At 40.8% G+C, this 288,358-nt stretch overlaps 5 protein-coding genes across 19 annotated transcripts in view; 2 read left to right on the forward strand and 3 right to left on the reverse strand.

Moving 5' to 3' along the window:
* Positions 1 to 247: 247 nt before the first annotated feature.
* Positions 248 to 112,807, reverse strand: ptk7b (protein tyrosine kinase 7b). The gene is made up of 20 exons (XM_036125889.1): positions 112,193 to 112,807; positions 45,532 to 45,828; positions 34,988 to 35,090; positions 34,714 to 34,898; positions 29,763 to 29,910; positions 25,722 to 25,852; positions 21,390 to 21,656; positions 19,164 to 19,300; positions 18,926 to 19,061; positions 15,693 to 15,812; positions 15,285 to 15,434; positions 14,180 to 14,327; positions 12,862 to 12,989; positions 12,135 to 12,335; positions 8,843 to 9,001; positions 8,513 to 8,745; positions 8,340 to 8,420; positions 6,379 to 6,530; positions 2,544 to 2,722; positions 248 to 2,436 (listed from the first exon to the last, which is right to left on the reverse strand). Exons 1-20 carry the CDS (start codon positions 112,311 to 112,313, stop codon positions 2,276 to 2,278), a joined length of 3,237 nt encoding a protein of 1,078 aa, XP_035981782.1. The 5' UTR covers positions 112,314 to 112,807; the 3' UTR covers positions 248 to 2,275.
* A 3,115-nt stretch (positions 112,808 to 115,922) lies between these two features.
* On the forward strand, positions 115,923 to 154,437 carry ptk7a (protein tyrosine kinase 7a). The gene is made up of 9 exons (XM_036126607.1): positions 115,923 to 116,223; positions 132,604 to 132,900; positions 144,876 to 144,978; positions 145,065 to 145,249; positions 146,609 to 146,728; positions 146,987 to 147,136; positions 148,950 to 149,097; positions 152,392 to 152,519; positions 154,155 to 154,437. Exons 1-9 carry the CDS (start codon positions 116,103 to 116,105, stop codon positions 154,169 to 154,171), a joined length of 1,269 nt encoding a protein of 422 aa, XP_035982500.1. The 5' UTR covers positions 115,923 to 116,102; the 3' UTR covers positions 154,172 to 154,437.
* Positions 154,438 to 159,127: 4,690 nt separating this feature from the next.
* Positions 159,128 to 205,103, reverse strand: LOC105919067 (kinesin light chain 1). Of its 11 annotated transcripts, none has more exons than XM_036126702.1 (17): positions 204,968 to 205,103; positions 189,121 to 189,391; positions 188,768 to 188,998; positions 186,792 to 186,870; positions 186,257 to 186,485; positions 186,081 to 186,168; positions 184,030 to 184,131; positions 181,723 to 181,896; positions 180,355 to 180,454; positions 179,305 to 179,357; positions 179,115 to 179,182; positions 176,327 to 176,435; positions 176,159 to 176,167; positions 175,758 to 175,910; positions 161,628 to 161,752; positions 161,426 to 161,483; positions 159,128 to 160,409 (listed from the first exon to the last, which is right to left on the reverse strand). In XM_036126702.1, exons 2-17 carry the CDS (start codon positions 189,367 to 189,369, stop codon positions 160,335 to 160,337), a joined length of 1,902 nt encoding a protein of 633 aa, XP_035982595.1. In that variant the 5' UTR covers positions 189,370 to 189,391; positions 204,968 to 205,103; the 3' UTR covers positions 159,128 to 160,334. The 11 variants fall into 11 exon arrangements, with proteins under 11 accessions (XP_035982595.1, XP_035982597.1, XP_035982598.1 ...); XM_036126704.1 differs by having other exon boundaries at positions 175,785 to 175,910; positions 186,792 to 186,873; positions 204,968 to 205,102; XM_036126698.1 differs by having other exon boundaries at positions 160,335 to 160,409; positions 186,792 to 186,873; positions 204,968 to 205,102.
* Positions 205,104 to 206,737: 1,634 nt separating this feature from the next.
* On the forward strand, positions 206,738 to 215,313 carry mrpl2 (mitochondrial ribosomal protein L2). Its single transcript, XM_036126382.1, has 8 exons — positions 206,738 to 206,959; positions 209,008 to 209,084; positions 209,186 to 209,354; positions 211,189 to 211,330; positions 211,423 to 211,538; positions 211,631 to 211,741; positions 213,968 to 214,041; positions 214,433 to 215,313. The coding sequence occupies exons 2-8, from the start codon at positions 209,013 to 209,015 to the stop codon at positions 214,640 to 214,642; spliced, it is 894 nt and encodes a 297-aa protein (XP_035982275.1). The 5' UTR covers positions 206,738 to 206,959; positions 209,008 to 209,012; the 3' UTR covers positions 214,643 to 215,313.
* Positions 215,314 to 217,826: 2,513 nt separating this feature from the next.
* Positions 217,827 to 288,358, reverse strand: part of LOC105919066 (phosphofurin acidic cluster sorting protein 2) — a 71,771-nt gene continuing 1,239 nt past the window's right edge. The window contains exons 2-25 of one of the 5 annotated variants that reach the window (XM_036125914.1): positions 261,689 to 261,776; positions 251,368 to 251,457; positions 247,658 to 247,783; positions 244,149 to 244,311; positions 243,213 to 243,304; positions 241,133 to 241,213; positions 240,717 to 240,776; positions 237,805 to 237,956; positions 235,920 to 236,013; positions 234,099 to 234,182; positions 232,565 to 232,698; positions 232,253 to 232,385; positions 232,041 to 232,178; positions 229,938 to 230,044; positions 228,134 to 228,288; positions 227,951 to 228,061; positions 226,538 to 226,640; positions 225,994 to 226,026; positions 223,458 to 223,500; positions 223,342 to 223,384; positions 221,221 to 221,359; positions 220,912 to 221,135; positions 219,487 to 219,600; positions 217,827 to 218,511 (exon numbers count right to left, since the gene is read on the reverse strand). In XM_036125914.1, the coding sequence (XP_035981807.1) occupies positions 218,396 to 218,511; positions 219,487 to 219,600; positions 220,912 to 221,135; positions 221,221 to 221,359; positions 223,342 to 223,384; positions 223,458 to 223,500; positions 225,994 to 226,026; positions 226,538 to 226,640; positions 227,951 to 228,061; positions 228,134 to 228,288; positions 229,938 to 230,044; positions 232,041 to 232,178; positions 232,253 to 232,385; positions 232,565 to 232,698; positions 234,099 to 234,182; positions 235,920 to 236,013; positions 237,805 to 237,956; positions 240,717 to 240,776; positions 241,133 to 241,213; positions 243,213 to 243,304; positions 244,149 to 244,311; positions 247,658 to 247,783; positions 251,368 to 251,457; positions 261,689 to 261,776 (2,623 nt within the window). In that variant the 3' untranslated portion in view covers positions 217,827 to 218,395. The remainder of the gene's footprint in view (positions 218,512 to 219,486; positions 219,601 to 220,911; positions 221,136 to 221,220; positions 221,360 to 223,341; positions 223,385 to 223,457; positions 223,501 to 225,993; positions 226,027 to 226,537; positions 226,641 to 227,950; positions 228,062 to 228,133; positions 228,289 to 229,937; positions 230,045 to 232,040; positions 232,179 to 232,252; positions 232,386 to 232,564; positions 232,699 to 234,098; positions 234,183 to 235,919; positions 236,014 to 237,804; positions 237,957 to 240,716; positions 240,777 to 241,132; positions 241,214 to 243,212; positions 243,305 to 244,148; positions 244,312 to 247,657; positions 247,784 to 251,367; positions 251,458 to 261,688; positions 261,777 to 288,358) is intronic. The other 4 variants (XM_036125915.1, XM_036125919.1, XM_036125918.1 and 1 more) reach the window with 4 other exon arrangements.

The following is a 288,358-nucleotide window of genomic DNA, read 5'->3' on the forward strand; positions in this document are numbered from 1 at the left end:
TAAACAACTTACTTCCTGTATATCGTCTACTTGTCTCAAATTAATAAAAAAAAAAAAAAAAAAAGATGGTCTTAGCCATTTGGTTTCAAGTCCTAAACAGCAAAGCTGAGAGGAAGACTGAAGAGGCAAATGTTTTTTCCCCACACTTGCTGACATTTTTCAGATTTTTAAACTCTGGAGCAGATTTTAGATGCAATTTGGCTGTAATAGTAAAAAAACAAAAAAACAAAAAAAAAAACAGACAGAGTAAAAACACTGTGCACCTTTATTGACAGCAGCATGTATACTTTTGAATATATCTGATTACGGTTAACATTTGCTCAAGCAGAGTAAAAAAAAAATAGAAACAAAAAAACCCAAGATGTCTAGGTTTGAGTGCCTAGCATTCATAAAAAACAAAAAATTACAATAAAAACAACATAAAAAACAAGGTAAAAAAACAAAGGCCTTTGCATTTGATTAGATAATGTAAAAAAAGGGGCGATTGTTAGGAAAATCCTTCATTTACTAGGCACTTAGATGAGTCCAGGTGACCTGCAGTCACAGTTTTTGACCCCCTTTGCACTGTCAGCATATTCAGTTAGGACGCAGACACCGAAATGGACTGTGTATATAAAAATAAAAAAAAAAGTAACAGGAATCCTTAAGTACCAATTACAAACAGTTAAAAACAAAAGAAAACAGGACCTTCATCATAAATAAACAGGTACCTGTGCATCCTTCTACACAAAGAAACATGGTATTCTCTTAAGTGAAGTTAGTGCATGGCTTCTACTTTATGTACACGTTGTCTGGTGTGATGGTCCACTCTAATAATAATTAAAAAAAAGAAAAATCACTGGACCTCTGTGGATGTTACGTTGCACATTTTACACGGTGATGGGTTTAATCCCTGCAACAGTGACAAATAAGCACCTCGAAGATGACAAAAATCAACACACACTCATCCTTTTAATATAAATCCTTGGCTTGAAAACATGATCTTCTCTGGTTGTTCACTGAAGTGTAGCCGGATTATGCTTTAAATCGGAAGCGTAACAGTCTGGGAACCTTCATGCAAACCTTGTTAGGCCTCTTCTTTTATCTGCGCATCTTTTGAGTGAGAAAGAGTTCGGGCGTAAGCGCGCATCCGCTCGCAGGGTAAAAGAAAGCGATTTAACATTTAAGACAAGAGTTCCTACATGTTGTTTGTGTAAAACATTTCCAGACTCGACCCTCTTAAGTCCTTTGTGTTCATTTTAAAACGTGAAAAACAAACGATCATCATGAATTAATGGGAGATATTTATACAGTAGAGCTGAAACTGTAAGGAAGGAAGGACAAAAACAGGAGGTAAGGACAAGGAAAAAAGGAAAGACGTAAGGTGGGAAGGAAGGATACTAGGAGGGAAGGAGGCAAGTGAAAAAGCAAAGGCAAGGAAGGTAAGAAGAGGAACAAAGGAAGAAATTTAGAAAGGAAATGAGGAGGGAAGGGAGGAACAAAGGACGCAGGGAAAGAAGAAAGAAGAATGAAGGAAGACAAGCAAGGTAGGGCACAAGGAAAGAAAGACCTTTAGGGAAGAAAGGAAGAAAAAGTAAATAAGGTCTCAATGAAGTAAAGTAGGAAGGAAACAAGGAAATAGTTGAGGTAGGGGACAAGGAAGGAAGGACAGAAGTGAGGACATGGGAAGGAGGAAGGTAGAAAGGTAGAAATAAAAGGGAAGGAAAGAAAGAAGGACAGAGGTAAAGATGCCTTTAGACAAAGTAACAGGGAACGAAGCCTGGAAACAACAACATTTTTCCCATACCCATATTTTCTTCTCCTAAATTCCTCCAGACCTGGAAAACGCTGAAACCCGACTCCAGACTTTCCCTGCGTGTGTAGGAACCCTTTAAAGACGGGAGATTTGAAACTGCTAAAGCCAGATCTCACTCCAGACAAATCCCCACCGATCAGGGCAAAGCGCTGTTCCCCTCCTCGCCACAGGGGGGCAGCCAAGGTGAGCGTGTAAATGTGGGGTAGAGGCACTGAGGTCCTGAGTTGCTGCAGACACACCGGACCGCTCGGAGGCTGGTTTATGCTGCAGATGGGGCTGAACTCCTCCGTCAGCGTGTCGTCCACTGGTCCAGCAAGAAGTCTAGTTTCCACCCTGAACTGAAATGAAAAAAGAAGTGATCGCTCTCCAACCGTCCTCCCTGAAACGAGTGAGACTAGTAATCCAGCATTTGTGCTTCACGGAGGGGGAGAAAAGGATTAAAAGTTCTGGTCCGCTCCTCCCGCTTGTGGACCCCTCCTCTCAGACTTTGCTGTCGGAGGGCGGCTCTCCCAGGGCGTGGACGATGTCGGTGAAGGAGGGGCGCTCTTTGAGGCTGGGCGCCCAGCAGCGGGCCATGAGCTTGTACATTTTGGAGGGGCATCCCTCCGGGGCGGGAAGCTTCAGCTTCAACGTCTTTAGACCTGCAACACGAACACAAGCTTTCTAAGACACAAACGTAGCAACCAAGAACCACCGTTCCCCTTCCTGTGCTTCAGCAGAGAACCCTGAAAGAAAGGAGCGGCCCTACCTTCCAGGACCTCGTCGTCGCTCAGCTTGCCGTGCGGCATTTCCCCCAGGCTGAACACCTCCCACATCAACACGCCGAAGGCCCACACGTCCGACTTGGTGGAGTAGTCGTCCTCGAACACGGACTCGGTCGGCAGCCAGCGCAGCGGGATCCACGCCTGTCTGTAGTGGTAGTACTCGCTACGGCCACAGGAGACAGCCAGAGACAAAAAGACACGGTTATCTACCGGCTGGCTGCACGGTTACAGGAGCTCACTGAAAAGTCCATTTCACTAGTTGTTGAGCTGAATTCATGCCCCGCCCTTCTCTTACTGAGTATAGGTGAGGGCGTCTCCCAACCTGGAGATAGCAGACTCCAGGTGAAGATAATCAAGGGATTAGTTGGGAGATGTTCATTCACTGGCAGGGTGCTTGCTCTTTTTCCAAATTAAAATTCCAGACTTTTTCCAGACTTTTTTAAAACTGATTTTTTTTTTTCCCCAAGACCTTAACTTTATGTACTTGTATACTTGTGTGCCTACTGCCTACTTCATTGGTTGAGATTGTACAAACTGTGTTTATTAGAAATGTTAATTTTTATAGGCTAGTATTTAATGAACAGATGCATTATTCACAGTAAATTATGCTTTTACTGATGAAAACGTTTCAAAACATGAAAATCACAAGTGCATGAATTTCACATCAAACAAGTGTTTGATTCCTTTAGGCTAATACAGTACGTGACCAGTTAGTAAAATTATAGTTTTATAGCCTACCTTCCTATTTCTCATTTCACAATGTCTTTGAGCATACTGTAAAATTCTAACACAAATTTTTTACCCATACTTTATTAAGACTTTCACACAAAATTCAAGACTTTTCAAGGTCTGGAAAGCAGTGTTTCAAAATTCCATACTTATTAAGACTTTCAAGACTTGCGCAAGCACCCTGACTGGGCAGCAATGAGCACTGTGAAGGTGGCTGACTGGGTGAAGACACTGCAGGAAAGTTTGTCTGAAGAGAAGGAGCCGGTGAGCCGCAAATTGTTTGAATGTGGAGTATAAGATTATAGATTAATTTCTGGTGCATTCAGATTGAAATGTTATAATGCTATGAAATGTTAAAAAAGCAATTATTTAAAAATGTGTGTTTTGAGAAAAGTAAATGAACATTAGCATGTAAATTATCACTGAATAATACTTTAAATATGTCTGATTTTGGGTTTAAATCCTATGGTATATTTTGAGTCAGGGATAAGTTTTTAGTCATTTCAAGGGTGTTAATCATTATTCTCTGTTTTTTTTGTTTAAAGGGTTTCCACCTACTATTACCACTACTAATGCTACTATTGTTGACTCAACTTTCAAATAAAAGAGAAAAAAGGAGAAAGAATCCACATTGTTGTTCTGAGTGAAATCCTGTGAAATCTCTGGAAGCAAGCTGCCTTTTCAAGTGGGGGAAACCTGCAGTTTAAATCCAAAACAAAAAAGTGGGAACCACTTGACACTAGTTAAAGTTCAAACTGTGAAACCCGTAGGTTATATGCATTCATTGCAATTACTCCATTAACTTTAAGGATTATGTCTCAAAGCTCGTGAAAACTAAACGCAGAGTTTCTAAGAACATTAGAATATTACATACATAACTGTATTACATAGTCGCATAACTGCACATTTACACATTTGCACATATGCTTCAGACTGTTGAACTGCTGATGCCACTAAATGGACTTCGTACCACACCTGAATAGCACACTAGTCTATTTCCCCTGCGTTGTCTACATTGTTACATTGTTTTACATCGTTTATATTTCAATTGTTTACATAAATTGCTGCTGCATCTGGATACCGTGAATAGCACACTGTCTATTTCCCATTCATTGCTTACATTGTTTTAAATTTCAATTGTTTACGTAAATCACTGCTGCATCTTTATCCTGAAAATTAGTGCAATCTACTGTGATTTTTAGAGTGATTTCTAGAGTGAGTTTTCAAGCTGTATGCAAACAAAATTTCGTTCTGTACGCACTTTGTGCATACAAAATGACAAATAAAGCTATCTATCTATCTATAAGATGGACCTTAGCGCGCTAAACAAGGAGGGTTTGCTACCAGAGGCCATTGATTGCTGTGTCCACACTAATTAATGCAAAGTTTAGTGCAGAGGTCTGCAACCTTTGGCTCTAGAGCCGCAAGTGGATCTTTGGACCTTCCACAGTGGCTCCTAATAACTTTGGCTACAAATTATATTTTTATTGTGGTATTTAAATGTAATAATGATAATAAATGCAGGTTTTAGCAGTTTTTTTCTTGGACTAATTGCAACAGAATGATGCTAAAAGTGCCAGTAATGTTTAATTTTAAATCCATATTTTTTCATTATGTTGGAAACTATGATTTTTCTTCACAACATTATCCACAAACAACATCCTGTCCATCGCCTTTTTTTTTTCAATCTCAAAATAGACAAAAAGGGCGTTTCTTTAACGATGACAACATATTTCCTACGGTAAATCTTTATCAAAAATTATATCTAGTCTTTTTCCAAAAGGCCAGGCAACATTTGTGGCTCTGAACAAGTTTAATTCAAGTGGATCGTAGGCAAAATGGCTCTTTAGACTGTAAAGGTTGCAGGCCTCTGGTTTAGTGGAAGGAAAAGGTGCGGTAGACAGAAAAAAGCACGGCTTTGATAGGCTTTTGAAGCAACGTTTGAGGGAGACTAACACGGAGTGGACATCGGCTCAAGTCAGAGCTTCAGGATCCACCACATGCAGACGTGTCCAGGAGACTTTTTGCTCTCCCTCTTTTTCTTCGTAAATGTACACCTGGTCTGACGTTCTGTTAACTGTGACGTCATCCAGAGAAGACAGATCACCCGCTATAAACAGATTACTGGATCAATGTGTGCTTCTGTGCTTTTTTGTCTCTCTTGTTGTGTCTCTGCTCTGTCTTCTCTAACCCCAGTCGGTCGAGGCAGATGACCGTTCATACTGAGCCCGGTTCTGCCGGAGGTTTTCCTTCCCGTTAAAGGGGAGTTTTTCTTCCCACTGTCGCTTCATGCTTGCTCAGTATGAGGGATTGCTGCAAAGCCATATACAATGCAGACGACTCTCCCTGTAGCTCTACGCTCTTTCAGGAGTGAATGCTGCTTGTTGGAACTTTGATGCAATCAACTGGTTCCTTTATATAGGAAATTTTTTGACCAACCTGTATAATCTGACCCAATCTATATAATCTGATTGAATTTGATTTTGTAAAGTGCCTTGAGACGACATGTTTCATGAATTGGCGCTATATAAATAAAATTGAATTGAATTGAGATGAGCTACAGCTAAAGCACTCGCAGAGGCAACTTCAGCAGTGTTACCCATGAAGAAAAAATTAACTGGACTGTTGCTCGGTGGTCCAAAGTCCTCTTTTCAGGTTAAACTAAAGTTTGCATTTCATTTGGAAATCATTTGAAAAGAGAGGAGAGACCAAGCTCCTAAAAGTTGAGTGTGACGTTATCACAGTCAGTGGTGGTTAGGTGTTGGTCCACTGGGTTTGTCAAGCTTCTTCCTACTAACAAGCTTTATGGAGGTGCCCAGAAACTGGACACCATGGTGTAACATCAAGCCACGAGCTCCTCGCCTCTATGTTACGCTGCATCGATGCAGTAATTAATGTAAAAGCAGCCTTGATCAGGAACTGAGGGCATGTACTGTAGCGTACATGGGGATACCGTTCAAGACGCTGATATCTCTATTTAAAATCATTTTTCTACTGTATTATTAAAGCAGTCTTTCTTTTTAACTAGTGAAATAAATGAACTTTTCTAAGCTGCTTAGAAGCTGTATAATTGTGGCGTTTATGGCAGACCTGTTGTAGACGTCTTTGCTGAGGCTGAGCGAAGACACCTTGATCCGCCGCTGACTGTTGATCAGACAGTTTCTGGCTGCAAGGTCTTTGTGAACAAAGCGGTGGTTGGACAGATGCTCCATGCCGCGAGCCACCTGGGCACAGATGGAGACCTGGAGGGGGGGAGGAAAAAGAAGAGACAAATCAGAAGAGCAGAAAGTGACTTTCATAAAAGTGGCCGGACAGATAATGTTTTCTTTTTCTTGCTTAATAAACACCTTCATAAGCTGACATGAGGTTGAAGACCTGAAATAATCACAGTTGCTTTGTAACAAGAGTCAGTAAAATGTTGAAATGGGCAGCAGCTGAATGTGCCCTGCTATACAGGACGTCGTGAAATCCAGAAAACTGATTGCTTGGTGGGCAAAAAAAAGATATTTCTAGTGGGAACATGTTTAACAGGATCTATAGTTTCCTTCTGGCAACGCAGACAAAGATGGAGTCGGCACTTCTCTGCTGAATATTTAAGGAAAAGAACAGACACCGGTGATTATGGGACGGCCGTTGAGGGAAAGATGAGATGAAGTTTGTTCACTGAGAATAAGCATGAGGTGCCATTTGTCTTTGCTTTTTATCAGCGCTTTGGCGAAACAAAACATCAGCAGACGTCCACAGAAAACTTTCCTCCTGCCTGGTTTTTACCTAAAATAATAAGCTGCGAGTCCCAAGTTTATCTCTTTACTCCACCTGGATTTCATTATCCGTTTAAGAAGTCAGGAGAAACGGAGCTGAAGCTGGTTTTCAGCTTGTTTCCATACGGACAAAAAAAAAAAGATCCGTTAAAATAAGGTTTTTAAAACACAGACGCTTGAAATCAGTTTACAATGGAGTAATGTCAAAATTGATGTTAAGAATACAAATGCTTTAGTCGGGAGTCCTTGGGTCTAAAACCCAGAAAACAAAAACAAAACAAAAAAACGAAATAATCTTGGCTTGATGAAAACAAGAATCAAGTTTTGATGTGAAAAACAGGAACAGAAGGTTAAAAAAGTCTAAATATTATCTTAATATTTTTTTGATGACATTCAACCCCCCCTCCCCTCAATTTTTATTTTTCATAAAAATTGAGGGGGCCATTTGTGGCCTCTGTACTGAATCTGGATGCCCCCCCCCCCCCAAACTACATTTCAAGAAAGATGTGGTCCACCAGCATATATATCTGATGTTATATTTTAGTTTTTAATTAGAGTAAAATTATTACAGAAAAGTTAAAATCCTACAATTGAAAATGTTAAATCCAACACAAAGTATTAATCTTTTAATAAACAGACTTTTGATATTCTCCTTAATTTCATAGTAACATCTATCTAATGACATTTAATAACTCAAATGCAGACTTTGGTGCATTTAAATCTGCTTTGAATTCAACTATTAAAATTGGCTAATCACAAAGAACAACTGACCCAAATACTGTTCTTATATGGCTAGACCAAAAAGAGCTCAATTTATTATTGATAAAAAGTCAAATAAAATCATTCAAGATAATTTTCAAACTGGATGACCATCTTTATATACGACAAATGAGCAAAACTTTTTTTTTTTACCTTTGGATCCACGATGATTTACACATTAATTTCCAAAAAAAATGTCACATTTATTTATTTAAAAAAGATCATATTTAGTAGAGCAGGTAAAAAAAAAATCCTCAAGTTCCTTTGACTTGACAATTTTGGCCCATGTACCGAAAAGTTTAGACACCCCTAATTTAAATGAATGCAAAAGTATGAAAATGTTTGACTGGCAGTGTACATAACGTCACTCAACATCTCTTTCTGCTTCTGACTTGGAAATGAGCCACGCTGAGCAACAAGCCTAGATGTGATCGAAATAAAAAAACCCACAGAATATACATTTTAGGGATATTTGATGAGAAAAGCAGCTTCAAAGCAGAATCTGTCACTCATCAAACATTCAGGACTTGCCTTTGTCTTGGTGCTGATTGGCTGAGACTTCACCTTGTCGTCTTTGCTTTTGGAAATCTTCAGGAACTGTTTAAGATCTCCCTGTCATCAAAAAAAAAAAGAAGCAAAAACTGTATTAAATGAATAATAATAATAAAAAGTGTACTTCCTTGCTCCAGCTCCTGAGTGCGTACCAGGTCGTAGTACTCCAGGACCATGTAGTGCGGCTCCGCCTCTTTGCAGAGGCCCAGCAGACGCACCACGTTGGGGTGGCTCAGCTTGGCAAACATCTCAGCTTCGCGGCGGAAGTCGCTCTGCAGCTGCTCGTCTCTGGACTGCAGAGACTTCACCAGGACCACGGTCTCGGTTTCGCTGCCTTCGATCCCCTTTGCTTTGGACAGCAGGACCTCGCCGAACTCCCCCTTACCTGAGCAAACATTCACAGAACGCTTGCATCAGAACAAGACGCAGAGAAAAAAAAAACTCTCTATTCAGGAATAGTACCAACGGCAGGGTAATCCTACCTAGTGTCGTGATGGTTTGCAGGTTTGCACGGGGAAAGTGGAGCTTATCGCTGCCGTGGCTGTGCCGCTTCTCTGTCGCAGCGATCGTACCCATGTTGGTGAGCGCCACTTCCTCCTGGATCTCAGCCGTGGTGTGGCCATTTTGCTGAACGGCCCCTCCTGATGAAAAGGACACCCATCCACAGTGGGTCAATGGTCACATACGAAAACCTAAAACTGTTAAGACTTACCCAACCAATACATCCACTCAGATAATACCTGCAATACCCACAACCAACACCAGATGGCAGCCAATATCCAGTCAGTTCCCAAACATTTTCAGCATTGATAAAGCAAGAGAACAAGGTGAAGTCCATAAAGTTAGACTTGTATAAAAACAATTTATTGCGGCAGCATATTGTTATATTGAAGGGGTAGAAATACGAAAACGCTTAATTTGAGCATATTTATAGTGAGAAAAATAATTATTGTTTTAATAAGATTTCTGATGTCACAATCATGAGCATCCAGGACTTGTTTAACCATCAATCCATGACCTCCCAGGGGTAAAATGTAAAGAACAATGTACAATAGTAGTGCAATATGGTGTTAATAGATAATTTAATTGCGATAAAAGTCAGTGTAAAAAGTTTTTATAAATGAATTAGCATTACTTTTACCTTATGGCAACACAAACTCTGCTCTAAAAGTTAAAGTTACACTTTATCAAACGTGCTGCTTGGCTACATAAGGTGAGGCAATTGTACTGTTAACTGTAACCAATAGTAGAGCTGGATGATAAAAATAAAAAAAAAAGCGTATCGATAAAATAGAAATATTGATCGACATCGATAATTATCAACAAATCCAAAACATATATTTTAAGTGCAGCCTGGGCCCTTTTATGCTATTGCTAGGCAACTTATATTTAGATACCGAACACACAAACACTGAATTTAAACTCAACCCTTTATTCAACCAACTTTTTACCAAAACTCCAAGTAAAAAAACAACAAAAAAAACCCCAAAGAACATGTGCTCTCTGAACTCTTTGAAGGGGGTGGGGCTTGGTTCCTGGGTCTGCGTTGTGATTGGTTGGCAGGATATAACAACTTTAATATTAACATACATGGCTAGAATGCAAAAGGAAGGAAAACTGTCCTTCTATTGAACTTTTTATTGACCTTTTTTCTATCATCAATATACGTGTGTCGATCGATATATATCATTATTGAATTATCGTCCAGCCCTACCCATTAATTGCAATATGTCTTGTCTTATCTATCTATCTATCTATCTATAGAGATTTAATTGATGCCCTTATGAACCCAACATTGTGGAAACTGTTCAAACAGCAAAAGTGAAAAGCCAACCAGTCGGTTTTGGGGTTTTGTGAACATCACTAATTAGTAGGGCTGTAAGTCAGCAGCTTTATCACGATACAATGTTATATCAATTTGTTTGGATGAGGATACAATTTTTGACGATATCTCGGTCTGTTACAACACGATGTCCATTAAATACACTTCACAAGTCTGAGATCGATGCCACATCATCCTCCCATCTAATACCATTTTTACTTTGATATCAGCTCACAACAAAAAATATATATAATTTGACCATTTTCTATCTAAGCTCTTACAGGTATCAGGCATTGAAATCAATCTCTCTCTCTCTCTGGACATATCGATGTGGATCGATGTACTGTTAAAGATTACTGTCGTCCCATTAAATCTAAATCATCATGAAAATAACTTTTTGCCACGGTTAATGGTACAATAATTGCGATAAAGGATTCACCAAAAATAGGAGAGATACAAACTGTTTAAGTAAGGTGAGTTATTTGCCTCAAGTTGTGGATCTGAACGGGGCATTGTGATGATTAAAAAGTTTAACACGGCGACAAAAAAAACAACAAATAAGTGCAGGAAGAAAAGTAACTGCAGGAGAACGTCTCCATGGCAACAATAGTCGTGGCACCATCGTCGTGGCAACCTGTCCACCACTTCAACCTCAAACTCTGGGCATGAATCCTTCAGATCAAAGTAAAAACCCTAGTGTTTTTATCTAATTTAAGTTTATTTATTTATTGAACATTAATGTTACTGAGCATTTCATCAGTCCAGCCCAAAAACCTTAATACCTGTTTTTTATTCAGTTGCAGGACAGATAACTCTCTGCTAAAAGCAACACAGCCTCTGACGAGGATCACTAAGTCTGTACTTGCTACCTGTATGCTTTAGAATTGGTTTTAAGGTGCTTTAAATTAATTTAACAATTATTAATAGTCTTGACCCACATATATATCAAATTAGCTTTTTTTCAAAATCATAGAAATTATTCAGATTACAAAGCTCTACTAATAAAAACAAAAATTTGAACAAAACCCAACAGTGAGACTGAAGCAGCTGGGACTCTTCAGGATTTTAAAAACTGCTTTTGGTTTGTCTCTAAAAGTTTTGTAATTAATTTAATTTATTTCCAATTAAAAACCTTACCTTAAGTCAATCATGTCTCTATTTGATTTTAAAGGATTTTATTTATTCTTATTACTCATTTATTATGGTTTGTTGTCATGATTAGTGAACCTTTATACCAGCTATTTAAATTAAACATCCACTCAAAATAGTTTATTTTTAATAAATGATTTTAACAAATGTAATTATTGTTTAATTTAATTTTATCTCTATTTTGGGGGATTTTCTTTATCTTAGCATCCTTGAATTTTTCTGTCTAGCTCTAAAGTCTTATTGTCGTCGTTAAAACAAGTGTGATTTTCTTATATTTAATGTGTTTATTTTTCATTTTCCTCCCGTTTTTATGTAATTTAGAGCATTTCAGATTTTAAAAACAAACTGCATGCTGTTGGTTTGTCTCTAAGAGAAGGTTTAGAAATTAATTTATTGTATTTCCAGTTAAAAACCTTACCTTAAGTCAATTATGTCGCTATTTGATTTCAAAGGATTTTATTTATTCTTATTACTCGTTTATTATTGTTTGTTGTCATGATTAATTAACCTTTATACCAGCTATTTCAATTAAACACAGTTTAATTATAAATTAATTACATTTAAAATAGTCTAATTTAATTTATCTCTATTTTCTGATATTTAATGCGTTTATTTTTATTTTTCCTCCTGTTTTTATGTCATTTAGAGCATTTCGTTTATGTATTAAAGGTGTATGTATGTTTAGTACGGTAGAGGATCCATGATGCTTTGGGCCCATTGCTCCAACAAAGCCCCCCAGAGGCTTGTCGGTGTGTACCTTCAACCCAGAGCCCTACTTCCCAAGTGAAGAAACGGGTTCCTACCATTAAGATACTCCATCTCCGGTTCCTCTCCATCCGGGCCCTTCTGCAGTCTCTTGGCGTGGCGTCTCTTTTTGCAGTAGAACATGAGTCCCAGCACCACAATGATGTAGGCCACCGCCGCCCCCACAGACAGCCCGATGGTCTGGATCATCTTATAGGGAGCCCTGTCGTCTTCACTGCCACTGTGGTTCGGAGGTTTTTCTGCGGGACACACAACGGTTATGATGCTCGCTTTTCGAAGAGCAGACGCTGAACTACGTTTTGATGTTTTTAAGCTAGAAACAGAAGAAGTCTGTGTGAAGCTTTTTGTCCGATGCAGAGACAAACATCAAGAGCCCCTTCAAGTGCTTAAGAGATTAAAATAGTCATGTTACTGTTATAGCTCCGTCGGGCAGCTCTGTCACGCGAACCCTGACAAACAACCAGATTCCCTCGCTGAAACAAGACATCCCTCTGTTCAGGTAAAGTGCGAGCGTGTGACTGTAATTTTCAGCTTTTATCGCCCTCGGAGTAAGAAGCTTTATTAGATCCAGCGTCTGCCCTATCCCATCACTCCGCTGACAGCCGTGGCGTCAGAGACGTGGGTCTGGTTATTAACCTGTCGCCATGGGTGACGGACAGACGGGTGGAGGTTTAATTAACGCCTTCTTTTCTGTGCGCCCTTGTTCCTGATAGAGAAAACCTTCAGAGGCCCACCTCTGTGTGAGTGTATGTGTGTTAAACCTACCCACGACATAGAGCTGAGCCACACGGTCTTTGATGCTGCAGCTGTTCCCGGCCACACATGTGTACCGACCCGTGTCTTCTGTTGTGACCTCTCTGATTATCAGCGAGCCGTTCAGCATCTTCTGGATTCTGGAGAACATGCAGACAAGACAGAAGGAACATGTGAGGCAGAGCAAGGAGGAGAGAAGGTTCCTCCATCTTTATGAAGCTGTTGGGGCTGGGTGGGTTACGAGGGAGGAGGGAAGGGAGGAAGAAAGGAAGGAAGGGTGGAAAGAAGGAATAATTGAAGGAAAGAAGGAAAGTAAGGAAGAAAGGTAAGGTGGAGAGAAGAAAGGAAGAAGGTAAGAAGGAAAGGAAAACGAAGGAAGAAAGGGAGAGTATGGAAGGAAAGAAAAAAATGGAAAATAAGAAATATGGAGGAAGAGAAACGGATAGAAGACAGGAGATATGAAGTGAAGAGCAAGGTAGGAAGAAGAACGGAAGATAGGCCCGGCAAGAAGAAAGGTAGGCCAGAGAACGGCCGATGGACCGGCAAGCCGCCACAGGTAGCAGACCAAGGATCCTGGCTGCCGCCCCCGGTCGGCGGCACCCCCGGAGAAATAAAGGAAGAAAGAAAGGGAGAGTAAGGAAGCAAAGAAGGAAGGGTGGAAAGAAGAAAGAAATAATGGAAGGAAAGAAGAAATGGAGGATAGAAGAAAGGAAGGTAGGAAGGAAAGAAGAAAGGAATAATTGAAGGAAGAAAGGAATAATGGAAGGAATAAAGAAAGGGAGAGTAAGAAAGGAAAAAGAAACGGAGGATAGGAGCAAGGGATAATGGAAGGAAAGAAGAGAGGTAGGAGAAGCACTAAATAAGGGAGGTGAGACACAAGGAAACAAGGACAGAAGGAAGGAGTAAAAGAGTAAAGTAAATGAGGAAGGACAAAAGGGGAGTAGGACACAAAATGAGCAATAATGTGGATAGTAAAAGTAAAAAAATCTGTTATTTTATTATTTTTTACCAGATAGACCTCTGCCTCAAAGTGAGGAAATCTGCTGTATGTGTAGATTTCCAGTGATGCAGAGAGAGATAGCTTTGGGCTGGTTTTAAGAAATCATTGGTTTGGTTTTATTATTAATATCAGTTCAATGATCAATTTGCCCAAAAAGTTCCTGTTATTCATAGATTTATGAGAGAAACTGGAACCAGCGGGTCAGGAAAATAATAAAAACACAAAACTCCACAAAACCTCGCATCGCTGCATCTTCAATCTCCATTTAAATGGCTGCTTCATCATGCAAAAGCTGAACCTGACACATGTTTGAAGTGGCGCGTTATTTACCGGTTGTCGTTGGTGAGGTCCAGGTTCTTGCCTTTCACCATCCAGTGGATGTGAGGCTTGGGGTCACCGCTGGCCTGGCAGTGCAGGACGGCAGTCTGTCCCTGGTACACAGTTGTGTTTTCTGGCTCCACCTTAAAGCGAATATACACTAAAAAAGCACAGACGGAGAGAAAAACAAGCCAAACGCTCATTAATGTGAGGCCACAAACCTGGACTGTAGAAACAGACTTTTAGCTCCTCTGTGCTATTCCTGACTGTAAAAGAAATAAAGTAACTCAGAGGGTAGACACCCGTCTACTTTTAAGACTAGGCTTAAAACTTTCCTTTTTGACAAAGCTTATAGTTAGAGTGGCTTATATTACCCTCAGCTATCTTTGTAGTTATGCTGCTATAGACTTAGGCTACTGGAGGACATTAGGCTAAATATTTCTCACTCTGCTGAGTTCTCCTACTGTTCTCCAATTTGCTGTTTGTTGTTATTTCAACTTTTAACTTTTAGTTCTGTCATTTTCTCTTCATAGAAGGTACACCTGGTCTGGTGTTCTGTTAGCTCTGACATCATCCAGGGAAGACAGATCACCCACTATTACTATATAATATGGAAAGTACTCCTGGGTCAATGTGTACGTCTATACTGTTTGTGTCTCTGCTCTGTCTTCTGTAACCCCCAGTGGGTCGAGGCAGATGAGTGTTCACACTGAGCCTGGTTCTGGTTCTGCTGGAGGTTTTTCCTTCCCGTTAAAGGGGAGTTTTCCTCTCCACTGTCGCTTCATGCTTGCTCAGTATGAGGGATTGCTGCAAAGCCATCGACAATGCAGACAACTCTCCCTGTGGCTCTACGCTCTTTCAGGAGTGAATGCAGCTTGTCAAGACTTGATGCAATCTGCTGGGTTTCCTTAGATAGGAAACTATTTGACTAATCTGTATAATCTGACTGGGTTTGACTTTGCAAAGTGCCGTGAGATGACACGTATCATGAATTGGCGTTATATAAATAAAATTTAATTGACAGTAAACGCTACTAGTTTGAACCTGAATGAGAAAAACCAATATAACCTACAATATAACCCTTCTAAGTGTCTAGAAGGACGAGAAAGGGGCTTACCGGCCACAGTGAGGGTCACCAGGGCTCTGATCTCCCCCTGCAGGCTGTTGGAGGCGATGCAGGTGTAGTTGCCAGCGTCGCTGCGAGTGACTTTGGTGAAGTGTAGATAGCCGTTCCACTGATTCACATGCGGCGGTAGCTCTCCTCCGTCTGAGAAAGGTGGGGAGGAGACAGAGACGCAGGGAGCGGGGTTAAGGAGGAGACTGGCGCGCCATCACGGCTAATGGAGACAAACGAGACGAGGTCCTCACAGTACGCAGGTTTTAACAGGTCTCCCCTTAATGGGGACAAAGCTCTGCAGGCTGCTGGTGCTTTTTTTGTTATTGGGCGAGATGTTGTTCAAACGGCTTTTCTCATATCAGATCTACAACAACGGAGAGCCAAAGGTTAAACCCGCGTCACGCGTACCTGCTTTGGTCCAGCGGATTGTGGGGGGCTCTCGGCCCTTGGCGGAGCACTGGATGGTGATCTCCTTATCCAGCTCAAGGCACTGGGATGGCTGGGGGGTGGGTGTGAATTTCAGCCTCTCTGCAACACAAGTCCGGGAAAAACATTACATGTGGTTAGCACATGCGGTGAAAACATGCGGAGGTGGGGGGGAAGGTCAAAGCCTCTTTTGTGCAACTCTCCCTGCACACGAAATGATACCAAGCTGACCTGCCGTGCCTCGCCAACACATTCAGACCACTTAAACATTTGGTAGCAAGCTTTAATGTATTTTATTGGGATTTTATGGGAAAGACCAACACAAAGTATTGCATGAGTAGAAGAAAAACAGTGAAAATTGTTGCTACAACTTTTTTTTTTTTTTTTTTTGACATTTAAATGTTTCTCGCTTTGTTTCAAAGCTCAGACGTCTGCAGCTTTTACAGAACAAAGAGGCACTTTTACCCTCAGTCCAGCTAAATAAAACTAGTTTAGAGCAGCAAATGTTATAAAACCTTTTAAAATTAGAGAACTTAAGGAAACGTCATTCTTAAAGATCCACCGTTTTGTTTTGGTTTTACATTTTAAATTGAAGAAAAACATAAACCCTTTGCAAAAGGTTATTTCATGGGATGTTGAGGTTTTAGATTAAGGTGAAAAAAAAGCTCAGATTTTAATTTAATGACGAGAAAAATAAATCTACCGGTAAATAAGTATTGCTGGTTGAATAAGTATTGTTCGTTGAATTTTCGTCAATATTCCCCTTTATTTCATGATTTTCTGCGCCTACATTAAAATATTTCAAGCAAAAACCGATAGCTTGTCTTGTTCCCCTATCCGTTCCGAAATAAACGCAGAAAAAAATTACGTCTCTAGCCCTTACGGTTGTCGAAAAATCCAGAGTTGTTCGAGGCAAAGTGATGCCATTTTATTCCAATGGGAGCTCTTCTGAGCCAAAGTCTGTGCCTGCAGTAGACGGACACCAGCAGCTGTGAGTAAGTTTCCATGACAACAGAACTCTGCTGGCCAGAGGTTACTGCAGGTCAGGGACAGGCTCTCTTTGCTTAGAATGGCACTTTTTGACGCCCACTGCAGGGGCTGTGATGAACGTAGGAATCTGAAATTCGCAGAGTCACTTCCTCTAAATATTTTTTAAATTTTCCAGTGATTATCAGGCATGTGTCAATTTTCGGTCACGTTTTGGATTTCACATAGTTACTACTACTACTACTACTGATACAACTACTGATACTGCTACTGCTACTACTGCTACTACTGCTACTACTACTACTGCTGTTGCTACTACCACTACCACTACCACTACTACTGATACTACTACTACTACTACTGATACTACTACTACTACTGATACTACTACTACTACTACTGATACTACTACTACTACTACTGATACAACTATTACTACTGATACTACTACTTCTACTGATACTACTGATACTACTACTTCTACTGATACTACTGATACTACTACTACTTCTACTGATACTATTGATACTACTACTACTTCTACTGATACTAATGCTACTACTACTGATACTACTACTACTACTACTGATACTACTACCACTGATACTACTACTACTACTGATACCACTACTACTACTACTGCTACTACTGCTACTACTACTACTGCTACTACTACTACTACTACTACTCAGTTTTAAAGAATTTGAATTCTTCAAATTCTTTAAAACTGATACTACTACTACTACTACTACTACAGATTCCTTCAAATTCCTTCAAATTCTGTAAAAACTGATACTACTACTACTACTACTGATACTAATACTACTACCACTACTACTACTACCACTACTGATACTAATACTGCTACTACTTCTACTACTGCTACAACTACTACTTCTTCTGCTACTGCTACTACTACTACTACTACTACTGTTTGACTGGTTTAGCTGTTTAAAAACATTCTTCTCTTCCTCCAGCTTTTGTCCTTTCATGTTCAAATTGTTTTTTCTTGGATCTCAATACTTTTCAGCTAGTTTTTCCACTTCTGCAGGGATCTTCTGCATATTATGCTCAAAAGATCTTCTGCCTCTTTTCCTCAATCATTCTGCAGGAAAGCATTCTCACTGCTGTTTCGCAGGAACAGCTTTTTCTAGTTGTGTTTAGGGTTGATTTCCAGCTGCACATCTCCACTGAAGCTCGCCCCACGCTGTACGACGGAAAACTTTTGTTGCTGCCAGCGAAGCGTGTCAAGAGAGGCCTGACACGGACTAAAGTTTGAAAATTAACACTCCAGGTCTGACGTCGTCTTTGGTCAAGAGAGGGCCTGTGCTTAACTCCATCTTCCCATCGACTGTGACCAGCTTTTGTGTCCCTGCTGATGCTGCCTCCACCTTGTTTAATTCAATTTTGGTCTCATCTGTCCAGACGGCATCCCTCCCATCTGTTTGTGTTGTCTTTTAAATGCCGTAAAGACAGACTTCCTATGGCTTTCCTTCAGCAAAAGCTTTCTTCTCGCCACGTCGGAGCTCCTCCAGAGCTATCAAGTCTTCTACTGTCAGTCTAGGGGACCGCGGACACGTCTCGGCAGCCGTGTCCGTTGCGCCCTCGCGGTTTCAAAGCAGGGGATGGCACTTCCTAGAGTGACCCCGGCTCTAAACATCCTTCCTAGAACAGCTGGATTTAAAGAGGGATTAAATTACATGAGGGTATCAGAGTTAAGGGCTCCTAATGCAAATGCACGCCCCACCTTTCAAGTATCGATTGGTAAGCATCTATCATTTTTCATCCCCTGAACTACGCGTCAATCTGTTGGAATTACGTAAATTCCCAATAAACTACAGGTTTGTGGCTGCAACGACACAAAATGTGACTGACCACAATAACATCGGACAAATCCGAAGTTCATAAACTCTGTAGTCTATCAGAGGCTGCGATCATATGACCGGGCTGGCCAGCGACGACGGTTTAGCGCTACTACAGGAGACGGGAAGGCTTTTTAAGGAAATGCGGAGTTAAAACTGAAGGCTTGGACCAAAGCTGCCGTGTATGAGTCACGTTTCACACCTCTGTGGATGTTCTTCAGAAAGGCCTGAACAGCACAGATTCCTGGTGTAGCAGACACCCACAGCCCCTCAGGCGTGTTTGGTTCTTTTATCATTTTGATTTCACACGACCCTTCAGGTCTTTAAATAGCAGCCGAGCAGAGATCCCCCCCCCAGCAAGCTTACCGAGCACGGTGACTTTGGCCTGGCCAAACAGTCGGCCGCCCACGGCCCTGGTGTCACAGCTGTATATGTGAGCGTCGTACACCTCCACGTTGTTGATCCTCAGGGTGCCATTAGGAAACAGCTTGAAACGAAATTCCTGGAGGGTGAAATAAACGGGGGGGAAAAAGGTGTCAGAGTCAGTTCTGCCCTGTATGTTTGAAAAAAAAAAAAACACGCAGCTGCGTGAGGGACGACCAACCTCGGGCGTGATCAAAACGCCGTTGCGGAACCAGGAGACTTGTGGCTGAGGGTTGGCCTGAGCCTGGCAGTGGAGGTAACCTGGTTTACCTTCTTCTAAACTGCTGTTCTGGGGTTTGGACACCCACACCGGTGCAGCTGTGGAGACACAGAGGACACGACATTAGGCAACATCAGTTTATCCCTGAATATGTTTACCATGTGCAAACAACGGCCTTAGATGTGCTCTACAGGCTGTGTGGAGCCTCTAGATATCAATAGCATCAGATGGCTGTAGGTTTCCATCACAGACCCACAACAACTTCTGAACTTCCCATTACAAAAATATATATATATATTATTGTGTCATTAAGCTCCATTACTGCAGAAAAATTATAATAAATAAAATATAATAATTTAGATAATTTTATTCATTTAAATTTTTAAATAACCATTTATTTTACCCCTCCCTCTCCCCCATCTCATTTTATATCAGTAATTAAATTTTTTCAATTCATTACATTTTTGTCAGGAATTTTTTTCCTGACTTTTATAACGGACCAACTAATAAGAATAAGGCGTAGTATTTATTTAGATTATTATTTCCATTTTATTGCTTTAAATAATCCTTTATTCATTTTTTCATCAGTTATATTACATTTGGTGCCCAGACAAGTTTTCGCTCGTTATTAACCCAGCTTAGTTTTTCATATACTTTATGAATACATTTCACCAGGTTATTGCCTTTTCTATTGAATAGAAAAGGCAATAACCCGGCTGCATAAGTATGCACAACCTTAAACTAATGCTTTGTAAAAGACGACTTTCATTACAATTGTTTATTTAGAATCTGAATAACCTGAAATAAAATTATCTAGTGCTATTTTTCCTCATAATTGCATCCTTTAAAGCCAAAGTCTGCAGAGAGGTTACGAATAATTAAAAGTACAAAGGTATCAGTCAGGAGAAGAGCACAAATAAAAAAAACAAACATTTTATCCATTTATGCCAAGGCAAAATGAGGGCCAAGCTATGCTAAATGTTGAGGGAAAAACTCCAAAGAGCATGTTTACCATGAAGGAAAATGCTGAGCATCATCCTGAGAACAGAATAACAATGAAACAAGGTGGTGGCAGCATCATGCTATGGGGTAAACTATCTTTAGCTGAAACTGTGATTTTTCTGGACAGGTGGAGGAAATTAGTAAGAGGTCCGAATATCTATTCTGAGCCAAAACCTTCAGGTAGAAAACAACCAAAGAAAGGCCTTGCTACAAGCAAACAGAGTTTCTGAAAAGCTCAGAAACTGAATCTGGTATCAGATCTGTGGGGGTCTAAGGAAGAGGCCTCTGCCACTGATAGACTTGATTGTTGTTTTAGCTTAAATGTACAGGATAAACAAAAAAGTTGCAGTAAAAGGTGGGAAATTGTGTATCATGAGTTAATTATTTTGCATCAGAAAAACATTTTAACACTAACATCTACTAATAATTAGGGCTGGACGACAATTCAATAACAATATATATATCGATCGATAGACGTATATCGATGATAGAAAAAAAAGGGTCAATAAAAAGTGTCAACAGAACAACAGTTTTCCTTCCTTTTGCATTCTAGCCTATCATGTAGATTAATATTACAGTCATTACATCCTCCCAACCAATCACAACGCAGACCAAGGAAGCTCTGCCCCCTTCAAAGAGTTCAGAGAGCACGTGTTCTTTTTTCTTTTTTAAATACTTGCCGTTTTGGTAAAAAGTTGGTTGAATAAAGGGTTGAGTTTGAATTCATTGTTTGTGTTCTGCATCTAAAAATAGGTTGCTAAGCAACAGCATAAAATGCCCAGGCCTGCACTTAAAATCCATGTTTTTAATTAGTTGATAATTATTAAATCAATATACTTTCTATTTTATCTGTATGATTTTTTCCCCCCTATATCGTCCAGCCCTATTATTAATATAGTTAATTTCAATGTTCATTTCAGCTATATAAAAGTATCTCATGCTTTCTGGAATTTGGGGTTTTAATATTTTCACATGTTCTCAATTTTAATCATTAACAAAAGGCTCCCTGAATATCAACATAATTATTTTAAGTCTGGGTTTTGAACGGTCGTGAAGCGCTGGAGCTTTGAGACATAAACTCACAACATACCTCGATAATTTCACCCTTTGCCGTTCCTTACGCCAAACATTACCAGCTTGCATTAGCAGCTAAGACAATTGTTTCCTTATTTATGGGCAACTTACTTGCAACGGTGAAGGTGACCTCCTGGTGCCTGCGCCCGGCCTTGTTTTGGGCCACGCAGGTGTAGGCGCCGGAGTCTCCCTCCTCCGTGGGGCTGAAGACCAGATCCTGGTCCTCCTGGTACACCCGGCCCTCCTTGGGCACCATCTCACCTCCCCTCTCCCACCACACCTCGGGGTCGGGCCGCCCGTGTGGGGGGTGGCAGGTCACCCGCTGCACCGTGTCGGCGGTGAACACCCTCGACATCTTTGGCATCATGTCTCCGATCTCTACGGCGCAGAAAGAGCAGGGAGACGGAAATCAGCGAGCGTGAAAGTGGAGATTTAAAACGCTCCGAATGATTTTCATTTAATTATCGATTTGCTTTCAGAGTCGCTGAAGCGTTTGGAAATTGGCCCTCTAATTCCCAGTCAACGGATTTCTTGTCTTGTTAAAGCAAATCCTCTGATTTGAGGTGCAGGCAGACAAACCGAGAACGTAGAGGTTGGACTTGGGGGGGGGGGGGGGGGATTAACTCCTGTTTGGTGGGTCACAGCAGAAATCAGCAGCCCCTAAATACAAGGAGCAATGAGATCTGTGCCACAGCTCACAAGACCTTCAGCTGCTGTTAGCTTTAATAAGTCATGAAGACTTCACGGGCCAGCAGTGATCCAAGGGACAAACCCCTGGGTCCAGAAGGAGGGAGGGTGAGGACACAAGGAAGGAAACAAAAGAGGAAATCAAGAGGGGAGGAAAAGAACAAGAGAGCAGGGAGGTAGGATACAACCAAGGAAGAACAGAAAGGAGGGAAGAATGAAAGATAAGACAGTAGGAGTGAAGTAAGGATCCAAGGAGGAAGGGAATGTGAGAAAAAAGGAAGAAAATGACTAAAGGATGAAGGACACAAGGAAGGAAACGAAGGAGGACAAGGAAGGAAGGAATAGTAGGACACAACCAAGGAAGAACAGAAAGGAGGAGAAGAATGAAAGATAAGACAGTAGGAATGAAGGATGCAAGGAGGAAGGGAAGTGAGAAAAAGGAAGAAAAGAAGGGCAAAATGAAGGATGAAGAAAGGACACAAGGAAAGAAACAAAAGAGGAAACCAAGAGGGGAGGAAAAGAACAAGAGAGCAAGGAGGTAGGATACAATCAAGGAAGAACAGAAAGGAGGGACGATTGAAAAATATGACAATAAGAACGAAGGATACAAGGAGGAGGGAATGAGAGAAAAAAGGAAGAAAATGACTGAATGAAGGATGAAGGACACAATGAAAGAAACAAAGGATGGACAAGGAAGTGAGGAATAGTAGGACACAACCAAGGAAGAACAGAAAGGAGGGAAGAATGAAAGATAAGACAGTAGGAATGAAGGATACAAGGAGGAAGGAAAGTGAGAAAAAAGGAAGAAGTACAAGATGAAGGATGCAGAAAGGACACAAGGAAGGAAACAAAAGAGGAAAAAGAAAGAACAAGAGAGCAAGGAGGTAGGATACAATTAAGGAAGAACAGAAAGGAGGGAAGAATGAAAAATATGACAATAAGAACGAAGGATACAAGGAGGAGGGAATGTGAGAAAAAGGAAGAAAATTACAAATTGAAGGACAAAGGACACAAGGAAGGAAACGAAGGAGGAGACAAGGAAAGGAGGAAAAGTAGGACACAATCAAGGAAGAAGAGAAGGAGGGATGAAAGAATGAAAGGAAGGATAGTAGGAAGGAAGGAAGGACACAAGTGGGAAGCGCAGTGAGAAAATACGAAGGAAAGAAGGACAAGATGAACGGAGAAAGGGCACAAGGAAGGAAAGAAAAGGCATAAGAAAAAGAAATGGACATAAGGAATGAGAGAAAAAAGGAAACACCTCCATGTTTCCTTTTTTCTTCCCTTTCCGAAGGAAGAGTAGAAAAAAATGGTAAAGGATACGAGGAAAGAAAGAAATTAAGCAACAACATCAGAAAAGAAATGAATTAGGTCGACTTGAAAGAAGGAATTTAGTAAGGGAATGAAGGAAGGAAGAAAGAAAGGAGGGGAGGAGGGAAGGGCGAGCAGGATACGAGTAAGGTCAGGAGGAAGAAAGAAACGAAAGAAGAAAAATTAGTGGACATTTGAATGAAAGGGAGGACAAAAGGAAGGATGAAGGACAGGAAAGAACCAAGGACGAGGGAAAAAAAGGACAAAAGAACAACATTTATCCAATAAAACATGGAATAACGCCTGGAAATCATTCTATTTTGTATTTCCATATTCACTCAGACCTGGAAAGCACTAACATCTAACTCCAGACGTTCCCAGATTGTGAAGCGGAGGTGAAGAAGACGGGAGGACAGGTAGGACTATTCAAACCCATCCCTAAACTCTGAATGCTACCGTGAGACGTTGCGCTATAAAACGCCGGCTGGGATTCCCAGCAGATCAAGTTAAACCAAGTATTTAAACGGGGCTCGGGTTCAGCGGGTTACGGCCGCTCATACACTCGTACCTCGATAATCCCTGACCCCTGGGGAAAAAGAGGAAAGTAATCAGGTGATCAGGACTCTGAGTTATGAAGACATTCCAACCCCCGAGCTGCGTGGCAACACTTGACTTGCATGCACATGCATCTGAAAACGCAAGATGAGGAGATACGGCAGCTCGCTGTAACTCACGGAGCCACTTTGAACTATTCCTTAGGGAGTTTTTATTCAAAAATCTCCAGGATTGTGTGTTTCAGGCTCATTTCAGAATACAAACGCAACGGCGTACTTTTCAGATTTCTACTAAACTGTGCTTCTCCTTCACACCCAGTTTGGTGTTGGTTTCTCACATCAAAACCCAGCAAAATACGCTGAGGTGTGTTGCCCTAACCTGACTCTCACCATATGACTTTCGCTCCGCCCAGGGGCGGTTCTAGACAGGGGCCAACAGGGGCCAGGGTCCCTGTAGAACTGTTCCTGGCCCCTGTTATGGCCCCTGTACTAAAGACATGATATTCAATTTCTTAGGATGATAAATGCTGACAAAGATACCGTGGCTGATTGGTCATTTGGATCAGTTGTATTTTTTATGTTTATGGTTTTACCCAATAATAAAATGACAAAATAATTTAAAAAATAAATATAAAAAATAACAATAATTAAAAAACTTAGCTCTTTCACATTAAGCTCCCGCCGTATTGAGAAAAGATCAGGGGTCTGCAACCTGCAGTTCCAGAGTCACAATTGTCTCTTTGGCTTACTTAATATATTAAACGATGAAATGTTGACCTGTTTAGGCTTTTTTTCCCCCCAATCTTTAGTTCTGTGCCCCTGTGAAAAAACACTGGCCCCCCTGCTAAATTTGGTCTAGAACCACCACTGGCTCCGCCTAGCTCCGCTCACATCCATCTGGGACCTCTCCATAGGAATTGCCTTTTTTGAAGGCTGGGCCTTATCAAAAATTCTTGCATATGATTGGATAAGCCACTTGTCTGTCATCTTTATCGACGTGCTATTTCAACCACTCACACCGAAGCTAACCCGTGATGCTGATGAGAGCGACGCAGGAAAAAAAAAAAAACTTGCCAAATCCGGTCGGGAGAAGGGCGAAAACAATGTTTCCACCAACAAAAGCCTTCAGAGCCGTTCTCTGATGTTCTTTTAATGAAACAATATTAGGTAGATTGGACAACACGGAAGAAATAGCAGCATCAATGTTAACGCTTGCTTCCTCGATGCGAGCCGCCATTGCTGTCTGAATCAAAACAGTCTCACGTCACGGTCGCTTCTCCACTACGTCACATCTATGAAACTCCAGCCCTGCGTCCTGATTGGCTGGACAATAAAATTGGTTGGAGAAATCACTTTCTATGGGCGATGTCCCAGATGGATGTGAGTGAAGCTAGGCGGAGCGACATACAGCTGGCGAGAGTCAGGTTAGTGTTGCCCTAATGTGGAAAAAAATAAAATAAAAAAATCTTCCAAGGGGTATGAATGGTTTTGCATGGTGCTGTGTTGTCTTTTCTCTGCCTGTTTCAGCAACGTCAGCGTGGCATCCGTTGCCGCCGTTATCTGTCTGCCAGGTGCGGCGAATTTTGGAGCCAGCCGGTTGGTCTAAACAAGTCTGGAAAACACCTGGACCGACAAGAGGAAATAACCCGATCCACTGGAGTCTTCAACATGTAGTGGGATCCAGACGGGACGGATGTCCAAACGGGAAATTCGATCATCATCATTAGAGAGCTCTGGCTCCAAGTGAAAGGAACGAGGTGCCGAGCAGAGCCATGGAGAGGAGAGGGAGGGTGGGGGGTAATTATGCCATCCTCTCAGATTTCAGAACCATTGGTTTTTTGTCTATCACCAGACGAACAGCTGCAGTTTAATTTGCCTGTGTGTGTGTGTGTACCAGCTATTAGGAGGGATGCCTCCAGTGTGACCTCGGATCCTCTGACGCCTCGGCCGACACACTTGTAGTTTCCCGTGTTCCTGGGCTTGACTTGTGTGATCAGCAGACTCCCGTTGTGCAGCAGGAACACCCTGCACAGAACCAACAGATAAAACTAGATGGTGACCCGACTCCAACATAAGATAATGATGATATAAACAAACTGAGGAGTTCAGTTTGTTTATATCGCGGCAATTAAAGACAAGAAAAATAAAATAAAATTCAATCCAGATTCAAAGTTTGTTACATACATTCCTAATTGATCCTGTTATTCAAACAGTTCAGTCAAGCTCAGTTTGTTATTCAGCATGGTCAAAAAGTTTTCTATCCTGAAAGAGCGTAGAGCCACAGTGGACAGTCGTCTGCATTGTTGATGGCTTTGCAGCAATCTCTGATACTGAGCATGCATGAAGCGACAGTGGAGAGGAAAACTCCCCTTTAACAGGAAGGAAAAACCTCCAGCAGAACCAGAACCAGGCTCAGTGTGAACGGTCATCTGCCTCGACTGACTGGGAGATAGAGAAGACAGAGCAGAGACATGAAAATCCCAGAAGCACACATTGATCCAGGAATCCTTTCTATGTTCAACGTCAATCTTTCACACTTTTTCAGGATCAACTTTCCAGAGTTCTCAGTTGACCCTACAAATGCAAAAGTTCCTGATTAGTTTATTGCAGATATTTCTACAAATGTCAGGTCTGAAATGTAGAACCTTCAAAAAGCACAGATGGATTTAAAAAGGATGAAAGGATGGATGGATACAATGCAAAAACAGACTAAACTAATAATAAGTTACAATTTTCTTGAAATTAGTGTATTTGTACTTTATTTGAGTAGGTAAATATGATAATCTGCCAATTGAATAAGATTTTTGCACTTAAAATAGGAAGAACTCATCTCCATCAACTTATTTCAAGTGCATTATATCTAATTATCTTATTCTAGGGGTAAGATTTCTCATTCCATTGGCAGATAATCTTATTTACCTGTTCAAATCAAGGACAAATACACTAATTCAAAGAAAATTTTACTTATTTTTAGTTCTGTTTTTGCAGTGTACCCGAAGGGATGGCTGGCCAGACGAAGGCAAAGACTGAGATGCAGATGGACAGATAAAAATTAATAAACTGATGTATGGATCAGGGGTGGGCGTCCATCACCCCACAGTATTTCTACCAACCAGTCACACAATTTTAATACTGGTTTTTCTATTCAACTTGCAAACCCGCTACTTTGGATTGTGCTTTCTTCAATCTTACTTCATAAATCTACCCGCATTTGGCCAGTGGCGGGCGCTAATTTCCATGATGATTGATGGATGAACAAACTGATGGCTGGATGGGACAGACGGATCAATCGATATAAGGATGGATGGTTTATAAACGACTGGACAAATACAAACATCTTTCCATGCCCAGTCTTTATGGACTGGGCAGGAACCTTGAACAACAATGCATGCAACCAACACGTTCTCCACAATAAATCCCTCATTCAGACCTCATCTGCAGGAAAGTCCCAGCTGAGGGACTTAAAAAGTAAGTTCATCCCTCCTGATCTGGGCTGATTCACCACAAAAAGCATTAACTGCTTTCCACAGGAGTGGAAAAAAAAAGAAACAAACCCACTGTGAACATGCAGAGAGCAACAGGACGAAGGCCTTTTCCACATTCTCCTATAATTAAAAGAAAAACGCTGAAACCTTCAGGGGGTCTGAGCTGCCAGCTGGACCCCAGTTATTGGCAGCATCGGTGCGAAAGATGGAACGGATGCAAAGTGCTTCGAGACTGACCGTGAAATCTGACGTGTCAGTATCTCCAAATCACAGATTTATGTGTGGATTTAGTTAAACTCTGTGAATAATGTCTAATACAGGAAGGAATAAGTAAAATCAGAAGTGAGTGATTTTGTATTTCCTGTATTCCTCCAGGACTGACTGCTGCTTTGGTGGATTCCCCGAGGAGAGGTGATATTTCTGCCATCTTGTCTTCTTTGTTCACGGACAGGAAGGGAAATGAGCTGCGGGATCTGGAGTATTTCCCCCCCCCATGACGACAATGATGAATAACTAGTCTGCTAAACCCGACTTCACTCTGAGGGAAACCTCTAAAAACAACCTCATAAGAAAATGAGCCAAGACCGACTCTTTCCCACCCTTAAGGAACCAACGTGAAAAGCGATCCTCGGTTCCTCTGGCGCTACGAGCGGCCCGGATCAATAAACACGGATGCACGGAAACACAAGGCCGTCAGGGAATTCCTGAACCACGGCGAGGCGAGCTTTTAGAGAAAATGCATTCCTGCCACCGCTGCCTTATGACACAATAACATTCGACTCTTTCTCCTCCAAGTGTAGTAAAACTGCAGACACCAGCAGAGCACAGGTGCAACACCGCAAAAACAGATCTAAAAATAAGTAAAATGTTCTTAAAGTTAGTGTATTTGTCCTTGATTTGAGCAGGTAAATAAGATTATTTGCCAATGGAATGAGTATATTGACCCCTAATATAAGATAATTAGACATCCTGCACTTGAAATAAGGTGATGGAGATGAGTTGTTCCTATTTAAGTGCAAAAATCTTATTCCATTGGCAAATTACCTTATTTACCTGCTCAAATCAAGGACAAATGCATTAATTTTAAGAACATTTTGCTTATTTTAAGTTCCGTTTTTGCAGTGAACAAACCATAAAGGTGAAACTAGGAAGAGGTTTTCTGCAGTTTATGGCGCCTTGTAGGCAGATCAACAATGTTTTACAAAAAGAAAAAAGTAAAAAGACAAGGCAAGTTTATTTATATAGCACTTTTTATAAACAAGATGATTGAAAGTGGTGAACATGAACAGAAAAATGTTGCATTTACAAACCAATAAGCTAAATATATCCTTGACAGGACTTCTTTCATACATTAAACATACAGAAACTATAAAATCTCTTCTATTCATAATAAATAAAGTGGGTAAATCTTTGGAGGTTTCTGATCTAATTTTTTAAAGCAAATACTAGAATAACTTATTTTGTTTTGTTGTAATGAATAAACTGTAGTTTCAGTGTAAAAAGCTTCATCACTAGTGTAAAAAGCGTGTTTGCATTGCACCCCTGGTCGTTCTGGATTTTATTCAGGAGTCCCATAGCGAATGGGCGCCGAATAGAAAAGCACGCCACACTTTTCAGACTTTTGTTTTTATTTGTAAAGAAACTGGAAACCCACGTATGATTTGATTTGGCCTCACTTTTATGCGCTACTTTGTGCGTGTGCGTGTCTCATATAATCCCAGTGAGACTGAAGTCTGTAGTTGCAAACAGGACAAAAGATGAAAACCAGAACTGCGTGTATATAATGGCGGTTCTGGTAATATGCCTGGAGCCTGAGGGCTTCTTCCGCTCGCTGCGAGGCCACTGCACTGCAAAAACGGAACTAAAAATAAGTCAAATGTTCTTAAAATTTGTGTATTTGTCCTTGATTTGAGCAGGTAAATAAGATGATTTGTCAATGGAATAAGATTTTTGCACTTAAAATAGGAACAATTCATTTGAAACATCTTATTTCAAGTGCAGGATATCTAATTATCTTATTTTAGGGGTCAAAATACTCATTCCATTGGCAGATAATCTTATTTACCTGCTCAAATCAAGGACAAATGCACTAATTTTAAGAACATTTTACTTATTTTTAGATCCATTTTTGCAGTGTGGAGGTCTGCAAAGTCCTCCGTGAGAGGCAGGAGAGACAGGCTGTGTTGGTGCCATGCAAGGTTGGACTGCTGAGCCATTTTATGGCCCGCTGTTACAGCTACAGCTCTCCTTGATGGGCAATTATGTCTAAAGCCTGAGTGGAAATGGCACGCAGAGAGAGCCAAGAGGATAATGCAAAGGTTCCTGCTAAAAGGAAGCGGAGCAACGTCCGAATGCGGCCGACTCTGAGGAGGAAGGATGCTGAAGTGCGTGTTGTGAGATGATGGAATGGTGACCGGACGGCACGGAGCTGAAAGGTAAGAGGAACGTACCGAGACTTGTTAGTGAGCGGCTCCTTCTCGTGGTACCACTCCATCGTGGGTTCGGGCTCCGCCGTGAACTGACAGTGGAACATGGCTTCTTCGTTCCTCAGCACCACCTGGTCCTCAGGCGTGACCACCGGCCTCGGGACGCTCTTGTCTACGAGACAAATATATACAATGTGCACGGTTACATCTGCAAGCACTACACCAGTTTCAGGCAGCAGCCACTGCAAAAACAGAACCAAAAATAAGTAACATTTTCTTGAAATTAGTGCATTTGTGCTTTATTTGAGCAGGTAAATAAGATTATCTGCCAATGGAAAGAGTAATTTTACCCCTAAAATAAAATAATTAGATATACTGCACTTCAAATAAGTTGATGGAGATGAGTTCTTCCTATTTTAAGTGCAAAAATCTTATTCCATTGGCAGATCGTCTTATTTACCTACTCAAATAAAGTACAAATGCGCTCATTTCAAGAGAATGTTAACTTATTTTTTAGTTTAGTCTGTTTTTGCAGTGAGCGAGGCTGGAGAGTTAACGGGTCAGTGAACAGAACCTGCAGCTCATCTGGATCAGTTTTTGGTTGATTATTTATCTGTGAAAATCTAAAGATCATCTAATTCGATAAATAAAGATGAAAACAAGGGAGCTCATACGAAAAAAAAAAAAAAAGAAACACTTGAGGAAACATTTCCTATAACCAGTTCTTAGAGCCTGGAACGGACCAGACCTGGTGCATAAATCCTTCATTTCTGGGATTATTTAAATCTCACCTCATTTGTGTAAAAACAACAAACAAAAGTAGTCTTTTTTTAAAACAAAAATGAAGCTGAAAATATCTCCCATTTCTACGCCTCATTTATTACCGTTTATAGACCTTATCTCCTACAACTTGTTTAATCACAGTCCACACAGACTGCAATGACTCTTAAAATTGCTTTTATTCTAATCCATAATTTATTGTTGTTTAATCTAAGACTTATTTTTTTACTTTATCTTCATTTTGTGTGGTTTGGACCACGCTTTCAGCTCGCCTCATATTTGGCATACAGAGGAGGTCCTGGTCAACGTTTCTATGCTCCTCAGCTGCAACAAAAGCCCAAATGAAAAACCTTTCCCGCCACGCTTGGCTTAAGCTTTTCGATTTATTATGGTTTAGTATTTGCTCTCTCGTTTGGCTGTCTAAAGGATGTTCCAGAGAGGTTGGGGCTAATTCAGACGCTACTTTATAAACCCAGGTCATGCCTGAGAAACACATAAAACGGTTTATCCTCACAGCCCATCCAAACAAACAAGGCTTCAGTTTTAACCGTCCTGTCATAAACATTTAATATGCAATCTAAGGTCCGCAGAGTCCAAGACGCAATGACATTTTTCTGAACATGGCTCGCTCTGCCCTTTAGGTGAATTTGCTGGAACGAAAGATTGATCTGCTTTTTTAACGAGCATTGCTGACGTCTTGCCACCCTGGCGTTGGGTCGCCGTACACCTGCTGATCACCTGCTGATGCTGAATCATCACTTTTGCCGTTTTATCAGAGCGCCCCGGCGCCGTTTTCCCTCTTCACTCCCATGGAAGCAGCAAGGCCGCTTTGGTTTTTCAACCAGTTTGTGAATTTTGGCGCCGTCTTGCTTAAATAAACAAGCCAAGCAGATTCTGATGTGTGCTTTCATACACTTGAGGTAACATTACATAATTTTAAAACCTTGTAAAAGGTGAAGTGCATGAAGTGCAGGGAAAGTACAAATAGCGGTGAAGGAAACCGATGAAGCACTGCAAAAAGGGAACTGAAATTAAGTAAATTTTTCTTGAAATGAATGCATTTTTTCTTGATTTGAGCAGGTAAATAAGATTATTTGCCAATGGAATAAGATTTTTGCACTTAAAGTTGGAACAATTCATCTCCTTCATCACGTTTCAAGTGCAGAATATCTAAATATCTTATTTTAGGGATAGCACTACTAATCCCATTGGCAAATAGTCTTATTTACCTGCTCAAATCAATGAAAAAGACTAATTTCTAGAAATCTTACTTACTTTTAGTTCCCTTTTTTGCAGTGAGGCCACAAGCCGCAGCTCGTCGGTCAGCAATTAAAGTCGTTTTCACAGTATTTCACTTCACCAGCTCTTTGACCTTCTCCATGCACATTTAAACTTTTGGAAAACTTGGTGAACCCATTATTATTTCATCCCTTTTGCAAAAAAGAAAGCCTGCTAGGATAAACTCTGGACTACCATGACATGACAAAGGAAGAGATTTAGTACACAATACAAGCAGGAGTATTGCACGTGTAATAAAAAGCTGCAAATTTCTGAGCTCCATAAAGTAGGGGGAACACGAACATATCCAGAAAGCCAGCAAGGTTTAAAGATTTGGGTCAAAACTTCAAAGTTGCACAGCTATGAGGAGGAGGAACGGTGCCAGAGGCCCACGGTTAGTTCAGGAAGAAACGGAGAACAAAAAAAAAAAAAAAAAAAAAAGGTGCGTTGTAGGAGAACACCTGGTCCGCCCAGGAAATCAGAGAGAGGGCGTAAACATCCAGAACAACGGCAAACAGAAAGGCAGACTGTGGCAGAACTGCAACTGGAAGCTTGTTGGGTTTTTCTTTTTTTCTCCCCTCATACAGGTGTTAACGTAACACGTGTGTGTCGTACAGGTGGGTAATTACAGGTGGGCGTCTGCTGCACTGATGTCCTCCTGTTTTAACCCAAGTGGCTCTGCTGCAAGAAGACGGTGCAGAGTTTTAATAACGGAAAACAAACGGCCTCCTTATTTAAACGAAAACCGTCTGTGAAAGACGCAGTTACTCTCAGGATCATCAGTGGGGATCGTTCTGCTTCAGGGCATCAAGTTATTGTTCGCTTTGCTTGTTTTGTGTTTATATCTGTGTGGGCGGAGGGAAATGAAGGTACGAGCACACTCTTTTATAATCTCATTAGATCAGGGCTTCCTCCTGCTCTCTCTCATTACTAATGCCGTTTAAACTTACTTTCTCCCCTTTCATTTGCAGCAGCAGCGGACTTACAACCCACATGAAAAAGGAGCAACGTGAATGAATGGTAGGATTTCAACAATTTACCTCCAGGTCAGGGATTTTCCGCCCATATTCACCTGTGCTGTCGTCCCACTGAACAGGAAGTGGAATTTCTACGATGCTTTTTTACTTTTTTTTTAACCTCGTTACATGCAATATGTTAGATTTGGTCATAAACGTATAAATCTGTGTACGGTAATTTGATGTATTCTTGTTTAAACAAACATTTCATCCCGGTGGTGATGGGATGTTTTTTTTTTTTTTGTTTTTTTTTAATGGGATTGGGTAAAAAAATATATTTTAATAAAAAAAAAAAAGTTGCTACACTTAAAAAAAATACTGTGAATTTATCACAGATTCTTGAGTTATCCTTAAATATTTCAGCAATTTTCAAATTATGAGTTTATGAATTAGTGGGGGGTAAAATAGCTACCAGGCACAACTGAAAAAGAAACCACCTCAAAAGAAACCAAACCAAGAATTAATTTTGATTATCTACTTTTTTTGGTTCAGCATCAAGAAATTAATGAAGTAGTACCAGTCTGACAACATGAAGTAGGCTAAAGGGATGAAAATAACAAAACAAAAACAAACATTTGTTCCCTGGTACTGGAAAAGATGGAGAGCACAACCAGTTATTATGTTCAAGGGGTGATTACTTCTGAGACAGATTGGTTTGGAAAGATCCCCTCCATTGATGAATAAAATAATCATTGCATAACTGCTTTTTGTATCTACTCAGGGTGTCTTTTTCTGATATAAGACTGATTTTAAATCTTTAAGTGTGGCATAAAAAGCAAAAACTGAAGAAATCTAGAGGAGATGAAATAGTTTTCCCTGCCCAGTAAAGGTACCGTGAAGCTGGCAGATCGCTCTACTAAAGCAGATCTTCCCAGTGATGTTTCACCTATCAGGCTTTTTAATTCTTCCTTTTCACATTGAAATCCTTTAGTTGTGGTCTATATAAAGTGCAACAGCAATGCTTTGGTCTGAATTCCTCATTAATTTGACCCCACGTTCTCCCTTTTACCCCTGTTCTGACGTAGGTCTGGCAGTTTTAAATCTACAGGAAGCACCTCACACTCCACTCGTTCCAACTCCACCCCGTTCGGCCATTTTTGTAGTACGCTGGGGCAATGAACAGTCGAGGACTTTACAGCTTGTAGCTGCGGCATCCTTTAGCTTGGACTACAAAATTGCTCCGAGAAATAAAAATGACTGATTTGCACGACTGGTACGCCATGGCTGCAACCCCATGACCTTGTTTAGCAGCTCCGCAGCAAATACCATGACACAATAGTAAAAAAAAAAAAAAAAAAAAACATAATAGAAAACAGAATGACTTCAAAAATATAAACTAAAAAGCTCCCTGAGAGACTACACAAATTTTCTTTGCATTCCTAGACACTCTCAGTACTCAACAAAATCAATTAAAGGGCTAAAACAGTGGATTTTGCAGGACATGTCTCCATTAAATGTAAAGCACACAGACATTTCTCCAGCAGGTACACTGCAAAAAGGGAACTCAAAATAAGTAAAATTTTCTTGCATTTTTTTGTATTTTTCCTTGATTTGAGCAGGTGAATAAGACTATTTGCCAATGGAATAAGATATTTGCTCTTAAAATAAGAACAATTCATCTCCATCGTCTTATTTCAAGTGCAGAATATCTAATTATCTTATTTTAGGGATAAAAATACTCATTCCATTGGCAAAAAGTGTTATTCAGCTCTTTAAATCAAGGAAAATATACTAATTTCAAGAAAACTTTACTTAGTTTAAGTTCCCTTTTTGCAGTGTATCTTCAGAGAGCTGCAGCTTCCAGAGCAACCAGGGTTAAAAAACTTTGATTAAAGCACCAACACATCATGAACAAAGTTTCATCACCACTTCTTTAAAGGTAAGGAGACAAACGTATGCACCTATGACGGTGAGCGTGTAGTTGCTGCTGCTGCAGACGTGCCCGGCGGCGTTTTTGGCGCAGCAGTAGTACAGGCCGTTGTCGTCCGGAGTGACGTTCTGGATGGAGAGAGTCCTCTCCTTGTTGTTGATCTGGTGGCTGCTCTCCGTCAGCTTCACCCCGTCTTTGAACCACTGGCAGGTCGGCCTGAGAGGGACGGAGAGCAGGGCGGGTGAAAAGGGGGGGGGGGGGTGTCCTCGGCAGACGAGAGGCGCGCTGCAGAGGAGGAGACTTACCGCGGGTGTCCATCGATGTGACAGCGCAGCGCCACCGTGGCGGAGCTCTCGATTTCCCCTTCAGGAACCGGCTCCTTCAAAGTCACATTGCCACTCTCCAGCCCTGCAGAGTCCAGGAGACGGACAGGAGGGAAAAAATCAAATAAAATGGAGTTAAGTGGTCACCATGTCAACCCAGGACACATTGCAAGACAAACGAGAGCAGTCAGTGTGAGGAAAGCTTTAGCTCGGCTTTTTCAGACACTTAATGGACGGCTGGTTGACTCGCTCTGCGATGGAGGGATGCAGCGCTGTCGGAAAACGAGGCAGAGGCGAAAGGAAGCAACGAGGCAAGAATTAACGCGATTTGACACAGCGAATGTGAAGGAAAAACCTCAAAAAAGACCCGAGCAGGAGAAAGAAATTCTTCGCAATATCAAAATATCAAGCCTGTCAGCAGCTCTGGAGAAGGCTGGTTGTGTGAGAGTAGGAGATAAAAAAAACAGAGGAAGGACAGAACAGAGGAGCTGAATTGGTGTAGTTTGGAGTTTTGCTCAAATCCAGACGTTGGTGCATAATAAAAACTCTTAAAACGCTTTTAATTAATTCATTAGAATTGTCTCCATTCAGTGAGCAATGGCCATTTTATGCTGTTCAGCAACTTGGTTGAATAAAGGGTTTAGTTTGAATTCAGTGTTTGTGTCTCTATCTAAAAACAGCTTTTTATTAAAACTCCAAGTTTTTTAAAAGGAAAGAAAAGAATATGTGATCTCTGAACTCTCTGAAGGGGGCGGAGCGTTTCCTGGGTCTGCGTTGTGATTGGTTGGGAGGATATAACGACTGTAATATTAGCATACACGGCTAGAATGCAAAAGGAAGAAAAACTGTTATTCTATTTAACTTTTTATTGACCCTTTCATCAATATACGTCAATTGATCGATATATATTGTTATTGAATTATCGTCCAGCCCTAGTTAAGCACCTTTTCAGACAAAAACCATCACAAAGAACTGTACAGAAAAGTGATAAATGATCAAAGAGCTTAGATAGAAAACTTTTTGACCAATCTGTATAATATAATTGATTTGACTTTGCAAAGTGCCGTGAGATGACACGTATCATGAATTGGCGTTATATAAATAAAATTTAATTGACAATAAACGCTACTAGTTTGAACCTGAATGAGAAAAAACAATATAACCTACAATATAACCCTTCTAGTGTCTAGAACAGGGGTCGGCAACCCGCGAAAAGAAAAATATAAAAAGTTTTTTTCCCTAAAGATCAAAGAAAGCATTTGTTGCACCATGATGCTGGAAAATAAATCATCATCGCAGCATCCAATAATAATGTCCCGTCTTAATGGTCTTCCAGTATGGAACAGCCTGAACACACATTCTCGTCTTTTTTTAAAACGTTTGTGATGAACCACATTTTCCCTCAGTTTTCTCTTTTTTTTCCCCCCTGTAATGACGAAGACGAACAGGGAAAGCAAAGGAATTAGGCTGATTTAAATACATTTTCCAAAACCTTATAGAGCAGTGGAGACGGAGAGCACACCAACTACCCGGGTTAAAAAAAAATAAAATTTTTTATCCGTCTGGATTGGCCCCCTCTGCGCTTTGTTTACTGTACAAATATTTACAGCTGCCATCCAGTGAAAACAGCAACTAGCTGTTATTCATGTGCTGCTATCCAAGCACGAGAAGCAGTGACTCTGTAGGGTGTAGTGTTGCTCCCAGAGTTAACTCCGGGGGATGGCCCGGTATAATCGCCGGCCTGTTGGAGTTGGTGTTCGTACTCTGAGCATTTATTTATGCGAGACATTCCACCGGAGCCGAGGCTCGCTCCTCTGGCCTGTGGCTTGATGGCACGCCGGGATCGTCTATGAAATATGCATGGCATGAGCCAACCTGAGACAGCTGAGGAGGAGGAGGAGGAGGAAGGGAGGCGCTCCCCCTCTGAGGTCAGCCGGGGCGCTGGAGGAAGACCCATCACGATGAAGCACGCCGCAACCTGGCAGAGCTGCGCACCCCGAGGTTCCTCAGCCAACCGTCTCTACAGTAACAAGGCCTCCATCCCCGCTGTTTATGGCTCCGCCCGAGCCAGGCGGGGCTCATTAGAGCCTTCTCAAAGCAGATGTGCAACAACGGCGACGCAGGCTCGCCCCCCCCCCTGCACTTCAGCGCGTGTCGTTTAAGGCGGGAGAGACGAGTGGTTTGTGTGCAGGCGTGCCGGCGAGGAGCGATGCACGGATAACGATGCTGTGCCCGTAAACACGCCTGCAGACGTACTGGAATTATTGAGATGCTTCAGGATGACAGTCGGTTATGTTTCCTGTTCAAGGTCAACGGCTTTGTCAACTTTGGGGGGGGGGGGGGGGGGGGGGGGTAACTCAGCTACAAGGACCTGGAGCCAGACACTTATTGGTGGCCTGAAAGCAAAAGGGAGGAGAAATTGAATCTGTGAGTCAAGAATCAGGTGGAGAGCAGGAATGATGTGAAGAAATAAGTCTAATTTGCAGTCGGATGGTGAGAAAAAAACAGATCTGCTGCAAATGCTTATAGAGGACCTTGCAGAAGTATTTGTAACTTATACCGCCCTGCAAACCGCCGTGTGTTTTACTTGTGATGAAACACCAAATAATTGTAATTTGGAAGGGATAGGTAATATTTTTAAACAACAAAATCTAAAAAGTGCGGCATGCTTGTGCATCCACCCCTCGTTAATCTGAGTAAACACTTACAGAAACACGTCTTTCTGAAATTAAAGCTGACAACCCTTTTCCAAGCGTGTTTCTACCAGCTTTGCACGTCCGAACACAGATTTCTTCTTCAATTCTGCTGTGCAGGATCGCTTCAGCTCTTTTCAGCTGGATGGAGAACTTCCCCGTCTCTGCAGGAAATGAAAAACATTCCCACGGCGTCGTGCTGCCACCTCTGTGCTTTATGGTAAACACGTCTGTGACACACGGTCTCTGCTGATATCAACATATTGGGGGCATCTCTTGTTAAACTGGAAAAGAGGACTTATCGTGGCTTTCTTTCTACAAAGCTATTAGCTGCAAACAATGATCACGTTTGTGATCCTGTTAGCGATTAGCCTGAGCTGTGGATCTCTGTAGCTCCTCCAAAGTTACCATAGACTTCTTAATTGCATCTCTGATCAATGGGCTCCTTACCCGGTCTTTTAGTTTGGATAAATCATAAGGCTTTCGTTTACATTTTCCCCCTTTTACACAATTTCAACAGCGCTCAGTGAGACGTTCACAGCTTGGGGCCCTGCTTTAAACTTCTCCACATGCGTTTCTACTGCGATTAATTTACACTCTGAAGGCAGCTGACTGCCACTGACTTTATGTAAGGCTCTCAAGAGTCAAGCAGGCTAAATAAAAACTAATTTTTCCCCCTCTCTCTTTACTTCTAGGGTCTATTGGTGTTGGTAGGTTACATAAAATCCCACTAAAATAACCCGACTGCATGTTAAAAAGGTTAAGAGAGCATAAATGCTTTTGCATGGCACTGCAGCTATTACAAGTTTAAATCATTTAGCGCTACCAGATGGCATCTAATCAATAGAAACTAAACATAGAAAGCTATTTTCAAGGTAACCCTCCGCCCAAAGACAAAGCAGTACATTTTGGCCGTGACCCAGTTGGATGAAATTCTTCTGCAGGTTAGCTTCACGTTCGACCTGGACGTTTCTAATTAAACAGCCACACGTTGTGCCCCTCAAACTCCCGTAGCTGTCAGATCTGCACCCAGAAGTTCGACTTTAATAACATTTTCTGAGGTAATCACGCTCAGAACACACGACTAAGTGTCGGAGCAGGCCTGCCAGCTAACGCCATAATTAGGGGCGTATAATTATGTAGCGAGTGCTTCCTGCTCTTCCTCCCAACACAATAACAGACGGATTGTGAGGATGTCGGCGGGCGAGGCAAAGGCATCACACATGAATGTGTGCGACTTTCATTCAGCGGGGCCATTTGTTGCCATGGCTAAGGGTCTCTGCAGCAGAGAAACACCAGAAGTTGTTACCTTGAGAAGTAATGGGCAGCATTTGACTGACAGAGCCATGTGTGTCGGGATTGTTCCCGTGCTGTAAACACCAACACACCCAGAGTGGTCGAGGCCAGCTGTCAGGAGGGCTCAGCTTCTATCAGCCGTGTTCGACTGAAGCGCTCACATTCAGAGAGATGTGGGTGACAAAGCAGCCTCCTTGGGGAAAATCAAAACCATCATCTAGACGTATAAACGGTGACAGGAGCAGAACAAGTGGCCGCTGCTGGAGAAATGTAGGTTAGGAAGGTGTGCTGCGTGACCAGAGCAAAGACGGTGCACACGTGTGCAAGCCGGCACGCGCTTTCAGATCTCAATCGGGGTGAAAAATTGCTCGCATTACTTGAATATTTGGCTCATTTCTGCAAGCTATGTCCTCAAATCCAGGACCGTGCTGGCCAGCATTTCCTCAAAGACTGGCGCAAAGCTTTGCCCTGAGGGACAACTAAAGTGCAGCTGACGGTTGTGAAGCCCGAGCACGGGGGCCTCTCCTGGAAGCCAGTGACCGAACGGGACAAAAGGCTCAGAGACAGGGGCTAAAACCTCTATTAGTGAAAACAGAGGGGGGATAATTTCTCTTGGAAAAACTCTACCCCCAGGATTAGCCCACCCACCACTGAAGGCGAGATGAATTAACTCTCACTCTTCAGTGGAGGAGGGGCACAAGCTTCCAAGTCCATGTACTGTACAAATGGAGCACCCCCCCTCGCCTCCTTACAACCTACATTTACTGCCATGCACGCAAACTTGCATACACATCAGTGAATGCACATGCAGTATTAATGCCGAGGGGCTAACATTACAGCTGCACAGGGCTTCATCGTCCGATTAATGCATGTTGGGTAAATATGGCGCAATCTGTCCAAACACGCTTGGATCCTCCTACAGAGACGACGCCAACATGTAGCAAGAAGACACGATTAGACCTGGACTCTGCTTCCTGAAATTGAATTATAAACTGTACAACAGATTTTCTTGCTATAAATATATTATTCCAGTAATATTTGAGGCTGCATCTACCCTGCATATAGGCACTATGCGTACTAAAGTAACAATAGGCTCAGAATTATCAGCAAAACGACATATGCTTGCGCCCTCAGCCCTGCGCTCTTCAACCTCTTCACCCACGACTAAACTGCCATCTACCGCATATCCAATAATGGTGAGACCCACTACAGAGAGGAGGTCCACAAACTTACACAGTGGTGATCCAGGAACAACCTCATCCTGAACACAAGCAAGACCAAGGAGGTAATAATGGACTACAGGAGGTCCAGGAAGACTGAACACGCTCCTCTCTGCATAGATGGTGGAGGGTGTGGACAGAATTAGGTTCCTGGGCATTCACATCTCCTCTGACCTCTCCTGGACTTAGAACACCTTCCGCCTGGTGAAGAAGGCCCAACAGCGGTCTCTTGTATTCAGGAAACTGAAATTCAGTGTTAAAAAACTTTTACAGAGCTACGATAGAAAGCATCCCGTGTCTCAGCATGACAGTGTGGTATGGGAGCTGCGATACAGGAGGAAGGACGTAGCAGGGCCGGTGAAGACAGCACAAGGGATCGTCCAGGTCCTGTAGACGGCATCCCACGGGTCCAGAAAAGGGCCTGACGTACAGCCACAGATCCCACCCACTCAGGAAACGCACTTCCTGTCCCCCCTCCATCAGATAAACGATTCAGGAACAGTAAATCAAAAACGGTTAGACATAAAAACTGCTTCTTTCCCAAAACTGTAAAGGCAATCACCCCCTGCTGAGAATAAAATAAACCACCAACCCAGTTTATAGTCTGCTACATGTCTACAAACTACAATACTGCTGGTTCCACAGGTTTGGAGAATTATTAAACGGCCTCTCACATGCTAATGTCTATTTGCGCACTTCACCGGTAATGTTCGTCTTATACATTCTTGCAACTGCACAGAAATTCACTCCTCAGGAAGTGTTGCTGTTTTATTCAGCTTGGAAAACATTAAAAAAATCAAAATTGAAACATTTCTTGTATCTGTGTGAATGTGTGTCTCAGCAAGATTTCGTTGTGAAAATAAAGACTCTCGATTCTTGATATGTCAATACTGACACGAGCGCGTTTATTGTAATGACTGCCAACGTTATTTCATTGTGATTCAGAACTAAGGTCTAATTGATATTTGTGGTCAAAAAACTAAACTTTTATACATTCGACACTAATCGATGTCAATTTTGCAGACGTCTAATCAAGACATTTTTACATTATTGGTATCCGAGTCCCCGCTTAGATTCAAGAGTTTATCTTATAAATGTTGGTTGACCCCATAGCGTTAGCTAATGAGCCATGTGAGCGTTTAGCACAGCAAAATCATCTACAAATTATAGGTTAATTGTGCTTGCATGCCTTACAAAACTGTATCATAAGGTTTGCACAGGATTTTTTTTGATACCACCTCTTCTGCAAGCTAGACTTAGAGAGTTACTTCTGTTGCTGCAAAGACTTAACATTCATGAAACAGGAGTGTAACAGTTTCTCTAAGTTTTGCCCACACATACACAACTAACCAGAACCACATTGGTTATTGAACTAATCTTCACCATACTGAACTTTAGCAGCAGGAAGAGCTGTGTGAAAAGGTGGATCTAATTCAGCTTAACCCCCAGATTCCATAATCCCCGCTCAAGACCGGTTCCCCGAGTCTGTGAAAAGCAGCGCCTACTATCCGGTTACTCCGTCTGGATCCGCTCCAAGTCCCTTCGAGCCAGAGGAAAGCAAATGCAGTTCAGCTTATCAGTTTATTTATCATTGTCATTACAAGCAGAATGCAAATCTACTTGGAGAGGATTACCAGATTTCAAATTGAATGTTTAAATGACAAATCTACTTCCTTGTTCGGTGAAATAAACTGTTTGCATCCCACATTTAAACAAAACAGTTAACTTTACTGTGAATATATATATATATATTGCTAGAAATAAATCATAAAATAAATACAACTTTTGGTCAAATACACAACCAGAAGTTAAGTTTTGCTCTAAGGAGAAGCATTATATTACAGTAAATTATTGGGGGTAAATTACATGCTTTTACCTACGAGATTTATTTTCTACATTGACATTTTGATACGTTTGTCATTTCAAACCACAAAACGTGTTAACCTTAAAAACCAATAAAAAAGAAAAAAAGTTTGTAATGTTTCTTAATGTTCCTTGAGCTTTTGATACAAGATAAAACGGTGTGCACCTTATCAGAAAATTAGACGGCCGCGCTAACTTTGGCTAATAATCGCCAAGATGGTAACCGCATGCCTCTCTCACTCTCATTTATGCTTTTAACTTAATTTGTGAGATTTAGCATCTTGGGCATTATAATCGAGGAGTGGACTTGCACTGCAGTGTACGCAAAGTGCAAATCATGAAATTTAGACAACATTTATTATGTTCCATGCATCCCTTTATAATTTTAATGCGCACAGAGATCCTGCGATGACGACGACAAACAGTTTGATGCAAAACTAAGAACTGTCGCTTCATGCTTGCTCAGTATGAGGGATTGCTGCAAAGCCATCAACAATGCAGACGACTCTCCCTGTGGCTCTACGCTTCTTCAGGAGTGAATGCTGCTTCTTGGGACTTTGATGCAATCAACTGGGTTCCCTTATTTAGGAAATTTATTGACAAATCTGTATAATCTGATTGAATTTGACTTTGTAAAGTGCCTTGACATGACATGTTTCATGAATTGGTGCTATAAAAATAAAATTAAATTGAAAAAAAAAATAGAGCTGCACGGTATATTGAATTGAAACTACTGCACACAGTGACAGATATTGCACGCCTATAAACTTTGTTTTTATGTTTTCATGATGTAAAACATTTTGAACTGCCTTGCAGATGAAATGTGCCATACAAATAAACTTGACTCAACTATCACTGTGTGCAATATCCCAGTCACTAAAGACTCCTTGATGTCAATTTATGGTAGGATTTCAAATTCAATGCATGCAAAAGCTGCACGTAAATCATATTTGGCCAGTTGGACACTTGATGCATACCTTTAGTGGCAGAAGACGCAAAAGCTCACACAGAGAGGTGGGGACATAGTGATGAAAGAAAAGAGTCAGAACTGCAAGAGTTAAAAGTAATGAATATCGTCATTGCAATATTAAGCAATAGATTTCTGAGAACATGCATTTGGTATAAGGTGTGTTTGAGATTTTTTTTTATTCATTATGAAATTTCTGCCGCTTCTGGAATTCAACACATTGTAAACACACTGTTGTCTTATATAAACACATAATCAGATGCATTGTTTTCTCAAACAAAAAGCCTTTTATTGATAAGGAAGAGTTCCTTTAAGTGCGTGGGAATAATGTTAACGACGCGCCAGACAAATACAGTTCATCCTGGATCACGATGGAAACCCTGAAGAAGAACTGGCACTTCTTGTCGAACCCGTTCCCTTTTTTTTTTTATGACTTTAATCTGTGGGAGTGTGTCGGGTTGATCTTCACTGACACAATAAATTATTTGGCAGTCCCAACATGACTGCAGCCATCTTCAAACTCAAAAAAACAGACATGCTGGGTCTTTCTGGCTAAAGCTACACATTTAAAAGACGGAGCTCAGAGAATCGGCCCGTTTGCCTCTGATCAGCCCGTCTCTCGAGAACGCAGAGAGGGGGCGGTCTGGACTCGCATCTGTTCCTGTAATCAGCCTTTGAACAAGCATCATCACTGCGAGGAAAAACCTCCTGAAACCATCTGAATGTAGCCAAGGAAGAGAACGTGTTCCAGATGGAGACATTTTTCATCCCCTTTTTCCTTCTTCATCCCTTCTACTTCTGTCTCTGCAAAGGCTAAAACGCACAAAAGGCTTTCCAGTACCAACTGGTACCTGAGGGCTCTCTGTTATTTATCCCACACGGACCTGGGTTAAATTCCCCGGGCATCTTCAGAAACAAGGAGAGCCACTCATCTTTAGTTAGGAGGTTAAACTAGATTAAGACGCTGGCGAGCCTCCTGTCTAAAAAAAAAAAAGGGGACAAAAAGTTTACAAAAGCAGGCGAGTAAAAAAGCCGGAGCAAAGAGGCCAGTAATGAACGAAATCTAAATAATTACACAGCCAGGAGGTAAATTACGCTGGTCTGTGAGTTCTTGACAAAGGCCTTTTGAGGCTATATGAGAAAAGACAGTGTTACACAACAGGGATGAAAACACAGGCAACAAGAAACACATGGTTGGTGGCACATGGATCTAGTTTCCAGTAGAAAGAAGGAGCCAGAAAGAACAAGCCAACAAGGTGGAAACATTCCTCTAACTCATACAACCCGTCATCCAATATGCTGACTTTTGTTCTGCTTTTTTAACCAGAAACTCGACGCTTGGCCTTGGCGCCATTAAATAGCGCAACAGAACCGTTCACAAGTTTGATATGGAGGGGGGGCGGGGGGGGGAGTAGTGCACTGAAGTGAAAAGGGACAAAAATGATCAATACATGTAAAAAATGTTAACTTTTTTTTAATAATCGGAAAAGTGTATGCACTTGCATTTAGCAAGCTTATACCTCGGGCTGGACGATAATTCAATAACGATATATATAAATCGACAGATGTATATCGATGATAGGAAAAAAATCAATGAAAAGTTCAATAGATTAACAGTTTTCCTTCCTTTTGCATTCTAGCCATGTAGGTTAATAATAAAGTCATTACATCCTCCCAACCAATCACAACGCAGACCCAAGAACCTCTCTCACCAAGCTCCGCCCCCTTCAGAGAGTTCAGAGATCACTCGTTCTTTTTCCTTTTTTAAAACCTTACAGTTTTGGTGAAAAGTTGGTTGAATAAAGGGTTGAATTTGAATTCAGTGTTTGTGTGATCTGTATCTAAAAATAGCATAAAATATACAGAGCTGCAATCAAAATATTATTTTGAATTTGTTAATAATTATTGAAATCAATCAATACGATTTCTATTTTATCAATATGCTTTTTTTTTGTATATCATCCAGCCATACTTGTACCACTAATTAAAATACAAAATACATCACTGTTTAAGTCCTTTATCTAAGGAAAAAAAAAGGAAACTATGGAACTATGGAAGTAAACCCCTTCTAGATGTGGAGTTCCGGCTGAACTGATGGGCCGCGAAAGGAGAACATTAATCAGAGAAGCAGCCAAGAGGCTCCTGGTCGCTCTGGGTGAGATGCAAAGATTCAAAACTCCTGTGGAAGGAGTGGTTGACAGGAAACATTTTAGTCGTGCATTTTAGAAATCTGTTGTTTTTTTTCCCCCAGGAGGAATAAAGCTAAAAGAAGTCGACACCGAAAATGAAACCATCTCTATCAGGAGACGTGGTAGTGGCAGGATCGTGCTGTGGGATGCTTTCCTTTGAGCAGGAAGCTGATGAGAAGAACGGAGCTAAAGGTTCACTTCCTGGCAGGACAACGCTGCCCTAAACACGGAGCCAGAGCTGCAACTGAACCCATCAGATCAAAGGTTACTCATCTTGTTAAAATGTCAGTTTACTCACATTTAATATTGAAGGAGGCTTCAGTGGACGTCAGCATCTCTCCTGTGCCGTAATTTAGCGCCTTGCAGTAAAAGCTCCCGGCGTCCAGCTGCCGATCCACCGAGATGAACTTCAGGTTGCTCCCTTCCTGGAAGCGCCTCTCCGTGTTCTCCAGGCGTTGGTCGTCTTTATACCACTCGTACGTGATGTTGGCCGGGTTGCCGACTTCGCAGCGCAGCATGGCGCTGCGGCCGTGCAAAGCATCCTGGGACTTGGGCTCCTTGGTGAACTGGATGGAGATGGCCTGAATGGACAGAACTGGATAACAGAAGAGAGAGAGAGAGAGAGAGTGAGAGAGAGAGAGAGGGGAATGTAAACGAGGAGAGAGCATCACGGCTGGGCAGCTTTTAACATTTTATAGCTTTTTTCCGTTCATTAACTGTAGGCCGCAGCAACCACTTAGCCGTGTGGAAGAATGTGATGTTGAGACAATAATGACTCGAGGTAAATTATTATGCTGTAAAAAGATCAGACTTAACTTAGGGAAATAATGTTGTTGCTTTTTTTCTGTTCGTGACGCCTCGGTGTGAGTGGGTAACCCAAGAGTCACACACAAAAAAAAAAAGACCTGCATCCCCTCCTGCACTCGTAAAGCTTTTATTTTTACTTCATGATGCTGTAAACAAGACCGGTTTCAGCTTCATTTACTCCTGTTAGCCACATCTAAATGAAAGTGACAACAGTTTTGTGCAATTCGAGGTAAACAGACAGAGTTGAGACTTTTTAAATTAATATATCAGAAAAACTGGGTCGGCCTTTCTGGTACAGCTATAAACTGGTTTAAATTATACTTAAAGGACAGGGATTTTTTTTGTGTCCGTAAGTAACTTTATATCCTATCACCTGAAGAACATTTCCAGGATTAAAGGACTAATGTCTCAGCAGGATCTGGAAAAACTAATCCAGGCGTTTATATTTAGCAGAATTGATCACTGCAACAGTGTTTTCACAGGTCTGCCTAAAAAGTGGACCATACAGCTGCAGCTGATCCAGAACGCTGCTGCCCGCGTCCTCACTAAGACTAAGAAAGTAGAGCACATAACCCCAGTTCTAAAGTCCTTACACTGGCTCCCTGTATCTCAGAGAATAGACTTTAAAATACTCCTTTTTCTGTTTAAAAAACAGAAATAGAGAAGCAGCATTTAGTTCCTACGCTCCAAACTGCCAGAGGACTGTACAATTCTGAAATCCTGGCTTACTTTAAATCAAGATTAAAAACCTATTTTGTTAAAAGTTTTAACTGTTGAACTGTTAATGTGGACGTTTGTTGTCCAACTTGTTTCATACTGTATCAGACTTGCTGCTGATCTTGTCTCAAATGTTCTTCCTGTCTCTTTCTTTCTTTTGTTTTGCTCATATACAACAATTTGAATTTTTCTATTATTGAAAAGTGCTTTATAAAAAAAAACTTGCCTTGCCTTTATATATAAAATCTTAAAAAGTGAGAATGTGCTCTTTCTTGGCTAAAAACAATGTATTGCAGAAGCATTTTCTCACATAGAAAAACTTAAGAACAATCCAACCATAAAATTAAAGAATTTTCTCTAGTTGGGACAAATCCCAAAATAAATGCAGCAGAAGCCTTTTATCATCTTTACAAATTAAATTAATTAGAAAATCTAGGGACCTTTAAGACTGTCCATTTCATCTAAATAGGAAAAAGAGGAGAACATACTTGCTGTGTAAGAAAAATCTGTGATGGTTTTCACCAGTCGGAAAATTCCCACCAAAGAAGAGCTACCTAGCTAAACATGCCGATATCTGTTAAATATCTGTTAACATGCTTTTCAGTTCTTCTTTTTCACACTGAAATCATTCAGTTGCGGTTTATATAAAGAGGAACTGCAATGTTTTGGTCTGAATTCCTCGTTAATTTACCTCCATGTTCCCCCTTGCAAGTTGTTTTGGTTCTGTCACTTTAAATCTAAAGGAGGAACTTCACAGCATGCCCCCCTTCAGGTTACAGAGCATTCCAACCATATCGGCCATCTTTGTAGTACGCAGGGGGACTTCAAAGATGTGGACTACAAGTGGACAAACGATGTCGACTTGTAGCTTCGGCATCTTACAGTTTAGGCTACAAAACCCCTCAGAAATAAAAATGGTGGATTCGCAAGACTGGTAAGCTGGAAATCCATGCCCTTAGCAGCTTGGCAGAAAATACGTAAAAAAACAAAAAAAAAAAAACAAACACTGAAACTGCAGGGCTTTAAAAATATGACCCAAAAAGAATATAAAGACATCTATGCAGCTCCTGGAGAGACTACATTAAACTTTTCTGCAATCCTAGACGCTCCAAGTGCACCCTCCAAGTGCACCAAAAAAACAAAAAGGTATTTTAGGGCAAAAAAAAAAAATGCATACGTCTCCTTTAAAAAAGGATGCTATGGGCTCATTTCTATTTCAAAAGAACTGTCTTATGAGTGAATTTTGTAAACCCAGTAACAACTGGTTATTTCAATAGGATAATGATCCAAAGCAACAAAGAAATTGTTTAAGAGAAACAAAATAAATCACTTTTAATACCCAAAGCCAATTAGCTTAGAAAACATGTGAGGGAACGGGGAAAAAAAGAGAAAAAGAAACAAAGAAGCTACTCCTGCCCGTTGTTGGGTATGGTAGAGGATCTGTCATGCTGTAGGCCTCTATCTGCAGGCCCAGTTAGAATGCATGGCATCACTTCTTTTTTTCAATTCTGCCAACATTTTCCTCCCTTCAGACTTTGCATCAGATCCTCTTTCAACCCATTCTTAAAAACGTTGCACACATTCAGCCAGCTGAACTTCAAAAACTTAGGTTAACCTGGCCAAAACGCTTCGGAGCAGTACACAGCATCCAAGTGAAAATATTGCCAGTGAGTAATTTGCTGACGGGAGCCGCCGTTCCTTTACTCCCCGTGAGAAAAAAACAAAAAAACGGAAATACGGTTTTCCTCCCACACCGTGCTTTAGATTAAAGATCCAAGCAGAGTTGCTCCGACTGCACGGTGCCCTCTTGTTTGGGCAGCTGCTCAATAACCGTCTCCAACAGGTCTGCAGCACGATGTTATCAGACGTCAAGGCCTGTCAGCACCAGGAACGGTCCATCTAAAGTCAATTAAGCACAACTTCACCTGTGTGACGATGGGTGCGCGCGTGTGAGGGGGTGGTGGAGTCTCCTGCAGGACTGAAGCCGGTCTTTTAACAATCTCACATAAAGGAGGCTGCTGAAGACGAGCCGGTCTTTGACCCTTCACATTCCACCACTGCATTACTTAAAGCCCGCCCAGATGCAGGCGGCTGGACCCGACAGGCGAGGCAGAGGTGAAGAGAAATGGTGGACAGACTGGAGGGACAAGCGTCAACGCCCAGAGACAATAAAATGTTCTGTAGGAGCAACGTCTGGGTTCAGTAAACTTCTACATTAAACAGCCTCACAGGTGCTGTTCTGCTGCTGAGAGGAAGTAGAAAGAGACAAACCTCTCGTGTGACAAAAGCAATTTGCTCTGCAGAAAAACTGATTTTTTTTTCCTTTCTTTGTTTACAAGCGGAAACAGCGAGAGAGCTACCTGGAATAATGCATAAAATAAACGTTTGATCCTCCACCGGTGGTGCTACATCAGTTGGAGGATACAGTGGATTGCAGAAGCCTTCATAGCTGTTTAACTTATCACCATTTTTACCACAATAACATTACAGCCACAGAAAAAGCATCAGTTTAATTAAAGGTGATAATAGCTTCAACATGATTGGGAAAAAGATCAATTGTGTGCATTTATTATGAAACTGAAAGCACTTACGGTGCCAAAGAAAGTTATATTTTCTTTAAATAGAAATCTGAGAACAAAATTCTGCTCAATTAAAAAAAAATCAAACCAGCAAAACAGATCTTTGAAGAAAAGTTGTCTTTAAATCTTTGTATATTCAAAACACACATAAATAGTCTTTGATGTCTGTTATTGTAAAACAGTTTTTACAGTTTTAGGGTTGATTATTTTTTTCTTTTGGGTTAGAAGATGTTTTTTTTAGTCTTAGTTCAGCGACAAGAACAGGACATAGATCACTCTCGCTATATTAGGTCTTCCTTTGAGTAAAAGTTGTCAGACATTTGTGGTTATAGTTACTACAAAAACAAAGTGAACTCAGAAACCTGAGTATAACATGATACTTTTTTTTTTTTTATACTTTAACTAGGGTTTGTCTGTGAAGATATTGCCCTTAAAGATAAAGAACCAGTGGACAGAGGCCAAATTTGCTCTGTGTTAAAATTCACAGATTAAATTAGAGCTAAACTACTGTAATTAACCACTAAACTACTTACTGATTCAGTAACTTTTCAAGGCAATCTGTTGCACTGGCGTATATTTAGGGATATCAGAGTAAAGGGGCTCAGAATATAAATGCATGTCAAACTTATTTAGAAAACCCTGTATCAAAAGGCTGGGCAATATATAGAAATTGTAAAGATAAAGATTTTTTTTAAACAGATATGGGACTATTTTGTTTATATCCAGATGGTCTTTGTTGTGTAAAAATAATGCTTTTATCTATATTTATCTAGATAAATACTGGGCTTTTCTCACATTTATCTACAGCTGTTTGTTAATAAATGTGCTTGTGGGACATTTGGGGTAAAGCTTTGATTTAGAGACGCCTTTTTATAATTACTTTGTGAAAAGACGAAACATATCGAGATAAATATCATATATTGGCATCAGCCTTAAAATACCGAGATGTTATTTCTGGTGCATAATTGCTCAGCCCTACCGTGTCGGTTCCTTTATGTTCATCCAACATTAAATTACATTTTTTTTTTTTAAAAACATACTGAAGTTTGTGAAAGGTGAAAAAAAGTTGTGGAAAAGTTCAAGGGGTATGAATACTTTTTAAAAACCAAGAATATTTTAGGTTTGCGGTCTGCTGAATAGGTTTATCCACAAATATTTGGGATTTATGGCAAAATGCACACATAGCAAAGCGTAATCAATCATCGGCTCAGCATCTGGTTTGCGGCGTTGTATGGAGGCGCTGCGTGATTTATTGCCCCACGGATTGAAACAACTCCTTTACTATCTAAGCAAACGGCCCCCTGAACAACTTCCCCCGCGAGGCAGCGGATTCGTTCCATCTGTGTAAAAACGGGGATGAAAAGCAGCATATGGGGCCGAAGAAATCAGCCTAACGATTCAACGTCAACCCAAACAAGCCACCGAGAAAAGGCGCGCAGACAGCGGCTGCATCCTGAGCGAGCATTGGCTGCTTCATCCGGTGCGTAGAAGACTGGAGGACAGAAGGAATGACCACCGGGAAATGTCTCCACACAGGAAGATGAGCTGTCCCATCGTCTGACGACAGACATAAAAGTGAGTTTGGGTGGAAGGAGGGGGGAGAGTTTGGCTCTCATATCTGAAGAAGACTGCCAAGTTTACTCTCTGTTCAAACAGCGATGGCAACCTGACCTATATTCCCCACTAACGTGCCCAAACCCCGAAACAGCACGAACATCATCGCGTAAACAAAGCACAAAACCGCAGCAGCCGTCCCGGACCTCCTCCTCAACTACTAGAAGCCGCTCAGTCACAGAAAGTCACAGAATAGCTAAATTAGGTCCCGCTCTTTCTTTTTACTGAGCCCTCTGAGAGATGAAGGGAAGAAAATGTCTGGGTCTGCAGTGAGTGGCGCTTTGGGGAGATAAGCAGCGGTATCTGAACTCCCCTTCAAAGACGGACCGGTTGAAAGGGAGAGTTTCAGATAAAAAGGACAAACAAAACGCCGATAGCGGACAAAAGCAGGATGGGGAGGTTCCTGGATGAAACGTGCCACACAGCGGCTGCGCCGTCTACCACTTAGACTTAGACAACTTTATTTGTCATTTTGTATGCACAGAGTGCGTAAGGAACGAAATTTCGTTGCATACAGCTTGTAAATTGCAGTAAAAATTAAATTACAGTATAAGGTGCAGCAGTGATTTAAAACAATTTAAATGTAGACAATGCAGTCACAGTGTACAGGTGAGTATTTTTAAAACCGTTTGTATGTGCAGAATTGATTGTACAAAGGGCATTTGTGCAAGAATGCATTTAGAAACTAAGAGTTTGGCAGCATTTCACTGCAAAAACTGAACTAAAATTAAGTAAAAGTTTCTAAAAATTAGTGTATCTGTCCTTGATTTGAGCAGGTAGATAAGATGGTCTGCCAATGGAAAAAGATTTTTGCACTTAAAATAGGATCAACTCATCTCCGTCGTCTTATTTCAAGTGCAGGATGTCTAATTTTCTTATTTTAGGGGTCAAAATACTCATTCCATTGGCAGATAATGTCATTTATCTGCTCAAATCAAGGACAAAAACCCAAATTTTAAGAACATTTTACTTATTTTAAGGTCTGTTTTTGCAGTGTTGTAATGCTAGATGGAGATGCAATGATGCAAAATGTGCAAATATGCGAATGTTGTGCAAAGCTTATGAGTTATAGTTCAGCAGCAGTTCAACAGTCTGATGGCAGCAGGGAAAAAGCTTTTGGAGAACCTGGTGGACCTGCAGCGGTTGCAGCGGATGCAGCGGATGCTACCAACGGGCGGAGATGCTGATTTCTCATAATGCAAGAATAAATCCATCAAATTTTCAGCTCTAAACACTTAAAAGACAAGTGCCAATAATCAGGTTTTTAAAAAACAAAACTGTTTATTCAATTATTTTTTTTTTTTAACGGACGTGGAGTTTTGTTCCAGCACCCTTTTGTTTCACAAACGCAGACAGACATCAAAGTTGGTCTGCGGCTCTCATTGTGCCACTTGTAAAGAGAAAGCTGTTTATGCACAGAAGTGAGACACAATCCTCGGATTTTGAGGACTTGGAAGACATCGGATGAGACGGGAACCGGGGTTAAGGACGGAGACGGGAATATCTGCTCCCCGGCTCGCTGCACTGTCGAACCCCATTAGGCCCGGTGAGACTGCCGGGCTGTCAGGCTGAAGATGCATTCAAGTCGCCCTGACAGCCAGAACTCATCATAATGAGCTCATCACCAACCCACGTCTCTTCTCTCTCTCTCTGTCAGCTGTCAGAGATTATGCAGAGATTGCGGAGGTGAAACTTGCTGCGCCGGCAATCAGGACAGAGGAGAAAAGCAAGCATGCAACAACAATAAAAATCTCTGTCTACATAAATCAAACCAGTTGGCTATAAAAAAAAAAAAAAAGGTATTCAAAGTGCCGTTTACACATGCGAGATGAAAGAAAAAAGGAAACTTCTTCCTTTTTGTTCAGGCGAGCAGCATAAAGGGAGATGCTATCAGTGGAAATCAATGTCATCAGGATTGTGAGTTTCCAGCAGCCCATCACGCGCAGCATTGTTATCTGGAACTCTCCCTAAACATGCCTCTGTCTGGTGACGATGAGCAGCGGTGACACACGAGGCCCAGCCCTGCCGCAGGTCAAAGGAGGGGGGGGGGGGGGGGGGGTGGCCTGTTGGTGCACAGACACAAACAGCAACACCCCACCAACACTCGGCTCCAGGAACACCCACGGTGTGAGCTCAAATAACCCCGACCGTGTGGTTTAGGAGCTCCTCAGCAAGCCGTGTCAACACGGGACAGCTGCTATAAAAACGTTTTAAGGTGACGGCCCGGCAGAACCAGGAGCCTCGGCGTCGCTGAAAGCGAGAGGCGCCGGCGACGCGTGAGACAGTGATTGGTGGCGTTCCACCCGGCTGTTATTTTTACCTTGATGCCTCACTGATAAATATTCCAAGATCTCACGCAAAAACTTAAAAAAAAAACACAAAAAAATTCGATTCGGCGACAAGTTTCATCTCCCTCTTGCCTGCCACAGTTAATGGAGACATGACAACTGCTCCATTTTTATAACCCACTTCTCAGACAAAGCGTGGATAACTATAACCCAGTTAAAGATGAGAGCTGGAACACGTCAAGCAGCATCAAACATTACAACTTCAGCTCTATGATACCAATCAGCTCAACTTTAAAGGAATAGGGTGGGGAAAAAACACAAAAACAAAGGCTTGGAGCAATTAAAGATCTTCAATCAGATCTATGATAGAAACTCTGTGTTCGTTAAGATCTACGAGAACGTGCTTGACTTGGAAGGCAAACAGCTTTCCTACCTTGGCTCTTGTCAATCAGGAGGTCAAACAAGGGCCAACGCAAGAAGCGACATGAAAAACAGTCATACATTTTTTAAATAAACAGGATGGGTAGAGAGCAAGCAGAGAGGAAAAAAATGAAGATGCTGTCTGAAAGCAGAGCTTCCAGCTGCTGCAGTTTTCTGACACCGAAAGGCCGGAGAAAAAAATGTGATCATCTAAAAATTGGAAAGGAGTTAAATACTAAAACGACATTTAACAATTTTCTCAAATGGGGTCTAGAGCTGTATTTATTAGTCTAATTAGACTAATAAAATCCTTACCCTGAACCATACGATGTAGTATTGTGATATTTTTGGCTGAATTTACAACACAAATTCAGGCTTGACCAACAAGAAAATGTTTCACACTTGGATAGTTAAATAAACAGGAAACTCCAACTGTTTATAAATATAGATTTCATAACCATTAGTAGGTCTATTTAGACAGTTTTGTCAGATAAATTAAAGTTCAGGCACATGAATAGAGCTCATCACGGAAGACCACAGCTAGTTGTCCGTTTCTTTAGCACGGCCTTCTTTGGAAATATATTAATGTTGCTGGAAAGAAAAACAATAACACTGTTTGTAAAAACATTTTAGGTTTAAAGTTATCTTGTACTGTTAATGTAGCAATGACGGCAGAGTAAAAACAGAGTTTTGAAGGTCTACAAAGGACCAACGAGGAGCTTCAGATGCAACAGAAAGCTGTTTTAATTATTCTTTTGAGTTTTAAACCTCCACCTTAATTCATCATGTTTGAAGCCCGATGAAGACTTTGGTAGGAGGTAGGAACATTTGAAATCTAGAACCGTTATGCTAACTAAGTTCACATCGCTAATCGCAGATAAAAAGATGTTAAAAAGAAGTTTAATGTCACCCTCATTTGTTCCTGACCTCGCCTCATTTTAATTAGTAAACTCATATGTTATAAAGCCACTTGGGGTTAGGTTTCTAAATTTCTCATGTACACTTGTGCTGTAATGTCATCATTGCTTGTGAATAATCAACAAGGGGCATTAAGGTTCTTGTTACTGTGCACTATTTTATTTTTATATTTGTATCATGTTCATGTTCGAATAAATTTCATTTCGAAATTTCATTTCATTAAGGTTAATTTTATTCCTATTGTGTGTTACTCTGTTATTGTGTCCTAATGCAAAGCAGAAGCTAACTTTAGTCTTGCTAGCAGCTAGCGGTTGGTTGTAGCATTTACATAGTGATGAGTACTTATTGTTCGTATTGTCGGTCACCGTCAGTTTTCTTAGCTCAAAGCAGATGCTAACTTTACGATGGTTGGATGGTAACGTCCACTTATATTCTCACTTGGATTTAATTTTCTAATTGTCTGTTGCTCTGTTATTGTGTCCTAATTCAAAGCAGAAGCTAACTTTAGTCTTGCTAGCAGCTAGTGGTTGGTTGTAGCATTTACATAGTGATGAGTACTTATTGTTCGTATTGTCGGTCACCGTCAGTTTTCTTAGCTCAAAGCATAAGCTAACTTTATGATGGTTGGATGGTAACGTCCACTTATATTCTCACTAGGATTTAATTTTCTAATTGTCTGTTGCTCTGTTATTGTGTCCTAATTCAAAGCAGAAGCTAACTTTAGTCTTGCTAGCAGCTAGTGGTTGGTTGTAGCATTTACATACTGATGAGTACTTATTGTTCGTATTGTCGGTCACCGTCAGTTTTCTTAGCTCAAAGCAGATGCTAACTTTACGATGGTTGGATGGTAACGGCCAGATATATTCTCACTAGGATTTAATTTTATTCTTATTGTCTGTTACTCTGTCACCCTCTTTATCTGAAGCAGATGCTAACTTTAGCGTTGTTAACAACTAGCCGTTAGTCGAATTATTCACTTGAGTATAACAATAAGTACATATCGTATGCACTGTGTGTTACTCTCATTTTCTACAAAGTATCAACCAGCTGCTAGCTGGAGGGTTTTTCCATAATTTTGTAATTGGCAAAACAAAGACAAAATGGTTTATTAAAAGCATAGAGAATGAGAAATTATGATTATCTAAATATATTTATATTCGGATCATAGGATGGGATCAGACCCTCACACCAAAATTAAATGGACTTTCTCTCGTAGATATCTGCTGTTCGTCAAAGCGTGTCAAGTCAGAGACTGTCAAAAACCAAACATTAGATGAGACCCATTAGCATCAATGTAATCTCATTAACTTTAAGGCTTGCTATATTATACTTAATATTGACATTTTCTTTCCTAGTACTGTCAGAAGACACATGACAAGGGGTTAAAAAACTAAAAATTTCATAACGATGAAAGGCGATAGCTTGAGTGATTGGCATATTAACATTTGCTGACAACCAGATGTCAAAGTGCAAGTCAGTGTAGATTTCTTTTTTAACAAGCTAAAGTAAAAGCTCAGAGGAAAAACTGTAATAGCTTCAGCCTCAGCTGTGCAGACTGAGATGTCAGAGATAAATTGGAGAATGGAGGCGGAGGGCATCGTCATGCTAAGCTCCGAGGCCCACTGACAGCTTTCATGGCCTGTCAGCAGTGTTTCAGCTTCTTTATGACTTAGCTGCCGTCTTTTAAAACTGGATAGAAGATCTTTTCAGCAGCGTTCATGGTCTAATGAACACGGAGGACAAAAACAATCAGAGCATGAAACAGGTGAGTCAGAGTAAACTAGGGCAACATGACAAATGTCATAGAAAAAATTTATTTCTATAACAACAAAGGAAAAGTTGGGAAAGGAAAACGGTTGCAACTGTATAAACCTTAGTTTATTTTATTTTTTTTAAAAAGCATTGTTAAAAGCCTGACGTCTTTGGCGTTTGCTTGATCAGCATTCTCGCATGTTAGTGAATGGGCTGCATGTCTAATGCAAATACAATCGCAGAGCAGCAGTGCATGAAGAAATGTCGGCCAAAACAAAGAGGTCATGCTGTCTTTTATTTAACTTGACAGAAGAGACATTAAACAGGATGGCGAGACACTAGGGACAATGACTCTGTCCAACTAGTTCACCAAGAGAGACAGTTTGTCTCAGACGCATCTCACCTTGGGATAATTAACTCAAAACCTGTCCTGGATTTGGCTAAAATTAAAATTGAAATAGAAAGCGTAAAGGAAATGTAATGTATTTACACATTTATAATGTCATTTTATTTGATTTTGTTCACAATATGGCTTATCTATAGTTTCTGCTGGTTTTCTTTTGAGGTGAAGTGCTTTCAAACTTCAAACCTGGTTTTAAGTAACTAATGGAATATTAAATAAAGAGTTTCACCATGAACCTGGTCCATTAAATCTTAAAACATTGCTCAAGGGTGATTAAAATCCAACTGAACATCTCGCAGTGTTTTTTTTTTTTTTTTCGTTCAGCCTTTGATATTCTCAGGGCACAGTTTGTCAAGCTGAAATAGATAAATGTAACATCAAATATTTTTAATTTCCATAGTTTCAGATTACCCGAGTTTTCAGTCCATGTTTTTCATTTTTCTACTGAAAAAAAAAAAACGGAGTGACGAATAAACATTAACGGATGAATGGATGGATGAATAGATGGATGATTAATTGATGGACGGATGGTTGAATGAAGAAACGGATGGATGGATTCAACATTTAGAGAATGGGACGGGGGGGGGAACAGATGCAGGCAAGAAGCTACTGATGTATTTTTCCATATTTCTCCAAAGCTGTAAAATAGTTTAACTAACTTCTCTCTTCTAGACGTCTCCAGACTCCTAAGGCAAGAACCTGCTGTATTTTTCTATTAGATAAAAAAAATGGCCTCAAGTAGAAACCCATTCTTTGTGAGGAACTCATCAGCAGAGAACATCTCTGCTCATTCCTCTGCTTCTAATTGAAAACCAAGTTCAAAGCAGAAGAGCACGGCTGCCTTTTTACCAGCGACACCGGTATCCATGCACGCTGCCTAAATTCAATCGCTGCTCTCATTGTAGCAGGTAATTGGTGTGTGGCGGGATCTCGCTATGCAAAGAAAATCCTGGCCTCATTATAACAAACCCCGCAGAGATTACCATCACTCCTTGCATTTTGCGCTGCATCTCAACTCCGACAGTGACACTGAGGAGACAAAGGCCTGCTCACCAGCTTATTACCACGCAACGCCGGCATGGCAACCCGGCTCACACTCACCTGGCGAACCCAGACCCGGTGCTCAGACTCTCTCATAAAAACAGCAGCAGGAGTCATCCGCAACACCACAAACCCGCGTTTCTAACATGAGGCCAAATCTGACATCTCTTGTAGACATATTTATTTCATCTCATTTATCTTTTCTCAATCATTTTTTGCATGACAGATGTTAATTATCCTAGGAAAGCTGACAGGAGAATGTCACTTCTGCTTCGCCGTTATGAGAACGCCTCTCTAACGAGCCGCTGCTTGCCAGCACTCCTCCGTCTCTGAAACATGCTGCTCCGTATGTTCCCATGACAGGAGAAATAATGCAAACAGTTGTGTAACACGGCAGGTAGTTTGTGTGTGATGTGTGTGTGTGTGGAGGGGGGGTTGAATCAGTCATAAATCTTTAAGCACACTGGGATATGGTCCACAGCATCAAAGTGCTGGCTGTGTCCCACCCAAACACTGTTCAAAGGACGTCCTAATGGGCTGCACATCCTAAGTCATTTCCACTTCATTATTTCTCGTACTGGCAGGCCGGCCACAAACCGAACATTAGTTCAGCTACACCAACAAGAACGTGCATCACAGGGCTTTCAGCAAATGCATCCGTGATCGTTTATGTGGGAAGGGAAAAAAACATTTATAGAACTGAACAAACTACCATGAGCTTGTATATCATACAGCTTTAAATGGCGATAACATATTGGGTCTGTTGGATGGAGGCTCATGGCACTTGGTAGTTTCACCTGACAAAGATGATGGTGACCAAGATGCTAAAGGTTACCAAGAATGTTGGAGGCATTGAAATGACCTATGAGAAAGAGATTCTTAGGCATTCAGGTCATAATGAATCCAAAAAAAAAAAAAAAAAGGTTAAAAAAACAAAACAACTAGACTTCTTTTCCGAAGCTGAAGACGTTTCGCTTCAAAGCAACTTCAGAATAGACATCCAGTTTTGTTTTTTTAACCTTGTTTTTAAACCTTTTTTTGGATTAAATTATATTATAATTGCTATATTGAATAATCATATTGCAAATTGCATGTTTTCCTAGTATCCTACAGCAATAAAACCAATTACCAGCATGACTTTAGACCAGGGCCAGACGATAATTCAATAATATATATTGATTGATAGAAGTGTGGTGCAACAGAAAAAAAAAGGGTCAATAAAAAGTTCAATAGAATAACAGTTTTCTTTCCTTTTGCATTCTAGCCTATCATGTAGGTTAATACTAAAGTCATTACATCCTCTTAACCAATCACAAATGCAGAGCCAGGAACACTTAAGAGTTCAGAGAGCACGTGTTGTTTTTTAAAAACCTGTAGTTTTGGTAAAAAGTTGGTTAAATTAAGGGTTTAGTATGAACTCAGGATGGTATATTCATTATCTAAAATAGGTCGCTAAGCAACAGCATAAAATGGCCAAGACTGCACTTAAAATGTGTGTTTTGAATTTTTTTTAATTATCTGTATCAATCAATATGATTTCTATTGTATTCATATTTTATTTACCATATCATCCAGCCCTACTTCAAACCAACTTTTTTCGTACTGGTGGCAGACCAAAAATCTTTGAGCCGTAAAACTCATAGACCCTACGGATCTATGAGCCGTAGTTTTAGAGTACCTTACTATCATAATTTTATACTTTTTAAGCTTCCCATTTCCCTTTCTCTACTAAATGTTTATTTAAACTTTCATGCAAACAAAGATTTTTGCTTTAAACAGACATTGTACGATCCGTCTACCCCTGGTGTCCCGACCAGATGGGTGCTGATTATTTCTCTCCTTGACCGTTTTTTGTTTTTTTTCCCCTTTTACTGCAGCTTTGGTCTTTTTAGCCAAAATTGTAATGAGATGAAAAGGGGCTCTTTGCCATGGATGATCTTATTCAGCAAGTTGTGATAAAACAGCCTGGGTGCAACGTTTAAGAGTGAAATAGCAAACCATTTTTAGCATCTGCTAGCTTGCGGTTCTAACTGTTCTGAGTCACAATGAAAATGTTAAGTCAGAAGACCTTCGATCACTGATTGGTAGGGGGAAGGGGGGGGGGGGGCATTATTAGTCACAGCATATTTCAATGACTAATTGTTAAATAATTTTACGCTCAGTTTACTCTGTATTAGCAACATCATACCAAGCTAGCACTAGCAGCTAGAGCTAGCATTAGCAAGAGCTAGCTAACCTTCACATGCTCTCTAGCTTGTATCCTTCCATTTGATGCCACACAGCTTCACGCTCTGGCCTGTACATATTCATCCAGTTGCCCAAAGCATTTTTATTTATTTTTTTACGTTGTAACGAAGCAGCATTCTCTGCTGTTTCGTTGGTGTATCTACAGATCACATCACTTTGGATTTTTGGGCCACCTTGCTATTAAAGAGTCCGTCCCCATGGAGATGCAAGTCAATTGTAATGAAAAATTAATCAAATTGTGCTAAACTGACCCGACGGACCCCGGCCTGAATAGATTAGGTACTAATGGAAAAGCAGACACTAAATGAGACCCAATTAAAGCAATAGTTTGTGATCCTGCTCAGAAACGCTTTTTGTTATACGGGGTACAATGGCTCTTCCATACTGAGGGTGGAAAATACATTATGTATTCAGAAAAGGGAATAAAATAATAGAGCTCTGTGAGAGCTGTAGGACTGTAAAAGCTCAAAGGACTGGTCTTGCCAGTCTGTCCCTCAAGTTCCAGAGTAATCGCCTCATCTATTGGTTGCCCCACATGCCATTCTGATGTGTTCACGTAACACCAGTATGCGTGCTCGTTCCTTGCTAGTTTCCGCTTACTGGCTGCACACGCGCACTTCTAGTGTTTATGTATCCAGTTAGCTTCGGTGTTAGCCGTTCATTGTAGTACCGCTGCTCTCAGTGCATACTTTGAAAATGGCTGAGAGTCGTAAGAAGCCAACTCTCTTATAAATTTAGGACAAGAAGAGGAAGGCTTCAGAAGAAAGAAACAAGACCAGAGTGTATTTGGGAGATTTTTCTTTCACGGGATCCCCTGAATAGTGGAAGACTCAAAAAGTAACTTGGGCATTTCTTACTTACATTTCTGGAAAACAAAACAAACAAAAAATCACGACTACCTTTAAAGTTTAAAAGCTAGTTATCTAGTTGAGTAGAGCCTTTAGCCTTTAGAATAAATGACCGGCTAATATCAGTCTGGTAATGATGGTACCCAGAATGTCCAAAAAATAAAGGTCTACAAATAACAATTCTGTGATTTTGCCAAAGACAAAAATTATTGATAAAAATTATCTTAGATTATTGTTTTCTAGCCTTCCAGTTTTGCATATTAGAAGAAGTGGACCCACAACAAGTGTGAGAGAGCGCTCACTATAAGCCAGGGTTAAACTATTTAAAAACTATGATTAAAGAGTTTACATCCTTGTTATTATCTTCCATTTCATATTACTCTAGGTTAGAGAACCAACCACTGCAGGGATGACAAATTAAATTTAGCAGCTGTTTACACAACATCCCCCCCCCCCAGTCTGAGTCTGTGAATCAAAGTTAAACGCATGAACGTCAGTTGTTATGTTATGTTATTCTAGCATTAGTTTAAATAATGGCTAGTTTTCAGTTTTATGAAAGAGTAATTAGATGTTGTCATAGATCTTGTTAATTGTTTCCCCCAGGAATACTATGCAAGTGCAATGTTTTTGCTTAAGTTATGATGAAGAGCGCCTTTATTTAAGATGATTGCATAGCTTTCTCACTTCATCCAGAATTTCATTATTCCCCCTCATCTCTTGTGAAGGATACGATCGTACAGAGCAGAACAGCTTGCTTTAGATGGCCGGTGCTGCAATATGTGACGGAGCCTCTGAAGGGAAGATATGAACCACGTCGATCATCAAGCCTCCCCGGTCCGTCCCTCTTCACCAGCCTTTCATAACTGTCATGTTGTATCTAAAACAGAGACATCTGAGCACAGCCAGCTCGCACAGATTTTCAACACCCACTCATAAAAGGACGGACTGTTGAAACACGGGCAGTCTAATGCATCTCTGCGTGACCCGGGCGCTCCCGAGGACAGAACACGAGCTGACAAGGAGGGAGAAGAAACAACAGATCAAAGCGCGAGAAGCGCCTATAAAGAGGTTAAACAATTTGTCTGGAACGCCCAAACAATGACGACCGAGGAGATTTTCGTTTTTTGCCGCGTCCAAATATCTGATTTTGGCCACGAAGGCCACCAGAAGAATTCTTTTTAAACGATTCACAGTAATTTGGAGCCGCAGCCAATTCTCTGCAGCTGTGCTGCTTCTAGACGAGGGAAACTAGGGGAGCAATTATCAGATTAAGAGGGATCAGCTTTTACTCAGATAAGGCAGGTTGGGTTATTCCCATCTCTTTGGAGTTGACAAAAATGTGCTTTAATCCAGCAATGAAAGCACTTTTAAAAGGGGGAAAAAAAAACATAAAACATAGCCGTATGCAACTCTTTCTGGTACACATGTTTGGATTTACGCTACAAAGACTCCACACACTAGTGACATGGAGGTCTGAAGCTTGCCGTTTACACAAGCAAATGCTTTAGCTACCTTTCAGCCAGCATGACCAGACCAAGAGAAACTGTCACAGCAAACATACGAGGGTTATACGAGATACTTTTATACGATGGTGAACAAAGTACGAAGCCAAGCTGTGAAAACGGGACGAAACACTGCAAAAATAGAGCTAAAAATAAGATTTTTTTTTCTTGAAATTTAAGTATTTTTCCTTGATTTGAGCAGGTTAATAGGACTATTTGCCAATGGAATAAGATTTTTGCACTTAAAATAGGAACAAATTATCTCCATGATCTTATTTGAAGTGCAGTATGTCTAATTATCTTATTTTAGGGGTAGAATGACTCATTCCATTGGCAGATAATCTTATTTACCTGCGCAAATCAAGGGCAAATACATTGTTTTAACAGCAGAAAATTTTACTTATTTTTAGTTCTCTTTTTGCAGTGAACGCACCAGTCAGATAGATGGTGCTGATTAAAGAGTGAGTTGTGAAATCGGGAGTTAAAAATTAAATCTGGTTGCAGGATCGGACACGACAGAATAAGACGAAACGGCTGAGAGAAGAATAGTAACCCATTATTATAAAACCAAATTTATTAAATAAAACAAGGGAATGGAGAAAAAAAATAAGCTTCCACTGGAGATTTGCAGCTACAGCATAATGTCTCCACAGTGACAGGAACTGGTTTCACATCAGTTGTAATAATTTATGTTTTCCCCCCCAGCCAGCTCTGGCAGGAGGTGGGCGCCGAACCCACGTCTGCCAACGCCATTCTCTTCTCTGCAGGCTGCTCTGGCTGATGCCTGCACTGCAGCTATGTCCAGCCATTAGTGCCAGCCAGGAATGTGATGACACTCACTTCCCTGGCAAACACCACCCTGACGACGAGGAAAGTCAGCCGAGATGAGAAGAGTTTCGGATTAAAAGGGGAGAAAAAACAACACGGGCTGAATGCATGTCGCCGCCACTCTCTTTGGCAGGATTTGGTTTCATGCATTTCGTCAAGAATGGACCGGTTCGTCTTGTATACAATATCGAGATGATATCTGGTGTAAATCGGTGCTGTATAAATACATTTTTAACACAAGAGGATTGGGTGGGAATTAGGGCTGGCCAATAAATCAATTTCAATATATATTGCGATAGTCATCTGATCAATACCAATAAAATAAAAATAAAAATACTCATTTCATTAGCAAATAGTCCCATTTAGCTGCTCAAATAAAGTAAAAATACTAATTTCAAGACAATTTTACAAACTTTTAGTTCTCTTTTTGCAGTGCGCCCCTTCACGTCCACAGCTCTCTCCTGAGAGGGAGACTTATCCGTCTCTATGGGGAGGACAGAGTAGCTGGACTACATTGCCCTGTTTCTAACATAAGGCCAAAATAAACCTAACTTTCATAATGAATTAACTTACTTGGTTTATTGTTCTTAGCGCGTACTCTAGGCGTGGGCTTCCTTACATGAATGCACTTCTAGTTTGGACATTACAGTCAGGCAGTCTTGTAGACAGCTCAGGGGTCCTATCAGGTAGTGACAGTTACTGTAATGCTCTGAATATCCACTGAGTAGATCGCCCTCGCTAACCAAAGGTTAAAGTCGTACTTACGCATTTTAACAGATTTTTTCAGTAAGCAAAGGTACAGTAATCATATGCGCACCATACATTTTTGTGAAAATTTAAGGATTTTAAGTGCGTCTTATAGTCCGAAAAATACAATACTTCCAATAAAATGTTCGATAACTTCACTTAACTCCAATCCAGACTCTCAAACTCTCACAGCCAAACTAAGCAGGTTGGTAGTAGTGCTGACCTATTTTAAAAAGGTTACATTTAAATACGGTTAATAATAATAATTATTATTATTATTATTTGTAAAGCACTTTTCATTGTTTAAAACAATTTCAAGGTGCTACAGAGTACAAAAAGATTAAAAACAGGTTCAAAAGCCAAAGCACAACAATAGATTTAAGAAGGCTTTCTTTTAAAAAGGCCTTTCTTAAAAGAGTTGGGATTACAGTTTAAATTTTGTCTATTTTCCCATGACCAAAACATTACTCAATATTTAATCGACAGACTGATGTGAAAAGCTTATATGTGATACATTTTTCATCCATAATCGTGTGAATTATAAGTTTGCTGGTCGGTCCAATCACTCATTTCTGCTCATCCTGTCTGGAAATAATAAATATCATAACCCAATGCAGGAAAAAATAAGGGGTGAATTTAATGGCTGATGGACCAATAAGTAATCCCGTTCTTAAAATGGAGATTCCTTCAGTCACTCCCAGGGACTCCCGGGGTCAATTATGACTCCATTAAACCTCAGTTTGCCTCTCGCTCCGTCTCGCTGTCTTCGTCCATCACATTAAATCTGTGCAACTGCAAATGGCCAGAGGAGGGCCCGTCTCTAAATGGATCCCTCCGGTAAGAGCAGTCTGCTCTGTCCTCATCAAAAGGCGGCAGTGAAAGTGCTCCTTGTTCTGGTAAATGTACTCAGAGGTTACATCCATATGAATTAAAAAAAAAAAAAAAAACTGTTAGAGAAAGTTAGGCAAGCGAGACATTTTTAGAACATGGGTGGCCCCCCTGGCTCTTCTGGACCTACCTCTGCTCGCCTCCGACACACAAACACATGCAGATGTTTATGCTGGCAGGGGGGGAATCAAACAAACTTAGCGACTGGAGCTTTTTTTTTTTTTTTTTCCACCCCCCAGAACACGTCAGCTCTGTGGGGGTGGGTTTCCCAGCAGAACTGGGGCGGCTCTGGAGGGCCACCGCAACGCAGTCGCTGCAGTTTAATTGGCCACAAGCTTTCAGGACAGACATCCTCTATAAGTGCTGTCACTGGAGGTCCTCTGGCTTAAAGCAGTGATTCAGGGACTCAGGGGCGTATCTCTTTTGTGAATATACTACAGAAGTAAAGATATTCCACATGATATGTTGAAAACAAACAGCTAATTAACGCGAAGGCACATCTGAGTTTTAATCACACATGCAAAACCATCGCATTTCTAGACTCAAAGCTTTAATACGCGCCCAAATCCCACAATCAACTTTGTGGTTCTTCTTGCAGCTGCACCCCAAATGACTATAATTAGGTCATATTATCTTTTAATTAAGAAGGCTTGCTGCGTCATCGTGTTTGCACGCCGGCAGGTGGTCCGTTTGCATCACCCAAAGAGGAACAAAGGAAAAGGGGAGGAAGCGAGGGAGGGTAATAATGGCTTCGCTGTGTTTTTAGTCTCCTGCGCAGAACTATTGTCTTCAGTCAAGCCCAGCAGGAATCGGCTCTGACTGACCTGTTGTGCTCATTTGTGTGCACCAACGGAGCACACCTCTTCCTCCCAGAAGCTTTTTACTTGACATTAAACCCCACCCGGTGACTGAATCTTTAAAGGCTGCAGTTTCTTTTAAAAAGTATTCATACTCATTAACTTTTTCCTGTTCGTTTCCAAGTACAAATCTTGTGGTTGGCATATGCATTCTGGCAGAGTGACTCCCTTAAATTAAGAGCATTAACCACAGACGGTCACAGTGGAGGAGATTTACAGTTCAGGGGAGAAAATACGTTTATACGCCAACTACTATAGCTGGATACTTGACAAATCTGGGATGGAAAGAAGAAAAGCGCCAGAGGCCCGGTTGCAGGCTTGTTACAAGCTATGTATGACGCAGCAGAGATGTACTGCGGAAAACCAACCCTGCATAACATCCTGATAACACAGTCGATGTGGTGACAATAAGTGGTGGCAGCATCAGGCTGTGGGGGATGCTTTTCTTCAGCAGTAATAAGAAGTTGGTTGAATTTGATTGGAAGAGAGGTGAAGCAAAACCTGGATTCTGGAAGACAACCTGTTGGAGGCTGTGTATGAGATGAGACTGGGGTGGAGGTTCATCTTCTAGCAGGATTAACACCCTGAACATACACCCAGAGCTACAATGGGTGGGTTCTTAGACCAAAGCATATGGATGTGTTAAGATTGAAACACGCCAAACCCTCCTATTCATCTAATATGATGGAAAATCGCATTGTAGCAACTAGATTTAGTCGAAGTGGATAGAGCCAGGGAAGACCGGCTTAGAGTTTTCTGCAGTGGTCCTGTGTGGCTCTAACCAAGGTAGACCCCTGATCTGTGCCCGAAATTAACTTCCTGATTCACCGGCCAAAAATAAATAAAAAAATAAAATAAAATAAAAAAAATAAAAAATCAACCGGCCAAGCATATTTTTTACCCAATAAAGTAAGTCTGACTGACTCCTGCTAAGTATCTCCACACAATCCCGCTACGTAGTTAGCCTGAGCTAAACGCTAGCTGTTAGCAAACGAACATGACGTAGTTGTTGTTCTCGCGTCACATGTGCGAGTGTTTGTGTACGTGCGCGTTTGCTTTAATACGAGCTGAAAGAAGAGGAACATAAAGAAACATCCACTCAAATGATGACAAAAGTTTACTCGCCATGTAGCAGCTAGCCCGCTGAAATTTACTTGCCAAACGGAAATATTTACTCGCATTTGGCATCTGGTGAGTGTTAATTTCAGACCTTGCTCTGTCTTGGTCGGAGCTACGCAGCATTTTGAGTGGAAATCCATGAGTCAGACAGATGAAGGGACACTTTGGTGAAGTAAAACACGTCCGCTTTGGGGAAAATACCGAATAAGATCGCCAAACGTAAATGCTACGCGATTTCTAGCCAGGTCTGTCCCCATATAGGTTCATCCCTGAAAAAACACAGCTCAATAAATAAAACAATTCAATAAACTATGTACTTATCTAAAGGCAGGAGCTCAGATGTACAGCACACATAAGAAAATTAAACAGCAATCCCCTTTGAGCTTGTTCAAACAGCAACTGCAGCTTTACGTTTACTGCCAGGCTTGTTTATCTTTGCGGATCTTACAGAATTTGCGGCACACACTCTTGTGCAAATACCCGATCTCACTCCGTAGACGGAGGCTCTACATCTAAAATCGGATGATTTAGTGTTTCAGCCTTTAAAATGGCCTAGTCAAAGTCCAAACATGCATAATTTCCTTCTATTTCCCAATTATGCCTTCAAGTTTATTGATATTTTTAGTACTACTGGACCTCAATGTCACCAACTGCTTAGGACAGCAAACCTAGAGAGTTTTTAAATAGTCTTTTATGTAGCATTTTACACACTAAGGTTACATATTTGTGACTAAATTTAAAGGTGTAGAGGAAGAAAAGAAGACAGTGGGAATGTGAAAGTCTGCATTTATCATACGGTGCAATATATCCAAAGCAAGTGTCACCTTTTCCTAAGTGCTCATGGGGGCCGATGACATTTGCACTCCCTGAGATTATTTGAATAACAGAGGGAAGGGGCAGGATGTAGGGAACCCCTGGTGAGGCTCACATTTAGCTTTGAAGGCCATGTGAGAGTTTTTATTAGCATAAAAACGGAGTGGAGAAGAGAACAAAGAGGAATCAGGAGATCTGTTCTCATGCATATAAACTAATCAGCTGACAACGTCAGGGGTAAAAAAATCCAGTAAGAGTCTTTTTTGTGCATTTAAATATAACCCAACATGGTAGCTTTGTTCAAATCATCCAAGCAAGTATTATTATGGGCAAAAACACCGATACTTACGAGCTGCGTTACTTGGCAACAAGCCACTCGTCACATTTTCTCCCACTCAGGTTGATCTGAACACAATTCAGATAATTACGTTGTTTCCGAAGAACAATCCAGCCGCACCAGCTCAACTTTCACACCTCTGCACTCAGAGGAGCGCGTTTCACAGGGCAGGCGGGCAAAACAGCATGGCGCTAAATCCACCCAAAACCAATTACACGTTGTTTACATGTGTTGTTCAGAGCACAGAGGACAAGAAATGAAACGTGCCCAGGTGCCGTGCACTGCAAAAAGGGAACTAAAAGTAAGTGCAATTTTCTTAAAATGATGTATTTTTCCTTGATTTGAGCAGCTAAATAAGACTATTTGCCACTGGAATGAGTATTTTTACCCCTAAAATAAGATAATTAGACATCCTGCACTTGAACTATGATGATGGAGATTAATTGTTCTTATTTTAAGTGCAAAAATATTATTCAATTGGCAAATGGTCTTATTTACCTGATCAAATCAAAGAAAAATATACTAATTTCAAGAAAATTGCACTTACTTTTAGTTCCCTTTTTGCAGTGTGAGTGCTGAAGGAAGCGCTCAAACTGCAATGCAGACCAGTTTTAAAAGGCTCGGTATGACTGGACAAATGTTTATTTATCGCTAAAGGGTTTAATTTGGCCAGGCTGACTTTTACTGCTACAGACTTCAGAAAGCTCGTTTGCCTAAGAGATGGGCAAAAACGGAGGAAATGAGGTGAGAGGAGAAACAAAAGGCAGAAAGAGACAGAAACATGCCAACATCTCAGCTTTCCATTCCACTTCATGACTTGGATGCTGGCTCTGTTTAGAAATGATCTGGATTGTAATCCTGGAGATCAAATAAACAGCATTTCTCATCTGGTAGAGTTTGTTTTTCTGCTCACGGCTCTGTTGAGATGTGACCGATCGGGTCGATGGGAGTAACGCACCACCACCAGCCCAGCGGTGATCCTGACCAGCCGACCCGAGCCTCCTTAATCCTCCAAACTCCAGAGTTAAGATTCAGGTTTTTTTTTCTACAGCACACATGACAACTTGTACGTTTGAACATTTCTACGCTGTAGATACAGAGCAGGGCTGAGCGTTTATCATATCGTTTTATCGTTACCGCAAAAGCTTTCTTATCGAGATAAGAATCAGAGTTCATCTTGATAATGATAAATTCCAACTACTGGTGTCTGAAAACCCCCAAATTAGCCAATATTGTCAGGATTGTTTTTTTTTGCCATTTTCTTCACTTTTTTTTGTGAGTGGGTCAACAAATATAAATAAATTCAATAAATCTAATTAAACGCAGTTACTTTGTGCAGTTTAATGATAAAAATAACACTGATTTATGTAACTAGTGTACTGACGAGACGTATGCAACACATTATGAAATACTGCTGCATTATGTAGTAATGTAATAAATTCAAACTTTAAAATGTAATAAAATGTCACTAAAACCATTTTGTAATAATCGCTGCAAAAGGCAACAACGTTATTATTGCCTAATGCGGCAGAAAGTATTACAAAAGTGATTTAATGTGCATTATGCGTTTAACAATCATGAATCATTCCTTGTGTTCATCCTACTCAATATATTGTTAATAACCATAATTTTCTGGATCCTAAACATTTTAATCATTTCAGGTAGAAAACCATCACCTTGCGGCACTTTTTCTGGGCTATACAGATGAGCTTTCGTTGCTTCATAAGACGATATGTGTCCATTTTTATATACTACAATCCAAATATGCGCTCAGAAGATCAGACCCTAAATGATCAAAATTTTGGACATCACTGAACAGCGATTCAAAGATTTAAATATTAAAGATCCTTAAATGACAGTTATTAAAGGCATATTGATTAAGATGAACGCAACGACTGGTTTGTGATTGTTTAAGCATAATGCGCCACATTATCTTTTTTTAAAATGAGATCCACCAAATTTTGTAATAACCACCGCAAAATGTAATTATTACATAATGCGACAGAAACTATTACAAAATGTATCCATGGAATTGATTAGATTTTGCGGTGATTACTACAAAATGCGGTGAGACTGATATCTTTATCAAATTTTGAGGTTTGAATTTATTACATTATTATATAATGCAGCAGGATTACATAATGCAGTGTCACAGATCTATTTCTAATTTTGTTTTAATGTGTCACATTATACTAGCTACGTTTACATGGACAAAAGTAAGGCAGATCACAAAAAGGCAAGTTTATTTATACAGCACTTTTCAGTAACAAGAATTGTCAAAGTAATCAGAATAAAAGGGCCAATCCAAACAAAAGAGCGTCTTGTAAACAAGCCCACCGGGACAGTGTGATTGATAATTGACAGCCATGTTAACGCTTGTTAGGATCAAGTTATTCCAAATGTGGCAAACTGACCCCAGTGTGCATGTGCGTTCACCGTAAATGTGACGGAAATACGCCTGGAAGCAAAATTGTCGGAGCTCCTCATACAACCTTTATATTAGAAACATTAAAAGAGCTTAATAATGTTATTTATTCAGTAACGTTTCAACTGTAATTAGAGCCTCGTGCAAGTCCAGCCTGGTCGATCGGAAGAATAAATTAACTTGTATATAAATGCTTTGTTTGGCATTTTTTGCTGTTCATCAAAGACGGAAGTAGTTCTTCTGTGTTTTAAAGGGAAATTTGATGACTGCGCATGTCAGAGTGGTTCTAAACCCAGTTTCATATAAAACACACATTATGATTGGATTATTGATTGTGCGCCCATATAAACGGCACAATACGATAATTTTTTTGATTTTTAATCCGAATACATTTCAATCAAATTGTGAAGTTTTGTGCATGTAAACATAGCTGCTGTTAAATGTCTTTAAGAAGGAAAGTTATGTGGTTATTGGGCTAATTGACATGTAGTCACAGCCACAGAGTTACCTAAAAAGCTGCAAGAAGCTCTAAATAGTCTTTTATCATCATTTTTATTTTAGTACCTTTGTTTCTGGCTGCTGTTCCAGACCTGAACAAGCTAGAATGATACTGCCGCTTTCATTGAATCTTAATGGATTTAACAGAATTTTTAAAGTCTAGATTAATTGATTTTTGTAGTTTTTACATTTTGTTTTTTCACAATTTTATTTCTCATATATTTATCCTATTTTCAGGTTTTGCTCTCCTCTTCTGTGTACTGTTTTATATTTATCCTATTTTTAAGTTTTGCTCTCCTCTTCTGTGTCCTGATTTGATATGATTTGTGGAGCCTGGAGCAATTTGAGCACCACGATATTGATTTGAATGGTTCTGGTTGTGTTAAGATGTTTGTATAAATGTTTTGAACAGCTGCAAAATGACTCTACCTAGGGGCATAAATAACCCATGTAATGAGAAGGGTGCATTTAACCATCATGTCTATGCAACAAAATCTAAAGTTTCAACAAGAGCATAAAGAGTAGCCGTCAACAAACGAGTCAATGTTTAAGCAGAGAGTTCATTCACTTCATTCAAGCCGAACATTTCCCTTTTTGCACTTTTAACATCTGCAAATATTTTTCCCATCCTTTACACAATGACGGTGTGATGAGCACAAAGATAACAGACGTGTCTCCTCTCGTCTTCAGTGTAAACAGCATTGAAAAGCAGTGAGGCCTGACCGGCACAATGACCTCCCCCCCAACCACCCCCCCACCCCAGAGCGCACTGCCACTCACCCTCTGAGAGGAGACGCCTCACCGCGGGAGGTGGCGCGACCCCCTGAGACTTAACGAAATGACACCTTCACACACATACACACACAACCCCATTCGCACAATTATACACTTTAAGGCCCCTAATTGGCCTGCCGGGCTGTTTGTGAACGCTAACTGGGTGCGGGAGCCGCAGCTGTTGTCATCAGAACTTCTCTCAAAAAGGTGAAGAGGGGAGGAAAAGAGGAAGAGGAAAGGAAGGAGAGTTTGTGTGTCGGGGATAAAGAGTCTGGTTTCACGCTGTGGTGTCTCCCATGCCAACAGCCAATTACCTGCGTGTGAAGCCGGCGCCCTGCCCCGTCTCTCTGTCGGAACCCGTCTCGCCTTTAAGCACGGCTGGACAATGCCGTTTCCTGTCTGCCATCTCCCGCCGGTCTGGGAGACCGCGGCGGGTAAGCTGCTATCCTACCATCACTTCCACATCAGTGCCCTGGTGATATTTTTTGTGTTTCTTGGCCCTTTGGCCACTTCTGAATTTCTTCAGCAGACAAACATTATGTGCTTTTGCCGGTTCGGGGCTGCACTGGGCAAACTGCCTAGAAAAGTGGATGGCGACGTATTTTTCTAACCTTCTTCAACACCTGTAGAGCTCACGATGCTCACATGTTTTTCCCCATTTTCCACACTTACTCAGAGCCAGGTTAAGGCCCATTCATACCCTACGTTTGGCCTACACGTCCGTATTTCTGTCCGTACGTTCTATCCGTTGACTCCTTCATACCTCCGTCCGTTGAGGTGCGCAATAACCAATATTTCCTGTAGGTGGCAGTGCTGGGCGCTCCCTAATTGCGGCCCACTTGGACTTTACGACATCCCCTGTCATGGCCAGAGCCTCCCCGATTTCCTGAAAGCTATTCATAACTTTTTGTTTGTCCCTGTGCCCCGGACACTACACATCATATAAATGTGGGTAGTTGCGGACAATCTCCGAAAGTCGTTCCTCATAAACCCGTCATTGTTTAAAGCCCAGAATTATAACCTTCTTTGTGATTTTGTTGACATTTTGTACTACAAACTCAATAGCGTCCCCACCTCTTTCGGTAGTATTGCTCCGTATTGATCCGTTTCGTACGTAATCGTAAGCTCCCAATTTTCGTGTCAAAATACGGACGAAATTGATGGTTAGAACGTATGAAACACTCCACACATATCATCCGTCTTTTACGTGAGGTATGAATGGGCCTTTAGCGGATTTGTTTAAGTACAAATCTCCAGCTCATCTCTAAAACGCAAATTCAAGGTTTTACTCTGAATCTTTGACAAAAATTTCTTAAGTGCTAAGGCTGAAAGGGAGGATGGGCTAAATGGATGGATAAAAGGATGCTGATAGACATACCAATGGACTGTAGGGCTGGGGGATATGACCTAAAATCAATATCGCGATATATGGAGCAGTTCACCTCAATAACGATAAACGTCCGATACAGAGAGTGCCGCGCTTAAACCCTGTCTGACCAGCTACCCGGTATTGGCTAGAAAATATGCCGTCTCGAGCATTCTGGAGCGCAGTTTCCATCCGTCACTGATATAATGTAGAGTCAAACTAATGAACGGGTCCACCGTACGACTGGACCGGAGAAGAGTGAATCAGAGACTCACATGTGCGTCTTTTCTTATAGAGGAACATAAAAATCAGTCTGATTGGGGCAAATGATATTCATCCAGACGACAATAAGATCGGGATAATGGTCTTTAATAAAAGCAAAAATGAACCAAATTCTATGTTTCCAAATGTAGCTATGATGTGGTCTGTACCAGGTAGTCAGCTTTATTTAATCATAAATGAGAACGCAACAAGTCCGCTGGTCAGTTTAACCTTCAATTTAATAAAACCTTTTGAGCTGGACGTGGCAATATTCACTATAAACAACTTATGTGTTTTTCTTTGTTTTTGTATATGGTCGTATATTTTTCCCAACACAAACCTTGTCTTTAGACATTTTCATATAACGGCTCGTAAAGATTGTACCTCAGTGACATTAGTCCAGGATTATTGCACGTTATCCCCAGCTCTACGTCAGCCAGTTCGTCTATGGCTTACAAACAAAATTAAAGACGAGGCAAAATATTTCCTTAATCTTCTTCTAGGTGAAAAAATGAATCACGTTAGGATTTCTATCCACGTCTAGTCAGGCATAACCAATACTAAAACATTGGCTGGGGAGGGGGGTGTGGAGACATTTTTAGGCTTACCTTTGATGGAAATCAATGCATCGACCACATCGCAGCACACATGCGGAGAGAAAGAAAGAAAAGAGAGATGTTAGCCACGGGGTCAACGCCGTTGTATCAGCGAAGGCTTTCTGGCTGCAGCATCCATTGTTTTATGTTTCACTGAGTTTAGCCTCAGGGCAGCATAACCCCTTCTATTGTTGTGAGGTACTTTCTTAAATGCACTTCTCGTTTCATGTATATTGCTCCTGTTACTGTGTGATGCCTCCTGGCGAACGATCCCCTACGAAGCTGAAGAGAAAGCTGGGACAGATAAATCAAATCCAGGAGTAAACATGGCTCCACCTATTCCATCCTTCATATTTCCCCCGCCCAAACTGTGTGGCTTTAATGGATTTGGTTCATGAGCGCTGGCAGCGAAAAACCTCCCAGCAGCCCTGGTGGTCTCGTGGGCCAAGCCGGGGGGCTTCTGGGTAATGCTTTCATCTGGGAAAGAGTAGTTAAGGTCAACAAATCTTCCTCTTCGGCGTTCTCACTCCCTCAAAGGAACAATCTCTGAAAGGGTTTCTGAAAGCCTGCATGAGCAGTGCAGGAAAAATCCATTTTCCTTCCACATTCACGGTCTGACTCCACTTTTTATATATATATTTATAATTATATTTGGGCCAGAAGAAACATCCAACTAAATCCAAAAACTAGAAAAAGAGACGGATTTTCCTTTTTCCTTGAATCTCAAGGAGCAAGGTCTTTGCCACCATGCGAGACCCTTTGCCCTCCTATTTATCCCCTAAGCCTTACTGACACGCCAAGCACACATTGCTTTATTGCCTGTAAAATACACACAGTGGCCTATTTATAAGAGGATTAGGTAAAGAAAGGCCAACAGCAGGAGGGTTTCTGGCGTCTGCCAGTATCCCCCCCGCTTAAGGACGAGGTTCTATACAAGACCAAACAAAAAAAACTTTACGTGACCTGTCGTTTTAAGCAAGATGACGTTTTCTGGATGGAAGGTGGAATAGGTTTTTCTTAATGATTGAAGCAATGAAGCTGATCCGTTATGAGAGTTTCAAAGCAATATGGAGGAAGAAATGAGCTCAGATGACCATTAAAAAAAACATTTTTTTGGTTCATCATCTTCTTCCCAACTATATGTACAAGTCTTAACAATAAATTCACAAAATGCAAAGAAACGAACGCAGACATAGATTCATTACAACAACCCGATTCACACAAAACTCTAAAATTGGGCTTTGCTCCACAGTTAAAAGGCCTATATGCCTCAATTTGTTGAATTACATCATAAAAGTTGGCCCGAAGAAAACACCCAGCTCAAACCAACGGGGCGTGGCGTTTAACCCTATAGGAGTTACCCAAGCATTATATATAAAATGTATGAACTGCAGGTATCGATTGTTAGCAATCAATTATTTTATTGATTACCTTTTCGATAAATTGAAGAATCTAAAAAGAGATACTCTTAGTAAATTCAATAAACATGTGTTGAACTTAATACATTTATTGCATATTTTAAATGCATTGTACATGGCAAAAACATCTCAATGTATCTTAATAACAGAACATATTTACAAATAAGGTTTAAATGCAAAAATTGATACATTTTTTAATACAGTTTAAGTATGTATACTTCAACAATTATTTGATTACTAAATTAGTTGACGATTATTACAATAATTGATTAATCCAATTAATTGTTTCAGCCCTATTAAAATGGCAGCGACCTGAGCCACAATTTTAATAAAATCCACCAATCAAGCTTTATTTTTTGAGCGCTTCGCACAACCACAGGTGATCAAAGTGCTGTACGGGTCTGTAGAACAAAAATAAAAAACGTAACGAGCAAAGTTGTTTTGGATTATCCTAAACGCATCATCTCCATCACACTCTGGTAAATAACAAACCCACATTTGTCCCTTTTGTCACAAGGTGGGTTAACTTCAGGGCTGCACTTAAAATATCAATAATTATCCATAAAATCAAAACATATGCTGATAAATATGATTTCTATTTTATCAATATGCTTTTTTTTGTAAATCGTCCAGCCCTGGCGGAACGACGTCCATCTGTTGAGAGTCAGATTAGGTCTTCACATCACTAATTGAAACGCACACACTCTTCATGATTGTTTTTGATTTTGAAATTTAGATTATCCCTGTAATTAATTTCTCACTCTCTCTCTCTCAACAAATAGTTTTAGTAGGCTGTCTGGTAGCTGTTTATTTCTGGCTTTATACATCAACTGTGAGGTTTGAAATTCTATACCAGTGACCAAAACACTCTGATATGGATGCAATTACTGTGGGAATAAATCATGTAAAAATCATGTAAACTTTGGCACAAAGGGTGTTAAAAGCTATTTAAAAAGAAGATTGTATTTCACTTGGAGGAATGTCAGCTGTTCATTCAGGCTCAGTCCTTCAACATGTCGCATTTTTACAGTTTTGTCATCTTTTATGGGTTCAAATGGAGCCGTGTGCCACAGAACGACAACATACATCCAGTTTACAGTTAGTAAAGCTACCTGCTCTAATCTCTATTTTATCCGTGTGAAAAGTCTACAGGAAAACATATTTACGCTGTATTTTGTCCTATATTTGAAACTAAGTTCAGCGAGCCTCTTGCTCGGCTTCATGTTTTTGAAAAAAACGAAGTAATGTGGAAAATTTCTGATGCTCATTTAAGCACAATAATACGCATCAATAAATCCAAGTTGTACGCTACGACTATCTCTGATTCTGTAAAGGTTAAATCTATAATGAGATGCACTAAAATAACCCGCCACTAAAGAGCTTCACTGGTTTTTTCCCCTTTAATTAGTGGTCATAAGAGGCAAACCCCTAGGTTGAAGGGGCTAATGTTATTCACACCATATAATTAATGAATTAGATTACTCCCTTAATGGCTCTACTTATAACCACGGCAGAAAATAAATGAAATATTTGAGAAGGGTGCCGGTCAAATGTCTCATTTTCTGTGATGCTATTATATTAGTGGACTTAAAAATGCAGATCCAAGCAAACATGACGAGTCTGGAAAATGGTAAATAATACTATTTATTGGTTCTATAAATTCCCCTGATTAGCCAGCATGGATATTGGGTTTTATATCCAGCTTTATTCCATCCAGCTACACAAAATCCTTTCCCACTGCCTCAGATTCAACTTTAGACGACTTCAAAGAAAACACGTCCAATAAATCAGCGTCTAAGAGGTCCAGAAGGTAACCCTCACTGTTAGGCGTCATCAGTAACTGTCCCCCCCCCCCCCCCCCCCCCCACTCCACCACCAATGTATCAGTAACACAAAGAGCCGCTCTGCTTCCCCTCACATCAGTGATGACCGCTCCCTGCAGACGTGGTGATTTAATGATTTTTCTCTGGCTTCAGAGGTTTTAGGAAGCTGCAGTAACAGATCCTTTTCCCTGGATATTTATGCCACCAGCTGCAACACAAAAAACGTCTTCCACCCCCCCAGAACAAAAATGTGATGAATTGAGCACAAATGCTCCATGCATTAAGTTACACTGTTAAAATAAGGCCCTCAAACCCAGCCCATCAACGGCCTGATCAATCTTTCCATCTGGCCAGGAGCCAGGCTATAGGACTTACTACGCCGGTCCGGTTCTCAGGTGTCAGACCTATTGAATTAAAGCCGGGAGGGATGGAGCAGCACAGCACGCAACGCTCCTCCCCACCCACCGAGGCCCAGAAGGACAATTTGAAGGAAAGACGACGACGGCAGGCAAGAGATCATTCACTCCTTTCAAGACCTGAACGCAGAACCCGTTTGTTTCCATTCTTCATGTCAGTGAGACGTATTGATCTGCGAAGCTCAAAGTCTTGACCCAGATATTCCCCGGTGATGGCATGATGGTCTTTCACCAAAAGGATATGAGCTACAGTATAAATAGATGGGAAACGCTTGCCCCTAACATCAACACAAATGTGTGGTATTAGATTCCCCAAAAAAAGGCTGGGATAATTTGATTGACTCAGCCCATCCTTCAAACACGTCTCTGTCTCACTGTAATGTTTGTCTACTGCCATTTCCACAGCAACCGTAGCTTCTCCTGGGACGAGGAGCATCTAAAGTGGCCAAAGGTCAACTCAGGGCAATTTGTTTTCAGCGAAAGGGGAAGGCACAAATCCTCCAAGGATGCTTGCTCAAGAAAGTAACACGCCAATCTATGATTAATAATAAGTAATGTCTCTTTAACAGAAGACACACCAGATGTCCTAACCATACAATCACTCAAACCCACGGTTGTCCCTGCACAGCTTGGCTGACAGATGAACAGAAATTTGATCCAAGCGGTCCAAATTAATGTATTTTAAATAATACGTGTATGCTTATTCTGAGGTTGACTAGAAAAAGGTGCGTCCTCTGGGTTGGAGGTCAGTCTCTGCCTCAAACGATGGAGTTTAAGCAGCTTGTTCACCGGTGATGTTGGATGGCACAGACGGATTAAGGCTGCATTGGTAGTGATGCAGGCGCTGCCCCGGTCTGTTGTGGTGAAGAAAGAGCCGATTCAGCAAGTAAAGCTCTCCGTTTACCGGTCCGTCTACGTTCCAACTAGTGTTGCATGGATACCGATACCAGTATCGGACGGGCTCCGATCCAGCACTAAAATGGTGGCATCGGTATCGGCGAGTACCAACAAATAGGGCACCGATACCATTTAGATGTTTGTATGTCACTTGAACGCAGCCTTCTCTCTCCCGACTAGTATTATACATATTAAAGTTCATGAAAGTTGCACTATTTTGCCATTTGAGAGCCAAAACTCAGGGTTTAAAAGAAAGTATTCAATTATCAATGTAATTTTACTGTCTTACTGTTGCACTACTATTATACATGTTATAATTTCACCAATGTTGCACTATTTTGGCCTTTGAGAGCCAAAAGTTTATTAAACTATTGTCACCCATTCCAGGTAGGCAATAAAAAGTTCTACTACCCTAAGTAGTATGCAGTTCTTATGACAGAGTATTAGGGCCACACATGAAGAGAAAAAAATATTTTTGCCATGTCGACATTAAACTCAACATTTCGAGAATAAAGTTGAAATGTCATGTCGACTTTAATCTCGACGTGTCGAGATTAAAGTCGCCATTTCGAGAATAAAGTTGATATATCGTGGCGACTTTAATCTCGCCATTCCACGGTTTGGAGAAAAGAGCAACCGCGCTCCACAGCTGCAGTCTCTGCGTTTTAATTAAGTGTGAAGGTAGTCTTTGCAACTGTACAATCATCACTGGAAGCGGTGGCCTACCAATAACGTAACGTCTTTCCCATGTGATGCTTACGTCGAGATTAAAGTCGACATGACATTTCAACTTTATTCTCAAAATGTTGAGTTTAATGTCGACATGGCAAAAATATTTTTTCTCTTCATGTGTGACCCTAATACTCTGTCATAAGTTCTTCATATATACACACATGTCAATTTCAAACAGATGGTATCGGTATTGGCCAATACTGCACAGCCAGGTATCGGGGCCAAAAAAGGGCATCGGTACAACACTAGTTCCAACCCTCACGTCATGAAGTTTGGATCATGACCGAAATAACGAGATCCCGGATACAAGCAGCCGAAATGAGCTTCCTCCGGAGGGTGGCCGGGCTCAGCCTTAGGGATAGGGTGAGGAGCTCAAAGTCGAGCCACTCCTTCTCTACATAGAAAGGAACAAGTTCAGGCGATCAGGACGCCCCCTGGGCGCCTCGCTTTGGAGATTTCCAGACATCCCACTGGATGGAGACCCAGAACATGCTGGATAGACTATATATCCCGCCAGGAAACACTTTGGGATCCTCCAGAACGAGCTGGAGGATATCGCTGGGGAGAGGGTTTCCCTTCTGGACCTGCTGCCCGTTCTCAGATAAGCAGAAGACAATGGATGGATGGATGCACAATCAAACTTTATATTGTTATAACAACTATCCCGTCTAACCTAATGTGTTTAAAGTCTTACTACATAACGTTGGTGCCAAGCCCGTCAGCTAAATGCTAATGACCACGAAAAATCCAATTGACTGCTAATGATTAGCATTAGTGCTGTAACACTAGGCTTAACCAAATACAACTATACACATGCTTAATATTAACAGTGCATTTTAATAGGCATTTATTCTTTAAGGGTAAAGGACTCTGGCAACATCATTAGGTCAAAATTGGTTTATACTTCAGTTTCATTTCAGGCTGGAGAAGGTAGTCTGAAGCAGCAAAAACCCAATCATAATGGAAAAAAGTGCTGACGTGCAAGAAGTCTTTGAAATATTGGGGGGTGGGGAGCATTTATCAAACTAATGATTGGAGAAATAAAAGAAGTCATTACGCTTTACATTAATTTTGGCTTACCTTTTTCTGTTTTGACTTGACTGGTAAAATTGAAACGTTTTTTAAAATTTCCATCGAGCTAAAGATGATTTAATGAAACATTTCACAGGTAAGAAGTTATCCAACTTGAAAAGGGAGCACAAATATATGAGTCCCATCTAGACTATATTACATTATCTGAGCAATCAAATGCTTCCTTTCATCCAGATGTGTGCATAGAGAGCTTTTTTTTTTACCCTGTATCCCTGGACAATTTGCCGACCTTATATATTCAAACCAAATACTTTCCTCAACCAGCAATGCTGACGTTTTTTTAGACAATTTGGATATAGATACTGTGGACGTTTCTGACAAAAGGTGAACGAAAACAATCTAAACCCTGCAGCGAAGCAGCCAGTGGCCGACCTGACCTTGCATCCTAGTAAGCGCCACCACTCAACGCAGAAATCACAACAACCACAAATATTGATGTACGTGCCACGCCACAATCCATCGACAACACGAGATACAGCTAATTCAGCCAAATGACATTTACTTTAGAGTTATTTAGATGCTATCGGTGGCTGGAGTCTTTGTGTTTTGGGGGATTAGCGCCACCGTGCCCGGCGCTGAAAGGCGTCTTTGTGGCCGTAGTCTTTAGCGGGATGGGAGAAGGGCTAGGATGCCTGCGTGGAGGGTGTCAGCTATCAGGGATCCCGCCGTGCCTTGCTAATCTCTGGCCCGACGGAGTTCCTGAACCCAAGCCAGCAGGTCCAGCGCCAGCCTCTAAAGTTCCCTAAAACCAGGGAGGAGACAATGATAGGTATTCAGAGAGGAAGGCACTGGACCGTCAAGCACCTCTCCTTGAGTGAGCTGCATAACGGCGGGAGGAACGCTTTGGCTGCTGCATGAGGGGGTCTGAAGAACAACCACCGCTTCTGGCACCGTGAGCCATCAATGGAGACATGCTTCAGACGTTTTTGGCACAGTGCACCACCCAACGCAGGCACAATCCACGCCGAGTGAAAAAAAAAAAAACAAAAAAAAAAAAAACACAAAGTGTTTCTTTTAAGGATGTGCGGAGAAAAGGGGATCTTGTTTTTAAATCTAGACTAACAGATGAGGTTAATCCAACTTGAGTTTTGTTCAGGGTTGTGAGACTGCCGATGCATCTTAATTTAATTTACTGGCATTTTCACCTTTTAACCAGTAGGGTTGAAGCAAGAGAAAAGGCTCGAGTCTTTAAAGGTCGTTCTACAGCTGCCCAGATCAACCTCAACTGGGTGATTTAGCTTTTAATCTTTAATCATGCAGTTTTTATTTTTTTAAAAGAAGATTTAAACAATAAAAACATTTGATTAAGCATGGATTTCAAAATAAAAATATGCTTTAGGCTACAGTTACTCCAGTATGTTCCTTGCTAATCCCATGTCAGCACCAACTAAAGGAACAGAGGCTTGTTTTCATCATAACTCTCTAGTTGAATATTCAACACTGTTATGGTTCCTTTTTAAACCAGATGGTACGATATTTATCAAGAGTATAACAACCTAATTAAAGATTATTTTTTAATAAAAGGACTGAATCAACATAACGACTTAAGTTAATCCAATTATGATTTTAGTGACTGCTTTTCAGCTGGAATGGCCGGTCAGAAACTAAAATATCTTATTCTATTTTCCTGTCAGTGAACACACCGCGCTAACAGGTTTGTAATATTATTCAGTGCAGAAAGTGATTTGTTGAGGGAAATCTTCTCATTGTTAGCTAATAACAGCATCATTGAGCTGTAATTGCCAATATAAAGGTGCTAAAGGCAGCTTGGAATGCCAACACTGTATCAGTTTGTTTATCTTATAATATTAACTACTTTAGAAACAGTGTGATGTCGCCTCAGCTTACAATATTATTGTGACAAACACTAGAACATTTCTGCTTAATATAGCTATAAATAGGAAATCAATCGCTTTCTGCAGATCAAAACTTCACAAAAATGGGAAATCAGTTTGATTTAATCAGTGGTCGAGTTTAAATTATGTCACACAGCACTGTAGCACATAAAAAAAACATAAAAGGTCTTAAACAGAATTTTTTGAATTTATTGAATTTGAGATTCAATTATTTATCTACATGTTTAAAATAATACAATTTAGTTAATTTACATTGTTAATTCATTATCTATTTAATTCCATTTATTGAATGAATTAATTTTACAAATGTATTTCTTATCTATAAATAATTTTTAAAAATCATTGTTGAACTAGAGGTTTTCACCATCATTCTCTGCAGTAAAACAAAATAAGTGTGTTATTATGCGCGTTTTCTTCAAAAAGTGTTGCTTTATATGCTGATCCCTTTATAATTTTTTTGTTCTAAAGATTTTTAGATTCATACATCATGTCTGTACGCTGTAGGTGCTCTAAACAAAAGTTAAATTCCCAGTTTGTGCACATAACCTTGCCTAATAAACCTGATTCTGATACAGTATTTGATTTTACTGCTAAAATAAAAACTTTACTTCAACTTAGTAAAAGAAATCCTCTACAAAACAAAGAAAATTCACATTTGGTTCAACTAAATTTAGAGCCTAATCAGTTTTCTATTCACTATGTCTACCAAAAAAGTAATATAAAAAAAAATTACCCCAGGATACACTGGTTAATAGGAAAGTAGGTCAGGGGAATACAGTGCCTTATGTGCCTCAAAGATCAGCTCTGTTCACACTCTCAAACACTTGTGTGTTGTCTCTGATGTTTCAATTAGACGTACAGGAGGGGGGGGGGGAGATATATGCAACGCAGCAAGAATTTTCTTTTCAGGCGTCCAAGAGTTTTAGGAGTTTGCATAGTTGGAAAGGGGAGCAAAAGAAAAAATGGTTACGTGGGGGAAGGGGGGATAGACGCAGAAACAAAGGAAAGAAGGAGGAGAGCCGTGGATTAGTGACAGCAAATGAAGAGATGATTCAATGAAATGTTGAATTAATTAGTGGCTGTCAGCTCGTCTTTCACAGTGTAGCGTTCCAGCTGATCCGCACTGCTCTTGGATCGCACCTTTTCCTCCTCAAGCCTCGGCATGGCCCCGCTGGCGCTCAAGTGGGAAGCAGAAATTCAGGAAGACGGCCATAAAACCACATCAGCGCGACTCCACAGAAAGGTTTCTCATTCACCCTTCTTCTCACCAGTAACTAAAAGAATATATAGCACCCATATGGCAAAATTATATATAGCACCTATCATAATATAGAATCACAAACTTGTACTACACAAAAATACAGGCTAAAAACAAAATACTGTTAATTAAACAGCAGTTGAAATCAAAAGATGTTTTAGCTGTTTTTTTTTTAAATAAGTACACCAAGAATACTAAGTTCTACTACGGGGGTTAAGTCAGTGAAGCTGGACGAGAAGCGAAGAAGCTAAGTAACGTGAGAAAACTTGGTCAGCTTGGTAAGTAGACCAGCAGATGTGTTTGAACCAACAGCAGCTGTTCCAGAGCGACTTAACTTATTCAACATTTGACAAATGATGAAAAAAATAAATAAAATGAAAGCTCAGCAATTGGACATGGATATGTAATCTAAGACTTTGGACTGAAAATACCCCAAGGCTCCCGACTCTAGGTTAAGCAATGGAGGTCAAATGTCCCAGAGTTATCGAATGAAAAGGAATAATATTGTTTTGGGCACATGTGTAGATTTCAGTATTTGCTTCATTTAACGGAAGAAATTTTTCGCCCATTTATATTGGTTAAGAACTTAAAAATATATGATTTGAAGCCTGACAAGGCTCAAAAGATGTGCGTAATTATCAGATTATTTGCATAAAACAGTGAAAGGAACAAATGTGCATAATGTGTAAAACAAAAAAACAGGGGGCCGGAGAACCTTGCGGTACTCCAGTGTATTGGACTTGTATACAACTAGCGTTTTGAAAGTACTACAGAAAATGACTGATTCAACAAGTATGATGTGAACCATTTGAAGAGGACTAACACAGAGGTGTCCAAAGTGCGGCCCGGGGGCCATTTGCTGCCCCTTGAAAGATTTGGTGTGGCCCCTAAAGTTAATTTAAGAATAATATAAATTTTGCCCCCCAGCAGATGATGCAGATGGGGACTTTATTTTTAAAAAAGCACCAAATTATTCTCGACATTAAAAGCGTTTTATGATGTAAAACTTTTTTTTTGAGTGAAAAAATGTATTTCTATTCCTCAGAACAGACTAAATTATTTTCTATTTTCTTCCTGATCGAGGACAAACCTTTATTTTAATGAGGCTAATTTGCAGAAAGATTAGTGTTGAAAATTATTTACACTTCATTTTGCTAAAAAAAAAAAATAGACAAAAATAAATCTGAGTAAAATACTGAATGCTTGAAAATAATTGAATTGAATAATTGAAAAAAAATAAAATAAAAATTAAATCGTAGTTTACCGTTGAGGTGTTTTAAAGTTTTTTTTTCCATGTGTGTACTTTTGATTTGAAAGTTGTGTCCAAACTTTTTGGCACTCAAAAAGTTTGTATCAAAGGTTGATGATGGGTTCAGAATATGCAGGACAGTAACATTTTCTGACTACGTTACATCAAAATGTCATTTAAGACTAAAAAGAGTTGCTTAAGATTTTTAGAACCTAATTTGTCATTTATGTTGCATTTAACCAAAGTAGTAATCGGCTGCAAGAAATAGAAGTTCAGAGATTTTAGCGTATTAAAAAGAGATTTCTCATTGCTCTCCAGTCTCCACACCGGATTTTATTGGCCATTAAAACTGGATCTGCAACATCCTAAAAGTCCAAACATCATCCACCTCCTGTAAAGATTTTTGTTCCATGTTTTGGCTAACAGCCTGCAGGCACATGATCGTCCCAACCGTTCTCTGGTTTCAAAAAAGGCGCAATCTGGGCAGAAATTCTAGCAGCTCGCTGGAAACAACTGGGCCATAAAGTAAGTTCTCACTCCTGCTGTGAGGTGAAATAGTGCAGAGCCGTATTGAGCTATTGAAGTCTGACAGTGACAACACCAAACATCTAAAGAACGGGGATCTCGGAGTAAATTGGTTTTGACAGGTATGAATAACTACAGGTCACTTTAGCTTAGAAAACATCACAGAGCTGACATGGTCTGGCAAACAGGGACACTGCGTCTGCATCGTCCCAACAACAAGCCCCAACACCCCCCCGGCCACACATCTTTATTTTAGCACTTCTAACAACCCAGTCCCTGCTCAGTGAGCTGCGAAGTGCAATGTCCTTTCACAAAAGAGATTTCCAGATGAAAGAAACAAACTTTACTGCTTTGACAACAATAGAAGGATCCTTGTAAAGGCGGTCCCTACTTCCACCAACACTTTAGGCCAACCCAGGTAAGACAGAGGTGTTAAAACACAAAATCCAAACCATGGGAGAACACAAAAAACTTCTACCACACTTTCAATCCAGTCAAAACAACCATTTAAACCAAACCTAATTGTTTTACTCAACAAACCCCAATCAGCAGTAATTGCATGGTGAGATGTTGGTTAACCAGCCATAGCAGTGATGTAGCTATGGCTGGATCAGTGGAGGAATTCTCCCCCCAAATGATTAAAGCTGAATAATTAGCTCTAATTACTTCCTGTTTTACACACCAACCCCTGCAGTCATGCACAGACATAGAACAATGTTTTACTTTACCTAAAACTCAGCCTGAGGGTTAATGGGGAGAGACGGTTGAGGAGGGAACCAGGAAAGGGGGAGGGGTTCGGAGACTCCTTAGCAGACACTTAGCAGTGCACGCATTAAATATGCACAAACACACCCTAAAACACTAGAATTACACACACATGTCTGTGCACAGTGGGCTTGTTTGTGAGATTAAACTAAAAAGAGAGTGAGTGAGAAAACCACCAATTATGGGCTCATTTGTATGTACATCACAGTCACCCTTTGTATTGGAGTAAGATGTGTTGAGGCACTCCTCCCGGCTCCATGGTGTGAGAGTGGCAGCCTTAAAACTAAACCTAGCGTTACAATGCTTTTGAATAAGACTGCCTCTGTGGTTCTTCTGAAACTCCGGTCTCCATTAGTATGAGTAACAGCTTGCTTGGTGTGGCATAGACATCTTATATATACTGTATGCACCACTGATGAATTTAGGGATAAAATAGACCATTCAAAAGGTAAAGTACACTAGTCATGCTTTTACTGACAGATACCAATGGCAAAATGAAGGAACTACATAACTATTACCACTTGTGCATCAGAGGATATGTTCCTAACCTGTAGATGATGTTTACTAAACTCAAAGCAAATCACCTGAAGTAAAGGCTATTGGTTGATGTCTTTACAAACCACATTTTTAGTTTTAATACCATCGAATGAAGTGTTAAAAAAAACTCCATGGCAGCAACACATTTAAGCAGTTGGATGGACTCTGTTGGGATTAATGTTTATACTTCATTAACCGATTTATCTTGTTATGATGTAGTAATGTAAGCTTCTGATATAATCATATTACTCACATGATAGCTTAATCATGTCTGTGCAAAGAAACAGAAGATGCTCTGTTTCTTCCCTTCCTGAAACAAGAAGACTCAGCTACAAGATTATGTGCTGACTGAACGTGATTACTCAGCTGTGTATCTTTGTTGACAACTGAGGCTGTAAACTACCTGTTCACCCACCCTTCAGTACAGCCTCAGCCCTGTAACTAGGGAAACACCCCAAACTTAATAAAACCGAGGAGAACGCTGAGACCGGCAGAGTGGGTTGGAGATTGTAACTGTGCGGTCTCTTCCTACTCTCCTCGATAATGAAGCCAAACTAATTGTCTTTGTGCCTTTCTTTCCCTGTTTATATGATGTTCTAGGTGCTTAGAACAGACAGACTCTTGGTGTTTTTGATGCTCTCATCTGATGCCCATTTTGAGTAGGTAAGATTAAGCATGGGCTGGTGTTCGGGACCACGGTATACCATAAGATGAAAAAGTCACAGTACTGTTCCTGCACCCAACAACGGCTTGGAGGAAGAGACTGTTGGCAGCCAGAAGAGGAGGCAACAAACTTAGCCCATTTACGGGAGCACCGCTCATCGCCATTTGATAAGTTCAAGGTAAAGTTAGTGCTGTCTTGAAATGAACGAGCTACCATTAGCGTCAGGCTTTAGTGAAAACAAATACTGCCACTGTGTTACTGGGCCAGACAGTTGGTGACTGTGCTGGTCATGACGGAGTCTTAGAGTTGTTGAATTGAGTTTTTTTGATTAGTCTTCTGTGAAGTAGAGTGCTTCGTTAGCTTCAGCTGAGCTGCTCTTTAGCTGAAAACAAATTACATAAACAAGTTCAGAACTGTGATTTGTTGTTTCTGCGTGCACGCAAGGCCTTACATGTATATTCTTTATGTCACACACCACTTCAGAAACTACAACACGATAAAAACTCCCAGCATGATCTACTAAATCAATAAAGATATAACTGTCGCGCAGTCTTAGCAATTAAAACTAAATTATCATCACCATCACTATAATTTTTATATATATATATATATATATATATATATATATATATATATATATATATATATATATATATATATATATATATATATATATATATATATATATATCTGGAGCGTGTAATGAAAATAATTTCCCTCTGGGATTATTAAAGTATTTCTGATTCAAGTTGTGGAAACAGCTGTCATATCAGTTGTAAACTTCGTTATTATGCTAGATTTCTAAACTCATTATTTTATCGATATAGCTCAATAATTGTGTTGGGAGAGAAATATCGGCACTATGCCAACATTTGTTTGTAAAGAATCCTAAATATAGGTACATCAGCTTACAGTATTCGGGGTTCAGGATAACATCTACTAAATACCCCACCAGACAAATGTCACATACTGATAGTGAGTAGATGTTGCTAGTTAGCAACATCTACTTCCTGTTTTTATTTGATACAAATTATTACAGCTAAGGTCAACGTATGAGGACGTTACGCTGTGCGTCTCCTGCTTAATTCGCTACAACACAGTAAATGGAAACACGTCTGATGCACATTTTCTTTTTTGCGATACTTTAAAAGTTTGCTGAAAATTCGCATGAGATTTGGATGGAAACACAGCTAGTATGTCACTTTGGCTTTAGATAGCATTAGTTCAGATACTCCCCATCATGATTGAGTTATTTTTTAGAGAACTGCATTCCTGGCAGTCTTTTCATTTACTGTAAATTAAATGTCTTCCAACAAAATCAAACTGTTGCTCCAAATTAGATTCATCCATCTGAAGAGTCATGGTGCATGGCTGAGCTCAAAGCACTTCGTGACTCCCACTTGGTCTCATTGGCTGATCAAAGCAAATCCTTGAACACTGACCCTGCGCATTATGTTGAACTTGTTGCTCCCATCCCAGGGAATCACAGTCCTACCAGCAGGAATGCCTCACCAAGAACCTTGCATTTCCAAAGACAGATTCAACGACACCCATCAGACAAGTCTTTAACACATGTGGAGTCACCCTTACACCAAGCCAGTGATGTATGCATGTATGAGCATGCAGGGACCACTAAATGAAACTAGCATAATGAGCCAAGACAATTTCCATCAGCATCAATCAAAAGTAGGCAGGAGGCAGATGGGCTGCAGCCACTACCTGCAACACAACAACTCTTTAAAGCACTGAAACAAAAACCGAACATTCCCGTTTCCTTGTTTCGATAAAGAAACCTTCACTTTCAGCTTAGAGCCTGATATATCCAACGCTGCCAACCACTATGCCTGGGGATCAGGAGCAGAAGGTTTGAATGAAATGTACCAAGACGAAGAAATTCCCGGAGCATAAAAGGTCAACATACTCCTTGCAGCTAAATTAATTTAAAATTGGGCTCTTGATGTAAATGTTACCGTTCGATACGTTCTGGCTGAAAGCTCAAAAGGACCACTATGGCTGCCCACCACAGGTCTGTCTACAAAAATGGGAGACTTTATTTCATTATCTTGAAGGAAGGATTAGGTCTTCTGGAATTTCCAGTTTCACATGGCATGTAGTGACACTTCAAGAGGAGAAAGGGGGGGAGGGAGGGGTGTTTCCAACTCTTTAATCTGTGTCATGTCTGTTAAATAGACAATTTAGAAGGGGAATTCTGACACAAAATACTGGCAAAATTAACTAAATTAGGTGTAAATTAAAGAGAAGCAGTACATTTAAAGATAAAAGGGTGTCCAAAATTACACACAAATATGATTAGAATGAAGGAGGATCAAAATCCCACAACCATACTAACACACATTGCAACCAAAAACACCAACATATTTTATTAGGAATTCATGTGACAAACCACCAACGAGAACTACACTTTCAAAAGTGAAGTTACGGATACACGGGGTTTTCCATGTGGTCCAAAAAGTCCCTATTTGGTCTGAGCATCTTCTTCCACGTGTTTGCCGTGTCCTCTACATCAGTGGTTCCCATCCCTGGTCCTCAAGTACGCCCTGTCATGCATGTTTTAGGTGTCTCGCGAGGTGTCTGATCTCGCGAGCTTTCAAGGTTTCACTCGCAGATCAGTCTGGCTACTTTCCGTTAAAGAAAATTTGGAGCCGTTCACCAAACGAACGTCCAATCAGCGTTGGCTTTGAGGCGGGTTGAGGTGTGACGCAACGAGGAGCGACAGTTCAGTCTAAAGAACATGGCGGCTTCAGCCGATGAAACTAGCGTTAGCGTGGCTATCGAGCAAGTTTTATCGGAATTACAGAGTATTTCTTCACTGAAAGAAGAGCAAAACACTGCTCTGGAGGCTTTTCTCAGAGGAAAAGATGTTTTCGCTCTTCTCCCGAATTGTTTCGGCAAGAGCTCATGGTTGTGTTTTCATCGTCGCTGTTAGTACGTCATATGCTTCATTGATCTGATTGGTTTATTTGGCCCGTCTATCACCAACATAGGCCAATCAGCTAATCAGTATTTTCGCCCCTTCCCAAAATTACTTCAACGGAAGGTTTCCAGATGGATATGCGGAGCAAATCCATATGGCGGAGTCAGGTTATCTCCTTGCTGCCAAACACCTAACTTAAATGAATGGATGATTAAGAGGCTTCTGCAGCACTTGATGGCCAGCAGAGGAAGATATGCAATCATTTGAATCAGGTGAGGTGGAACAGAGACATTTAAAACACGCAGGACAGGGGTAAGTGAGGAACACGGCTGGGAACCACTGCTCTCCATGGCTTGAGCCCAACTTTAAATGGCACTTCTGATCAATGGCGTCTTTTTTCTTTTTTTGCCACTCTTCTATAAAAGTTCGAGACTTTTACGCAGTAGAAGGATTCTCCCACACGATCTGTCGATCTCTGCAGCTCCTGCAGAGTTACCGTGGGCCTCTACAACAGTTTCCCTGACCCATACTGCGTACCTTGACCTTCATGTTTGTTTATTAAAAAAAGTTCCCAAGCTATGATAAACAAATCGGTTGCAGTGAATTTTATTTAGCTGTATCAGAGGACAGGAGGGGTAGCTATAAATGCATACCTTACTTTACGTTTTCTTTTTTATATACAAGTTGTAAAACAATGCATTTTTAAAAACTTGGGTGTTTTTTTTTGGCCAGGCATTGTGGAAAGGAGCCGCTTAAATGTCGCATATGCATCATGATAATGGAGGTTTTAGCTGTGGACACCTGAAGAGGGCTCTCCCTGTTACCCAGAGAATATATGATGGTATAATGATACTTGACCACGGCTCTAATTAAATGCTAATCCCTTTCAACAAACGGCAACAGTTCCTCAAATCTTTTTATCCTCCCCCGTCTCCCCGAGGCATCTCCCTGTAACAAATCTCTCTCCTCTTTCCACCTCTGCCATTGAACGGCGGAGCTCCTGAGAAGCTGGCAGCGGCTGCAGAGAGGCAGCTTGCATTTCAAGACAAAGCCCCAACCCTCCGTCGGGAAAGGAGACACTTTTCCAACCCAGGGCTGATATTTATCACCGAACAACCCGTTTTTCTACCCGCTCTCCGTCTCACAACCTCGCTGCTCCGCCAAGTCGCATTTCAAAAGTGAGAGCTTTTCCTGCTTCTCCGGGGTTGATGAAAACAAACAGGATTCCTTCAATAAACGCTCTATAGTCTGCCCTCTTTAGTGCTCACTGACCCCCGCCTACAATGCTCAGGGTTATGCCTCGGTTGGGACTCACAGACAGGACGAGATGGGTTTAAGAGTCACTGCCGTTGCGTCAGCGCTGATTCATTCATGTTTGGACAGAGAATATCATCTGCGCAGACACGTTAGCATCAACACTGCAGCCGTCTGCCTCTTTTTTGCGAACAAACAGGCTGAGATGTAGGATTTTAATTCTTGTTAAATTCAAGACGTGGTAGCAGAGGGTTAACTTGTGAGATGATAAAAGTGGAGAAAATCGGATAACGAAGCAGTAGGGATTAGATTTGACTGGTTTAATGAGCAGGAGGGGGGGAGGGGGGAGGGGGGGTCATACTGTACAGAGGTCCCCGAGGTTAAAAGCCCACATTTTAACCTTTTGATCACAGCGCCGCGACATTTCCTGCCGTGTTTGACACCTGGGTTAAGTTTTTAAGCACAGGAGGCTAGGGATGGGGGGGGTGGGGGGTAGGGAGGGGTTCTCTGGCATGCATTAAACAAAGAGCCAGTGTCTCAAGAGGCCCAGCGTCTTTCCTGGGTTGTTTTTAATAAATAAAATTACATCGGCAGCTGCATCACTTTAAGCTTTCAGCTCCACAGCCTACATTCGCTCGGCCCTCCACACCCAGAGAGAAGCCAGAGCCTTTCCGGTTTGCACAACCCCTCCACATTTCCCTGGCTCGTCTCTTCTCAGATATCCTTACACGTTTACTGCAGGATTTTAGGTCCTGAGAAGGAAGATGTTTTTAATCATGATCACGTTAAAAAAAAAAAAAAAAAGAGCCCAACTCTGCCTGGTTTTCACGCCAACATCACACATCCTCTACTGCACTTGAAGGTGGCCATGAGGTAAAGCTGCACAATCCATGGCAACATCACTATATGCAAAGAACGTTCTGGACTGCATTAAAAGTTACCTAATTATTGTACCGCGCATTTTTTTTTAATGGTATATAACCTATAATGTATTTGATGACATTTGTTTTTGATGCAGCATAAGAAGATGTGTAGGGTAAAGAGATAAAGTCATTAAAAGCTATTTTCTTCACTGAAGAAACAACAGATGTCAATCAAAAGCAACTTTTTGTTATAAAACTTTGTTGTTCCCAGCAGCAGGATAGAGTATGGGGTCTATGTTTGTGATGAAACACTTTTGATTACAGATACTAATCATTAGTTTTCCTCATATCCTGCAGCCCTAGTCTAAGGTGCTTCTCCAAATAATGCTCTGATTTATGACAGATTTAAATTTAAATGTTTGATCTCACCTGACCAAAGCACGCGATTCCCATTAAAGTCCCAGAAGAGCTAAACAAACGTCACAAGTTTACGTTTGTGTTGGTAGGAGAGAAAAGCCTTTTTATTGCCATGCCTCCCAGACAGCCAGTTTGCAAACAGACCCGTGTGTGATGATTGTTGTGGAGACTTAACATCTTTATCAGGGTTGCCAATCACTATCAAAAAGGTCCTGCAACTTTATTGCAATACTCCTATTTTTTGTAGTCCTAAAAAATAACAAATATTGTAACAAACATGAAAAAACTGGCACCATTAAAACAAGGGAAACAGGTTGAATTTGCTTCATTTTCAGTCAACCAGTTATTTAAGCTTAATGCTTTTGAAGGGTTAGAGCCAGAAGAAGTAGTATGTGTTATCTGGGTCATTTACTGACCACCTGACTGTAAAGAAATAACAGTTTTAGAAACAGTGTGCTCTTGTTCAGTTTTCAGAGAAACTGTGAGAACTGCCAAGCATGCTTTTATTGCGTGTGTGACAGGAAGTTAATAAATGTTAATAAACAGCTATGACAGACGATGAGGTAGAGGCCGCTGATCACATGGAAATGATCAACCCAAGAGACAAACGCTAACTTTACCACAGTTTGTGGTAAATGCATTTTAAACAACATGAAAATGCATTGGAACACTTTAACAGCAACAGAATTCACATCTAAAATAAAATAAAAACACTTTAATCAAATATGAGCAAACAGCAAGCATATGGTTTTACACTGGATTATGACTATTTTTCCTCAACATTTATGGGAACCGTCCCACCAGAGTTCACAGTCACAATAAATCCAAAATAGAAATGAACCCTTTGTGCTCTCACCAGTGATTAATGCAGGGTTTTGCTAAAGTATTCACACCAACAATTTCTCTGGGAGATTATGAGACAGGTCAACATACAGTAAAATGCACGAGTCAAAACAAAAGAAGAAACACTCAACGCCACGGAGGAAGCAACCGGGGATATTTTCCATCCAAGAATCCTAATTTCAGCCTTAAATAATTAGGTCTGCTCTTCTTATCTGGCTTATTTAGCTGCTAATTTAGATGTTTTTCTTTTTCCTTTTCTGTGAACACATCCAACTGTGATCACAGGAGGTCAGACCCCACCGCATGACCCAAACAACAACCAGATTAACATCACAGGATCGAGCTGGCAAAGACCAAGAGGACACGGAGCTACACATGCGTTTCTTTGAGGGCGTAATGACGTTAGTTACCGTGTTGAGCACCATTTCTCAGCTCCTCTGCAGACTGAAGAAGGCGGCTCTTGTGCAACACGAGAATAATAAGAATCCAATGATATTTTACATACTAATGAGTCACGGTTTCTTGAACGTTTTATGCAAGTCTATTCACGAACAAACTGACAACAACAAAAAAAAAGGCCTCTGATGTTTAATAATTCACCAGCTGCCTCAAACCTCTGGTTCCTCCTCCTTTATGACCGCGTAATGCCTATTAGTCTCCGTATATGTAGAAACCTGACCACATCTTTAAGGTAGGATTGTTAAAGGTTGACAGACCTCAGTTTCTTTATTGACCCTATAAACCTCCCTTACTCCTCACAACCCGACGGTCTCCAGACCGCCGATTTAACCACACTGCCACCTGAAATTGGAGCCACCCTCGGGGTATTGTTCAAAACTCAGGTTAACGACTTTCAAGGACCGTCTCAACGACACGACACTTCTATAAAAATACATTAAATACCACATCAAAGCCATTTTTAGAGACAACTGGCCCAGTGGCAGAAGAAAGGGTGAGGAACTCAAGTACGTTTGTGACCGTAAGGAGTGACGCGTCATTTCAAAAGGTTCTGTTAGCATTTTATAGGAAGAATAATTTTTGCCTTGGTTTAAAAGCTAACAGGACAAAAGAAAATCCAACCAGTGCAAACATTGTGTTCCACTATCCTGTTGTGAACGCAAGGGAAAACCTGGTGAAAACTTCCTGGACAAATGTGAAAGCTGTCCTGGGTAAAGAAGAGGAAAACAGTGGGACCTGTCCCTAAAGACTTAAAGGGGGAAAACCTGTCCTGGATGATGGGCGAAGGAAACGTAGGGAAACCTGACCCGGACTATTGCTGGGTATCGATTCAAAATTTCAAGAATCAATTCGGATTCTCAAGGTGTAGAATTGATTCAATCTCAGATTGGATTGCCGGTATTAAAACATTTTTTTTTAGCTGCCAACTGAATTTCATGACTGTGTAGTTATGCAACACATTGATACCAGTGTCGTATTGACGTTCAACAGCAAATTAATCAAGTAATGATAGTTAATTGCGGCTGTAAGGACCAAACCCTCTTCCTGAACGTTGACACATTTGTTTCCACAAACATGCTGTGGGGCAGAAAAACCCAAACAGATCCAGGGTAGAAAACAGAGGACACATGCAATCTCTACAGCTGCTATTTCTATTAAATTCAAAAAGACTTTATTAAACCATAAGGGACACTAAATTTGGACACTAACCTGGTGCATTATTAAAAACATAGCATTAAAAATTCACCTCCCGGACTGAAGAGTGAAGGCTCCTGTGATGTACTTGCCCCCGACCACTAGGTGGAGCTTGGCATTTATTTGTTTTTTGTCCTGCTACGGTCTCAGAGCAGAAGAAGAACTAATTGACTAACACGGTTGTTAAGCTAAAGTCGGCTCTCGGCGTGCTTTACTGATAAAAACACAATATTACAGCTCTCACATACTGTGAGCCTCGCGGACTCTCAGTCATAGTCAAACGTACCTGTTTACATTTTTTTGTGACAAATTCCTACGACTCTCAGTCATAGTCAAACGTACCTGTTTACATTTTTTGTGACAAATTCCCTACAACTCCCACACCTTTTCCCAGTGGGACGAAGCAGGAGAAACGTTTTGATTAGCTTAGCTAGCTGAGCATGTAGAGCCGTTTCTTTTCCAGCAGGCTCCCACCGCACAGAGAGGGACTGTGATGGTGCGAGTCCTGGAGACCGCCTGCTTGGAGCAGCTCAGTGTCACATATGAAACACTTGGATGTGAAGACTTCTTGCCTCCGAGCAGTTTATAGTGAGACACCGCGTACGCAGTCGTAAAAAATTAGCTATGCGCATACCTGTCAGCTGTAGCTAAAATTTGACAGAATAACAAACAAACAAGTAGGTCTGGGGTCTAGGTCGGTACAAATAAACATTTCTGGGTTAAAGGTCTGAGCCAGACTGCGATTTACTTTTCTTTATTCAAATAAAGTAACTGCACACTCACCACGACATTTTCAAACCAAGAGGGCAGTAGATTTTTATTGTGTGAGAGATTTAAAGGTTCCTGAAGGAGTCCAACAGTACTTGGAGGTTTGGACCAGGTGCCTGGCTTTCATAAGCACTGCAGACTGTGTGGAAGCTCCGGCGTTTAGAAGCTTTGGGGGATCGCTCATGTTTAATGCCTTTTGAACTGCAGAAACTCAAAAGAGTTACAGCACCAGAAAACAACAAGATCAAACAAAGGAAGGAGGGAAGAAGGAAAAGCTGCAGGACATCCAGCACTTTATTGTTCCAGATGAGAAATATTTGGACGTGCGTCTACGAACAGCAGTGCTTCTTTAATTCATGACTAGCCCCAGTCTGCCGAAGAATTCATGCTTTTTTCTAAGTGTGGCTGACGTAAAGATAACTGCGGCTTTCATCAGATACGACTTTCTCACCTAAACCCTTTAGAGTTGGAGTTAATTATACCACAGCAGTTTAAGTGGAAAGGTGACAGACTGTCAATAACACCACGGATTACTTTTGGCTCTCCTTGTATTTAAAACGTAAAAAATGCTCCGAGGGGTAAGTCACTTAAGACTGTTGGTTTGAACATGACATTTTTCTGACAGCCGACCGCAGAATTTCACAATAATTATCTCACTACAGGGAGCGAGGTGCCGTTTCAGAGACACAAGGTAGTTTCTTTCCCCCCCCGGTTTCAAAGCGTCCGTGTAAACGTTCAAAAGAGCAGGAGGGCGGCGGTTCAACTCGGGGGGGCTCATGTGTCACCTGACCTCATTTCAAGACGGGCCTGGGAGGTTGCAAGGGGAAAGGCAGAGGTGTAGCTTTCACTGCAACCTTTTCTTTGTTTCCTGCAAGATGACAGGACACAATGGCAGAGAAAGAGTAGTGCCTGGAAACCATCCCCAGAGAGATGAAAGAGTACCAGTGAAGTCATGGCGCAAAAACGCATCAGGCCAGAAAAGCAGAGCTCCATCTCCGAATAAGACGCCCAAATGGTACAGCTCACAAAGACGAGGCTTTGAGGCTTTGACATGTTGGTGTGATGCAAACTGGAGGATGTGTCAGTAGCCATACATGATGTTACACCTTTAAAGAGGTCAAGTTATTTATATAATACAACAATGGCTTTGGTTTTTCAGCAGAAAACGCAGCATAATCTATAGAATATAAGCGTGGGCAATGTGACTATATTAAATCATAAAGGATCTGAATGAGAAGGCGTTTACAGGGACAGCTTAATTAGCATGTTATCAAAAAAAGTTTAGATTGTGATAGTATACATGCTCAGAGTGCTGTATTCAGTTCCAATTAAAAGGGAACATATTATGCCAAATTCACTTTTTAGCCTTTAAATCCATTTTGATGTGTAAGTGGAGTCTCTATGAATACAGAAAACTTGTATGTAGTCTGTCCAGGAGCTGCATAGATACCTTTATATTCTGTTTTGATATATTTTTCAAGCTATTAATTTTTTTAAGCAATTACGTCACAGTATTAGTTGCGGTATTAAGTCACGGACTTCCAGCTTACCAGTTTTACGAATCCGCCAAGTTTATTTCTCGTGGGAAATTTTGGAGCCCAAGCTGAAGGATGTCGAACGAACAAGTGAATGTCAAAATGCTCGGTTGTTCCCCCGGCATACTACAAAAATGGCCGAACGGGGTGGGTTGTAATGCTCTGCGACCTGGAGAAGGGGGGGGGGGGGGGGGGGGGGGGCAGCCTGTGAAATGCCTCCTTTAAATTTAAAGAGACAGCACCGAAACGAGTTGCTATCAGGCGCACCTTAGAACGTCAGGGGTGAAAAGGGAGAAAACGGGGGTAAATTAACAAGGATTTCATACCATAGCATTGCAGTTCCACTTTATATAGACAACAAGTGAATGATTTCAATGTGAAAAGGAAGGATGGAAAAGCATGATATGTCCCCTTTAATGGAAAGTGGGGCAGAGAAAGATCTAAAAAGGGTCAAGTCCATTCAAAAGTTTGGGGGGGGGGGTTCATAAAACCTCCCCACAGGTACAGCTAGAGCCACAAACATCTTTCTTATGCTAGCAAGAAGCAAAGTCAGCAGCGTCTTACCTGGACTAAAGAGAAAAGTCACTGGACTGTTGCTCAAAAGGTCCAAATAACTAATTTAAAGTAAATATTTCATCTTATTTGTAAATTTAATGCTCCATGTTAATCAGTTTAGAGAACTTCATGCTTCCCTCTGCTGACAAACTTCATGGGGATTCTGGACATTTTTCAAAATAAGACTCATAAATAAATATTCATGTTATCGGTTCTTTCCGTTAAACCTGGTGCTAAATGATCTGGAGTTGGGGAACACAGCTGTACAGTCCATATATTGTAATATGGAAATTAAATTGAATTTGAAATTCCTGAAATAACATATTCTGACGGTGTTCTTATTTACCGAGATGCACATGTGCATCAATGTGTAAGAGGTGGACTGAAACCTTCTGATTCCTGCAATGTGGAAAACGTGGAATGTGACCAATGAAATATACTATAAAATGTTAAATATCAAATCCTGGTTAGTCTGTGGAGGTGGCCTAACAAATCTGGGGCTCCACGCGGCTTTTGAATCTGGTAAACAACCATAGATGAATCCAAAGACGCGAGGCAGCTTTTGAATCCGGGCTTCAAGGCCAAACAAGCAGATGTGGACTGTAGCGGACTGAAATACAACCAGCAACAACAGGAAATAGCTCTGCGCAGATTTGCTTCATGCACGTTTTCATTCACTCCTTTCTGTTCCACGTGAAGCTTTACATTTTTATCCCACGGTGAAGCATGATGATAAAAAAAGAGGACTGAGCTGCTATAAATGAAGCAGAGCAACACCAGCAGGCTTTCTGCAGACTCCCATCAATAATCAGGCACACATTTGTGAAAGCCACATGCGGACCATAAACCAACACATGCCTTAGAGACGCCCTTTGTTCAAGCATGAGTCTGTGTTAAAATATCCTTAAAAAAAATTAAATAAAAAAAAGGAGTCCAGCCACAGTGAAAGAGCCCGGTGTTCAGCAGTGTGGGGTCTGCACCTCAGGAAGTCAACAAGCAAACAGCTGCTGGCCTTCCCCTGCCACGACTGTTGTTCAGGCCTGCAGGGAGTCCGCAGCCTTCACCCTCCTCACAACGACGCCACAAACACAACCCACACGCCCCCCCATCACCCCACCCCCCCAACCCGGCCGGCTCGGGGCACGCCGACGAAAGACGGTGTCCGCGGCCCTCCGTCTGGGTCCTAACCTGGACGAGGACACAAAAGAGACGTTGGTCCTGGGGGGGGGATGCTTTGAGATCCTCATCCGCTGCGCGTTGCTGCAGACGGAAACGGTGGCAACGAAACACAGATTTCCTCCGGCGTGTGGCACGCGGGGGCGAGCTGAGGGACCATTGTCGATTGTCAGACAACACATTTCTGTCCGTCGTCACCTCGCCAGATAAGGACAGGAAACACAAGGTCGTGTCAGCTGGCTGCACCTGCACAGAACCGGCCATTGTGAAGGCCGGCATTACGTCTGTCCTCTGTGGGCATTTAAACACCAATTTATGGATGGGGGGGGGGAATATGCACAATGTTGACTGAGGCTGATAGCGACCGATACAGAGAGCAATGTTTGGAGATGAAATTTTCTTCTTACTTACCGTGCATAAAAACCTGTCTAATGAAAATAAGAAAAAAAATTAAATCTACTCATAACTGGGGATAGGCAATAATCCTACCAGTTAGTTTTTGTGAATTTATTCATTGCTATGAGGAAATAAGATTTATAGGGACCCATTTTCTGCTTTTTGGAAAAAAGACATCAAGTTTTTATAAATAGTCCATGATGCCGTGCACCTTAACAGAGGCCCACAGGATCATAGATCCTCCACTGTACTTCACAGTTCGCACGAGGGGCTTTCTCACATATTCATTGGGTTTTTTTGCACCTGGAGAGTTTGATGCAGGTAAATTTTACCCTCAGCAGACCAAAGACAAAGGTTCCCTTAAAGCTATAGCTGGTAATCCTAATCAGAAACACTTTTTGTTATACTGGGTAAAAGTGTCCTTCCATCCTGAAAGTAGTAAATACATTATGTATTCAGAAAAAGGTTAAAGAAAAATAATAATTATCTGTGGGAGATGCAGGCCTGTAAAAAATCTCACCAATCTTCGATTGTTTAAAAACTTAAAAAAAAAAAGTTAATTTTATGTCAGAGAAAGCATAATATATTGAACTTTATTCAATTTATTCTACAGAGCCTTGGTGACCTCCCCAAGATGGCACTTGATGCAGCTTTAGAGATTATATTCTAAACCACCCTTATTGTTCTCATAGCACGTTTCTGCAAAGTAAGCACGGGTCCTCGTCCAGCCAGCGGCTAAAGAAACACACATTAGTCGAGTCATATTCAAACCACAGGAAACGTCTTTGATTAATATTTAGACTTTTCTAGAAAATCAGCTTAGAGCATAAATTTATAAAATGCTTGGGTTATGTTTAAAGAGACGATTTGGGTAACGATAATCCCCCCCCCCCCCAACTGAATACTACCAATTCAAGGCTGGATTATTTTCTAAAAAAAAAAAAACTTCAGTGTGAGATTACACTGAAATAAATGCCTTTTCCACATCTTTATCAGCGATGCCATCAACAAATATTGTCATCTGCAAAAACACAACTGGGAACAACATACTGGAAGCAGGAACATTTTAGGTTCTTTTGCTGTTTTTATACCAGAAAATAAACTAAGCTCCCCCTCAAGGCCGACAGATAATGAGCAGGAATGCAATTAAGCAGTGAAAATGATCTTTAGAGATAATTTTACTGTTATTCATAAAGCAATCGCCTAAAAACGCCACGACTGATCATTTTTAAACTTATTCTTGATGTAGTCGCTCATCTTTTTCAGATGTTTTTTGTCACAGAAAACAAAATAATCAGCATTAAAAATGAAGAATGAACAGAATTTTAGCCAGTTAGGAAAAAACGAGAGGAACATATCAGTGCCAATGTGAAAAATAAATAAATAGAAATAGACACAGAGGGGACTGACTGGCATATCCTCCACCCGTTATGCATTCTGGAGGTGTTTTACCCAGCGGGCCACAAATTGGACCCCTAAGACAAAGTGATGGCTCCTACAAATCAGGACAGGACTGCAGGAAACCCGCATGAAAAAAAAAAAACAGCTCTGACAAATCTGCTTTTGCTATCAGGAAAACATCTTTTGAGAGGCAGATTTCTTCCAAGACCTCCGGATTCTGCAAACCTACTCAATTATTCCTCCTGTGCAGCTCCATCCTGCTGTCTGCGTTAACACAGACTCCTCAGAGGAGGGTTCAGAAAGAGGACAACACCAGAAAGGATGGGGGTGGTGGAGGATTTGGTACTTGGCATGATTTCTGAAAGTGGAACGAGCAAAGTGGAAAGGAGCGGAGGAAGGTGAAATAGAGTGCGGCTGCGGGAGAATGGAGAGGGAACGAGATGAAGCTGGTGCTGCTTGTCGGGTTGTCTCGCATCTTGCTATGATTAAGAACAAGAGAAAAAACAACAATGTTTGCTGTTTAATGAGCCTCTCTCTCCTCTAAAGCAATTACTGCCTGCTAACACAGAACAACACCGTGCATAATGAGCCAGATCTGCTGGGTACACGGTCCCAGAACGCGAGTGACCGCTCTTTGGTCACCAGGGGTCACATCTCGTCATTATCGAGCAATTAAACCCATCCAGTGGGAGGCTGGCCTTCCTGTAAGGTGAAATTGACCAAATCTGGCAATCTTATATTTGAAAAATTATGCCATTTTGTAACATGAAAAATTCAGGATACATCACCCTTCACATTTATGGGCTCTATAAAAATCTTTTAATGTAGCAGCATAATTTCACAATGAAAAATCCAACATTTCAATTGATCAGAATCATTTTATTTTTGAGCGATTTAGCTTGTCTTTTAAGTGTGTTTAACTATCCGTGACCCTGAGGTATAAATATATTTAACAAGGGGGCGGTTTTCTCTCAGACACTCTTCAATGTGGGAAAAACAAGAGAACATAACATTCATGTAATTCAGATAGGCGGTTCTCTATGTAAGTCGAGCAATGGTTAGGAGAAAATACCAAGAGGCATAAAGTTGTAAATTGGGAGAAATTAAACTATGCACAAACTAGAACCATAACAAATTTAAAGGAACAGAAACAAAACTTGCTTTTTTCCCCCCTTCACTCAACTCTCCATTAAGGTCCTTGGGTACATTTCTAAATTAACAGCCAGCTTCTGTCTCTCTTTATATATTTCTGATTCTACACCTTTATCTTTCAGTCTATCTAACCATCATGTCACGATTTTTATTTGAATCTATTTTTTAAAACATTACGGCCTCGTTTCCCTCTCCTTGTTGAAATCGACATCTGCCAGTGAAGAATAACTTTTGGTGCAACTTTATTCCATGTTTGCACCAGACAGAAATTAATCCATTAATTCTCATGAACCAGGCATTTGTCACAGAGGCTCCTTAAAAGGTGCATAGCAACGTTATTTGACTTCTTTATACGTCAGCATTAAAAAGTCTCATACAAAGTTTTTTTTAAATATTATAACGTCCTGCTGGCATATTAGTTTTTATTTTGGTGTTTAATGCTTTGTTTTTGCTTAATTTGTTAGCAAATAAAGCCCTTTGTGTTTATTTTAACGGAAGAACGTACTGCACGTGTGCAGCAGGGGTTAAAACAACGTAGCAGCTAACGGCTATTAGCATCTCCCAGCGAAACAAAGAAAGGTCCAAGATCCAGTGAAGAAAGCACAAAAAAAATGTATGATTGCAAGAAGGAAAAGACTGGAATGTCTCTGGGAATACAGTCTGAATGTTGGTGTTCACTGAAGCAGACGCTAAACCTGCCGAGGCGCAGATGTGACTGTAGAGTTGACTGACGTGAGTAAATGTTCTGATATGAGGCTGTAAAGTTTTTGTAGATGGGTTTATTAATGCCGAGCTGCCGCTTTAGTGCGAGGCTTTGCAGAGGGTCAGGCTTGATCCGGTATCATTTAATTTTGATTTATTAATTAAGCAAACCGGCATTATGATAGTTCTGAGATACTGTCGCTAGATGGCGCCATGTCGGTTTATATTTGTTAATCGCGCCGAGAGCAAATTATCTTTCAGCTCGTGAGCAGACTTGGACTCAAGTGTGTTTACTTGAAATGACGTAAATGCTCTCATTAGTTTTGACTTGTGACTCAACTTGAGATGACTTGATTGGTTTATTTGAGGAATTAGCAAAAGACAAAAATAATCTCTTATTGTAGCGGACGTTTGTCTACTAAAGGAGACCTTAGCTCACATTCTGGACTCATTTCTCTCCATAATATTGCTTCAACTTAAAGTAATTTCAACAGAAACATTAACAGTAATAAAGAAGGTAAATCAACCAAACTGGATATACTTAAATTTTATTTACAAGTATGACAAAGTAATCACAAAAAAAGATGGATAGATCTAAATGTTTTGGATGAACTACTAATAAAACGTGGATGTTTAAAAAGCATAATGATTAAAACTGAATTCTGTGTGTCCTTTTAAAATGTGTCATGTATAGCAAATGTGCCAATAACTAAGCCAAAAACAATCTTTTTCCCCTATTTTTTTAACCCATTGACTATGATGTGTGATTAGCTCATTTAAAAATCAGATTTGTCTATTAAATGCATCAAAACTAGGATTCTGGATAACCTATTATTCCTACTTAATAAAACACCTCTTTCAGGGAGTCGGGCGCACATTCTGTTCCCTCTTATGTTTTAAACTTTAGAAAAATAAATCAGAAATTGGAAATAGTGATCAGTACATCTCTACTTTTAAACTGGTGGTTATCACTTTGGTCTTTGTCAACAACGGATGAAATCACCAGGAAACACGTCCACCTAACTCGTCCTCTGCTTCCTTCAAATCTTAGATCAGCTAAAACAGTAGCAGGGTTTATAATGACGAATGTGGTCGATAATATTAATATTTTCGTTCTGCCCTACAGGAGGAGGTAGAAGAGGCATAACTGGTGTAAAAAAATGTATTCCAGGGTCTGAATTCATGGAAAAAACCCAAACTGTTTTTAAAAGAAGGAAAAATACGTCTTCAAAGTTGGTTTATGCATTTTTGTGGATATTTTTGAAAAGATAACTCTTTGCTCTAAATCCCAGGGGGACTGTGACAGAACGGCAGTGCTCGGTTTGAACCGGGATTCAAAGGAGCCGGGGGAGATCTAAAACATCCATCGGGCTCCTGCGCCAGGAGCCGATAAAGCCGCCCCCGCTTTAATCTGCACTTTTTATGCCGCCTCGTATCATCCTCGGCACGGCCCAGCTGGACAGGGGCCACGGAGGCGGACCTGACCTTGGAAGGGCCCCGGACCTTCGCTGTAACCCCCAGTACAAAGATTCAGAGCATCTCCAAGCAGAGCATAAAGCAGACAGATGAATCAGCCATAGATTATTTTTTTAGCCGCCAACCTGTTGTGCCGACCGACGGGTTGTGAGATGAAACGGCCGTAGAGGATATCAGACACCAGAGGCCTCCTCAGCCAGTTTCCATGCGCTGCTGTGACAAAGAGGAGCTGAATAGAAGCTGCCTGGTGTCTCTCTGCCTGTGGCCTGTTGCTCTGATGAATTCATTCAGCCTCAGGACACAAAGAGTTAACGGCTGCTGGGTTTATGCAATGGTATGCCAGACGCTGCTCCCCCCCTCCCTTTATTCCCTCCTCTCCCTACAAACAGTGCTGCAGCCAAATGAGGCATTCCTGCATGTTTCAATCGGATGCATTTAAATGCAGCGGCAGCTCTGCTCACGCTTTGCGCCAGAACATTGAAAACAGGCAGAACCCCCCCCCCCCCCTCCCCCTCGTACCTGCCCCTCAAGGGAAGAAGTTGAAGTATCTGAGGGGGGAGTTACATGGTCAGGGTGTCACGGTGGAGAAAACGTTATGGTTGTACTTTGTCTAAAACACATAGAAATTTGTGAAAAACCAGAAGTTTAAATAAATCCGATGTGTACGGATTGTAGCAAAGTATAACTCACTAACATTAGTCCACCTTAGGTTTGTCAAAATAACCGCTATCTTGATCCAATTGATACAACGAAAAACCCAGTTTAAGAAAGCTAAAAGCTTTGGCGGCTGTTTCTCAAGCTACTAACAACTAGCAGTAGAACTCATTAACATTAGCCCAGATTAGATTGGTCAAAATAACCACTATCTTGATCCAAATGATATGGAAAAAAACAAAAACAAAAAAAACAGTTTAAGATAGCTAAAAACTTTGACGGCTGTTTCTCAAACTAATAACATCTAACAGTAGAACTCAGTAACATTAGCCCAGATTAGATTTGTCAAAATTACTGCAATCTTGATCTAAGCGATACAAAAAAAAAAAAAAATTAAGCTAGCTAAAAGTTTTGCCGGCTGTTTCTCAAGCTAATAACAGCAAGCAGTAGAACTCATTAACATTAGCCCAGATTAGCTTTGTCAAAATAACTGTTATCTTGATCCAAATGATATGGGGAAAAAAACAGTTTAAGCTAGCTAAAAGCTTTGGCGGCTGTTTCTCTAGCTAATAACAGCTAGCAGTAGAACTCACTAACATTAGCCCAGATTAGATTGGTCAAAATAACCGCTATCTTGATCCAAATGATATGGGGAAAAAAAACAGTTTAAGCTAGCTAAAAGCTTTCGTGGCTGTTCCTCAAGTTTATAACAGCTAGTAGTAGAACTCACTAACATTAGCCCAGATTAGGTTTGTCAAAATAACCGCTATCTTGATCCAAGTGATACAAAAACAGCTTAAGCTAGCTAAAAGGTTTCGCGGCTGTTCCTTAAGCTAATTACAGCTAGCATTAGCTTGTGTTGTCCAGGAGGTTTATAAATTCACAGATGCGCGGTCAAAAGCTTTACTGACCTCCCCATGTTGCTCTCAAACATCCGTGTCGTTCTAAGGGTAACGGTCTAATTTCATCGTAATCTTGACAACTTTCAGCATAACGGCCTGTTGCACTGAACTGCACTGGCAAGAACCCTGAATGAAACTGTGCCACAATGGACCCTCTTGAATACCATTTTTTGTATTATAGCTGCATCTTTTATGCATTTCATGGGGGTTTTATGCGACAGATTAACAACGCAGAGCATTGTATAGGGCAGGGCTCCGGTGCACTATTTAGTAATAAGGTGACAACTAAAGGCAATTAGTTGCATTGATTTCCTTCAAGGGTGTCCGAGTAAAGGCATGGCAGGCTTTTCAAATGTAAAAACATGCAGTTGTATTTAACTTGGGAAAGTCACACCGAGATGTGTTGGGATATCAAGGTTTCTTGCTGTTAAAATATGAAAAGTGTGAAAAAGAGACAGACCGATACAGGTTCTTTGTAAGGCAGATGCCGACACCAATTATTTTGACATCAGTCTAACCAATATGTGCTGCTGATTTTTTTATTTGCCGAACTCTGAAGCCGATATTGCTTTTTTTTGCTCCATTTATATGACAGAAATAACAATGATAACAGATGTTACAAAAGTCTTAAAACCTGCGTTTAAACCAGCTAACATTAATTTGAAAGTTACGCAGAAAACAAAAAAAAAAATTCATGTGCACAAACACAGCGGTGGCAGCTCGTCAGCCGGAGATCAGACGTGGGTTTTTAGACACAGAGAGACGCAATATCGTGTCCTCCTGACTTTTAAAGACCGTATACAGCTAAATTAAAACTACTTGAAAAGTTATAAAACGTAACCTTGGCACCCAGTCTTACAACATTACCAGCCACTCTCTGCCAGGAACGCAATGTATGCGCTTCACGTGATCTGAAGGCATGGCCGCTGAATGCGCTAATGGACGCACGCACGTATCGGACGATACTGACACAAGAAAAATTAACACAAATATCGGCCGGCCGATGCATCACTGTAGTGTGAAATTCATCACCGATTAAAAGTAGAAGCTAGTGGATTTTAAAGCCTTTAAAATGCACCGATTGCATTTTGGCTTGATGGGTTGAGTATTCGTCTTGCAACTGGAAGGTTGTGGGTTCGATTCCATTCCTTGTCACGTATCGGTGCACGAATGTGCGCGCTTTAGTGAGTGCGTTTGGGTGAATGTGGTTCTAGTGTACCGCGTTTGAGTGGTCAGTATGACTAGAAAAGCGTTCTCTGAGTTCAGTCCATTTACCATTTACATTCCTCATGTTAAACGGCTTGGATAGGATGAGAACATCCCAGATTTGTTTAAAATTTAACGTCCTCTATTCCCACTGCAGCAAATCATCAGAAACGCTGCAGAAAGAAGAAGAAGGAGGTAAAAAAATGCTGCTATGCTTGACACATCCAAACCAGTCTTCCAGTTCAGACAGGACGCAGAGAGCTGCCGAGGAACAAAGTCCATAAACAACAGAGATCCTTCATGACAGGACGAGCAACAGACCGAGCGGAAAAAGATCTACGACAAAAAACCACAGAGCCAGCCAAATGGCCAACACATGCGCCAGCATGCAGGCTCTTTATTAAACACATGCGGTGGTTTAGGTACAAGGCTGATTATGTGTAATCATCTCCTGACGCTGTTACTTTTTGCTGTTCTTCACTTTGTTTCACTGGAGTTTATAAAGTCTCAGGCCCATGCGAAACAATAAATAAAATAAAAAAAAAAGGGAGGAAGGATTTGTTATCCAGGTACGACTCTCCCACACACTCATACCAAGGGTTTACTGTAAGAGCAAGGAAAATATTAGCTGACGCGACAGCTTATAAGCCATCATATCCATTTTTCTTCTTAATCTCTCCCCCAGGCTGGAGAATCAGTTGGTTTTGGCAACCGCCGAGCCACGACTCAAAAAAAAACACGGCTTCAGTGAGATGGGAGAAAAGCTCGGGAGACAAGAGAGCCGTCTAATCCGTAAATAGTTTCTTTCAAACTGCTGTTACAGACACGGAGAAAATGTTGAGACGGCGACTTAACAGACGAGCGTCGTTGACGAAGGCGCATCGATTTGCCGGTGACTCGGTAATGAGAGATCTCAGAGCCATGAGCCGCCGTAAGAGGATCCTCCCCGGAGACCCAAACCCTGCATGAAGGACGGAGAGTAAACTGCACACACGGAGTGGGGTTAAAAAAAAAAGTTCAAAAGCTTTACCTAAAGCTGAATAAACATTAGATGATAAATGAGCAGAAAGCAGAGCCTCGGAGGACCTTGAGAAATCCTCCCACGGTCCCACAGCTACCAGTGAAAGTGTCTAATGTCCACCAGGATGCATGGAAACGCCTCCCAGCGTTTATCCACCACTTTATCAGCATTTTAACCTCAGTTGTTTTTCTTTTTTCTTCTGGAAGCTTTTAAATCGTCACACAGCATAATCTAACCAAGGAACAACACATTAATCAGGGTTCCTACACGATTTACACGTAAAAAAAAAAAACTTTTACAGCAGGCCGGCTTCAGATATAACACCTGCAAAATAAAAGGAACCGAGCTAGGACACAAGGAAGGAAGGAAAGACACAAAGAGGGATAGAAATGAGGGCACAAGGAAGAAAAGGAAGACAAGAGGGTAGAAGACAAGGGAAGGAGGAAGGAAGGACACAAGGAATTTATGGAGGTAGGAAGAAAAGACACAAGGGTGGTAGGTAGGAAGGTAGGCCACAAGGGTGGTAGGTAGGTAGGAAGGACACGAGGGTGGTAGGTAGGTAGGAAGGACACAAGGGTGGTAGGTAGGTAGGTAGGACACAAGGGTGGTAGGTAGGAAGGTAGGTAGGTAGGTAGGTAGGAAGGACACAAGGGTGGTTGGTAGGTAGGAAGGAAGGACACAAGGGTGGTAGGTAGGTAGGTAGGAAGGACACAAGGGTGGTAGGTAGGTAGGTAGGAAGGACACAAGGGTGGTAGGTAGGTAGGTAGGTAGGTAGGTAGGTAGGTAGGTAGGAAGGACACAAGGGTGGTAGGTAGGTAGGAAGGAAGGACACAAGGGTGGTTGGTAGGTAGGAAGGACACGAGGGTGGTAGGTAGGTAGGAAGGACACGAGGGTGGTAGGTAGGTAGGTAGGTAGGTAGGTAGGTAGGTAGGTAGGTAGGTAGGAAGGACACAAGGGTGGTAGGTAGGTAGGAAGGAAGGACACAAGGGTGGTTGGTAGGTAGGAAGGACACGAGGGTGGTAGGTAGGTAGGAAGGAAGGACACAAGGGTGGTAGGTAGGTAGGAAGGACACGAGGGTGGTAGGTAGGTAGGAAGGACACGAGGGTGGTAGGTAGGTAGGAAGGACACAAGGGTGGTAGGTAGGTAGGTAGGACACAAGGGTGGTAGGTAGGAAGGTAGGTAGGTAGGTAGGTAGGAAGGACACAAGGGTGGTTGGTAGGTAGGAAGGAAGGACACAAGGGTGGTAGGTAGGTAGGTAGGAAGGACACAAGGGTGGTAGGTAGGTAGGTAGGTAGGTAGGTAGGTAGGAAGGACACAAGGGTGGTAGGTAGGTAGGTAGGTAGGTAGGTAGGAAGGACACAAGGGTGGTAGGTAGGTAGGTAGGTAGGAAGGACACAAGGGTGGTTGGTAGGTAGGAAGGAAGGACACAAGGGTGGTAGGTAGGTAGGAAGTAAGGACACAAGGAAGTTACAGAGGTAGGAAGGTACGGAGGGAAGTAGGCAGGAAGGAGGCACATTTAGACAGTAAGATATGAAATAAAGTCTGAAAAACAAGTATTTTTCCAAACGTATCCAGACGTGGAAGACACTGAAAAGAGTCGTAACTCCAACAGGAACTAAATCGAATCTTTCAGATCCTGGAATGAGAACGTCTGGGAATCATGTCCAGACTTTAGAAACAATCCAACCGGCACTCCTCCAGACTTTCTACGGCTACGTAGCGCCCGCTGAACACGTCACACATCAGAAATCTTACCAATAATTCATCAAAACATCCACTTTAGACGACGCGCCGTCTCCTTCAGCGTATAAAGTTCTCATCACCTTCACCTCACGGCCTGACGGAGGAGCTGAATTCATCTGCACACCTTCTAATCCTCTTAACCAGTCCTAATGTGAGCGTTCAGGAAATGAAGGCTGAGCGAGCAGCCAAACGGCCTGCAGGCATTTCATGAGAGTAAATATTTAAAAAAGAGAAGAAGAAGAAAGCTGTAGCAGGTGTAAATACCAACAAAACGCCCTGAAAAGAAACATCGGCTGACATCTGCTCCAGCAGAGCAGGAGCTGCTTTTTATTAAACCGCCGGTCGATTCTGCAGATCAGGAGGCCGGCTGCCTGACGCACACATCCTGTAAGCTCACAGGATGAGCAACATCCAGGCTTTGACTGAGCAGCCGACTCAATAATTATCTAATAAAGATCACGGCGTCGTGGAGAAAACGCTGCGGGGGGTGGGGGCAAGGTGAACGCGGTGCATCCGCCACAGGCCGAGCGGTCAAAACGTTCTGAGCTGGTTTGTGTTTGGATGGAGATGGCGGCTCCTTTCTGCTAACATCACTGCGGCTACGAATAGAAACCAACGGAGGCCGGACCGTTGCACCTATAGGACTTTTCCCTTTTTTCTTTTTTAAATAAATAAAATAATAAAAAAAAAGTGCTGTGCAAATATTTGACCAAAACCATGGAGGAGCAAAAACACTCGTCTGATCTCTGCAGACAGAGAGCGCCCTTTCAAAGCGGGGACCCGTCCCGACAAGAACCCTGGAGAGGTTCTGTTCTGGACGTTTTTAGGGAAAACAAACCGCCGGCGGCCGCTGGTGCCGACACACAGAGGGACGCATTCATCCCTTAAAATAAAAAAAATAATAAAAAGGAGAGAAGTAGACGCGCTCCGCCTCAAAGTGGTTTATTATTGGGTTAATGAGCTCCATCCCCGGCAGGAGAACGGCATTCCTTGGACAGACGCGGACGTTTCCCCCCGCTTCCCCCCTCTCCCTCCACTCCGCCAGGCTGGAATAACGAAGTAAGGAGCTGCAGCAGCGTGCCCCCCCCCCCCCTTTCTTCTTCTTCTTCTACTGCCAGCTCTGAGCTGAACAATCGGGAAGCGGAGCGAGGCTTTTCCCTCCACCTGAGGATTCCCGTCGCACGATCATTGCCCTGAAAATACATTTTTAGTGCATTTCCACCGACACAAAAACAGCGATTACTGTGAGGTGGAAGGTGGAGAAAAACGAAACAGAACTAAAAAAAGTTTCATTCTGATACGTATAAATAAAATCCCTGCCAGCCAACCAGCACCACATAGGCGGTGGATTGGAGAAAAAAAAAAACGAGAGCAAGACGGAGCGGTAACCACAGAGGCAGCCAAGAGGCTCAGGCAGCTCGGGAGGAGCTGCATTGATCCGCGCCTCAGGTGGGAGGAAAAACCTGCTGACAGAACAGCCATCAGTGGCCCACTGTACAAATATGGCGGCGGCTGAAGACCGTGAACCATGAACCCGCCCCTCCCCCCCGCAGTCAAACACGGTGGTGCCGGCATCATACTGTGGGTCGTCTTCCTGGGGGGCTGAATCCAAATATACAACCACTACTTCAGATCAGCGGCTCACAGACGTTTCGCCACGTCTTTTTTTTATTTTTGAACCCCCTTCTTCTTCTTTGGGAAAGAAAACGTTCCTTCCTGGATTGTGGGGGAGCAGGAGGAGGACAGTCCTGCACATACAGCCGCTTCAAACATGATTTACAGGATTTGGAAAACAGACATCTTCACATCCAAAACGAAACGAGCTTCAGCCAATTTGCAAAGAATTGACACCAAAAATATATATAAAAATATAAAAGATCAAATATAATAAACATGTTTAATGAAAGAGACCCAAATCCATCCACTATAACCACTTCTCTGTGCAGCACTGAATATATATATATATATATATATATATATATATATATAATAAATGTAACGCATCGATCTTTGAATGCATGAAGCTAGAAGCGAAATAACCTCCAGCAGATCTGCAGTGAAATGAGAATCTACCCAGCAACCCTTCAGAACAGGATGAACAAAGTTTGTTTTTTTTGTTTTTTTTGGTCCATCACACAATAATAAATAAAATGTGGGAGTCTGGGGTGTTTAGACTCTGCAGGACATTTTATCTGCAGCTCTGATGCATTCACAGTCCCCCCATTATGCAGGAAGACTCAGTTATTTCTCCCCATTACTGGGGGCCAATGGGGGGACGGGGGGGGGGGAACTTCTGGTCCCCCGATCCAGAAGTCCTAGTTAGCTGGTTATGGTTGTGGTTAGTTGCTGGTTAGTAGGTTTTAACTAGCTGAGCATGCTCAGAAGAGCTTAGCTGGTCGTTAGGAGGATGAAGGGGCGCTCGGTACCGACCTTGGAGGCAGAGGAGTCCCGCGCCGTAGAGCACTTCCAGCGGGGTCGTTCCTCTCCGGGTTACCCTGGAGTTTATCCCGCGGTCCCTCCGCCGGGTTTTATCCCCTGCCGGTGCCTCCATGGCCCTCCTGGTGGTTCCCGGTTCAGTTCTTGGGAGGAAAAGCCGAGGCGCGCAGAAAAAGAGTCGGAGAGGCAGCGCCAAAGTGCGCGTAGAGTCGCCGTGTGCGCACAGGTAGCCCTGCGCCGCGTTCCCTGCGCCGCTCCCCGGGGAGAAATCCCGGACGCCCCCTGCGGCGGGTCACCTGGTTCCTCCGGAACGAGGCAGGAACCTGAGCGGAACCAACCAGGCCAGCTGCACCGAACCGCGGAGCTCAGAGCGAGCAGCCCGGCCGAAAGTTTGAACCCGACTGTAAACTTCCAGGCGGCTCGGGGAGGGGACGCTGCTGGCGCTGCCCGCTGCTGTGGCTCATTCCAGCCCGCTGCGCGGTTCCGAACCGCCTCAGACCCGCCTCAGAACCGCCGGACCTCGTTCAGCACCGCTGCCGGAGCGACTTTCACACCGCCGAGATCCCAACTCTGCTTCCTCCCACTCAGCAGCCTCTGAGTGGAGTGTTTTTTTTTTTCCTTTCTCTCCACACATGCAGGGAAGTGGGCGGAAATAACGTGAACCGGTTCCTGTTGATACCTTTCACAATAAGAGTCGCCAAGCGGAAAACTATCAGATCCTCCAGCTCAAGCTTTCAGCTTCCACGGATTGATATTTAGACTATTTACAGTTTAGTCCGGACTTTGACTAGGCCATTCTGATAAATTAATATTATTTCATTCAAACCCGGGGACTGCAACCTGCAAGTTGCTCTTTTGATGCCTTTCAATGGATCTTTTAATTTGCCCAAAACAATTTGCCCAAAACAAGTAAAAATAACTTTAAAACACACACACACACACACACACATATATATATATATATATATATATATATATATATATACAGATATCTATATATAGATAGATATCTGTGTATATATGTGTATATATGTGTATATAAGTCTATTCTTTTATGCAATAATGGCAAGTAATTCATACAAGAGAATAAAACAAGCAGAACAAAGGTTTTGTGTAGTTATTTGTTGTTTTTCACATGAAGGGAACCTTTTCATTACCTTTCTTAGTTTATATATATATATATATATATATATATATATATATATATATATATATATATATATATAAACCTTAAAATATATATATATATATATACCTTAAAAGAGAAAAGAAATGGGGTTTGTTCTGAGATACTTTTATAAACTGATTTTTATTATTTTTTTAATGGTTATGTAGATTTTCCGGCTCTAGATAATCTCTTCAATTGACCAGCAGCATAGAAAAAATTTACTGAGAGCGAATTAATGTATTAAACTGTACTTACTAAACTATCTCTTTCAATTGCAAAAGCTGGTGAACCCTGAACCATCCCATAGTGGCCCGGGCTGCGTGTTTAGGGTCACCATCATGCTAGAAGGTGAACCTCCACCCCAGTCTCAAGTCCTTTGCAGCCTCTGACAGGCTTTCTTATTGAACAACAAAACATTACCACAGCATGATGCTGCCACTACCATGTTTTAGTGCAGTGAGGGTGCATTTTAGCTCATGTGAAGCAATTGGTTTTCACCACACACAGCGTTTTTTAAATGTAGAGAACGCTCAGATTTAGTCTACTTTGACCAGAGCGTCTTTCTTCTCTGTGTTTTCTGTCTCCCCTACATGGAGTGATGCAAACAGATAGGAGGACTTACAGCTTACTTTCAACCATGGCCGTTCTCTTTTCCATAAAGGCCAGGTTTACCTGAGCAATGGAAACCTGCAGCTCCTCCAGCTCCTCTGATTGATGCTCTCCCATCCTGACAGTTTCAAACGTTTTGCACCGCTGGACAAAATCTGAAACTTGAAAGCACACGTGGGCCATAATCTATCTTTATTTCAAATCAAAAAGTGTAACATAATTTTATTGTGAATTCTTTTTGTGAAGTCTGATGACGCATCCAAGGGATTCGCCTCAATTAAAGAAAGGTGTAAAGTTTCCAAACTTTTGGGCCAGATTTATTTCTGCCTTGCTGGTCTAGAAAATGGTTTTAGTCCATTACCAGCAATAAGAATGCTCCATAAATTTCACAATGGAAATGTAATGTAAAAAACAAAACAAAAACCGTCTGCATCAGCCATTTGACCCTCGTGCTGCACTTTGGAGACCCCTGGTTGAGGTGGACAGCCATGTCTACTTTTTGGACGCTAACTTGTTTTGGCCGCACGTGTTCCACATAAAACCTTCAATGATTAGCATTGTTAAACCCATAATACTTGTACTTGTGGGGTTTTTTTCTGCTTGTGTCTGTATAATTTTACCAATAAATATGTTTTGTAGGGTTTTGTTTTCTAATATCTTGTAGGTATTTATGTCCTTGCTCCTGACTTTGCTAATTACACATTTGTAGTTTTGTGAGATTTTATTCGTAAAATACGTTTATTTGAACTTTTTTAGACACTTTCATTTAAAGCAATGATCGCAGAGCCTTCTGTGGTTCACCGCATTATTTGCATAAAGTTACAAATAAAACGTTGGTGTAAAAAAAAGAGGACGTTTTATTTTGAAGTTCTGCACATACATGTACATTTCCGCAAGCTTGATGCGCGAATCCATAGACATATATAAAGAGTAGACCCCGCATCGACCGCTCTCGCCTATAGGCGCTGACGAGATTTAGGGGCGCCATCTTGGGGCGGTTGACAACTCCGCTCAGTGTAATGTGTTAACCAGGTGCAGAATCAATTTTAGTCAACTATACTCGCTGATTATTGAACTAATTTTCACATAGTTTTTTTTCCTAAAAACTTTAAAGCTATAGCTATTATAACAAATTGTTCAGTGCATTTAAATGTTCTTAGTGTGGTTAAAAGTAATTGAATATTCTGACAGAATGTATGTATGCTGCAAAACACACACTTCCTCACCTGACAGCGCAAGCCCCAGATGATCAACCCCAGCTCGGAGGAGCTCAGCTCATTCTTTCTCTCTCTTTCCCTCTCCTCTCCAACCAGTTCTGATTTTTGTTAAATAAATCCCATTTTTGGTAATCCCATGCGGGGCTTCCCTTTGATTTGTTATTGTCCAAGAGCCAGGCCATAGCTAAAAATCTATCTATCTATCTATCTATCTATCTAGATAGATAGATAGATATGTATTGCAGCTGCTCTGTGAAGGCATCAGAGCTTTGTTAGACATTAGCGAAGAATATATATATATATATATATATATATATATATATATATATATATATATATATATATATATATATATATATTCACCAATGTCTATAGGTCTGATGCCCCCACGGACTAGATGCCATTTTGGAGAGACTAAGTCACAAAAACTTGAACATGTAGACCTGTATCTCTTTATCTAATATTAGAAAAATCACATTCTAATATAAACAATATCTTTTAATCTTACTTGTGAAAAGTAATCCCTCGAGCCCTGACGTCAATAGTCCGTCGATTTAAACAAAAATACGCCGCACAGTGCTGAGGTATCATTAGTGTGTTCATCTTGAATCAGCAGGTTAGGGTAGCAGGTCGACCGCCCCAACATGGCGGCCGTAATTCCTGCGCCGCAGTCAATACGGGGTCTACTCTTATATTAAGTCTATAGTGTGGAGAGAAAGGGAAAAAAAACACTCCACTCAGAGGATGCGGAGTGGGAGGGAGCAGAGTTGGGATCTCCCAGGATACGCGGCGCAGGGCTACCTGTGCGCACACGGCGAGTCTACGCGCACTTTGACGCTGCCTCTCGACTCATTTTCTGTGCGCCTCAGCTTTTCCTCCCAAGAACTGAACCGGGAACCACCAGGGGGGCATGGAGGCACCCGCATGGGATAAAACCCGGCGGAGGGACCGCGGGATAAACTCCAGGGTAACCCGGAGAGGAACGACCCCGCTGGAAGTGCTCTACGGCGCGGGACTCCTCTGCTTCCAAGGTCGGTACCGAGCGCCCCTTCATCAGAAATAACTGAGTCTTCCTGCATAATGGGGGGACTGTGAATGCATCAGAGCTGCAGATAAAATGTCCTGCAGAGTCTAAACACCCCAAACTCCCACATTTTATTTATTATTGTGTGATGGACCAAAAAAAAAAAAAATACAAAAAAAAAAAACTTTGTTCATCCTGTTCTGAGGGGTTGTTGGGTAGATTCTCATTTCACTGCAGATCTGCTGGAGGTTATTTCTCTTCTAGCTTCATGCATTCAAAGATATATATATATATATATATATATATATATATATATATATATATATATATATATATATATATATATATATATATATATAATGCGTGCTGCACGGAGAAGTGGTTATAGTGGATGGATGGATTTGGGTCTCTTTCATTAAACATGTTGTTATATTTAACCAGGTATAATACATTAATTAAATGGAAACTAGGGTGCACCCAGACGCCAAAAGCATTATTTTTTATATTTTTGTTTTCTTTTGATGTCAATTCTTTGCAAATCGGCTGAACCTCATTTCGTTTTGGATGTGAAGATGTCTGTTTTCCAAATCCTGTAAATCATGTTTGAAGCGGCTGTACGTGCAGGACTGTCCTCCTCCTGCTGTTCCCCCATGGTCCAGGAAGTAAAGTTTTTTTTTTTTTTTTTTTTGTTTTTCCCTCAAAGAAGAAGAAGGGGGTAAAAAAATAATAAAAGACGTGTCGAAACGTCTGTGAGCCGCTGATCTGAAGTAGTGGTTGTATGTTTGGATTTAGCCGCCCAGGAAGACGACCCACAGCATGATGCCGGCACCACCGTGTTTGACTGCGGGTGGGGGGGGGGGGGGGGGGGGGAGGGCTTCATGGTTCACGGTCTTCAGCCGCCGCCATATTTGTACAGTGGACCACTGATGGCTGTTCTGTCAGCAGGTTTTTCCTCCCACCTGAGGCGCGGATCAATGCAGCTCCTCCCGAGCTGCCTGAGCCTCTTGGCTGCCTCTGTGGTTACCGCTCCGTCTTGCTCTCGTTTTTTTTTTCCAATCCGTGCCTATGTGGTGCTGGTTGGCTGCACGGGATTTTATTTATACGTATCAGAATTAAACTTTTTTTTTAGTTCTGTTTTGTTTTTCTCCACCTTCCACCTCACAGTAATCGCTGTTTTTGTGTCGGTGGAAATGCACTAAAATGTATTTTCAGGGCAATGATCGTGCGGCGGGAATCCTCAGGTGGAGGGAAAAGCCTCGCTCCGCTTCCCGATTGTTCAGGTCAGACAGAAGAGCTGGCAGCAGAAGAAGAAGAAGAAAGAGGGGGGGGTGAAACACGGTGCAGCTCCTTCCTTCGTTATTCCAGCCTGGCGGAGTGGAGGGAGAGGGGGAAGCGGTGGGAAACGTCCGCGTCTGTCCAAGGAATGCCGTTCTCCTGCCGGGGATGGAGCTCATTAACCCAATAATAAACCACTTTGAGGCGGAGCGCGTCTACTTCTCTCCTTTTTTTAAATTTTTTTTTTATTTTAAGGGATGAATGCGTCCCTCTGTGTGTCGGCACCAGCGGCCGCCGCCGGTTTGTTTTCCTTAAAAACGTCCCGAACAGAACCTCTCCAGGGTTCTTGTCGCGACGGCTTCCCGCTTTGAAAGGGCGCTCTCTGTCTGCAGAGATCAGACGAGTGTTTTTGCTCCTCCATGGTTTTGGTCAAATATTTGCACAGCCCTTTTTTTTATTTATTTATTTAAAGGCATACTATGCAACATTTTTCAGTTAATTAATGTGTTCCATACCGTCTTGGATGATTAAATAAGTCATTTCAGGTTGAACAAAGGTTTTCTCGGCCGCCCTGGTGGTCTGTAGGGGAAATACCGTACTTGCAATCGCAGGAGCCCTCGGCCCGCACACACAGGCTCAGAAGTCTCGTGCAAGACCGCGAGAGTCGGTCTTGCTTTACGGCGAAAACTCCATGTGTTTTTGCCCTGCAAGAGTTTTTATTATTATTATTATTATATATATTTTTTTTTTGAATGTTGGTGAGGCGGCAGCGTGAGTTCGCCAAGATAGCGCTGCGGGAAGCTTGATGTTCATACTTTCACTGTGTTAGTCATTGTTTGTTCTGCCGTTTTTTCCACTTTTCGTTGCGTTCGCCTGTCTGCTAAGCTCAAAACAACCGCGCCTGGCTTGACGGAGAAACCAGAACAGCTGAGCATCTTTACGACAGTGCACTTTTACTTTCGCCCTCTGGGGGGAGCCTCGCTGGAAAATCAACCCCGGTTGCATAGTATACCTTTAAAAAAGAAAAAAGGGAAAAGTCCTATAGGTGCAACGGTCCGGCCTCCGTTGGCTTCTATTTGTAGCCGCAGTGATGTTAGCAGAGACGTGCGTCTGCATCTCCATCCAAACACAAACCAGCTCAGAACGTTGTGGCGGATGCACCGCGTTCACCTTGCCCCCCCGTCTGCAGCGTTTTCTCCACGACACTGTGGTCTTTATTAGATAATTATTGAGTCGGCTGCTCAGTCAAAGCCTGGATGCTGCTCATCCTGTGAGCTTACAGGATGAGTGCGTCAGGCAGGCGGCCTCCTGATCTGCAGAATCGACCGGCGGTTTAATAAAAAGCAGCTCCTGCTCTGCTGGAGCAGATGTCAACCGATGCTTCTTTTCAGAGCGTTTTGTTGGCATTTACACCTGCTACAGCTTTCTTCTTCTCTTTTTTAAATATTTACTCTCTCATGAAATGCCTGCAGGCCGTTTGGCTGCTCGCTCAGCCTTCATTTCCTGAACGCTCACATTAGGACTGGTTAAGAGGATTAGAAGGTGTGCAGATGAATTCATCTCCTCCGTCAGGCCGTGAGGTGAAGGTGATGTGAACTTTATACGCTGAAGGAGACGGCGCGTCGTCTAAAGTGGATGTTTTAATGAATTATTGGTAAGATTTCTGATGTGTGACGTGTTCAGCGGGCGCTGCGTAGCTGTAGGAAGTCTGGAGGAGTGCCGGTCGTATCGTTTCCCAAAGTCTGGACATGATTCCCAGACGTTCTCATTCCAGGATCTGAAAGATTCGATTTAGTTCCTGTTGGAGTTACGACTCTTTTCAGTGTCTTCCACGTCTGGATAAGTTTGGAAAAATATTTGTTTTTCAGACTTGTGTCCTACCTACCACCCTTGTATCCTTCAGTCGCTATCAGCCTCAGTCAACATTGTGCATACCCCCCCCCCAATAAATTGGTGTTTAAATGCCCACAGAGGACAGACGTAATGCCGGCCTTCACAATGGCCGGTTCTGTGCAGGTGCAGCCAGCTGACACGACCTTGTGTTTCCTGTCCTTATCTGGCGAGGTGACGACGGACAGAAATGTGTTGTGTCTGACAATCGACAATGGTCCCTCAGCTCGCCCCCGCGTGCCGCACGCCGGAGGAAATCTGTGTTTCGTTGCCACCGTTTCCGCCTGCAGCAACGCGCAGCGGATGAGGATCTCAAAGCATCCCCTCCAGGACCACCGTCTCTTTTGTGTCCTCGTCCAGGTTAGGACCCAGACGGAGGGCCGTGGTCCCCGTCTTTCGTCTGCGTGCCCCGGGCCGGCCGGGGGGGGGGTGTGGGTTGTGTTTGTGGCGGCGTTGTGAGGAGGGTGAAGGCTGCGGACTCCCTGCAGGCCTGAACAACAGCCGTGGCAGGGGAAGGCCAGCAGCTGTTTGCTTGTTGACTTCCTGAGGTGCAGACCCCACACTGCTGAACACCGGGCTCTTTCACTGTGGCTGGACTCCTTTTTTTTTTTTTTTTTTTTTTTATTTAAAGGATATTTTAACACAGACTCATGCTTGAACAAAGGGCGTCTCTAAGGCATGTGTTGGTTTATGGTCCGCATGTGGCTTTCACAAATGTGTGCCTGATTATTGATGGGAGTCTGCAGAAAGCCTGCTGGTGTTGCTCTGCTTCATTTATAGCAGCTCAGTCCTCTTTTTTTTTTTATCATCATGCTTCACCGTGGGATAAAAATGTAAAGCTTCACGTGGAACAGAAAGGAGTGAATGAAAACGTGCATGAAGCAAATCTGCGCAGAGCTGTTTCCTGTTGTTGCTGGTTGTATTTCAGTCCGCTACAGTCCACATCTGTTTGTTTGGCCTTGAAGCCCGGATTCAAAAGCTGCCTCGCGTCTTTGGATTCCTCTACGGTTGTTTACCAGATTCAAAAGCCGCGTGGAGCCCCAGATTTGTCAGGCCACCTCCACAGACTAACCAGGATTTTATATTTAACATTTTATAGCATATTTCATTGGTCACAGTCCACGTTTTCCACATTGCAGGAATCAGAAGGTTTCAGTCCACCTCTTACACATTGATGTACATGTGCATCTCGGTAAATTAGAACACCGTCAGAATATGTTATTTCAGGAATTTCAAATTCAATTCAATTTCAATATTACAACAAAAAAGTTTTTTAAAGCTGTAAAGTTAGCTGACTTAAAAGTTACCTATGGACTGTACAGCAGAGGTCCCCAACTCCAGATCATTTAGCACCAGGCTTCACAGAAAGAACAGATAACCTGAATATTTATTCATCTGAGTCTTATTTTGAAAAATTGCCAGATTTCCCATGAAGCTTGTCAGCAGAGGGAAGCATGAAGTGCTCTAAACTGAAATATGATGCAATATTAGTTCTTTGGACCTTTTGAGCAACAGTCCAGTAACTTTTCTCTTTAGTCCAGGTAAGACGCTGCTGACTTTGCTTCTTGCTAGCATAAGAAAGATGTTTGTGGCTCTAGCTGTACCTGTGGGGAGGTTTTATGAATCCCTCCCAAACCTTTGAATGGACTTGACCCTTTTTAGATCTTTTTCTGCCCCACTTTCCATTAAAGGGGACATATCATGCTTTTCCATCCTTCCTTTTCACATTAAATTGGTGAAAAGTGGTTTATATAAAGTGGAACTGAAATGCTATGGTATGAAATGCTTGTAAATTTACCCCCGTTTTCTCCCTTTTCACCCCTGACGTTCTAAGGTGCGCCTGATAGCAACTCGTTTCGGTGCTGTCTCTTTAAATTTAAAGGAGGCATTTCACCGGCCGCCCCGCCTCCTCCAGGTCGCAGAGCATTACAACCCACCCCGTTCGGCCATCTTTGTAGTATGCCGGGGGAACAACCGAGCATTTTGACATTCACTTGTACATTCGGCATCCTTCAGCTTGGGCTCCAAAATTTCCCACGAGAAATAAACTTGGCGGATTCGTAAAACTGTTAAGCTGGAAGTCCGTGACTTAATACCGCAACTAATACTGTGTCGTAATTGCTTAAAAAAAGTAACGAAAAAAAGAAATGAATAGCTTGAAAAATATGACAAACAGAATATAAAGGTATCTACACAGCTCCTGGACAGACTACATACAAGTTTTCTGTATTCCTAGAGATTCTAATTAGACATCAAAAAGGATTTAAGGGCTAAAAAGTGAATTTTGCATGATATGTTTCCTTTTAATTGGAACTGAACGCAGCACTCTGAGCATGTATACTATCACCATCTAAACTTTTTATTGATAACATCCAAATAAGCTGTCCCTGTAAACGCCTTCTCATTCAGATCCTTTATGATTTAATATCGTCACATTGCCCACGCTTATATTTTCTATAGATTATGCTGCATTTTCTGCTGAAAAACCAAAGCCATTGTTGTATTATATAAATAACTTGACCTCTTTAAAGGTGTAAGATTATGGATGCTGTATGGCTACTGACACATCCTCCAGTTTGCATCACACCAACATGTCAAAGCCTCAAAGCCTCGTCTTTGTGAGCTGTACCATTTGGGCGTCTTATTCAGAGATGGAGCTCTGCTTTTCTGGCCTGATGCGTTTTTGCGCCATGACTTCACTGGTACTCTTTCATCTCTCTGGGGATGGTTTCCAGGCACTACTCTTTCTCTGCCATTGTGTCCTGTCATCTTGCAGGAAACAAAGAAAAGGTTACAGTGAAAGCTACACCTTTCCCCTTGCAACCTCCCAGGCCCGTCTTGAAATGAGGTCAGGTGACACATGAGCCCCCCCGAGTTGAACCGCCGCCCTCCCGCGCTTTTGAACGTTTACACGGACGCTTTGAAACCGGGGGGGGGGGGGGGAGAGAAGAAACTACCCTGTGTCTCTGAAACGGCACCTCGCTCCCTGTAGTGAGATAATTGTGAAATTCTGCGGTCGGCTGTCAGAAAAATGTCATGTTCAAACCAACAGTCTTAAGTGACTTACCCCTCGGAGCATTTTTTACGTTTTTAAATACAAGGAGAGCCAAAAGTAATCCGTGGTGTTATTGACAGTCTGTCACCTTTCCACTTAAACTGCTGTGGTATAATTAACTCCAGCTCTAAAGAGTTTAGGTGAGAAAGTCGTATCTGATGAAAGCCGCAGTTATCTTTACGTCAGCCACACTTAGAGAAAAGCACGAATTCTTCGGCAGACTGGGGCTAGTCATGAATTAAAGAAGCACTGCTGTTCGTAGACGCACGTCCAAATATTTCTCATCTGGAACAATAAAGTGCTGGATGTCCTGCAGCTTTTCCTTCTTTCCCTCCTTCCTTTGTTTGATCTTGTTGTTTTGTGGCGCTGTAACTCTTTTGAGTTTCTGCGGTTCAAAAGGCATTAAACATGAGCGATCCCCCAAAGCGTCTAAACGCCGGAGCTTCCACACAGTCTGCAGTGCTTATGAAAGCCAGGCACCTGGTCCAAACCCCCAAGTTCTGTTGGACTCCTTCAGGAACCTTTAAATCTCTCACAAAAAAAAAAATCTACTGCCCTCTTGGTTTGAAAATGTCGTGGTGAGTGTGCAGTTGAACTTTATTTGAATGAAGAAAAGTAAATCTCAGTCTGGCTCAGACCTTTAACCCAGAAATGTTTATTTGTACCGACCTAGACCCCAGACCTACTTGTTTGTTTGTTATTCTGTAAAATTTTAGCCACAGCTCTGTGTCCTAATAACGCCATTCAGTCCAAAAGTCCAGGACATGCTTCCTATTAACCCAGAGCGGGGGTCATCTTCATCCGTCCTCCCGGAAAAGTTTCCTCTTCCTTTGGCCGTTATCTGGGATAGGGGTGTGTTTAAAAAAAAAAAAAAGTTTTTCCAGTTATGAATCGATTCTCATTAATGCCTTAAGATCGATTCAAATAACCAAAGATTGATTAAAAAAAATTCCACTGAACTTAAATGTGTGAGCTGGCATTACTTGCGGCGGACATGTGCGCAGACTCCGCACTGACAGGTATGCGCATAGCAAATTTTTTACGACTGCGTACGCGGCGTCACACTATAAACTGCTCGGAGGCAAGAAGTCTTCACATCCAAGTGTTTCATATGTGACACTGAGCTGCTCCAAGCAGGCGGTCTCCAGGACGCGCACCATCACAGTCCCTCTCTGTGCGGTGGGAGCCTGCTGGAAAAGAAACGGCTCTACATGCTCAGCTAGCTAAGCTAATCAAAACGTTTCTCCTGCTTCGTCCCACTGGGAAAAGGTGTGGGAGTTGTAGGAATTTGTCACAAGAAATGTAAACAGGTACGTTCGACTATGACGGAGAGTCCGCAAGGCTCAGAGTATGTGTGAGCTGTAATATTGTGTTTTTATCAGTAAAGCACGCCGAGAGCCGACTTTAGCTTAACAACCGTGTTAGTCAGTTAGTTCTTCCTCTGCTCTGAGACCGTAGCAGGACAAAAAACAAATAAATGCCAAGCTCCACCTAGTGGTCAGGGGCAAGTACATCACTCTTCAGTCCGGGAGGTGAATTTTTAATGCTATGTTTTTAATAATGCACCAGGTTAGTGTCCAAATTTAGTGTCCCTTATAGCTTAATAAAGTCTTTTTGAATTTAATAGAAATAACAGCTGTAGAGATCGGTGTTTTCTACCCAGGATCTGTTTGGGTTTTTCTGCCCCACAGCATGTTTGTGGAAACAAATGTGTCAACGTTCAGGAAGAGGGTTTGGTCCTTACAGCCGCAATTAACTATCATTACTTGATTAATTTGCTGTTGAACGTCAGTATGACACTGGTATCAATGTGTTGCATAACTACACAGTCATGAAATTCAGTTGGCAGCTAAAAAAAATGTTTTAATACCGGCAATCCAATCTGAGATTGAATCGATTCTACATCTTGAGAATCCGAATTGATTCTTGAAATTCTGAATCGATACCCAGCAATAGTCCGGGTCATGTTTCCCTACGTTTCCTTCACCCATCATCCAGGACAGGTTTTCCCCCTTTAAGTCTTCAGGGACAGGTCTCACTGTTTTCCTCTTCTTTACCCAGGACAGCTTTCACATTTGTCCAACAGGATAGTGGAACACAATGTTTGCACTGGTTGGATTTTCTTTTGTCCTGTTAGCTTTTAAACCAAGGCAAAAATTATTCCTCCCTTAAAATGCTAACAGAACCTTTTGAAATGACGCGTCACTCCTTACGGTCACAAACGTACTTGAGTTCCTCAACGTTTCTGCTGCCACTGGGCCAGTTGTCTCTAAAATAGCTTTGATGTGGTATTTAATGTATTTTTATAGAAGTGTCGTGTCGTTGAGACGGTCCTTGAAAGTCGTTAACCTGAGTTTTGAACAATACCCCGAGGGTGGCTCCAATTTCAGGTGGCAGTGTGGTTAAATCGGCGGTCTGGGGACCGTTGGGTTGTGAGGAGTAAGGGAGGTTTATAGGGTCAATAAAGAAACTGAGGTCTGTCAACCTTTAACAATCCTACCTTAAAGACGTGGTCAGGTTTCTACATATACGGAGACTAATGGGCATTACGCGGTCATAAAGGAGGAGAACCACAGGTTTGAGGCAGCTGGTGAATTATTAAACATCAGAGGCCTTTTTTTTTGTTGTTGTCAGTTTGTTCGTGAATAGACTTGCATAAAACTTTCAAGAAACTGTGACTCATTAGTATGTAAAAGATCATTGGATTCTTATTATTCTCATGTTGCACAAGTCTTCAGTCTGCAGAGGAGCTGAGAAATGGTGCTCAACACGGTAACTAACGTCATTACGCCCTTAAAGAAACGCACGTGTAGCTCCGTGTCCTCTTGGTCTTTGCCAGCTCGATCCTGTGATGTTAATCTGGTTGTTGTTTGGGTCATGCGGTGGGGTCTGACCTCCTGTGATCACAGTTGGATGTGTTCACAGAAAAAGAAAAAGAAAAACATCTAAATTAGCAGCTAAATAAGCCAGATAAGAGGAGACCTAATTATTTAAGGCTGAAATTAGGATTCTTGGATGGAAAATATCCCCGGTTGCTTCCTCCGTGGCGTTGGGTCTTTCTTCTTTTCTTATGACTCGTGCATTTTAGTTTATGTTGACCTGTCTCATAATCTCCCAGAGAAATTGTTGGTGTGAATACTTTAGCAAAACCCTGCATTAATCACCGGTGAGAGCACAGAGGGTTCATTTCTATTTTGGGTTTGTTGTGACTGTGAACTCTGGTGGGACAGTTCCCATAAATGTTGAGGGGAAAATAGTCATAATCCAGTGTAAGACCATATGCTTGCTGTTTGCTCATATTTGATTAAAGTGTTTTTATTTTATTTTAGATGTGAATTCGGTTGCTGTTGAAGTGTTTCAATGCATTTTCATGTTGTTGAAAATGCGTTTTCCACAAACTGTGGTAAAGTTAGCGTTTGTCTCTTGGGTTTATCATTTCCATGTGATCAGCGGCCTCTACCTCATCGTCTGTCATAGTTGTTTATTAACATTTATTAACTTCCTTTCACACACGCGATAAAAGCATGCTTGGCAGTTCTCACAGTTTCTCTGAAAACTAAACAAGAGCACACTGTTTCTAAAACTGTTATTTCTTTACAGTCAGGTTGACAGTAAATGACCCAGATAGCGCGTACTACTTCTTCTGGCTCTAACCCTTCAAAAGCATTAAGCTTTAAATAACTGGTTGACTGAAAATGAAGCAAATTCAACGTGTTTCCCTTGTTTTAATGGTGACAGTTTTTTCATGTTTGTTACAATATTAGTTATTTTTTTAGGACTACAAAAAATAGGAGTATTGCAATAAAGTTGCAGGACCTTTTTGATAGTGATTGGCAACCCTGATAAAGATGTTAAGTCTCCACAACAATCATCACACACGGGTCTGTTTGCAAGCTGGCTGTCAGGGAGGCATGGCAATAAAAAGGCTTTTCTCTCCTACCAACACAAACGTAAACTTGTGACGTTTGTTCAGCTCTTCTGGGACTTTACTGGGAGTCGCGTGCTTTGGTCAGGTGAGATCTAACATTTAAGTTTAAATCTGTCATAAATCAGAGCATTATTTGGAGAAGCACCTTAGACTAGGGCTGCAGGATATGAGAAAAACTGATGATTAGTATCTGTAATCAAAAGTGTTTCACCACAAAAATAGACCCCATACTCTATCCTGCTGCTGGGAACAACAAGGTTTTATTAAAAAAAGTTGCCTTTGATTGACATCTGTTGTTTTTGCAGTGAAGAAAATAGTTTTTAATGACTTTATCTCTTTACCCTACACATCTTCTTCTGCTGCATGAAAAACAAATGTCACCAAATACATTACAGGTTATATACCATTTAAAAAAAATGCACGGTACAATAATGAGGTAAATTTTAATGCCGTCGAGAACGTTCTTTGCATATAGTGACGTTGCCTTGGATTGTGCAGCTCTTCTCATTGCCACCGTCAAGTGCAGTAGAGGATGCGTGATGTCGGCGTGAAAACCAGGCAGATTTGGGCTCTTTTTTTTTTTTTAACGTGATAATGATGAAAAACATCTTCCTTCTCAGGACCTAAAATCCCGTAGTAAACATGTAAGGATATCTGAGAAGAGACGACCCAGGGAAATGTGGAGGTGTTGTGCAAACCGGAAAGGCTCTGGCTTCTCTCTGGGTGTGGAGGGCCGAGCGAATGTAGGCTGTGGAGCTGAAAGCTATTAGACTAATAAAAACAGCTCTAGATCCCATTTGAGAAAATTGTTAAATGTTGTTTTAGTATTTAACTCCTTTCCAATTTTTAGATGATCCCATTTTTTCCCCCAGCCTTTCGGTGTCAGAAAACTGCAGCAGCTGGAAGCTCTGCTTTCAGACAGCATCTTCATTTTTTTTCTCTCTGCTTGCTCTCTACCCATCCTGTTTATTTAAAAAATGAATGACTGTTTTTCATGTCGCTTCTTGCGTTGGCCCTTGTTTGACCTCCTGATTGACAAGAGCCAAGCTAGGAAAGCTGTTTGCCTTCCAAGTCAAGCACGTTCTCGTAGATCTTAACGAACACAGAGTTTCTATCATAGATCTGATTGAAGGATCTTTAATTGCTCCAAGCCTTTGTTTTTTGGGGTTTTCCCCCCACCCACCCTATTCCTTTAAAGTTGAGCTGATTGGTATCATAGAGCTGAAGTTGTAATGTTTGATGCTGCCTGACGTGTTCCAGCTCTCATCTTTAACTGGGTTATAGTTATCCACGCTTTGTCTGAGAAGTGGGTTATAAAAATGGAGCAGTTGTCATGTCTCCATTAACTGTGGCAGGCCAGAGGGAGATGAAACTTGTCGCCGAATCGACTTTTTTTGTTGTTGTTTTTAACGTTTTTGTGTGAGATCTTGGAATATTTATCACTGAGGCATCAAGGTAAAAATAACAGCCGGGTGGAACGCCACCAATCACTGTCTCACGCATCGCCGGCGCCTCTCGCTTTCAGCGACGCTGAGGCTCCTGGTTCTGCCGGGCCGTCACCTTAAAACGTTTTTATAGCAGCTGTCCCGTGTTGACACGGCTTGCAGAGGAGCTCCTAAACCACACGGTCGGGGTTATTTGAGCTCACACCGTGGGTGTTCCTGGAGCCGAGTGTTGGTGGGTGTTGCTGTTTGTGTCTGTGCACCAACGGGCCCCCCCCCCCCCCCCCCCCCTTGACCTGCGGCAGGGCTGGGCCTCGTGTGTCACCGCTGCTCATCGTCACCAGACAGAGGCATTTTTAGGGAGAGTTCCAGATAACAATGCAGCGCGTGATGGGCTGCTGGAAACTCACAATCCTGATGACAGGATTTCCATTTGTACATACATTGTATACATTTGTATGTACAAATGTATACAATGTATGTACAAATGTATACAATGTATATGCACATATATACGCGTAGGTACGTATGTATGTAGGCGTATAGATATATGTACATATATATATATATATATATATATATATATATATATATATATTTATATATATTTATATATATTTATTTATTTATACATATATATATATATATATATATATATATATATATATATATATATATATATATAGACCACTATGAATGTAAATAAGACATCATATGCCCATTCCTATTTCTTTTTTTTTTTGTATTTTTTGGTATTCTTTCTGATCCATTGTATATATGAAGATTCACTGTATATAACTGAATGCACCTTCTTGTATGAGCCGATGTGACGAGTGAATTTCTCCATTGTGAGATCAATAAAGACTATCTTATCTTATCTTATCCACTGATAATCTCCCTTTATGCTGCTTGCCTGAACAAGCAGCATAAAGGTCCCCCCCCCCCCCCCCCCCCCCCCTTGACCTGCGGCAGGGCTGAGCCTCGTGTGTCACCGCTGCTCATCGTCACCAGACAGAGGCATATTTAGGGAGAGTTCCAGATAACAATGCAGCGCGTGATGGGCTGCTGGAAACTCACAATCCTGATGACAGGATTTCCATTTGTACATACATTGTATACATTTGTATGTACAAATGTATACAATGTATGTACAAATGTATACAATGTATATGCACATATATACGCGTAGGTACGTATGTATGTAGGCGTATAGATATATGTACATATGTATATATATATATATATATATATATATATATATATATATATTTATATATATTTATATATATTTATTTATATATATATATATATATATATATATATATATATATATATATATATATATATATATATATATATATATATAGACCACTATGAATGTAAATAAGACATCATATGCCCATTCCTATTTCTTTTTTTTTTTGTATTTTTTGGTATTCTTTCTGATCCATTGTATATATGAAGATTCACTGTATATAACTGAATGCACCTTCTTGTATGAGCCGATGTGACGAGTGAATTTCTCCATTGTGAGATCAATAAAGACTATCTTATCTTATCTTATCCACTGATAATCTCCCTTTATGCTGCTTGCCTGAACAAAAAGGAAGAAGTTTCCTTTTTTCTTTCATCTCGCATGTGTAAACGGCACTTTGAATACCTTTTTTTTTTTATAGCCAACTGGTTTGATTTATGTAGACGGAGATTTTTTATTGTTGTTGCATGCTTGCTTTCTCCTCTGTCCCGATTGCCGGCGCAGCAAGATTCACCTCCGCAATCTCTGCATAATCTCTGACAGCTGACAGAGAGAGAGAGAGAAGAGACGTGGGTTGCTGATGAGCTCATTATGATCAGTTCTGGCTGTCAGGGCGACTTGAACGTATCTTCAGCCTGACAGCCCGGCAGTCTCACCGGGCCTAATGGGGTTCGACAGTGCAGCGAGCCGGGGAGCAGATATTCCCGTCTCCGTCCTTAACTCCGGTTCCCGTCTCATCCGATGTCTTCCCGCAAACTCTGGTCAAAATCTGAGGGTTGTGTCTCACTTCTGTGCATAAACAGCTTTCTCTTTACAAGTGGCACAATGAATTTTGTCAGAGCCACAGACCAACTTTGTCTGTCTGAGTTTGTGAAACAAAAGGGTGTTGGAACAAAACTCCACGTATGTTAAAAAAAATAATTGAATAAACAGTTTTGTTTTTTAAAAACCTGATTATTGGCACTTGTCTTTTAAGTGTTTAGAGCTGAAACTTTTGATGGATTTGTTCTTGCATTATGAGAAATCAGCATCTCCACCCGTTGGTAGAGTTTCTGCTGCATCCGCTGCAGGTCCACCAGGTTCTGCAAAAGCTTTTTCCCTGCTGCCATCAGACAGTTGAACTGCTGCTGAACTATAACTCTGCACAACATTCGCATATTTGCACATTTTGCATCATTGCATCTCCATCTAGCATTACAACACTGCAAAAACAGACCTTAAAATAAGTAAAATGTTCTTAAAATTTGGGTTTTTGTCCTTGATTTGAGCAGATAAATGACATTATCTGCCAATGGAATGAGTATTTTAACCCCTAAAATAAGATAATTAGACATCCTGCACTTGAAATAAGACAACGGAGATGAGTTGATCCTATTTTAAATGCAAAAATCTTTTTCCATTGGAAGATCATCTTATCTACCTGCTCAAATCAAGGACAGATACACTAATTTTTAGAAACTTTTACTTAATTTTAGTTCCGTTTTTGCAGTGAAATGCTGCCAGACTCATAGTTTTTAGATGCATTCTTGCACAAATGCCCTTTGCACAATCAATTCTGCACATACAAATGTTTTTTTTTAAAATACTCACCTGTACACTGTGACTTCTCCTGCATTGTCTACATTTAAATTGTTTACTTTTAAATCACTGCTGCACCTTATACTGTAATTTAATTTTTACTGCAATTTGCAAGCTGTATGCAACAACATTTCGTTCCGTATGCACTCTGTGCAAACAAAATGACAAAGTTGTCTAGGTCTAAGTGGTAGACGGCGCAGCCGCTGTGTGGCACGTTTCATCCAGGAACCTCCCCATCCTGCTTTTGCCCGCTATCAGCGTTTTGTTTGTCCTCTTTATCTGAAACTCTCCCTTTCAACCGGTCCGTCTTTGAAGGGGAGTTCAGATACCGCTGCTTATCTCCCCAAAGCGCCACTCACTGCAGACCCAGACATTTTCTTCCCTTCATCTCTCAGAGGGCTCAGTAAAAAGAAAGAGCGGGACCTAATTTAGCTATTCGGTGACTTTCTGTGACTGAGCGGCTTCTAGTAGTTGAGGAGGAGGTCCGGGACGGCTGCTGCGGTTTTGTGCTTTGTTTATGCGATGATGTTCGTGCTGTTCGGGGTTTGTGCACGTTAGTCGGGAATATAGGTCAGGTTGCCATCACTGTTTGAACAGAGAGTAAACTTGGCAGTCTTCTTCAGATATGAGAGCCAAACTCTTCCTCCTCCTTCCACCCAAACTCACTTTCACGTCTGTCGTCAGACGATGGGACAGCTCATCTTCCTGTGTGGAGACATTTCCCGGTGGTCATTCCTTCTGTCCTCCAGTCTTCTACGCACCGGATGAAGCAGCCAATGCTCGCTCAGGATGCAGCCGCTGTCTGCGCGCCTTTTCTCGGTGGCTTGTTTGGGTTGACGTTGGATCGTTAGGCTGATTTCTCCGGCCCCATATGCTGCTTTTCATCCCCGTTTTTACACAGATGGAATGAATCCGCTGCCTCGCGGGGGAAGTTGTTCAGGGGGCCGTTTGCTTAGATAGTAAAGGAGTTGTTTCAATCCGTGGGGCAATAAATCACGCAGCGCCTCCATACAACGCCGCAAACCAGATGCTGAGCCGATGATTGATTACGCTTTGCTATGTGTGCATTTTGCCATAAATCCCAAATATTTGTGGATAAACCTATTCAGCAGACCGCAAACCTAAAATATTCTTGGTTTTTAAAAAGTATTCATACCCCTTGAACTATTCCACAACTTTTTTTCACCTTTCACAAACTTCTGTATGGTTTTTAAAAAAACAAAAATCAAATTTAATGTTGGATGAACATAAAGGAACCGACACGGTAGGGCTGGGCGATTATGCACCAGAAATAACATCTCGGTATTTTAAGGCTGATGCAGATATATTTATCTCGATATGTTTCGTCTTTTCAGCATGGCTGAAAAGGCCCACAGCATGACAGATCCTCTACCATACCATACACTAATAACTAGATAGATAGATAGATCGATCTTATTTATTTATTTCAGTAATTTCCCCCTGGGATTATTAAAGTATTTCTGATTCTCTTAAAAAAGTCTCAACTCCGTCTGTTTACCTCAAATTGCACAAAACTGTCGTCACTTTCATTTAGATGTGGCTAACAGGAGTAAATGAAGCTGAAACCGGTCTTGTTTACAGCATCATGAAGTAAAAATAAAAGCTTTACGAGTGCAGGAGGGATGCAGGTTTTTTTTTTTTTGTTTTTTTTTTGTGTGTGACTGTTGGGTTACCCACTCACACCGAGGCATCACAAACTAAAAAAAAGCAACAACATTATTTCCCTAAGTTAAGTCTGATCTTTTCACAGCATAATAATTTACCTAGAGTCATTATTGTCTCAACATCACATTCTTCCACATGGCTAAGTGGTTGCTGCGGCCTACAGTTAATGAACGGAAAAAAGCTATAAAATGTTAAAAGCTGCCCAGCCGTGATGCTCTCTCCTCGTTTACTTCCCCCTCTCTCTCTCTCTCTCTCTCTCTCTCTCTTCTGTTATCCAGTTCTGTCCATTCAGGCCATCTCCATCCAGTTCACCAAGGAGCCCAAGTCCCAGGATGCTTTGCACGGCCGCAGCGCCATGCTGCGCTGCGAAGTCGGCAACCCGGCCAACATCACGTACGAGTGGTATAAAGACGACGAACGCCTGGAGAACACGGAGAGGCGCTTCCAGGAAGGGAGCAACCTGAAGTTCATCTCGGTGGATCGGCAGCTGGACGCCGGGAGCTTTTACTGCAAGGCGCTAAATTACGGCACAGGAGAGATGCTGACGTCCACTGAAGCCTCCTTCAATATTAAATGTGAGTAAACTGACATTTTAACAAGATGAGTATCCTTTGATCTGATGGGTTCAGTTGCAGCTCTGGCTCCGTGTTCAGGGCAGCGTTGTCCTGCCAGGAAGTGAACCTTTAGCTCCGTTTTTCTCATCAGCTTCCTGCTCAAAGGAAAGCATCCCACAGCACGATCCTGCCACTACCACGTGTCCCAATGGAGAAGGTTTCATTTTCGGTGTCGACTACTTTTAGCTTCATTCCTCTTGGGGGGGAAAAAAAACAACAGATTTCTAAAATGCATGACTAAAACGTTTCCTGTCAACCGCTCCTTCCACATGAGTTTTGAATCTTTGCATCTCACCCAGAGCCCATCAGCTCATCAGTTCAGCCGGACCGCCACATCTTGAAGGGGTTTACTTACATAGTCCCATAGTTTCCTTTTTTTTTTCTTAGATAAGGGACTTAAACAGTGATTATGGGATGTTCAGCACTCGGGGTACTCTTTATTGACCGATTAGGTGGCTTCTAAAGGGGGTTGAATGCACTGTATTTTAATTACACTGCACAAACAGAACTAGAAATAAGTAAAATGTTCTTAAAATGTGTGTATTTGTCCTTGATTTGAGTAGGTAAATAAGATGATTTGCCAATGGAATAAGAATTTTTGCACTTAAAATAGGAACAACTCATTTCCATCATCTTATTTCAAGTGCAGGATGTCTGATCTTATTTTAGGGGTCAGAATACTCATTGCATTGGCAGATCATCTTATTTACCTGCTCAAATCAAGGATAAATACACTAACTTTAAGAACATTTTACTTATTTTTAGATCTGTTTTTGCAGTGCAGTGGTACAAGTATGGCTGGATATACAAAAAAAAACATATTGATAAAATAGAAAGCATATTGATCGATATCGCTAATTATCAACAAGTAACAAAAAATATTTTAATTGCAGCCCTGTTCATTTTATGCTGTTGCTTAGCAACCTATTTTTAGATACCGATCACACAAACACTGAATTTAAACTCAACCCTTTATTCAACCAACTTTTTACCAAAACATTAAGGTTTTAAAAGAGGAAAAAGAACGCTTGCTTCTCTGAACTCTCTGAAGGGGGCAGAGCTTGGTGACAGAGGTTCCTGGGTCTGCGTTGTGATTGGTTGTGAGGATGTAACGACTGTAGTATTAACCTACATCAGGGATGGGCAACTTCCATGATAAAGAGGGCCACATTTTTTTCAGCACGACCATTGGAGGGCCACATGACCACGCACTTCAAATAATTGGATATGAAAGACGCTACAAATTATTCTCAATAACAACCAATTTTAGATGAATTTATATCTGTATGTTTACTGCACCAACATATAACTATTTTCTGCATATAAATGCATTTTAATATGTCCCTAAGCAAAAGACAAACTGCTTGCTTTAAAAAAAATTGCAAAAAAGGAATTTAAACTCCATATTAATGCATTCAGGAGCATGGGTCATTTCAAATTTACAAGGAAAGAGGCATAAAACGGCACAGAACTTAACTCAAACAATAACGTGTCTATCCAGAAACTGTGTGGGCATTCTTACAATACTGAATGCTCTATAATTGTATTTCTGTTACTTTTTGATTATGCACATCTGTTAGCTTTTTATTCTGAAAAATCTAATATCCCATGCTCCTGAATGCACCATGGCTTTCTGACGCTCACGAATGCATCACACTGGTCTGTGAACGCGGTGCTGCACGTTTGATCTTCTGCTTAAGACAAAGCTTTGTAGTTTCAAAACTCACGTCGGCTCTCACGGTTTATGTTGTGTGTGAATGACAAGAGACCAAAAAAAAAATTCCCCATGTCCATACTTCTTCCCATTTTGTCTGAAAAATGTGACTTTCTCGTCAAGTTTTCCCTTTATTCCACTGCTAGTGGCCAGGGCTCTTGACTTTCTTCCTCGCTGTTGCAAAGCGGCCCATGCCCGCTATTGTTTGGGTACGGCCAAAAGTATAATTACAAGTTTTTTTATTTTTTTTTATTTTTATCATTATTAAATTATTATTGATCTATTCGCGGGCCGCACTGAGTGATGACGAGGGCCGTGTGCGGCCCCCGGGCCGCCAGTTGCCCATCCCTGACCTACATGATTTACTAGAATGCAAAAGGAAGGAAACCTGTTATTCTATTGAACTTTTTATTGATCTTTTTTTCCTATCATCGATATACATCTATCAGTCGATATTGATACTGAATTATCGTCCAGCCCAAGGTATATGTTTGCTAAATTGTACATGCACTTTTCCGAAAAAGTTTTTAATTTTTTTAAATCTATTGATCATTTTCGTCCCATTTCACTTCAGTGCACTACTTTTTTCCCCCCATATCAAACTTGTGAACGGTTCTGTAGCACTAATTAATGGTGCCAAGGCCAAGCGTCGAGTTTCTGGTTAAAAAAGCAGAACAAAAGTCAGCATATAGGATGACGGGTTGTATGACTTAGAGGAATGTTTCCACCTTGTTGGCTTGTTCTTTCTGGCTCCTTCTTTCTACTGGAAACTAGATCCATGTGCCACCAACCATGTGTTTCTTGTTGCCTGTGTTTTCATCCCTGTTGTGTAACACTGTCTTTTCTCATATAGCCTCAAAAGGCCTTTGTCAAGAACTCACAGACCGGCGTAATTTACCTCCTGGCTGTGTAATTATTTAGATTTCGTTCATTACTGGCCTCTTTGCTCCAGCTTTTTTACTCGCCTGCTTTTGTAAACTTTTTGTCCCCCCTTTTTTTTTTTTTTAGACAGGAGGCTCGCCAGCGTCTTAGTCTAGTTTAACCTCCTAACTAAAGATGAGTGGCTCTCCTTGTTTCTGAAGATGCCCGGGGAATTCAACCCAGGTCCGTGTGGGATAAATAACAGAGAGCCCTCAGGTACCAGTTGTTACTGGAAAGCCTTTTGTGCATCTCAGCCTTTGCAGAGACAGAAGTAGAAGGGATGAAGAAGGAAAAAGGGGATGAAAAATGTCTCCATCTGGAACACGTTCTCTTCCTTGGCTACATTCAGATGGTTTCAGGAGGTTTTTCCTCGCAGTGATGATTCTTGTTCAAAGGCTGATTACAGGAACAGATGCGAGTCCAGACCGCCCCCTCTCTGCGTTCTCGAGAGACGGGCTGATCAGAGGCAAACGGGCCGATTCTCTGAGCTCCGTCTTTTAAATGCGTAGCTTTAGCCAGAAAGACCCAGAGAACAATGTCTGTTTTTTGAGTTTGAAGATGGCTGCAGTCATGTTGGATCTGCCAAATGATTTATTGTGTCAGTGAAGATCAACCCGACACACTCCCACAGATTAAAGTCATAAAAAAAAAAAGGGAACGGGTTCGACAAGAAGTGCCAGTTCTTCTTCAGGGTTTCCATCGTGATCCAGGATAAACTGTATTTGTCTGGCGCGTCGTTAACATTATTCCCACGCACTTAAAGGAACTCTTCCTTATCAATAAAAGGCTTTTTGTTTGAGAAAACAATGCATCTGATTATGTGTTTATATAAAACAACAGTGTGTTTACAATGTGTTGAATTCCAGAAGCGGCAGAAATTTCATAATGAATAAAAAAAAATCTCAAACACACCTTATACCAAATGCATGTTCTCAGAAATCTATTGCTTAATATTGCAATGACGATATTCATTACTTTTAACTCTTGCAGTTCTGACTCTTTTCTTTCATCACTATGTCCCCGCCTCTCTGTGTGAGCTTTTGTGTCTTCTGCCACTAAAGGTATGCATCAAGTGTCCAACTAGCCAAATATGATTTATGTGCAGCTTTTGCATGCATTGAATTTGAAATCCTACCATAAATTGACATCAAGGAGTCTTTAGTGACTGGGATATTGCACACAGTGATAGTCGAGTCAAGTGTATTTGTATGGCACATTTCATCTGCAAGGCAGTTCAAAGTGTTTTACATCATGAAAACATAAAAACATAGTTTACATATTTATGCAATATCTGTCACTGTGTGCAGTGGTTTCAATTCGATATACCGTGCAGCTCTATTTTTTTCAATTCAATTTTATTTATATAGCGCCAATTCATGAAACATGTCATCTCAAGGCACCTTCCAATGTCAAATTTAGTCAGATTATACAGATTGGGTCAGATTATACAGATTTGTCAAAAAATGTCCTAAACAAGGGAACCCAGTTGATTGCATCAAAGTCCCAACAAGCAGCATTCACTCCTGAAAGAGTTGAGAGTCACAGGGAGAGTCGTCTGCATTGTTGATGGCTTTGCAGCAATCCCTCATACTGAGCATGCATGAAGCGACAGTTCTTAGTTTTGCATCAAACTGTTGCGCATTAAAATTATAAAGGGATGCATGGAACATAATAAAAATTTCATGATTTGCACTTTGCGTACACTGCAGTACAAGTCCACTCCTCGATTATAATGCCCAAGATGCTAAATCTCACAAATTAAGTTGAAAGCATAAATGAAAGTGAGAGAGGCATGCGGTTACCATCTTGGCGATTATTAACCAAAGTTAGCGCAGTCGTCTAATTTTCTGATAAGCTGCAGACCTTTTTATCTTGTATCAAAAGCTCAAGGAACTTTAAGAAACATTACAAACTTTTTTTCTTTTTTATTGTTTTTTAAGGTTTTTAACACGGTTTGTGGTTTGAAATGACAAACGTATCAAAATGTCAATCTAGAAAAGAAATCTCATAGGTAAGCATGTAATTTACCCCCAATAATTTACTGTAATATAATGCTTCTCCTTAGAGCAAAACTTAACTTCTGGTTGTGTATTTGACCAAAAGTTGTATTTATTTTATGATTTATTTCTAGCAATATATATATATATATATATTCACAGTAAAGTTAACTGTTTTGTTTAAATGTGGGATGTAAACAGTTTATTTCACCGAACAAGGAAGTAGATTTGTCATTTAAACATTCAATTTGAAATCTGGTAATCCTCTCCAAGTAGATTTGCATTCTGCTTGTAATGACGATGATAAATAAACTGATAAGCTGAACTGCATTTGCTTTCCTCTGGCTCGAAGGGACTTGGAGCGGATCCAGACGGAGTAACCGGATAGTAGGCGCTGCTTTTCACAGACTCAGGGAACCGGTCTTGAGCGGAGATTATGGAATCTGGGGGTTAAGCTGAATTAGATTCACCTTTTCACACAGCTCTTCCTGCTGCTAAAGTTCAGTATGGTGAAGATTAGTTCAATAACCAATGCGGTTGTGGTTAGTTGTGTATGTGTGGGCAAAACTTAGAGAAACTGTTACTCTCCTGTTTCATGAATGTAAGTCTTTGCAGCAACAGAAGTAACTCTCTAAGTCTAGCTTGCAGAAGAGGTGGTTTTAAAAAAAATCCTGTGCAAACCTTATGATACAGTTTTGTAAGACATGCAATCACAATTAACCTATAATTTGTAGATGATTTTGCTGTGCTAAACGGTCACATGGCTCATTAGCTAATGCTATGGTGTCAACCGACATAAGATAAACTCTTGAATCTAAGCAGGGACTCGGATACCAATAATGTAAAAATGTGTTGATTAGACGTCTGCAAAATTGACATCGATTAGTGTCGAATGTATAAAAGTTTAGTTTTTTGACCACAAATATCAATTAGACCTTAGTTCTAAATCACAACGAAATAACGTTGGCTGTCATTACAATAAACGCGCTCGTGTGAGTATTGACGTATCAAGAATCTTTTATTTTCACAACAAAATCTTGCCGAGAGACACATCCACACCAATACAAGAAACGTTTTAATTTAATAATTAATTAATTTAATAATTATTTTATTCTTAGCAGGGGGTGATTGCCTTTACAGTTTTGGGAAAGAAGCAGTTTTTATGTCTAACTGTTTTTGATTTACTGTTCCTGAATCGTTTATCTGATGGAGGGGGGACAAACAGTGCATTTCCTGAGTGGGTGGGATCTGTGGCTGTACGTCAGGCCCTTTTCTGGACCCGTAGGATGCCGTCTACAGGACATGGACGATCCCTTGTGCTGTCTTCACCAGCCCTGCTACGTCCTTCCTCTCCTGATTTGCAGCTCCCATACCACACTGTCTCGCTGAGACATGGGATGCTTTCTATCGTAGCTCTGTAAAAGTTTTTTAACACTGAGTTTCAGTTTCCTGAAGACAAGAGACCGCTGTTGGGCCTTCTTCACCAGGCGGGAGGTGTTCTAAGTCCAGGAGAGGTCAGAGGAGATGTGAATGCCCAGGAACCTAATTCTGTCCACACCCTCCACCATCTATGCCGAGAGGAGCGTGTTCAGTCTTCCTGGACCTCCTGTAATGTAAATGAGACATTTACATTCCCATTTCCTTTTTTTTTTTTCTTTTTTTTGTATTCTTTTGATCCATTGTAGATATGAAGATTCACTGTATATAACTGAATGCACCTTCCCTACTCTGCACCTTCTTGTATGAGCCGATGTGACGAGTGAATTTCTCCATTGTGAGATCAATAAAGACTATCTTATCTTATCTTATCATAGTCCATCATTACCTCCTTGGTCTTGCTTGTGTTCAGGATGAGGTTGTTCCTGGAGCACCACTGTGTAAGTTTGTGGACCTCCTCTCTGTAGTGGGTCTCACCATTGTTGGATATGCGGTAGATGGCAGTTTAGTCGTGGGTGAAGAGGGTGAAGAGAGCAGGGCTGAGGGCACAAGCATATGTGTCGTTTTGCTGATAATTTTGAGCCTATTGTTACTTTAGTACGCATAGTGCCTGTATGCAGGGTAGATGCAGCCTCAAATATTACTGGAATAACATATTTATAGCAAGAGAATCTACTGTTGTACAGTTTATAATTCAATTTCAGGAAGCAGAGTCCAGTCCTAATCGTGTCTTCTTGCTACATGTTGGCGTCGTCTCTGTAGGAGGATCCAAGCGTGTTTGGACAGATTGCGCCATATTTACCCAACATGCATTAATCGGACGATAGAGCCCTGTGCAGCTGTAATGTTAGCCCCTCGGCATTAATCCTGCATGTGCATTCACTGATGTGTATGCAAGTTTGCGTGCATGGCAGTAAATGTAGGTTGTAAGGAGGCGAGGGGGGGGGGGGGGGTGCTCCATTTGTACAGTACATGGACTTGGAAGCTTGTGCCCCTCCTCCACTGAAGAGTGAGAGTTAATTCATCTCGCCTTCAGTGGTGGGTGGGCTAATCCTGGGGGTAGAGTTTTTCCAAGAGAAATTATCCCCCCTCTGTTTTCACTAATAGAGGTTTTAGCCCCTGTCTACGAGCCTTTTGTCCCGTTCGGTCACTGGCTTCCAGGAGAGGCCCCCCCCCCGTGCTCGGGCTTCACAACCATCAGCTGCACTGTAGTCGTCCCTCAGGGCAAAGCTTTGTGCCAGTCTTTGAGGAAATGCTGGCCAGCACGGTTCTGGATTTGAGGACATAGCTTGCAGAAATGAGCCAAATATTCAACTAATGCGAGCAATCAGGCGCATTTTTCACCCCGATTGAGATCTGAAAGCGCGTGCCGGCTTGCACACGTGTGCACCGTCTTTGCTCTGGTCACGCAGCAAGCCTTCCTAACCTACATTTCTGCAGCAGCGGCCACTTGTTCTGCTCCTGTCATCGTTTATACGTCTAGATGATGGTTTTGATTTTCCCCAAGGAGGCTGCTTTGTCACACACATCTCTCTGAATGTGAGCGCTTCAGTCGAACACGGCTGATAGAAGCTGAGCCCTCCTGACAGCTGGCCTCGACCACTCGGGGTGTGTTGGTGTTTGCAGCACGGGAACAATCCCGACACACATGGCTCTGTCAGTCAAATGCTGCCCATTACTTCTCAAGGTAACAACTTCTGGTGTTTTTCTGCTGCAGAGACCCTTAGCCATGGCAACAAATGGCCCCGCTGAATGAAAGTCGCACACATTCATGTGTGATGCCTTTGCCTCACCCGCCGACATCCTCACAATCCGTCTGTTATTGTGTTGGGAGGAAGAGCAGGAAGCACTCTCTACATAATTATACGCCCCTAATTATGGCGTTAGCTGGCAGGCCTGCTCCGACACTTAGTCGTGTGTTCTGAGCGTGATTACCTCAAAAAAATGTTATTAAAGTCGAACTTCTGGGTGCAGATCTGAGTTGGAGGGGCACAACGCGTGGCTGTTTAATTATAAACGTCCAGGTCGAACGTGAAGCTAACCTGCAGAAGAATTTCATCCAACTGGGTCACGGCCAAAATGTACTGCTTTGTCTTTGGGCGGAGGGTTACCTTGAAAATAGCTTTCTATGTTTAGTTTCTATTGATTAGATGCCATCTGGTAGCGCTAAATGATTTAAACTTGTAATAGCTGCAGTGCCATGCAAAAGCATTTATGCTCCCTTAACCTTTTTAACATGCAGTCGGGTTATTTTAGTGGGATTTTATGTAACCTACCAACACCAATAGACCCTAGAAGTAAAGAGAGAGGGGAAAACTGTTTTTATTTAGCCTGCTTGACTCTTGAGAGCCTTACATAAAGTCAGTGGCAGTCAGCTGCCTTCAGAGTGTAAATGAATCGCAGTAGAAACGCATGTGGCGAAGTTTAAAGCAGGGTCCCAAGCTGTGAACGTCTCACTGACCGCTGTTGAAATTGTCTAAAAGGGGGAAAATGTAAATGAAAGCCTGTCATGCCTTTATGATTTATCCAAACTAAAAGACCGGGTAAGGAGCCCATTGATCACAGATGCAATTAAGAAGTCTATGGTAACTTTGGAGGAGCTGCAGAGATCCACAGCTCAGGCAGGATAATCGCTAACTGGATCACAAACGTGATCGTTTGCAGCTAATAGCTTTTTAGAAAGAAAGCCACGATAAGTCCTCTTTTCCAGTTTAACAAGGGATGCCCCCAATATGTTGATATCAGCAGAGACCGTGTGCCACAGACATGTTTACCATGAAGCACAGAGGTGGCAGCACGACGCCGTGGGAATGTTTTTCATTTCCTGCAGAGACGGGGAAGTTCTCCATCCAGCTGAAAAGAGCTGAAGCGATCCTGCGCAGCAGAATTGAAGAAGAAATCTGTGTTCGGGCGTGCAAAGCTGGTAGAAACACACTTGGAAAAGGGTTGTCGGCTTTAATTTCAGAAAGACGTGTTTCTGTAAGTGTTTACTCAGATTAACGAGGGGTGGATGCACAAGCATGCCACACTTTTTAGATTTTGTTGTTTAAAAATATTACCTATCCTTTCCAAATTACAATTATTTGGTATTTTGTGTTTTATCACAAGTAAAACACACAGCAGTTTGCAGGGCCGTATAAGGTAGAAATAATTACAAATACTTCTGCAAGGTCGTCTATAAGCATTTGCAGCAGATCTGTTTTTTTCTAACCATCCGACTGCAAATTGGACTCATTTCTTCACATCATTCCTGCTCTCCACCTGATTCTTGACCCACAGATTCAATTTTTCCTCCCTGTTGCTTTCAGGCCACCAATAAGTGTCTGGCTCCAGGTCCTTGTAGCTGAGTTACACCCCCCCCCCCACCCCAAAGTTGTCAAAGCCGTTGACCTTGAACAGGAAACATAACCGACTGTCATCCTGAAGCATCTCAATAATTCCAGTACGTCTGCAGGCGTGTTTACGGGCGCGGCATCGTTATCCGTGCACCGCTCCTCGCCGGCACGCCTGCACACAAACCACTCGTCTCTCCCGCCTTAAACGACACGCGCTGAAGTGCAGGGGGGGGGGGAGTGGAGCCCGCGTCGCCGCCATTGTTGCACATCTGCTTTGAGAAGGCTCTAATGAGCCCCGCCTGGCTCGGGCGGAGCCATAAACAGCAGGGATGGAGGCCTTGTTACTGTAGAGACGGTTGGCTGAGGAACCTCGGGGGGGCAGCTCTGCCAGGTTGCGGCGTGCTTCATTGTGATGGGTCTTCCTCCAGCGCCCCGGCTGACCTCAGAGGGGGAGCGCCTCCCTTCCTCCTCCTCCTCCTCAGCTGTCTCAGGTTGGCTCATGCCATGCATATTTCATAGACGATCCCGGCGTGCCATCAAGCCACAGGCCAGAGGAGCGAGCCTCGGCTCCGGTGGAATGTCTCGCATAAATAAATGCTCAGAGTACGAGCACCAACTCCAACAGGCCGGCGATTATACCGGGCCATCCCCCGGAGCTAACTCTGGGAGCAACACTACACCCTACAGAGTCACTGCTTCTCGTGCTTGGATAGCAGCGCATGAATAACAGCTAGTTGCTGTTTTCACTGGATGGCAGCTGTAAATATTTGTACAGTAAACAAAGCGCAGAGGGGGCGAATCCAGACGGATAAAAACAATTTTTTTTTTTTACCCGGGTAGTTGGTGTGCTCTCTGTCTCCACTGCTCTATAAGGTTCTGGAAAATGTATTTAAATCAGCCTAATTCCTTTACTTTCCCGGTTCGTCCTCGTTATTACAGAGGGGAAAAAAAGAGAAAAGCGAAGGAAAATGTGGTTCATCACAAACGTTTTAAAAAAGACGAGAATGTGTGTTCAGGCTGTTCCATACTGGAAGACCATTAAGACGGGACATTATTATTGGATGCTGCGATGATGATTTATTTTCCAGCATCATGGTGCAACAAATGCTTTCTTTGATCTTTAGGGAAAAAAACTTTTTATATTTTTCTTAAAGAGCTCTTTGATCATTTATTACTTTTCTGTACAGTTGTTTGTGATGTTTTTTGTCTAAAAGGTGCTTAACTAGGGCTGGACGATAATTCAATAACAATATATATTGAACGATAGAGGTATATTGATGATAGAAAGCCATGTATGTTAATATTACAGTCGTTATATCCTCCCAACCAATCACAACGCAGACCCAGGAAATCTTCATATGGCCAAATGTTGCACTGAAACAGTCTTTTGCACATGCAATCCTTTGCACTGTGCATAGATGTTGCATAATGTTATGCATTTGATATATTAAACAAACCTCTCATATGGATAAATTGCTTGTTTTCCGAAATATGATGATTCATAGTAAAATGCACATTTGTCTGATCACATCCAAATATTAATAAATCCCACAATATTCCCAGTTTTATGATGCTTTTCCTGTTGTCTGGTGTTTTCCCACATTGCTTTAAACACAGGAAACCCGAAGCTATAAATAAAATTAAAATACATACTTGATTTATTGCACATCCTAATCAGCAATTCATTGTAAAATATGAAAATATTAGTTTGTTTTTCTGTTGCATTTTTACAAGTTGACAGTTTCTGGTTACACCTCCGGGTTTACCTGGAGGATAAAACGGCTTCATATGATGAGATGAGAGGCTCTGCAAAAAGTGAGCATGCAATATTTCAACCACAGAAATTAGTCAGAATTGCTGTATGAAAGGGATAAATAATTGTAGATGCAAAACTTTGAAAAGGTTTTAAAAGATGGCCGCCCAGTTTGCATATTCTTTTGAGCTCAATTGAAACAAATTGGGGGAAACTCTATTCTCAGCAGTAGGAGCAGGCTTTGGCTTTCTATGCAAAAGCTCACTGAATGGAGACAATTCTGATGAATTAATTAAAAGCTGAGTTTTTATCATGCACCAACGTCTGGATTTGAGTAAAACTCAAAACTACACCAATTCAGTTCCTCTGTTCTGTCCTTCCTCTGTTTTTTTATCTCCTACTCTCACACAACCAGCCTTCTCCAGAGCTGCTGACAGGCTTGATATTTATATATATTATATATATTGCGAAGAATTTTTTTTCTCCTCCTCGGGCCTTTTTTGAGGTTTTTCCTTCACGTTCGCTGTGTCAAATGGCGTTGATTCTTGCCTCGTTGCTTCCTTTCGCCTCTGCCTCGTTTTCCGACAGCGCTGCATCCCTCCATCGCAGAGCGAGTCAACCAGCCGTGCATTAAGTGTCTGAAAAAGCCGAGCTAAAGCTTTCCTCACCCTGACTGCTCTCGTTTGTCTTGCAATGTGTCCTGGGTTGACATGGTGACCACTTAACTCCATTTTTTTATTTTATTTTATTCCCTCCTGTCCGTCTCCTGGACTCTGCAGGGCTGGAGAGTGGCAATGTGACTTTGAAGGAGCCGGTTCCTGAAGGGGAAATCGAGAGCTCCGCCACGGTCGTGCTGCGCTGTCACATCGATGGACACCCGCGGTAAGTCTCCTCCTCTGCAGCGCGCCTCTCGTCTGCCGAGGACACCCTCCCCCCTTTTCACCCGCCCTGCTCTCCGTCCCTCTCAGGCCGACCTGCCAGTGGTTCAAAGACGGGGTGAAGCTGACGGAGAGCAGCCACCAGATCAACAACAAGGAGAGGACTCTTTCCATCCAGAACGTCACTCCGGACGACAACGGCCTGTACTACTGCTGCGCCAAAAACGCCGCCGGCCACGTCTGCAGCAGCAGCAACTACACGCTCACCGTCATAGGTGCCTACGTTTATCTCCTTATCCTTTAAAGAAGTGGTGATGAAACTTTGTTCATGATGTGTTTGTGCTTTAATCAAAGTTTAACCCTGGTTGCTCTGGAAGCTGTAGCTCTCTGAAGATACACTGCAAAAAGGGAACTTAAACTAAGTAAAGTTTTCTTGAAATTAGTATATTTTCCTTGATTTGAAGAGCTGAATAACACTTTTTGCCAATAGAATGAGTATTTTTATCCCTAAAATAAGATAATTAGATATTCTGCACTTGAAATAAGACGATGGAGATGAATTGTTTTTTATTTTAAGTGCAAATATCTTATTCCATTGGCAAATAGTCTTATTCGCCTGCTCAAATCAAGGAAAAATACAAAAAATGCAAGAAAATTTTACTTATTTTGAGTTCCCTTTTTGCAGTCTACCTGCTGGAGAAATGTCTGCGTGCTTTACATTTAATGGAGACATGTCCTGCAAAATCCACTGTTTTAGCCCTTTAATTGATTTTGTTGAGTACTGGGAGTCTCTAGGAATGCAAAGAAAATTTGTGTAGTCTCTCTGGGAGCTTTTTAGTTTATATTTTTGAAGCTATTCTGTTTTCTATTCTGTTTTTTTTTAACTATTGCATCAGGGTATTTGCTGTGGAGCTGCTAAACAAGGTCATGGGGTTGCAGCCAAGGCGTACCAGTCGTGCAAATCCGCCATTTTTATTTCTCCGAGCAATTTTGTAGTCCAAGAGTGAATTACAGTAAAAGCACCAGCAATACTTATTTACCAGTAGATTTATTTTTCTCATCATTAAATTCAAATCTGAGCTTTTTTTTCCCCCACCTTAATCTAAAACATCAACATCCCAAGAAAGAACCTTTTGCAAAGGGTTTATGTTTTTCTTCAATTTAAAACGTAAAAACCAAAACAAAGAGGTGGTTCTTTCAAAATGACGTTTCCTTAAATTATCTAATTTTAAAAGGTTTTATAACATTCGCTGCTCTAAACGAGTTTTATTTAGCTGGACTGAGGGTAAAAGTGGTTCTTTGTTCTGTAAAAGCTGCAGACGCCTGAGCTTTGAAACAAAGCGAGAAACATTTAAATGTCTAAAAAAGAAAAAAAAAAACTTGTAGCAACAATTTCTACTCGTGCAATACTTTTTGTTGGTCTTTCCCATAAAATCCCAATAAAATACATTAAAGCTTGCTACCAAATGTTTAAGGGGTCTGAATGTGTTGGCGAGGCACGGCAGGTCAGCTTGGCATCATTTCGTGTGCAGGGAGAGTTGCACAAAAGAGGCTTTGACCTTCCCCCCCACCTCCGCATGTTTTCACTGCATGTGCTAACCACATGTAATGTTTTTCCCGGACTTGTGTTGCAGAGAGGCTGAAATTCACACCCACCCCCCAGCAATCCCAGTGCCTTGAGCTGGATAAGGAGATCACCATCCAGTGCTCCGCCAAGGGCCGAGAGCCCCCCACAATCCGCTGGACCAAAGCAGGTACGCGTGACGCGGGTTTAACCTTTGGCTCTCCGTTGTTGTAGATCTGATATGAGAAAAGCCGTTTGAACAACATCTCACCCAATAACAAAAAAAGCAGCAGCAGCCTGCAGAGCTTTGTCCCCATTAAGGGGAGACCTGTTAAAACCTGCGTACTGTGAGGACCTCGTCTCGTTTGTCTCCATTAGCCGTGATGGCGCGCCAGTCTCCTCCTTAACCCCGCCCCCTGCGTCTCTGTCTCCTCCCCACCTTTCTCAGACGGAGGAGAGCTACCGCCGCATGTGAATCAGTGGAACGGCTATCTGCGCTTCACCAATGTCACTCGCAGCGACGCTGGCAACTACATCTGCATCGCCTCCAACAGCCTGCAGGGGGAGATCAGAGCCCTGGTGACCCTCACTGTGGCCGGTAAGCCCCTTTCTCGTCCTTCTAGACCACAGGTGTCAAACTCAAGGCCCGCGGGCCGAATCTGGCCCGTCAAGGTAAATTATCCGGCCCTCAAGAGCCAAAAAAAAAAAAAAGGCATAACATGTCATAATGTACAGGTATATATCCTTTTAAGGTGTAAAAAGTGGCTAAAACTGTGCCTCCTGTAAGTGTAACTCACCCCAATATCAACTTTTCTTGCAGATAAACTGTATAAACTGGGCCTAAGGTTGCTATTTTTATGTTTTTTATACTTCTATGTGAACTGGAATGAAATTATGAAATGAAAAGTATCGTCTATACACGTGCTACCGCCCCTTTTTTGACTTCATGATGCCAAAGTGGCACCATATAGAAATGAGTTTGACACCCCTGTTCTAGACCAAGGGTCGGCAACCTTTACCACTCAAAGAGCCATTTGGACCCGTTTCACACAGTAAAGAAAACACTGGGAGCCATAAAACCCTTTTGAAATTTTAAATTAAATCACACTGCATATAACACATTTTTTGCGACATAATGGACCGAGAGCAGAACCAACGCATCTTTGCCTCTTTTTTTTTTTTTCCTTACGAAGTACAAAACTTCTACTGTTGTTTTATGGAAATCATCAACTCTGCTAATGTCAGAGTTTTTATTTTGAATAAAGCTTGATGCGAGTAAACGCACGAGAGATTATTTGATTTTCCTCCCATATAAATGGTACTTTTAGAATACTTTTTTTTTAATCCTTACACATTTTAATCACATCCGGGAAAGTTACGCACGTAAACGAGCTCCTGTCATTAACCAGCTAACAAGCTAACAGCTGGATTAGACGAGCTATCAGACGTTCAGGCGGCACCTGAAGCTCTGACTTTAGTTGGTTGCCGACCCCTGTTCTAGACACTAGAAGGGTTATATTGTAGGTTATATTGTTTTTTCTCATTCAGGTTCAAACTAGTAGCGTTTATTGTCAATTAAATTTTATTTATATAACGCCAATTCATGATACGTGTCATCCCACGGCACTTTGCAAAGTCAAATCCAGTCAGATTATACAGGTTGGTCAAAAAGTTTTCTATCTAAGGAAACCCAGCAAATTGCATCAAGTCTCTCCAAGCAGCATTCACTCCTCCTGAAGAAGCGTAGAGCCACAGTGGACAGTCGTCTGCATTGTCCATGGCTTTGCAGCAATCCCTCATACCGAGCATGCATGAAGCGACAGTGGAGAGGAAAACTCCCCTTTAACAGGGAGGAAAAACCTCCAGCAGAACCAGAACCAGGCTCAGTGTGAACAGGTTAGAGAAGACAGAGCAGAGACACAAACAGTACAGACGTACACATTGACCCAGGAGTACTTTCTATATTATATAGTAATAGCGAGTGAGCTGTCTTCTCTGGATGATGTCACAGCTAACAGAACACCAGACCAGGTGTACCTTCTATGAAGAGAAAATGACAGAGAACTAAAAGTTAAAAGTTGAAATAACAACAAACAGCAAACTGGAGAACAGTAGGAGAACTCAGCAGAGTGAGAGAAATAGGCCCTGATGTCTTCCAGCAGCCTAAGCCTATAGCAGCATAACTATAGAGGTAGCTGAGGGTAACATAAGCCACTCTGACTATAAGCTTTGTCAAAAAGGAAAGTTTTAAGTAGACAGGGTGTCTGCCCTCTGGGTTACTTTATTTCTTTTACAGTCAGGAATAGCACCGAGGAGCTAAAAGTCTGTTTCTACAGTCCAGGTTTGTGGCCTCACATTAATGAGCGTTTTGCTTGTTTTTCTCTCCGTCTGTGCTTGCATGTGTTTTTCAGTGTACATTCGCTTTAAGGTGGAGCCAGAAAACACAGCTGTGTTCCAGGGACAGACTGCGGTCCTGCACTGCCAGGCCAGCGGTGACCCCAAGCCTCACATCCACTGGATGGTGAAGAACAGGCCCCTGGACCTCACCAGGGACAGCCGGTAAATAACGCGCCACTTCAAACGTGTGTCAGGTTCAGCTTTTGCATGATGAAGCAGCCATTTAAATGGAGAATGAAGATGCAGCGATGAGAAGTTTTCTGGAGTTTTGTGATTTTTATTATTACCCTGACTCGCTGGTTCCAGTTTCTCTCATAAATCTATGAATAACAGCAACTTTTTGGGCAAATTGATCATTGAACTGATATTTATAATAACAACAAACCAATGATTTCTTAAAACCTGCCCAAAGCTATCTCTCTCTGCATCACTTGAAATCTACACATACAGCACATTTCCTCACTTTGAGGCAGAGGTCTATCCGGTCTTACAAAAAATAATAAAATAACAGATTTTTTTACCTTTTATATCCACAATATTCAATTTCAATTCAAATTATATCAATTTTATTTATTTATATAGCGCCAAATCATGAAACATGCCATCTCAAGGCACTTTACAAAGTCAAGTTCAATCAGATTATACAGATTGGTCAAACATTTCCTATATAAGGAAACCAGTTGATTGCATCAAAGTCCCGACAAGCAGCATTCACTCCTGGGGAAGCGTAGAGCCACAGGAAGAGTCGTCTGCATTGTCCATGGCTTTGCAGCAATCCCTCATACTGAGCAAGCATAAAGCGACAGTGGAGAGGAAAACTCCCCTTTAACAGAAAGGGAAAACCTCCGGCAGAACCGGGCTCAGTATGAACGGTCATCTGCCTCGACCGACTGGGGTTACAGAAGACAGAGCAGAGACACAACAAGAGAGACAAAAAAGCACAGAAGCACACATTGATCCAGTAATCTGTTCTACATTAGATGGTAATATCAGGTGATCTGTCTTCCCTGAATGATGTCACAGTTAACAGAACGCCAGACCAGGTGTACCTACTATGAAGATAAGAGAGAGAACAAAAAGTTAAAGCAGAAATGACGACACATAATGCATAATTGAAGAACAGTAGAACTCTAAAGAGTGAGAAAATTAGATCCTGATGTCCTCCAGCAGCCTAAGCCTATCACAGCACAACTATAGAGATAGCTCAGGGTAACATGAGCCACTCTAACTATAAGCTTTGTCAAAAAGGAAGGTTTTAAAATTAGTCTTAAAAGTAGACGGGGTGTCTGCCTCACGGACTAAAACTGGGAGTTGGTTCTACAGGAGAGGAGCCTGATAGCTAAAGGATCTGCCTCCCATTCTACTTTTAGAGACTCTAGGAACCACCAGCAGACCTGCGGTCTGAGAGCGAAGTGCTCTGTTAGGAACATACGGGGTAATCAGAGCTCTGATATATGATGGAGCTTGATTATTAAGGGCTTTATACGTTAGAAGAAGAATTTTAAATTCTATTCTTGATTTAACAGGAAGCCAATGAAGTGAAGCTAAAACTGGAGAAATACGATCCCTCTTGTTGATTTTCATCAGAACTCTTGCCGCAGCATTTTGGATCAGCTGAAGACTTCGAACTGCATTTTGTGGACTTCCTGATAGTAAAGAATTACAATAGTCCAGCCTTGAAGTAACAAATGCATGGACTAGTTTTTCAGCATCACTCCTGGACAGAATGTTTCTAATTCTGGCGATATTCCGGAGGTGAAAAAAGGAAAATCTGGAAACCTGTTTAATATGGGATTTAAATGACATGTCTTGGTCGAAAACAACACCAAGATTTTTAACTTTATTACCAGAGGCCAAGTTAATGCCACCCAGATTAAGTGATTGATTAAGAACTTTATTTTTTGAAGACTCTGGCCCAAAGATTACAACTTCTGTCTTGTCAGAATTTAAATGCAGGAAATTTAAAGTCATCCAGCTTTTGATGTCATCAAGACATGACTGCAGTCGAAGTAGTTGATTGGATTCATCAGGATTTATGGATAAATATAGCTGAGTATCATCAGCATAACAGTGGAAATTAATCCCATGCTGTCTGATAATTTTGCCAATCGGAAGCATATATATAGTAAATAGAATTGGTCCAAGGACTGAACCCTGTGGTACTCCACAAGTGACCCTAGAGTTTGAGGAAGATTTATTATTAACATGGACAAATTGGAATCTGTCTGACAGATAAGATTTAAACCAGCCTAATGCTTTCCCCTTAATCCCTACAGTATGTTCAAGTCTTTGTAGGAGAATATTGTGATCAACTGTATCAAACGCAGCACTGAGATCTAACAGGACAAGTATAGACACAAGTCCATTATCTGAGGCCATGAGAATATCATTGGTGACCTTCACAATCGGTGCTCAATTTGTGTCCTACTTCACTTTTGTCCTTCTTTATTTACTTTACTCCTTTACTCCTTCCTTCTGTCCTTGTTTCCTTGTGTCTCACCTCCCTTATTTAGTGCTTCTCTTCTTCCTTATGTCCTATATTCTTTCAGTATGTCCTCATTCCTTTGATCTTTCTACCTCACTTTCTTTTCTTTGTTTCTTTGCTTCCTTGTGTCCTTCCTTTGTGTCCTCCTCTCCTTCCTTCTTGAATTCCTTGTGTACTACTGTCATCGTATTTTTCCTTTTTTTTCTTGAGTCCTTCCTGCCTGCCTGCTGATTCTTTCCTTGCACCCTTTCTTTTCCTCCTCCCTTTCTTCTTTCCTTCCTACTTTCCTTTCTTCTATGCTTCCTTACTCTCCCTTTCTTTCTTTCGTTTCTCCTTTCCTTCTTTCCTTCCTACCTTTCTTCTTCCATTATTCCTTTCTTCTGTCCTCCCTTCGGGCTACCGGCCTTTCTTTCCTTCCTACCGGCCTTCTTCTAGGCCACGGGGCTTCGGGGCTTCCATTAGGGCTTCGGGGCCGGGCTTCGGGCGGGCCTTCCTTACTCGCCCTTTCGGGCGGCGGCGGGCGGCCGGCGGGGGCCCTTTCGGCTTTCCTTCCTTCCTACCTTCCTTCTTTCCACCTTACCTTTCTCCTTTCCTTCTTTCTTTCTTCCTACCTCTCTTCTTTCCTTCCATTATTCCTTGCTTCTTTTCTCCCTTTCTTCTTTCTTTCCTTCCTTACTCTCTCTCTTTCTTCCTTCATTTCTCCATTTCTTCTTTCCTTCTTACCTTTTTCCTTTCCACCTTACCTTTCTTCCTTCCTTTCTCCTTTCCTTTTTTCTTTCTTCCTTCCTTCCTTCCTTCCTTCCTTCCTTCCTTTCCTTCCATTATTCCTTCTTTCCACCCTTCCATTCTTCCTCCCTTCTTTCCTCCCTCGTAACCCATCCAGCCCCAACAGCTTCATAAAGATGGAGGAACCTTCTCTCCTCTTTGCTCTGCCTCACATGTTCCTGCTGTCTTGTCTGCATGTTCTCCAGAATCCAGAAGATGCCGAACGGCTCGCTGATAATCAAAGAGGTCACCACAGAAGACACGGGTCGGTACACATGTGTGGCCGGGAACAGCTGCAGCATCAAAGACCGTGTGGCTCAGCTCTATGTCGTGGGTAGGTTTAACAAACTCACACTCAGAGGTATATATATATATATATATATATATATATATATATATATATATATATATATATATATATATTAGGGCTGGGCAAGTTAACGCGTTAATTTCGCGTTAATTCATTAGACTATTAACGGCGATATTTATTTTATCGCGCATTAACGCATGTTGCTCACATGCTTTCAGTCAGTGTCAGTCAGCTGTCACGGAAGCACTCTCCCGCTCCCCCTCCCCTCTCGTACATGGCTCAGCGGCGCCAGCCAATCAGCACGCAGGCTCAGCCTGGCCCGCCCACTCAGCTCTCACACAAACTTGATACACAAACAGCTGAGAGAGACCGCAGCAGCGAAAAAACATGAAAAGGGGAAGTAGCACCGTTTGGCTTTATTTTGATACCGTAAATGAAATCAAGCTGTATGTTTTGTAAAAAGCCGGTTCATTTCAGTGGAAACACAACAAATTTATCTAAGCACGTGAAAAAACATGAAAACATCGAGCCCCAGAAACGGAGAGAGGAGACGAAACTTCTGTCATTGCCCCGACAGACCCACACACTGACGTCTCTGACTGAGGCGTTTCAGTCCTCCAGGGAACATCCAGGTAGATCAGTGGATGGATGGATGGATGGATGGATGGATGGATGGATGGATGTTACTGGAGCCCACACATAACATGTAATTAAGACCTTGAAAGAACCCAGTACATATATTAAAAAGTGTTATTTAAGATAAGATAACATTAGCTAATCCTTTTTTTATCCCACGACGGGGAAATTTATAGGATTAAAGCAACAGGCAGGTGCACACAACACAGACAAAATTACATAAGGATTGAAATATATAAGAGGTGGATTAGCGAAAAAACACTGAACATAACATTATTATTATTATTATTATTATTATTATTATTATTATTATTATTATTATTATTATTTATTTATTTGTAATAATAAAATAAAAACCACAAAACCCAAAAGGTCAACAGTTTCATGATACATCAAGCTTAGGGACTGGCTAATATACAGCAGGTCAAAAAAGGCCATATTTTGGCTGCAGTGCTTGCTGTTCTCTTATGAAGAAAAGATCAACTAGTGCACTAAATTCAATAGATGGGTTGAAAATATCCAGTATAAAATAAGTGCTACAAATGTTACAACACTTTGGTTCATATGGCAGCAGAACATTAAAATAAAAGTGCTCTTTACACTACTTTTGAATTCATTCTTGGAGTTTGTAAATACAATGCGATTAATTAATCAGGGCGATTAATCGCGATTAAATATTTTAATCGTTGCCCAGCCCTTATATATATATATATATATATATATATATATATATATATATATATATATATATATATATGTGTATATATATATATATGTATACATATATATGTATATATATATATATATGTATACATATATATGTATATATATATATATATGTATACATATATATATATATATATATATATATATATATGTATACATATATATATATATATATATATATATATGTGTGTGTATATGTGTGTGTGTATATATGTATATACATATATATTTATATAAAATATCCAGCCAGATGCTACATTAACTCCTCTTCTTCTAACCCCCCTGTCTCTGTGTCAGACCCGAGGAGGCGGTAACTTCAGGGAAAGCCGGGGCCTGAGCTCCAGCACTGTGGACCTGTACACTGGAAACTGAGCGGTACCAGAGGGTGCACCTCCACATCACTACGCATTTTGACGGACCAGAGCTGTTTATGAAAGAACATAAACCGTTAGCTCTATAAGCATTATCTTAGTATGCAGGACTGAATTATATCTATATATTCACCATTCTGCATTGTGATGATTAATGCATCGACACTTGTTGGTATTCTCAAATAAAAAAAATTATTATTTTTTTTTTTTCCATTTGTGAACATTGTCTCTTTCTCTGCTTCGGATGAAAACTGCAGGAATCCATCTCCTTCTCTCTGTAGCCACATCGCCCCCTGCTGGTGATGCCCGTGCATTATGCTGATGAAGATTCTCACTCAGGTCGTGATCATTCAAAAAAATAAAAATAAAAAACAAAACAACTGGATATTTTTTTTTCCTGAAGTTTGAAGACGTTTCACTTCCCATCCTGAAAGCTTTCAAAATTCAAAAGTCTAGAGTAGGAGTAGTAATTTGCAGGCCAACAATGACCCTAACGACTCAGCATTGCAAAGGGGTGGACCAGTTTCGGTTTAATTTGCATATCTAAGCCATAACAACACCTTTTTGTGCAATAATATAAAGCTTGGAATTCCACACTACTCCAGACTTTTGACTTGAGAAAGCTTTCTGGATGGGAAGCGAAACGTCTTCAAACTTCGGGGGGGGGGGGGGGGGGGGGGGGGGGGGGGGTGTCCAGTTGTTTTGTTTTTTAACTTTTTTTGGGGAAATGCCAGTGCATTATGCATTAAGATGACCACAACGTCGCCGCTGCTCGCTTTTAAATTGGGTCTCCAGCGGCTGGTCTAGATCTGAATGGGTGGATGGAGAAAATACTGACGTTTTAAATCGGCTTAAAGAGAACGTCTGAACTATTGTGACTACCTTCTTGTAACTCTATTTTATGTATTGTTAAAAATCTCAGTTTTCTCTATTTGATCAATCAATTACAGCACCGTCAACAACTATTGGTACCCCCAGCAAAAAAAGATGTAAAAAAAAAAGAAGTCTTTAAAGTTAAAATCTTTGCAGCGGCATACACTGCAAAAACGGAACTAAAAATAAGTAAAATGCTCCTAAAATGAGTGCATTTGTCCTTGATTTGAGCAGGTAAATAAGATGATTTGCCAATGGAATAAGATTTCTGCACTTAAAATAGGAACGACTCATCTCCATCATCCTATTTCAAGTGCAGGATGTCTAATTATCTTATTTTAGGGTTCAAAATACTCATTCCATTGGCAAATAATCTTATTTACCTGCTCAAATCAAGAACAAATACACTAACTTTAAGAACATTTTACTTATTTTTAGATCCGTTTTTGCAGTGTAACTATTGCCGCAGTAGCAGCACTAACGCTTCAAGTAACACAGGCGTCTTAGTCAATGTATCTTTTACTATTTTACATTTATTACAGTGTCAAGGAGATTTCACTTACCCAAGCTACCCGGGGGGAGGGGGGTAATAATAAGGATGAAGTGACAGAAGTGGATTTCTGGTAGCAACTTTTCAAAACAAAAAAGACAAGAGAACATATCATTCCAGTAAAGGGGGGACACCAGCAGGTTGAAAAGTGTCCCCCCCGATGGTTGTCTGTGGAACAGCACAAACCATTTCTTCTACAGCTGTATTGTTGTGCCAGTTCAGGTTTGGGAAAAAATGGTTTAAAATGCATTGGGAAGAATAATTTTGACATCAAAAAGATATCCTGAAGTATATGAGCCACCGCCTTGTCCTTAGGGCAGAACCTGACTCTTTGTGTGAGCAATATAGACTAAGTGTAATTATAAAAAAGCATTGCTGACCTGATAATTTGAGGTGGTTTAAAAGCTGTACATGATGAATATCTTACGCTGTAATACACTTATTGTAAGCTATTATGTTTTCTAAGGGCTAGAATCCACAAAATGCCTTTAAGACAGACGTTTGTTGAACCCAGGCCCGTATTAAGACAATGTGGTGCCCCTGGGCACTATACCTCAAAGCCCCCCCCCCCCCTTACCTGTGCTGTCCTCTGGTCAAAAACATCATTAATAATCAAGGGGATTTCTGTAATGTAATTTACTATTTACTAACTTACACAACTACATGTAGGCATATAAGCAGTGAGCAATATTCAAATATCTCATTTTAAAATGTTGAAATAAAAAAAAATCTTGATTTATTTATCATTTATTATTATTGTGACATCAGTGTTCACAAAACGAATAATGCATGGTCTTTCAACAATTTCAAGTAAATAATATAACAATTTATGAAAAATATATTTTTAAAGCATGTGTCATGTGGTGCCACCCCCCCATGGTTGGTGCCCTCCATTTATCTGAAGGAAACTCTCATTTACATATCGGTTCCAGTCAAAAGGCAACAGGGACAGCCACGTAAGGGATTGCAGGTGATGTCGACAACCCGGTTTAAACTATTTGTTCAACCTTGGATCCAGGAAGGAGAACATGGGACGCTTTAAATGGTTCTGCTTGTACATCCAAAGGGACAGTTTTTTCCCTGCTGCCATCAGACTGTTGAACTGCTGAAGCTAAAACTGGACTCTGTACCACATGTGTCCTGCATTGTTTACATTTCAATTGCTGTACTGTGAAATCACTGCTGCACTTTAACCTGTAACTATCCTGCAAAGTTACTTTATTCTGAAATTAACTGAAATTCTCAAGCTGTATGCAAACAAAATTCCGTTCTGTACACACTCTGTGCATACAAAATGACAATAAAGTTTGTCTAAGTCTAAGTTGTGCCCAAAATTTTAGGAGCAATGCCTGATTTATTCCCTGCATGGGTTGGACTCCATCAGGGCTGCCCCTGGTCCCCAATTCTGTTGGAAGTGTTTATGGACAGGATCTTAGGATGTAATCTCAGAGAGCAGAGCGTCTGGTTGGGAGAACCTCAGGATCTGATTTAGATTGTTGCAGATGACGTGGCTCTGTTGGTGTTTCGATGCTGCACGCACTGGAGCGAAGAGCATCTGGGACGCTGCTCCTCTGAGACACTGGTTCTGAACCAGAAAGACATGGAGCCCTCTGAATTGTGAAGACAACACATAAAACAGACCCATTATATACAGATACAAAATTTTTAATAGAATATACATTATTTTTTCTACCTTTTGTCCCTCTCTTATACCTTTTCTTGTTGTTTTCCTCTGTTTTCTTTTGTCCCTTTTTCTAGTAGACAAGCCATGATCTGCTTATCTGTTCTCCATTTTTCATTTGAATGAAATAACAGCTGTAAGTCAGGGTTCCCACGGGTCCTTGAAATCCTTGAAAGTTTGTGAATCTGAAAAAATAAATTCAAGGCTCTTGAAAGTTCTTGAAAACAGCCAAAAAAAACACCTTGTCCTTGAAAGTCCTTGAATTTTTTTGTGGGGTTGAAAGTTCACATGGATGACGACTCATGTGTCATTATTTTACTACCACACGATCTTTTAAAATTATGTTGATTCCACAGACTTTTAAATTTCAAAAGTACGTTCGCTCTTCTTCGTTAGTTGGTAGGCTACGGTTTAGGCCTACGTGCGTCCAATAGGTTACATTCACGCAGTGTTGCCAACTCAGCAACTTTGTCGCTATATTTAGAGACTTTTCAGAGTCAAAGTCAAAAACTAGCTTAATCAAAGATGAAAGTAAGTGAAACAAATTGATATAATTCTGAACATCTCAATGCTGCACTTTTTTCCATAAAATTCCATGAAACGGTAGGCTAATGTACATCTTATATGTAATGTAGTATGGCATAACCATGTACTGTGGATATAAATGTAGGCTATGAATATGATCAATATCAATGTAGGCTATAAATTCAGTCCACTTTCTTGCATTGCTTCTGACCCAACAACTTCTATGCCGTTTAGTCTTTTATTGAATTTGCATTGTATTAAAATATGATAACCTATTCAGCGGTCACAGTAGGTAAATGCCGCCACGTGTGGTCCTTGAATTTGAGGAAATTGGTCCTGGAAAGTCCTTGAAAGGTCCTTGAATTTGATGTTCACCAAGGTGTGGGAACCCTGGTAAGTAACTCTGCCCCCGTCTCCATTTCTTGGCATGATCCTGTTCTTCACCTGGAGCGGTCCTCTCAGTACTATTGAGCAGCGTGGACGATCAGACAGCTGATTGGTCAGAGCTGGGTCATCTTCAGGAAGTAAACTGTGCTGACTGCTTACCAGCAGAGTGGATGATGCTGGACTCTCAGTCTGGTGGAACATCATCATTATCAAATCCTGCACTGCAAAAACTGAACTAAAAATAAGTAAATGTTTCTTGAAATGAGTGTATTTATACTTTATTTGAGCAGGTAAATAAAATAATCTGCCAATGGAATAAGATTTTTGCACTTAAAATAGGAAGAACTCATCACCCTTTTTCAAGTGCATTATATCTAATTATCTTATTTTAGGGGTCAAAATATTCATTCCATTGGCAGATAATCCTATTCACCTGCTCAAATCAAGGACAAATGCACTAATTTCGAGAAAATATTACTTATTTTTAGTTCTGTTTTTGCAGTGTGGCTGGATAATCGGGGCCCCCAGGAACTAGGGGGCCCTAGGCAACGACCCAGTTTCGCCTAATGGTAAATCCGTCCCTGATCACAGACACAAGGTACCGGACTTAGCTTTGCAGGCTGCTGCTCCACGTTAAAGGGAGTCAGCTGAGGTGGTTCAGGCGTCTGATCAGGATCCGGTGGGAGGAGAAACGGGGGAAGATCCACAAACTCCCTTCAGGACCGGGAACAGTTCAGGATCGCCCCAGAAGGAGCTGGAGAGTGTTGCCAGGTTGGAGATGTTTGGGTTTTCCCTCCATGGAAGGTTAAGTTGATCCAGAAGGCCTGAAACCTTCAAGATCTAAGCGTCTTCTCAATGAAAAATTAAAAAACGACCTGAGAACTAAGAATGAAAATAAGATTTTTATTCAAGGATCCACATCAGAGAAAGTGTCACTGGGCTACCGATTACACAACATGGTTCAGGCGTCAGGCCCAATCAGATGCACTTCACCCTCTTAATCATGTAAAACAAACATTCAGTATAATTCCCACAAAAGCCTCTGATTTAATTCTGGCTTATATGACAAATACATTATATTCTCACAAAGTATGAAAGGAAGATCTACTGAAAGTAAAGGCAGACTTGGAAAGAAATAAAATTATTACACCAATCCAGTTCTGATGAGAAGAGACCACCACCTGAGAGTTGTGCAAACGCCGACCGCCTCCTTCCTAATCACTAAATATACAGAGATGCTCTCTAAAGGCGGCCGCTGGTGCTCGTCTCCTGCGGCACCGGGAACATTTCAAACAGGTCCAAGCTGAGGCTGGTCAAGCAGCTTGTTTTGTTTCTTTTCTATTCATATTCACAATCTAAAATGTGGCGTTTTCCAACTTTTTTTGGAGCCCAAACCGTCTCAGATAGTCGGCTTTTTAATGGAAAACAAGAGTTCAGCGGGTGAAAAAAACACATGGAAAACAGCAGCGGATAATTAAAATCACGTCAGTTTGATAAATGTCTCACCCTGTATACCCCCGAAGCTTTAAACTACATCTCAAAAAAAAAAAGGCAAGAAAACAAAATGCTTCACATAACACTTCAAAAGTCTACAGTCTCTTTATTGTCACGCACTGATAAAACGATCAAATGGCACAGGAAGACAGGAAGACACAGAGGAGTCACAATAATCTCAGATCTAGACGACAAAAGGAAAAATAAAAGCAGCACGAGTGACTTTATGGCAAACCGATCGATTCAAAGTGCAGCTGCTGGGAATTATGGCCAGGTCCAGAAGGTTAACGAGGCACTCTTCAGGAACATCATGATGGGGCGGTGGGGGTAAGGCTGTCTGCCAGCAGAGGGCAGAAACATTTAAAACATGTCAGTCAAGCAGGGGAGTCCCCCACTGTGGAGGTCTGTGGGTATCTGGGAGAGAATAAGTGCCCAGCTGTGCAGAAACAGACCCTGGAGGAGCTGGTTCTGCGTGGTAGTGTTGGCGGCCATTGCAACGGCTCAGGAGACGGACCAGGGTAAAAGAAAGGGGGCGGGGGGGCATCTCTGGTCCGTCAAAATGCGTAGTGATGTGGAGGCGCACCCTCTGGTACCGCTCAGTTTCCAGTGTACAGGTCCACAGTGCTGGAGCTCAGGCCCCGGCTTTCCCTGAAGTTACCGCCTCCTCGGGTCTGACACAGAGACAGGGGGGTTAGAAGAAGATGAGATAAAGCTACAATCAAAATCATGCTTTTCACATTAATATTTGCACATTTTTCATAATAAACTTCAATGTATGCATCCTATTTAGATTGTAGGGGATAGACCACAAAGTAGCACATAATTGCTAAGTGGAAGATGCATCATTTTGCATTTGAAAGTATTTAGCATTTGTATTGAGCTTCCTTTAGTCCAGAGCTTCTCAAATAGTGGTGTGTCCCCTAGGGAGGGCTTTTTTTGTCCAGAAAAAAAAACAACCGTGGACCTAAATTGTTCTAAGTGTGACGACAGCACCCTCTGCTGTTCAGTCCATACCTGCAGTCAGGAGAAGGCTGAACAATATTAATAAACTCCTAACAAAGTACAAAGATTTATGTAACTGGAATTCATCTTTGATATCAATGGCTTAAAATTATTTTTACCATATGCGGTTCATAGCTAGTTAAAAGTTGAGTGCAGGTACGAGTCGGACTAAAAGACATTTATATTATTATATATTGTAGGTAAAAAAAAAAAAAAAATGTGTGGAAATGTTGAAACCTTTTAGTTGTGAGAAATTATTGTTTATGTTAGAAATGAACCCATATATAATTATAAATTATACATTTTTAAAGGGATTCTGGGTAGTTGTCAGAACGAGAGCTTTAATGGATTAAAACAGAAAACATTAAAAGTTAAATTTTTGGCCCATTGTGTTGGGGTGTAATCTGATAATGTGAAGCTCTCGTCGTTCTGCAGATCATCAATCTGGGTTTGCTCCACTGAATCCGTTTGGAGGAACAGTCAGCATAACTCTCCAAGCTGATTGGGCGAAGGGACACCCAGTGCCCGCCTACCAAAGGTTGGTTTTAGCCACAGCAAATATACACAAAACTCTTGTCAACTAACAATAGGCAGTTTTTTTCTTTTTTTCTGAAAAACTCTTTAAAAAGATGTGCAATGCTGTGGCTGTAATGTATCAAAACCCAGGAGCGATTAAAGTCCTCACCTGGAACGAGCCGTCGCTGGTCCTGTTCAGGTAATTCAGCGACGCGGCTCTCTTCATGCTGGTAAAGTAACAACAGGACGCGGTTATGCATCGGGGTTTGGTTCTCACAAAATAATAAAAATCACATTATCTCACAAGCCGAGATCATCATTATGCGTTGAGCGCTTGCGTTTCCTCTAAGTAAAAAGGTCTTGGTAATTACTTGGTGCTGCGAGGCTCGGGCGGCCCGTTGCCCTGCAGCTTCTTCACCAGCAGCTCGCTGCTGCGGCGGAGGACGTCCCTGAGCTTCCCCAGGGAGCCGCTGCGCTGGAGCGCTCCGCTGCCATCCTGGAGACACACAGACACCCATCAGCCGTCCACCGACAGAGAGCTGCTGAGTTACCCTTTTAAAAGACGCACATTTGTGTAATTCTCTCCCCTTACGTACATCTTTAAACTCCCCAGCTGTGACTTTGTGTCACACAGGACAGCTGCAGCCATGCAGACACGCCTCGGTTAGTCGGACGCAGAAAGTTAAAATCCGGCGGACTCAAGAGGCACAAAGCCAGGCTCCTTATGTGATGTTCAGGTGAAACGGCATTTTGTTCCTTTATCTAGACCAGGGGTGTCAAACTCATTTTGGTTTAGGGGCCGCATACAGCTTAATCTGATCTCAAGAGGGCCACACGAGTAAACTCATTGCAAGATTAAATAGAACTAGTGGACGTGTTGATTTTTATATTAAATTAATTTCACTTTTACACAATATATTATGAATAACCTCAGCGTTTTTAAGAAAAGTATGTGCCATTTCAACAATACTTTTACTCAGTTAAACATTTACTTGTGCATTATGCATAAGAACTGATCACAGTGATTGTACAATGTTGAAAAACATTTATTCACATTTTTTGGAACTTAAAAACACTGTCCTGCATGACAAAATACATCAAACAGATAAAAATTTAGAAATGATTTAAATTTTTTTCCCATCTGAAGCTTAATCTGCTAATTAAAACACAGCGCCCCTATATTGTCGTGGACAATATAGGAACTGCATATTTTTAATTAAACGAAGTACTTGTTTTTTTTTTTTTTTCAATAATAGTTTTATCATTCTCTTTTTATCTCCTCTTTCTTTCACCTTTTGTTTTTTTTTCTTCTTGTTCTTCCTTTCCTCTCCTACTTTCCCATTGTAGTGTCTATATCATTTGAGATATTCCCCACACGAATCATAATAAAACTATTCACATTCACACACACACACACACACACACTTGTGAAAATCAAATCTGATGAGCTCTTTTTGGCATTAAGACAACAATTCTTATTGCCACACTGCCAGACAGGACACTGCAAAAAAAAAAGGAAACATTTTTTTTTTCTTTCTTTTTTTTATTAATGATAATCCATTTAGCCACCGGGCCGGACTAAATTGTTCGGCGGGCCGGATCCGGCCCACAGGCCGTATGTTTGACACCCCTGATCTAGACCAACTAGATCTTAACTTGTCACTGAAAACAGGAGCAGGTGGAGTATTTATTAAGGCAGCCTGGTCCGGTCTGTTAAATATATGTTGCACCTTAAGCAAAGCATAACATGCATTTTCCATCATTGGCACAGGCGTACCAGCTAAAAGCAGCTCCTTCCATATTTACCCTCCCCCGGTAAAGATGTGCAAAAAGTCCTTAAATTAGTTATTTACGTTTAGCAGCAGCATAATCAGATAATAAATTAGCGGGAGTGCAGTCGGTGAGCTTTGGAGCAGGGAGGTGATCCTATCTAAGTGTTTTTAAATTACTTTTTAAATGATTCTCTGATGAAACTCATCTCCCAGAACACGTCTGTGGGTTTTGCCATCGGATTGTGCGACTATCTTCTTTTAAATTTTTACCAATTATAAATTTTTTCTTGTGCATGACTCGAAAATTTCCATTTTGATCTAAGAAATCTGGGTTTCCCTCCAACAATGTTCTCAGGAAAAAGAGACCATATTGCCCGTTTTTGTTACCCGTGTGTCTCTCATGTTTGATTTAATTTTATTTACTTTAACAGGGACAGTACAACTAAGGTAGGTACTGACATAGAGCTTCTAGCAGAATGCTAAATTACAGCTCCCGTCCCTGGTCAGGCTTTTGATGCAGGGGAACAAACTAAAACTTTAAAATTGCCAGTGCAAATTCAAAGTTATGACTCATATAAAATTACAAATCACATCGCAAAAGGTAAAATGCACAAAACCATCTCTAAATCAGATTATACATGTTCACAGTGTTGATTATCTTTCAGCCGACACTTGTTTTGTAAAAACAGCTCCTCGTGTACTCTGTACTCGAGGAGCTAAATCATCAACGAGTCCTATCAAAACGCCGAGTAAACATGCTAACGCTGGGCTAGCTCTTCAGCTAGCTGCTCACTATGAAAACCTCAGCAGAAGTGAGATGTTTTTTTTTAACATGTACTGCATGTACTGTATGCGTCGACTCAGAAATAAACTTAAAAACAAATTATAAAGCTGCTCCTGTATTAGACGCACTATAGTAGCTTTCTTAGTTAACCCTGAGTGGAAGGCACCAGATTAGGAGGCCCTACAAAAACTCAGATTGAGTAGCGTCATGAACATCTAATACTAAGGAAATGTAGTGTGATATTTTAATTTTTAAGCAAATACATGACTTGTACACAGGCTTTAATAATATATCAGACTGAAACTAAACAACCAATTAGTGCCAAGGACAAAACACGTGCCTTTTCATATATACACACACATTAGTTTTTAACCTTTCTTACCATCCTCTTCGCTGCGGGAGGTGCCACAGTAAACTTGGGTCCTCGTTCCACCCAATCCCACTTCTTTTAACTTTTAAATTATTGCTCTGACTGTAGACAGAAGCAAGCTAAGGTGAGATGTTATTTTTCTAGTGAGGATCAACATACGTCTGTCTTAAAAGCAGCTGCTTTGTGTGGATTTTAGCCCTTAGAAAACATAATAGCTTACAATAAATGTATTACACTGTAGGATATTCATCATGTACTGTACAGCTTTTAAACCACCTCAAATTATCAGGTCTGCAATCCTTTTTTATAATTACACTTAGTCTATATTGCTCACACAAAGAGTCAGGTTCTGCCTAAGGACGAGGCTGTGGCTCATATTTCAGGATATCTTCTTGATGTCAAAATTAATCTTCCCAGTCCATTTTAAACCATTTTTTCCCAAACCCAAACGGGCACAACAATACAGCTGTAGAAGAAATGGTTTGTGCTGTTCCACAGATAACCATAGGGGACGGGCACTTTTTAACCTGCTGGTGTCCCCACCTTTACTGGAATGATATGTTCTCTTGTCTTTCTCGTTTTGAAAAGTTGCTACCAGAAATCCACTTAATCCTTATACCCCCCAGGTAGCTTGGGTAATAGAAATCTCCTTGACACTGTAACAAATGTAAAAAAGCAAAAGATACATTGACTAAGACGCTTGTGTTACTTGAAGCGTTAGTGCTGCTACTGCGGCAATAGTTATGCCGCTGCAAAGATTTTAACTTTAAAGACTTTTTTGCTGGGGGTACCAATAGCTATTGACGGTGCTGGAATTGATTGATCAAATAGAGAAAACTGAGATTTTAACAATACATAAAATAGAGTTACAAGAAGGTAGTCACAATAGTCTTTCTCTTTAAGCCGATTTAAAACGTCAGTATTTTCTCCATCCACCCATTCAGAGCTAGACCAGCCGCTGGAGACCCAATTTAAAAGCGAGCAGTGGCGACGTTGTGGTCATCTTAATGCATAATGCACTGGCATTTCCCAAAAAAAGTTAAAAAACAAAACAACTGGACTTCTTCCCCCCCCGAAGTTTGAAGACGTTTCGCTTCCCATCCAGAAAGCTTTCTCAATTCAGAAGTCTGGAGTAGTGTGGAGTTCCAAGCTTTATATCATTGCCCAAAAAGGTGTTGTTATGGCTTAGATAATATGCAAATTAAACCAAAACTGGTCCACCCCTTTGCAATGGGGAGGCTTTAGGGTCATTGTTGGCCTGCAAACTACTACTACTGTAGACTTTCGAATTTTGAAAGCTTTCAGGAAGGGAAGTGAAACGTCTTCAAACTTCAGGAGAAAAAAAAATCCAGTTGTTTTGGTTTTAATTTTTTTTAAATGATAACGACCTGAGTGACTAAGAATCTTCTCCAGCATAATGCACATGCATCACCAGCAGGGGGCGATGTGGCTACAGAGAGACGGAGATAGATTCCTGCAGTTTTCACCCGAAGCAGAGAAAGAGACAATGTTCACAAATGGAAAACAAAAAAAAAAAACTTTATTTGAGAATACCAACAAGTGTCGATGCATTAATCATCACAATGCAGAATGGTGAATATATAGATATAATGCAGTCCTACATACTAAGATAATGCTTATAGATCTAACGGTTTATGTTCTTTCACAAATAGAAACAGAAGTCACACTCTATATGTTGAGAATAGACAGTTCAATAAATAAGCAAGCATTCCACTAACAGCAATATCATCATAACTGTGTGAACACCATTATTATTATTGTTATTATTCTTTTGTTCAGAGTTGCATTAGAAGTATAGGTGTTACTCAATGGAAAGGAATGAAGAATCGAGGCATGTAGCACACTGAAAAGCCAAAGTGAATGCACTTGTCAAATCTATAAACACAGCCTACAAGTTACACGTCCAAGATGTTTAAGATCATTTGGTGCCAAGACACACATGATTCACCAAAGTTACAATATTTATGCTGTGCAAACACAAAGAGAGAGAAAGTGGCAGCGTTAGTCGACGAAGCGTTGAGTTCAAAAGGTTCACTGTGACTGTACCACAAACACACACAGACTCACACAGGCGCAGGGAAAACGCCGGCATCCTGTCGGGTTACAGCTCTGGGTTATACGCCGTTAACGCCGTCAGAGCAACGCAGGTCTGCGTGTTTACCGTGCGAAGGTGTAAAATCCATCGTTAAACGCTCAGGCGGAGGATATTAGAGCTGAACGCTCCGCTTGGTCTCTGCTCTAAGTGTGAAACGCACCGGTCTGGTCAGAAGTTTGCATACACCCATCATCAGCATCAGGTCATACTGGGCTCTTAAACGTTTAGTTAAACTTTGGATTTTTAGAAGGAATGATCACACACACACACAAAAAAACAAAAAAAAAAAACAGCTTCGATCTATTTTTGGACGGAGACAGGGTCAAACTCCTGGTCTGTGCATTAAACAACCTGTTTTAATGGACTCCTCCACTTCTGCTAGGGAGAGCAGACAAATAGTCCACCAGAGAGCAAAAAAAGAAAAAAGAACGCTTCTGGTTCTAACTTGTGCACCCGATGCATGTTTATTTTTTTTATTGTATTAAAATCAACTATGAGTAATGGAGGCTTCATGCCCCAGATGTGCGTCTGCAAACTTCCCTCCTGACCGGCACCGCCGCCGAACCGCGCCTCCCTGATCGCCGTCAAACCCGGGACCCTCCAGTCGTCAGGCGAGATGTTGATTCTTTCGCAAGCAGGCAAAAAACATATCAAAAGCCTTTTATAAAAATGTAAACAATAATGATACAAAAAGAACCGACAACATCTAACCTAAAAAGGTAAAATAATTTTATTTATTTTTTAAAAAGGCAGAGTTCCCTCCTCTCTCTCTCTCTCTCTCTCTTTTTCTCACCAGCAAGGCGCCCGAATCTTCCACCGGGGGATACGGTACCATTCAGATACAGAACCAGGCATTAGCTAAAAGCTGGAAATACGCAGGGCCGAAACGATAAAAGTAAACATCAGTAAAACATAAAGTGGCTAAACCCAGGCGCCAAGATGGCTCAGATTTCACTTTTAGTTGTTATTTTAGGGTCAAAGAGGCCGAACCAACGATTCCCAGATGAGACCATTAATACACGACGACATGGCAACTCGCAATATTTCTTTCCCCACCTTCAGCTTCGCCGACTAGATAGATACATCCAGTATTCCCGCGATTAAAAAGTATAAATAAATTCTGCCGAGAGAGAAACAAAAAACGCAAAAGCGACGTCCTCACAGGGATCGATTTCACACACACACACACACACACGCAGAAAACAACTTCCTCTAAAGTCAGGTGAGAGAAAGAACGTTGGTTAGCAACAGGAAAGGATAGCGAGAGGAACGACGGAGCAGAGATGAGAAGACCAAACGTCCCAGCAGCCGCCAGTCGAGCAGGGAACAGAGACGGCAACCAGGAGGGATGTGGGGGGGGGGCTTTCTGAGTCTCTGCTGCAGGGGGGGGTGTGTGTGTGTGGGGGGGGGGCACCGGGAACGGCAGAGGAGCTGTTGGTTTGTAGGGACAAAGGAGCCCAGAGGGAACCACAACACGCATCCCTTTGTTACTGTGTTGGGGGAAGGAGAGAAGCATGAAGGAATAATCTTGATGGCTTAGGCCTGATGAACGAGAAAGAGAGAAAGAGACAAAAACAAGGACAAAAAAAAGGGCAGACATTGTAAGATTAAAAGCTCTGGCTTCGTATGCTACACCCTCCCTGACTCCTGAGCTCAGCCTCTCTGCACCATTAAAACCAAAGAAACAACAACAAAAGACAGAAAAACTGGAAATATCGCCCATTTTCCCAACTATCCTAGCAAGTTTCAGGACACAACAAAGTTGAATGGACTCGGACGACGTCCATGAAATGAATTAATAAACCGAACTTTAAAGTTCAGTGTTTATATTAAATAAAGCAGATTAAGATTCACTCCTCTTCCTATCTGTACCCCTGTTTTCAAGCCTGTAACCAAACCCAAAATACTTAAAACCAAAACCACGTTCTTTTGTTTTTGTTGCTGTCGGCAAGTTTTTTTTTCTATATTTTTAACTAATTATGGAGACAAGAGGAGACATAAATGCGATCTCCAAATTTTTTAACTTCATTTAGATGTATCCTATCATCTGAAAACTTTGTTTCACACTGCTTCATTTATAAATGTTAGGGCTGGGCGATATGGACCAAAAATAATATCTTGACATTTTTAGGCTGAATGTCAATAAATAATATTTATCTCAATATGATATTCTTAAAATTATAAAAAGGCATCTCTGAATCAAAGCTTTACACAACTCAACAACAAAGGTTTTATTGAAACAAATGACGTCTTGTTATTAACTATTTTTATTCATTCAGTTTTCTCTCATCTATTTTAATTAATGTTGAGAAAAACAATGTTATGGATATAATAATCCATATTATTTTTGCACAGTTGAAATAACAGTTTTTCTGTTTAAAATAAACTGTTTCTATTTTGTTATACATATACCATAACGTTGTCTTACCAGCCCATTCCTTTAAGAGCTGTAAAAAAAAAGACACATTGCGAAGGAAAGAAAGACTAGCCTCTTAATGTAAAGGTATTCTAACTCCAATAACTCCTAATTATTTAGTTGGTGCTACCGCCTACTAAAAGAAAACCCTCTTTACTCTGGACCAGGTCAGGTTTTAGCACCAGCATCTCTCCCAATGAAAGCAAACAGAGCCGATGCTTGATAAGCACAGGCTGCCGATTTTCCTTTTTTTACTTTATTTTGTAGTTCTCGAGTCTCTTTTGACTACAGACGGTGATATTATGGGGACATTTGACTCGTTTTTTATTTTTTATTTATTTTTATTAACTGAAGCTCACTTATTAGAGAACAGCTGCTCTGTAAAACTTATATTTGGCAGCAACAACAACAAATAAATAAAGATATATTTTCGATGAATTACTAGAATACAGTCAGGAAAGATTAATGTTTTTCAGTTCGATTGAAAAATACATTATTAATCCCAAGGAGAAAAAAACCTAATTTAAAATTTTCCACACTTAGGGAAGGACAATAACCGAATCGTTTACTAGTAATTGTTAGAAAATGGGTAAACTTTTGTTTTTAGAAGATGATTTGGTTTAGTGAGGCTCCAGCTGCAGAGCCAAAAACTGATGACTTTTAAATATCTTTTACCCTTACTCTGCAAAAAAACCCCACAAGTCACTGTGATTAAAGCCCCTCCAAGCTGAAATATCCTAGCATCAACTTTTCCAGACTTTTAGACGGCGTAGCGACTCTTTATCTGATTTCCATCCCTGAGACAACGCTACAGTTTTGTGATGTGAAAATGCCGCAGCATGAGAGCAGCATTTCGCTATAAAAAAAAAAAAAATTGAAGTGAACCCAGAAGCTGCAGTCAGATCAGCGATGCGGTCTTTGTGACTCAGCTTTTTTATTTTCTCCTTGGCTACTGGAAAACGCCCAAATGTGGCGGAGAGGCAGCGCCTGCCTGAACACTGCAGATGTAGGACGGGAGAAGCACTTCATGCACCAAACATGCCGAGGCTGCGTCGCTAACACCTCGCTTTAACCAAACTATCCTAATCCCTTTAAATCCTAACAATAATAACTTTGAATTATGTTCCATCACTGCAAGAGATGACTAACAAAACCCCTTTTTAATACATCACTATACGTCACCCCACCCAGATCTGTTTTCTTAAACAGGGAGAGTACAGTCCACTAATTACCGGATGGGGGTGGGGGTTTGATTGGCAGGCTGATTGGTTGTCATGGCAAGAGAAATCAACAAAGAAACATGTTAGCTGTGCATGGGGTGGAAAGAAAAGGCAAAAAGAAGAGGAGGTTTGGAGAGCAGCGCATTAAAAGTGAGAATATGAAGCTTCTGCAGGCACAGGTCCAGTGTTCACAGATGAAATCATGCTTTTCATGAGACGTAACACTAAACGAACCCAAAACACAGCCACGAAGGTGGTGGAAAACTGCCGTAACCTCATCTGGGTTAGCAACCTGCACACCAAGCCGGCTGAACGCGGACTCAGCGACCAATTAAACGATGCCGCATCAGGTAACAAGAGACGAGCAGAGGAGCCAGAGCTCTGACACGAGATCCTTCGACTGTCTAGAGTGAAGAAGACGGGGCTTTACGTGCTTTTAAACACGAGCTGGCTGAGCTGCTCTTAGGTCTGTAGATTAATGAATGGGTGGATGGACAGAATCAACAACAGAGCTTTCTGTTTGTGTGGCGGCGCGTTTTCTCCTCTGACAACGCCATGAAAACACATGCTGTTAGATTTGCTGCTGTTAGGTTTACAAGCAGTTTTACGGTGTTAGCAGCCTCGGTCGGGATGTGTACAAAGCCTTAAATCAATGTGTCACTACACAATGTAAACTACAGAAATAGAACCTTTAACATTTATTGCATGGAGAGAAGCCCTTCATGCCCCAATGCCATGTAAGATAGAGGATCTGTGATGCTGTGGGCCGGTTTCTCTTCTAATAAAAATGTTAGCTAACATATTTGGTGCCCTTTGCCGGGAAACTAAAAATGAACCCACATCTGGGTTTTTTAGCAGGATAACGATCCAAAAGACAATAAACTTTGTTCCATGTTCATCTTAAACCCCAGAGCGAAAAGCAACAGAGAACCTGTGGGGTAAAACTGAAGAGAAGATGGCATCAGTGCAGCCAGGATGGTGGATTAACCAAACTTTTCAGTACATGGGCCAAAATTGTCCTGTCAAAGGAACTCGTGGGCCAAAAAATGAATTAAAAAAATGTTAAACATAAAAAAAATGTATGTCAATTTTTTACCTGCTCTACAAAATATGATTCAAAGAAATAAATTAGTCAGATTTTCTGTAGGAAATAAATGTGTAAATCATTGTAGATTCAAAGGTTAAAATAATTTGTCACATTAAACGATGGTCGTCCAGTTTGCAAATTATTTTGAATAATTTAATTAGACTAACAAAAATAAACTGAACTCTTTTTTTGGTCTAGCAACATATGAACAGTATTTGGGTCGGTTGTTCTCTGAAAAACGCTGGAATTGGCCAATTTTATTAACTGAATTCAAAGCAGATTTTAATGCACCAAAGTCTGCATTTGAGTAATGAAATCTCATTGGATAGACGTTACTATGAAATTAAAGAGAATGTCAAAAGTGTGTTTATTAAAAAAGATGAATACTTTGCGTTGGACTTAACATTTGCAATTGTAGGAGTTTAACTTTTCTGTAATAATTTTGCCTTAATTAAAAACTAAAATATTCCATCTGCATCAGCCACCTGTGCTGGTGGACCAAATCTTTCTTGAAATGCAGTAGGACTCTTTCTGTTTATCCCAGCCTTATTAAAAGTTACATGAGAAGAATATCTGTCATGGCGGCTATGGTCTGTTGCTCAAACGTGTGTGCGATAAACTTCAAATCACGGTTTTCTCTCCATACATATGTACTCAAAGTAAAGGCCGTGTTTTTCCAACTTCTTAGTATCTAAATGCACCGCTGTGACAACATGTTCATTTTAAGGCTTTTCACACATCTTTACCATGGGAGCGACTAAACGTGGCCACCACTGCGTTCAAGTTAAATCTTTTACATTCACACTCTAGTAAGTAAAAAAACAAAAAAGTAAATTTCTCTGCAAGGAAAAAATTATGTGAAAACGCTGCAGCAGACGTGGTCCATTAGTGCATGTTAGGGGGGGTTGGCAGTGTGGAACATGCATGCTTAGGGCTCATGATGCAGTGCAGGTGAGCGGACGGAGAGGCACAAGCTCAGGCTTACGCCGAAGGAGGATCAACCACCCGGCTCAAGGTTGATTTATGCTTGACGCACATACGTTCCACGCGGAAATGAGGTGGTGGACACGACGTCTGCAGCATTTTAATTGGAAGTAGCACTGTTCTCCTAGACTCTAGAGGGCAGCGTTGTGCTCCTACGCCCAGTGTACTTCACCCCACCCCACAAAAGAGTAGGAAACACAGTTGTTTCTAAAATTTTAAATCTAGGGTAGGCGATTTTTCCGAAAGTTTACCCAAATCCCTTTTTGAATAACTACGCATGCGCAAAACCGTCTTACCTGCTCTTCAGGGGGATCGTGTGAAAAATGTTTCCCAAATCTACTCTGGTGTTATTTCTTTCTTTCTACTGAGGCCTTCCTCTACTTCTCTTAAAATTGAACGCAGTTTGGTTCATGCGATTCTCAGCCATGTCCAAAGTATAAAGTGAGAGCAGGGGCGCCATAATTAACAGCGAACACTGAAGCTAACTGCTAAGCTAACTGCTAAGCTAACCGGATACATAAACACTAGAAGTGTGCAGCTAGCAAGTGGAAACTAACAAGAAATGAGCACACATATTGGCGTTACATGGTTGCCTAACACTGATTGGCATGTGGGACAACCAATAGATAAGGTGATTTCCTCGTGACTTGATTGAAAAAGGGTGGTGAGTAAATAACGTCTATGGATGAGATCAGGAACAAAACTCTAACCAATCTTTGCCATTCGGTCCAAAGAGCAGCGATTGGTCAGACTTTTTTTTTTTACAGGCCTGCAGCTCACACAGAGATTTTTTAACCTCCTTTTTGTGAATATATAATGTATTTACTACTTTCAGGATGGAGGGATGAAGCATTTCTGAACAGAATTACCAACTATAGCTTTAAAGCCTCCTAACTTTCTTCCAAGCGTGACGAAGATTTCTGTCCTGGAATTGTTAATTTGTTGATCACGGTGATCTTTTTGGGCCCAATCATAAAGATGTCTATATTTAATATGGCCGCGTGGACCTCACGGATGCGTCAAGCATAAACCAGGCTTTATCGTGTAAGCAACGACCCTTAAGAGTTGCGCTTCACATTTTTAACCTTGGATTTAAATGTTAGGGCAGAGCTGGACGTGAATATGTTATGTTGCCGAGCCTGAGCGTGTGTCCCCCTTTTCAGATTCACTTGCACAGAAGCACGGCCAGCATATGAACCACTCTTTAAAAAAAACAATAAAAAAAAACAAAACACAAGCATGTGGTTTAAAGCAAACTGCGAAGCTTGAAAACAAAACATGAGCATGCCAAGACACTCAATCAGCTTCGGATATATTTCAAAACCAGGAGAGATTCAGGACAAAGACTAAGTCTACCTGCAGGGAGCAGACGGGCTGGTACAGACAAAGATCACTGCGAGGCCGGCTAGCCTTCTGGGAGAACACTTTGAATCGCTTTTAAACTAATTTATATTCCTCATATCAAACCTGTTATGTCTGCAGTGATAACAGCATTCCTGAAACCATATATTAAGCTGATATAGAAGTTGTTTTTTTTTTTGGGTTAACCAAAGATACAGGTTAAGATTCTGGTAGCTCTGCTACATTTGGTTGAGTATGAAGTGCAGAGCCAGGGGTTAGCATCGTGCTAAACGTACCAGATTTTTCAGCCCCAGAAAGTTAACATCTCATGAATATTTTAATAATGGGGCTTGTAAACATGTATTGGAGCTGGTAAAAAGTTTTAAATTACTAAGATTTCTCTTCAATCCACACAGAGTTGAAATAATACATTCAGCCTCAAAGAAATCCATACAGTCATGCTAAAATTTGGATAAATGAATAAAGCCACACAGTTTTGGTAAACATTTTGGCTGATTTTAAGATGTTCTAATTGGCTGGTTTCTCGACACACACCGGGCTTTAAAGCAGTCTATACCTTTCTAGCTTTGGAAAGCTCAAAGCCGGTCTGTTCTATCCTCTTCAAACCTGTTTAGATGTTTGTTTGGGATCTCTGGAAGACCCGATTGTGACTGTGAACCAACCATACTGACCCAAACTCAGAAATCAGTTTTGGTGTTCAAGAACCAACCAGAAACCACCAGAAACCTAAAGGTGAGGTGAAAGGCCAATGTTGACGTCTACAGTGAAGACACTTATAGACCACAATGGACTGAGGAGGTTCTGACCAAGAAAGACCTCCTTAAAAATAATCTACACCCTCAAATTCGACAGGGATTTGTCCAAATGGACGTCCAAGATTGGCCACAATTACAAGAAGTATGCTTTGAGGAGTCAATGTAAGGCTTTTAAACTTAAGAATACTGAACCAGACGTCAAACATCATTCACCGGATACGTTTCGTTGCCAGAGTTACTGTATCTTTGGATAGAGTTGGATGAAATAAAGAGAGAAGAGGATCATCTCCAAACTACCCAAAATCACTTCTGATTAACAGCTGGACTGATGATCTGGGACAATAATCCCAAACGGACATCAAAATGGGCCAACTACTGTGTTTTTCAGACTATAAGTCGCAACAATCAAAAAATTTGTCATTAAGAGGAATAAAAAATATACAAGTCGAACCGGACTATAAGTCAGATTCATTTAGAAATTTATTTCACAAAATCCAAGACTAAAAAACTGACATTTAATGTTGTAACACAACTTATTTAATTACAAAATTGCATCCACAACAGGCAGAATATCAATGGGAGGCTGAATGGGGTAAATTAGGTTAACAAGCCAGCAACTCCAACTAGCTAGTTACGGGCAAGGTTCGTGTTAGCGTATTTCAGCATTAAAGGGCTGTTATGCTGAAAGTTGTCAAAGTTACGTATCGGTGTTACTTGCTACACTAACAGTAGGAAGAGGATGTTTGAGAGCAACATAGAAAAGGTTCGTAAAGCTCTTGAACGTGCATCAGTGAGGTTGTAAACCGCCAAGGCACCATAAGCTAGCGCTAGCTGTGATTAGCATCGCAGACAGCCCGATAACTGGGTTTTGTCGCGGTCTGGGCCCTTCAAGCTGCACCACGCAACGCTGCGTTTACTCAGACCGAAACAGTGAAACAACATAAAACATGTGTTCAGTATTTGTCTATAAAATAATGTTTCAGTAAATTTTTCAGAGGTACAGGAGCAGGATATAGTTTTCACAAGCCTAGAGCGCCCTCTTGTGGCTATAGCTGGTAATGTTTACTCCGTGGTTCATGTTGGTTAATATGAACCACCATTTATCAGCCAAACTATGAAAGAAATTGCGATTTATAGAACGAAAAATACGGTAATTCTGATGAATCTGCCAGGAAAACTGGTCAATTACTCTGGAAGCAACGCTTGAATCTTGTTGACGGCTACAACAAAGGTGCATGGAGGTGCTGAGGTGCATGGATACGTTTCTGTGAGGCTGTATCAATCATTTTTGTTCTGTGTGGATTAAAGAAAATTCACAATATATTTAAAGCTGTGCAACATGTCCTAGTGACTGAAGTTGTTTTTCCTTTTGATCATTCCACACTGAACAGCTACAGTTCATACCGCGTCTTTAAAAGCCTGAAATCTGTGTCGATTTGTGCTGTTTTGGAACCTGCAGGTTATATCGCCTCACCAACACAGCAAGTCGCTGCAGTCGGCATATTCTTAAGACGTAGGAAAAAGAAGTAGCTTAGGTCTGTACCAGCCCCTCGCTCTCTGAGAAAAATCACCGACGCCGCCTGGTTTTTCCCCAGACGGGCCGTATTTACCCTACAACCGTGGATCTGTACTCACCCCGTTCCACTCCACGCCCATACTCACTTCCTCGCCGGTCTCGGAGCCGCTCTCGTACTTAACGCTGGTCAGGCTGTCTCTGCTCCTCCGCCTCTCGCCCTCTGTATCTTTCAGGATCTCCACCACACGCGTTTGGTGGATGGGATCGATGCCCTGCGGAGGCAACAAACCAAATTAGGATGAGCAGAAAATGCAGACATTGGCTTGTAGAAACGGGCGGGAGGGTAAAGTTTTATGGGGAGGAGGGGGAATTAACATGATTTCACATCGCTTGCCCCTCCTGATGTAGTTACACAACTTTCCCAGAAACAAGTTATTTTACATGATTGTGAGATGGGACTGGTGTTACGGGGGAGGAGAGGTGGAAGCTTTATGGGAGCCAATAGAGGCGAACCACTTACTGTGTTGCTCTGGATCCATAGCAATGCAGGGAAAGGGAAAGAAATACCATGAGATTTGCTTTTCTAACACCAGCGAATAAATAAAAAAATAAATAAAAAAAAGAAACAGGAAGATAAGCAACCGGCATGCAGAAATGGGCCTTTCCTATTTAAAAAGATGTCGCTGACCTGCTTGCGAGACCTCGTGGCGCACTCCTCCAGCGTCTCAGCAGCCTCTAGCTTGCCCTGGCGGCGGTACAGGGCACCAAGGTTCCTCAGGGTGGTATTCACTGTAGGGCTGCATACAAAGGGAAATACATTTACTTACAAAGGTCACAAGGGGTTACTCCTGAGCAGGAAAAAGGGCACATTACAGATTGTAATGCACTAGTGCATGCATTTGTTACTTCAAGGCTGGACTAATTTTTTTATTATCAGGAAGTCCAAAAAATGCAGTTCGAAGTCTTCAGCTGATCCAAAATGCTGCAGCGAGAGTTCTGATGAAAATCAACAAGAGGGATCATATTTCTCCAATTTTAGCTTCCCTTCATTGGCTTCCTGTTAAATCAAGAATAGAATTTAAAATTCTCCTAACGTATAAAGCCCTTAATAATCAAGGTCCATTATATATCAGAGCTCTGATTACCCCGTATGTTCCTAACAGAGCACTTCGCTCTCAGACTGCAGGTCTGCTGGTGGTTCCTACAGTCTCTAAAAGTAGAATGGGAGGCAGATCCTTTAGCTATCAGGCTCCTCTCCTGTGGAACCAACTCCCAGTTTTGGTCCGTGAGGCAGACACCCTGTCTACTTTTAAGACTAATCTTAAAGCTTTCCTTTTTGACAATGCTTATAGTTAGAGTGGCTCATGTTACCCTGAGCTACCTCTATAGTTATGCTGCTATAGGCTTAGGCTGCTGGAGGATATCAGGGTCTAATTTTCTCACTTCTGTTTTCTACTGTTCTCCAGATTTGCATTGCATTGAAATGACTGTCGTCATTTCAGCTTTTAACTTTTTGCTCCCTCTCTTTTTCTTCATAGTAGGTACACCTGGTCTGGCGTTCTGTTAGCTGTGACATCATCCAGAGAAGACAGATCACCGCTACTACCATCTAATGTAGAACAGATTACTGGATCAATGTGTGCTTCTGTGCTTGTTTGTCTCTCTTGTTGTGTCTCTGCTCTGTCTTCTTTAACCCCAGTCGGTCGAGGCAGATGACCGTTCATACTGAGCCCGGTTGTTAATGGGGAGTTTTTCTTCCCACTGTCGCTTCATGCTTGCTCAGTATGAGGGATCGCTGCAAAGCCATGTACAAAGCAGACGACTCTCCCTGTGGCTCTACGCTTCTTCAGGAGTGAATGCTGCTTGTTGGGACTTTGATGCAATCAACTGGTTCCCTTATATAGGAAATTTTTTTTTACCAATCTGTACAATATGATCAGTGAGAATGCTATACAGCATTCTCACTTATTGTTTTCCTGTTTTTCTTTATTATTATTATTATTATTATTATTATTCCGTACGTTGTTGTGCGTCTAACTACTCCTGCATACTTCAACCGATTTCAACGATTTTCGTACCAAAACGTTCGGCTCGTTCTCGACATTACTGCTATGTCTCATGGTTATGGTACCTTTTATACTTTTTGAAGTATTTGTACTTTTTGTGCGTTTTTTGCTCCCATTGAAATGAATGCAAATTCCTTCAAATTTTTCAAATTCTTCAAATTCCTTCTAGTTCTTCTGATACAACTGATGCCAATACTATTACTACAACAGATACTACTACTACTACTACTACTAGTACTACTGATACTACTACCACTACTACTACTACTACTACTTCTACTACTAATGATACTACTGCTGCTACTGCTACTACTACTGATGCTACTGCTGATACTACAACAACTACTACTGATACTACTACTATTACTACTACTAATACAACAACTACTACTACTAGTACTACTGATACTACTACTACTACTACTACTACTGATACTACTACTACTACTACCAATGATACTACTGCTGCTACTGCTACTACAACAACTACTACTGCTACTACAACTATTACTACTACTAATACAACTACTACTAGTAGTAGTACTACTGATACTACTACTACTACTACTAATAGTACTACTGCTACAAAATTCCTTCAAATTCTTTAAAAACTGATACTACTACTACTACTGATACTACTACTATTACTACTACTAATACAACAACTACTTTTACTAGTACTACTGATACTACTACTACTACTACTACTACTACAAATTCCTTCAAATTCTTCAAATTCCTTCAAATTCTTTAAAAACTGATACTACTACTACTACTGATACTACTCCTACGACTACTGATACTACTACTATTACTAATACAACAACTACTACTACTAGTACTACTGATACTACTACTACTACTACTACAAATTACTTCAAATTCTTCAAATTCCTTCAAATTCTTTAAAAACTGATACAACTACTACTACTACTGATACTACTACTACTGATACTACTACTACTACTTCTTCTACTACTACTTCTACTACTACTACTACAACTACTACTACTGAATACTACTACTACTATTACTACTACTACTGATACTACTGCTACTACTACTACAAATTGTTCAAATTTTTCAATTTCTTCAAATTTTTCAAATTCTTAAATGTTTTTCAGCTTTTTTCTCTTCTGCATGAAACGTCTGCATCTTCTCCTCAAATCATTTTGCAGATTAGCATTCTCACTCGCTGTTGCGTAGGAACAGCTTTTTCTAGTTGAATTTGACTTTGTAAAGTGCCTCGAGATGATGTTTCATGAACTGGCGCTATATAAATAAAATTTTATTGAATTGAAAAAAAATGTAATTTAAAGCCACAAATGCAGTAAAGATGTCATTAGGAACATTCACTGAATCAAAAGCCTGCATCAGGAGGCCTTACGGTTAAACGGGTATCAGTGTCACCTGTTGACTTTGCAGGCCTTGTACCAGCCGCCGTACTCTCCGTACGGGGTGTTGTCTCTGTGTTTGCCCTAAAAAGTAAATCAAGAGAGGAAAAACTGGTTAAAATTTGACGAGCAGCATTTTTCTCATAATTAACCTCTGAGGTTAAAACTGAGTCTCGTTCTTCCATTCCAGGAAGACATTTTCTCACCTTGCTCATCTCCTCCCTTTCCTCTGCATGCATCCAGATGGGCTTGTTCTCAGCTGCAGGGAGAGAGACAAGAGACACCGTCGACACGCAGTCCCAACTCAACACACTCGGTGGTGCATTTCATTTGATCATGTTGAAAATACGCCTGCGGAAATTCCCAGTTTTACAGGCCACCAACAGTATCAACCCGCACAATTCATTACACCGTCCCCCAGGATGCTACAAAAATGGCCGAACGTGGTTGAGGGGAACGCTCTGTGACCTGGAGGGGGCTGTGGGGCGAGAATAACGAGGAATTCAGACCAAAACGTTGCAGTTCTACTTTATACAGACATCTGAGTGATTTCAATGAGAAAAGGAAGGCCTTAAAAAGCATGATATGTCTCCTTTAATGCTGGTTCTGATACAAAAGGTGTCAGATTACAAACCAGTTGCCAGTGCTGATTAAAATGTTGGCTGGCGACTATATACATGGATTTAACTACATACACGGATTATTTACTAACAGTAGATTATGAAGGCTATGTGTTGCACTGGATTATATTTACGGCTATCAGAGAAGTGCTTTTAACTTTTTGTCATTGTAAAAAATCTTAAAACATGAGAATGCATTTGAAATGGCAATAAAATAAACTGAAAAGGGGGTTTTGAAGGTTATAAAATATCAACATGTTTAAAAAGCTTCTATAATGAAGACACTCCTCAGGTTTCATCGCTTTATCCTTCCACTTTCAGACTAAAAAGAAAATGTGAGAGGCTTCTTCTAAAAAAAATTCTCTCTTTTTCTTTCTTTTATGTAATTAGTTTTTTTTTTTTTTTTAGGTAATTTGGTCTTTATAAGAAAGTTAATATAACCCAATGTGCTGAAAAGAAGCTCGTTGTAAGAGTTTATCCTTCAAACGAGCAAAGCACGCATTTCTTCTTAACGACTCTGGAAACTTTAGGTGCTCTAAATGACCAATTATCGACTGAAATTAACCCCGTTTCATGTTAACAGAGATTTAAGGCTGACAGAAAGATGAAGCTTCCTCGTCCATTAAGGGCTCTTACCATCAACCGATCCAAACTCTTTCTCGTGAGCTCGGGTCAGAATCTCTTTGTACAGAATCTCAGCCTCCTTGTATTTCCCCTGTTTGAGGAAGCACGACGCCTGCAGAGGAAAACGGGGTGGGAGAAAATACATTTAAAAAATGGATGCATTTGGGGCTATTGACTCTAACAATCCCCCCGAGGAGAAAAACCCATCTGCACAGGAGTCATGCAGGAAACAACACCGCAGCATTCAGCCTCCCTTTCATCGGGAAGATTTACCCGGCAGGTAGAAAGAAGACGATGAGGCAGTGAGCCAGCAGACAAAGGGTGCCGACTGCCTGAAAACTAGGGCTGAACGATTTTGGACAATAATCTAATTGCGATTTTTGTTTCTTAATATTGCGATTTAATGCGTTTTTTTCCCCCCAGTTTAATTTTTCATGTGTTTTAAAATATATACAAACAACAAATCAATTTGTTTCCTCGCTGTGCAGATTAGTTGCTAAAAGACCCACAGCATCTAAACTCAGAGCAGGAATGATTGCGTTCTGCCTACGATATATTTTAACCAAAATTGCAATTTTGACTTTTCTCCGCATTAACCACAAGCAACAAAAATGGCCTCTAAATAAAGACGTTTGTAAACAAGGACTATTTTAAATATGAACTTTTAATGTTTCTATTAATCAGAATATTATTCAAGAGAACAGCTTTTAGTTGATTTGGACATCAATCCTTGTTGAACATGAAGTGCAGCCAACAAACCAGTCCATGTATTGAACTGATTTACCAGAACTTAATGCTATGTATGATTATATAAACTCTAAAACAAGTAATAAAATTAGATTATCTCACTGCTGCAACTGTCTTCCCTTTCATGTGAAGGCAAACCCACTTTAAACATTTTACCGACACCTAATGGACGTGTCTAATTCCCTAATTGCCAAAAATTGCAGACATCTGCGATTTGGAAATTGCCTTTTTTTAAAATCACGATTATATTGAAAATGCGATTAATTGTTCAGCCCCACTGAAAAGCATTTTAAATCAAACCAAAGATGCAGCTCCTTGAGCTGAGAGAGAGAGAACGGTAGAGATAAAGAAAGTCTGAACCTGAAGTCAGGGACACGACATGTGAAAGAAAGGAGTTGAATACAAGTTGATTGAAGAGGAAACTATGCAGGTAGAATTAAATTTGCAGAGGAGATGCCTCTGCAGAGACTAATCTCAGAACAACAGAGCAAAAACTACATTTCTTAGGGAATACAAACCCCGTTGACCTTGCTACAGACTGAGCTTCACACGCTCCATTGTTTTTTTTGACATAAACAGAGCTTTGAATGCAAGAGGCGAGGAAACAGGAGCAGCGACGAATCCCTTCCTCACCAGGTTGTTCTTGGTCTTGGCCACGTTGGGATCATCCGGACCCAGTCGGCACTCGTAGATCTCCAGGGCGCGGCAGTAGTAATACTCCACCTCCTCGTATTTGCCCTGGTTCTGGCACAGCAGGGCCAGGTTGTTCAGCTGCTTGGCCACGTCTGGGTGCTCCTTGCCAAGGACCTGATGGCAGTCCAGAGGGGAATTAAATCAACATTTTTTACTTTGTACGGCTGATGCATCAAGAAATCAGCTGGTGACTGGAAGTGTCCGATTTCTGGCTTGACCCGACAAGTGACTAAAAGTAAAAACAAAAAAAGTGTTTTTTCCCAATCAGTGAACACACCATACTTCAGTGCTGCCAGGCGAAGCAGACGACAACACTCTTCATGTGGACGCTGTTACTGATATATGTTAAAAGTGAGTGATATTCTTAATGTGAAGTCAGCAACACCTCAGGATATGTACTTTTGATTAATTTGGCCAGAGAGAGGACGGGAGAGAGCAAAACACAGAGCAGATAACAGGAAGGCTAAGTGTAAAGTGTCTCTGCTCTGTCTTCACTAACCCCCAGTGGGTCGAGGCACATGACCGTTCACCGTTAAAGGGGAGTTTTCCTCTCCACTGTCGCTTCATGCATGCTCAGTATGAGGGATTGCTGCAAAGCCATCAACAATGCAGACGACTGTCCACTGAGGCTCTACGCTCTCTCAGGAGTGAATGCTGCTTGGAGAGACTTGATGCAATCTGCTGGGTTTTCTTAGATAGGAAACTTTTTGACTACTTTGTCTGTAGGATTTGACTGAATTTAACTTTTATAAAGACCCTTGAGGTGATATGTGTTGTAAATTGCTGCTGTATGAATAAAACTGAATTTAACTATTACAGCAAATTTACCATATTTTATTCTTTTGAACCCTGTCGTGCAGCAAGTTAGATCTGAAAGAGAAGTTGGCAGCCTAGAGTTAAGGTAAAGATTTATATTCTTTGGGAAAGACTGCCCTTTTAGAATAGAATAGAATAAAATTCAACTTTATTGTCATTGCACTGTCACAAGTACAAGCAACGAAATGTGGTTTGCATCTATCCAGAAGTGCTATACAGGATATAAATATTATTTATAAGTATGTATAAGTAAAAAGTAATAGTAGGTGACTGTAAAACATTGTGCATAAATATAAATATGGGAGCAATATGCACAGATTATACACTGCAAAAAAGGGAACTAAAAGTAGGTAAAATCCTCTTGAAAATAGTGTATTTTTCATTGATTTGAGCTGATAAATCAGACTATTTGCCAATAGAATAAGATTTTTGCACTTAAAATAAGAACATTTCATCTCCATCATCTTATTTCAAGTGCAGGATGTCTAATTATCTTATGTTAGGGGTAGAAATTCTTATTCCATTGGCAAATAGTCTTATTTAGCTGCTCAAAACAAGGAAAAATATACAAATTTTAAGAATATTTTACTTACTTTCAGTTTCCTTTTTGCAGTGTACAGAATATAAAAATTATGGGAGCTATATGCACAGATCATACAGAATATAATAATTATGGGAGCTATATGCACAGATTATCCAGAATATACAGGAATGTTAGGAAAAGGATTATATATCGATTATATATCGGTTTCAGTTTGTTAACCAAGCTAAATCACCAATAAAAGGCGCTAAAGATGGATTGAAAAAAAAAATCCCTTCCATGAACATCTTATCTCTGTCTTAAAACGTTAAAGCACTAAAAACACATCTGCTCCTGATATGAAAAACAACTCAGACTGTTTGCAGCAGAGCAGTTTTTTTTTAAAAGAGAAATCAGAATCTGCTAAATCTGGCATCAGCAGGTCGGATGTTTGCAAAAACCGGGGATGGGAAATTAGCCACAGATCTCTGATCGGCGCGTCACGCCCTCCAGCGCTGCAGGCCGATCGTGTTGCTACACATCCTGGTGCCGTTTCATTAAGCCTGCAGCAGGAACCCAGAATATGTGATGAACAGCTGGCTGATAAGAGCGTGGACAGAATAGAGCTTTCAGGCTCAGAGATAATGTTTGTAACCCCCCCCCCCCCACAGGTTCAATCGTTAGGCATGTCTCCAATCCATCTCCTGCCTCGCTTCCCCAGCGCCCAGTATCCATTTTCAGCTGTGCTCTCAATTAAAACCCACAGTTCCTCGTCCGACCAGGGAACCGCCCCCAGTAGAAGCTCCACGCTCAGTTTAAGAAAGTCATTTTCTCCTCTCTCTATTCATAGACGATGTTAGTGAGGCGTGGCGTGACCTGCGGTGCCAGTGCTGCCCAGGGATGTGACCTACCTTCTCTCTGATCTCCAGAGCCCTCTTACAAAGAGGCTCGGCTTCCTTGTACTTCCCTCTCTTTCCGTACAACACGGCCAGGTTGTTCAGGGTGGCGGCGACCTGGACACGAACAGAAGCAGGTTAAATAATTAGGCCCCTCTTTTGTTTCCCGTTAGGGCTTTTTGTCCCCCCCCCCACAGATAGCTATGAAAGTCTTCAACGGGAAGAAACTCGTGAAGTCATGCCAAAAAACGATGAACATGTAACGCAGACTGGAAATGACTGAGCTACTTTTGTTAGCTTACTTTGGAGTTTCAGACAATTTCTAAAATTCACCTCTCCAAAATAAGTTACTTTGCTTCTCATCCTTTCTAATTTGACACTTTTACAGAAGAATCTTCATAAATTTGAATATTATGGAAAACTGACTTCATTGAAGTAATTTAGTAAAACTAAAAAAAAACTCATTCTATATCGAATCATCACACGTACCATTGATTTTAAACCTCTATTTATATAAATACAGACAATTATAGCTTACAATTTTTCTCAGAAAATGTGAATATTGCAAAGACCAATAAATAAAGCTTATGTTCTGGCCAGATTATTCTAACGCATCTCTTCCTTCCACCTAATTTTCCCATTATATTATTGGATAACGCAAGAATCGGTTAGCAGACATGCCGTAAGACAGAAATATCATAAGAAATTAATATTAAAATATCTTTGCTTCTGCTCCTTTTGCCGCCATAGTTTCTCTCCACTCAGCTTTCCCTCATTATGTGTGGATACAGCGCTCATAACACCAATGACCTGCTGTGACTTCGCCTCCTGGTGGACGCCGTCAATCAGTCTGCTTGACGACTGTCAAGTCAGAAATTGTACCTATAGTTGCGTTTCAAATACAAACGTGCCCAAAAACATTGTCGATATTCTGTTAATATCGACAAAACACATTTTCGCAATTACGGTGTTTCTTTTAAATAAGAAATGCAATTAAAAACCACACGTTAATACGTTTATTCACGTGGGTATTTTTATATATTTTTTAAATTTTTCCACTGGCACCACTTTTGCTGAGATTTCTCTTCTCCGCCACCTATTTCTATTTCGCTTTTCTTTGCTGTTTTGAATCTCGTATGTTGGTAAAAACATTCGTCTCCTCGTGAGTCCAAACATGCCACACGTCATCCTGCTACTACTTCCTGTCGTCTTCTTCGTCTGTTTCACCAGTAGTAACATCCGGTTGCTGATCATGTGACTCGTGTGATGAGAAAAAAAAAAAAACTGTTTCCATCGCAGTTTTGCGAAATATACCAATATAGACATGGCTGAAAAACCACCTCATCCTAGCGCAAAAACCTTTCACTGCAAAAACAGAACTAAAAACAAGTAAAATGTTCTTAAAGTTAGTCTATTCGTCCTTGATTTGAGCAGGTAAATAAGATTATCTGCCAATGGAATAAGATTTTTACTCATTCCATTGGCAGATAATCTAATTTACCTGCTCAAATCAAATACGAATAGACTAACTTTAAGAACATTTTACTTGTTTTTAGATCCGTTTTTGCAGTGTTTATCAAAGGAGTATTTCCATTAAGCAAGTTACTTTTCGTAATTACAATTTGCGCAATTTGTTGGTCAATTGAAACGCGACTTATGAAGACATTTTAACATTCCTTTCTTTTTCCTTTTTTAAAAATGTTTTTTTTTATCTTATATTCTTTTTTTCTGAGAAACAAATTTAGTTTTTTTTTATATTTAGCTTAAAGCCCTAATTTTGAAAATCAACAAGAAATAAATGCGTGAAATCCATCATTCTGCATGTAACGCTCTCCGACTTCAGCCCCTGAGAGCCGCTGCAGACGCTGAGCAGTCATGACGGATTACTTCCTGCCCGCACGCACATGACCAGTAATCCATGAGTTAGCGGAGAGAGGACAACCTAAATGGCTGGAGCAGAGCCGTAAACACACAGAGCTGGTTCTGCCTCCCTGTTCACTAGTAAAACAGACAATACGGAGGAGCAGACGGGTGTGACCGGGCTGCCATGAAAGCTGGACGCTTACCGCCGGGTGGTCTTTGCCCAGGGTTTTCTCACGGATGGACAGGGCATCATTGAGCAGATGGGCTGCCTCTTTGTATTTGTTTTGATCCCTGCATGATTGGAAGAACGGGACACGATTAGACCTTTAAAACAAACAAGAAAAAAACTAAACCTGACGGCAAAGAAGGAGAAAGTTACCTATAGACCAAAGCCAGGATGTTGAGCATGGTGGCAACATCGGGGTGATCGTGTCCGGAGGTTTTCTCCAAGTCCTCCAAAGCTTGCTTGCAGAGGGGCACCGCCACCTCGTACCGGCCCTGCGAGGCATACTGGATCACGAGGTTGTGCAGGGTTCTCAGGCGCGCCGGTATCTCATAGCCTCCCTGCTGGGCTGCAGCCACGGCGGCGCTGTTGTGTTGGTGCTGCACTGTGGGACACAGCTGTTCATTAGAAACCCATAAAATATCCTCGCATGTGCATCTTGAGCCAGGTTTAAACCCGTCCAGGGCGTGATATTGCCTTTAACACCTTCTGTACTTTATGTTTTGTTCACTTAATGTTTTTTTTTCTCTCATAGCCCAGCACTAATTAGCGGATAATTGCAAAGTAAAAGCTAAATAAAAATCCGAATCTGCATGTAAAATGCAATGCAACCAATTAGCTGCAGAGGTAACGTAATTAATAAATATCCATTTGAGATCAAGAGCTAAACATACTTTCTCTTTTTACTTACTGCCTTGACCCTGCTCCTCTTCATCGTTGGGGAAGAGGTCGTCCAGGTTGTCCTTTGGCGTTTCTCTGTCTTTCTCCTCCTGCTGGTAAAATGAAACCGAGCCATTAGACTCTCCTTCAGACATTAGGGATAAAAAAAGAAGTGTCGGCTCAGGAAAAATAGCCGTCACATTTTTTTTTACATGCCACCAGAGGAGCGAAATTCAAAAACCAGACCAGGAACCGTTCGTCGTTGACTAAAATAGTAATGATGCCGCACTAACATGATGCACTTTTCATTAATGTGCAAAACCAGCACTAACGCTCATTGTTGATACAACATAAAACAATAAGATTAGACCCTTAAAACCATAACATTTTCAAAATTGATAGAACATGTCCTTGTTTTATTGTTCCTACTCTCCCAGTTTCCTCTTGAAAGTGGAAACATGGAGGCGGAGGATAAAATTCTCCCCTCTGTTGACATTAAGGGTGATTTAAAGGCTGGAGAATGCAGCTTCTAATCCAGAGCAACAACGGCGTTCCCCGGGGATCCCAGCAGGAAGACGTTCTGCCGATTTAAGAGGTTAGTAAATAAATAAACAAAAAGCCTCATTTTGGGATGGAAATGCAGCGACTCGTTCTTGCTGCCCCATCAATAAAGAGCTTAATGTGTTCAATTAATGGAAAAAAGGGGGAAAAATGTCTCACTCAGCAAACAGCAGCAGCAGCAGCATTTCTGTCTCTAATAACAGCATGAAGTCATTAAATCAGGACAAATTTAGAAAAATAACATAAAAATACAGCTGGAATTAAAGTGGGGTATACATAACAATTCGTCCTGTTGAGTTTTATCTTTATCAATAACTCAGCTAAGATTAAGGCTTCTCGATTATGATAAAAAAAAATATCTTAGCCAATATTAAAATCATAATTTAACATATTTACTGAGTTTGGAGACACACTGTGTTTGTTGTACTTTTAACAATTTTATATTAATCTTTTTTTTTTTTTTGGTGTTGCCAACATTATTATATGAAGTGTACCATTCTTAGTAAAATAAAGAAACATGTACAATAGATGAGAATATTCAATGATCCAGTAGCTTTTTGGTAAGAATAGCCTTAAATACTTTTTTTCCCCCTATAAAATGGTCTGATGTGGGGACTTTGATTATCATTTTGATTTTAGTTTTTTATTAGTTTTAGAATTCAAATGATGCTTCAGATCTTTGGCCTTTTTTTTTTTTAAATCCCTTTTGAAACAGATATTTAGCAAATTTGCTTGAAAGATCCTCTGGGATTGTTTGGTGCACAAGTTAATTTTGCATTTCTTTTTACTAAAGCATGAAAACTGCAGATTGCCCCCCTTTTCAGCTCGTAATACCGCTGCCATTTTATCCCCTTAAATATACCAAAAAACAGTCACCCTAAATTATAAATTACATAAAAAAGTTGCATTTGTTGCATCTTTAAAGAAAAACATTGAATGGGCACATCGGGCCCCTGACGCCACCGGGATTCGAACCAGGGTCCCCCGTATGAAAGAGCGGCAGCTACAGATTACACCAATGTTCCCTGTGTGGAGCCCAACATGAAGCCAACTACTTTCACGATGAATCCCTATAAAATATTAAATAATCTAAAATAAAACTACATGCCACACTGCAAAAACGGAACTAAAAATAAGTCAAACTTTCTTGAAATTAGTGTTTTTGTCCTAAATTTGAGAAGGTAAATAGGATTATCTGCCAATGGAATGCATATTTTGACCCCTAAAATAAGATAATTAGACATTCTGCCCTCTAAATAAGATGATGGAGATGAATTATTCCCATTTTAAGTGCAGAAATCTCATTCCATTGGCAAATCATCTTATTTACCTTCTCAAATCAAGGACAAATACACAAATTTCAAGAAAACATGACTTGTTTGTACTTTAGTTTTTGCAGTGCAACAGCTGAATGAAAGACGCAGGAACACTAAAAGCTGGACTTACGGTGGGCGAGACGTCCTCGTCGTACTTCTTCAGCTGGTTCATGAACTCCAGGTGCTTCTTCTCCTCCTCCAGCTGGGCCACGCTCTGCTCGCTCTTCTGCAGCTTCTGCTGGGTGTTGGCCAGCTCGTCCCGCAGCCACTGGTTCTCCTGGCAGAGCCTCCTCACCTGAGCGCGCAGCTTCTGCTTCTCGGACTCCACCGCGTTCAGGTGGTTGGACAGAGCCATCATCACCTGGGACGGAGCGCGGTGGCGTCAAAAGGAGCGAAGAGTTAAAATCTGGACACGGTTCTGAGTGAATCACGATAACCACTAAACCCGATATAAGAAGGAGGAAATCCACTGAATATTGATACCTGCGCTTCTCCCAGGCCCAGCTCGATCATCTCCACCGACTTGCGGAGCAAGTTGGACTTCTCGTGGACCAGGTTGGCCTCTTCATCCTTCTTTAGGCACTTGATGGTCTCCAGCAGGCTGTGGAGGATGGAGTTGTGCTCGTTCTTCAGCGCCTCCAGGCCTTGGATCACCAGCTTTGTGTTGGAGATGATCTCCTCCTGGGTGAGCTTCTCCAGCTTCTCCTCCCGCGGGTACACCATCGTCGACATTTCTTCAGGCGCTCAGGGAAACCTGAAAAAAAGAGTGGGGAAAACGTCAACGTCTGCTTGGATGATTAATTCTTAATAAATATTAAGAATTATTATTGATAAACATTAAGATAACACAAATCTCCCTCACGCCTCATGTTTCCCACCACCGTTGTACGGTCACCACACTGAATAAAAGGGCTGGACGATATAGGAAAAAAAAGCATATCGATAAAATAGGAATCATATTGATCGATATCGATAATTATCCATAAATTTAAAACCTATTTCTAGATACAAACATTTATTCAACCAACTTTTTTTCCAAAACTGCAAGTTTTTAAAAAAGAAAAAAAGAGCGCGTGTTGTCTGAACCCTTTGAAGGGGGCGGGGCTTGGTTCCTGGGTCTGCGTTGTGATTGGTTGGGAGGATGTAATGACTGAAATATTAGAACTTTTATTCTACTGAACTTTTTATTTACCCTTTTTTTTCTATTATCGATATACGTCTACCTATCGATACGTATTGGTATTGAATTATCGTCCAGCCCTATTGAATAATAATAAATGTTTCTGATCTCTCATCCCTGCCATATATGGGCAGTGACATCATGGCTGGAGGCATAAAGTGATGCACTGAGGGTTTCTGAGGAGCTATTGAAAATAATTTTTTATTCTACAGAATATACTCTACTTCCCACCACTAATTTTCCCTTAGGGGACAATAAAGTATATCTTGTATTGGAACTAGGGCTGAACGATTTTTGGAAAATCTAATTGCGATTTTTTTTATCTTAATATTGCGATTTAATGCAATTATTTTTTTTTCAGTTTAATTCATGATGTCTTTTTAAACATATACAAACAACAAATCAGTTTCATTGCTGTGCAGATCAGGTGCTAAAAGAGCCACTGCGTCTCAACTAGGAGCAGAAATGATTGCATTCTGCCTACGATATATTTCATTTTGACTTTTCTCTGCATTAACCACAAGCAACAAAAATGGCCTCCAGATAAAAATGTTTGTAAACAAGGACTATTTAAAACAAGAACTGTTTTTATTAATCAGAATATTATTCCAGAGAACAGCTTTTAATTGATTTGGACATCAATCCTTGTTGAACATAAAGTGAAACCAACAATAAAAGTCTATGTATTAAACTCATTGACCGCTACTTAATGCTATGGTGAGATTCTTGAAAGTTCCTGGTAAAACCGTATGATTATATAAACTATAAAACAAATAATAAAATGAGATTATCTCACTGCTGCAACTGTCTTCCCTTCCATGTGGAGGCAAACCCACTTTAAACATTTTACCGACACCTAAAGGACCCGTCTGACCTATTAATTGTTACATGCCCAAAAATTGCTGACCTCTGCGATTTGGAAATTGGAGCACAGAACTGCTCCATTTTTCTCAGAGGAACCTTTTTCATTCATTAATCTGAGGCTAAAAGTCAAAAGTTTCTTTGCCTTGACGTCTTTAATTATTAAAGGGATGGATCGTTGCCTGTCGATACATTTTAGATATTTATTGTCTGTATTAGGGCTGTACAATAAATGAATACTAAATAATAATAAAAAAAATACAAAATTGCGATTCATTTCAACCATAAAGGCGATTTAATTTGGACTTTTCGCCGCATTATCTACAGGCAACAAAATTCTGCCTGTAGATAATGATGTACAAACATCTTTATCTACAGGCCCTTTGGTGTTTTAAATAGCCCACAAGGACTATTTAAAACTAAAAATGTAACTTTTTATTAATCAGAATATTATTCAAGAGACTATCTTGTTAAGTTGGACATCAATCTTTGCTGAACATAAAGTAAAACCAACAAACAGTTCTGTGTATTAAACAGTTTCACGGTTATTTAATGCTATTCCTGAAAGGTTCTGGTAAAAACAGTATGATTATATCAACTATAAAAGAAGTAATAAAATTAGATTAACTCTCTTTCCTTTTATGTGGAGGCAAACCCACTTTAGCAATTAGTGGATAAGACGCTCCTTTGGTAAAATGTTTACATAAGCAAAAACTGCAGAGCTTTGCAATTTTGAAACATGACGGTACAAGATTAACATTGAAGTAAAGTGCATGTAAACCTGAATTATTCTCCATTCCTCTTGTAAACCTGGATAATTAACATCATTTTGGAACAATAACATCTGAAAATAAAGCATTAGCAAATTGAACGTTTAGGTGTTGATAGTATTATAGTATTATAGTACTCAGGGCTGGACTGGGGAGAAAAAAGGGAGCTGGGAGTTCCTGACAGTCTGCTGGGATAAAATTTTTTAAGAATAAATAAGTATATCAGCGTTCTTGCCAGAGCATTTCAGCGTAACGGACCGTCGCACTGAAAACACGGGGCGGGATATTGGATGAGAAGCTCCAGAACCACATGGACACTCTTCCCAAATGAGTTGAAGCTGCTATAGCTGCACAGGGTGAACTTACGTCATACTGAACCCTATGGAGTAGGAACGGCTTTAGGCCATATAATGTGTTTTACAAGGAGGGCTTTATTCATCCGTAAGACGTGAAATCAGATCCCAGTGTGTGTGCGGCGCTCAGTGCTGACCGACACAGTCTCAGTTCTGGTAATAAGATCATCCTAAAGCAGCGTGAGCTGTACTGAGAGGTTATCTCATCGATAAATGCGAGACATGCCTTTCTGCATATACAGGACTGTCTCAGAAAATTAGAATATTGTGATAAAGTTCTTTATTTTCTGTAATGCAATTAAAAATCATGAAATGTCATACATTCTGGATTCATTACAAATCAACTGAAATATCGCAAGCCTTTTATTGTTTTAATATCGCTGATTATGGCGTACAGCTTAAGAAACCCAAATATCCTATCTCAAAATATTAGAATATTTCCTCAAAATAAAAAATTGTAACAGCAAAACAAAATCAAACATTTGAATCCAGAATGTATGACATTTCATGATTTTTAATTGCATTACAGAAAATAAAGAACTTTATCACAATATTCTAATTTTCTGAGACAGTCCTGTATTAGAGACCATATAACGCCATTCAACAAGCGGCAAAATTAAACTAAAGTCATATTAAAAGCAAAACACACGATAAGCTAGCAGTGCGGATTGAGTAAAACGCAAGAAGACGTGAAAAATCTTGTAAAAAAGCGACAGAAGACGATGATCTATATGGAGTCTGATGGGATTTGGTGCCTATAATAAGCGGCGGCGGCTGGGGAGTGGAGCTGCAGGGTCTCCCACGGCACACACCGATGCTGCAGTGTGGATTCTTTCTGATCCCAGCATCAAAACACGGCCAGCCATGAACGCTCGTAGCTCAATGACTGAGATGACAAACCTATTAAAAAGTGCCAGTAACAAGAGTCCAGCGGACGACAAAGGGCGGCAGAAAGGATTTCTCTGACTTGCCAGTAATACGGCACCATCAGGCGTGTGGTGCGCGCATTGGAACATGTGACATTTCCCCCAATGAGTCCGAAGGTTAGCTATGACTCAAAGAGCCACGTTTCTGTTGGCTCCATGCTCAGTGGAAAACATCCGGACGCCTAAACGACGGACATGCGTCCTCTGCTGTGTGTGCAGCAGCAGGAGGAGGAGAAGGCGCTAAAACCAGCAGGCTTTAAGTAAAAACAACAGTAAGGAATCACTGGGTTTCCGGGCACATTGCTGTCACTCATGCCCTGCATGTTCAATGACATTATTCACTGATTAAAGGCATACTATGCAACATTTTTCGGTTAATTAATGTGTTCCATACCGTTTTGGATGATTAAATGAGTCATTTCAGGTCGAACAAAGGTTTTCTCGGCCGCCCTGGTGGTCTGTAGGGGAAATACCGCACTTGCAACGGCGTACCGCGAGCGAGCTATTTTTAGAAACGTAACGTCACATCACGTGGTACGCAGTAGGGCAAGCTTGCATAGTCCGCCGCTGTTTCGCTGTAAAAGAGACGTGCGTTACCCTTGGTTTTACTCGGTAAACAACTGCTTTTTCCAAATCTAAGACCATGGTTTTTAAACATTGTTGCTATGGAACGTGCAACAGCGACTCGAGGTACGCTGATCGGCCGCATATGAAGGATGTTTTCTTCAAGACTGCCAAGGAGAAACGTGTGCGCTGGGACCGGTGCGGTCGCCCTACACAACAGTTCAACCCGGAAAAAGTTACCAAATTCACGTACATATGTAGCAAGCATTTTGTCGGAGGAAAGGGCACAACCGAAGAACATCCTGACCCAATTCCAGCGACATCAAGTCAAGGTAAGAGTATTTTGGTGGCCGACATGTTAATAAAGTAGCGCCTGCTACCATGACAGCATATAGGCTATCATGGTAGCAGGCGCTAACATGATAGCCTGCTACCAGGATAGCTTACTCAAAAACATTTCAAATAAGACAAACATTAAACATATACCCATTCCTGGACGGTGATTACAAAAAAAAAAACGGCCGACGACGCCATGATCGCCGCGCAGGAAAAACAACAACAAAGCTTACCGTTCGATCAACTCGGCCCGTTTTCCGCTTTTTTTAAGCCCTCGAACCTCAAGCCATCGTTTGAGCTGAAGGTTGGTGTGTTCTTCGACAGATCGACCAGTAATCCGTGCGCCTGGGACATCGTCTTGGGAAAGTTTAACGGCTGTAAAGTCGGTCATATCGCTGTTTCTGTTGCGCGTGTAATGGCTGGTTGCTACGTGCGTTCTCTACCTGTATGTCCTACCTAAGCGGCAAAAGGGGCGTTGCTCTTGAGACGGTGACGTCACGTGCGCGGTACGCTATTGCAAGAGCTCTCGGCCCGCACACACAAGCTCAGAAGTCTTGCTTAACGGCGAGAACTCCATGTGATTTTACCCTGGTATTGACTATATGCACGCGAAAGCAACAACAAAGCACCGCGTGTTAACTAGGGCTTTGCATAAAAATCGATATAAAGATTAATATCGATATTTTTTAAAACGATTTAATATCGATATTCTGGCTTTCAATATCGATATACCTCCCAACCTCTAGGGGGCGTTATTACAGCGCAACCATTACAGTTCACAGCGAAGGAGAGCGAGTAAGACGAATTTGTGGAACGGCCGACAGGATTTTAGAAGCTCCTTTGTCCCTAAAATCAGATGTTTGGGCACATTTTTGGTTTCTGTGACACGTTAAATGCATTGAAGCAAATGCACTTTATTTTCCTGTTAATATGTCTGTGATCAATAAATAGAACATAAACATAATATTTGGCTGATTTTGGTGATTGAATCACTGAGCATTAATTCAAAGTAATAAATATCGATATTGGAATCAAAGCAAGCTGAGCTGTGTATCGAGAATCGTATCGAATCGGCTCATCCTAGATGATACCCAGCCCTAGTGTTAACGTCAAATAAACATGCAAGCATATCGAGTTTTATTATTATTATTATTATTTTTATTTTTTTTATAATGTTAGCGAGGCGGTAGCGGGAGTTTGGCGATGGCGGTAGCCTCGCCAAGATAGCGCTGCGGGAAACCCTGATGTTCATACTTTCCCTGTGTTAGTCATTGTTTGTACTGCCGTTTTTCCACTTTTCGTTGCGTTCGCCTGTCTGCTAAGCTCAAAACAACCGCGCCTGGCTTGATGGAGAAACAAGAACAGCTGAGCATCTTTACGACAGTGCACTTTTACTTTCCCCCTCTGGGGGGAGCCTCGCTGGAAAATCAACCCCGGTTGCATAGTATACCTTTAAGACAATATTTATTTTATCTATGCATCTAAACAACTCTTCTGGGTTTGAAGAGAAGACAACTCTTCTGGGTCACGTAGAAAGTTAAAGAGGCAGTGTGTGTCTGCGAAACCACGCCTACCTCCTGCACCGATTGCTTCGGTACACACCGTCTTGTTTTAACATTTAGTTCTCCAGCCGTATAAAAATCTATGGCACACGATGAAGTTATTGTCAAGTATTAGAAAAGCCAATCGCTCACGAAAGAGACGCGCCACGAAATACTGGCCTCAGTCGCTTTTCAGCTTGACCGGCTCTGACCAGCGGATTAGTAAACAGGTCGCTGCTACAACAACACTCTTCGGTGAGGATGTTTTTACTGAGAGAAGTACAGTTTGTGTTTAGAAATGAAGCTGGAGGGAAAAAAAGGGAAAACATTAAGATGCTACTAAATAATGCATAACTGTAGTTCATTCGAGCAGCTGCTTCTCAACACAGTGAGACCGTGGCAGAAACCAGGAAGCTACACATGTTCAATGTAATATATTTAAACACAATGCTAAAACACTATTTAAAAAAGGGACATATTGTGCCTTTAAATTTCTTCCTTTTCATATTGAAATCATTCTGTGGTCTATATAAAGCAAAACTGCAATGCGTTGGTCTAAATCCCTTTGCTTTAAATCTGGAGAATTTAAAGAGACAGCGTTTTGGTTCACCCTGATCGGCCATTTTTGTAGTAGGCTTGGGGGGTGGGGGGTGCAATGAATTATGTGGGTTAATACACCCAACAACCAAACTTTTTCACTTATCCCCTCGTAGCTTCGGCATTCTTCAGCTTGCACTACAAAAATGGCGGCCAAATATAAAAATGCCAGATTTGCGAACTTGGTTAGCCGGGCGTCCATGCCCTTTGTTTAGCGGTTCTGCGGCAAAAACTGTGACATAATTGTTCAAAAAAACAAAACAGAGAGCAGAGAAAACTGAACATGTAGAAAAATATGACCCACAGAGAATATAAAGATATCTACACCGCTCCTGGAGAGAGTACGTTCAAATTTTCTGTACCCCTACAGACGGAAAGTACGCAAAAAAAAGGATATCGGGTCTATAAAAATGTATTTTGCTCTAAAAGGTCGACTCTAATCATTTGGTCTTTGTTCTATGGCAGTAAAGCTCTTTTTATAGAGACTTGCCTACTTACTGACGGCTCAGAGTAGTCAGGAGAAGAAAAAACATTTTAAACAGATAATTAGTCGTCAAGAGAAATCAGAACAGGCCGGTTAAAGCGGATCAGTGCATTTATTCAATTAATTTTCTACATCATATGGTTTGTTATTTCTGTTTGTAAGAAAACCAGCTAAATTCTTTTTTAAAAAGCCAGACCAGACCTTAATGCTTCTGCTCCTGGCATCCAGTAATCATGTCTTGTTTTGCATGTCCTATCAGTGGGAGTGGCTGTCAGAAGTTGTTCATCATGCTAATTTGTGTTATGGCGAATGGCCGACAGGCAGACACAGCAGCAGCAGCAAACAGCTGGTGGGTTCCTGAATGTTGTGGCGCTGTGGCAGTGACCCCTGCTCACAATGGTGTCCGTTTACTGACAGCTGGAAGCTCGGGGCAAGCAGCCGAGATTAATGTCAGGTGAAACGACAACACAAACAAATTACAGTTGTCAGGCAGAAACATCTGACGAATGAACCCCAGAACATCAGCACCGCATTTTTTCAGACTACAAGTCGCATCAGTCAAGAAATGCGTCATAAGGAGGGAAAAAAAACAAAAAAAAAAAAAAACAAGTCGCACCAGACTACACGCATTTATTTAGACATTTATTTCACACAATCCAAGACTAAAAACTGACATTTAATCTGGTAAACCAATTTATTAAATTGCTAATCTGCACCCACAACCAGCTGAATAACATGGAACATACCAGGGAGGTTTGAATGGAGTCAATTAGCATAACAAGCTAGCAACTTCAAGCGGGAAGGATCTCGCCAGCGCATTTAAAAGTTGTCAAAATTACGCCTAAATTAGACCGTGAGTGTAACGGTGCTACGTGCTAAACTACCAGTATGACACAAATGTTTCAGAGCAACATAAAGCTCACGTGCATCAGCAAAGTCGTCACCCGCCCAGCTAACAGACCTGTAAGCTAGCGCTAGCTGGGATTAGCTTCGCAGACAGCCCAATAACAGGTTCTATCGCAATCTGGGTCCTTTGAGCTGCGACACGCAACCCTCTGCTGCGTGAATGCAGACTGAAACAGAGAAAACATACAGACACGTGTTCAGTCTTTGTTGTCTATAAGTTAATGTTACATTTTTTTTACGCGGTAAAGGAGCGGGATATAGTTTTCACAAGCCCAGAGAGCCCCCTTGTGGCTACAGATGGTAACGTTTACTTGTTGGTTCACGGACAATACGATTAACCATTTAAAATGTGTATACAAGTCACACCTGACTATAAGTCGTGGGATCGGCCAAACTATGAAAAAAGTCTGACCTTTTAGCCGGAAAAATACGGTAAATGAAACTTTATCCTTCACACAGAACGACACGTATGTACAAGTGGCTGACGTCTGCGCTACATTGGATTAAAAAATGTTTGAAAGCAAATCATTCACTAAAGCCATCTCTACTGCAAAAAGCGGAGTGCATCGGATATTAAAACTGGAGGCACTAAGCCTGCTCACATGTCCCGCTCGAATCTTTGCAGCACTTCTTATATAACCATCCATTTGATTTCATGTTACAAAAGAAGTCAAGTGAAAAATAATCTTGCAGACCGACCCATGATACTCAGTTTGACAATAAACCACGACTGCAGCCGTTTATGGAGGAGATCCGATCCTTCCTTGGCAACAAGGCCTCTCCTCCAGGCTGATTTCCAATCAACATGGCGGGGGCCGTCATCATTACGAAGAAATGTTTTGAGCTTCAAAATGTCACTTTTACATAGTCTGGTATGCTCCATGTTGCTTTGAATAGCCCCTGGTGTTTAAGAGCTCTCTAAATTCAAATTCGGTTTACAGTAAAAAAAGAAAAGAAAAACAATTTCAAGCTGATGAGACAAGTCCATAAAAGGGTCAATCAGTCAATATGTATTTTAAGTAGTGCCTGTAATGAACATCTCTACATTTACAACCACATGTGATTGTCTCCGGGTTTATTTCCCCAGGTCTAAAATTTAATTGAAAAAACAAAAAAGTTTTGATATATTTTTTACCCAGTACTGGCAGGAACAGCACAAGATTTTTTTTTTTAAAAAATGCCCTTTAAATCCACAATACTCAGCCAACAAGCTCTAGATCAAACAAATGAAACAAGTGCAACTTTTTGGTGCCAGGCGACACGGCTCTGATTTAAACAATACTTTAACATGTTTATCTTTTCACGTAGATTTGGGGACAGCTTTGACTGCGAACTTGTGAAAAGGTTTGGCTGTTGGACTTTGCGATGGATCATAAACGGAAAAGGAATCAGGTGATCAGGATCATTCCAGGAACAAGAAAACATTGACGTGCCGATTTTAAGCCTTGCTGCTGCGTTCCTGTGGCTCAGTGGGAAAATATAATGAACGCAACAGCAACATGTATCAAAAAAATGTATATCGTGATAAAGTTTAACGTTTTCTTTTACTTATCTCAGAAAGTAAAACTCACTTGATCTGGTTTATTAAGTATTTATTCCTTGGAATTTTGATGATTATAGAGAAAATTCAGAGTCTCAGAAAGTTAAAACATTGTTAAAATGCTAAATACTGGGACCCTCATGGTGTTGCACCCTAATCAGCTAATTAACTCAAAACATCTGCAAAGGCTTCCTGAGTCTCTAAATAGTCTCTCAGTCTGGGTCCGTAGGCGGCACATAGGGGTCGACTGCTATTGACACCCTCCACTCTATCAAAGCATGTTCATAGAAAGTTAGGTGGAAGGAAAAAGTGCTGTAAGGTACCCAGAAGCAGGGATAACTGCAGCCGTGAGAGGATCGTCATGAAACATCCATTCAGGAATTTGGGGTAATGAGGCTTGGACTGAGGCGGGCGTCAGCACATAAACCATCCTACACGGGGGGCTACAAGCGTCCCTACCTGGTTTAAGAAAAAGAGCCGGCTTGTTGCTCAGTGGTCCAAAGTTGTCTTTTCGGATGAAAAGAGTTTCATTTAATTTTGGAATATAGATCCCAGAAGGTGGAAGAACAGTAATGAGCCCCAGGGAAAGGCCCATCACGATAATAAATTTAGCTGGACGATAAATTTCTCTAAAAATTATTGCAATGAATCATATTATTGTCATTTGGAGACCTTTTCCAACTATTATGATAAAGACATAATGACAAGTATATCTTCTCAACCTACCGGCACAGACAAATTAAAGGCGGCATCATTTGGTTCAAATCCAAAAAGCTCCACCCTGCAGCGGTCGTGTTCGACTTTGGCAGCAAATTAATTTCTTTTCAAACTATTAGCTTATTAGCTAAGCGCGAGGTGCTGTTATTAGCTCGCACCACTAGACCACTATCGTCAGGATTAACTCCTTTCCTCATGGATAAACCTTTCATACACAAGCGCACTCTCACAAACACCTACAGGTGCTTGGATCCAGGTACTTCCCTTCTATACAGAAACCCCCTGTTATTATCTTCAGCTGTCACTTTATACATGTCGTATTAATTAATTATGTATATTCTTCAGTGATGGTGCTTGTTTTAACCTGTAATACTTTATCGGCTGGTTGTGCTGTTCTTTTTACATCTCTCTTTGCAGGTGAAGAAGCAGACTGGGGATTGGTGTATCGCTCTCTCCCTTTTCTCTTTCACCTTTTCATAATAATAATATAATAAAGCGACTTGCATGTATAAATCAAGCGGAGCACTATGGCGAAAGCAGTAAGGCTCCGCTTGTGAAAGTAAAATCTGTTGGGCTCTTTTTGGCGTTAAGTCAACAAATCATATCATCTAATGTAGAACAGATTACTGGATCAATGTGTGCTTCTGTGCTTTTTTGTCTCTCTTGTTGTGTCTCTGTTCTGTCTTCTCTAACCCCCAGTGGGTCGAGACAGATGACCGTTCATACTGAGCCTGGTTCAGGTTCTGCTGGAGGTTTTCCTTCCCGTTAATGGGGAGTTTTTCTTTCCACTGTCGCTTCATGCTTGCTCAGTATGAGGGATTGCTGCAAAGCCATGGACAATGCAGACGACTTTCCCTGTGGCTCTACGCTTCTCCAGGAGTGAATGCTGCTTGTCGGGACTTTGAAGTAATCAACTGGTTCCCTTATATGGGAACTTTATATACCAATCTGTATAATTTGATTGAATTTGATTTTGTAAAGTGCCTCGAGATGACATGTTTCATGAATTGGCGCTATATAAATAAAATTTAATTGAAATCTTATTGCTACATTGCCACACAGGACAAAAAAAAAATAAAAGGAAACGATTAAATCCTTTTCTGTGGGGAAACCCTGGCAAGATTTAACACCTGTAGGATATTTTAACACCTCCTACACCGAGGAAACGAGAAGGACGGGGTGAGCAGACGCCGATACGCCGCACTGAAAACCTTTTTGCTATCCCAGAATCCACAAAGTCCAACTTAAAGTTCCCGCAGTCAGCGGACGCGGGGTGCCATGTCCTCTGCTGGTGTTGGTCCACTGGGTTCTCTCAACTCCAAGGACGGCGATCTATAAGCAACTTTTAAACCACCTGATGCTTCATTCTGCTGGCAAGCTTTACAGAGAGGCTGGTTTTCTCCTTGTAGCAGGACTTGGTACCAGCCCAGCCTGCAAAAGTACCAACAGCTTGTTCTGTGACTGTGATGTTCTGCATGCAGGAATGCATGCAGTATTGAGAGCATAGAAAGTCCCCGTAAACCATAATCATTAAAAAAAAATACAAGACGTAAAGGTTTAAAATACTTAGATCTATGAGTTTCAGTTTCTGAAATGACTGACAAGAAAAATATTAAATATCCTCTCTAATATTCTAGTTTGTTTCAGAGGTGCCTGTACGTCTAAGAGTGCGTGCTACGTGTTTTCTGTGTGCAAAAGTTGTTGTTTTTGTGTTTATTTTATTTCGTGGGGGAAACCCACAAAAATCGCTCAGCTTCACAGCGAGCTGCGGCCAAATAAAAACGACAATAACTCATTTGTGAGGGGAGAATACGCCGACTAGGTGAAAATATGTAAAGCAGAGTCAGCTGACAGCAGCCTAATTTCTTTATGGTCAAATACTTAAAGATTAACTTAAGTTTGCATAGTAAAACAAGTGACAGTGCGTTTCTTGTCTTTGGCTGCGTTAGTCCCAGGTGAAAAGATGTTAGATTTATGTCTAAACGTCTAATAAAAGTCAAAAGAGGAACAACAGTTGCCTAATATTATTGGATCTGGCTTCAAAGCTCAGAGCTTCTCTGAACATCCCCACCGACGCTTTTCCCTTTGAATGATCAGGAACGTTCAGCGATCACACGGCTTGTTACCCTTTAGAGCTGCGCTGGGAGTCAGCCGGGCTGTCAGGCACCTGTACGGATAAAAGCGGCGGACTGAACCGCGCACCAAGACGCAGACTTTCATCTCAGCCAGGAGAAAACCCTCCAAACGGTCTTCCTTCAGAGCGAGGAAGTTAATGTTCGCCGAGCCTTTGAAGAAATGTGATAAAGTCCAAAAGCTCCGGTGTTTTTTTTTTTTTGCACTTTAAAGATGCTGCCGTTTAATTAATTTTTAACTTTCAAAACATTACTAAAAGACAAATTAATCTAGGAAGATCCGATAAATACGAAACCATAATAAAAGACACAAACAGCTGCGAAGAAATCCTGACATCCATTGTGGTTGTTAGATTAAAACCCACACGACGTTAGGCGTTTTAAGCCTTTATTCTCCCGCTCTAAGTTAAAGAGCCCTCACTGCAAAAACAGAACTAAAAATAAGTCAAATTTTCTTGAAATGAATGTATTTGCCCTTGATTTGAGTAGGTAAATTAGATTATTTGCCAATGGAATGAGTATTTTGATCCTTAAAATAGGAAAAATTCATCTCCATCATCTTATTTCAAGCGCAGTATATCTAATTATCTTATTTTAGGTGTAGAAATACTCATTCCATTGGCAAATAATCTCATTTACCTGTTCAAATACATTCATTTAAAGACAATTTTACTTATTTTTAGTTCTCTTTTTGCAGTGCTGGATGAGACGCTCCACCCGTCATCCATCTTTAGAAAGTGACAGCAGTCGCTGCTGGAGCGCCCGTCTGCGACGCTAACCAGCATGCATTTTTTAACGCACAGGAGGAAAACATGGAGGCGAACAGATGTCAATGCCTCCCCACACGCGCTCTACACCACACAGAACGGGATTTATGATAAAATAGGCATCACACACATGAACCGTAACAACACGCCGCTCAAAGTCAGCAACAAAAACTATTATTCGTGCATGTTTGGCTCTCAGCTGCTGCACCTGGATTAGGTGGGGAAAAAAAAAAGAAAAACAGACCTTTGTTTCACTGGTGGACGCCTTTGGGGTTGAAGAGAAAAAAAACGTGATGAAACGATGTCGCTCCCCCTCCTGCTAAATAGCTACATGCCAGGAAAATACGTGGTCCTAATCCCAGAGGATTTCACAGTGAGACGGAAAAATAACCCGCGTGAAACTTGACACAAACGGGGAATAAAACGAGGCGGATGAACGGTGATGCTGCAGAGGAACAGAGAGAGAGAGGGAGGGAGGGAGGAGGAGGAAGGGAGCTGCCTGCAGGATGACTGTGACCTTCCCACCGCTTCGTCAGAACAAGCAGCATCAGCTAAGGGGGAACATTAGGAGACGGGGGCCCGCCCACCGCGCGATGGAAACAGACCAGCGCAGAGGAGCAGGCTGGGTGGGGGAGGGAGGGATTCATGCGGCTCTCCTCCTCCTCTCCTCCGTGCTCCGACATTATGGAATAACCTCAATGACACCGTCCACACGCTCAGACAACAACACACACTTTTCACGGCTCTATCCTTGTCATGGAGGGGAGGAAGAAAAAAAAAAAATAATAAAATCAGCCACCGACTTCTTTTTTTCCTGCAGCAACGAATGCGGCTGCAAGCATGGCAGGAAGCAGCTTTCTCGATCCGTCTGTGTTGCAACACTCAGAAAAGCCCCGATATAAAAACACAGATAATGCAGACGCTGAACTTTGAGGACAGCTTGGATGACTCCACCTTGTAAGGCTGTTCAAAAGTCACAGAAAACCGCAGCAACCCAACGCAAAGGAAAGCAGAGCATCATAAGGAGGGATGCACCGATATAGAAATCTGGTCCGATATTAGAGACGTACCGATCCGATACCCGGATCGGATATCGGCTCCGACGTTGCACTGCAAAAACAGAACTAAAAATAAGTAACATTTTCTTTAAATGAGTGTATTTGTCCTTGATTTGAGCAGGTAAATAAGATGATTTGCCAATAGCATAAGATTTTCCCACTTAAAACAGGAACAATTCATCTCCATCATCTTATTTCAAGTGCAGGATGTCTAATTATCTTATTTTAGGGGCAGATAATCTTATTTACCTGCTCAAATCAAGGACGAATAGACTAACTTTAAGAACAAACAACTTGTTTTTAGATCCGTTTTTGCAGTGTGACCAATTAGCTGGATCGGATATCGGATGATTGATGCCGATCCAGCGTTCTGATCCAGTCATTTCTTTTTTTTTTATTATTACATCATACACAGTAATACAGTCACTTCTATGTTTCCAACGATGGTTGAGCAGAGCAGCTAGCGGTGAGCAAACACAGAGCAAACAGCCGGACCGAGCCAAGTCTGCTTTTTGGAAACACTTCAAAACTTTAATACGCCAACGAGTCCAAATGCAACACGCAGCATCTGCAATGATGATATAAAATAATCTTTGTCATCGTCCTCTGCGTCTAACCCATCCCATAAGGGAGACGTGGGCTCCCACTGTGCCACACCTGGAGACCCACAGTGGCTGGATTCAAGTGGTGAACCAAACTAAAAGCTCATCGCCATTCATGCATCGACTATTTTATTGCGAAGCTCAAACGGTGCATCAGAGAAGATGCTGAAAAAAAAGGGTTCTCCATCTAAAACCCAAGACACGCTGCTTTAAGTTCCTACAGAAGCCAAATGGAGAAAGAAAAGCACATATTTATCTCCATTAAGAGCATCGGCATCGCTGCCAGACACAAAGCAGAGCCGGGCATGCAGGAGGGTGTGGCAGGGCCAGAGTCCTCCATCCCTCCCCCCTGACTTTACCTTTAAATATGTCCACCCAGAAACAGCGGCTCGCCAACGCCAGCTGACGCCTCTCAGCTCCGCCTCACTCGGTTTATTGTTTTATACGTCCAGTTATTTAAATGTTAACCACTCTGTGACGTGGCAGTGGAAAGGGGACAAGAAGAAAAAAGGAGAAGTATTTCTCTAGAGACAAACAAAAAATGTGATAAAAGTAAAAAAAAAAAAAAAAAAAAAAAGCAGAAGAAAAATGTCAGTGTATGCGGACATAAACACAGCTCAGGGCTGCATTCAGGACATATTTAGCTTCGGGAAATCAACAAATTCAGATTATTCACAGAAACATGTAATATATCCGTAGTTCGCTTTACTAAAGTTCATTTTTTTTCCGCACCCCTGTGCTAATAGGTGTTGTTACAGCGAACTTCGCAGACTGAAGCCAGCTTGCTGCTGCGCTCAGCGGCAGGCTAACCGGTGCTTAGCTTCACCCCTCCCCGCCGAAACGTTGCGGCTTCCAGCGCCTAAAAGCCCCGGTTCGATCATTTCTACCCACCCTGGCCTCAACCCACGCTTTCCGAACACTCGCTGAAGCAAACACCGCCCGAGATGCGGGGTCTGCGTGGTTATTTTATTTGTTTTTTTGTTTTTTTCCACTTACCGAGAGCTGGGACTGACGGCAAAACTCAGCCCCCTGTTCAGATCCAAAATGTCTCCCACGCAGAAAAAATCTCCCAGAGGCCTCTGCGGCTCGTGTTGCTCACGGTGACGTCATGTTTTGATTTCTGCCCTGAAACTGTGGAAATGTTGAGGAGAACTAATTGTACCTTCTGAGCTCCAATTTTGGAGTTAGAAACTAACGCAATATGGTAAACATTTCTTTATTCCTTAAAGTAGTGACTAACTTTATGTTATAAAATTATATGTAAATAAATAACTTCCGACAACGTAGGCGGTCATTGATCATTATATTGCGGTGGACATAAATTAATTTAAATTACATGTATGGTCTACTGGAAACAATTTTATTCCACTACTTTTAGTAACTATCACTTCTATTATTTAATATTTTCGTGCCCTAGTTTCTGAAAAATTTGAACCTGTGGCCGGACCGAGGGATAACCAGCCTTTGCGGCCGCTTAGGGCATACCAGGAGACCCTGAATTTGCACAGAACAGGTTGACTAAAGCATGAGGAAAACAGTTATAGCTTCAGTGCTGTGACAAAGTTGTTTTTGGTTTTTATAAAATCTTTTCATGAAAAAAAAAATCCCCACTGAAGGCAACAAATTACATTTGCATTCTGTTCCATTGAATAGACTTAGACTTAGACAACTTTATTTGTCATCCTGCATGCACAGAGTGCGTACAGAACGAAATTTCGTTTGCATACAGCTTGGAAAATCACAGTAAAATGCAGTAAATTTCAGTAAATGTTGAGGAGAACTAGAGAACTTTTTTTCCAGGGGGAGTGGTGGCCGAGTGGTTAGAGCAGCGTGCTTGCGCTCAGAGAAGGGTGCAAGTCTAATTTGATGTAGCGTCCATATCTGTATTAACTTTTTTGATACAGTATTAACAATTTTCTTTTAATTGTCTTTCTAAATATTCACCTTTTTCACACTTTCTTGCTGCTCTGATAATTCAGTTTCCCACTTGATTGATTAATAAAGTCTTATCAGAGTAAAATAAATGACCACATAGAGTCTTTGAGTAATCAAACAATAAAACATTAGGATTGCTTTTTCGTGAATATCCTAAAGAGCGGAGGGGACACGTCTTCACAGCTGTTTCTAAAGCAACAAGGCAATGCTACCCCCTAGTGGCAAAGATGAAGGATCGTAGCGTCAGACGGTGGGTTCGCACTATTCGTCACCCGGCGGGGTGGGGTGATTCGCTGATCGTTTCAAACAGGGGCCAAGTTTTGACTGATTTGAACAATGTGAGATTACATGATAGAATGTGATAGATTCTAACCCAGGATACGCAATAACCACGCAGGGGGCGCCTACAGGAAGTTTTCAAAGAGTGGGTTCCACCTCCAATGCTGGGGTGGCGTGGCACAGTCAAATCTAAAGGCATGACAGAATATATGCCCGTCCCTAGCGGTCATAATAATGATAAAATAATAACGAAATAGATAAAACAGCAAAGCTGCAAGATAGCCTTTTATTCACCCGTCAGCCCCATCCATTTAGGAGAGAAACTCCTCCCGTTCCGCTTTGGCATCACTTCTGCCCGGATCATCCCCCGGCTGACTGTTAAGGAGTGTACCCAACGCCTCTATACCAAACTACGACACAGCCACGACAAAGTTTTATATATTTTTTTTAAATAGTTATGGATGAACATAAATTATATTGATTCATCACAATGGGCCGCCTTTTTATCACACAAATAAAATAAAACGTATTTATTTTCCACTCCCGCTTGTCGCTTTCACCTGCGTCATCATTGCGCGACGTGGTGTGCAGGACAGTGAAGGACGCCGAGTAGTCCTTTTTTTGGATGAAATAATTAAAAAACTAAAATACAGGCTGGATGTTAAGGTTATTCTGGGTCGTGTGTGAGGTTTAACTCGACGTTCCCAACTATCTGGGAGTTTTTAGAGCCACGGGAAGCAGGAGGAAGTCAGTGCGCCGCAGGAATCTGCCTCGGTAAGCCAATGTTCATGCCACCCCACGCAGTAATAACAAAATGTGTCATTACAGATGATTAGGAATTACAACAAAATACAACTCTGGCGTGCTAGAAGAGTTGTTAACGTGCGAGATTGATTAAAAAAAACGAGGTAGAGAGCACGTGGTTTACATTACGTCAGACGCGTACTTTAACAGACTCATGAACTTTAATCACATCTTTACCATGAAGGTTTCCGCACTTTGCTGCTGTAACTCTTCACTCTACCGTGGTCCTTGCTGGTTTCTCCAGTTCTTCTGCTCTGGGGTCCAGATGAGGTGGGCTTTACACCCTCTGACTCTTTGAAGGTATACTCTGAGATGTAAGGTTTGGACCAGGGCTGCACAATATTGGGAAGACATGCAGTTGTGATATTGATGAGAAGTATTGCGATGGTTATATGGATTGCATTAAACTCACGTTTTCCACATTCACAGTGTTACATGAGACATTCAGTCTGCTGCACACATCTGTTTCCTAACCTTTGACTTTTAAATATAATCTATCTCCTAGCTTGGTTCCTGGGAGTTTGACTGCAACAACATACACCCTCATGCAAACATTTTAACAGCGTTATCACTCACAAGACTGTCATATGGCCTTGGTGCCTCCTGCTCCTGGTATCTATCTGAAGTTTGCATGCACCCTTTGTTTTCACACACATCCATTTCTTTAGGTTACTGGGTTAAAGTTAACATCTGTATTACTTTAAGCTACACTATTATAAATTATTATATTTCCATAACAGTGTTCCCACCAATCTTCCAGAGCTTTTTGTTTTTGCTCATTAGTGTCAGGTTTGGCCATAAAGGGGAGATGACAGATATAATACCTGCAAACAGAGTTTTAATGTTACAGCTATGGAAACTCTGCATCCACTGCGGTTGTGACGTTGCTCACAATAAAGACTGCGATTGGAGACATTGTGCAGCTGCGGTCATGGGAACCCACTCCATAAAGCTACCCCCACACACTCTTCTTGACCCTAATCTGGAGGCCACATGGACTTCGGCGGTCTTTAGCTACCGACTCCTGCACTGTGGGCCTTGACATGCGCTGAACCTGTGATCTAATGTGTTTCCTAACTGTTTATGCACTCCCCTTCGCTGAGAAATGTTTAGCAGTGAGCAAGTTGACCTGTTGCACAGGTGACATCCTGTCGCCGTACTGTCTTGTGACTCTTGAGACTTTTAACAATAAAAAACGTTAAGGGGGGGGGGGAAACATTGTGTTGTGGGATTGATGCTTTTAGTTCAAAAGTCTCCTTAAAGTGACCATATTTGTTTATTTTAATGAGGTATGTGATTGAACTAGGGCTGAACGATTTTGCAAAATAATCTAATTGCGATTTTCTTTTTTCTTAATATTGTGATTTAATGCGATTTTTTTTTTTTTCCCCCAGTTTAATTTATCATGTGTTTCAAAATATATACAAACAACAAATCAATTAGTTTTCTCGCCATGTGGATTAGTTGCTAAAAGACCCACAGCATCTAAACTCAGAGCAGTAATGATTGTGTTCTGCCTACAATATAGTTCAACAAAAATTGCAATTTTGACTTTTCTCTGCGTTAACCACAAGCAACAAAAATGGCCTCTAAATAAAAATGTTTGTAAACAAGGACTATTCAAAATAAGAACTTTTAATGTTTCTATTAATCAGAATATTATTCAAGAGGACAGCTTTTAGTTGATTGGGACATCAGTCCTTGTTGAACATAAAGTGCAACCAACAAGTAAGTCTATGTATTAAACTGATTGACCTGTACTTAATGCTATGTATGATTATATAAACTCTAAAACAAGTAATAAAGTTAGATAATCTCACTGCTGCAACTGTCTTCCCTTCCATGTGGAGGCAAACCCACTTTAAACATTTTACCAACACCTAATGGACGTGTCTAATTCCCTAATTGTTACATAGCCAAAAATTGCAGACCTCTGCGATTTGGAAATTGCGTTTTTTTAAATTGCGATTACATTGAAAATGCGATTAAAAGTCTTTTTTTTTTTTTTTTTTTTGCAGCTGTCATGGCGTTGTCGTGTTTAACCCAAGCTCTGCGCTCCCTGACGCTCTCCCAGCCTGCTCTGCTCTCCTCACAGGTAAACACACACCTTGCCTGAAAACAGGCGGCGTCGGCACCTTCACGTCGCAGCCAATAACTGAGCTCTGTGTCTCCTCCTTTGTGCTTTTGTGGCTGCAGACGGTCGCTCAGCTGAAGCCGGGAACTCTGGGACCCGCTGCGGTCGGCCAGTGGCGAGGCTTCCTGACCACAGCCTCTGTGGAGCAGAACAGGACGCTCTGGAAGCAGAGGGACAAGTACACTATCAAGCCAATAGGGATGAAAAAGACCGGAGGCAGAGATCATACGGGTGAGACTGAAGGACGGTGATCCTCTTCATTCATTTCTTCAACATTCAGAGGAGCTATGAATGAAGTAGGAGGTTTAAATAGTTTGAAAAGCCTTTCAGCTCACTGCTCAGGTTTTTGTGTAGGGTCGAGGTCGAGGCTATTCCAGCAGCTCTAAGTCTGCCTGCTTGGTTATTGTGAAACTAGTTTTTAACTAGGTTGATCGTGTCTTACGTTTCCACCGACTAGTTGAAGATTTGGAGGTTCTCCTCAGTACTTGTTGCAACACAGCTGGACCATAAGGATGTAAACAGGCCCATAGCATGATAACCCCCCCCCCCCCCCCCCAACTACTTACATTGACTCTTCTAAACATAGTTCGTCATTGTGTTTGAACTACGGCTGGACGATATAGAAATCAAGCATATCGATGAAATAGAAACATATTGATTGATCAACAGATTTAAAACTTATACTTTAAGTGCAGCCCTGGTCGTTTTATGCTGTTGCTTAGCGACTGATTTTTAGATACAGAACACACAAACACTGAATTCAAACTCAACCCTTTATTCAACCAACTTTTTACCAAAACTGCACGTTTTTTAAAAAAGGAAAAAAAGAACGTGTGCTCTGAGCTCTTTGAAGGAGGCGGAGCTTGGTGATGGAGCGTTCCTGGGTCTGCATTGTGATTGGTTGGGAGGATGTAAAGGTGTAATATTAACCTACATGGCTGGAATGCAAAAGGAAGGAAAACTGTTATATTGACCCTTTTTTTTCATCATCGATATACGTCTATCAATCAATATATATTGTAATTGAATTATATAGTCCAGCCCTAGTTTGAACAACTTCATCTTTAGATCAAAGCTTTCTCCAGAAGGAGCCTGGATTGTCCATGCGGGCAGCCCCAGATTTCAGTCGAGTTTAAAGTCAAGATGTAGAGTTCTGAGCGGAGACTTCCTGGTCTGTAGCATCTCCGGTCATGCTGGTATCAGAGGGGTCAGCAAGGCTGCTTTTCTCAACCATTTCCAGTTCATGATGGACTTGATCCTTTTTGTTGTTTCTCGTGTTGGTCTTGAACATCCTAAGGAAATTCCTCTAATCTGAGATGATTGAAGCGTAAGACATAGTTGGGTGTTTTGACACAGCAGTGATCCCGAACACATACACTGCCTTTTAAAATGATAACACTGGCTGACACAAAGTCTCTGGAATGAGCCTATAAATCAAAAGCCAGGTCTTTGCCATTTACTTTAAACACACAGACCCATTTCTAATAAACAGGGGTTTTTGTTTGGCGATAAAATGTGTAGCTGAACGCTGAATTTACCCAAACATTGAGTGAGACGACATCGGAGGAAAATAAATTCACATTTGTGGCCCGCAAACTTGTTTTTCCACAAATATCATAGTTGCATATTATGTTATTCAGTCAGCACAAAGAAAAAAAAATTAAATAAACTAATTACATTCCTGACCATGAATTCATGTAAACATCTGAACACAGCTGGTTAAGGTTTATGGAGATACGGCTTCTTAAAACAGATTAAACAGGAACAGCTGCCAGGTTTTATGGCAAACTTTAATCTCATTAAGAGTTTAACATTAATAAAACAGATGTTAATATCTATTAAACAAGAGCTAAATAGCTAAAAGTTATTTTTTGCAGCACAGTGAAACACTTTATTTCCAAAGCATGATTGTCTGTCATTGACCAAAGGTTATAACAGAAGTTCTGGTCCTCCTTTGCTGTCAAACGTCTGTTAATGAATCCGGTACAGATCAAGCTCAGCCTCTGCTGGGCAAACCTAACGTGTAACACCGGATTTTTCCACTCTCCTTTTTGCTTATTTGCAGGAAAGGTCCGCACACGGGGCATCGGTGGAGGCCATAAACAGAAGTACCGCTGGGTAGACTTCCAGCGATTACGTTACGAGCCCAACAAAGAGGGTCATCCTTTTGAGGAGAAGGTCGTCGAGGTGCGATACGACCCCTGCAGGTGAGATCATTTTATCCCGCCCTGCCTACTCGCTGGAACATAAATAATAAAAAGAGTTATTCATTTTTTTGTATTTCCGGTTTTGTGTAAAGGTCGGCTGATATTGCTCTGTTAGCGGGAGGCAACCGCAAAAGGTGGATCATTGCAACAGAGAACATGCAGGCCGGAGACATCATCAAAACATCCGGCGTGATCGGACGCATGGCAGGTATGAAACCCGTCCTCTCAGATCCTTGATGTTGTTGATGGCTTTTTTTTTTTTCTTTTAGGTATTTTTAACATTTTGGAAACTCTTCACAGTATCGGCAAATGAAGGGGATGCCTACCCACTGGGGGCTCTTCCTGTGGGGACGCTGGTGAACAACCTGGAGCTTCAGCCAGGCAGAGGATCGGAGTGCATACGTGCTGCAGGTACTCCTGTTGGTTTGTCTTCCTGATACATTTTGGTACATGATGCAGCCACTGAGCTATATTATACACTGGAGTGCTAATCGCCCACTGTTAGAACGAGTGGGCAATTTGAAGCCACCAGCCGCCATATTGGTACTCCCTATTTCCCCCCAGTAACTAGGGAATATGTGTGCTACAGCATCGAATAACGAGGATTTTCTCATGTTCAGGGGGGCTTAAAACTTTTAAAATGTCAAATGCCATACCTTTTTGTTATGTTCTAAAACTATCAAGTAATGAGAAAGTGATGTGCTGAAATATTTAGCATTTTATCTATTTAAATATATATATCTCTATCTATCTATCTAAATATCTCTCTCTCTCTCTCTCTATATATATATATATATATATATATATATATATATATATATATATATATATATATATATATATATATATATATATATATATATATATATATATATATATATTTAGAGAGAGATAAATTTAATATGAATAACATGTAAAATATTTCAGCACCGAATTTCCTAGTAGTTGATAGTGTTAGTACATCCACTGACTGTAGAATTACCTGTGAAACGTTTTCACACAGCCAGAAAACTGCTTGTTGTTGCAACCAAATCCTATGGGATTCTGTGAGAGTAGGGAGTAGCAAGATGGCGGCCAGTGACTTCAGTTTTTCGGCAAAATCAGCACTCCGGTGTATAATATAACTCAGTGGATGCAGCCTGTACATTCTCAGGACCTAGAAGTTACTTTCTAGATCAGTTACGCAAGTTCCAGAAAGTAAAAATCATGTTCTAGCAAGATAACCATAAGGTTCCAGAAAGTTCCTTAAAGGGTGACCCACCCCCCCCAAATCAACTTTATTTTGCTGATAAACTGTTAGCATGGTTGTCTTATAGTGCTGTCTACATATCCTGATTATTTGGAATTAATTTACTGCATATATGTTGAAGTCCTGTTTGTGTGTCTAAAACTGTCAGTATGGCGCCCTCCTAAGGTTCAACCGGTGTCTTACATTGACTTTGTACTTACTATTACTATTGGTTCAGAAGTTTTGGTGACATCATTTGAAGAAAGTGATGTCAGCAGCTCTGCCGCTGTGGAGTATAAAAGCAGCTCCGACTTGTTCTTTTGTAGCGATTTTGAGTTTAAATAGTGACTTTTTAGGCCCTATTGATTTTTCAGGTTAGCAATAAGTTTGCTTATTTAGCATTTATTTAGCTTTTACTTGTTGCCCAGACCCTCACGTTACCTGGTATCCCGGACACCGCCTCCTCTTGGCACATTTTTCAAATATGAGACGGGCGGAGCAAGGCTCTGGTACAGGGGTGTGTTACACTTTAAGGGTTCTGGGAAAGTAACCATCAGGTTATGTGAATGTTTATTTAAAGGTAAGCGTTAAATTTGGTTCCAGGGAAGCTCTAGAGCACAGGTGTCAAACTCAAGGCCTGCGGGCCAAATCTGGCCCTTCAAGGTAAATTATCCGGCCCTCGAGAGCCAAAAAAAAAGCCTGTATCCTTTTATAGTGTATAAAGTGGCTAAAACTGTGCCTCCTGTAAGTGTAACTCACCACAATATCAACTTTTTTTGCAGATAAACTGTATAAACTGGGCCTAAGAGTGATACTTCTATGTTACTGTGCATTTTTTATACTACTGTGTGAACTGGAATGAAATTATGAAATGAAAAGTATCGTCTCTACACATGCAAGCGGCCCTTTTAATGACTTCATGATGCCAAAGTGGCCCCATATAGAAATTAGTTTGACACCTCTGCTCTAGAGGGTAACCATAATGTTCTGGAAAAGTTTCGGAAGGTAACTATGAAGTTCCATGAAAATATCAAAAAGTAGCCGTTCCATGAAAGTTCAGGGAAAGTAACCATCAGTTTTTTTTAAATGTACTTTCCATAGACGTTTGAGGAATTTAACCAATAAATTGTATAACAGTACTGAGAACGTAACTATTAACTTCATGGAAGTTCAGGGAGGGTAACACGATGTTCTGGGAAAAAAGAACCACAAGGTTCCAGAAAGTAACCATCAGGTCCGATTACAGTTCTGGGGTTTTATCATTGAATTCCAGGCTAAGTGATTTGTTCTAGAAAGTAACTGGCGGGTTACAGGAAAATAGGGGCTGGTGGTGTTGACTAGATGATGCTGATGATGCAAACCTCAGCGTTTTAGTCATGATCATTTACGTTTGTTGTTTGGTATTTCAGGCACAAGTGGCGTCTTGCTGCGTAAAGTAAACGGGACTGCAATCGTTCAGCTCCCTTCGAAGCAGCAGGTTCAGGTGAGGTGGAACTGCTTTTTTCCCTTTTTTTTTTTTTTAAAGTCCCTGAACGCAACGCTCTGCTGAACTGCGAAAATGGAACTAAAACTACATAAAATGTTCTTAAAATTTGTGTATTTTCCCTTGATTTGAGCAGGTAAATAAGATGATCTGCCAATACAATAAGATTTGTGCACTTAAAATGGGAACAATTCATCTCCATCATCGTATTTCAAGTGCAGTTTATCAAATTATCTTATTTTAGGGGTCAAAATACTCATTTCATTGGCAGGTAATCTTATTTACCTGCTCAAATCTAGGACAAAAACACTCATTTTAAGGACATTTTACTTATTTTTAGATCCGTTTTTTGCAGTGTGTGGACTAAACTGTGGCCTTTCGATACGCACAGGTGCTGGAGAGCTGCATGGTAACGGTGGGCCGCGTGTCGAACATCGACCACAACAAGCGGGTCATCGGCAAAGCCGGTCGCAACCGCTGGCTCGGCATCCGCCCGTCCAGCGGCTTGTGGAAGAGGAAAGGAGGCTGGGCGGGGCGGAAGATCAAGCCGCTGCCTCCCATGAAGAGCTACGTCAACCTGCCCCTGATCTCCGCCAGCTAACGCAACGTTGTCCGTTTGTCGATTGGACCGCCGGCATCGCTGGAAGAACGAATAAAGACAAGCCGCTTGTACTGAAGATTAAAAATTTTTATTAAACACAACTGCCTGTGAGAGCATGGAAAGAAAAAAAAAATTATAAAAATCCAAAACATATTTACATCTATAGTAAAACATGCAGAGTAACCCATATTTTTAGTGGTAAATTTTAAAAAATACTGTCATGTCCTCTATAATGGGGGTTTGTGCAAAGACACCGGGTGGCAGTCGAAGTAACAGGACCAATGAGACGGCATGGCTGGATTGTGACCGCTTCTCTGAGCGTAACACTGATGTTCTAACACTTCCTTTTTGCCAACTTATTGTAACAGAGTGAGCATCGCCCGCTCATTGATCCGGCCTTGTAATAACACCCAAATGCTACCTCTAGAATTAGGGGGGGAGAAATAAAACTGAGGTTAAATACACTGTAATAGGATTATAATTTGCTTATAAGTATCATAAAGGGCTTAACCCCCGTGGCTAGTTCCCTCGAAACACAAATCTGTGAGGAAGTAGCTGGATTCCCGACCGAGAGACAATACTGACTCCTTTAATAGGCAGACGGACAACTGGGGGTTGATGCATTATTGAAATTAAGTGGCAAAACATATTCCCTATGGTTAAAAAACAAAAAAAAAAGCTAACTTCTTTTAACTATACATATAAGTAGTGGTTTCCATTTCAAATATAACATCTCAAACACTTCAGGTTTAGGCTAAAGTGTGTCCCAACCAGTTACTTTGCGTATAAAACCACATGAAAGTGCATTACAGGGCGAGGGGGGAAACGTACGGGAAATAACGCAACTTCATAGTTGGGAGTTCTGGAAATGTTTTTTTGGCGTTCCTGTCGAGAAAGTAAAGGTTCACTGTTTGTGCTTTCAATTTAGCGGGAGGGGGAAGGTGGTGGTTTGTGATTCACAATAGTATGTCTTTGTAAATATTTATATACAGGAATAATAATAAAAAAAAGAAGAAAAAGCCAGTCTATCAAAGCTTTAAAGTCTTCACTTTATAAAAAGCAAACTGAAAAAAAACAGAAGGCCCTTTTGTCCAAAAGGTTTTCCTATTGCAAAAGTTTCACGTAACACTATTCAGGGAGTACCATCGAACGTAGTAGCACACCGATGCAGACACACAGGCAGTGGACTTGGGATATCTGGCAAAACTCCACACGTTAAGGATCATTTTTAGTTTTTTTTTAAAAAAAGCGCCTGGGCTCCTGCACAGCGCCCAGAACTACAAAAGCTTTGTTCAAGTCAGAAAAGCCCATTCTTCTTATTTACAGTGCTTTACACAAACCTTCACATTTTTTTTTTTTTTTTTTTTGCCACGTTACAGCCGCAAACCTCAATTCGTTAATGTTCTTAAAGGGACGGACGCCGCGCAAAGGCAGCAGGTGGGATCGCTTTGAAATACCTGTTCCAAATACAAACAGATAAACATGGTGGCCCGGAGTAAAATGGAGATTTCCCCCGTGAATGACTGGAGCTGAGGGTTTAAAAAATTTAAATTCAAACGTAACTTTGTCATGTACATCTAAAACCCAAAAACTGCCCTGTCCATGGTGACACATGGTGGAGGCTGCATCGTACTCTGGGGATGCTGGTCAAGGCCAACCTGTCAGAAGGTGCTACACTGCAAAAACGGAACTTAAAATAAGTAAAAATGTTCTTAAAATAAGTGTATTTGTCCTTGATTTGCCAATGGAATAAGAATTTTGCACTTATAATAGGAACAATTCATCTCCATCATCTTATTTCAAGTGCATGATGTCTAATTATCTTATTTTAGGGGTCAAAATACTCATTCCATTGGCAGATAATCTTATTTACCTGCTCAAATCAAGGACAAATACACTCATTTTAAGAACATTTTACTTATTTTTAGATCCATTTTTGCACTGTAAAGCCTTCAGAATGGGGCTTTCCTTCCTGCAGGACAATCCTGGACAACTAGAGTAACCAGGAAATGGATTTTAACCAAAGCATCTTCATGTCTGAAGGTGAGAATCTATGGGCATTCTGGGAAAGTGCTGCACGGTGGTGGCAGCATCATGCTGGGGGGGGGGAGCTTTTCAGTAGCAGGGACAGAGAAGATGGCGGGGAGAGCAGAAGACGGAGCAATCGGGGACGACTTGCAGTCAAGCACATTGAAGTTTGTGGTTGCAAGGTAACATAGAGTGAACGGCGAATACTTGGCACTGCGTTAAAATCTCCCTCTGGCAGCCCTAAACGCTCCAAAAAACACGACCCGGCCCCGGGGCACGCCTGACCAAATATGGAGCGTTCACTGCAAAAACGGATCTAAAAATAAGTAAAATGTTCTTAAAGTTAGTGTAATTGTCCTTTATTTAAGCAGGTAAAAGAGATTATTTGCCAATGGAATGAGTATTTTGACCCCCAAAATAAGATAATTAGACATCCTGCACTTGAAATAAGGTGATGGAGATGCGTTGTTCCTATTTTAAGAGCAAAACTCTTATTCCATTGGCAAATAATCTTATTTACCTGCTCAAATCAAGGACAACTACACTAATTTTAAGAATATTTTACTTATTTTAAGTTCTGTTTTTGCAGTGTTAACGCTTCCGCGCGTCTAAATTAGCAACTCAGTAACATTAATACTGATCTCCACAGGGACCACGGACGCGCGTTGAACGCACCGTTTCAGCTTTTGAGGATTCACACGGTCTGAAGTTTGGCTGAAGAGAAAGAGCTCCAAAGTCTGCGAAACCAAACGTTGGCACATCACCGCGCAGCCCAGCTTTAGCTAAATTACTGCAGGTTAACTCGGTACATCTAGTCGAGCGCAGGGTGTTTATGATTACTACACATGTCCTATTACGTCGTCAAACGAGCCCGAGTTCGCTGTCACGGGGTTTGGCTCCAACTAAATTTGGCATTAAGCGTTAAAAATCTATTTACCCTGCTTCTAAGTGGTTATTACTGTACAGCCTGAATCAGCAGCATTCACCATGACGAATAAATGCTGACAGCTTAGAGATAACATAGCTACATTCTTTATAGCTACCTTCCAATGTCTGGTTTTCTTCCCCCGCTCTCTTGACTTGCTTTAGTGTGCTTCAAAGCAACAAGGCAACAACTTTTGCGCTCCGTCCTACAAAAAAGGTTTTTGTTTCGTTTGTTTGTTTGTTTGTTTTCTTCCAAAAAAGAAAAAAAAAAAAAAACGTAAAGGGACGAGTAAGAAGAGAAAGTTTCCATCTAGATTCACAGCAATACTCCAGCTTTCGACGACAAACACAAACACGGTCTCACGCACGCCACTCACTGCACGTCACCGTCACACTCCTCCATAGTCTACAGGGTAACAATAAATGTAGGATTTCACAGAAATAATAAACATGTTCAAACAAAATCAAAGTGCAAACACAGCTGCCATTACTGAAATGTGGCAATTTTGTCGAAAAAAAACCAAAAAAAACAACAACCTCAAAATATCCACAAATCTTACAAAATTGTTCTTTTTGTAGTGTGTAAAAAAAAAAAAAAAAAAGCAACACCCGACAACATCAAAAACATCAAACAGACGGCATGAACTTTTTTTTTTTTTTTCTATACTGAACACAATGTAAGTCATTAAGATTTCCACAGGAAAACTTATACTTTCACCTCCGTGGGTTAGGGTGTAATTCTCTGGGTAAGACAAGTGCAGCTGAGAGTCTGGTGCCTGGCTGGACGGTGGCCTGGCGGGGTCACACCGGCTTAGTGTAGCCGAAGATTCCCACCGGGAAGTGCTTGACGTGCGTCGGCCACTGGGCGGCGAGCTGGAAAAACTTCACGTCGTTCCACTCCACGCCGTCGATGTTGACTGAAAGGAACCAAAGGGTTAGGAGAGTATGGCAAGCTGTTTTAACATAAAATCGGTTTTACCGCTGTTACAATCCAGATATCTCAAATTGTTTTATGACTAGACGTTTTAGCAATTTAAGATATCTCTAATTACATTCTGACTAGTCGAAATAACATCAGAATAACCCTTGAGTTGTATGGAGACGTCAATTCAAGATATCTCGAATTAATTACTGACTATCTCAAATACCCTTTTCAGATATCTACAATTAAATTACGACTAGTCAAAATTACAATTCAAGATATCTTAAATTTAGTTTTGACTAGTCATAATTCTAATTAAAGATATCTCAAATGCCACCATAATTCAAAATATCTTAAATGTATTTTTGGATAGGCAAAAGGCAGTTTTGACTAGTAAAAACTAAATTTAAGATATCTTGAATTGTCAAAATTCCTTTTAAGATATCTCTAATTGAATTAGAGATATCTTGACTTATTCAGCTTTTCCATTTAAGATATCTTAAATTGACATTCTGACTAGTCAAAATGACGTTACTGATATCTTGAATTACGAAACGGCTTGCCATATATCATCAGACATGAACCGGAGGCGTGCGCTTTTGTTTTCAGAGGAGTCAAAGGAGGGTGCTGTAATGCTTTGTGCCGTCTAGCATGTCAAAATCAAGAGCTAGCTGGCTTTACCATAATTTCCAATGAGGCAGATGCTTTATCGCAGTATAAAAACTGCATCTGGTTATTAACTGAACTGGCCTGGGCTGCGGAATATTCCTCATTTCCAGCTTGGACATGAGTCGACAGTAGCGCTTTCAGCTTCCCTAAGCCGTTTTTCAGTGCATTGTGTGTGTCGGCAGCAAGTAAATCCGAAATTCTTAGCAAATTTCTTAAGCATTGCATACTGAGAGGAATGTGTGAAACTGCCTCGGCTGTTGTGGCGTACGATGGCCAGCAGGGGGCGGTGCAGCCTCCTTACCTCTCAGCATGGTGTGTTGGTGCTTCGCCGTGCAGATCAGCCTGCTGATGCCGTCGATCACTTGGCTCTTAGAGTCCAGCTCTTTCTCCTTGGGCTTCTTGCTGAGGAAAATCACTGAGAAGGCAGGAAGCGCCAGTTCAGTCACAACGTGGTTACTTTGCAAACTTTCCCAGTTCCTGCATTTACAGCCGTAACAGAGTCTGGATATCAGAGGAAGAAAAGTTGATTTAACTGCATTCAAATCTGGTGTCGATTGTGAGATGGATGCATGGACGTCACAATGGAGTTTGCTTTCAAGCCAACCATCTAGTCCTGGAGGAAATAGTCAGATGCCTTTAAAACAGGGGTGTCCAAAGCGTGGCTCGGGGGCCATTTCTGGCCCCTGGACTGCAATTTAACAATTACTTGACGCACATTGAGTAATGCAGATGGAGACTTTTTATTCTTAATTAGGGCAAAACTTGCTTACAATTGAAAATGTAAGGAACAGCACAAAGTATCTATGATTTCATAGTATAAATAGGACATTTGCTCAGTGACCTTTACTCAAATGCAGACTTTAGTGCGCCAAAATTGACTTAATTTTTTTTTATTGATTAAATACAGTAACTGTTTGCAAATAAAGACTGACTCAAGTCAGCTTCCTATTGCAGAGAATAGTCCAAAAAATAAATAATTCAATCAGAGACCTCTTTTGAAAAATCTCACATTTGTTCAATCATCTCCAGGAGCATATATTATATATATATATATATATATTATATATATATTTAGATATATATATATTATATATATTATATATATAGAGATAGAGGATGATATATATAGATTATATATAGAGATATATATATATAAATTAAAGAGATATAGGTATAGAGATATAGATATATATACAGATAAATAATATATATATAGACACGCAGATATATAGATAGATAGATATATAATATATATATAGAGATATATATATAGATATATATAGATAGATATATAGACACACACACATACACATAGATATATAGATATATATATAGATATATATATATATATATATATATATATATATATATATAGATATATATATATATATACACACACACATACACACATATATATATATATATATATATAGATATATATATATATATATATATAATATATATATATATCTATATATATAAATATATATATGAATTTTTGTTTGTTTTTTTGTTTTTATTTACTTTTTTTTGGCTCTCTAGGACTTTTGACATGGCAATTTTGGCCCATGTGATGAAAAGTTTGGACACCCTTGCTTTAAAAGCACAATTTGCTGGAACTGTACCTCAAGTATGAAGATTGTAATTGCATTTTTGTGTGAGGATTCACACCAACACAGCTAAACTCTGTGCTACCAGTGGGCTCGGCTCCATCACGCCGGCGTACCTTTCTTGTTCTTCTCCTTAGTGACCACCGTCATGGCCATACTGGGCGGAGGAGTGAGCTCCCCTCCGCAGGGCAGGCGGCTGACTTGCAGCGATCGGAAGTTACACTTGAGGGTGTTCTTCAATCCCACGTCCCTCTTCTCGCCCTCCTTCTTCTTCTCCGAGCCCTGCCACGTCCAGTAATCCACCTGGAGCCCCATCACCTCACTGCCCGAACACGGAGAGCTGCGAGGGAAGAGGGGCCGACTTTAACAGAAGAAAACCCACGAGGTGGTAAACACGGCAGACAAAAAAAGGTGATGTTTGGTACCCAGCTCCTGACAGCGCGGTGGACACAGAGGGAGACTGCGGGGGGGTGCTCCCAATCTCCTTCCCATACGGGCCAGCCGATGGGGGCGGTGGGGAGGACAGGATGCTCGTGTTGCCTCCCATTGCATCATCAGAGTCCACTGTGGGGAAACAGCACAATGATACCGGTTTTCCAGAGAGAACGTCACAAACAATCAATAGGATGTTTTGATCAGAAAAAGGTCGTCCAGTAAAGTGAATCGATCTTAATTTTAAGATTAATTCTTGCTTATTAATCCCACATAGACACTTTTGCATTTGTGTCACATTACAACCACAGTCTTAACTGTGTTTATTGGGAGTTTAATGTTTTTAAAGGTGCATAGCCACGTTATTTGACGTTTTTACTCATTTTTACGTCGGTAGCTCACTCTGGTTGCAGACAAAGTTTTTCTGAAAGATCATCACGTCCTGCTGCCGTATTAGTTATTATTTTGGTATTTTATGCTTTGTTTTTGCTCAATTTGTTAGTAAATTAAGCCCTTTGTACTTTTTTTTATAAAACTGGAAGTATGACACTGCGTATGTGAAGCAGGGGATAAACCAGGAAGCAGCTAAAGGATATTAGCATCTCACAGCGTAGTACGTAAAGAACCAGTGTAAAAAAAATATTCCAAGATGGAAAAGACAAGAATGTCGCTGGGAATACAGTATGAATGTTGGTGTTCACTGAAGCAGACGCTAAAGCTGCCGATGCCCAGATGTGACCACAGAGATGATTGACGTGAGTAAACGTTCTCATTAATACTGTGATAATAGTAACAGCAATGCTTTCATTAGCCTCTACAGCCTGAAGTACAATTGCGAAAATGTGTTTTGTCGAAAATTAGCAGAATATCGACAAGGTTTTTTGCGCACATTGGTAATGGAAACGCAACTATTGTCTCTTTTCTTCCAAGAAGCCCAGATCTGTTGGATGCACGACCAAAAGTCGTCCTTTCAACAGATTCTCCCACCTGAGCTGTGGGTCTCTGCAGCTCCTCCTCAGTTTAAAGCCCTCCCTGTCCCGGCCATTCTGTTTCCATTTTCAGTGTATGGAATGAACAGTGTTCTGTAAGATGATTAAATCTTGGAGTATTGTTTTAAAACCCAACCATGCTTTAAACCAGGGCTGTCCAAACTGTTTGGCACATGGGCCGCATTAATCAAGTCAGAGGTCCTCCAGGGCCACAAAATGAATAAATAAATAATGAATAAACAACCAAAAAATTATGTGAATTTTTTTTACCTGCTCTACAACACGGGATCATTTTATTTAACAAATTAGTCAGAAATTCAGCCAGAAAGGGATGTGTAAATCATGATAGATCCGAAGTTAAAAGGGTCATCCAGTTAGCAAATTATTTTGGGCTTGATAAAAAACAAAGGGGGAAAAAAATTATTCTTTTTTATTTAGCAACTTAAGAATGGGATTTGGGTCAGTATTTCTTTGAAAACACTTGCTCTATTCAGACAATTTTAATAAATGAATTCAAATCTAAATTAAACCAAAGTCTGAATTTGAGAAAATGTCCTTGGACAGATGTGGTCCTGTTTATTAAGAATTTAAATAGGATGTAAAAAGTGTGGTTATTAAAAATAATCACTCTTTGTTTCACCTAACATTTTAAATTGCAAGATTTTCACCTGTCTATAATAATTTTGCCCTAATTAAGAATAAAAAGTTGGCATTTGCATCAGCCACCTGTGCTGGTGGACCAAATCTTTCTTAAAATGGAGTTGGAGGGCCACACAAAATCAGCACAGGGGCCGCAAATGGCCCCCGGGCCGCACTTTGGACACGCCTGCTTTAAACTGACCTCTTTGGTCACTTCTGAATGCAGCCGCCTGTCCTGTACTATATTTTCGGGTATCAAAGTAAACGGAGCTGGATGACGACGCACGTGGCCTTCTTCAGATCTCAATTTGCAAGATTATTTGAAAACCATGTACTGTTTTCCTTCCACTTCATGATTATACGCTGCGTTGTGTTGGACACGTTGAAGTTTGTGGTTGTAAAGTGGAAAAAAATGAATCAATAGATAGTTTTTTTTTTTTTCCCAAGGTAATGTAGAATAAAAAAAACAAATGAAATGATTCCTACTTGAGGTCGAAAGGCTTTGCTCCACTATTCCAACCTTAACAACCTGCGGGAGACAAGCAAGGCTTCAGCGTGACACACAGGCTCAAGCAGCAGAAACGGAGGAGCGGATTCCTTACCCCAATAAACGGCACAAACTTCTGACAGGAGTCTTCATCGGGGCTGTGAGCAGAGAGAGAGAGAAAGAGAGAGAGAGAGAGAAAGAGAGAGAAGTCTGTGAGGGCGGGAAAAGGTGCCTGAACGATTCAACGGTCGAGAGGTGCAGATGAACACGCAACGTTCCTGGAGGAGAGATGGCGTGGGAATGGCTTTCACCATGTCCCCGCGCGGCAGAGATGGCGCGTGTGGAGGAATATGGGGGTATTGCTGGAGGTGGGTATCACCTTACGATGAGATGAATGTGAGGACCGCTCCTTACAACCAGAACTAGAGGTAGCATGTCGCGTTGGCTCGGCACCTTAGCGACTAAACTAGCCGGTGAGGAGCCAGCGAGGGTCGCAGCGCATTTGCAAAGCGGCTTCACCACAAAACACGCTGGGAAAGGACCAAACCCGCGAACCGTCCAACGGCTGGTTTCAGCTGTGATGCACTGAGTTAGTTTAAATTGGAACAAAAAGTAAACAAAAAAATAATTGTAAGGAGGATTTTCACACGTCATGAAAGTGTGAGCGGCTTTTAAAAGACATTTGCAGCGCCCTGATCAATCATAATTAAGCGACCCCCCCCCCCCAAGATGCCACTCTGCTGCAGCTCCTTAACAGTGAACGTTTGGGATTTATTTTTACCACCAGCACCACGTGCACTAGCCTCGTGAGACCATCCTGATCTCGCGAGCTTTCAAGGTTTCACTCGCAGATCAGTCTGGCTACTTTCCATTAAAGAAAATTTGGAGCCGTTCACCAAACGAACGTCCAATCAGCGTTGGCTTTGAGGCGGGTTGAGGTGTGACGCAACGAGAAGCGCGACAGTTCAGTCTAAAGAACATGGCGGCTTCAGCCGATGAAACTAGCGTTAGCGTGGCTATCGAGCAAGTTTTATCGGAATTACAGAGTATTTCTTTGCTGAGCTAACGAGCCTTTACCTGCAGCAGCAAGAGTAGCTTGGCTTGTGGTTGTGTTTTCATCGTCGCTCGTAACAGAGCGACGAGGAATCTGATTGGTTCATTTGGCCCGTCTATCACCAACATAGGCCAATCAGCTAACCAGTATTTTCGCCCCTTCCCAAAATTACTTCAACGGAAGGTTTCCAGATGGATATGCGGAGCAAATACATCTGGCGGAGTCAGGTAACCACTTTCCTCCCCTTTCCAATAATTGTTCAAACAGAAAATCCGGGCAGGGTTTTCGGCAATTCGTGTAATATTCTAATCTAAAGCGTGGTGTTTTTTATTAGCTTTAAGTGGAAAACCATCTCACTTAACAGAAATTAAGGCTTGAAAGCACCAGTCTGTGTTCAATTAATTAAACTTCACAGTGTGCTCCACTTTTTGGATTCAGTTTATGAAATAAAGGAACTTTTCTATACAGTCTAATTTATTGAATATGCCCGTATGTTATCATTATCAATTTATGTATTTGGAGCTTAGAAGAGTTTCTGACACCCAAACAGGGAAAAAAGGTTTTAGAAATAGATAAAGTAATCCTTTCTTAGGTGTTAACCGTATGAGCTAGTCTGTATGCTTCGCCCACGTCCGATAAGACCAACTCTGATCAGACACCAGTGGACTAAAGACTCATCACAAAGCTTTTACACCAGACACAGGAAGGGAGCTGATTGTCCATATATTCAGATTAATCTGTGCTAATGTTTATCTCTCTTGATGTTTTTCTTTAATCAGGGAGGTAAGAATCAGCATTTGGGTTAAAATTAGCATTGCTTTGTTGTATTTTAGGCTGATTTTCTTTAATTTACGTAACTACAAGTAAGAAGACATTGATGACTGAAAATAAATATTAATTCTCAGCTTTGGAGACCGCATACATTCTGAATCCTGAAAAACACACAAAGCTCTTTCTCCTGTTTAGCTCACTAGAAAATGAAAAAGTATTCACTCTTTTGACTGATTTTCAGAGGTTATAAGATATTGAACCCTGATATAATTTAATGAGGTTTTAACCTCCTTACATAGGGTAATATATGATTTTGAACATGACCAATGAATTGCCCAGAGGGGGAAGTCATTTCTTCTTTTTTTTTTAAACTTCAAAAATAGCTTTAGATGTTTCTATAAAAATAAAAATAAACTAAATAACTGTTTAATAGTTCAGTGGCAGCACAACATGATGAAGAGAACCTGTATAATGTGACAAGTGGTTTACTTGACTGGTTTGTCTCCTCTGCCTACAGGATGATCCCACCTTCTGAGTTTTGGTAAACAGGTTATAAAGACAGATGTTACAAACGGCACCTGGTGAGATTTGGATTTGTAAAGGCTTGTCTTTGTAGGTTGTTAGGCAATACTTCACAGCAACAACAACACAGAAGACAAGAGTAGGAACCAAACTCACAGCAAACCAGAGACACGGGTCAGGACAAAGTGAAGTCAGACAGATAATCCAGTGTGAAAAGGGAAATGTAAGGACACACTGAGGAGCTCAGACCAAATGGAGGAGAGGGAATAAAAGAAGGTCAAACCAAAAGAGCTGAGTTAGATACCTGATATAAAAATCAAAATACAGACTTCTTTTCCTTGAAAGCGAATCAAAGGGGGAAAGGGGGAGGAGAAGGAATGCAACAGTTAAAAAACTGTGTTGTTTTTAGTACCTTCTGACCAATAGGACGCTGCGCTCACTAAGAGGGGGAAGGGACGGGTCAAATCTCAGAAAGCAACTGCAAATCTGTTTCCACACAAGACTGTGATACAATTGTGCTAGGCATATTACAGTAAATTATATTTTTTTATGAGGTAATTAAAATAAAGCACAGCCATTATTTCTGTCGGTTTCAGAATCCAGATGTACGTTGTCATCACAAAAAAGCAGAAAACTGTAAAAAGCTGCACGCCTGTGCGCGGACCACTTCAAGCCTTCATGCAGATTCCTACTTGAAGAGCTTAAGTCACATTGATGGTCAGGATTAAATTTAGAGATTATTGCTGGGAGGATATTTTTAGAGTGCATAAAAAAGCACAGATATACACATGGCATGCAGATGCTGTATGAACACAGTGGGAAAAGAAAGTAAATAATGCAAGTTTTACCTCTTCTGCTTGTAGGTGAGCATGGCTTCTGAGATGGGAAACTGGTGGGACACGTTGGCACCGGCTAGATACTGAACGATTCGTCCTGCTACATCTATGTTATCTGTATGGAGAAGAAACGTGGATCATTACAGGGGACTGGGCATTTATTATTTCAGTTCCACCGAACATCAATTTAGACAGACATCAAACACGCATGTGCTTCTCTGCTTAGCTGTGTTTCTTTCCTAGACACAGCCACCTATGGAGCTAGTCAGCCATCACCCTCTCTTAACATAGAAAGTACACCTGGATCAATGCTTCTAGGCTATTTTTTTGTGTCTCTGCTCTGTCTTCTCAATCCCCCAGTCAGTTCACACCGAGCCTGGTTCTGCTGGAGGTTTCTTCCTGTTAAAGGGTGGGGTTTTCTCTCCACTGTCGCCACATGCATGCACAGTATAAGGGATTGCTGCAAAGCTAGCGACAGGAATGGATGAAAGGAGAGATTGAGGAATGGAAGAGTGAAGGCATTGACAACTGGATGGTCGGACTTATAAATCTAGGCATGGACGTACCATGGATGGATAGATGTCCATCTTTCATGTAGACACCTCCATCAAAGACAAGTGTTTCATATCTGTCTCTCCTCACATTTTCCAGAACAGGAAATCATGTGAGATTTTTCACTAAATAAAGAACGCCACGTTCATGTCAGATCAACAAGACGCTAGCTCTTCACATCCAGATTGCTTGGAGACTGAGCATTAATCATTTACATTCCACCAACCACGGGGTAGGACACAGACCAGGTGCGCATCACAAATTAAAGACTTGTGGGGAGGAGGGATGGTAAGGCCTACTTCTGTAAAGGATAAAAGATTTAGAGAAAGAAAGAAAGGAGCCAAAGCCTTCCTGCTTTCGTTAATTCTTTTAAAGAAAGCTCTTCAGCGACGGATCAACACAATGTGTGAGAGACCGCGACTCTCTGAGGATGAAATTAGGTACGATAAAAAGTGGACGAGGATCTTGGTAGTCGGGCTCGTTAAAACTCGTTAACGCACAGCGGATGGACACAGAAGCTTAAAAACGAACCTGTGAGTGCAATCGTGCGCTCATATTTAAGCAAGTGGGTGAAACAATAAATCATTTCTAAAATAAACAGAATAACAACTCAAAGAAAAAGGTTCAGTTTGATTCACGAAGTGAAGAAAACGCGTGAAAGGTGTCGAATATAAAACAACACAGCTATGCGGAGGATGTATTTAAACCAGAAGGTGGGTTTTCAGAAACCATCTGCTGCAATAGAGAGCAATGCCTTCTCTATTCAGCAGCCCATGACCTGAGCTCTGACCCACTTTCTTTCCCTTTCAAGTCGGCTGCGCATTAGACACACAGACCTTCCTTTCTGCCAGATATCGGAGCCACGAGCCCTACCTGACGTGGGCCGCTCCGTCCTGCAGAACAGCTCCCTCCAAGCCGTGTCCATGAAGATGCTGTTGAAGCGGCTATCGAAGGAGGCCACGTACTTCGCCAGGGGGTGAGAACCTGCGCACACGGACTTGGTTAAACATATTCAGCGTCTTTGTACGGATTTTGACCTAATCCCGGCCGACGTACCGATGGGGATGACGAGGAAGCGTATATAACTGAGCCAGTCAGGGGTCTTATTGGCCAGCTGCTCCACGAAGAACCTCAGGACGGTGCTGAGGTAACTCTGGTCGCCGGCGACAGCCACTTTTATCGTCGGCGGCGTCTGTGCATTGCAGTTGCAGCTGGAAGGGGATTAGCATAAAGGAGGCAGTGAGTAACGCAGCGGCTGAAATGTGGGTCAGAGATGTGTGAAAAATTAAAGGCTGTCTGAAAGCAAGATTTGTATCTCATTAGGATTCTCTCTTTAAAACAGGTCAGCTTTGTTTTTCTCCCCCTCCCCCCATGAGCCACGTTGTATCAAAGAGAGTTTAGAGCACCGGGGACAAGAACGCAGTCTTGCACATGTTTTTTTTTTTTATAGATTTATATGAAGATAAATGTGACAAAAAAGTACAATGTATTAAACTACATTTGATGTTCAAAGTTTTGATAAAAATCAAATTAAAACCTCTTATCATTATTGTTATTAAAACATCCAGTCTGCTTTTAAATCCCACTAAAAAAAGGACTCTTAATATTTTTTAAACAACCTAAAAAAACAACAGCCACAGAAGAAGTACCTCCTCTCTGCTAAACAATAAAAAAATAGTAAACAAAGCATTAGTATAAGAGTTTGTTGTCTTCCGAGCGCCCAGGATGGACTCACACCAGATTTCAATTATGCTTGAAACGTTACTGAGTAAGCAGCGATTTTGAGCTCTTTTATTTTTTCGAACAGAAAGGTTTTATCGGGAGTCCTGATAGTTTTTCTTCCTAACGTATTTCTGCCACTCACCAAAGCGAAAATACGTCACGTTTACGTCGGGCGCACATTGGGAATAAATTAAGCCTGACAAGCGTTTACATGCATGCTGATTGGATTATCAATCGGCATAAACCTCTCATCTCATTCAGATTACAATTTCATTCCAACTGAGCATAATCCGATCACAATATTCAGATTGGCTTGTTTACATGACGCGTTATTATTCAGATCGGCCCTTTATTCCATTTATTTTGTCCATGTAAACGTAGGTAATATAGCAAAGAACTGTTTGGAGTGCAATAATTGTTTTATCATATATCAAACAATAATATATTCCAAGTGTTATGAACTCACGTTTTGCAAGCTTATGTATAGTTCAGCCTGTCGGCCAGTCTTAAGGCTGCAGACGCTCACATCGGATACAAATGACATTTCCCAAAAGGTCACAGACAGTAAGAAGCAGTAGCAGTAGAGAGTAAGAAGCTCAAGCACCATAAAGTCTCAACTTGGGCCTTCTCCTTTGATTTTGTTCACGTTATTGTCCTTCTTTGTTTTTAGATTTTATTGTATTTATTTTAGTGATTCATATTTTCCAGTTTGCTTTTAAACTAACTACTTCTTAATCTTGTAATTTTTCTGAGAACTAAAATTGACAATGACATAGTAGCGCAAAGATTGGGGTTGACTGAGAGGCATATGGGTTGAAAAGTCACCGTTGAGCTTGGTTTAGGCAGAAGAAATTATTTTTTCTATAGCAGAAATAAAACAAAAAATCAAAACTTACAAAGCCTTGCCTAAAATAACTTGAAATCTTGTCAAGAGGACAAGAATAGATGAAAAAAAAAAAAGAGCAAGCTGACACAAACAGAACACGTCAGCAAGATGAGCAAAAGCAACCTGAAACATTCTCAGGAGAATAAACACACAGTGCTTGGTAAGATTAAATCCAAAGTAAGGAGGGGGATAACACTTCCTCATTAAAGGTGTCATACAAACAAAGCATGTGCATGTGTGTACGTGACTCACAATCTCTGAATGCGTGTAACGATGGTGTTGAAGGCAGCCTGAACATCAGCAGCAGAGCACGTGGAGACAATGGGCTGGCCCTGTTCATGGAGCAAGTCGGCAACATACTGCACAGAAACACACATGAGAGGGACACAATGAGTTCATGGACATACGAGGCCGTGTCTGAAAGGCGGCAGAAGCCAGACAAACTGAGATACCGCCTGCACACCCCATACATGAAAGAAACCTTGTGTTGTGCTCTGTATTTGCAATTATGTCAGCAAAGATGAAATGCATGAAGCATGCTTAGTGAGCAGGTCCTGTTCTTTATCACTATAAGCAGCGTTTCTACAAATTTCTTACATCAAAACTTCTACCTTTCCCCAGAAAATAATTTACAAATTTCACCCTCAATGCTGGACCCCATTTTCTCCTCGCATAAATACAAAGATTCCTGATAGATTTAGATGTTTCTGCAGTAGCCAAAGCTTTAAATCACAAGACGGACGGATGGATGTGCTCATGAATGCACGGGCGCATGGAGGTATTGATGCACACCTGGATGCATGAATGGGTGGAGGTACTGATGCACACCTGGATGGAGGTATTGATGCACACCTGGATGGAGGTATTGATGCACACCTGGATGCATGAATGGGTGGAGGAAGGGCTGCATGAATGGGTGGAGGTATTGGTGCGCACCTGGATGGAGCAATGGATGCACACCTGGATGCATGAACGGATGGAGGTATTGATGCACACCTGGATGCATGAATGGGTGGAGGGATGCACGAATGGGTGGAGGTATTGATGCACACCTGGATGGAGGGATGGATGCACACCTGGATGCATGAATGGGTGGAGTAATGGATGCACACCTGGATGGAGGGATGGATGCACACCTGGATGCATGAATGGGTGGAGTAATGGATGCACACCTGGATGCATGAATGGACGGAGGGATGCATGAATGGGTGGAGTAATGGATGCACACCTGGATGGAGGGATGAATGCACACCTGGATGCATGAATGGACGGAGGGATGCATGAATGGGTGGAGTAATGGATGCACACCTGGATGGAGGGATGGATGCACACCTGGATGCATGAATGGGTGGAGTAATGGATGCACACCTGGATGCATGAATGGACGGAGGGATGCATGAATGGGTGGAGTAATGGATGCACACCTGGATGGAGGGATGAATGCACACCTGGATGCATGAATGGACGGAGGGATGCATGAATGGGTGGAGGTATTGATGCACACCTGGATGGAGGTATCGATGCATGAATGGGTAGAGGTATGGATGCACACCTGGATGCATGAATGGATGGAGGTATTGATGCACACCTGGATGCATGAATGGATGGAGGTGTCAATGCACACCTGGATGGAGGAATGGATGCATGAATGGGTAGAGGTATGGATGCACACCTGGATGCATGAATGGATGGAGGTATTGATGCACACCTGGATGCATGAATGGATGGAGGGATGCATGAATGGATGGAGGTATTGATGCACACCTGGATGCATGAATGGATGGAGGGATGAATGCACACCTGGATGCATGAATGGACGGAGGGATGCATGAATGGGTGGAGGTATTGATGCACACCTGGATGGAGGTATCGATGCACACCTGGATGCATGAATGGATGGAGGTGTCAATGCACACCTGGATGGAGGGATGGATGCATGAATGGGTAGAGGTATGGATGCACACCTGGATGCATGAATGGGTGGAGTAATGGATGCACACCTGGATGCATGAATGGGTGGAGTAATGGATGCACACCTGGATGCATGAATGGGTGGAGTAATGGATGCACACCTGGATGCATGAATGGATGGAGGGATGCACGAATGGGTAGAGGTATTGATGCACACCTGGATGGAGGGATGAATGCATGAATGGGTGGAGGTATTGATGCACACCTGGATGCATCTATGGACACACTCGTGCATGCATAAACGGATTAATGTCTAAGTGGATTAAAATTAATTCATTTCTTCACTATACTAGCTATACTTTTCCAGATGTTCCCAGACTGAGAAGAAACCCTGTATTACATCTATAAGCAGATGACTGTTTATGCTGCATAAGGAGAACACACCTGTCCTTGCCACTCTGTAGTGTTGATCAGAATGATGCTCTCAGGTAAGCGCTCGTCTGAGATGAGGATCTGGTTTAGCTGGTCATACACGGACTTCCTGGGAACCTTGGAGAAAAACGAGGAGCAGAGACTCTGAAACTGATACAAGCAGGTGCATCCGTCAAGAACAGAAACTAGGACCGGCCACATTTTTACATAAGAGAGATGTCTACCTGCGCTACGAGTCGGGAGTCTGGGGAACACTCGCTCTCCATGCTGCTGGTCCTGTCGCTCTGAGCCTTTGAGTTTTGTCTGTCTTTCATGGAGGTGCTGCGTGGACGCCTCTGCAGCTTGTTCTCCACTTTACTGAGAACATCAAATACAACCAGTTCAAAACATATGAAACTCAGAGAGAACAAAGAAACTAATGATCCGGACTCAATGTGAGAGTAAAAAAAAAGGAAAAGCACATTCCACATACAGACATTGGCTTGTTTAAGGGGTGTGTATTGTTTTTGTTTCACACATAATGATGAGCTGCTCACCTGGGTGACATGTGGTTTTGTGACTCTGTTTTGCAGAGCTTGCCAACGGTGCTGGCCATCCTCTCAGTGTTGACATCCCAGCTGTTTGCCTCGCCTGTTACCGACCCACTGTTCTCCGTCTCTGGCTCCTGGATCTAAAATAAAAAGGAGAAATAATCAGGGTTCCTTCACATTTATCACGTCCAAATGCCATACATTTCCACAGCTACATTTTCAAAGCTACAACTCCTTTTTAGTCTAACATATAAGTAGAAATAACTGTGATTTTGTGATGAATGAAGGCTTTTCTACAGTGCTCAGACTAGGGCTGCACCATATTAGGAAAACCTGTGATATGTAATTACGTTGGTGAATGTCGTGATAATGACATGTCTCGTGATAAGTAACAATAATTTATTGTTCAGTTTAAAGGTGTTAATGGCTTTCTGCATTCGGTCTACAGCAAACACAGACCCCAGACGTGTTGTGCAGCTGTAGCTCAGAACTGAAATACAAAACCTGCAAAAATCAGAGCGGAAGAAAGCGAAGTGGGTAAATAGAAAGTAAATAGATGGACAGATCATTAGCGATAAGAATGGTTGGAGGTCTAAGCCCAAAAAGCCCAGATTTGACCCGAAATACATAATTAAACTGATACATCTGCAACTTTTTTCACCTCCATGTTAATAAGCTTTAAGTTCAAAAGCATCTTTTACTGGAATCAATCCTAGTCACCACGATCAGGAGTGTCACAGCTCATCAAACTCCAACAGTGTCTCTTTCTGTATACCTGGGGTATCTGGAGTTTAAAGTAGGACGGTGCTGCTTGATTTGTAAAGAATTGAGCTCAGCTATAGATCATGCATTGCAAAAACGGATCTAAAAATAAGTAAAATGTTCTTAAAATTTGTGTTTTTGTCCTAGATTTGAGCATGTACATACAATTATCTGCCAATGGAATGAGTATTTTGACCCCTAAAATAAGACAATTAGACATCCTGCACTTGAAATAAGATGATGAAGATGAGTTGTTCCTATTTTAAGTGCAAAAATCTTATTCCATTGGCAGATCATCTTATTTACCTGCTCAAATTAAGGACAGATACACTCATTTTAAGAAAATATTACTTATTTTTAGTTCTGTTTTTGCAGTGTGGTACATGCCCGCTGTGACAGAGGAGATAAAAAGTCGTGGTTTGTTAGCAGGTGGCTGAGGAAACGGCTTCCATATTCACTTCTAATTGGTTTAGTGAAGCACAGCGCTGAGGCGGCTGACCTGTGCTTGAGGGGGAGCCGCGGCTGAATGAAAAAGGTTAGACTGACCCAGCGGCAAGAAAACAGCAGCAAACCCAGAGACCCCCTCTCTCAATCCTCATCATCCGGTAGTATCTGTCTGCCCTGACATACTCCTCTGGTTTCTCTCTCTGTCTCAAAGACCCACGGGGAGGAGTGAGGCGTTGAGGAGAAAAGGATACGGTTTTTGAAAAAGAAAACGTGACAAGGAGATATTCCAGGGGTTTGGCTTTAATGGCGCGCTGCGGTTCCAAAAACATACCCCAACAGCGGTTTCCGCGATGCTGTCATCTTGATATCGGCTCCCTTGCACTTTACATCTGTCCACAGTCAGAAAATCCCCACTCTGCAGGGGGGGGAAACACACGGCTAGGTTAGTTTATTTTCTCCGTAGACGTCCCTTCTTAGTTTTTCAGACAGTTCAAAGGGGTTCCTGCACATTTTTCAAGACACATTTCAAAACTCTGCCAGACTTACATTTCCAAAGTGCTAAAGTGTAAATACAAACGTTCACTTTTGACAGGCTTTGAACACAGAACCGGGAGAAAACAACCCCAGTGGAACGAGAGGGAGGGAATGTTTTAAGATGAATATAAAGACGATGGATGCACAGATGGATAAATTGATGGTTAGAAGGAATCAATGGAAAAGATGAATGGCCAAATGGATGGATGGAAAGACATTGATGGAAGGATGGATGAATGAAAAATGTACTCAGTGAAACAGGAAATAAAGTCTAGAAGTACCAAATGTTTTACATAGTTTCAAACTTAAACAGATTTAAATACTTAAATATTTTATATTTTTCCAGACCTGTCAAGGTGTCCTTAGCAACCTCAAGGTCTACACTGCAAAAACGGATCTAAAAACAAGTAAAATGTTCTTAAAGTTAGTCTATTTGTCCTTGATTTGAGCAGGTAAATAAGATTATCTGCCAATGGAATGAGTATCTTTACCCCTAAAATAAGATAATTAGACATCCTGCACTTGAAATAAGATAATGGAGATGAGTTGTTCCTATTTTAAGTGGAAAAATCTTATTCCATTGGCAGATAATCCTATTTACCTGCTCAAATCAAGGACAGATACACTGATTTAAAGATTTTACTTATTTTTAGTTCTATTTTTGCAGTGTAATAGTTGCGCTTATTCACCCACTGACTTCATAAACACCAATAAGCTCCTTTGCTTACGTTGAAGCATCACAAATAGTCCTGTGCGTCTTCTAACGTCGGTCTGAGATCAAACACTCTCCTTTCTCGCTGCGACACGTGTTTATTAGGTTCCACCGCAACACGACAAAATAGACCGCCACGGCAGCCTGAAATGCTATGGGCTGTTTTATTACAAGCCCAATTGGATTCCCAGACATCTCTAAACAGCTCCCCCCCCTTCTCCCATCGTCGGATTCATCACGCCTTTCTTTCCCTGCTGGTGTTGTTCTAATATACCATAAATCAGTGAGTAGGAGTTAAGGGCTGCTCCATCCAATCTTCTCTCTGGAGCATGGGAGCGTAGTTGTGTCTTTGCCTCTGTGTTGATGGTGCTGGAAAGGTCATCTGGTGACGCTGCCTACAAATACTGAGAGCTTGGACTAAAGTCTTCATCCTGTCCCGCTACACTGCAAAAACGGAACTTAAAATAAGTAAAAATGTTCTTAAAATGAGTGTATTTGTCCTTGATTTAAGCAGGTAAAGAAGATGATTTGCCAATGGAATAAGAATTTTGCACTTAAAATAGGAACAATTCATCTCCATCATCTTATTTCAAGTGCAGGATGTCTAATTATCTTATTTTAGGGGTCAAAATACTCATTCCATTGGCAAATAATCTTATTTACCTGCTCAAATCAAGGACAAATACACTCATTTTAAGAACATTTTACTTATTTTTAGATCCATTTTTGCAGTGTAGTAGTTGCATTGCATTCCCTGAACCTCAATGAGCCGAGTGCTGACAAACAATAGCGGCTTTTTTTTTTTTTTTAAACATAGTAACCTATAAAACAATCGAGGCAGAGCTCTAACCTAAACAATGAGCCTAGAAGAGAGTTTGTTCATATAGTGAATAATGATCAACTTACAGGACAGGACAGCTCTCTCTGCTGACTCTTTTGGCTGTGCGTGCTTCCGATCTCTGTCTGGGAGCTGGAGTGAGACATTCCTTCGAAGAACGGCCTAAGAAAAAAAAGAAAAAAAAAAAGAGAATATTTTAAATATTATGGGTTTAAAAACGGGGACATAAAGTGTTTTGATTCAGCAAAGGAAACAAACCTTTAGAAGAATCTTATTCTGTTACATTACGTGGAAATCCTCAGTTATCATTCCAAAAATAGATTTACAAACAGCTACACTGCAAAAACGGAATTAAAAGTAAGTAAAATGTTCTTGAAATGAGTGTATTTATCCTTGATTTGAGCAGGTAGATAAGCTTATCTGCCAATGGAATGAGTATTTTGACCCCTAAAATAAGATAATTAGACACCCTGCACTTGAAATAAGATGATGGAGAAGAGTTGTTCTTATTTTAAGAATGCAAAAATCTTATTCCAATGGCAGATTGTCTTATTTACCTGCTCAAATCAAGGACAAATACACTAATTTCAAGAACATTTTACTTACTTTTAGTTCCGTTTTTGCAGTGTAAACTTAAGAATTATGAACTGTGAGCTGGAGATATAATCACTAGTAAATCACACTGAACTATAGGGTAAAAAAACAGAGGGGAGCCTTATATTTAAGAACTGTTGAGAATATTAGTTTCTGGCTAATATCAGCGGACATGGCTGCTGTGGCGCAATGCAAGTATAACAGCAACATCTGTGCCATGTGGGGGTGGGGGGGAATAAATGCTAACATAAACTTCTGAATAGTGTATTACTACTAGGGGTTTAACAGCACATATGATTTATGAGGTAGCACATACACTGACTTTTCTCCTTCGCAGTTTCATACGGTACTGGTGCAAAGAAAAAATTATGCAAATGCCTTTTTTTTTTTAGCACCGACACTAAACAGATAAAAACAACCCTCAAATAAAAAGGGTCATAAAAGGGAACGACCCTTGTCGGTGAAGGGGCTCAGACAACAGCCATCATGCAAAATGAAATAAAGTCTTTAGCACCAATTAATAGAAATTAATTTAATAATAGTAAAAATACCTAACACCCCAAAGCTGCTTTGATTTAATAACAGGGTAGCGTAAGGCAAGTTAAATTCAAGACTTTTTAAGACTTTTTAATGCCACTTGAAATAAAAAGTTAAGACCAACTTCACGATAAACAAGATAAACCTGGTTGCGACAACTTCACCCAAATGTTGATTTTAACATAAAACATTACTTTCTGGCCCAGTAGACATGTTTAAAATTTTGAAAAACATTCCATATAGGAAAAAAGCTAAAAATAAAAAACACACAAATAACAGATATATTTTTAACAACTACGGAACTGAATTCACAAACTGTTTTGTTCCCTACTAAAATAAACTATAAATCAGTTTTAAATACCACAACATAAGCAGTGCCAACTCTTTTTCGCAGCTATGGTCCGGCCGCAACAGTTTTTATTGGTTCCGCTATCGGGACGGAACCAATAATGGTTACATTGTGCCGTTCGGTAAATTAAAAAAAGATCTAATTGTGTCAATTATTTTACTGTTTTGTAAGGATTACAAAAACAAAATCCTAATTATGACCTGGTAACAATTTTAAGACTTAAGAAAGACCGATTTAAGACATTTTAATGCCAATTAAGGCCTTAGTTTTACATTACAGAATTCAATGCCTTTTAAGACTTTTTAAGGATCCGCGGGAACCCTGTAATAAATTCTATCTTTCCAGTCCATCTCAACCTCTGTTAATTCTGGTGTTCCCCAAGGCTCTGTACTGGGGTCTCCTCTGTTTGATAGCCATCTCCTCAGGCGTGGCCACATTTTTTAAAAAGGTTTGGGACATTGAGGAAAACGTACTTGAGCTTGGGCTTTGGAGTGCTCAGTACACTCTCGTTGTCCTCCATCTCTGGCCCACTGTCGCTCTGGTTGTACACCTCCAGACTGTCATAGAGCAAGTCCAGATCCTCCTCCACCTCCTGGGTCTGGTCCACTGGGTCAGAGTCTAGCACCTACCACACAAACACGTCTTCAGTACACTACGAAAGGAGATTTATCCTCATATCTATGGTTTAAAGAAGTGTAAAAACTAAGGGAGACAAATAAATTCCTACCTCAGTTTTAAGCATGATAGTTAAAAGGTAGGTGAGTGTGCTGCACAGCGGGAATTTATATCATAGGATGTGCACACAGGCAGGCTTGTGGACTAATCAGGTGATTAATGCCACTCCATAAGAGCAGAAGCTGGCGGAAAGCAGATAAACAGTCTGTGCCACCCCCCACCCCCCCGCCTCCTTCTGCCTGGGTATTTATAGAGCCGAAGCCTTGCACATTACCCAGGCACAAGGAAAAGATTAGTGACAGTGAACGTGATAAAAGATCACTCGGCCACCTGGAGCTTTCAGAACGATGCAGAAAAATACAGCGCTTAGGTAGTTGTGAGTGAGAAATGAGACATGCAGCGCGGGTTAGAACTTCAAACTTAACTGTGAAGTGGAAGGAAAAGGCACAAATGCGCTCAAAATCTTTTACAAACAAATATCTGAAAAGTGTGTAGCGCATTTGATTTTAGCCGGGTCAATACGATGTAGAACTTAGAGGAATAGCTTTATCAGCTTTACACGCCTAGACAAGAAAAGCTTTGCCTATTCTTCTTCTTTTTTGCGTAACAGATCCAGCTCTGTCATATTACATGGAGAGCATCTGTAAAGCCCAGATAAACTGGATTTAAGTCTAGATTTTAGGCCTGGCTGTATGTTTAGGGCTGTTGTCCGGTGGTGAGGTAAACCTCCACCACAGTTTTGTTTCTGCAGCCTCTAACACACAGGTGTCAAACTCAAGGCCCGCGAGCCGAATCCTGCCCATCAAGGTAAATTATCCGGCCCTCAAGAGCTAAAAAAAAAAAGGCATATCATGTCATAAAGTAGAGGCATATATCCTTTTAAAGTGTATAAAGTGGCTAAAACTGTGCCTCTTGCAAGTGTAACTCACCCCAATTTTTGCAGATAAACTGTATAAACTGGGCCTAAGGTTGCTACTTTTATGTTACTGTGCATTTTTTGTACTTCTATGTGAACTGGAATGAAATTATGAAATGAAAAGTATCGTCTATACACGTGCAACCGGCCCTTTTAATTACTTCATGACGCCAATGTGGCCCCATACAGAAATGAGTTTGACACTCCTGCTCTAACAGGTTATCTTCTGTTTTGCCCTGTATTTAACTCCATCCAAATTTCCACTCTCACCAGCTTCCATCCTGCAGGACGTCATCCCACAGCATGATGCTGCCACAACCCCTTTTTCACAGCTCGGATGGCAGGAGCAGTGCAATGTGCAGTGTTAGATTTCTATCTATCTCAGAAATGGCGTTGCACATAGGCTGTCTCCCCTTACATCGCTTGTGACAAACTGAAAACAGGACTTCTTATGGTTTTCTTTCAGCTATGACTTTCTTCTTGCCACTCAGCCCTAATTTGTGGAGTGTGTGAATAATAGTTAGACTTATACAAACTTTATTGTCATTTTGTGTGTACAGAGTGCTTACAAAACGAAATTTCGTTGCATACAGCTTACGGCAGTGTAATGAGATTGCAATTGAAATAAAATAACATTACAATATAAAGTGCAGGAGTGATAAGAATGTAACAGTGCAGGAGAAAAACAGTTTTATAAAAAATTGTTTCAGAAGAATGTTCCACCATGTTTATAGTGCAAAAATAATGGTGCAAAAAAGGCGCTAATTTGAAAAGTCCAATGTTGGCAGTGCAAAATAGTAATTGGTGCCAAAATGCAGTAATCGTTCAGTTGCGTACTTTTAAATTTAAATTGATTATAAAAGTTCAGCAACGCTGGCAGTGCAAAATAATGATGCGAAATGTCCTGTAGACAAATTGTTGTGAATCTCTGCAGCTCTTGCAGAGTTCCCATGGGCCCACTTGGCTGCTTCCTTAATTAATGACCTCCTTGGCCTGTTAATTTAGGTGGATGGCCGGGTCTTAGTAGGTACTATTCTCTTTCCACAGTCGGGTGATCACTTGAACAGATTTTCCCTCTCTAACAAACCTTTGAGGCCTTCGCAGAATATTTTTATTCGTCAAAAATGTTGAACAGACAGCTGGAGATGGGCACCAGCACCCCTCGTGACCCCAACAGGGATAAGCGTGATAGAAAAGGAATGGATGGATGAAAATGTTGAACACCATATCATACTTTCTTTCCTTTTCAGTTTTATTCTATTACTTAGAAACCCATAAAATAAACCGAATGTGGCTGTTATGAGAACAATTGGAAAACGATCGACAGGTATGAATTTTGCGATTTACTGATGAAGAATACATTTTTACAAATTAACACGTTCTTCTTCTAGATTATATATTTTAAACCCAGCTAGGCTCATTTCAATAGTCTAATACACATTATGTACTAGTGGGCATCTGAATTTTACGTCACAAAATGGCTAAATGTCTCACTGTGAACCTATAATTAGAATCCAAAGCATATAACAATCTGAACATTAGGTTATTCACACATTTAAAGAAGTAGTGAGTTTGGCTGTAACTGAATCCTGCACGTGAATTTCCGGCCACTCTGCAGTAAAAGGCTCTTCAGACAAAGATGGGATTATTTTCTGCAGCATCAATGGCAATATAATAACTGTCAGCATCACAGCTGACAAACTGGAGATCATCTAACACAGAAAACAACAGCAGATTTTTTTCTTCGGTGCTAAAGAAAAAAGAAGTTTATTTGGGCAACGAAAGCAGCCTTACCTCGTCAGTAACCTTGAACCTCTTCAGCAAAGCCACAAATTTCTGCTTAAAATTAGGTTGCTGTAAAAGGAGACCAAGAAAAAAACAAAAAACAAAGTGTAAGTATGAGAAAAAGAACCTGCTGAAATAAATGTAACATTTAATAAACATGCCAGGTGGGCTCTGGTTTATAAACGCTCCTCGTTAACAACTGGATTACTTATTTCATGTAAAGACCATTATAGTCAGTTCAGCGAGCTCACATTGCTCATTTACATGCTCATCCACATCCTGCTAATGGCTCGGACAAATGGAACACGGTGTGCTCGTTCACTTAAAAGCTTGTGCAACAGTACGCTGCAAGTTTTATGTTATTCTCGTGGTCAATGATTGGCGACCGTTAAAGCTCCTCGGGACGGAAAGCGCGGGCGACTTACCCTGGTCATGGAGGTGGTTCTGATCATTTTCCTGCGGGGTTTCTTGGGCTTCCGGACTTCGTCATCTTCGTCATAAATATCCTGAAATTGGAAACAAATCAGACCGTTTTTCTATGAGAGACGTTGATGCTGTGTAAGGAGTCAAAGAAAGACCTTCAGCGACGTGTTTCCTGCAATTCTAAAACCTCTTCGGGACAACGGGTGATAAATATCATCACAGCCCCTAAACATTTTCACTTGATCCCATAACAACCACAACTACAATGCATTTTATTAGGATTTTATGCAAGGGAACAAAACAGGGAAGAGAATAAATCGCTTCTTCTTTTACTAAATTAAAATCCAATGCGCGGTCGTTGTCCTGCTGCAAAGTGAACCTCCTCTCCGGTCTCAAGCCTGTTGCACTGCAAAAACAGAACTAAAAATGAGTAATATTTTCTTAAAATGAGTGTATCTGTCCTTGATTTGAGCAGGTAAATAAGATGATCTGCCAATGGAATAAGACTTTTGCCCTTAAAATAGGAACAACTCACCTTCATAATCTTATTTCAAGTGCAGGATGTCTAATTGTCTTATTACAGGGGTCAAAATACACATTCTATTGGCAAATAATATTATTTACCTGCTCAGATCTAGGACAAAAACACTAATTTTAAGAAAATTTTGCCTATTTTTAGATCCGTTTTTGCAGTGTGCAGCTTCTCTTCCAGGGTTGCTTTGTATTTAGCTCCATCCACCTCCTCCTCATCATCAACTCCGACGGGATTCCTAGTCCGGGATGAAGTAAAGCATCTCCCCCCCCAAATCTGTTATGTCCATTACTTTTCTGCCACACAGAGGATTTTGGATATGTGCCAAACAGTTAAAACTTTCATCTCATCTGACCAGAACAGCGTCTTTCATACTTCGTCCCCTTTTGGCCAGCTACCAACACACTGCAAAAACAGAACTTAAAATAATTAAAATGTTCTTAAAATATGTGTATTTATCCTTGATTTGAGCAGGTAAATAATATGGTTTGCCAATGGAACAAGATTTTTGACCTTAAAATAGAACCAACTCATCTCTATCATCTTATTTCAAGTGCAGAATGTCTAATTATCTTATATTAGGAGTCAAAATACTCATTCCATTGGCAAATAATCCTATTTACCTGCTCAAATCAAGGACAAATACACTAACTTTAGGAACATTTTACTTATTTTTAGTTCTGTTTTTCCAGTACAGGACTTCTTCTGACTTCTATCAAGAAAAGCTTTCTTCTTGCCACTCCTCCAGAGGGACATTTTGTGGCGTGCATGACCAATGTTTGTACTATTGACGGATTTTCATGCCTGAGCTACGGATCTCTGCAGCTCCTCCAGAGTTAACACGGGCATTCTGGCTGCTTCTCCTTGCCCAGTCTGTCTGTTTAAGTGGACAACCATGTCTTGGTAGATGTGCAGCTGCACTGCAAAAACGGATCTAAAAATAAGTAAAATGTTCTTAAAGGTAGTATATTTGTTCTTGAGTTGAGCAGGTAAATAAGATGATTTGCCAATGGAATAAGATTTTTGCACTTAAAATAGGAGCAAGTCATCTCCATCATCTTATTTCAAGTGCAGGATGTCTAATTATCTTATTTTAGGGGTCAAAATGGTCATTCCATTGGCAAATTATAATATTTACTCAAATCAAGAACAAATATACTAACTTTAAGAACATTTTACTTATTTTTAGATCCGTTTTTGCAGTGTGTGCCGTTCTTTCTCACGGTTCAGATGATGGATTGAGGTACGCACCGATGTTCTCTAAAAACCTCTGGATTTATAGAGATTAAATTACACATCGTTGGTCTTTTTACCAATTAGGCAACTTCTGAAGGGGATTTCGGAGTAAAAGGGGCTGAATACAAAAGCACATCAACTTTTTATTAATGAAGATATTTTTTTCTAACCATTTAGCGTTTACTTTCCATTTCCCCAACTATGCACTTTGTGTTTTCTCTATCACATTAAGCCCAAATTAAATACACATAAATACCGGATTTCACAGAAAAACTGGAGCGCTGTCACAACCTGAGCGTTTTCCTGGCACCAACCTGGGCATTAACTGCGTCATCACTGGCCTCCTGCTCCGACGAATAGCTGTCGTCATCGTCCTCCGAGTAGTTATCCATGTCAGGGGAGCGGTCTGACAATAACAAACGTACGCACACATACATGTCATAGAGTACAGAGATATTAGTGCCAAATACATTATGAAATATAATAGAAAACATATTTCTCCAGAGAGAGAAAGCGATTTTGTTTTTGTGTGTGCAGTTGTTCTTAAAAATTAGTCGAGAGCAAATACTGCTTAGATTTTAGTAATCAACAGTTTCAACATGTATATACCCCTATCTTGCTTTTTAAAATGTAGCTGCTCTTATTGGACCTGTCTCTGTAAAATATTTTGCCATTTCACTTTTCTTTAAAAACAAACATTTTCCGTTTTAAAAGCTGCTTTTTATTCAGCTTCCCCCTTTGCCTGTGAAACATCCTGTTCCGTGCTCCTAGGTAGGATGGACGCCATTACGGATCAATGCACGGAGGAAGATAAACATCTTTCCTTCCCTCCCTTTCCCTCAGAGTGACACTCATTCCATGCTTAGCGCATGAGCTCATGTATTATGTTTGAGCGGCGTCCTTAATAACATCCAGAACGGCGTCGGACCAGCGCGGCCGTGCAGTGCCTGCCGAGTGCGGACCGGACGGCATACCGGCCGCACCGTCGCTGTCCAGAAATAGAGCGGTGAAAGGTAATAGTCCCTCCATCTGTTCAGGTCTCAAATCAGCGTTACAGCCCGTGGCTGAAGAGAATAACATATCTCTGGCTCTGCGACAGCCCGGGATTAATGGGAGTTTATTCTGCTCTCAGTTGGGAAACTTGAGCCAGGTGGAAGGAGGGACGAGAGAGGCCACAGCGGGGAGGGAGGACTGGCTCTGAGACACATTTGGACTGGGACACGGGGGGGCAGGAAAACGGCGCTGCCCACCTGAGGTTTTGGTCTTGCGGCAGGCCTGTCCGCTGCCGTCCTCGTGGTCAATGGGCTGGCTGGACAGAGAGTAAACGCTGATCTCTGCCACGCGCACCGGGGCCTCCTTCACGTTGCTATGGAGAGCCAGGATCTGTCCCCCGTCTGTTGGGTGTTGCATCACCTGGACACAGGGCAGCATCGAGACCAGACATCAAATTTACCACATGGGGCTCTTAGTTAATACACTCCCCCCCCCCCCCCGTTAAAAGGACACGTGGTGTTTGAAAAATGTAATATATCTGTTTTATCTGTTCCTGCACAGTGTCTCAGATCACATCTGGTACCGTCAAGTCGTCCGTTTTATTTGTATTTTTTTTCAAAGAAGTGATGAAACACGCTGAAAAAAAGGCAGGAAATAAAAATGATTATATTTGCACGTGCATCGCGTTCGACCAGAGATCTGGCTGCCGATTGCAAGCTGCCAGCTACGCCATCTGCAAATAAATCTTCATCAGAAAAATAGCCGCCCTGCCTAAGCGACCCGATCCAATCTGCGTCACCAACCTACCCAGCAGTGCAACGCGGGTTTTAAATAAACTGCTTTGAATTAGATGAGAAAGGACGAGCTCTCGGTCTGAGCTCTATCTGGGGGGGCGCTTGGAATATTTCAGCTGATGAATCGCCGGACAGGGAGCCGGCTCATTTTACCCAAACCACCAGCAGGGGTCCACTTGAACTCTCCGGGCAAATCCCAGTGAGCCACTTCCTCCCACACAAATGCTTGGATGGTTTTCGGAACGGAGGCACAAGAGGGTTTGCTCTGCGGCGGATGACAACGCGATTACCCCACAGGGTCCAATAACGGCCAATTTGGCTTTATTCATAAAAAGGTCTGTGGGTTATTTCCCAGCAGCGCAACACGGAGGGAGCCTGGCCGCTGAGTGGGACTTTAAAACACTATCATGCATTAGTCTTGTTTTCAGATGCCAATCAATTCCTGCTGCAGCAGTCATTCCGCATACATATAATAATGCACACAATGTGTTCACAGCTGCTTGCCAAAGTGTGCATACATCTAAACCTAGATCACATTCTGCGACGCTACAATACAAACTTTAGGCAACGGACCAACGCAAAACGGCGGATAACTGCGAGACAATCAGACCCAGCGGGAGAAAAGCAGGGCGACAAATGATGCACAGCCGCACTTTATTTACTGTGGACTAGGGTGGCAATACGATGAAAAATACTCAACACAATTTTCGATACAGCGGCAACTTTTGAGGCAAAGGAGGTGATTAATTACAACAAGATAAACGTAACTTTCTTAATTCGGGCAAAGCCAATGAGTAGGGGACAATTTAGTGTTCGTTTAGAGCAGGGGTGTCCAAACTTTTCGGTACATGGGCCAAAATTCTCAATTCAATGGAACCCAAGCCAAAAAATTAACACGATTTTTTTTTTTTAAACCAAAGCAATCATATGAATTTTTTTACCTGCTCTACAAAATATGCTAATTTTAAATAAATAAGTTAGTCAGTCTTTTGTAGGAAATGAATGTGTAAATTATTGTGGATCCAAAATTTAAAAAGGGTTTTGCTCATTTGTTGTATTCATCCAGTTTGGAAATTATTTTGAATAATTTAGTTTGACTATTTACCAATAATAAACTGAACTCCTTTTGGTCTAGTAATATAAGAACAGTATTTGGGTCAGTTCTTTGAAAACACTTGCTGTAATTAGCCAATTTTAATAATTGAATTCAAAGCAGATTATAATGCACCAAAGTGTAAATGTGAGTAATTAAATATAATTGGATAGATGTTACTATGAAATTAAAGAGAATGTCAAATGTGTGTTTATTAAAAGATGAATACTTTATGTTGTACTTAACATTTTCAATTGTAGGATTTTAACTTTTCTGCAATAATTTTGCCCTAATTAAAAACTAAAATCCTCCATCTGCATCAGCCACCTGTGCTGGTGGACCAAATCGTTCTTGAAATGCAGTTGAGGGGCCACACAGAATCAGTACAGGGGCCACAAATGGCCCCCGGGCCGCACTTTGGACATGCCTGGTTTAAAGAGATACAGAATTTAAGGGTCACCTGTGTTTACCTTTGTTTCAGTTACGCAATTATTCCACTTTATTAGAATTGCTCGAAATGTTTTACTACTGAGGGACAAATAATCTGTCTAAATTAAACTGTGTTTTAAAACAAACATGGATCTGGCCCGTACAATACCTTTTTTTTATTGTTTTTTTTACAGTGTAAACAAACATCTGGTCCACCCAAATATTTTCCACAGAATTTGTGTATCATTTAGCATATTTTCTCCGGTGATCGACTCCAGCCGCAGGGTAAGTTGCTGCAGGTTGCTTCTTTTTCTGCTACAGCTGTCAGCTTCAGTCTGGCGTCACCATAACCCGCGGTATTATCAGCCACATCGGAGGATCGACGGAGGGGAAGACGCACTGGTTTGTCCTGATTAACATTTTCCTGCGTTGATTCGTACGGCGGTAGAACAGAGCAGCATTATGTCATGTGGGAGGCTTACTACTACGTTACTGCAGACAGAGGAGAGTTAATGACCTTATTAAGTTGCTCTCACACATCAGCGTCATAGCGCTAGCTAGCCTAGCATGGTGTCTTTTTCTTGTCCATCTGCTTTATTGCGGCGCTGCGATTGGAAGAGGTTCAACGATTTGGGGGAAATGTGGATGGTTCAGTTTATATTGATTTTTTGATATTTCAAAATTGACATAAACTGAATTTAAATCTTTTCTTAGTCTTTAATCTTTGAGATATGGATTATTTTGGCAACCTTACCCATGATGCAACTCATCAGGACAGTTGACTATTTTATATGGGTTTATTTAGGGGTATCAAAGTAAAACCTTTTTAAATTATGCACTACTATGTGTTAGGACACAGTAGTGCATAATCTACTGTGGCAATTCAAAAAAAAGCAAATTGTTTAGGGTTGAAAGAAGACAAACTAAAGGAAAACTAAAGCGGTATAAATACTTCTGCAAGACACTGAATATCCATCTCTCAAAACCGCTAAACTGATCACAATGATAAAGAAGCATTTTCATTAATCGGTATCTGTTATATGAAGGACAAGCCATTAATTCTTAAAACAGGCAAGCATGATGATTCTGTTGTCTAAAAAAAAAAAAAAAAAAGGCAATTCTTTAAAGAAAGCCTGATATCACTGTGGTCAAACACGTCTATTCAGTCAGAATTTCCCCCTCTGTATTTCTGTATTTATTGGTGAACGCACTTTTGTTTTTTTTTCAGAATAGCGTATACGAAGCAACCACCAGATGGTCGATCATTTCACACAGCACTGTCTGACGAGAGTGAATCACAGGAGCCCATTCTCTCTGGCATGCAGAACAAGGTAGAACGCTTTAACAAGCCCAGGACAAAACAACATGTTCCTCGAGCAAAACGACTGACAACGACACATGAAATGCACCGTGTGAAAGCATCGGTGCAGACGAGCCCCCCGGCCATTACCTCGGCCATATTGATAACTCCTACAGCCAATGTTTTGTAGCCCAGGATGGTTCGATTTTTGTAGCGCTTCCGTCTCTGCAGCATGATTTGCAGTCTGTTGGCATCCCTCTTTAGAAAGTGGGGGTACTGAAATGAAAAAGAGGACGACAGATCACTCATTTATAATACATTTAATCTGTTTCTGTAGTCCTGGAGTAAAAAGATGGATCTGTTTACGGTTATTTTCTAAAAAAAATAAAATCGCCTATTCAAAAATGGTTCAATATTCTTAATTATAATCCAGAGTCAGATTAATTTTTCTAACCTTTCAGATTTAAACATAATTTTCTGATGCTATATTCTGACCATCTCTGGGATTTAAAGGATTATACTGCATTGATGTGTAACTGATTGCCTGTATTGTACCGTTTTCTTTTTTTATTTAACCTTTATTTATACAGATATTCTCATCGAGATCCAAGACATTACATTCAAAAGATCTTTTTGATAAAAGAGAACCACAGAAAAAAAAAAAAAAAACATGAAAATCTTTACAAACACTGTAACGATACAAGCTATTAAAATATTTTACTAAATTAAATAAACTAATAGACTATGACTTAAAAACAAGAGCAAGATTTGTCCCAGAGGAATCAAAGTGGACAGTTTCAGGTTGTGCTGTAGAATGGTCCACGTTGGCAGGGCAGAGTACGAAAATGTTTTTTTTCCCCAGCTCTGACTGTACTAATGTAGAGAAAGTCCTGAGAGTGAAGTTTGTGCCTGGATTGTCTAAGTGACAGGTATGGGGGCAGGTTGTAAACAGTCCAAGGACAGCTTTATAGATGAAGAAGTACCAAAGCCTGAGTCTGCTGATTGATATCGATGGTCAATTCACCCGGAAATATAGATCTCAGTGGTGAGCAAGAGATTTCTACCCTGTTATGAGCCTTAATGCTCCAAGATAGACAGCATCCAACACACGCAGAAAGGTGGCAGGTGCATTCATATCCACAACATCACATCTATCTATCTATAGATATTTATTTATGTAAACAACTATTCTGTCTCTCTCTATATATATTGCATAGTTGTTTATCTATCTATCTATCTATCTATCTATCTATCTATGTATTTATGTATCTCTACAGAAAAAAAACTGTTTTATCTTCAACTTCTTTACAATATTTTCAATATGTAACTTAATGGAGAGTTTATTGTCAATTTTTATACGCCGAGGTACTATGTTTTGGCGTACTCTATTGGTCTACCTGTCAATGTTCCTATGAAAGGAAAACGTTCTTCTGGTTAGCATGACCTAATTTTAACAGCATTTAGGACTAGTCTTGAGTGAAGAACATCAGACTGTATAGAGTCAAACTCAGACTGCCGACACTCAAACACAACAGTAGCCGTTTTTGCATGGCTGTAGACTACCGTGTCATCAGCATAAAAACGTGTACAGGCATCAGTAATGCTTTTACAGACACCGTTTACATAAGCTAAAAAACAGAGTTGGACCTAAAGTGGAACCCTGTTTGAGTAATCTGATGATAGACCGCTATGCTGTACACGTTCTTTACGATTGTAATAATGTAACTTTTTTTTTATATATAAATCCCCAGACTAGAGGTTTGTTCACACCAGGATTTCTTGTGTTATAACTACAGTCTTCAGTCAAATTAAGCAAGTGTGCTACTGAACTTTTATAAAGAGCTATTCACCAGAAGGTCAAAACAGCGTTTTGAAATCTAAATTAAAATATCAACCCTGATAATGACCAAAGTTGTTTTATTATGTTAAATAATATTCTCTGTATTTGGTCAATGAGGGCAGTCCTTCAGTTCCTGTGAACAAATGTTTGAATAAATCTTCAGACTAGAAACTTGGGACGGATGCTTAAATACTAAATCCTGCACCTGTGTGTGTTTAATGCAGCCTTCAGTGTCAATTTTACGGTTTAAAGCACATTTACCTGTGTAAATAAAGTAATACTTAATAATTAACATTAACAACCAGACAAACTGACAAATAATGCATACTGGTAAAGAAAATGTTCCATTTCCATCAACCATACATAATGTTTAATCTCCTAAATAACAGTCTAAGCAGAAAGAGTATTTTGACTATGTAGCCTGTACTTCTAAGTGAAATAAGTTTAATTTTTATTTATATTTCAGGGAACTCACCAGTATTTCCCACAGCGGAGCGCTGTTTGTCAAGCTAACAACACTTAACTTGTGTTGTTTGGGATGTTTGTAGCTGTGCTGATGTACGTTCAAGACCTTTACTGACTTTTCTATTTTGCTCTCAAAAATTCATGTCGTACTGCCCGTTACTTTATTTATTTAAATTAAAAATGTGCATAACAATCTATTTTCAGTGTAACTTTGACTACTTTCTGCTTAACGGTCCATTTTGCTGAAATGTGCTGGTGAGAACCCTGTATTTGGAGTTCAATTTCAAACACAAGACCAGTCAAAGTCATTTTGGAAAGATTTTTATCATCATTCAATGCCTTCTCTTTAATTCGCTTCCTTTCTATATTCTAGTTACATAGTGAGGACATCAAAACTAAGAACGTATGTAGAATCTTATGTAGAATTATGCAGAAAACTAAAAAGTGTGAAATAACTCAAAACAACCTTTAAATTATTATTTTATAATCTTCGAAATTTCCAATGGTCTTGAAGGAGTTCCCATAGGAGGAATAGAAAGACAACTACTAAAGGGGAAAGTGTGTCCAAACGTTTATCGTGTAATGTATTTATATTCACATTGAGAAAAAGAAAATGTTATTTTTGCTGTTTTAAAACACCTAACTAATAAGTGTTATTGTACAACAATTAGAATCAAATTATCCTGAACTGAATTGATCATAAGACTGGACTATATTAAAATAATTCAGACAGGAACTGGACAGGTCTCTCTTCGAAATGACATATTGGACCATAAGGAGACAACCTGTATAAAGGTTAAATTCATTTAAAAGGTTGTTGTATTATAACGCTACATACAACAAATACATTGAATCTAGAAAAGGGTGTCATTTACTTTACTTTAGTCATGCTTAAACTGTATACCAATATTCTGTATTTATGCAATAAATGCCGATGCTGGTAGTAAAAGACTAAATAAAGCTTTTGATTTTTGGATGAAATTGCAATGTTTAGATTAATCATCTAGTCAAGAAAATTGGAGATCTTAGTGGGAGTCCTAATCATTGACTTTATTCCTGAACATTTTCCGTCTAAAATGACTCAAATTTGTCAGTAAAAATTAGAAAACAAAAACAGTAGGAAAAAAAATATCTGCATCAACCTCCCTATGATGGTGGCCCGAATACTATGTCTCATTACATCATTTAAAAAAAAGTTAAATTAAAGACTCAGTTGTTCACTCTGTCCTTTTCATAGTAAATTTTATCTTCTGTTAGTTTAGCTGTTTGTTGTTTTATTTGTACTGTTTTTATTGCCTTGTAATTATTCAGTGGTTTGTATGAAAGCGCTTTATAAATAAAGTTATTATTATTATTATTAATAATTGTGGCCAAGAAGCCATACTTTGGATAACCCTGCTGTAAAAGTCATGTGCAAAGCTAAAAGTATCTTTAGTCTTAAACAAAACAAAACAAAAAAAACTTGCAGCGAAAGAACATTGTTTAAAATAAATTAGCCTTTTGAGACACAGCGACACCTTAGTGAGAATGTGCAGCGGACTGTGAGGACGCTTGCCTGTAGTGAGAAGGTGAGCTCCAGGTCGGTCTCCATCAGTCCGCTGGGAGGGAGGACGTACTCGTTTGACCTCAGAAGACGCTTTGAGCCCTGTGAGACAACGTAGAGGCAATGTTCACGTTCAGCACAGTAGTTTGAGATATACTGATACACAGAGGACCGCTTTTTGAGCTAATCCATTTACACCAGTAGAGCAACCGACATGGGATCTGTGGGGGGAAAACACTGAGCTATATTATACACTGGAGTGCTGATTTTGCCGAAAAACTGAAGTCACTGGCCGCCATCTTGCTACTCCCTACTCTCACAGAATCCCACAGGAACTGGTTGCAACAACAAGCAGTTTTCTGGCTGAGTGAAAACGTTTCACAGGTAATTTTACAGTCAGTGGATGTACTAACACTATTAACTACTAGGAGATTAGGTGCTGAAATATTTTACATGTTATTCATATTAAATATATATATATGTATATATAAGTATGTGTATATGTATATATGTATACACATATGTAAATATATGTTTTTGTATATTGTTATTTATAAAGTTATAAATGTTAAACATATATATTTAAATGAATAAAATGCAAAATATTTCAGCACATGACTTTCTCATTATTGATATTTTTAGAACATAACATAAAAGTATATGGCATTTGACATTTTAAAAGTTTTAAGCCCCCCCTGAACATGAGAAAATCCTCGTTATTCGATGCTGTAGCGCACATATTCCCTAGTTAGTGGGGGGAAATAGGGAGTACCAATATGGCGGGCGGTGGCTTCAAAGCGACTCGTTCAAACAGACGGTGATTAGCACTCCAGTGTATTATATAGCTCAGTGGGGGAAAAGCAGCAGCCGACATGCATTTATGTGAAATTTGCTGACAGGTCCTTCTGAAAAGTAAATAGGTTGAAACAGAATAAAAAAAAAAATGACATCAAACATCTAAAACACATTATTTTCAGACAACAGTGACCAGACAAGTCTGGGGGTCTTTTTTGTTTTTAGAACAGGCCTGCTCCACATTCACACATCCATGCGGATTCGCACCTAAGCGTATCCTAGAACAAACAGTCCTTGACTCCGTCGCTTCTCTCTCTGGAGAGCTGTTTCTTGCAGAACAGGAGAAATACTTTGTTTGGAGAGATTTAAATAAGCAGAAGCCAAATCTTTCACCCGGCATGAAGCTATGATGTTAACTACGGCTACCGCTGGAGAAGCACAGCCGATTCAAGCTGTGAGTCGAAACCACCGTAAGCTTTCTTATCTAATGCTCGCCACTCTGCTTAAGACAGACTCATCACCTGGGCTAATTCTGGGAGATGGCCGCTTGAGGATTTAAATGCAAACGGCCGCGGCAGCCTCCTCTTCCCCAACAGAAGCTTAACACAGAGTGTCCCCAGACGACCTCTCTCAGGCTTTAACGTGCTGCTCTTGCCTGCCATGGATTTAATCCATAAAGGTACTTTTGAATTACAGATTTTAAATGAATTTCACAATCTTCTTGTTTTGCTGGATGTAATCTTAAAAAAACAACAAAAAACAAAACAAAAACAAAAAAACAGTAAAGCATGCAGCTATAAATAACTTGTCAGGTTATGGCAATAATTTTACGCCAAGCTTGTGGTAAGCATACTCTTGTTGTGTAACACTTCTGGCAACGCTTCAGTGAGAGTATGACAATTTTACAAATCTTCTGAGCTTAGTTCATGTATCTGGTACACATCCTAATTAACTTAAGACTTCCTCAGGGATAACTTCTTGAATAATGATGATGCAATGTCAAAGTCGGTTGGGCATTAGGTACAAAGTTACCGGTTTCCAAATCACGGCGGGTACTGGCGACTGACTCGCTCATCAATAACATTTCAGATGCTAGAGAATCTGACATTCTTGACAGCAGTAAATATTGTGTCCCAACAGGAGGTTGTTGCAGGTCAATCCTTTTCCCTAAAGATACACATGACCCCACACATACAGCTGCAGTCTTCAATAAATTCCTGACGGTTCTTTGATGCTAACTATTATACTCTAGTGCAGGGGTGTCAAACATACGGCCCGCGGGCCGGTTACGGTCCGCCGAACAATTTAGTCCGGCCCGGTGGCTAAATGCATTATCATTATTCAGCAAAAAAATATATATATAAAAGTTTTTTTCCCCAGTGTCCTGTCTGACAATGTGGCAATAAGAATTGTTGTCTTAATGCCAAAAAGAGCTCATCAGATTTGACTTTCACAAGTGTAGCAGAACTGCTTTCGCCATAGTGCTCCGCTTGATTTATGAATGTAAATAGTTTTATTATGATTCATGAGGGGAATATCTCAAATGATATGGACACTACAATGGGAAAGTAGGAGAGGAAAGGAAGAACAAGAAGAAAAAAAGAAAAGGTGAAAGAAAGAGGAGATAAAAGGAAGAGAATGATAAAACAATTATTGAAAAAAACATGTACTTCGTTTAATTGAAAATCTGTAGTTCCTATATTGTCCACGAGGGGCGCTGTGTTTTAATCAGCAGATGGTAGCACTGAGCTTCAGATGTGGAAAATTGATTTTAAATCATTTCTTATTTTTTATCTGTTTGATGTATTTTGTCATGCAGGACAGTGTTTTTAAGTTCCAAAACAATTGAATAAATGTTTTTCAACATTGTACAATCACTGTGATCAGTTCTTATGCATAATGCACAAGTAAATGTTTAACTGAGTAAAAGTATTGTTGAAATTGCACATACTTTTCTTAAAAACGCTGAGGTTATTCTTAATATATTGTGTAAAAGTGAAATTCATTTCATATAAAAATCAACAACAAGTCCACTTTTATTAGTTCTATTTAATCTTGCAATGAGTTTACTCGTGTGGCCCTCTTGAGGTCAGATTAAGCTGTATGCGGCCCCTAAACCAAAATGAGTTTGACACCTCTGCTCTAGTGCGAGTGGATCAGCTGATCAGTCATGTGAGGTAAACGTTCGCCAAGTCAGAACTTATTCTGGAAATGTCTTTCCATCTCCTCTGTAGTGCATTTACTGCTTTTCCGAAAAAGTCAAAAACCACCTCAAGCTAATGTAAAAGTAAAATTTTTGCGAAATGTAGTGGGTTAATTCAAATTTTTGTCGTTTCCATCAAGCACTTCTGATGAGATACTTCAAAATGCGCTTTAAAAAACGTTAATGGAAACGCAACTACTGCCAGTGACATATATTCGACATTAGGTTTTTATTGCAGCACAAAAGTGCTACTATGCTACTAAAACGTTACTTTGCCGAAACAGCAGACGTCGGCCAGAAATAACTTTTTTTTTTTATAAAATTGTGATGGAAATAATTATTTCTTTAAATAGCTGGACAGAATTTTCATTATCTGAGGTCTATGTTTGCTATGAACCTAAAATAGAATAACATCAGTACTTTTTAAATTTGTTAAATTTTTGGCAAGTCATCGCTATTGCAATATTCACCAACATAATTGCCTATAATATGTTTCCTTAGCTGGTGGAACCTTGCAGCAAGAAGGTCCTAGATTTGAACTAGGGCTGGGCGATATAGAAAAAAAAACAACATATCGATAAAATAGAAATCATATTGATCGATATCGATAATTATCAACAAATTCAAAACATATATTTTAAGTGCAGCCCTGGCCATTTTATGCTGTTGCTTAGTGAGATATTTTTTACAAAGAAAACACACAAACACTGAATTCAAATTCAACCCTTTATTCAACCAACTTTTGACCAAAACTGGTCAAAAGTTTCTTTTAAAAAAAAAAAAAAAAAAAAAAAAGTGTGCTCTCTGAACTCTCTGAAGGGGGCGGAGCTTAGTGACGGCGCATTCCTGGGTCTGCGTTGTGATTGGTTGGGAGAATGTAATGACTGTAATATTAACCTACATGGCTAGAATGCATAAAGAAAGGAAAACTGTTATTCTATAGAACTTTTTATTGACCCTTTTATTTTCTATCATCGGTATAAGTTTATCGGTCGATATATATTGTTATTGAATTATTGTCCAGCCCTAGTTTGAACCCCAGGTTCGACCTGTGGTCTTTCTGCAGATGTTTTCCTTATATCGTGCAGCCCTATAGTGGTGTGGGCGTTGTAACCAGGATTAATGGTATTGACTATCACCATTGCAATATTAACTAAGTATAGGAGAATATCGCAATTGGATGTTTACCTGATATTATGTAATATGTGTAGAAGAGCAACTAATTCCTATAGTTATAGAAAATACTGACTTTTGCTTTTACATTTTGCGTTTTTTAACGTGTCTATTGGTTTTAACACCATGATATTTTTAAAAATGATTCTCACAACTGGAAATCTTTTGAAAACAGCTGATTTTGTCAGAAATTGTCAGTAAGGGAAAAGTATTGGTCTTCTTTCAGCACGCTGACCAGCAGTGCAAAGTGGGAGGTGGGTGGGGGGCAGAACTGCCTTATGCTATGCTCCATAAAGCTAGAGAACATTGTAGGGACCTTTGCACTTTCTCTACAAGCTCATTAAAAGGAGTTTAAAGGGGCCTAGTCCCAAATTATGACTACAAATTTCTACGCCAGTAGCTCACTCTGGTTGCATACAAGAGTCTTCGAATTAAATTATCACGCACTGTTGGCCTCCTATATTTTGTTTCTATGTTTTACACTTAGTTTTTGCTCTATTTGTTAGCAAATGAAGCACTTTTGTGTATATTTACCAAAACAAGACCACGTGACTGTGAGTACAATATTGTGCACGCGTGCAATGAGTAAACAAGGAGAATTAATGAAGCCGAACGAGTCAGCAACGGTGCAAAAAGGAGGGTAAATAACCCTGCCATGCCGAAGACCAACGTGGCGTCTATTGTTTTATTGATGAATATATGAATTGTTTGTGTTTTTTTTTTTATTGTCAGGGTACGCGACCAGGTCCCTTTAAATTCAGACCTCTAAACTGTAGATAGCCAAATTGAACTGCAGGGACAAAACAAATGTTTCCTAGCAGAACTGTGCAGGGCTTTAAAATCTTACCTCTGTTGACTTGACCAACAGCCTGGACTTCCGACATGCATTTGTTCAACACTTTGTTTAATATAACATAGTAGCTAAATATGCTTCAGAGAAGGACATGGACAGAGTAATATGCCATTGACGGTAGCTGCGGTGCTTGTGTTTTGTATAGCAGGGAAATAAAAGAGGATAAATCTTGAGTCTGACCTTGTCACTAACCGCAGCTTCACAAAGAGGCCTTGTACACTGTCCTTTCTCATGCTCATTGACTAGTACAATGAATCAAGGCAAAAAAAAAAAAAAAAAAAAATCGAAGCACTTTCAAACTGTGCAACATGCAGTAACAATACACAACCTTGGCAAGGAAAGCTTGCACTCAATGTCCTCGGGCCCCATTTTACCCTCTGCTACAGCTTCTGCAGCATCTCTCCGGGGCCAAAGGGAGATGGAGGAGTGTGGGGCTTAGTTAGCAAAGCCTTCACCAAGCAACTACCAGCTCATGGAAAAATTAGTTCAATGTCCCATTTCCTCCTCGGGTTATCTTTTTTAAAACACATTAAGACCTGTAAACTGAATCTTTTGTTTGCATCCCTGACAGGAAGTGTGTTCAGGTCACTCCAAGTGCTCGACGGGGAATTGTATTTCAGAGATTTCTGCTTCCACCTAACACAGACCGGTGAAGACAAGCACACACAAACGTGACTGGATCGAACTGAAGCGCTTTTAACTGTGAGTCGCAATGAAACGAGAAATTTTGCGGAACCAAAACGCATCAGGCTGCTTTAACAAAACGTTACTTGAAGTGATAGGATGCAAATCTGATAAGAGACGGAAAACTATGCTCAGGGAAAACAAGACTGCGACCTCTTGGCAACTCTGGAGGCCTGGAGACTAGCCACATGGTAAGCCATTACAAGCGCTGAGTCTGTGCATGCATGTCCCTTAACTTGATGAATCCCAGGTAAGACACATGGGTAGAGACAGGCATTGACCGTGTTCAACAGACAAAGCAACGAGACGCTAAACAAGAACGTTTGTCGTCCACCGCAAAAACAAAGACACGCGATTCCAGGCATATTCCCAACTTGTTCCTTCAACTCCTCCTCGTCTGTTTCCTGCTCCTCACAAAACCTGCTGGAAAATGCATTTAATGCGCCAATTCCGGGGCTGCGGCGAGCAGAGCTCCACTCGGCTGTCCTCGGGGCAGCTCAGCAGAAATGGGGAGATTTCACGCTCCGGAGACAGTGTAGCTCATGGATACAGCCACACTTGGTTGGCCGCCTTTACCTTCAGGATGACTGCAGCACAGAACGCACGGTGTGTTTTCTATTTGTCAAGAATTGCACAGCTTTGCATGGAGCTGCTGTTTATTTTTGTATAATGAAGGGGACAAAGTGGGGTAATTACATATAAAAAATTTTCTATTCTGGGATCCTTTGACCCTAATCAGTTTAAATAACTAATAATCCAAAAAAAGGTTAAAAGATAAAAACAACTGGACTTCTATTCTGAAGCTGAAGAGGTTTCGCTTCCCAGAATAGAAGTCCAGTTGTTTTTATTATTTTTTAACCCTTTTTTGGATTGATCATGACCTGGATGACTGAGAATCTTCACCAATAACAAAATTCTGTCCATTTTGTCTTGTTTCTTACGCCTATATGGGTTGCAAAATTATTCACAGCCCCTGAAATTTTTCACATCAACTTAAAACTGCAAATCTCAATGTATTTCATCAGGATTTTCTACACAAAGTAGCGTGTAATTATGAAGTCGAAGTTCAGTTCAGTTCCTATTTTTTTTTATTTGGCACAGATTTACAATAAATGTCAAAATCCAATTTAGATCCAAAAATATGCAGTCAATTCAATCCAATTATATAGAGGGATTCCTATTCATCTTGGTACATTTCAATTTGATCCCAGTCATAAAACAATGCAGTCAAGCTCATTTTACGATGCCAAGTGGTAAAAGGTTTTCCATCTAGGGAAACCATCCGATCGCAGCGTTGCTTTGCAGCAAAATCTCACATTGAGCGTGCATTGGCAGCACGGGAGAGAACTCTCACATACTCATACATTCAAAATGTTTTATGAATAACACTGAAAAGTGTGCTGGGCATTTTTTTTTTTTTTGCTTACGGTAGCTTTTATTTCACAGTAACGTGACAGGAAAGGGGGCAAAGAAATGGCCTGAGAAGGAGAGTGGAACCCAGGACAGCTGTGCTGAGGACTAAAGCTTGCTTTGCTGACTGAGCCACAGGATGCCCCACTTATTCCTCATTATTAAATAGCTTAATCTGGGCCAGTATAGATGGAGAGCGTCTGTAAACATACATTTTCAAGTTTTACTAAAGATTCTAAATTGGATTTAGGTCTGGGCTTAACTTTTAACACACGAATAAGCTTTGATCACCACCGTTCCATTATAGCTGTGCCTGTATGTTTGAGGTCACTGCTGTGCTGGAAGATGAACCTCCGCTCCAGTATAGGGGTCCGTGGTCCTGCACACCTGAGGCAAATGGCTAAACTGCCTCACTAGCATGCAGTCAAGCTCTACAGAGCTAATATTTGGGTCAGGTGTGTTGAAAACAGAGATATATCTAAAGGTTGGAGGACAATGTCCCTTGAGGACTGGAGTTTGAGACCACCGCCCTTGCAGGTGTTTTTTTTCCAGGACTGTCACGCATTTACCTCCATTCGTCTTCTCATAAACTCCCACTACTTTCCCTGAGCTGGCTGTAAAAAAAAAAAAAGCATTGTCATTACACACCATGATTCTGCCATCACCACGTCGATGGTGTTTTAGGAGTGATGTGCAGTGTTAGTTATTCCACTATACGTGTTTTTAGGTCGGCCGCAAAGTTCAGTTTTAGTCTCGTGTAGCCAGAATATATTGTTAAACATGTTTGCTGTGTCTTTTGTCCTGTCAACAGACTGTCCCTTCAGAGCCGAGGATCTCCTTCTCTGAATAATACTTTCACTTTGCCTGAAGATTAAATGACATTAAATGACAAACGGGTCGACTGTTTACAGACTACAGGACTTCTGAAGGCATTGCACTGGATTTTATTCATATTTACCAGCATCAAAAAAAGGGGACAGAGTACAAATGCACACCACATTTTAAAACTTTCATTTTAAAACATTTGTAAGCCATGTACCATTTCTCTATCTATCCATCCATCCATCCATCCATCCATCCATCTATCCATCTATCCATCCTGCGCTGCACCAGTATCACTGTCGCAGGCTCAAACACAGACCACACAATCCACTTCCTCCCCTCCCACTTCTAAATTTCATACGTAAACAGCAACAAGATGGAGTTAAGTGTCGGATGCTAACCTCAGACCATTTTTACTGATTGGACCAATACAGATGTGTTAAAGAACGACCAACATTGGCAGATTTTCAGTACAGACATTAGTTTCAAGAATTAGAAGCAAAAATGAAATCTATAAGTGGGAAAACACGTTCCCACATCATTACGTAGAAAATAAATTATTTAAATATGAATGCAGATTAGGGCTGGGCCTATCATTTCCTTTTATCGTTATGGTGAACAATTTCTTATCATGAAGCATTTGGGTTTATCTTGACAATGATAAATGACAAATCCCAACTAGTGGAGTCTGAAAACCCCTAGTTTGTGTAGTTTGGTGATAAAAAAAAAATCACACTTCTTTATGTAACTAGAGTCCCGATGAAACATATTTTGAATTTTGATTTAAAATACGTTACATCTTTAAATGTTTTAAGGACAGTATTGGTGCATATTGGGCTATAAAACCTGTAACTTTGTCCAATTTAAAGGGCTTAGAAAAAAACCCAGAAGCTCCCCTTGGTTCCCCTCCTCGCCTTTGATGTTCATTTCAGAACGGCTGATAACAGAAAAACCGACAGTATCTTTAACTCTCTGTGCTTCCCTGCTGCCTGTGCCGTTTCAGGCATTGAAGCCAGACTATTGACTGCAGGCAGCAGTCCAACGCTGTGCAATTAAAGATTAGTACGCCATATGATCTAATACAGTACCACTGCATTTTGGGTTACAAGTGACTTTGTGTCACGCGTAGAAAACTAACCATCACCAAGTCTTGTTGACAAGAAGAACGTGAACAGTGTAGGAGAAGATTAACGGGCCGTCCTTTCGGCTGTCATAGTTTTGAAAACAAGGTTATAATTGCGGTGAGAAAGCCAAGCTAAGATTAAAAAACGCTGCAAAAAAAAAAAAGATCCCCATTGGTTGCAACCCTCGTCTACGGTCATGAACTGTATTTGGCGTCAGAAAACGGATTTTAAATGAATGCATGTAGGGCTGTAAATGTGACTAGATGGATGCAGGGATGCGTGTATTAATCGAATCGATCCACGCAGGGATAGAGGCATGTGTGAAATGGAGGCATTGATGAATGGAAGGAACATCAAAACCTATTTAATCTTCCAAGTACAACATTGACTGCTTGGCTTCTTTCCCCCCCGTGTGAATGTACAGTAGATGGTCTGTGTGTCTTAGCGTCTGCATGACAGCCGGAGCTGCTGCATACTTGACACCAGGCTTCTGTCTGCCAGGAGCGATCCACGTCAAGCGTTGTGCCGTACTCTTCCCGTCTCCACGCGGGATTCAGTGCCGCCTCCATGAGCTGGAAATCACAGCCAATCGAAATGGAGCTACGCTAAAATTAAAAGTGGGTTTGTTTCGTGTGCAATTACTGGTGCACGGATTGAATGGTATTTCCATGTGATAATCGCTTCAAGTTTTCGAAAATAAATGTTGCAAACAGTGACACTCTGCACTGCAAAAACAGACTAAACTAAAAATAAGTTAAAATTTTCTTGAAATTAGTGTATTTGTACATTATTTGAGTAGGTAAATAAGATAATCTGCCAATGGAATAAGATTTTTGCACTTAAAATGGAAGAACTCATCTCCATCAACTTATTTCAAGTGCATTATATCTAATTATCTTATTTTAGGGGTAAAATTAGTCCTTCCATTGGCAGATAATCTTATTCACCTGCTCAAATCAAGGACAAATGCACTCATTTCAAGAAAACTTTACTTATTTTTAGTTCTGTTTTTGCAGTGTGCAACGCATGTATGCGCAAGCAATCAATGCAAGATGCACAATCCGTCTTAAAGGTGCTAATGCTCCTGCTCAGAGTGGTAAGCCGGCCTGCCACCTGAGTGGATGTAAGGCACTGGGGCTTTCAGCCCAGCTAAGGAGGGTTTTATCAAGCAGCGGGATTAGGTGAGTGTCTTATAGTCACTGAGATGCATCGCTTTCAAAGGTCTTGCTCAACCTTTTCTCATCAAGCATAGGAGGTTAGGTTACAAACCTGTATTTTGACAGCTATAGAAAGCGAGTTCAGCTCTTTATCCAGTTCTTTGAGGACGACCAGCTTCTTCAGTGTGAGGCTGCACAGCCTGTGGGAAACAACGAACAAGACAAGAATTTAGAAAAACTTAGTAGAAAGTGTTTCATTGCCTTGAAAACCTAAGCGAGACAATTCTGCAAAACAAAAAAGAAAGATAAAAAAAAAAAACCTTCAAGTGAATTTGCTGATAATCAAAAATGAGCTTTGTATGTATATTCAAAAACACTATGATTCTGAATTAAAAACACCACAGGTTGGTAAATTAAATGTTTAATTCATGAGTCAAGTACTGAATAAAAAAAAGCAACAGAAAGAACAGTGATCACTGGCCAATATCATGGCCCGGTTAGTTTTCAGAGGATGCTTGAATGAACAATTCTTAGGTTAATTCAGCGTTCCAGTCTATAAATTCAGATTAATGATTGACCGACTGCTACGAGTGAAATCAAAGACAACTCCAGCTTGCTGCCTGGCTCCGTTTCTAGCACCGTGCTCAGACCAGATCAGATCACTTGCAGTTCGTTGTAACAATCACCGTTTCTTCAGACAACACCCAAGACATTTCTGTCTAAGACGCGATTTGACATGTCAGGCTAGTATCTTCTGAGTAATTTAACATTTTCTTGTGTTACCTCAGACAACAAGCATGCAGAGCTGCAGCTTACATTGCTTCAAAAACCACATATTGGTCTCAGTCCAAAAAGTAAAAGTAGAACTGGTTTGAGGGAAAATCCAAATGTTTGGTTAAAAAAAAAAAAAAATTTTCCCGTCACAAGTAGTAAGTAGGGCTGGGCAATACATCAATTTTATCGATTAATTCAAATTTGCAACTTATTTAATTATATAAAATCAAGATTTAATTTTTTTTTGCCAATCCACTCTCCTGGGCTTCCATGAAAGTTTGCGCTATATCAGTCCCAAAAGGGCAAATTGTTTTGGTAATAGCATACAATGTTTAGTATACATTTAGGAATATATATATTATCAAAATACTCCAAAGAGGAAACCTTTTCACCCTAAGAAGAGGCACTTTAATCTATTAATTTACCGGTACATATTTTTTAAGTTGGTGTGAAGTTACACAAGTGAAGTGAAGCCTGCTCTTAGATGTGTAAAACAAATGGCAGCAAACATTTTGTGTTATATTTTTATCATTTACTGTCCTACCATCTTGTTTTATATGCATTTTTTAAAGCTGGTAATAAATTGCACTTTGAATTCAGGTCAACGCCCAAATGAGATTATTGAAATAAAAGTAAGTTTTTAAGAATAATTTCAGCAATTTCTTTTTATGAAACAAAAAGGGGGGAAAATTTCTTAATCAGATTCAGTAAAAAATAAAAAACCTGGAGATTTTATTGTGAAGCCATATTGCCAGCCCTACTAATAAGTAAGAATAGTTTCATTTATGACGATTATTACATGCTGTAAAATGTACTGTACTTTACTTCTTTTAAGTGAGTTACTTTTAGTACGCCGTCACAACAAGTTTATTTTCTCAGTTATACCTAATTATCCCATGAGCCTCTTGGGCAGAAAGTTCAATAGTCTATTTACAGTTTATGTGTGACCCCCGGATGGGTGATGTGGATTTTTACCATATTATTTAGCAGTATTGATTGCGATAACAATAAAAGTGAAAAAAAAAAGTATTAAAAAAAAATTCATCATAGCCTTTTTGACGAGAAATCTGTCACCGCATTCAGTCATAGCCCCACAAACACAGACACTGCTCTAAAAATAAAACGCATGATCAAATAGGGTTTCTATACACAGTACATCAGTTGTATTAATTAAAGTTATGCAATTATAAAAATAAAAATCTGTTGCTCCCTGGTTTAGTTAGATATGTCATAATGCCGTACATTCTACAGTGTCAAAGGCATAGAAATTGCTGGATTATTAATGGCATATGCTTGTGAAACGCGAGACAGATGTGAAGGGAATGACAAATATTTTACACTTTTACGACTCTGCACTGCACATACATTTGAGGCTTGAATATTTAAATAATAAATAAACCACTTGAATTATGGATCTAAGCCATGGCTCTCTTTGGCCGGATTTATGAAAGAAAATAAAAGCTGATATTTGAGCATTTCCATCTCGTCACAGAGTTTTCAGACTGTCTCTGAGGACCCAAATTCACATGTAATTAAAAGAGTCTGCTGCTGATGGAGGGGTCAGAAGAGGAGCCAGGAATCCTTTTATTATGAGACACCAGCATTATCTCCACTCCTGTCTGCCACTGTGTTTTGTTGTAAATGAAACTTATTGCCATCTGTTCTGGCCCGGTGCCCGGATGTCCCTTTGCTAATTTTCTGTGCCAGTTCGCTTTGACACCCAAAACAGTAATTTCCGTCAGACCAGGTGTTATTGAGCAACAACAAATACTCTGTTCGAGTAGATGCAGAAATGCACAGGATTGGGGATAGCGGTTTAGAAAGGAATGCTAGTACTGATGTACAAAGAACACAAGAGTGGTGGTTCATTCCCTGGTTTTCCTACCTCTACAAAGCAGAAACATACCAGTAACAAAATGGCTCCGTACCAAAACAAAAACTATTACATCAGTCAGGACAGAAGGCTGGAGGGGTGGGTAACGTCTACCAGGTCATCTCAAGTTCAAGATATCTACAAACACGCAGTGCAATGCAAAGATAAGCTCACTGTGGCCGGGCTGATAAGTCCCAAAGGCTAATACCTCTGCCAATTTTTTATTTTTCCCCTCATAAGCCTTTCTGATTGGCTGATCGTTTGATAGAAATCCAGCTTACTGTTATATCTAGGCAACGTGGCTCCCTCTCCATCGATGGACCATTGGATCTGATTCTAGTCTGGTCAAATCTGCAATGCGAAAAAATTACAGCCGACAGCCAAATGCATGCGCAGTGGAAGGAAAACTTCAAGGAGGGCAAACAAGAGCTGGACATTTAGGTTCCTAGCTGCAGAATTCAATAGGTCTTTGGTGTGGATTTGTTTTAGCTACAAAAGACAAACCAAATACATTTTTAGAAAATAGCCCCATTCCTAAAAGACAGGGTTCCCTACATAGAGTATTCTCCATGTAAGCATGTTTACATTTTCCAGGGTTGAATTGTGGGATTTCCACGGCGCAGAAAGGAGGAAGAGGAAAGGAGGGCTGGACAGAAGGAGCTTTAAGACAGTGGAACAACGGAATAAAATCTGGCAATAAAAATGTTTCAGTTTCTTTTTTAATCTTATTTTATCCCATTTCTCTGAGGATGAACCCTGGGCTTTTAGGGCATTTTCATGACTATAGGTTGTTCACGTTTGTCCGAATCAGTTGATGCGTTTGCTCACTTGTAGCTTTTTTCAGTGGTTCGGTTTCTTTCAATACAAAACCTGTCGCTAAAAAACAGGCGAGAACATTCAGCCCGTCTATCGAACAGAGGCGCCCGGGGCGGGAGTGAGAAATGCAAAGACAGGAAGCATATGTTGTGCTCCAAGCTAGCAGAAAAAATAATTTACAATTAGGGCATTTTTTTTGGGTACTTTTTCAGGCCACATTATCTGAGCAGTATACCAGATGTACTGTAGATGTTTGTACTTAACGAAAAAGACGGTTTAGCCTTTGTTTGTCCCAAAACACAATGTCAACCTGGCTATGGGAAGGTGTTTGGGTCAAGTTTGGAGCATACACATGGCAGCCGTGTTGAACAGCGCTGGGATCAAGCTCACACCATACATGAACCGCTCCAGAGTATGTTTTTCGAGACCACCTCCTCCCTTCTCAGTAAATTTTTTTTCTTTTACGTTTTTGAGAGTTTGTTTTAAAAGGATTAAACATCTCAGGTACTGTATGAAAACCTCCTAAAACTAGCTCAGCTCACTTCAACCACTCAATGAATAAAGCCATACCGGCGAACTCAGATTGCGGAGATGGCAAGACACCCTTCATTCCAATCCAGACTCCTTCAAAGTAATTTACACTGCAAGGAAATCTTTGACTAAATATAATCTTCTATGACTGGCAGAGACATTTCTAGCGACTGGCTGAACTGTAATGTCCGCTTTAAGTGAACAGTTTGACACTGGCGCCCAGTAGGAGTCTGAAGACTACACAGCTAGAAAGGTTTAGTCTATATGCCATCGCTAACAGCAACAGAGGAGCCCTGCCCCTTCTGAGCCCATTACTCTCCTCGCTCCATGTCACTCGCCAAATGTTGACCTTTTTTGGCCTTTAAAAGTAAAAAGCCATTAGATTCCATAACAAAGGCTTTCTTTCCGATCAAACAGACTGCTCCCCAGAGTCAAATGAATGAAAATCTTCCTGCTAAAGTAGTTGAGCAGTAAACTATGACACGCCAACGAAGACACGAGTGGCAGTAGGAGATTTATTGTTACCAGTGGCCCATAGCCAGTAATGATTAGAAACAACAGGCCTGTGAAGAAAGAGACGAAGAACAACACAATGCTGCACATTAAAGAAGCAAACCACTTATGCTGTGCTGTGGTCTTGGTTGAATTAAAAGGCAATCATCGTTATTTGTTATTCCTCAAAGCGAAGCGGACTGCTACTGTTGAACCTAATGTGTAATGCGAGCTAGCTTATCTGTGGCTACGACCATCTCACAATGATCAGGGCTGAACAAACAGAGCTACCTATCAGGCAGGACACTCATTCTGCCGTGGCTAAATATTTGAACTTAGATAAGACTTCAATAAACGATGACTGTAATGTCTCATTATGACCCCTTTCAAAAGCGAAGAAAGATTAACAATAAGTTTCCCCGATGCAAATGGGAGCAAAGTAAAAAAAGTATTTTGCATTAGACAAACCAACAGCCACGCAAAACGATCATTAAACCATTGTTCTGTTTGTTTGTTACTTACTGTTTTCTCTTGATTGGCAGTGTCAGTAAGTCTATAAGAAAGCTTAACTTTTATCTTCTGAGTCTCTCTTTACCCAAACAACATAAACCATAACAAAATAAAATAAAATAATAATAATAATCACCCGAACATGTACGGACCCTGCCGAGTCTCGGGGAAGTCATGGCATGCATGGGGAGGCACCTACACGCTGGTTGAGTAGAGAGGAAGTTCATACAGCCGTTTCAATGCAAAACGCACCTGCATAAGCAGCGGCGCGTGAAGTTTATCATAAAATAATACAATAGCTGCAGAATGACTCAGTGCAAACACTTCAAGCTTCAGGCAGTGTTTTTCTGGTATGGAATCATTTTCAGCTTTATTGACCTCACAAGTACAAGGCGATGATGTGCAGATTAATTTTACCAAAAACAATGAATCAGTAATTAACTAGAATATGACGCAGTAACGTAGAGAACATTATATGAATTGTGTATTACTATAAATGTGTTGCACAGTATCTGCACTGTACACACAGCTGTCAAATAACTACAGTATATAGGTTATGACCATGAATGTGCGATACAGTGGGTATGGTGGCCACATCAGACCTTAGTAATGGCTGCTTTGGCCGTGTTGCTTTCCTGAGCGCCGTCGGCTGAGTTATGGCTGCCAATAACTGAATGATCTCTCTGTTCCTTTTCTGAGAGGACGCAATTGCTCCAATGATTATATCTTTGACCTCATCTCTTTCCTGGACAGAGCCATTAAAGGAGCTATTGCCATGTGTGCACTCTCAATGTTTTGCTTCATACAGATCTACGTACCTGGCAATTGTCTGATCGGGTATTTATCTGTCCTGGACATGGCCGCTAACAGAACTAAGGCCACAATTATGAACTCAGACTTTCTTTGTTCATGGACCAGTGTTCTACGTTTCTTCTGATGGATTTCTGTCCTCTCAAACATCCTAGTTGGCGGCCAGAGGTTTTCTTCTGGAGGTTTCTTCCTGTTGAAAGAGTGGAGTCTTTCTGCTTTCGTCACACACTAGTTCAGTATGAAGGTTTACTGCAAATTCAGTCACTTGTTTGTGCTTGTTTAACATTGGTGAGTTTCGACATACTGACATGACAATGTGACCTACATGGTCTGGTATTTAATTTTAGATCAGCCTGGACTGAGCCGTGGTAGAGTATCGGTATTCATTTGGTTTGTGTATTTCTGTATAATTGGGAATTCATTGGACCAGTTTTGTCTAATAATGATATGGCATTAGCAGTGAATTAGCGCTGTATAAACACAAAGAGACACTATGAAGAAACATCTTAGATCAGATGTGGTATCACAAGCGAAGGGATAGAGAGGGAAGTACAGTAGTAGAGAGACATTTTTGGTGCAATAAGCATTAAAGCAAACTAAAATAGGTTCTCCGTCAAAACAATGTTTGTACATTGGAGGACTCCAAATACATTGCCAGAGATGGACTGAAGAGGGCAGATAGCAGAAATGCAGAATGACTACAACCTCCCTCTCACATGCCTGTTTGTTCTCCCACAGCTTTCGCTGACGACAAAACTTGGAACGACGCTAATCTTTTCGTCTGCAGCTTCTGTAAAATGATGAGTCTGTCTACAGACGACTCATGTGATAGCACAGTTTATATTACACTGACACTGCAAAGTTTTTAAACATTAACTCTGAACTCATTCCTTCAGCCTTTGGAAACGGGATAATAACAGATTATGTGACTGGAGGCATCTGCGGGAAATCATCGTTTTAAAAAGACAGGCAAATGTAGGCCGTAAAACTTTCTCTTGTGATTTAAAAAAACGACGAGGCAAAACGAAGATTTATGTTCCACATCGGCACAACGGGTGCATCCTTAGACTTTCCTACCACATCATCACATAACACTGCGTGTGCCCTTTCCATTTAGCAGAAGTTCAGATTTTAAATGAAAGCACCTAACACATGGCTATCACAGCTTCAGTAAAGTGTGTCTCTGCCAGGAACTGGTCTTCATCAGATCCAAATAAAGCGTTTTTCAAAGCCATCAGCCAAAGAAGTGCTTCCGCTTTCAGAGTACATTTGGTTCCTGTCGCTGTGCTATTTCTGGACATTTCTGTGATAGTAGGATTTCAAACAAACCCCACTCCATTTTATGGGTCTACCAAAAATAGCAGCTAAGGTAGCCATGGAAAAACTAGAGCTGCTGCACAGATCAGACGTTTTTCTGGCTAATGATTATTCCCAGTTATCCTTGAGGTTTCACCATCAATTCCAATATCGAATCATTGAAAAAAAAAAATATATTTCTAATGACTTGTAAATGAGAGGAAAAAGTCAGAGGTAGGAGTTTTTTTTTATCCCATATATATTAAAGAAATCTAAAAAAAATACACCTATTTATCACGAATGCTACAGAAGTTTTATTTTAGAACTGTTCTTTTCCAGACTCATATTTCCAAGGTTCTAGGTCCCTATTAGCCAGTGTTAAAATTATAAAAGCAACATACCACAATGACGTTTTGTCAGATATTTCTACAATGGTCAGTGCTTGAAAAAAAAAAAAAAACAGAGACTGAGTGGAAAGCTGAACAGATGGCTGGATAGATGCACCACGAAACATGTAAGATGTACTGGACGCATGATAAATGCACGGAGGGAAGGACAAATAGAGAGCGATGAATGGACAAACTAATAGATAAAGAGGGATGGCTGCAACACAGTTACAAATATTTCTCTACACTTTATGCAAGTTTTGAGCGCATTGTACCACATAAAATTGGTATAATCAGGTACGGTAACTGTGCGGTATTTTTTTAATAAAGTCAAGAGCTGTTCTAGCTGCTTTAGGATCCGACTCAACCATTCAGCACATGAACCCTCTGACTTTAACAGTATTCTGGCAAAACAGAGGGGGCGCTTTTGCTATTCTCTTCCCTGGTCAGCAATCTAGCGGATGCTTTGCCAGCTCCATCCCTTCGGATCACTGCGCAGCATTTGTCAGGGGCACAAAGCAGGGGGAATGGTGAATGAAGGATGAGCGACATAGAGTGCTTGATGAAAAGGGACCTGCTATGTGCTTAAAGGGGGTTTCAGGCCTAAAAGCAAATCTTCCAGTAATGCTTTTACTACTTTTAACATAATTTATTTTAACTGTTTGTAATGGGAATACAGTCAGATTCGATTAATAAAGCATCCTGTTACAAAATGCTCTGCGTGAATTTCTTTAGTAAACTAAGAGGGCTTAAAAGAAAGGATTAAAAGAAAAACCAAAGTACTTTATTACATAATAGCCTGGCGATTTGTTCATGTTTCAATGTATAATTCAGCCCAAATAAAGGGCCCGTTGTCCTGAAAGCAACATCTTTTGAATATTTTATTTACTTACAGCAAACACGGGTTCATCTCTATTTAAAATGGGGGCTTGTAGAAGAAGCATCTAAAATCTCCAATGGCTCCAAAACACACCGACTCTTTGACAAAATATTAAGATTTTTCATCAATCTACAAAGTCAAGCTGAACAAAAGCAAGAAGACTAATGGTTTAGTTATTTGGAAGAAGCCAAATTAATTTTTAGGCCCAATAAAAGTGGCCCAAACCAGAGAGGACTAAAACAGTTTTAAGAGATTTACACTGTAGGGAGTGCCATAAGAGCGTAGTCTGCACTTGGGCCTCCACCAAGAGCTCTTTTAGACCCCAAATATCTGGTCATGTGTGCCAGATGGCCATATGCTGGTTGAGCTTTAAATCCCTGAATGAAAATCTTCTCATGGTAACAGTGTTGGGAAAAACATGAAGAGAGTAAACAAAGTCCAAGGGGACGCTGTGAAGCAACGTCAGTTCTGTGCGATAATCAGGTTTTTCCGTAAATCGAAAAAAACCCAAAAGTTAACGACAGTTCAATCTAATATTGAAGAATGACAACAATAAAACCTTCGTTGGACGCGTTTTGTAGAGACACAGGTTTCACAGCTACAGTCTAGGAGCCAGAGTAATCTGTGTGTGTGTAATAGGACTTTTAGATTAGAGTACTTTGCAAACAATCAGAATAAGTCTTGGATTCGCATAAAAATGCAGTAGAATAAGTTTCTCGAACAAAAATACCAAAATATGAACATTTACACTGGTATTAAGACATAAAACGTAGTAAAAACAGAATAAACATCTACTTAATTCCTGCCCTTTATAGAACACTATCTGTAGTTTTAAAACAGCGCTCCCTTCTTGAAAATTGTGTCTGTAGATGCTTTCGTCTGTGGATGGGAATTACAGATGGGATCATAGACCATATGTGGTTTACCAAATGAGATAGGGGGAGATGTTCGCAATGTTTTTGCCTGTTTTGTTTCCTTTCTTGGTAATATTAATATGGTTTTACAAATCAGAACTGTGTTTTGAACAATCTGTAATCAGTGTACAATAAGTTGCTCCAGGTTGGACATGTCCGTATATTTAAGGTCACTATACTTGTCTAACTCTAGGATGGTCCTAACGCCAGAAGACTAATAAAAAAAACCCTCTATTTTATGTTTTCTGAGAAGGGAATGGGCTAACGAGAAAAAGGGAGAGGGTTCTGGACAAGGGAAAGCAGCAGCTAGCTTAATTTCCATATTAAATTATGAAGAGTGATGCTGGTAGTTACGCCACGAATTGGTCTTTTGAGGTGGAGGATTCTCACCCCCCCATCGTCACCTGAGGTTGAGAGAGTCTTTGTGGAGCCCAGTGGGCCAGAGCCTTATCGGTTTGTTGTTTTGACCTACCGACAATGATGTCCAGATATTGGACAGGGAGAACAGATGGTTTCAAAGAGGGGTGAAAGAAGAAATCTTGGTCAAAAGAGAAAAGTCATCACAGAGGGGGAGGGTTGTGCTTCTAGCTCCCCAATGTTTACAGCTCGGTCCTCCAACACGTTCCAGAGAGATAACATCAGCAGTCTCATCATGATTCAGGTGACCAAGTAATCCACTCACACCAAGCAATAGCTTCTAACCACCCAGGACAGGGCCGGGTGGGTCATTGATTTGCATCTGACTTGAAATGGGCCTGGGAGGATTGGCCTCCATGTCCTTAAAAACAGCAGCGCTCCAACAGCAGGTTCCCCAAGTGCGAGCCACCAGAATTGACTCCTGGTGCTGAAATGTTTTCAGAAACAACTGAGCAATCCTGTTGGGATGACCTAGATAACTGTCATTTTGCGAAGGCAACACATCACAGCTAAGTAGAGAGTACACGGTTTTTTTACTTCAAAATAAGTGTCTCAAACAAACAATACAAAATCACCCTCCTTTAAGGTTGGGACACCAAATGAGCCTTTAGGCTTTCCCAGATGCTGACAGCAACTAAACAGCACCTTGTAACACAGACTTAACTCTGACAAGAAATATCAGCACAATTTTAATACCGCAAGACCTCTTTCCAACCCCATTGGGAATATTTCCAGAGTTAAATTCATCTTTCAAATTATCAGAACACAACAAGTATCAATACGATTTGCTGTACTTAAAAAAGAAAAGCTCTACAAAAAACATTAGAAAATAATAGGTGTGCTTCTGCGTTTCCAAAAAAGTTAAAAACCAAGACAACTGGCCCCCCCCCCCCCCCCCCCCGAAGTTTGAAGATGTTTCGCCTCCCATCCAGAAAGCTTTTCTCTATTCAAAATGTCTGGAGTAGCATAGAGTTCCAAGCTTTATAGTATTGCCCAAGTTAAAGGGGAGTGTTTCCTCCCCACTGTCGCTTCATGCATGCTCAGAATGAGGGATTGCTGCAAAGCCATGGACAATGCAGACGACTGTCCCTGTGGCTCTACGCTCTTTCAGGAGGAGTGAATGCTGCTTGTCAAGACTTGATGCAATCTGCTGGGTTTCCTTAGATAGGAAACTTTTTGACCAAACTGTGTGGAGGATTTGATTGAATTTGACTTTGTAAAGTGCCTTGAGATAACATATTGTGAATTGGCGCGTTATAAATAAAATAGAATTTCGAGGACAGGAGCAGTTTAGCTCTGTTTTGGTTATTTTTGTTTTTCTGGACTCAACGTGTATTTTGTGTAACATAACTGTTGCTGGGGATTATGATTTGCAGCATCGTGGAGGAGGATAGGTGTCATCGCTTAGGCGTGAAACCATCAGAAAAGACGTGTTATAAAAAAAGAAAGATGGATTGAGATGAACCGGTTATTCCTGTGAGGCTGGAGGATGTAAAAGCTGTGCCGATAACCGTTGTAATACTCTATAATATGGTATTAGCGTGGTCAGGAGCCGAGGCATGATACAATCCCCCTGTTGTTGGGATTAATGCCATGTTTTATGTAACTTTACATGGTACTGCGTTTTACAGCTTAGTGCCAGATTATATTTTCATTTGATTCAAACCAGCGCTTCTCTCAAACACTCATTTCAAAAAGGATTACGAACAGTGTGAAGTGTGAAGCGCAGGTCGTAACTGCGTGGAAAACGCCTTTCAAAGCAGAACAAAAGTGCTAAATACAAGATGGTAAAAGTAAAACTAGAGATAAAACAACACACCCTGTATTTTCGATCTTCATAAATCAGCCTGTAACTCCACTCACTGCCCCCCCCTCCCCTTAGCAGAGAATACAAACCCGTTATGCATTCACACCCCCGGGGATTTGACAGCAATTTTCAGGAACTCAGTGGAATGAATGTCATGTTTTGTTGCCCGTTACTGCTGTGGTTCACATCTCTTTTGTCTCTTCCCAAACCTTAAACCGACAAAGTCAGCAGGTCCGTGTTTGTGGTGGACACAGAATACCGGATCAGCCACAGGACACCACAGCGCAGTTCAAAAACACAGATAATATCTCCTCAGAATGCACAAAACATGTTAGAGAGACAAAGCCGAGGCTTTCTCCCTGCAACCTAAAGCACAGTTCATCCTTCTGCTACTTGGTTCTTGAATCTCTTGGATTCACGTCGTGTCTACGGCGACCAGCCTTACAGATAAAAGGTAAATCCTGTAAATGTAACTGCCTCCGACAATGTTATGACTGAGCTTTAAAATCCTATTATGACGGACGGTCTGCCCCACTGGAACGTCCCTTTGCTTGCAGTGCAGGGGTGAGATCAAAAGCTCAGGAGCAAAGCTTCGTTTAAAACCATCTGTGTCAAACCGACCGATCAGATAAATGTAAACCTCTTCGGAGAAGATTTATTCTTGAGAACTTAAACAACAGTTTATTTGTGGGGTTAATTTAAGCGTTGGCACCTTGCTAATGTCTCTCTCTCTCTTACTCTCACGTGAGTTAGCAGAGTTATTATTAAAGAAGTTATTATTTAACATACTCTAAGACTGACCAATAATTCAGAGCTGATACTAATGAATTATTGGTTATTCTGACATGAAACATGGTGAAAAACAGTTGGAACGGCAAAACATCATAACTAAATTAAAACAAAGAAAGGATATTGTGCACTGCAAAAAGGGAACTAAAAATAAGCAAATATTTCTTGAAATTAGTGTAGTGTATCCTTGATTTGAGCAGATAGATAAGACTATTTGCCAATGGAATAAGATTTTTGCACTTAAATGGGAACAATTCATCTCTAAAATAAGATAATTAGACATCCTGCACTTGAAATAAGACGATGGAGATGAATTGTTTCCTATTTAAGTAAGTGCAAAAATCTTATTCCATTGGCAAATAGTCTTTTTTACCTTCTCTAATCAAGGAAAATTACAATGATTTCAACAAAATTTCACTTACTTTTAGTTCTGTTTTTGCAGTGTGGGTCTTTCAGCTTGTAGTTTAGTTTAAGGTCTTATGCCACAAAAAAAAAAACTCACAAAGAAAAGACAAATTAAAACAATAAACTAAACAAAGGCTATTTTATCTATGGTTCTTTTTACATGGAGCCAAAACTAGGTGATTTATCGAATGGCAATGTAAACAAAGGCTTGGGACAAGTGAGAGTACAAAACAAGCCAGAGGTTTACAGGCCAAGTTGACTGTGCTTAAGAGAAAGGAGGAAGTGCCATTTATACAGAACTCTACATAAAGCCTGCACATGCAGAATGCAGTCTCTGGAAAAATGCATGCAAAGAAAAACGTAGCGGACAGACAAAATGCATAACTTAATAGTGGATTCAACAGTTTAAGAAAAGTTACAGCAGCCGTGCTTTTTGTAGGAGCTCATCATCAGCTTCAGGTATTTCGTAGCACCAATAAACCTCACCTATGTCGAAGTACTCAAACACTTTAAAACCCTTCACCGTTTGAAAAACCTCTCCATCACAGCTAGTTTATTCTAGAAGCAGATTACTTCGACTTTATTTAGTTTACTGTGTAAGAAATCAAAAACAGGCAAATGGCATCACCCGTGACATCGAAGTCAACGTGTTGCTCTCCTTTGAATCTTCTCAACTTCGACAAGTCAGAGCAGGCGAATTCTGCTCCCGTTCAATCTGATCCAGATCTCTAATGCTGGTCGAAGAACACCGCTGCCTGGGAGCGCGCCCATGAGCGAACTCGAACATCGCTCCCCACCAGCATCGTCACAACATCCCAGAGAGCTGTGGCAGGAAATGTTTTGACAGACTGCATTTTAAGGTGGCACAACCGTGGCAGCAGAGCAGAGAGGACAGTCAAGAGAGCTGAAAGTGTCTTCCCGGTGAAACGCCACGTTTTTCTGCTGGACGCTTTTTCGTTTCCCAATGAAATGACAAAACTCGTGCGGTTTGATCTTAAACTGGGTCAGATTACCCCCCCATCAACCTAAAAGAAGAAAAAAACAAAGATCTGCCCTGTTCTTTTTGCTTGGATCCAAACAGAAACCGTTTCTGACATTCAGACAGAAAGATCAATAGACTTTCACCATTCATATTTCATGCCGACATGTGGCGCCTCGGCTGAGCATCAAACAGGATTAATTCTGCCCTTTAACTCCTGCAACCACACGCCGCTTTGCCTACCTTTATCACAAACTAGACTTTTGCTAATTAAAACGATGGCAATAAACAAATGAAAAAGGCGCTTCAAATACAAAAAAATAAAAATACAAATCTTTAGGGACGAAGATCAAATGTTGCAAAATCAAGAGGTGCTGAACTGAATGTTCTTCAACTTCCAAACTATTTTCTGCAACGTAGCGAAGCCCTTTCATAAAGGAAAATGGCCTTTCTGACCTGAGGTCAGCTTCTCAGATAAACGACTCAAGCCATAATGCCTTTATGAGTCTTATCCCTTCAAAGAATCACTTTACCGCATTACTCAACACCGATAACACTGCAAAAGGGGAACTAAAAGTATGAAAAATATTCTTGAAATGAGTGTATTTTTTCTTGATTTGAGCAGGTAAATAAGACTATTTGCCAATGGAATAAGATCTTTGCACTTAAGATAAGAACAGTTCATCTCCATCATCTTATTTCAAGAGCAGGATATCTAATTATCTTATTTTAGGGGTAAAAATACTAATTCCATTGGCAAATAGTGCTATTTAGCTTCTCAAATCAATGAAAAATATACTAATTTCAAGAAAACGTTCCTTACTTTTAGTTCCCTTTTTGCAGTGAAAACAGTTGCTGCATATAATCCTCAGTATAATTTAGAGTTAACAATGGCAGACTGAACCAGCCTGCTTGGTATGCATTCTAGTTCACCTCCCCAGGCCCGATATCTCCAAATGACTAATGGACTGGATGTATAAAGCCTCCAAGTTCTCCAGAGATTCCTGCTTTTCTCTCAGTCAAAGCAGAGAACAATAAAAAAGCTCGACTTTAGTGAGCCAGCCCATATTAGCAGCGACGGCGTCAGCTAGATTCGGTGGATATTTAGAACCGTTTCCACTCAGTCTTGCGTTTTAATCCATAAAGCAAATGTCCCGGTGTTTTATTATTTCAGGCACAGAAGAGGGGGCGGTTCGATGCGGCGGCGAGGACAAATTGACCGGAGTTATAGAGATGAACAGAGGACTCCAGACAGTTCAGAGCACTTAATCTGTGATTAGACAACATGGGGAGGGCATCAAGCTCACAGCTATATAAAAAAAGACCCGTCTAAAGGCTGTTATGTCCCAAACTAAACAGGCAAATACCAGAGTGTGAGTCCCCCCCTCCACTGTTTGACATTAAAGCAGAATAATCTTTTCCTGTTTTAGTCCAGTTAGAAAAACCAAAATGATTTTGTTTGCCACATACCAGGATAATGTAGAGAAATGCACACGCTTGCAAAAATTTTCCTCTTAGAAACCTGGAATATGGGATTCTAGGTATTAAATTTGGCCAGACCCCTTCATACAGTAGAGCAGGGGTGTCAAACTCATTTTTGTTTAGGGGCCGCATACAGCTTAATCTGACCTCAAGAGGGTCACACGAGTAAACCCATTGCAAGATTAAATAGAACTAATAAATGTGGACTTGTTGATTTTTATATTAAGTTAATTTCACTTTTACACAATATATTATGAATAACATCAGCGTTTTTAAGAAAAGTATGTGCAATTTCAACAATACTTTTACTCAGTTAAACATTTACTTGTGCATTATGCATAAGAACTGATCACAGTGACTGTACAATGTTGAAAAACATTTATTCACATTTTTTGGAACTTAAAAACACTGTCCTGCATGACAAAATACATCAAACAGATAAAAATTAAGAAATGATTTAAAATTTTCCACACCTGAAGCTTAATCTGCTAATTAAAACACAGCGCCCCTCGTGGACAATATAGGAACTGCATATTTTCAATTAAACGAACTACATGTTTTTTTCAATAATTGTTTTATCATTCTCTTCCTTTTATCTTGTCCACTTGTGAAAGTCAAATCTGGAGCTCTTTGTGGCATCTTATTGCCACATTGCCAGACAGGACACTGGGAAAAAAAAAAAAAAATTTTTTTTATAATGATAATGCATTTAGCCACATGGCCGGACTAAATTGTTCGGCGGGCCGGATCCGGCCCGCGGGCCGTATGTTTGACACCCCTGCAGTATATTCCAGCATGGAGGATCTCAGATTTGACAATGGTTGAGTAAATGCACATGTTGCAGCAAACTATTAGACTGCTCTATAAGATCTCTGTCACTGTGACAATGTGATAAGTGAAGAATAAGCAAGGCGATAAAAAAAACAAAAAAAAACATCAAGTAGAAACATGTCCCGGTTCCCATGAGGAAGGGGTCTTCGTCTCACTCGCTTGTTCAGAAATTCAGATCTCTCCTTTTGACTGGGACCCCGTGATCCGCCCACACGTAAATCTGGCCCCTTTCCCCGTTTAGAGGTCCAAACCGGGGGAGGGCGAGAGGACAAACCCGATCTAGCCCTGGGTGGAATTCAACAGGCACATTCAGCGTGTGAGAAAGCTACGGGCCAGGTCAGCAGAAAAACCGTCGGCGGCTCTGCCGATCCCTTCCTGACAGTTTTGTTGTTGGTCGACAACAGCGAAAACACACAAAACCTGGAGCGGGCCCGTTCTCCGGCTGCACAGCCGGATCTCTGGTTCCCAGGAATGCGAAATGTTTCCCAAGGAAATTCCTGCTCCTTCAGGAAAGCGGGGAAGGAAACCGAGGGATTTTCGACACATTTCAGGGAGTGGGAGTAGGCAAGAAGAAGGGGGTCTGAGTGTTGATTGGTGGACGGTGAACAGACTGGGTGAGAACGGCACATCCATCGGGACAAGGACATAAAAAGAAGCACTACACTGCAAAAACTGAACTAAAATAAGTAGAACTTTCTTGAAATGAAAGTATTTGTCCAGGTTTGAGCAGGTGAATAAGATGATCTGCCAATGGAATGAGCATTTTGACCCCTAAAATAAGATAATTAGACATCCTGCACTCAAAATAAGATGATGGTGATGAGTTGTTCCTATTTTAAGTGCAAAAATCTTATTCCATTGGCAGATCATCTTATTTACCTGCTCAACTCAAGGACAAATACACTCATTTCAAGAAAATGTTACTTATTTTCAGTTCAGTGTTTGCAGTTTAAGATCACCTCAAGCATGTAGAATTACATTGGAGATATTTTTATCTATAGGGGAAACAAATTCTTAACAATTTTAATAACATTTGTAACCTTTTCCCAGTTTCTGTCTGATTAAATGATTAATCCTTATACTTTAATAATATTATCGCTACAGAAGAATTTTTATTTAGAATGGGTATGGTTACTTTCCCAAACAGATTGAGTTAAATAGTAAAATGATATTGTGGCTAAATATCTCTGAAAATACGAAGGAGAATTCTTCAGGATGGGAGCTTGTCTATTATTAGACGTTGTCATAAGTCCTTCAGGGAAGTGCTTGCTGGTTTTTACATATTTTCAGTAAAAAAGATGAATACTGCTCTGTCACCTACTGCAAAAACCCTGTTTGTTCAATCTCACCAGCTCCATGAGACCCAGAAGGCACCGTCTACAGTTCTGTGTCAGCTCCAAGTGTCTCTAAACACAACATGGGCGACGCACACGCGCTACACGCCACGACAACTGAAGCATCAAAAGCAGTTTCTTTATTTGCTCTGTAGAAAAGCATTTTGCTAATTTGTATTCTTGTACACATTTCAAATCAGTCTGCTATATTTTTATGAACATGGTATTCTTTCAATAACTAGATAATTTAGAACATATATTTGCTATACATTTTTTAAGACAATCCACTAAACCTAAGTAGCCGACAGTAGGCACTACCACAGCAGACAGCCTGACTGATTAACCCGTTAATATCAGTTCGTTACATTTCTGTTACTCTGTAAACGGTGTCCGAAATGAACTTCCTGGTTCACCAGCCAAGTTTGGCCGGTAGACGTAGAAATCAACCGGCCAAGCATATTTTTTTACCGGTCAAAGTAAGTCTGACTGACTCCTGCTAAATATCTCCGCATAATATAATTATGCTACATAATTAGCCTGAGCTAAACGCTAGCTGTTAGCAAACGGATATGACGTAGCTGCTGTCGCTCTTGTGTGACATGTGCGAGTGTTTGCGTACGTGTGCGTTTGTTGTCATGCGAATTGAAAGCAAAAGAACATAAAGAAGCATCCAACCAAATGATGACTGAAAAACACGACGTATTTGGTACAAACATTTACTCGCCAAGTGGAAGCTAGCCCTCTGAAATTTACTCGCCATACGGAAAATGTACTCGCATTTGCTGTCTGGGGAGTGTTAATTTTCAGACCTTGTCTGTAAATAAACAAAAAAGTATAACATTCTGTTCAATTAGAAACGTAAAACTATCACCAAGTTTAAAAGGGTGTTTCCCATATTTTTGCTTAAGTTAATGCATCAAGCACAGAGCATCAATAGATATAAACATCCCTAATAAACATATTAGCCGCCTACAAGTCTTTGATTTTCGGTTTTAGAGGAACCGAACTTTGGTGCAAATACAGTGAAAATAGCATGAAATAATGGTGAAAGTATAATGCAAGAACATACAGGGAACCAGTGGTAGAAAAACCAGAGCGACCGAGTGGAACCTATACTCTGGGAGGACCAGGAACGTCTGTAAATGGCGGCCAGCATGACTAGTTATATTTCAGATCTTTTGTAACATTGCTTTAAGAAGCTAAACTAAAATAAAGTGCATATTAGCAATAAAGCAGAAAATTATACTAAAAAATTCAGATCCTACTTGAAATAGATTTTACAAATCTTTAAGTTCTTGGAATATATTGTGGAGAATAAAATGGAATAAAAAAAGTAATTTAATTTTTTTTAAATTACTGAGAAATATACCATGGGGGGAGGGGGGGGGGGGGAAATAAAATGATTACTCTAAAAATATTTAAACTGGCATAAAGGCAGCTGAATAAATGTACCATAAGACCTTTTGGCAAAAGTTTAGGAATAAAAAATGGTTTGCACAAGGGTAATTTTCACAAATCTTGATCTCATGTTGAGATGTACGTTCTAACTTAGAAAGCAGGCCTTATCTTCCTGCAGCACATTTATACTCTGACCATATTAACACTAATAAGCATTATACCAACCTCTGAATTACCGTAGTGTCGTCCGAAAAGGTTCCTAACTAACACCTAATATACCACAGATAGGTGCAGGTCAGCTTGATTCTGGTGCAGATTACTGAGCCTCTAGTTTATAATCGCAACGCTAAAATCTGCCTTTTCCTTCGCTCAGAGACGCACTGATCAGACTTTTCCTGGGCAATGTCAATTTCAGGTTTCCGATGACATACATATATCTTAGAAAGTCAGATTTTCTTCCCAAGAACTATAAAACAAACAGTGAGACCAAATGTCCAGCTGGTTCCTTCAATGAAGCTACTAGCTGTAAGCTAGCAGTTTTATATAAAAGAGGAATATCACAATTCATGAGTCAAACTTAAAAGTGCATCAAATTCTTTGCTGCTTTTAAAGCGTTTATAGCTTGAAAAGTCCTCAACTGTGGCACATTTAGTGAAGAGCACAGAACATACAAAACTTATTGACAGATTCCAGCCTATGTCTGATTAATTGGTGCATCTCTACTCAACTATCTACAACCGGATCCTAAAATTCTTTGTGTCGCCGAGCATTTGAGAAGGTCCCGCCAAAGGTCTGTACCTAAACTGGTTGTGTGCTTCGGCGGTGATGGCGAAAGACACATCCGAGGAACACAAATTCGCAAAAAGAATTTGAATAATCTAGATCAACAATGGAGCAATCAGCAAAGATCCAATACACACGGTTTTTCCCTCTTCTCGTTTTTTTCCCCCTCTAAAACAGAACTGCTTCACTTCTTTGAAAAGGCTTAAGCTTGGAGACCAATTCTTTCTTTTCATCTCTTTTTTTTTTTCCCCCCACCAGGAAACCATCCCAGTGAGGTCACTTGTGTAAATATTAAAACCCAAATAGGATTAAAACGCTTATGTGAACACAGAGCATTCTTATGAATCTCATCCCACGACTCTCTTGTCCTCTTTAGTCAGCAGCATGACTGCGGCCCTTGTCAGCTATAAGCTAAGGGGGGATATATGTTTTTTTTTTCCTCTCTCTCCCTCTCTACGCCCCCACTAAAGGTTTTGTGTCAAAATCAGCAGACAAAGAAAAACATGCATTCCTCCGAGGAGAAATAAGCAACAAAACCAACACCACATGGCATTTATAAGACTGGGGGTGGCAGTCTGGCAAGCATGGGAGTCCTGGAATCAAAACAATTCAAGTCCAACTGTTCCACCAGACCGCCTGTTCAGGACAAGGCTTTAACAGCTCCCATCTAGCACACAGAGGCCCTTCACATAGACGTGCCGTCGGAAAAAAAACAAAAAAAACACAGAGATGCACCATGCTGGATCTCTTTGGCCGTGTGATATTTTAGATTTTTTCCCCCCCCAAAGGTTTCGCTTATGAAAAATTATCTATTTGGTCGTCGAAAGGTGGAGGTTTTTCATTTGCATAAAACCCAAATGAAAACAAACTGTGATTTTTTTATTATTTTTTTTTATTCCTGTGTTGAATTTTACAGACGAGGCTGCGCAATTAAACAAAAATTAAACACTCCTCCACTGCAAAAAGGGAACTAAAAGTAGGTAAAATCCTCTTGAAATTAGTGGATTTCTCATTGATTTGAGCTGGTAAATCAGACTATTTGCCAATGGAATAGGATTTCCGCATTTAAAATAAGAACAATTCATCTCCATCATCTTATTTCAAGTGCAGGGTGTCTAATTATCTTATTTTAGGGGTAGAGATTCTCATTCCATTGGCAAATAGTCTTCTTTAGCTATTCAAATCAAGGAAAAATACATTAATTTCAAGAAATTTTTACCTACTTTTAATTCCCTTTTTGCAGTGTCGCCACATTTCCTTTTCCTTTGGACTTCCACGTCTCCCAAGGACAAAAAACAAACAAACAAAACTAAACGCATTTCTTTTCTAAAACGTGTAACGTAGCAGAATTTGCTCGATTGTGGCTCGCAAACTTTCCCCACACAAAGTAACACCTCTTCGGCCTGTGTGTTGTGTTTTATAAGAAAGAAACATCGACAGAGAGTGCGCGCGCTGGGCGCCGCAGCTTCCCGTCTTTCCGTGAGATGTGACCCCTCGGCTTAGGTGCTGCTTCCTGTTCACACGCAGCCGTGTGAGCGGAAGAGACCTGAAGCTGAACCATTAGGCCTTGAAAAGTCTACAAGATTCCTACAAACATGAGAACATTTTACGCAGCGGGGAGACAACTTCTGCCCATACCTGAAGCCGTAGGACAAACACATTACGGCTAGCGCTAGCGTGCTATTTCAGCAAACTGCGTTCTATGCAAAGATCTTCAGTAAATCTACAATTCACTGAGGATTAAGCAGTCATACAAATAGATTCTTAAAAATAATGATTAAAAATAATTATTACGCTCGTTGTGTTTCAGCTGGAGGGCAGTTTGAACGTTATCGCAGCTTTCTGATTTATAACCCCTGTAGTAAACCAGATCTTATTGGATAAAACAGAAAACAATAGATAGGACAGAACGTGTGAGGATTGTCTGAATGTCTTTGGTGAATCATTATAAAACACAATGACCAGCTGAGAGCATAAAGCATAAAGAGCATAAAGTAGGAAAGAAACCTTTCTTTACAAAAAGGACAGAGCGATTTTTAATCTCATGCGAAACGTAAATTAGAGCTACTCAATGCCCCCCCACCCAAAAAAATGTTTTTGAGCATGTATGTTTTAAGTGTTTTACTAAATAAATCCAGTTTTTACATAAGAAGAAGGGCTTAATTGTGCATTCACTAAAAAATATACAGAAAAAAAACGGTTTTAGAAAAATGTACGGATGAAACACTGAATCAGAATAATTGTGATTAATCGGTTATTAAAATAATCGTCAAAACATTTAAGCTTAGCATTCAGGATGAAAACTCTCCTTTGTCAGTAACTGTGCTTTATACAGAACTCCTCCAGTCACATAAGTTTAGCATCACCTGGTTCAAATTCTATAAAAAAAAGAAAATCAAATAAAAGAAAATCTCCCATTTAGCACATATCGCTACCAGATTATTAATTTTTTAATCAATTATCTACCAAAATAATCCTTAGTTATATATATATATGACCATATTAATTAAATTGTAATGTTGTGAGCACTGGATGTCTTTTTTTTCTTTTTTACATGTTTTTGCCGTTTACAATGAATCTAAAATATGCAATAAATGTTTAATCTCCAAATGTTTGTTTATTGAGGAATGTTCATTTACTAAAAGTATCTCTTTTTAGACTGACCGATTAATAAAAAAAAAAAAAGATGGCTAGATTAATCGATTACTAAAATAATCGATAGCTGCAGCCCTAAAAAAAAATTAAAGCTATTTCCTAGTCTTTAACCTTTTTTTTTTAATTCTGCCTCCCTGTGAAATAAATTTAGCGTGTTTACAAGCTCATTGATCAATGTTATTAAATGGTTTGGTATTGAGCTCCGTAATTGAGCGGCCCTAACACAAGCTCTACACAGAAACAAGTGTTGCCAGATAAGCCGACGATCCCCTCGTTTACAGACTATAAAACTGAAAGTCCCAATCTAACTTATTTCACATGCGGTATTTACTGACTTGTGATGTCATAGCCTTTTCGTGATCGACAGCGACCACGGGCCAGTTTATGAAGCCCGTATATGACTCCCACAGAATCAGATATATATCACCCAGTGCACGTCTAAATAAAACTCCACTTGCAAAGAACAGAGAACAAATCGCACACCTAACTTTAGTCTCTGTAACGCTTAAGAGCTTCACAAAGGGAGGCAGCTGACAAAAGATGTCATATAGTGGCCAAGTGCCAAGGGTGGGGTCAGCAGAATAACTGTCAGGAATCACAAACCCTTGCAGAAAAAAAGAGTCCATGAAGGCAGAGCGTTGGTTTTATTAGAGCTGCCGGCGCTTTAGACAGTAAAACCAGCCGGTACTTAGCGACGGCCCCTCAGCTGTGCGTGATGTCAGGCGTATGCCACTCGCATTACAAACAGATACACCAATAAAGAAGAAAAAAAAATAAAAACAGCCAGCCAAAACAGTTTGAAACCCTTCCACTGGCTGGACGTGCACATTGGCTGCAGCGGAGGAACAAACAGCTGCACAGAAGAAGGAGCCCAGCCCCTGAAAGAATGCGAAGGCTAAAGCTCCCAAAACAGGCCTCGGGTTGGGCTCCTCGCAGGACTGAGCGCAGCAACACGTCTGAGACCTCTGAATACGCACAAACCAAGAGTTACTCTGAAAATTACTCACACCCTCCCTGTTTTAACAAGCGGCCGGCTCTGAAGATCAATCACAATAAAATATTTAAAAACCACACATTAACCTAATTAACCAGAACTCTGGTAGCGTTATTCCTAATCAACGCAGACCGGGGGAAATTAAACTTTAAGTCTTTTTTTTTTCCTGAGCGTCAACAATAATCTGTTACCACCCTCAGCGACATTTGTCTTTAACAGAGCCCATTCTAAGCTTTCCACGGCGCAGAACGTCGTGGGGGGAGGGGACACGAGAAATCACCCGCTCTAATAATGCACCATCATGTAGTCTTCCTTTATCTGGGAGCCGAGCTTTAAGAGCGCAGCTAGCTGGACATGTTCGCTCTCCGGTGCCACCCCGCAGTCAGCTGTCCCGGCTCCTGATGAGGAGATCATCAGAAGGCGAAGCGTCGTGGATCCGCACGGCGAACAAATGGCCGTTCAGACCGCTTTTACCGCAAGAAAGGAAGCAACCCAGCTCTGGCTTTCAGACGCTAAAGAGTGAAACGTTATTCGTCATCCTACTTTCAGAGGGAAAAAAAAAACAATAAGAAAGCAAAGCTGCCACGTCAAAAGATCATCAATAGATCGTTGATTGGACCGAGAGCTGACAGAAAAATTGGATTTGTCACATCCAAAGCAGGGAAGGAACCTGAAAACGGGGCTCTGGTATGAGTGGATGAATCTCCAGAGAAGCGCAGACAAACATTTCACATTTGCTCAACTTTGATTGGTTACTGGCTCCCTTTAGATCAAGGCTGCACAAGTTGTGACAACACTTATTTCCCCCTTTTGGGATCTAATCTTTTCTATGGTAGACGTTACGATGGCGACATTAGGGCTGAAGCAGTTAACCTGATTGTGATTAAGCCAGGGTTTCCCCTACATGTGATTGATCGTGGCGCACGACCACGGCTAAATAAAAGCCGCCACACCTTCAGAATTAAGTTTTTTTAATATTAATATACGTGTTAAAACAATGTAACGTATATGGTATATGTGTACCCTATATCAATAATATATACCCTAAATCAAGGGTGTCCAAAGTGCGGCCCGGGGGCCATCTGTGGCCCCTGTGAGAATTTTGTGCGGCCCTCCAACTGCATTTCCAGAAATATTTGGCCGACCAGCGCTGGTGGCTGATGCAGATGGAAACGCTTTTATTTTTACTTAAGGTAAATTTACTATAGACAAGTTAAAATCATACAATTGAATGTTTAATTTAATGTCCGTTAATAAGCACGCTTTTTACCTTTGCTTTAATTTCATACTAAATAGGGCAACTTTTACTCCACTACAGAATTAAAATCTGGGTGGAAATAATTTAATAAAACAGGCTAAATACAGTTTAACATATATATTTGAAATTATCATATTTTGTTGGCCAGGTAAAGGAAAATCACAATATTTTTGGTTATGTTGTTTATTTTTATTCATCTTTTGGCCCTTGAGTACTTTGGATTTAACAATTTTGGCAAAAAGTTTGGACACCGCTGCCCTAAATTCATAAATCGTTTAATAAAAGGGAATTTTTTTAGTTCCAAACACATTTAATCGCTATTTTTTTTATAACCTTCTTCTTGTCTTGGCAAAAGCTCTCCTACAGCCTCGGTCCCAAAGCTGTTAACAAATATGCAAATTAGCCCCCCCCCCCCCAGCCCCCACAAAAAAGCACCACCACAGTTTATTAAATCCTAGAGGAAACCCTATAAGTTAAGTGATTACTGAAATTATCACCAACTGAACAATCGTTAACTGGAGTATGTTTTAAAGTTTACATGGCATTTGCTAAAAGAACAACCCATTGAGAGCACTAATTAAGCCAAACACTGTACAAAAAAAACCTTTTGACTGTAGATATGCTCTATCCAGGTTTTAGCTATACCTGGTTCAAAATTTGCAAGAAAAATCTCCCATCAAGCACCTTGTGTCATCCCGTTATAAATCCCCTGATAAAAAAAAAAATAATTTACCAAAATCATTGTTAGCTGCAGCTCTAATTGTATTGTCAACTATTTCGCCAAACAAGGATAGCCATATAAATATATAAAGACCACACTAATTAAATTAATTAAATGTTATGAGCATTGAATTTAGCTTTTTTTTTCTTTACATGTTTACAATGCTTTCAAAATGGGCATTAAATGTTAGGATTTTCATAGTTCAAAACACACGTTCATTGAATTATGTTATTTTACTACAAGTATCTCTTTCTTAAGTTAATCGAGCTACAAAAAAACTCAACAGATTCATCGATTACTCAAACGATGAACCGATGTCAGCCCCAGACGACATCAGCTGCGATACTGCGCGCCTATTTCTGTCTTTCCCCGCTTTCTAATCGGTGTTCCCTGCACTCTGTGCAGCATCAGCTCAGTCTGAACTCTGACTCTTTTAAATAAGTGATAACAAAGCACAACAAAGCACTAACAGGGGCCGCACTGGCAAAAACACTTCAGAGACGTCGGTCTGTAAAGCTAACCATAAAAGCCAACCCTTATTTAAAATGCTAAGACGGTTTAAAATGTCCACTCACATTATTTGCTTTGAAATATTAGCCAACTCTTCTTTAACAGCAGGTCTTTGCAACAATCAGTGCTCTCTCCCTCACAATGTGATGTCTCTTATGTTCTTAATAAATGAATAATCACAACAGAAAGGCGCTCCCATGTACTTCAAATAAATGAATGATTTAAGAATCAGATACGCAACAGTTAATCAGAGGTTCTTCCTCTTTATTATTAGGGTTAGGGAGGTAGGGAGGCGAAAACAGAAATGTTTTACAGCTGTATTTGGGGATGCATTAATCAGATTTGCTCTGACTCATACCAATTTCCAATTTTCTCTGAGGTTTAACCTGCTTATTCCATGTTTCTTTATTCTTTTTTTTTTTTTTTTACAAAATGACAATAGCACAAACGTGCTGCAGGCTTTTTGATAAAATATAACAGTTTTCACTCCAGCAGAAAATAGAAGACTTACAAGATCACACCGTTTTGTCCGTAAAAGTCCCCGACATTTATCTGATTTTCATTGAGCTGGAAAAAAATAAAAAAAGAGCATGAACTCATATGGATTTCTGTGTTTTTATAGGGTGGAAACAGTGGGAGCTCTGAGCTCTGTTGCAGGAGAAGATCTGCTACCCGCCAATCGCTGATCAGCTCTGATAAAAAGGATACTTAGCCAACTGATTTTCACCATGTTTACCCATATCCTGTTTTGTAAAGGAGCAAATGACAAGTCAAATATTTTTTTCCCCCCATCAATTAAATCCATCAAACCCCAAGAACCCCCCACCATCAACCACTGGCATGCACTTTCATCTATTTTTTTTGGGTCTAATAAAAGTCAGATAAATGCCTGATTAGTGTAATAATCCATGTGCCATGATTCCCCTCAAACCTTACATACCCATGCAGGCACTGGAGCAACAACACAAACATGCACATCGGCATAAAGTGGAACGAAAGCCCTCCCCCTTTTTGCGAGCCCACTTCTATCCCGAGCAAATCTAGGTCAAAGCTGATTAATGCACCCGCAGGACCCCCAGAGAGTGTTCCTGATCAGGTGGCAGCGATGCCCGTCCACCGATGATCCACGCAACAGGC

Source organism: Fundulus heteroclitus, chromosome 22, assembly GCF_011125445.2.
Source record: "Fundulus heteroclitus isolate FHET01 chromosome 22, MU-UCD_Fhet_4.1, whole genome shotgun sequence".
Classification (NCBI taxonomy): domain Eukaryota; kingdom Metazoa; phylum Chordata; class Actinopteri; order Cyprinodontiformes; family Fundulidae; genus Fundulus; species Fundulus heteroclitus.

Coding starts and splice junctions, on each gene's coding strand:
- LOC105919067 (XM_036126699.1), bottom strand. CDS start 189,369: ATGTCGACGATGGTGTACCCGCGGGAGGAGAAGCTGGAGAAGCTCACC. Junction 180,455..181,722: donor CCAAGACCAAGAACAACCTG/GTGAGGAAGGGA, acceptor TTTCCTCTGCAG/GCGTCGTGCTTCCTCAAACA. Junction 161,484..161,627: donor CCCGAGCCTCGCAGCACCAA/GTAATTACCAAG, acceptor TTACTTTACCAG/CATGAAGAGAGCCGCGTCGC.
- ptk7b (XM_036125889.1), bottom strand. CDS start 112,313: ATGGAGGCACCGGCAGGGGATAAAACCCGGCGGAGGGACCGCGGGATA. Junction 29,911..34,713: donor CTACACGCTCACCGTCATAG/GTGCATACGTTT, acceptor TTTGTCTCGTAG/ACAAGAGCGTCCCGAGGCCG. Junction 19,062..19,163: donor GCGTTTTGATCACGCCCGAG/GTTGGTCGTCCC, acceptor TTCACCCTCCAG/GAATTTCGTTTCAAGCTGTT.
- ptk7a (XM_036126607.1), top strand. CDS start 116,103: ATGGAGGCACCCGCATGGGATAAAACCCGGCGGAGGGACCGCGGGATA. Junction 146,729..146,986: donor AATCCGCTGGACCAAAGCAG/GTACGCGTGACG, acceptor CACCTTTCTCAG/ACGGAGGAGAGCTACCGCCG. Junction 149,098..152,391: donor GACCTCACCAGGGACAGCCG/GTAAATAACGCG, acceptor CATGTTCTCCAG/AATCCAGAAGATGCCGAACG.
- mrpl2 (XM_036126382.1), top strand. CDS start 209,013: ATGGCGTTGTCGTGTTTAACCCAAGCTCTGCGCTCCCTGACGCTCTCC. Junction 211,539..211,630: donor CGTGATCGGACGCATGGCAG/GTATGAAACCCG, acceptor AACTCTTCACAG/TATCGGCAAATGAAGGGGAT. Junction 214,042..214,432: donor CTTCGAAGCAGCAGGTTCAG/GTGAGGTGGAAC, acceptor CGATACGCACAG/GTGCTGGAGAGCTGCATGGT.